This window comes from Chiloscyllium punctatum, chromosome 33 (assembly GCF_047496795.1).
Source record: "Chiloscyllium punctatum isolate Juve2018m chromosome 33, sChiPun1.3, whole genome shotgun sequence".
Lineage (NCBI taxonomy): Eukaryota > Metazoa > Chordata > Chondrichthyes > Orectolobiformes > Hemiscylliidae > Chiloscyllium > Chiloscyllium punctatum.
In genome coordinates, this window is record NC_092771.1 from 25283655 (window position 1) to 25572012 (window position 288358).

Consider the following 288358-nt stretch of genomic DNA (forward strand, 5'->3'; position numbering starts at 1 on the left):
TACAGTGTGGAAGTAAGGCTCTTCGGCCCAACAAGTCCACACCAACCCTCCGAACAGTAACCCACCCAAACCCATTCTCCTACCCTATTATTCTACATTTATCCCTGACCAATGCCATAACCTATACATCACTGAACACTATGGGCAATTTAGCACAGCGAATTCAACTAACCTGCACATCTTTGGACTGTAGGAGGACACTGGAGCACCTGGAAGAAACCCACGCAGACACGGGGAGAATGTGCAAACTCCACACAGACATGATAGCTCAGCGAAGGCTGAGCCTGGACCATGTTGAGGTGTACAAGATTGAAGTGTATGGACAGAGTGAATAGAAAGCACCTGATTCCCTTTGTTGGAGGGTCAATAATAAAGAGGAATAATATTAAGGTGAAAGGCAGGAGGTTTAGAAGGGATTTAAGGAAGAAAAATCCAGAGCATGGTGGGAATGCACTGCCTTGGAAACCTCACAACCTTTAAGAACTACTTGCATGAGCACTTGAAATGTCATAACCTCTACCCATTGGGATTTGGAAGAATACGACATGACCTGACTGAAATATATAAGATTCAGATGGGACTGATGGGGTGGATACTGGGAGGATGTTTCTACTTGGGGAGATGAACCCTAGGGTAGACAGTATGAGCCTCCTTGCCAATATACAAAAACAAAACTGCAAATTCAATTCATATTTAATTAAATAATTCAAATTTATTGACTATCAGAAATAAGTTAATTTACCAAAAAAACTGACATTTTAAGTTCAAAAATGGGGCAGGGAGAGTAAAATACAAATCAAGCTTCCTTTTTCTTTTATCTCTTTCCTTTTTATCTTCTTTACTTCTTTTGGTGGCATCAACAGAGAAGCTGGCATCTGTGGTCAGTATTGTAATTGGATATGTTGGGTTTCAGCTGCAGCAATGAGGTAGGCCCAAATCATACTCCTACTAGTGATGGGAGCAGAGGTTAAATGGCAAAGGCGCAGTGGTACCAGTGTGGTACTCCTGGCAGTGGAGGCAAAGTGGCGGTTGCAGGGGTAATGATGGTCCTGGAGTGGAACTCCTAGAATTGACTGCAAAGTGAGGCCTTTGTGGGCCCAGAGCCCATTATAGAGACAGCCTGGAGACCGTTTTAGAGACTGGGATCAAGGGAATCCCTGGAGGTATACAGTGAATACAGGAGTTTACTGAAGAAGGAAATCAGGGCGAAAGGGGGCGTGAGACAGCCTTGGCTGAGAAGATTAGGGTGAATCCAAAGAGGTATTTTAAGTAGACTAAAGGAAAAAAAAAACTAGAGAGAGAGAATAAGGGCCCTCAAGGACCAAAGTGGACATGTGTGTATAGAACCGCAGGAGATGGGCAAGGATATCAATGAATATTTATCCTCTGTGTTTACCATGGAGAAAGACATGAAGACATGGGAAGTTGGGGAAGTTAATGGTGATATCTTAGGAACAGTCTATATCACATTAGAGGAGGTGTTGGATATATTAGAATGTATGAAGATGAATAAATCTCCTGGTCCTAACAAGATATATCCAAGAACACTGCAACAGGCTAGAGAAGAAAATGCAAGGGCCCTGGCTGATATTTTTTCATCATCATTGGTCACGGGTGAGGTCCCAAAAGACTGGTGGGTAGCAAATGTTGTGTCATTATTCAAGAAGAGCTGCAAAGAAAAGCCTGGGAATTAAAGCTTAACATCTGTGATGGATACTTGAGAAGATTCTGACAGATAAGATATACATGCATTTGGAAAGACAGGGTTTGACTAGGAATAGTCAGCATGGCTTTGTGCAAGGGAGATCATGCCTCAGAAATTTGTTAGAGTTCTTTGACGAAGTGACCAGGAAGGTTGACGAGGGCAGGGCATGTAGATGTAGTCCATATGGATTTCACTGAGGCCTTTGATAAGGTTCCAGGTCGGCTGCTCTGGAAGGTGAGATCACATGGAATCCAGAGCGAGCTGGCAAATTGGATACAAAATTGACTTGATGCTAGGAGAAAGTGAGGACTTTCTCCAGCAAATGCTGGAGATCAGAGGTGAAAATATGTTGCTGGAAAAGCGCAGCAGGTCAGGCAGCATCCAAGGAGCAGGAGAATCGATGTTTCGGGGATGAGCCCTTCTTCAGGAATGAGGAGAGTGTGCCAAGCAGGCTAAGATAAAAGGTAGGGAGGAGGGACTTGGGGGAGGGGCGTTGGAAATGCGATAGGTGGAAGGAGGTTAAGGTGAGGGTGATAAGGTGAAGGTGATAGGCCAGAGTGGGGGTGGTGGCAGAGAGGTCAGGAAGAAGATTGCAGGTTAGGAAGGTGGTGCTGAGTTCGAGGGTTGGGACTGGGACAAGGTGGGGGGAGGGGAAATGAGGAAACTGGAGAAGTCTGAGTTCATCCCTTGTAGTTGGAGGGTTCCTAGGCGGAAGATGAAGCACTCTTCCTCCAGCCATCGTGTTGCTATGGTCTGGCGATGGAGGAGTCCAAGGACCTGCATGTCCTTGGTGGAGTGGGAGGGGGAGTTGAAGTGTTGAGCCACGGGGTGGTTGGGTTGGTTGGTCCGGGTGTCCCAGAGGTGTTCTCTGAAATGTTCCGCAAGTAGGCAGCCTGTCTCCCCAATATAGAGGAGGCCATGATGTGTGTGGAGTTTCAGGTAAAATTGTGGCGGATATGGAAGGATCCCTTGGGGCCTTGGAGGGATGTAAGGGGGAAGGTGTGGGCGCAAGTTTTGCATTTCTTGCGGTTGCAGGGGAAGGTGTCGGGAGTGGAGGTTGGGTTGGTGGGTGGTGTGGACCTGACAAGGGAGTCACGGAGGGAGTGGTCTTTTTGGAACACTGATAGGGGAGGGGAGGGAAATATATCCCTGGTGGTGGGGTCCGTTTGGAGGTGGCGGAAATGATGACGGATGATACAATGTATATGGAGGTTGGTGGGGTGGTAGGTGGGGACCAGTGGGGTTCTGTCCTGGTGGCGATTGGAAGGGCAGGGCTCAAGGGCGGAGGAGCAGGAAGAGGAGGCGATGCGGTGGAGAGCATCGTCGACCACATCTGGGGGGAAATTGTGGTCTTTGAAGAAAGAGGCCATCTAGGTTGTTCAGTATTGGAACTGGTCATCCTAGAAGCAGATGCGGCAGAGATGAAGGAATTGGGAATATGGGATGACGTTTTTACAGGGGGCAGGGTGGGAGGAGGTGTAGTCTAGGAAGCAGTGTAATAGTGGAAGGATGCTTGTTGGATTGGAGGTCTCTGACTAGTGAAGTGTCTCGGGGGCGGTGCTGGGCCCATTGCTGTTTCTTATCTATATCAATTGTTTGGATGAGAATGTACAAGGCATGATTAGTAAGTTTGCAGATGACACTAAAACCGGCGGTATCATTGTCGATGAGAAAGGTTATCAGAAATTGTGGCAAGAAGTGGGCCAAAAAATGGCAAATGGAGTTTAACATAGCTAAGTGTGAGGTCTTGCATTTTAGAAAGTCAAATCAAGGTAGGAATTTCATGGTACGTGGTAGGGCCTTAAGGAGTGTAGTAGAACTGCAGGATTTTGGAGTTCAGGTTCACAGTTCTCTGAGAGTGGAGTCACAAATAGACAGGGCAATGAAGAAAGCTTTTGGCACACTGGACTTTGTCAGTCAGGACACTGAGTATAGAAGTTGGGAAGTTATGTTGCAGTTACACAGGATGTTGGTGAGGCCACACTTGGGGTATTGTGTTCAGTTTTGGTCACCTTGCTCTAGAAAGGATGTTGTTAAACTGGAAAGAGTGCAAAAGAAATTTACAAGGATGTTGCCTGGACTCAATGATCTGAGTTATGGAGAGAGGTTAGACAAGCTAGTTTAGTTATATTTTAGTTTTGTTTTAGTTATATTTTAGTTATGTTTTTATATCTTCAGTAACTCAAAATGGCTCCAGAGAAGGGCGATATATTACACTTTTCACAAGTGACAATAAAACATTAAATTAAATTCAATTCAATCATTCAAATCAATATTAAGTAACTCAAAAATCATGAGCTGAAGTTTAACATTAAAAAGTGGTTGGTTTGAACAAAGAACAGTACAGCTTAGCCTGCAAACATTCAAGCGAAAACAAAGCTTGTCCAGTTTGTAAACCTGGTTCATGAGCATCCAAGCCTAGGTCACCTTTTGAGACGTGACATCACCTCCGGAGCTCTACCATTAGATTCGACTCCGTGTTAGCTCTGACTGACCCCACTCTCAGGTATTTATCCTACTGTTCACCCTTAGGGTCACTCTGACCAACCCGCTCCTCAGGTATTTATCCTACTGTTCACCCTTAGGGTCACTCTGACCAACCCGCTCCTCAGGTATTTATCCTGCTGTTCACCCCCAGTGTCAATCTAACTGACCCCATTCCTCAGGTATTTATCTTGCCGCTGTTCACCCCCAGGTTTGCTCTGAACGACCCCACTCCTCAGATATTTATCCTGCTGCTGCTATTCACCTCAGGTGCACTCTGACTGACTCCACCCCTCAGGTATTTATCCGTAGTTATCTTTGAACATCATGAAGAAATCCCAGAACTTGCAATTTGGGATTTCCCCATGACTTTCAAAGCGAACTAAGTAAAAATTATCACTGTGGCAACTTATGAAACTCAAGCCAATAAATCAGGTAGTGATTGTGATGAGGTCAGCCAGCTAGACTTCATACAATATGAGTTCCCTGACTGGGGCTGTTAATCTAGTCCAGTCAGGGAGCCCTGGCTGAAAGATAAAAAGGGGAGTGGGAGAGATAATGGCACTCTGGGAGCTCACGTTGAAGAGGTAACACTAACGTCAAGGACTGTTTATGTGTAAGTAACGGTTACTTGGTGATGGGATATTAGCCTCTGAGGAGTTATTTCACATGGAATTAATGGGTGGTGCTAGAAAATGGGAATTATTAAAAAATATGCTAGGTGATTATAAAACCCAGCAATTCATTATAGCCTTACAGTTCTCTGCATGAAAGAACCTGCCATAAATATCTGGTTTGGTATCCATGTAACACCACTGAAGCAGTTGACGTTTATGTGGCCTGACAAGTTACCTAAATATAAAATCAATCACCAGGACTTTTACAGGACATTTAGGCATTTGCAATAAACATCACTTGCCATCATCCACATCCATAATAGAAGTGATAAAGAAACAAAGCCAATTGCTAAAACAAGACTTCCAAGGTGAAAATGTGACATAAATCTAACTCTAAGAGTGACAGTGATGTTATTATTACAAGTGTCAGTAACGTATGAAACATTTATTTCATCGAACAAGAAAATGGAAATAATTTGAGGTTTCACCAAGATTTTGATACATTTAAGACATTCAAAGGTGGTGTACAGTCCTGAGCAGTGTTTAAATTGTATAGATTAGATTACTTACAGTGTGGAAACAGGCCCTTCGGCCCAACAAGTCCACACCACCCCGCCGAAGCGTAACCCACCCATACCCCTACATCTACATTTACCCCTTACCTAACACTATGGGCAATTTAGCATGGCCAATTCACCTGGCCTGCACATCTTTGGACTGTGGGAGGAAACCGGAGCACCCGGAGGAAACCCACACAGACACGGGGAGAATGCGCAAACTCCACACAGAGAGTCGCCTGAGGCGGGAATTGAACCCGGGTCTCAGGCGCTGTGAGGCAGCAGTGTTAACCACTGTGCCACCGTGCCGCCCACATAATTAACCATTAAAACAAATATTGTGGGCAATGAAACAAGAGCAACAATGGAGGTTATTGCTATTTTGGAGTCAAAGAGATATACAGCACAGAAACACACCCTTCAGTCTAACTCGTCTATGCGACCAGATATCCTAAATAAATCTAGTCCTATTTACCTGCATTTGGCCCATATCCCTCTAAACCCTTCCTCTTCATATACAGGTATGAATATGAATAGGACATTCGCATTTCAAACATTCGCTTGACACTAATTCGTATTTAAGAAAGACCTATATTAGTGCCTATTTTCGCTAATCGAAATAGGATTTTCGCTTTTACAAGAAAGCGCGCGAAGCAAGAGTGGCGCCGCCAAGTGCCTTCCCCAGAAGTGTTAATAGATGACCCTCTTCTTCTCTCTCCTACATCTTAGTCTCCTGTACATCCCATCACCCCAACTTCCAATGACTCAGCCTAACAGCGTGGGCGGCACGGTGGCACAGTGGTTAGCACTGTTGCCTCACAGCGCCAGAGACCCGGGTTCAATTCCCACCTCAGGCGACTGACTGTGTGGAGTTTGCACGTTCTCCCCGTGTCTGCGTGGGTTTCCTCCGGGTGCTCCGGTTTCCTCCCACAGTCCAAAGATGTGCAGGTCAGGTGAATTGGCCATGCTAAATTGCCCGTAGTGTTAGGTAAGGGATTGATGTAGGGATATGGGTGGGTTGCGTTTCAGCGGGGCGGTGTGGACTTGTTGGGCCGAAGGGCCTGTTTCCACACTGTAAGTAATCTAATCTAATCTAATTAAACATGCTATCATCACCACCACCACTTCCTGATACTGGTGAGTGAAACTACACTGTACAGACGTTATTTCTACTTTATATAGGCTATGTATTTATCATATCATTCCTGATACGTTACTATTATTTTAAGTTTTGTATATTTTTTTGGTATGATTTGGTAGATTATTTTTAGGGTCTGGGAATGCTCAAAAATGTTTCCCATATAAATTAATGGCAATTGCTTCTTTGCTTTACCTCATTGCAGCTTACAAAAGGTTTCATAGGAATGCTCTACTTTCAGATAGCCAGAGACACCTGTACCCATCTAGATGCCTTTTAAATGTTGTAGTTGTACCAGCCTCCACCACTTCCTCTGGCAATTTATTCCAAACATGCACCACCCTCTCCATGAAAATGTTGCCCCTTAGGTTCCTTTTAAAACTTCCCCCTCTCACTTTAAACCCATGCCCTCTAGTTTTGGACATCCCCACCCCGGGGAAAACGCATTGTCTATTTACCCTATCCATATCCCTCATAATTTTATAAACTTCTAAGGTCACTCCTCAGTCTCCTACTCTCCAAGGGAAATATTCACAGTCTATTCAGTCTCTCCCTATAGCTCAAACCCTCTGACCCTGGCAACATTCTTATAAATCTTTTCTGAACCCTTTCAAGTTTCACAACATCCTTCCTACAGGAGGGAAACCAAAATTCCAACAGTGATCTAACTTACGTCCTGTACAGCCGCAGCATGACCTCTTAACTCCTTTGCTCAATGCACTGAGCAATAGAGGCATATATTCTGGTCAGACTATATTTGGAGTATTGTACGCAGTTTTGGGCCCCATATCTCAGGAACGATGTATTAGCCCTGGAGCGTATTCAGAGGTGATTCACAGGAATGGACCCAAGAATGAAGAGCTCAACATTTGAGGAACATTTGAGAACTTTGGGTCTGAACTTGTTTCGAAGGGTGAGTGGGAGGCGTGGTGGGGGGAATCTACTTGAAACATACAGAATACTGAATGGCCTGCACAGAGTAGATGTTGGGAAGATGTTTCCCTTGATAGGAGAGACTAGGACCCGAGGGCACCACCTTAGAGTAAAAGGGAAGACCATTTAGAACAGAGATAAGGAGAAACTTCTTCAGCCAGAGAGTGGTGAATCTATGGAACTCACTGCCACAGAAGGCTGTAAAGGCCAGATCATTGAGTACATTTAAGACAGAGATAGATAGATTCTTGATTGTAAAGGGGATCAAGCGTTATGGGGATTGAGAAGCGTATCAGCCATGACTGAATGGTAGAGCAGACTCGATGGGCTGAATAGCCTAATTCCTTATCCCAATCGCCTGCTTAACTATCCTATCTACCTGTGACTCTAGTTGCAAAGAACTATGAACCTGCTGTCCAAGATCTCTTTGTTCAGCAACACTCCCCAGGATCTTAGCATTAAGTGTATAAATCCTGCCCTGATTTCCCTTTCCAAAATGCAGCACCTCACATTTATCTGAACTAAACTCCACCTTCCACTACTCTATATTGAACCTCTGGAGCAAATGGGCCTTGAATCTGGGTCTCTTGGCCCAGTAGTAAGAGTACTACCATTGCGTCACAACAGCCCTTCTGGTGCAGTGTTGCGCTTTAAATATAGATGCAGTGGTGGAAATCTTGGCAGGCTCTGTACTTCTACTGGTGGCAAGCACAAGATAATCATGAATGGCATCATAGACATGTTGTGCATTCAGAATCAGGTGAGCAGAAAATTGCATGAGATAGCTAAGTAAAGCTCACAGAATAATACTTCGTAGAATTCTCCTGAATTGGTACTTAGAGCTGATATTTATCAGCCCCCAAGGATGTGAGCAGTGGTAAATCAGTTAGGAAAATATGGCAATTTTGGAAAAAATAATTTTCCAATATCAAGTGAATCATCCCATACTGCATCAAGTTTTGAATACTGAATTGAAAATCTCCTTATTGAGTGACAAGAGGCTTATTTGTTTGCATTTACATATCTAATCAAATATCTAGTATCTAATCTCACCTCATTGTTGTACAGACTCCTCTTCTCCCATAATGCATGGTAGAAGCTAAATGGTGACAATTCCTAATATGAAGGTCAGAGTAGGTACCTGGCAAGTCCAGTTTGCTGTTAACTCCTTTGGCCCTCCATATTGGACAGGTGTTGGCACTGGAGATGCACCAGCCTCACCATAATAACATAGCATATTTCCAAACCACTTAGAACACAGTTCTCTGCTTCAATGCTGCACTCTGGAGCAGTACCTTTTATTATAATGCTGCTGACATGGACACTTCGCACACAGGGACAAGAACGTATCCATGCAATTGCCCAGGGTGCATTTGAGGTTTTACTGCTTAATCTCTCAGTGCTCACTCATTTTGTACCTACATGGAAATGCATAGCATTATACCTTGCCTCTTTGCACTTGGTTGCCTCATTCAGAATTTATATGGTGACAGTACTTCTGTCCAGTCTTGCTGTTTGGTGCAGATGGAAAGCTAAACAGCTCATCAGCAGTAAACAGTCAAAGGGATGAACGTGTTGTACGGATTGTACGTGTTGTCAATGTCATCTCTTCACTATGTTTTAGCAGTCTTTCATGGAAAACATAGTGAATGTGCTTCAATAAAATAGTATTAATACTCTGAAGTTCTCTGCTCTCTGACACATACTGGATTAAGTCAGATTCATTCTATCAGTGCTATAGTACCAATCGCCCACTAATGCTCATGCTCTACCATTTTCACGATTGCTTGCAACTTCTTCAGTTTATCACCCACACCAACTGCCAATACCACTAACCCTGCATGCCCTCTGCGTTGTCTTACTCACCTGCACCAAAAGTAATAGCAATGCCACCTACTTTCATCTCCTTTCTTATCTGCCTACATCTCATTCCAGGAGGAAAATAGCCCACAATAGGGCAGAAGGACTCAAGGCAGGCTGCCTGTTATTTGGGTCTTTACCTCTCATGTGGACAGCATCATGACTCTGACCACCCTGAGTGGTTGATTGATTATATCCAAGTCCCAAGGCTGGTATCAGATATTGCACTTGACTTACTCTGACAGGAACCTTGAAAGAAGGCTACCATTCTTGAATTGATTGAGGCTTATGTAAACCCTGACAAGCTTCTTGGCTTTGTATCTATGCTTAATAGCAAGGCAATACAGCAGTACTGTGCCTCTCTCAGGCTGAAAAGGCAAAGCACAAAAAGGCAAGTGAGCGATACTGTGAGCAACCAGGTAGGCTCAGAGTGAGTAAGTGCTATGACAGCGAGGGAAGTCCCAGAGATGCAGCCGGCTCCAAGAGCTAGGTGCATGTCTCTCAGCACACAGTGTCCTTGCAGCAGCATCACAATGCTAGTTGACATTCCAGCACTGAAGCAATGAAGGATCCTATAGGTGGACTGGAGATGTGCCATGAGGGTTCTTGGAGATATTCTGCAGGCCCATTTCTGTGGACGTGTATGTGGCTGGTATCAATGGAGCACGCCCTGAAATATTGATTGCCAGTGTTGAGCGTGGAAGGTCCTCACAGTCAGTGGTGGGCTGAAGTCACCAGGTACCTGTTCTGACTTTCATGTCAAGAATTCTCTACTTCTAGCTGGTTTGGCACACTTGGTAAGATTGGAAGTTGACTATTAATTCGGCAAACTGCAGCCTTAATAAAATGATTAACAAGCTATAATTCCCCTTAATTGGCAACTCAGAGTTGCCTAGCAAGAAACTTGCCTCACTGTTTGGCAAAAGCATAAGATGCAGCAAGGTGCTCCCAAGGTGCTCGAGACAGGTACTCCAATTCTCACCTGAATCTGCAGCATATCTTGCTATAGTCCACATTGCTCAGACCCCTTTAAGATTCTGCCCAATGTTTCAGGTAGGTGATCTGTTTTTATGCAACATCACTGACCAGAGACATTAACTCTACTTCTTCCCTGACAGATGCTACCAGATCTACTGACTATTTCTAGCATTTTCTAAATACAGGGAACAGTTACAGTTACATTTTAAAATTTGAATAAATATCACAAAGCAATCAGTTGTGGTGCAAAACAATTAGAACAAGTTGAAAACTAAAGCCATCAAGATTTTAGCAACAGGTCCTAGTCGATTACAGCATCACTATCATCCAGGGAGCCAGTAACATAATGGCAGTGGCACTGAAATAGGAGTCCAGAGGTCCAGGTAATTATCCAGTGATGTGAATCAAAACCTAAAGGAACGAAAGGAACTTAAATTCAATTAATTAATAAATCTGGACTAGAATGCTAGTGTCATCATAACAATCATGGAACTGCTAGATTGTTGTTTAAAAGAATAATCTAGTTCTCTAATAGTTATCTCTTGAGAAGATAACTCTGCTCGTCTATGTGTGATCAATCCAAATGGCTGAACTAACCACTCAATTGTATCAAAACTGCTGCAAAAAAGTCAACCACATAGATGGCAGCAAGTCATAATACTGGCTCATTCTCATTTCTGAACAGTAATAACCACATTCCAACAACAGAAAAAAAAAGATAATGTTGGCAGTCTTTACAGGCTTGATTACTTTATCAGCTCTCGTGTTTTGTTTCTGAAAGAAAACTGTCGGTTTTATTTAGGAGCTTCAGTTTCATGCAAAGTTAATGAAGTTAGTCTCAAACCTTGTACAATGTTTGCAAGGTTTGAGACTAACATAAGCTTACATGGCCAAACCACAGAATTTGAAGGGTCCCCTGACATATTGGCCTGCTTTCAATTAAGGCTTGGCAAGAGTATTCCATACACTACAAACATGCATTTATAGTAGATTCATTAATTGCTATGCAGACACTTTGAAATAACTCCACAGGGCCAGTATCCCATCACCAAGTCACTCTTTCTTTATACATGGAGAGCTCATGACAAGCCAGTCTCAGAGTGAACAGAACATCTGACACTTCTGTTTATATCTCTCAGTCAGGGCTTCCTGATTGGACCATATTAACAGCCTCAATCAGGGAACTCATATTCTATGAGGTCCACCTGACTGACCTTGTTACAATTACTATATCCCTCCCCCTCTAATTCCTGGGAGGTAGGCCAGTTATTTTTCTTTGTAGCTCCTCCTGGACTGACATAGCTCTGGGTCAGGTTCCTCCAACTTTGCCTCTGATACAGGTGGTGTATCACACACAGTAGCTCACCTCTTGTACCCTGAGCATCTTAGAAGAAATTCATTCCGCTCCTTAGGCGGCAACATTGTTGAGGCGGTGAAACCTGCCATGTCCATTAGATTCCAAGGTATTATCAATGCTTGCCAAAGAAGGAAGGGTTCCAGAACAGTCTGAAATGCAGTTGAGGAGCCGGGCACATTTTGCTCCCACTCAGTTGGTGTCTGCAGATTTCATATGGTCCACATGCTTGTTCAGGACTGTTGCACCTATCCAAACTTCATATATCACTGGACTTGACCGCACAACAACCATGCCTCTTGCCCATGCAGGGCCATTTCCGTGGTTTCTATACCAAACTTCAGCCCTTGAAGTATATTGTCTCTTTTGCTTAGTGGAATCTTGTGTCCAGCATTGGCCTTCCTGATGCCATTTCACCCTCCCTGCGCACCCCCCCCCCCCCCCCCCACCGCCCCACAACCCCCCCAGGTCCAGGAATATCAGATTTAACCTGATGTGGAGTCTTCTCAACTCTGTTGGAGCTATCCCAGAAATTGCATAAGGGGTGGTCTTATATTGAAATAGGAACTAGAACAGTTTGATTTATGTAGCTGTAGGCTGTTTCTTTAAGTCTATCTTCAAAGTTCGGACTGCTCTTTCTGCCAGACCTTTGGATGATGGATGGTATGGAGCTATCCTTACATGTCGAATAGCATGAAATACTAGAATTCCCTGCTGGTAAAAGATGGTCTGTTATCTGTGACCAGCACTTCCAGGAGTTCACATTTTGTAAACGATGCATGCACTTTTTCTATCATCGTCTCTGTGTTTGACAAACAAACTCTATGCACATCCAACCATATGGAGTAGGCGTCCACAATGACTAAGAATGTTAAGCTTATGAAAGGACCTGCATAGTTGATATGCTATTGCCTCCGGAGTTTACCAGCCATTTCCACAGGTGAGGGGAAGCTGCTGGCAATAATTTTTGTCCTTGCTGGGAATCTGGAAACTGTCCCATCAATGCAGCTATGTCTGCATCCAATCCTGGCTACCAGACATAAATTCTCACCAACATCTTCATTTTGGAAACCCCTGGATGATCCTAGTGGAGTTCAGCCAGTATCTGTCAGCGACCTTTGCTCAGGACAATCACCCTTGCTCCCCATATAATATATAGGTGGACCTCTCCATCTCCATTAATGATGACCAACTTGACACTGACATTTTTTACAAACCCACCGACTCCCACAGCTACCTGGATTACACCTCTTCCCACCCTATCTCTTGCAAAAATGCCATCCCATATTCCCAATTCCTCTGCCTCCGCCTTATCTGCTCTCAGGAGGACCAGTTCCTCCTTAAAACACACCAGATGGCCTCCTTCTTTAGAGACCACAATTTTCCTTCCCACAAGGTTAAAGATGCCCTCCAACGCATCTCATCCACATCCTGCACCTCCGCCCTAAGACCCCACCCCTCCAACTGTAACAAGGACAGAACGCCCCTGGTGCTCACCTTCCACCCTACCAACTTTTGCATAAACCAAATCATCCGCCGACATTTCCGCCACCTCCAAAAAGACCCCACCACCAGGGATATATTTCCCTCCCCACCCCTTTCCGCCTTCCGCAAAGACCGTTCCCTCCGTGACTACCTGGTCAGGTCCAGGCCTCCCTACAACCCACCCTCCCATCCTGGCACCTTCCCCTGCCACCGCAGGAACTGCAAAACCTAGAACACTAGCACATCACCAGAGACTCACTGATGATGTTACCTAGCTGGGTGATGAAACGTCTGAAAACAAACCTTCCAGCTCAGCGAGCAAGCTTACAACCTGAGCTACAAATATTCTCAAAAATCCCTTGTCAAGTCTACTTGAGACTTGACATGGGTTTGTGGTCCATGCATATGAATCTCTATGCGAGGAATTGGGTATTTATTCAGCTGAAAAAAGCAGTTTACTGTTTGCTTGAAATACCACAAAGGTGAATCAATCTAGTTCGGTACCACTGGTGCTGCCTATTCCATAAACTCGACTGGTTTGATGATTTCTTAGTTTTCCATCCTTCTTATTTTTGCCTCTACTTCTGTCCATAAGGCAAATGGCACTGGGTGTGCTTTGTAGAATCATTTCCTGGTCGACATACAATGTGGCCTTGGCTCCTTAGATAATCCCTAGACCTTCCTGAAAAACATCTGGGTATTTAATTAAGACTTCACTTATGCAGCCATTTTCCAACTGAAAAGTATTGAGCCAATCAAGGTGAATCTTTCTCAACCAACCTCATCCCATCAAGCTTAATGTTACTTAACTAAATCCATCAACTCTTGAAAGGTTTAGAATCTGGTGCTTCAGGGCAAGTTAGGCTCCTAATAACCAAAAAAATGGCAGATCCACAAGCTGTCAGGAGAACTATTCATTGCTTTTCATTTGCCCGGACAAAATAATGCTTTCTTTTCACATACTGGGCTCAGAGGTTGACAGCAGGATTGAACGAATCAAGCTTTCCACATAATAGCATGCTGCCAGAAATGCTTACCTCAAAGATAGCTGTTGCAAGCAAATCCCTTCCGGAGTGTGGTTTTCTCTTATCGTCACTGAAATAACCAAGTCACCTTTCACTTACATCAGTCCTTGACACACATACAGCTCTCTCCAAGATGGCTCTCCTAGTGAACCAAACCTCTGACACTCTTGCTTTTTTTTTTAAACCCCCACACTACCGCCTAACTGCGGTAGTGCTTATTTTTTTCCCCCAGCACCCATGTTGTGTGTGTGCAGGTGTGAGACACAGTGAAAGACACAAGGTGCATGAATCTTTATTCAAAATTTCCACCACCAGGAAGAAAGGAAACTCCCAGGTGTCCAGCGAGAAGCGGTGCCCTTCACATCAAAGGGCAGTGCTGTGTGATCAAACAGTGAAGAGGAGGGCAGGGATTAAATCAAAATAGAGTTGGAGGGGGAAAAAATGCACTCCACTCCCTGCGGTGCCCACCTCTCCCTGAACAACTCCAGGGTGTTGGTGGACACCGCGTGCTCCTTCTCCAAGGACACCCGGGCTCTAATGCAACCGCGGGAGAGGGGCAGGCAGTCGGCCCTAACGACCCCCTCCACGGCCCGCTGCCTGGACCTGTTGATGGCCAGTTTGGCCAGGCCCAGGAGCAGACCCACAAGGAGGTCTTCAGACATGCCCTCCCTCCTCCGTACCAGATGCCCAAAGATCAGGAGCGTGGGACTGAAGTGCAACCAAAAGCAGAGGAGGAGATTTTTAAGAAAATCAAAAAGGGAGTGCAAATGCCCACACCCAATATAACACTCTTGCTTATATCTGTCAGCCAGGGCTCCTTGATTGAATCAGATTAACAGCCCCAATCAGGAACTCATTCTATGAGGCTGATCTCATTAGATCACTCCATACTTCATTAAGTATTTACAGTTAATTTGATCAGCATTTGAAAGTGCATCTTTCAGCTTGGCCTAATACTAAGATACTAAAGCTAGCTTGAGGAGATCCTCACAAAATGCTTTAAGCAGATTTCTCAGCTTCTGGTTTAAAATGCTTGCAGCAACAGGAAGTCTGAGCAGCAACTGTTAAAACGAGAAAAATAAGCGAATGATTCAAGATGAGAGAATATTATGACTCAGTCTTAATACTGGACCGACTATGGGGAAAGTGAGGTTAATTTCAAATTGACAAGTCTGATCTTAATTTTCCCTGAAGCTTAATATTTGTCTATTCTTACTCAAATATACACCATGTTCCACTGCAAATTAAACTCTCAAAATTTGCAAATTTTCTCAGCACTCAAAGGCCAATTTTTACTTTTATTTGGAGAACAAGGAAAGCATTACCATTTATATTTCATCTCGGGTTAAATCTTTGAAGATTAAAATAAATTTACTTCAGATTTAATATAGTCAGCCTAGACCATTGGCTTCAAGGACAGAACATTCTATGTGCAGTCTCCTATTTTTAACTCTTTCCACCAAATTATCAGAAGGTAAGTACAACTGGACTAAAGAACTCACCTAAGTTATTTTCTTTCATGTTCAACTCCCATCCTTTCCTGAGAGACAGTCACATGAAAATAATGATAGTTCAGCTTGCACTTACCCCAACTGGCTATTCTTTATTTCAGAACTTCCTTCAGGCTAGTCAATTGCAGGAAGCAGCACAGCCTCTACCTACCCACTACCCACACCACCTGGAACTTTTTATCCTGTTCTAGATAACGACTAGGGATAGTTACTCAAACTCTATCTCCATCCTTTTAGCCTGGGACCACCAAAGGCAAATATAGAACATCGCCACCTTCCAGTTAAAATAATCTAGAGTGCCAGAGATAAGTAAAAGATTCGCACTTCCTTTATAATAAAATGAGAAAATGTGGGAGAAACCCAGCAGGTCAAGTTGCATCTGTGGAGATAGAAACAAGGTTTGAATCCGACATAAATTTTATTTAGCTTACTCTTTGTCTTTTGCTCTGGGCACTCTCACTATCTGTTCCACTTGCTCTGCTTCTCTCTGTCAATAGCATAAAAACTACAATTTTCTAGCCCCTTTCAGTTTTGAAATAAATTGGACGTAAACTATTACCTGTTTCTCTCTCCACAGACGCTGCCAAACCTGCTGAATTTCTCCAACACTTTGTTTTTATTTCAGACTTCAAGCATTCACTGTATTTTATTTTATAAGATAGTAACAGAGTTTTAAAGTATTAAACTTCGTATTAAAGTATTAAACCATATACACGTTCTAGAATTTATCAGTAAGCGAGTGGATCTCGAACAACGGGATGATATGACCCAGGATTTTGCTGCACGCAGAAAATGTTCATGGAATTGTGTGTTGACTAGGGACACAGGACCTTTTTTCATACATTTATTCTTGGGACATGGGCATTGCTAGCTGGCCAGCATTTATTGCCTGGTCCTAATTGTCCTTGAAAAGGTGGTGGTGAGCTGCCTTCTTCTACCACTGCAGTCTATGAGCTGTTGTTCGACCCACTACACTCTTTGGAAAGGAAGTCCAGGATTTTGACCAAGTGACAGTGATGGAACAATAATACATTTCCAAGTCAGGGTGCTGAGTGTCTTGGAGGGGAACTTGCAAATGGTTGTGTTCCCATGTATTTAGTGCATTTATCCTTCTGGATGTAAATGGTTGTGAGTATGGAAGGTGCTGTCAAAGGATCTTTGGTAAATTTCTGCAACACACCTTGTGGATAAAACACACTTCTGCTACTGCGCATCAGTGATGGAGAGAGTGGTTGCTTGTGGATGTGGTGATAGTCGACAAGATTGCTTTGTTCTTGATGGTGTCAAACTTATTGTCTGTTGTTGGAGCTCAACTTGACAGCTTTACAGTAGAAAACTGATTAAGTAGTTCTAGCAGAAAATTGCAGCATTACGGGGTGGGGGTGGGGTGGGGGGGGGAGTCTCACTGTACAAACAGTTCCAAATATTTTCACTGTGAATACATTTTCTTCTCTCATTAAGCTTTCTTTCTTCCTTTAAGGTAAATCTTTCACAAACATTCTCATTTCCTGTTCCTCTCCACATTGTTCACTCACACATCTTTACCTTAACAGGCCAAATAGAATACCAGCATTGTACCTCTATTCCATCAGCTTTCTGGCAGGCTAGTTAGGTTTAAATTGTACTTTATTTCTGTAATTCTCACTTATTCAGCCCTGTTTATAAGCAGCTTTGACAATAATTAAATTGTCAAAACATTGTTTCAACAAGTTTCAAGGTGCATTTTGTGGCTTATTTTATAGTAATTTGAAAATCCCATTCATAATTACGGTGGCAGCCTCGGGCTTCAATTTGAACTCCACCATTTAACTGTTGAAATTCATACATGTCCCAACATGTAACACATGCTGAGAACTATAGACATTGGTACTTGATTAAAGTTGAGTTAAATCTCTTCAATTGATGGAATAATAGCTGTAGGAAGATTATAATCTTAACTGTTTAGGCTTCTAACAGAGATACAAATGGAAAATGGCCCTCATACACTTTAATAGAGATAATGCTATTCTATAAGCTAGTGTAATCATGTTCTTGTCAATTTTGTAATTTCTTCATGGAATTATAGATGTTATTTTCAATTTCCTCAACTTGTGCATTCATACAGTATGGAATAGATTTTCAAATAATATCTTGAGTGACTACACTCAGAGTACTTATCCTTGATTCACTGCTTGAATGCATAATTGGCTGTTCCTAGCTGGCAGATTTATAGCCACCTTTTCACTTTTTGTTTGTTTCTGACTAATCTTGGCATTCTGATTAATTACTATTTTGAGAAAATGAAAGATAAGCTTCATATGATTTCTTTTGCAGAAAGCAAGAACTAATCTGCAAGAAATAAATGCAATCACACTTCTTAAGTGTAGTCATTGTTGTAATCTAGGAAACCGCAGTTATCTTATTGTCTTTGAAATAAAAGTACAATGTACTTTTTGAAATAAAGTACATTTTTTTATTTCTTCAAAGGATGTAGACAATACTGGCAAGGCCAGCATTTATTGTCCATCTGTAGTTGCTTAGAGGGCAATTAAGAATCATCAACATTGCTACAGGTCTGAAGTCACATTTAGACCAGACCAGGTAAAGATGGCAGATTTCCTTCCATAAGGTCATTAGTGAATTGGACAATTGACATGCTTTTACAATTCTCCTCACGACCTACATTTTTTGTGCTCAAGTTCTAGACTGGGTCTTGAATTCACAACCGTCCAACTCTGAGATGACAGTCTTATCCATTGAGCCGCAGATGACCCTGGACAAGGAAACTGGAAACAAGCAAATGCAATTTCCATATTCCAAAACAGTGAGAAAACAATCTTAGTTCCGTTCCAGGTAAAATTATGGAATCAATTATTAGGAGTAGACTTGATTAACTGTCCAACAACAAACTATCAAAAAAAAGGATGAATATTATCCACGATCAGCCTCTGTTGCTTATTTGAGGAAATGACAATGCAGGTTGACTCTAGTATGCCTTTGGTAATGCTTCGAGATCTAAAACTATTTTTATCATTAATTATGTTCAAACAGAACTGTTGTAGAACTGTTTGTAAAAGTTGAAGAAAACATTTACATAGGACGGTTAAAAAAGCACACACACTAGTAAGTGGAACAATGTCTGAATGAGCGTTTGCTGGGTTATGTACACAGTCAAGAATTCCAATGTTTATTGTTTGGAACATTTCTGTTTCCAATTTATCTCGAAAGCTTAGATTCAGAAAATTTTCACATGATTGCAATTAATTATTTTGTTTACTTCTGAGCGAAGAGCACAAATAGTAAGAAAATTGCAGACCTCCATTTCCCCCCACCCCATCCCACCATGGTTCCCTGCCGACTCACTTCACACCAAAGTTAACTAACCATTAATACTATCCTCTCATCCAGCCAACATCTTTGAGAGTTCAGATGGGAATCTGACTTGGACTATGTTAATGAGGCCCACATAATAGACTAACTTCCACATTAAAACATGTATAAGCCTTTGGTAACTATAAGTAGGTTTATTTTTTTGTGGCAGGCATCAGTTCCTCTTCCAAATATGCAGCCAAGTGTCATGTTTGTGCAAAAATGATCAGTTTAATTTAAATGGGCACACCACTATTGGAGTGTGCAAGAAAAATGTTTCCAGTGCAAGTGAAAGGATATGTTTTTTCATCTTGTAATAGAAGTAGAGAGCTTCTTTGAATTTCACTTTAAATAATTTCCAGCTAAATTTTACATTTAAATTAGCAATTGTTGACATTAATCATAAACTATTTAATTTTAGTTCAAAGATAAGAACAACAGAATTGCAAATCCTCCCACAGATTTAGTTTGCCCCATATCCAGTATATCACATTACAATGTAGATATTCATCCATTATTTCTTTTCATTAAATTGCTACTTGCATGAAGTGTGACTGACCAACACATATTCTATGAAAAAAAGTCAGTGTTTATAAATTTTTTTTCAATAGACAGATTTAACTGTTTAAACTTAAAATTGGCCTGATATGAAATTCAGACTAAAGGACATTCAAAGTGTTTTATCATTTAATATATCTAAGATAAAATGGTGCATATGGAAGCAATACTGCCTTTCATAATGCTTCAATTGCACACTAATTTTCGAACATGGACATAAATACCACTTCTTAAATTACTGCCCAAAAGCAAGTCTGAACCACAGCTTCATGATCTCCATCATGGGTAGGATAAAGATGCAGGTCTTAAACTCACCTCAGCCATACCATGCTATTGGTATAAATCTTATCCACAGTGACCAACTGATGGAAATATGCCAGGTGGGGATTCCCACGACCTTTCCGCCCGGGCCTGATTAAGTCCAGAGAAATCCCAAAAAGAATTGCTATCATTCCTCACTGGAGGTCCAAGTTCCTCAGTGTAAGTGTGTACAAAATGAGATTAGGCAGCAAAAAGTAGCTGATTGGGGTCTGTGGAGTGATGATATGATACCAATGACAAAGGTCTTCTGTCTGCCAACAACTATGTTAAGTAGCTCCCAGGTGGCTGAACAGCTTGGGCACATGATTGAAATAGCCAGATGTCTTTGAACCTCCAGGAAGGGAGAGGCTATCTTTTCTCTGCAGTAAAAAGACCTGAACCCTAAAGAAAATCTGTTTATTTTTCATCACCCATTGCTGGAAACTATGGCTTTTAAAAAGCCAGACAAAGACTTTCTATGTTGCTGTGTGCCTCCTGCAAGCAAATGGAAGCACCTGGAGGTGAGAAATATAAGAGCAGCTGAAGGATCACCTCAGCACACCCAGTGGACAGGGACCATTCAACTGTTTTGCCAGTTTTCCTCCACACCCACAGTAGCAATTTTTGTATGTGTGTCTGTCTGCAATGCCTGTAGGGGGAGCTTTATAAGATGGTTAGAGATATATGATGGTTAAGATGGTTAGACAGTAGAGATATATGTTGACAGTTCATAGTTCTTTGTCTATAGCTAGAATATATTACTTTCAATAAATAATAATCATTAAGTACAGAGACCTAGTCGGTGCTTTTCTTTAACATGGGTAAAAAGGAAAGTAAATTTGGGAATTTTTTTTTGTACTTTTATAATATCTTAAATATTTCTGTCAATTCTGGGAATGATGGTCCTTTATTTACAGCATTCTACCCCAATAGATGGCCACACAAGTATCTGATAGGCATTTAATACAATGGAGCTTCCCCCTCAAAGGCAAAGCAGAGTTTCATGCCTCTTTGAGGTAGCATGCTGTAAATAAAAGACCACCATTCCCAGAGTTGACAGAAATATTTAAGATATTACACAAGTACAAAAAATTCCCAAATTTACTTCCTTTTTACCCATGTAAAAAGCAATGACTAGGTTTCTGTACTTAATAATTATTATTTATTAAAAATAAATAAATTCTAGCTACAGACAAACAACTATGAACTGTCAACATGTAACGCTAACCATCTTATAAAGCTCCCCCTACATGCATTGCAGACAGACACACATATAAAAATTGCTACTGTGGGTGTGGAGGAAAACTGGCAAAACAGTTGGATGGTTCCTGTCCACTGGGTGTGCTGAGGTGATCCTTCAGCTGCTCTTATATTTCTCACCTCCAGGTGCTTCCATTTGCTTGCAGGAGGCACACAGCAACATAGAAAGTCTTTGTCTGGCTTTTTAAAAGCCATAGTTTCCAGCAATGGGTGATGAAAAATAAATTGATTTTCTTTAGGATTCGGGTCTTTTTACTGCAGAGAAAAGATAGCCTCTCCCTTCCTGAAGGTTCAAAGACATCTGGCTATTTCAATCATGTGCCCAAGCTGTTCAGCCACCTGGGAGCTACTTACAAAGAACATAGAACATAGACTAGTACAGCACAGAACAGGCCCTTCAGCCCACAATGTTGTGCCGACCACTGATCCTTATATATGCACCCTCAAATTTCTGTGACCAGATGCATGTCCAGTAGTCTCTTAAGTGACTCCAATGACCTTGCTTCCACAACTGCTGCTGGCAACGCATTCCATGCTCTCACAACTCTCTGTGTAAAGAACCCGCCTCTGACATCCTCTCTATACTTTCCTCCAACCAGCTTAAAACTATGACCCCTGACCCCTCGTATTAGCCATTTCTGCCCTGGGAAATAGTCTCTGGCTATCGACCCTATCTATGCCTCTCATTATCTTGTATACCTCAATTAGGTCCCCTCTCCTCCTCCTTTTCTCCAATGAAAAAAGTCCGAACTCAGTCAACCTCTCTTCATAAGATAAGCCCTCCAGTCCAGGCAGCATCCTGGTAAACCTCCTCTGAACCCTCTCCAAAGCATCCACATCTTTCCTATAATAGGACGACCAGAACTGGATGCAGTATTCCAACTGCAGTCTAACCAAAGTTTTATAGAGCTGCAACAAGATCTCACGACTCTTAAACTCAATCCCCCTGTTAATGAAAGCCAAAACACCATATGCTTTCTTAACAACCCTGTCCACTTGGGTAGCCATTTTAAGGGATCTATGTACCTGCACACCAAGATCCTTCTGTTCCTCCACGCTGCCAAGAATCCTATCCTTAATCCTGTACTCAGCTTTCAAATTCGACCTTCCAAAATGCATCACCTCGCATTTATCCAGGTTGAACTCCATCTGCCACCTCTCAGCCCATCTCTGCATCCTGTCAATGTCCCGCTGCAGCCTACAACAGCCCTCTATACTGTCAACGACACCTCCAACCTTTGTGTTGTCTGCAAACTTGCTGACCCATCCCTCAATCCCCTCATCCAAGTCATTAATAAAACTCACAAACAGTACAGGCCCAAGGACAGAGCCCACTCACCACAGACTTCCAGGCAGAATATTTTCCTTCTACTACCACTCGCTGTTGTTGGCAGACAGAAGACCTTTGTCATTGGTATCAGATCATCACTCCACAGACCAATCAGCTACTTTTTGCTGCCTAATCTCACTTCATACACATGACCACCTGCAGCTTGTCGAAAGCAACCTCCCCAAACCCATTGACTAAACAGTGCACCTACAGTAATTCTGGTAGATGTTTTAAAAAGTCCAACAACCTTTTCAACAACCCTTTATTTTTTTAAAAAATTCCTTTTCCCATTTTAGTTCCTAATCAAAAATACAGAAAAATAAAAAGATACAATTTCTAATAAGGGTTCTTGCCATCTGTCTGGTTAAACACGAGGGATCCCGATCACCTGGAGTAATTCCACCTATGGAGTATATTACAATGCAGTTTTTTTTCAAATTTCTATTGGAAGAATACCTTTTTTGCTCTTTCCTGATATTGAGGTTGTTGAAAAATTAAATGGTTCCCTGTTTGTTTTAATGAATATGAATTTTGATGTTACTTATCATATTATTAGCATTGTAACAGTGCTCTTAAAGAAAGATGTTACCAGTGGTGAGGTCAAATTGGTCTTTGCCTACACTGTCTGTAGGATTTAAATAGTTTGTTAAAATAATTTGGAAGATTAATGTGAATTATTAGATTAAGATTTTGTAGAATCCCTACAGTGTGGAAGCAGGCCATTCAGCCCATCAAGTTTTCCACTGACCCTCTTAAGAGCATCCCACACAGACCCACCTCTTTACTTATCACTGTAGTCCTTCATTTCAAATGACCAATCCACTTAAGCTGCACACCTTTGGACTGAGGGAAGAAACTAGAGCACTCGGAGGAAACCCACACAAACACAGGAAGAATGTGCAAACTCCACACAGTCACAGAGATGTACAGCACGGAAACAGACCCTTCGGTCCAACTCGTCCATACTGACCAGATATCCCAATCCAATTTAGTCTCACCTACCAGCACCCAGCCATATCCCTCAAAACCCTTCCTATTCAAGGATTCAGAGGAACAGAGACAGGGATATTGAAAGAATAAAAGGCAGTAAGACAGGCAGAGAAAGGGAAAGGATGCAGGTAGAGAGACATGGCAACAGCAACAAATAGACAGGGAGTCAAAGAGAGACAGCACAAGAGAGAGACATCAATGAGAACTAGGGAGAGAAACCGAAGAGGAAGAGACAAAGGGAGAGAGACATAGAGGGAAGCACAGAGACTGAGGCCACAAATTAAGGTTGTTTGGGTGGGGATGTGGAGCATGGTGGTTTCTGTCTTGCCACCTACAGAGTCAGTTACAAATGTAACACCATCGCTCTGGCTACCAGTCACTTCATGCAGTAAGGAGTGGTCATTGCAAAGCAATGTGACTTCTGCACCAGTGGTTGTACTGGACAGAGCAGGGACTGCAAGTCATTCCCAGAGTCTAAGTTCCAGGAGTACAAGAGCAGCTAACGGTACGTCAGGGATTCAGGGCAGGAGCAGGATAGGTGGGGAGGGAGGATGCCATGATGAAATGGGATGGGACGTTGTTGGTGAGGGTAAAGTCAAATCTGAGTCTCTGGTGCTGTGAGGCAGAAGTGCTAACCACTGAGCCATGATGAATGAATTTTATTCCCTTCCAGCGATGGTTGTATATTTTCATGCGGTTCAAATTTTAATTAAGGGTATCTCTGTCTCAAATGAAAATTCAAGAAGGTTAAGCTTGCAGGACTGTATGAGTGATATCAAAATAGTTAGGAAGCTTACCCTTACAGTCTATTGAAAATAAGTTCTACTCAGAGAGCTTGCCAATCTTTCAAAGAAAGTAATGTTTTTGTGAATATTAACAATTATACTTCTTTTCCAAAACAGAATTTTCCCTCACCAATAATCACATGGGAACAGCAATTGAGGAGGAGTCAAGATTTACGTAATCTGGCGTAACAGACAATCTATTCATACATTTTAAAATGGAATGCTGATTTGAGGACATTGCCAAAAGAACTAGAGATAGCCAATTCCTTACGATACAGGGTGGTACCATGGTTCAGAGGTTAGCATTGCTGCCTCACAGTGCCAAGGACCTGCATTTGATTCAGTCTCAGGTAACTGTCTGTGTGAAGTTTGCACATTCTCCGTGTCTGTGTGGGTTTTCTCCAGATGCTGCGGTTTCCTCCCTAGTCCTAAAGATGTGCACATTAGGTGGACTGGCCATGGGAAATTACCTATTGTATCCAGGATGTGCAGGCTAGGTGGGTTATCCTTAGTCAAGGTGCAGTAATGCAGTGACTGTGGCCTCTAGTCACACAATGACATCCTGGCCCTTTGCATATCAAGCTTTTAAATCAACACCATTCTTAAAGCAACAATACAATGCCTGTTGTGTTTGAAAGATAAATCTTGTATGCTAAAGATGATAACATATAAACATTGGGGATAGCACAATTACTTACAGGAGAAAGATTGCAAAACTTACAAACATAATAAAATACACTGTTCCTTGAAAGTAGAGTCGCATGTAGACAGGATATGAGGAAGGCATTTATATGCTTTCCCTTATTGGTCCCTTATTGAGTACCAGGAGTTGCACGGTCATATAGTGGCTGTACAAGACATTGGTTAGGCCACTTTTGGAATATTGCTTGCAATTCTGGTCTCCTTTCTATTGGAACGATGTTATGAAACTTGAAAGAGTTCAGACAAGATTTACAAGGATGTTGCCAGGGTTGGATGGTTTCAGCTATAGGGAAAGGCTGAATAGGCTGGGGCTGTTTTCCCTGGAGCGTCGGAGGCTGAGCTGTAAACCTCATGGAGGTTTATCCGCCACTTGCGCCCCTGCAGCTGCCGTCTTCGCGTCCAGTTCCGCCCCCAAATGACGCCACTCACCTACACACTGCTGACACTTCCCCCCGCTGCCACCATCCCTGCCCCCCCCAGAACCCAGGGTGAGCATCACTTCCACAAATGACATCACTCCCATTCCCCCTACCACGCCCACTTCAGTCACAGTCACCACCCCCACTCCCATATCCCGCCCAATACCAGGTCCTATCTCCCAGCCTTGCTGCATTTTCACTATACCCCCAGACCTCCCCCTCACTGAGGACAATCACTGAGCCTACTTTTATCATCAAGACTCCTGCCCACCCTACAAGGACCCCTTCACCTGCCTCCAACAATCCCATCCACCTGGACACCCGGTGCCAGTCTGTTACCTGCCCTCGACCTCTTTATTTCCAACTGCCACCGAGACATTAACCACCTCAACCTGTCTACCCTCCTCCCCCAATCCAACCTCTCCCCCTCCAACGCACAGCCCTCCACTCCCTCTGCCAGCCCATCATCTCAGCCTGCTCCTGCCCCACCAAACTCATCTCCACCTATCTCGATATTGTCTTATCCCCCCCCCGGTCCAGGAACTCCCCACATTCGTTCAGGACACCACTCATGCCCTCCACCTCCTCCAAGACTTCTGTTTCTCTGGCCCCCAATGCCGAATCTTCACGATGGACATCCAGTCCCTCTACACTTCCATTCACTATGACAGGGCCTCCAAGCCCTCCGTTTCTTCCTCTCCTGACATCCCCACCAGTACCCTTCCACTGACATTCTTATTCGTTTGGCTGAACTGGTCCTCACCCTCAAAGATTTCTCCTTCGAATCCTCCCACATCCTCCAAATGAAAGGGGTAGCCACGGGCAATGGCGTGGGCCCCAACTATGCTTGTCTTTTTGTCGGCTACATAGAACAGTCCATCTTCCAGAGTTACACTCCCCACCTTTTCCTCCGCTACATTGATGACTGCATTGGCACCACCTCCTGTTCCCACGAGGAGGTGGAACAGTTCATCAACTTCACCAACGCATTCCACCCCGACCTTAAAGTCACCTGGACCATCTGACATGTCTTTCCCCTTCCTGGACCTCTCCATCTCCATCAACGATGACCGAATCAACACTGACATTTTCTACAAACCCACTGACTCCCACAGCTACCTGGATTACACCTCCTCCCATTCTACCTCCTGCAAAAATGCTATCCCTTTTTCCCAATTCCTCCACCTTATCTGCTCCCAGGAGGACCTGTTCCACCATAGAACACACCAGATGGCCTCCTTCTTTAAAGAATGCAATTTCCCCTCCCACATGGTTGACAATGCCCTCCAACACATTTCACCCACATCCCGCACCTCTACCCTTGAGCCCCACTCCTCCAACTGCAATAAGGACAGAACCCCCTTGGTCCTCACCTTCCACCCTACCAACCTTTGCATAAACCAAATCATCTGCCGACATTTCCGCCACCTCCAAAAAGACCCCACCACCAGGGATATATTTCCCTCCCCACCCCAACCGCTTTCTGTAAAGGCCATTCCCTCTGCGACTACCTTGTCAGGTGCACGCCTTTTACCCCCCCTCCCTCCAAAAACCCACCCTCCCCTCCTGGCACCTTCCCCAGCCACCGCAGGAGTTGCAAAACCTGTGCCCACACCTCCTCCCTCACCTCCATCCAAGGCCCCAAAGGGGCCTTCCTCATCCATCAAAGTTTCACCTGCACTTCCATACATGTCATTTACTGTATCTGTTGCTCCCGTTGCGGTCTCCTCTACACTGGGGAGACCAGATGCCTTCTCGCAGAGTACTTTAGAGAACATCTCCAGGACACCCACACCAATCAACCTCACTGCCCCCTTGGGCTGAACATTTTAATTCCCCCTCCTACTCTGCCGAGGACATGCAGGTCGTGGGCCTCCTCCATTGCCACTCCCTCACCACACGACGCCTGGAGGAAGAATGCCTCATTTCCACCTCAGGAACCTTCAACCCCATGGCATCAATGCGGACTTCACCAGTTTCATGATTTCTCCTCCCCCCACTTTATTCCAGTTTCAACCTTCCAGCTCAGCATCATCCTCATGACCTGTCCCAGCGGTCAATCTTCCTCCCCACCTATCCACTCCACCCTCCTCTCTGACCTATCACCTTTACTCCCACCTCCACCTACCTACTGCACTCTCAGCTACCTTCTTCCTAGTCCCAACCCCCTCCAATTTGTATCTCCACCTCTGAGGCTCCCAGCCTCCTTACTGATGAAGGGCTTTTGCTGGAAATGTTGATTTTCCTGCTCCTCCGACGCTGCCTGACCTGTTGTGCTTTTCCAGCTCCACTCTAATCTTGACTCTAATCTTCAGCATCTGCAATACTGACTTCCACATGGATAGCTTTCAGAGGAAGTAGTGGAGGCTGGTACAATTGCAGCATTTAAAAAGCATTTGGATGGGTTTATGAATAGGAAGGGTTTAGAGGAATATGGGCCAAGTGCTGGCAAATGGGATGAGATTAGGTTAGAATATCTGGTTGGCATGGACAAGTTGGACTGTAGAGGCTGTTTTTGTGCTGTACATCTCTATGATTCTGTCTGAACACAGAAGTGTAATAGTCCACATATCACTTCAGTGGCTTGACAACTGTTTCAGAACTTGTTACAGTATACCCTTCTGGAGATGTCGATTCAGCCTTGGCTGCTCTTGATTTGCAGGTGCATTCTGTGTTGATTGTTGATTAGGTATTATGTTATACTCCCATTATATAAGTGTGTTCTTCAATGTCTAATTGGTGTACTAAACACTTGCCTTAGTTTACTTCTGTTCCTCAACATTTCTCTATTGGTTGTGATTTTGTAACTCCAAGGTTGCTATGTGGGGTGTATGACTCTAACCTCTTGTCCTACATTTTGAGATAATTTTGCATTTGCAAGCTGATCATTCACCATCTTCTTCATCTCTCATTGTGAAGAAGTCTATGCTGCATCTCTAGGTATTTAGATAGGTGGTGGCTTGGCAAGATCATCTCATTTGTCTTGATCTTTGTTGGCGATGGTAAACTTACACAGAGGTGCGGCTCAGAAGTATAAACATAACAACAACAAAAAATCTTGTTTTGTCACAATATATTTCAGGATTAATTATTTAACAGTACAAACTATTTGCTTATCCAGACTATTTGATCTGGGTAATGTGGTGAGGATGCCCCTGATTCACATCCCATTTGGCCTGGAAGTTCTACCCCATATACTGGAGCTCACTGTTTGAAATTATTTATTCAAGTGCCCTAACAGACTGAATATGGCACTTTATGTGTCTGCCATGAAATGCGCTTGAAGAGGTCTTCACCTGTCTGACAATCAGAAATTTGCAGTAAGTTACAGACAAAGATAAAAGAATAATTTACAGTAACTAGATTAATGACAGTTTTGAACCAAGAGACTTGAGGAATCCGATTAGGGTATAGAGGTTCTTCATATTTGTGTGGCTGGTAGCTCTGTCATGCTTTGCATATCTTAAGTAGCTTTTCAACGTCATTGCTTATCTTTGACTACTGGACCATATCAGATGCCAGTTGTCTCATCTGCTCTCTGCACATTACTATCTTTGGTGTTGATGTGACAATATTCTAGCAGAGTTTCAAGCACTTGTTTTCTTAGAAACAAATCACACTTCTCAAGATACTGAGCTCATCTCTGTAAGAGTGAAAACATCTGAGTGTGCCTAGCATCTTTTTTAATCATATCCAGCCATGCTGTTAGATATTTTGATCAATCTATTCAGACATTTTATGCCACACCATTGAAGTAGGTGGGACTTAAACCCAGACCTTCTGAATTCTCTAGTACTGCGCCTCAAGATCCCTCCAGTCAGACATCCTCCTAGTTATCTTCTAATCAACGTGCACAGAATTGGTATTAAACATCCCTGGTGCATGTGGAACTTTATTCAAGGCCTCCTGGCCCAAAGACAGGTAACTATCCCTACACCCCACAAGGGCCCTCAGCTATCCAATTATTTTCTAGTGTCTTCAGTCTTTAGTCATTAGCTGTTTCTGATCAAAGTTGATCACAGTTACATTGACTGAAGTGACAAACATTGAGTACATCTTCCACCTTCATGTCCATGCTTTTTCCTTATGAATCCAGTTGAATTTCTGCAGCTTTGTCTGGGTTTGGTAACTTGTTCTGCATATCTGAGATGTCTAAGTGGTGGTGTATATAATGGGCACTTTCAGAGCATTGACTGATAAAATTACATTTTCCCTGAGGTGCAAGGGAAGGTAGTGGTTTGGGGTAATGTCAATGGACTAGTATTCTAGAACCACAGTCAAATGTTTTGGGACCACAGATTCAAATCTGGCAGATAGTCAAATTTAATTTGAATGAAACCTGGAATCAAGAGATAAGCTAATGGTGACCATCTAACCACTGTTGATTATCATAAAAACACAACTGGCTCATTAATATTATTTAGGGAAAGAAATGTGCCATCCTTACCTTGTCTAGCCTGCATGTGACTCCAGTCCCACGGCCATGGAATTGACTCTTAATTAGGATTATCAACAAGCAATAAATGCTCGCCTAGCCAGCGACAACATAACCATAACCACATCCCATGAACAAATTAAAATCTGACAATTACTAAAACAATGAACCTTAGTGGGTAAAATGTTTGTAAATTTTGGATTGACCCAATGCGAGTATTATTGATTTCTCCTACTGTCATGAGTATCTTGGTGACCTTGTGGATAGTCACAGTGTCAAGATCCATACATACTGATAGTCCTGCCACTGCTTGTCTGCTAGTATCTATAAGATAAAATATTTGTGATTTCCATGTCCAATTGACAACATATTTCAACTACAGCAATGAATCAATGGAAGGGATGGGTGACCCATTGTTAGCAAGTAATTTCACAGATTTTAGTGATACCATTGAATTCCAATGTTACAGGTCCATCCCCTCAGAATTTGGACTGGTGAAATATTTGCACAAGTTCATTTGTCAATCATGGTTGAAGCATCTTTTTGCCAGTTTTCCTTGGGCAAATTACTTCCTCTATGACAACAGATTCTAATTGCCTAACTTCATTCACACAATTGTTACATTCACAATGTGGAAAATCTTTCCACCTTGTGATCTAAGTTGTTTTTCTGTGAACCTTCGCTTGGGTCTTCCTTGCTGTGAACTTTGTGCATCAATTTATGTGAATGATTTCTACTGCACTCCTTGCTGCTGTTATCATTCTTCTGCACATATCTTTTGCTTGGTTGTGCCCTGTTGTAGTTCCTGGCTGCTTCTTTGCAACCAGAATTTTTGCACAGGTGAGCCCAAGGTCCTTTATACTGCATATCCTGCACAGATCTTGGAGTGCAAGACGGCTTCACTGTGAATGTGACAGACCATACTTGTCGCACAGCTTGCTTAGATTTTGCATCCTGGCTAGAGTGCCAATACTGTTGGCTGCATGTCATATCTGCAGGCGCTGTAGTCCAGCTACAGTGGTTTTACCATTTTCTAACATGGTACTAATGCTGTGCCATTTTTAAGAGGTTTTTTTGGAATGCTTTAATAGGTGCTGAAGCAATCACTAACTCTATTATCTAACCAAACAGTCTCTGAAAAATCACTTTTGTTATTACTAGCTATGATATCTACTGACAAACTGGTCTATTGATCCCTGTGGCTGTTGCCTGTATGACAGATTCTAGGCTACGAATTCTTACACAAAGCTGATCTTCTATAAAACATTATGGGATCTTTATAGCCCTCTTCGGATAAGTCAGAAGTATTTATTCTGTGTAAATGTTTGTTTCCAACGGCGATCAGCATTTCCAAGTCTTGCTAATCTGGTTTCCAATTTCTTAGACTATAAACATAGCTTCATTTGTTGTTTAGAAAGTTTGAACGAGCACAGGACAACTGGTCTTGCAGTTCCTGCTGGGGGATTTGATATCTAGCTTTCTGATTTCTTTTTGTAAGAGGTTAATTATGCAGTTCAGTATTTGCTGTGTAGAGGTAATCTGTTTTTTGCTGTGGTTTTTGTCTAGCTATGTGTCATCAGCATTTGGAGTGGGTTTTCTATTTTTCATGTAAAATTTGTACTGTTAACTCCATACTGTTTCCAATTGCTCTGTATTTCTTATGTGTGAACTTGAACATAAGTTTTCTTTGTTCTGCATAGAGATGATACCTAACTGCCCTTAAAAACTTCAGATAACACAGTTCTGACTCAACTAGCTGCCTGCAGAAACCTAACCAACTCAGAGGTTTTTTTGTTTTTGGTAAAACTTTATCATCTTTGGTTTTGTGTTATGTGTGAACTTCTAGAATGCTGTTGTATCTTGTTAGTTGCTTCTTACCTTGGTCTGCAAGCTTTTTCTAAATAGACAATCACATCTACTCGTCATGTATTGATTCTGTGTTATCTATGTGCAGCAGGAATGAGGAACGTGTTTCTCTTTTCCTGTGGGCTTCTTTACTGCTAAAACTAATACACCCATTACAGAGTGAACTTTAGGCACATTGGTTCAGGGTGCTGCAACAGAGTGACTGTCATGTGATGACAACCTGAACCAGGAGCAATCTACAAATTTAGCACCTAAAGCAATAACACCACAAAGAAAGAAGAATTATTTTTTAATGCACAGCTTGTGGTCACAGATTGAATAGTGGCTTTCATTAGTGAAATATTGTAAAGAGAAAGTTAATGGACGAATGTCGGGTGAATGTAGTGCTCATGTAAGGAAGACAGTATAAACTCTGGGCTGAATGGCTTCATTTTGTGCCGTAACATTCAGTGTGGGAATGTCAATATATTATTGAGTCGCAGAATTATAGCAGGAGAAAGAAACGATTACCTGAAACATTCCAATGGTTATTCAGGTAGGATAAACGTGTAGGTTTTGAATTCATGTATCATTGGACATCAGAGTGCATCTGGGAAAATTAACAAACAGTGAATTTCACAACTAATCTTGGAGGAACCTGTTTGCCGAAGTTCACAACGCAGAATCAGTTGTTTTCAATCTGTCCAATAGTAAGGTTGCAGTAGTGAGTACAGTGGGTTACTTCTTGATTATATGTTTTTTTGGAGATAAGTCTCTTGATTAAACTTAAAATATAAGCCATAACTATTAATTTAACCTGGTGCAGTGTTTTGTAGAGGAATAAGACGGTGTTATTTTCTGGGTCTGTAGATTGTGACGGAACAAAAAAGGCCTTTGCAGTGAGATGTACTTATTGTCAGATGTGGGAGTTTAAAGAGAGTTTAAGGGTTACTGCGGATTATATCTGCCATATATGCTGTTGGACGCGAATCTTATCAGATCAAATGGATCGGTTGGAGAGCCAGTTAGAAGCGATGAGGAATTTGCAACAGCAACAGTTTGTGACGGATGGCAGTTATAGGAAGGGGGAAAGTCTCAGATACAGTCACATAGATGGGTTAACTCCAGGAAGGGTAAGAGAGGTAGGCACCTAGGGCAGGAGTCTTTTGTGGATATACCTGTTTCAAACAGGTATGCTGTTTTGTACAATGTAGGGGGTGATGGATTCTCAGGGGAACATAGTATGAACAGCCAAGTTCTGGTTTTGAGACTGGCTCTAATGCAACGAGGGGTATGTCGGCTTCCAAGAGATCAATTGTGTTAGGGGATTCTGTAGTCCGAGGAACAGACAGACGTTTCTGTGGCCAGCAGAGAAAAAGCAGAATGGTGTGTTGTTTCCCTGGTGCTAGGATCAAGGATGTCTCAGAGAGGGTGCAGAATGTTCTCACGGGGGAGAGGGGCCAGCAAGAGGTCATTGTCCAATTGGAACCAACGATATAGGAAGGGAAAAGGTTGAGATTCTGAAGGGAGATTACAGAGAATTAGGTAGAAATTTAAAAAGGAAGTCCTCAAGGATTGTAATATCTGGATTACTCCCAGTGCTACGAGCTAGTGAGGGCAGGGATAGGAGGATAGAGCAGATGAATGCATGGCTGAGGAGCTGGTGTATGGGAGAAGGATTCACATTTTTGGATCATTGGAATTTCTTTTGGGGTAGAAGTGACCTATACAAGAAGGACAGATTGCACCTTAATTGGATGGGGACTAACATACTGGCATGGAAATTTGCTAGAACTGCTCGGGAGGATTTAAACTAGTAAGATGGGGGGTGGGACCCAGGGAGATATTGAGGAAAGAGATCAATCTGAGACTGGTACAGTTGAGAACAGAAATGAGTCAAACAGTCAGGGCAGGCAGGGACAAGGTAGGACAAATAAATTAAACTGCATTTATTTCAATGCAAGGGGCCTAACAGGGAAGGCAGATGAACTCAGGGCATGGTTAGGAACATGGGACTGGGATATCACAGCAATTACAGAAACATGGCTCAGGGATGGGCAGGACTGGCAGCTTAATGTTCCAGGATACAAATGCTACAGGAAGAAAGAGAGGCAAGAGAGGAGGAGGAGAGGCATTTTTGGTAAGGGAAAGCATTACAGCTGTGCTGAGGGAGAACATTCCTGGAAATACATCCAGGGAAGTTATTTGGATGGAACTGAGAAATAAGAAAGGGATGATAACCTTATTGGGATTGTATTATAGACCCCCTAATAGTCAGAGGGAAATTGAGAAACAAACTTCTAGGGAGATCTCAGCTATCTGTAAGAATAATCTGGTAGTTATGGTAGGGGATTTTAACTTTCCAAATATAGACTGGGACTGCCATAGTGTTAAAGGTTTAGATGGAGAGGAATTTCTTAAGTGCGTACAAGACAATTTTCAGATTCAGTATGTGGATGTACCTACTAGAGATGGAGCAAAACTTGACCTACTCGTGGGAAATAAGGCAGGGCAGGTGACTGAGGTGTCAGTGGGGGGGGGGGGGCACTTTGGGGCCAGCGACCATAATTCTATAATTCTATTTGTTTTAAATAGAATTCGTTTCCATTCGTGATGGAAAAGGACAGACCAGATCTAAAAACTGAATTTCTAAATTGGAGAAAGGCCAATTTTGACAGTATTAGGCAAGACCTTTTGAAAGCTGATTGGAGACAGATGTTTGCAGGTAAAGGGACGGCTGGAAAATGGGAAGCCTTCAGGAGTGAGATAACGAAAATCCAGAGAAAGTATATTCCTGTCAGGGTGAAAGGGAAGGCTGGTAGGCATAGGGAATGCTGGATGACTAAAGAAATTGAGGGTTTGGTTAAGGAAAAGAAGGAAGCATATGTCAGGTATAGACAGGATAGATCGAGTGAATCCTTAGAAGAGTATAAAGAAAGTAGGAGTATACGTAAGAGGGAAATCAGGAGGGCAAAAAGGGGACATGAGATAGCTTTGGCAAATAGAATTAAGGAGAATCCAAAGGGTTTTTACAAATATATTAAGGACAAAAAGGTAACTAGGTAGAGAATAGGGCCCCTCAAAGATCAGCAAGGCGGCCTTTGTGTGGAGCCACAGAAAATGGGGAGATACTAAATGAATATTTTGCAACAGTATTTACTGTGGAAAAGGATATGGAAGATATAGACTGTAGGGAAATAGATGGTGACATCTTGCAAAATGTCCGATTACAGAGGAGGAAGTGCTGGATGTCTTGAAACGGGTAAAAGTGGATAAATCCCCAGGATCTGGTGTACCCGAGAACTCTGTAGGAAGCCAGAGGAGTGATTGCTGGGCCGCATGCTGAGATATTTGTATCATCAATAGTCACAGGTGAGGTGCCGGAAGACTGGAGGTTGGCAAAGGTGGTGCCATTGTTTAAGAAGGGCAGTAAAGACAAGCCAGGGAACTATAGACCAGTGAGCCTGACCTCAGAGGTGGGCAAGTTGTTGGAGGGAATCCTGAGGGACAGGATGGACACGTATTTGGAAAGGCAAGGAGTGATTCGGGATAGTCAACATGGCTTTGTGCGTGGGAAATCATGTCTCACAAACTTGATTGAGTTTTTTGAAGAAGTAACAAAAAGGATTGATGAGGGCAGAGCAGTAGATGTGATCTATATGGACTTCAGTAAGGTGGTTGACAAGGTTCCCCATGGGAGATTGATTAGCAAGGTTAGATCTCATGGAATACAGGGTGAACTAGCCATTTGGATACAGAACTGGCTCAAAGGTAGAAGACAGAGGGTGATGGTGGAGGGTTGTTTTTCAGTCTGGAGGCCTGTGACCAGTGGAGTGACTCAAGGATCAGTGCTAGGTCCTCTACATTTCGTCATTTACATAAATGATTTGGGTGTGAGCATAAGAGGTACAGTTAGTAAGTTTGCAGATGACACCAAAATTGGAGGTATAGTGGACAGTGAAGAGGGTTACCTCAGATTACAACAGGATCTGGACCAGATGGGCAAATGGGCTGAGAAGTGGCAGGTGGAGTTATTCAGATAAATGCGAGGTGCTGCATTTTGGGAAAGCAAATCTCCAAAATTGGAGGTATAGTGGACAGTGAAGAGGGTTACCTCAGATTACAACAGGATCTGGACCAGATGGGCAAATGGGCTGAGAAGTGGCAGGTGGAGTTATTCAGATAAATGCGAGGTGCTGCATTTTGGGAAAGCAAATCTTAGCAGGACTTATACACTTAATGGTAAAGTCCAAGGGAGTGTTGCTGAACAAAGAAACCTTGGAGTGTAGTTTCATTGTTCCTTGATAGTGGAGTCGCAGGTAGATAGGATAGTGAAGAAGGCGTTTGGTATGCTTTCCTTTATTGGTCAGACTATTGAGTACAGGAGTTGGGAGGTCATGTTGTGACTGTACAGGACATTGGTTAGGCCACTGTTGGAATATTGCGTGCAATTCTGGTCTCCTTCCTATCAGAAAGATGTTGTGAAACTTGAAAGGGTTCAGAAAAGATTTACAAGGATGTTGCCAGGGTTGGAGGATTTGAGCTATAGGGAGAGGCTGAACAGGCTGGGGCTGTTTTCCCGGAACGTCGGAGGCTGAGGGGTGACCTTATAGAGGTTTACAAAATTATGAGGGGCATGGATAGGATAAATAGATAAAGTCTTTTCCCGGGGGTCGGGGAGTCCAGAACTAGAGGGCATAGGTTTAGGGTGAGAGGGGAAAGATATAAAAGAGACTTAAGGGGTAACTTTTTCACGCAGAGGGTGGTACGTGTATGGAATGAGCTGCCAGAGGATGTGGTGGTGGCTGGTACAATTGCAACATTTAAGAGGCGTTTGGATGGGTGTATGAACAGGAAGGGTTTGGAGGGATATGGGCCGGGTGCTGGCAGGTGGGACTAGATTGGGTTGGGATATCTGGTCGGCATGGACGGGTTGGACCGAAGGGTCTGTTTCCATGCAGTACATCTCTGACTCTATATAATACAAACCATCAACACTCAGCGCTTTGACAACCATCATGAGGAAAAGTCACCGCCTCGCGCCTCTCCTCAGCTGCAGAATAGTTAATCCCGCCGCTACAGTAATAAATAATCATAATATAATCATAACCATCTTTCTAATAATTATACAATTTGTAATAATTACACCAGTCGTCTACAGCAAAATTGCTGTCCGCCCGTTTCCCGCCAACGATGCGAGCCCGCCGCGCAGGCCCAGTTCGGAGCCCCGCGAGACCCCGCCTCTCCGTCCGTGCGCGCACCCACCAGGTGCGGTCGTTTGGCGGGCGGGAGCACAGGCGATGCGTGCACGCCGTCGCCCGTACGTGCGGGGGCACGCACGGCCCCTGGCGGCCTGGAATGCTGGTTCGGCAGGAACCACGTGACCAAGCGATGTCCGCGGGCCGACGAACGGGGAGCTAAATGGTAACTGGCGAGTGAGTGAGTGAGTGTGTGTGTTTTTGATCGTGTCTTTGTGAGTGTGAGCTTGTCGTGTCAGCGGCCTCTCTCAGCCCCAGTGAGAGTGAAGGGCCTGCGGTTATTTCCAACCGGGCAAACAATGGGGCCTTGCACTGGGCTCGGGTCACTACCCATCCCTCAGCCCCCCCCCGATCTGACTGTGTCTCTATCTCCCACTCCCTTCCACAGGCCTCTCTATCTCCTGTCTCTGTGGGAACTTGTATGTGGGTGGTGGAGTGAACATCTTTCTGTGGCTTAAGCAAGTTTCTGAGTGTCAGTCAGCTTTCATGGCTGCCTCTCTGCCTTATTGACTCCATGATTGATTTCTTGAACGTTCCAGATCATTTTGTGCCCAAGTGCAAATTTAGTGATCTTTCTACATCCCTATCCGTCTCCACGCCCCCCTCCCACCTCCCCGCTAAAATTATCACAATTGAGGTGCGCCAAAAGGTTTGTCTGTTTTCCTTAAAGCAAATAATTTCCATTTGTCAAATTATTTTCTCCTGTAAATAGAGGGTAAGGTAGAGGAAGAGGGTACACTGTGTGCAGAATGGAATTTGAATATGTCAAATATTTTCTCATGTAGGAAGAGGGTATATTGTGCCCACTGCGTGTTGAGCAGCGTTTGTCATAATGTGATGTCAGTTATGTTCATGTGCACCTTAGTTAGAACAGTGTGCCTACTTGATCACTTTCTAAATTATGTGTCAAAGCCTACCTTTTACCCTGAGCTGCTTGTGGTTATCAATGGTACAATTGTCGAGCATTTACCTCATTCATAAATGGTAAAAAGAAAAATCCTGGGGGCTACCTTCATAAAAATGCACCAGTCATGGGATGAATCTTGTGGATTTTGCTTTTGACATGAAAGATTTTAATTGTTTTAATTTTACATAGAATTAAGTAGCTGTAGATACTAGTAGCTCATTCAAGTTAACATGATGGGAGAAAGTGAGGACTGCACACCCTGAAAGTCAAAAGGTGTAGCTAGCGCTGGAAAAGCACAGCAGGTCATGCAGCATCCGAAGAGCAGGGGTGTTGATGTTTCGAGCATAAGTCTTCATCAAGAATGATGAAGCCCTTCATCAGCCATTCCAGACAAAGGTCTTATGCCGGAAACATCGACTTCCCTGCTCTTCGGATGCTGCCTAACCTGCTATGCTTTTCCAGCACACAGGTTAACATTATGATCGTACTAAAAAGGGATGTGCCAAGACAAAAATAGAACTCATAGTCCACAACAAGAAAAGACTAAAACTAAGCATTAATAGGTCCAGCTAGGTGAATAAAGACAGACAGGGACACCTGAGGGTTAAGAAACAGGTAGACATTGAGTAGTAAACCAGCAAAGGACCACCTAATAAGACAAAATATCAAAAGGTAGAAGAGGTGCCAAAAAAATGGTAAAGGCGAGCAATGAAATTAAGGAACATAACGCAAAATAGTAAAATGTTTTATAGGAATATATTACAAATAAATGAAGCTGTATTGGGAGTAGGACCATTTAGGAACTGACAGGATAATATCACAGGTACTGATAGAAGAAATATTAAGTAATTTACCAGGCAGATTTAACAGAGAAAGTGAGGACTGCAGGTGCTGGAGTTTGAAGTCGAAGAGTGGGGGACATATAACAGGCAGAAATAAAATTGAATGATTTGAATAATGAGATAAGTGCAATTAAAAATTTGGAATGTTATTGATTGAATAAACTAAAAATATTCAAAGAAGACAGAATCTCAGATCCAGATGGGTTGGATCTACATATTCTAAAAGAATCTAGGGAAGAATTAGAGGTATTACTACTCATATTGAATAATTTATTAGAAATAGATGTGGTGCACATAGCCAGTATACCTAACTGGTTGGGGGGAGTGCAGAGCATGTCCAGGAAGTTATAAACAATCAACTTAATACCATTGGTAAAGTAAGATAGTCCCTGTTCAAGGATAAAATAGGTCTAGAAGTAGGAAACGTATTAATGAAATGCCTACATAGATTTCAAAAGAGAGAATCTTGCTAAAGTGAGCTTATTGAGGTTTTTTTGAAGTGGTAACAGAGACTGTGTTAATGCAGCAGATGTAGTTTATCTGAATTTTCAAAAAGCCGTTTAATAAGGTGCCCGTAACAGACTAATGAATATGGCCAGAGAGTGTTGAATTGGGGGACAGATGCCAGAATGAATTATTAGCTGGCTTCAAGACTGAAGACAGAGAATGATAGTGAAGAATGATAGTGAACATAGTGAAGATGGTGGGAAGTAATGTTCCATGAGGATCAGTACTGGAACCACTGCAATTTACATTAACATTGTGAACTATGGAATCAAAAATAAATTTTTTCTAAATTTGCAGATGACACCAAATTAAGTAGAATGGTCAATACAAAGGAGAATGGCAACTAATTACAAGCAGATTAAATTACCTTGCCAAATAAGGCAAAATGTTTATCAAATTAAATTCAAGATATGTGTGAGGTAACAAAAACAGAATGTGCTGGAGAAACTCAGCAGGTCTGGCAACACCTGTGGAGAGAAAAACCGGGTTAATGTTTCAACTACAGTGACTCGTCTTTGCAGAGTGAGGTTTTATGTTTTGGTACAAAAAAATGAGGTCACATCACGTGGAAAGTGGAAGTCTAGATGGGCATAAAGGAACAATGAGATCTTTGAGTGCAAATACACAAATCACTAAAACATTGTGTCACAGATCAGCAAGATAATTTAGAAAAAGCAAAACAACCACTAGGTTTTATTTTTAAGGGATATAATTGAAAGTAGTGAGGTGATGCTAAACCTGTTCCAAACCTTGTTGGGAGGACATTTAACAGTACTGCATACAGTTCTGGTTGACATTGTAAAGAGGATGTACGGTAGAAGGATGTATATGAAAGGATTGACAAGCTGGGTTTTTCTCGCTTAGGAAATAAAAGGCTGAGGTGTTTAGTATCAAAGGCCTTTAAAAATTATGAAAGGTTTTGAGAGGGTGCATACAGGGGGAATGTTTTCCTTATGGGTCAAAACATAACTCGAGATCATCAGTATAAAATAGTCACCAAGAAATCCAATAAGAGAACTACTCCACTCAGAGTGGTAAGAATGTGGAACTCAGTACTACTGGAAATGATTGAAGTGAGTAGTACGGATGCATTTAAGAGGAAGCCAGACAAGGGAAAAGGGAACATAGGGTAAATTTAGATGGTCAAGTGCTTGATGACAAGGCCGGTCATTCTCACCTCACCTTGAGTTCTTCATGGCAACTAGTAGAAATTCAAATTTAATTGACTAATAAAAATATGAATTGAAAATTAATCCCAGTAATGACGGCCATAACAACTATTGTTGTTTGTCATAAAAACCTATCTGATTCATTAGCAATCTGTCATTCTTGCTCAGTCTGGTCTGCATGAAACTCCAGATTCACAGCAGTATGGTTGACCATTCACTGCTGTCTGAAATTCCCCAACAACTCAGTCCAACAAAATTATATTTGGGCAGTAAATACTGAACTTTGCCAGCAATGTCTACATCCCATGAAGTAATACAAAAAGAAGATCTGTTGTCCATGTTGGGAACAAAGTTTGTGATGTGATGCGGAGCTGTATAGCCTTGACGAAACCCAAACTTGGCATCAGTGATCAGGTTCTTGCTCAGTATGTGCTGCTTGATAGTACTGTCAGCAGTGCTTTCCATCACTTTACTGATGGCCAAGAATACACCGATGGGTTGCTAATTCGTTGGTTTGGATTTATGCTGTCTTTTTTTGTGAACAGGACAATCTGGGTGATTTTCCACCTTATTGTGGAGATCCCAGTATTGAAGTTATATTGGAACATCTTCATTAGGAATGCAGCTAACTTTGGCTGGAGAGTCCTCTGTACTATAGTTTGGATGTTGTCAGGGTCCAAAGCCTTTGCAGTATCCAGTGCAGGATACTTGAGGATATTCAGGCTGAAGATGTTGTAATGTCATTTGTGCTGCACTCCTCCATCACTGAGTTTGGGGATATTTATGGTGGCTTCTCCTCTTCTAGTTAGTTTTCACAACTGGACGTGGCAAGACTGCAGAACTCTGATTTGGAATTGATTCATTCAGTTTATTGTACACATGTAAGTAAGAGAATGTTAAACAAGAGAAGTCATCATTCCCAAAAAATCAGATTCTGGGAATAATCAAACAAAGATAGAGTATGTTGGAAACTCTTAGCAGAGCTGTCAGAATCTGTAGAGATACAGGAGTTTCAGGTGTAGTTCCTGAATCAGCAGTGGCCGTATGTATTTGGCTGTGATCATGTTTATAGCTCAGTGAGCATTCCTGTGTTCCAAAAATATTTCTAGAGAAGTGGTGAGCAGAGAGCTTGTTTGACTATGATCCATTAATTATGTAGTATTTCCATAAAGAGTTAAATTGCAGTCTCAGTATCATTTGAATTGCTTTTGGCCTGGTTCTATAGGGCACAAGGACCAACTGTACTATTTATACTACCTTTGATGTCCTGTAATACTCTCCTGCCTAGCTATTGTTCTGTTTTCGTTACAATCCATTTTAGCCCACATTTTCTCTCGATTATTTTCATTTGCTATGATAAATGTCCTACTCCTAAATTTCTGCATGTTTTGATGTGAGCCAGTCTTTTAGAAGACCTTAATCCTCGATAAAGGTTTTTTCTTCTTTTGGAGGAACTGACTAGTGCTGGGTTATGATTCTATAGATGCAAGTGAACATTCAGCAACCCCATCCAGATGCTATTCTTTGTCTTTGCTGTTAGGCATATCTAGGTGGTAAAAACAATGACTGCAGATGCTGGAAACCAGATTCTGGATTAGTGGTGTTGGAAGAGAACAGCAGTTCAGGCAGCGTCCAAGGAGCTTCGAAATCGTCATTTCGGGCAAAAGCCCTTAGGCATATCTGCCCAGACAGTGAATTTGACAGGCTGCATTTAGCACACAGCTAAGCCAACTCAACAAACACCCACCATGGGACACTTTTGTATAACTCAGCAAGAAAGAACATGCGTTTATATTGAACTATTGAACCATTCAACCTTTACAGTGTGGAAGGAGGCTGTTGGGTCCATTGAGTCTGCACCCAGACCCAGCCCCCTACTGTATCCCCATAACCCAACATCTCCCAACACTAATCAACCTACCCTGCACATCGCTGAATATTATAGACAATTTCAGCACATCCAATCACCTAATCTGCACATCTTTGGACTGGGAGGGGAAACTGAAGCACCCAGTGAAAACCCACACAGCCATGTGAAGAATATACAAATTCCACACAGACAATCATCTCAGGCTGAAATTGAACCCAGCTTGAGGCAGCAGTGCTACCCACTGAGTCACCATGCTGCCCCATAAAATATTTCACATTTCACAGTCATTGAATTTCTTTTGTGTCCAATTCACATCATGTTTTCAAATTCCACTGCAAAGGTTGAGATCCTGATATTTCTTCAGGCATCAGTGTCGTTCATGGCATGTAGATGTGTTTCAGTGAGGCAATAAACTGAGATCCAGGCTGCACTGAGTGGATGTAAACAATGCTGTGGCACAAGTGTGTTTTCCTGGCATCCTAGGTAATATACATCTCTCAACTAACATTACAATTGCAGATTATGTGGTAGTTTATCTCATTGCTGTGTGGTGGAGCCCTGCTGTGCACCAGTTCACTGTTTTGGTATAGTGATTAACTTGCAAATAAATGCTTCTTTGGTTATGGAAAGTTGTGAAGAAGTCTGATGCTGTGCATGGAACCTTATAAATGGGAGGTCTTTGAAATATAGCTACAATTAATTTGTAAACAAGCAGCAGATCCGATAATTGACCAGAGAATCAATTTTGGTGTTGACTAAAAGAGAAATGTTGCAAGGACACCAGGAAAATCATGGGAACATTAACTTTCACTTGTTCAGATATGGCCTAAGATTAGCATTTTAGCCAAAACCCCGCACCTATAAACCTTGTAGTAATCCTTCCATCATAATTTTTTAAAAAAACTGTGGGTGCTGGAATCTGAAACAAAAGAAGAAATTGCTGGAGAAACTCAGCAGGTCTGGCACCATCTGATGAAGAGCCACTGCACTCAAAACATTAATTCAGTTTTCTTCCTACAGATGCTACCACACCTGTTGAGTTTCTCCAGCAACTTCTGTTTTTGGTTCAGTTATCCTTCCACTTTACTTTGGAGTGTCAATGAAGCTTAAACCCAGAAATCTTCGCTGAGAGGAGAATGTGCTGCTAAATGAACCATGGCTGACATACCAACAACCCCAGTGACGTATCATGAGATTTACTCACTGACTTAGCAGCCAAGCTATTAATCACTGAGCTATTTTGCAGTAAGGATTACTCTCTCTGGTAGTGTACAGTAAGTTCATGGGTTGAAAGGGCAATTTTGAAATGTTTAATCAGTATTCATGTAGAAATGGTTTTAAACTAACTGTTGTCTACACTGTGCAGGCTATGAGGAGTATAATGTGTAATTGCAGGGAAGCATCAAAGATTAATCTTCAGAGTTGGTGGGCAAAGATGTGAATAGGAAATAATTAAAAACTCACAGGATGACTACTTCGGCATTTATTAAATGTTGACTTACATTATCTGAACATCTTCCTCTTAATTACACATTATTTTTATTAAAGTTTCATTTTGCCCCAGTAGCATAACTGATTAATGCAGTGAGCAGTTAAATAATGGAAGGCGGGAAAGTCCCAGATTTCATCTGTTATGAAATTGGAACAATGATCAGGCCGATGACCATTGGTATTTCAGCCTCTCCTGTTAATAAAGAGAAAATGAACTACAATTTCATAAAATGCTGAACATTCATGGTATTGCACGTAGTCATTGAAACCACTGTGTCAGTACCAACCAAAAAGAGCAATACAGCCTGATCCTCACATTCTAGTTCTTAGTCTCTCACCCTGTCAGTTACAGCATTGCTTATCAAAGTATATTTTCCAAATGCAGTAAGGTGCTTTGCTTCTAACACTTTCAGGCAGTGAGTGCCAGATTGGGTGAAAAAAGATCTTCTCAATGTCCTCGTAATCTTTCTACCACTTAGTTTTTTCTGTGCTGTCTGGTTAATGACCTGTCTACTAAGGGAAATAGTTTCTTCCTTCTGTTCTATCCAGGCCCCTCATTATTTAGTATGCTTTAATTAAATCTCCCCTCAGTCTCTCTGTTCCAAACCAAAATTCCAACTTTTCCCAGTAGCTAAGATTCTCCAGTACAAGCAATCTATTCTGCACCTCTCTGGGATTACATCCTTTCTGTAGTGCAGTAACTAAAACTATGCAATACATCAGCTGGGTCCTAACTAGCCTTTTATATAATTCACAATGCTATTCACGTTCTATGTTACAGCTTATAAAATAAAGTAAAATATGCTTATGAATAAACCTGTCCTGTTGCCTTTGGGGATTTGTGATTATGCGTTGCAATTTCCTCTGTTCGTCTACACTTCTCAATATCATACTATTTATTGCATTTTTCCTTGCCTTGTTTGCCATCTCTAAATGCATTCCCTCATACTTTCCTGGATTGCATTCTACTTCCATCTAAGCAGACAGGTGGGCACTGGTTTAACATCTACACCAAAAGATAGCACATTCATCAATGTAGCACTCTTTCAGTACTGCACAGGCCATAATTTTTGTGCCCAAGTCCTGCACTAGGACTTGAACCTGCTACCTGCTATGCCATGGCTAGTGCACAACAGTCCCAGCATTTTGAACTTTTTCCTAAGTTGAATTCCTTCATCCCTGATACTATTACAGCAAATCCTTTTTTCACTCTCACCTGTGATATCTTTGTTTAATATCACAGATACGTTGCATCTGTACTTGGGGAGGATTCACCTGGGAGAATATCCAGTAAAGTTATATTGGTGGAACTGAGGAATAGGACAGTGATGATCACCTTGTTGGAATTGTAGGCCCACCAGTAGTTAGCAGGAATTTCAGAAACAAATGTGTAAGGAGATGTCAGCTATCTGTATGAATAATAGGTTCATAATGGGAGGGAATTTTAAATTTTCAAACATAGACTGAGACTGCCATAGTATTAAGGGTTTGGATAGAGAGGAATTTCTGAAGTGTATACAAGAAAATTTTCTTATTCAATATGTGAATGTACCTATCAGAGAAAAAGCAAAACCTGACCTTCTGTTGGGAAATAAGGCAGGGCAAATGACTGAGGCTTCAGTGGGGGAGCACTTTGGGGCCAGTGGTCATAATTCTGTTAGTTTTAAACAGTTATGAAAAAGGATAAACTGATCCATAAGTTAAAATTCTAAACTGGAGTAGGACCAATTTTGATGGTATGAGGCAAGAACAAGTTAATTGGGAGATGCTATTTGCAGGTAAAGGACAGTTGGAGTATGGGAGGCCTTTAAAAATGAGATAATTGAGATTCAGAGACAGTATGTTCCTGTTAGTGTGAAGGACAAGGCTGATACACTTAGGGAATGCTGAATGTCTAAGTTGAGGCTCTGGTCAAGAAAAAGGAGGAGGCCTATGTCAGGGAGAGACAGCTGGGATTGAGTGAATCCTCAGAGGACTATAAGGGCAGTGGGCGCATACTTAAATAGGAAATCAGGAGAGCAAAAAGGGGGTGTGAGAATTATTTGCCAAATAGGGTTGAGAAGAATCCAAAAAGATTCTACAAATACATTAAAGGAAAATGAGTAACTAGGGAGAGAATTGGGACCTTGAAGATCAACAAGGCTACTTGTGTCTGGAGTCACAAGAGTGGGGTGAGATACTAAATGAATATTTTGCTTCAGCATTTACTGTGGAGAAGGATGTGGAAGCTAGGGAAAACTTGGGGGGGAAAAAAGTGATATATTGAAAAGTGTCCATATTACAGAACAGGAAGTGCTGAACATCTTAGAATGCATAAAGGTGGATAAATCCCTGGGACCTGATCAGGTCTATCCCAGAACTTTGTGTGAGCTAGGGTACTGATTGCTGAGCCTCTTGCTAAGATATTTGTAGTTAAAAGTGTGGTGCTGGAAACGCACAACAGATCAGGCAGCATCTGAGGAGCAGGAGAATCAATGTTTCAGGCATAAGCCATTCGATTCTCCTGCTGCTCAGATGTTGCCTGATCTGCTGTGCTTTTCCAGCACCACACTCTTGACTTTGATCTCCAGCATCTGCAGTTCTCATTTTCTCCTTAGATATTTGTATCATCAGTAGCCAGAGGTGAGGTGCTGGAGGATTGGAGATTGGCTAATGCAGTGCCATTATTTTAAAAAGGTGGCAAAGAATAGCCAGGGAACTATAGACCAGGAAGCTTGACATCAGTGGTGGGTAAGTTGTTGGAGGGGTTTCCGAGAGCCAGGATTTGCATGCCTTTGGAAAAGCAAGGACTGATTAAGGAGAGTCAACATGGCTTTGTGTGTGAGAAACCATGTCTAAACTAACTTGGTTGAGTTTTTTGAAGTGACAAAGACAGATCAGGGCAGAGCAGCAGACGTTGTTTGTGTGGACTTCAGTAAGGCGTTCGACGTGGTAGACTGGTTAGTATGGTTAGATCACATTGAATACAGAGGGAGCTAGCCAATTGAATACAAAATTGGCTTGAAGGTACGAGACAGAGGGTGATGGTACAGGGTTGTTTTTCGGATGGGAAGCCTGTGATCAGTAGTTTGCCTCAAGGACTGGTGCTGGGGTCACTGCTTTTCGTCATTCACATAAATGATTTGGGTATGAATACAAGAGGTAGGGTTAGTAAATTTGCAGATGACACCAAAATTACTGATTAGTGGACAGTGAAGAAAGTTATATCAGATTACAATGGGACCTTGATCAGATGGGCCAGTGGGCCAAGGAGTGGCAGATGGTGTTTAATTCAGATAAATGTGAGGTGTTTGATTTTGATAAGGCAACCAGGGCATTATACACTTAATGGTAGGGCACTTAGGAGTGTTGCCAAACAAAAAGATCTCTGGGTGTAGGTGCATAGTTCTTTTAAAATGGAGTTGCAGGTAGACAGGGTGGTGAAGAAGGCATTTGGCATGCTTGCCTTCATTGGTCAATGCATTGAGTATAGCAGTTGGGATGTCATGTTGCGGCTGTAAAGAGCATTGGTTAGGCTACTTTTGGAATACTGCGTATAATTTTGGTTTCCCTGCTATAGAAAAGATTATGTTAAACTTGAAAGGGTTCAGAAAAGATTTACTGAGATATGGCCAGGTTTGGAGGGTTTAAACTGTAGGGAGAGGCTGAACTGGCTAGGACATTTTTTTTCCTGGAGCGACAGAAGCTGAGGAGTGATCTTATAAGAGTTAGTGAATTCATGAGAGGCATGGATGGGGTGAATAGCCAAGGTCATTTCCCCAGGGTAGGGGAGTGCTCGAAGGCATAGGTTTAAGGTGAGAGAGGAAAGATTTAAAAGGGACCTGAGGGACAACATTTTCAAGAAGGTGGTTCTGGTGTGTGGGACGAGCTGCCAGAGGAAGTGGTAGAGCGAGTACAATTACAACATTTAAAAGGCATGTGGATGCGTACATAAATAGGATGGATAGGAAGGGTTTAAAAGGATATGGGCTAAATGCTAGCAAATGGGGCTAGATCAGTTTAGGATATCTGGTCGGCATAAACAAGTTGGACCAAAGGATCTGTTTTCATGTTGTATAACTCTTATGACTCTAATTGAGCCCATTACTCCATTACTGCCTTTGACCCATATCCCTCAATATTTTTGCTTAGCAAAAGCGTATCTATCTACCTTGCCTTTTCCTGTTAATACCTTGAAGAGTTGAGTCAGATCACCCATGACCTTCTAAATTCTAGAGACAACAATTCTAATTTTTATGATCTGTCATAACTACCTCTGAAGTTTAGAAGACCAAGTACTGCTCCATGCTTTTATCAGTAAAGCCAAAGATCTCATGTTGCCTTTTCACACCTTTTTCAATTTGTGTGGCCTCCCCTAAAGATTTGCTGGGTCTCTAATCCTCCACAGCTTTTTAAAATTTTATCATAGTTACCTATTCTGCCTACCAACTATTATCAAGGGACCAGAATAAACATGCATGGATATCAGTAAGGAAGAAATGATGAAGGATACAGAATCCTGAATGCTGACTTAGCTTTTTCTTCATTTGTTCGTGGGAGTGTTTGTCGCTGGATGCACCAGTATTTATTGACTACTTGTAGTTCTCCTTTAACACCGTAGTTGGCAATTCACAATCACATTATAAGCAAATCGTGTTTAATGAACAAGCATTATTGGACAACTACCTGCATCTGTGGTTGCCCTTGTACAGTTGTGGTGAGCTGCCTTCTGAACTGCTGCAATCCATTTGGTACAGGCAAACTCATAATGATGTTACAAAAGGAATTCCAGGGTTTTACTGAGCAACATTGAAGGAATTACATATTTCCAGGTCAAGATGGTGAGTGACTTGGAGAGATGTTTCTTTGTACCTGCTACCTTTTAGATTAAAGTGGTTGTGGGTTTAGTAGGTGCTGTCCATGGAGCCTGGGTAAGTTACTGTAGCACCTTGTAGATCACGCAACACAAGGTTACAGTCCAACAGGTTTGTTTGGAAGCACTAGCCTTCGGAGCGCTGCTCCTTCATCAGGTGATTGGGGAGTATAAGATTGTAAGACATAGAATTTATAGCAAAAGTTTATAGTGTGATGTAACTGAAATTACATATTGAAAAAGACTTGGATTGTTTGTTAAGTCTTAACTACTCTGTACCAGTAATGAAGGAGGCAAATGTTTATGGATAAGGTGTCAATCAAGTAGGTTGTTTTGTCCTAGATGGTGTCAAGTTTCTTGAGTGTTGTTGCAGCTGCACTCATCCAAGTAAACTGAGAGAATTCCATCACACTCCTGACTTGTACCTTGTAAATGGTGGAACAGACTTTGGGTAGTTAGGTGTGTTACTCACAGCAGTACTCCTAACCTCTGACCTATTCTTATAGTCACAGTAATTATAAGGCTAGATCATTTCAAAGTCTGGTCGCTGATGTTGATAGTGGGGGATTCTGCAGTGGTATTTCCATCAAATGTCAAGAGGCTATGGTGAAATTCTCTGCTTTTTGAAATGTCTTGGAAATGTTTTTGAAAGGTCATTGCTTGGCACTTGTATGGCGCACCTATTACTTTTTCACTTATCAGTTCAAGCCTGGATTTTCCGGAGTTCTTGCTACATTTGGACATGGACAGTTCTAGTATTTTACTGACATTTGTCACTTCTCTCAAATGAAGAATGGGTATTTTAGTGACACTCAAAATAGTGGAATTATAACCAAGAAAGGAGTTAATGTCTCCTTTTGAAGAGATGAAGAGAAGCCATTACCACCTCCAGTTTTCTGCCACTGCTGTACTTCCTTCCTGGTGATGATTTCTGCTGTGGTGCTGATTGCTTGGGCATAAACATCCCTGAACCAGCTATCCATCCTTTATTTAAAAAAATAGCCATTGCAGTGTTTGCAGAATATTTAATTATATTGTTTCTCACAGCCAAAGAAAATTCTGGGTCAGGTGGAGGTTCTGGATGGTGACAAAGAGCTGATGCTTTTATTCACTGACAGCCATGGTGCCCCTCTCTCCAATGCACTTCAAAGATTGGCTAATTCAAATGTATATCAGGAATAAAGGCTGTTTGGTCTCCATGACACATCATCTGTTGCATGTATCAACTAAACTATTTTTCAAAGTGTTCACATTGGAACTTCTTAAAAGAATATTTAGAGACTGGGTGGAGGGGGATTGAAAGGTGTATTCTTGCTCCTATTCTCCTATGTTCCTAGAACATGGATGATTTGTCAGCTAATCGTGTTTTTCAAGACACCATAACCTATTAGGTTGTCAATATGTGCTTTCACACTTAGTCATCCAAGGCTTTTTGTTGAGATGAGGTGGACCATAATACAGAGACCAAGAATTGGCCAGTGTGCTAGGGTAACAAATGAGAAGTTGGGAATTGTGATCCAGGTCTGATGATGGGAGAACAATTACATGAGTCAAAAAGTAAATAAATAAAGCTAAATGAAACATGAACTAGAATACAGTGAAAGAGGAGGAAAAAGCAAAAGATGGAAAGATATGGGAACATCATTTGTGAAACCCTTTATTTACACATTAAGAATCCTTCATTTTCATACTGCTTCCTCAGGGTGAGCTTTCAGAGTGACAATCTCAAACACCCCTCTTTTTAGCCATCAGCCATGGCTCCCTAGTTGAACCAGCTTAACAGCCCCTATCAAGGAACTCATGTTTTATGAGATCCAGCTGCCCTGGTAGAGTCTTGTCTGGCATTGGTGTTCCTGAAGCTGTCAAAGGCCCCCATGTGAGGGCTGTAAGGAGAAGCCCAGAAACTATCGACTTGACGTCGGTGGTGGGTAACTTGTTGGAGGAGATTCTGAAAGATTGGATTTACACGCATTTGTAGAGGCAAGAATTGATCAGGGATAGTCAGCATGGTTTTGTGTGCAGAAAGTTGTGTGTCTCAAACTTGATTGAGTTTTTTTTAATGAAGTAACCAAAAAGATTGATGAGAACAGAGTGATAGACTTGTTTACTTGGACTTTAGTAAAGCCTTTGACAAGGTTCCGCATGGTAGACTAATTAGTAAAGTTAGATCACATGGGATTCAGGTTAAGGTTGCCAATTGGATACAAAATTGGCTTTATGGTAAGAAACAACAGTTGATGGTGGAGGGTTTTTGTTTGGATTGGATGCCTGTGACCAGCAGGGTTTGTCATTTGTACCAATGATTGGATAAGAATAAAGGGTGCCTTAGGTTTGCATCTGACAGGTAGCAAGGATGGTTAAGGTGTTCAGCACGCTTGCCTTCATTGCTTAGACCTTTGAGTATGGGGGTTGGAATGTCATGTTGAGGTTATACAGGACATTGGTGAGCTCTCTTCTGGAGTACTGTGTACAGTTCTGGTCTCCCTGTTGTAGGAAGAATGTTATTAAACTGGAGAGGGTTCAGAAAAGATTAACCAGGATGTTGCTGGGAATGGAGGGTTTGAGATGTAAAAATAGCCTGGAAAGGCTGGAACTTTTTTCATTGGCGCACAGAAGATTGAGGGAGGACCTTATTGGATTTGTAAAATTATGATGGGCATTGTAAGGTGAATGACGGCTATTTTCTCTAGGGGGAAGGGTGGGGGGATTTTGGAGAGAGGGAGTTTAAAACTAGGGGGCATATTTTTAAGATGAGCAGAGAAATATTTAAAAAGGACATGTGGGGCAATTTGTTTTACACAGTGGTTCATGTGTAGAATGAACTGCCAGAGAAATTTGTGGATGCAGTAAAAAATACATTTGGATAAATTCATGAATAGGAAAGGTTTGGAGGAGTGTGGGCCAAGTGCAGGTAAGTGGGACTAGTTCAGTTTGGGAACATGGTCAGCATGGACTGGTTATAGTGAAAGTTTCCATGCTGTATGATTGAGTTTTTGACTGTAAGAGTCCTTGACTCTCATACTGCCTCTTCAGAGTCAGCTCTGAGTGCCAGAGCCTCTGGACATCTCTTTTTTTAAAATTTTATTAAACAGTACAGTTTACTAATAAACAATTAACATTAACAGCCATATACAGAGAAACAGCAATTTACACGGGAGAGGGGCAACAAAGCCAACCCCAAACCCCACCGTTCAACCAGTTTTCAGGGAAATGAGGACAAACATCAAATCCTGGCACCTTTTTTTAAAAAACTTTATTAAACAGTACAAAATGCAGTTAACAATAACAGAAAGCAGCAGTTCACACAAATAAACCCCACTATATACAGGGGAAAGGGCAACAAAGCCAACCCCAAACCCCACCGTTTAACCAGTTTTCAGGGAGATGAGGACAAACTTCAAATCCTGGCACACGTCTTTTTGTCAGCCAGGGTTCCATGATTGGACTAGATTAACTGCACCAATCAGGGACTGCATATTCAATGATGTACAATGATTGACCTTATTACAATGACTGCATTTGGGAACAGATGAAGCTGAGACGATGCATATAAGCATTCTGTAGTAGTAGCAACAAGTTAAATCATGTCCCAAGACCATCAAAATACACCCATGTTTAAGGAAAATTAAACATTAATTTTGGAAGAAGCTGTATCAATTAACTTAAGTGAAAATTCTACATTTGATTAGATTACTTAGATAAATGAAAATGCTACATTTGCATTCAGTTAAAAATATTGTTTAAAATTGGGTGGTAACAAGTCTTACATTAAATAGAAATTAGAACAAGTTGAGAATCAGCTGAATGAACAGTCTCTCTCAAGATTCATGATTAATCTTGGAAATGACATGCTTCACCAAACCTTTGCGGAATAATCTCAGCATTTTGTTTCAATTTTAAATTGGATGAAATTAAGTCTATTTTACTGATTTATTGAGTCTTCCACATTAACAGAAGTGAACTGACAAAAACACAAATGATCAGACTGCTGCTGTCCATAAAATTCACCACCATGAGTCATTTTTGATATTATCTACCTACCTGAAACTCCCTCTGGCAACCTCTGCTTTTCTGCAGGAACCATGTGGTGCCGCACCATTTTTTTTTGTTTGCAAAGGATCTGCAAATGTGGTTGTATCTCTCAATTAATTATGTAGATTATGGGCAGCAATTAGAATGGCAATTCCTTTGTGGGCTGTCGATTGGGAGAGGCCAGGAGCAGGCACGCTGAGTGTTCATTGTTGACTGACAGCTCTCCTGTCTGGGGGTAAACGGAATAGAGAGAGATGATAGAATTTCTTCTTGCAACCACATCCTATAGACTGCACATTTGAAGAATTAGGTATGAATGCACTTTTCTTTGGCTGTTTGCGGGGTTGGTGGGCAGGGTTTGAATTGACGCAGGAAAGTGTTTGAGCAGATAGAAGACCAATATTTGCCATTAGCCGTGACTTTGAGGCAGATGCAGACTGCTTTAATTAGTCCAATTTAATAAGCTCCAGGAGGGGAGAGCATCAAATGTTTTGTTTTTATTAAAAGAAACAGCCATGTTTAAACAATTGCTGAATGATATGGCTTAAAAACTGTGGTCGAGAAAACTTGCATGGTTTCTTTTTAATAAGTAGGCCTTTTAGTAAAGTGAGTGTTTCTGGAATTGGGGGATGGGCAAGGATAGGTGATTGTCAGCAGCTTTGTCATAGCACACTATCTCTGGAGCACATTCTGCTTTTGTCATGTAATGCAGATAATTAATCTTATTGTTCTAGTTTATGTTTATTCTCCTGTGTTCAGGTTTTCATTGTTCCTTGTTTTCAAATCCCATCCCATCCTCACCCTTCCCTTTATCTTTAACCAGCCTCAGCCTTGCAACTATCTTAGTTTTTTTGCTCTTCAAATTATTGTCCCTTGTGAGTCCCCAGTTATACTCTTTACATTCTTGTTCACTGTCCTTTCAATTGCCAAGGTTCTAAAGCAGTGGCATTTCCTTCCGAAACCCCTCCACCTCCCTATGCCCTTTCTTCCTTGAACAATCCTTAAAATTAGCTTTTTATCACTTGGATTCAAATGTTTGGTAACACAACTATAATGTGCCTTGGAACACTTTACAATTATTTAGGTACTATATAAGTGTAAGTTAATAAAGACTAGAAGATTAATCAAAAATAGTAATGTGTTTATGATTTTCTTTCGAATGTCACAGGACATGCTATGTGTCACAGTTGTTATTAATATTGTGTAAACTAAATCTGAATTGTAGCTAATTAAAACCCCATCTCAATTGCATTTGGGTCCTTAATTTCTAAGGAATTCTGTCAATGTGTAAAACAGTATCATTATTTGAAGCCTATAAGAGTCAGGTATAGGAACAGATGTAGGCTCTTGAGCTTGTTCTGCCATTCACTGTGACCATGGCTGATCTGTAGCCTAGCTTCATATTGCCTTTGGCCCATATCCCTTAATACCTTTGCTTAACAAAAAAAAGTATTTCAGATCTAAAACTAACAACAGATTTCACATCAACTGCTATTTGTGAGAGTTCCAAATTTTTACCACCTTCTGCGTTTAGAAGTGCTTCCTAATATTTCTCCTGAATGGTCTGACTTTAATGCTCAAATTTCCAATCAATGGAAATAGTTTATCTACCCTCTCTCCCTTGAAGACTTCAATCAGATCACTATTCTCAATTCTAGATAAAATACATACATATGTATAATCTCTTCACATAACTTAACCCTTGAAATCCAAATATAATTCTTGTAAGCTTGCATTGTACTCCCTCCAAGGCCAATGTATCCTTTCCAAGATGCCCAGATCTACTCACAGTACATCAAATAGGATCTAACCAGGGGTTTTTCTGCATAAACTCCTTGTAGGGGAAAGTGAGAACTGCAGATGCTGGAGATCAGAGTCAAGATTAGATTGGTGCTGGAAAAGCACATCTGATCAAGCAGCTAAAACGATTTTATCTCTCCACCCCAGAGGCTCCCTGCCTCATTCCTGATGAAGGGCTTTTGCCTGAAACGTTGATTTTCCTGTTCCTCGGATGCTGCCTGACCTGCTGTGCTTTTCCAGCACCACTTTAATCTTGACTCTGCATCCTTGTACTCCAGTCTTCTAGATATAAAGGTCAGCGTTCTGTTGCTATTCTTGATTATTTTCTGCACTTGTTTGTGGAATTTTACGGATCTGTACACCTGAATCCCTAAGTTTCTTTGGATATCAATTATATTTAATTACATACCATCTATCCTTTTTTGGTCCAAAATGGATAATCTCATACTTGCTTACGTTCAACTCCATCTGCCATAGTTTTGCCCATTTTATATATTAGTTGCATGGTATCCTTTTCAAAATTATTCTTTAATGAATTGAAGTGAGAGTTTAGAGAATACAGGGACCTTATAAAAAGTTGATGATGTAGTAAGTTGTAAATATTTGGACAGGAAGTAAATTAGTGATTTTCAAGTCACTCCATCAGCGTTTTCTATTTTGATTGGAAACATTTTTTTCTTTTGCTTTTTTACATGATAAAACCAGTGCATTGGAGTTTTCAGTGACTATCTTAGCCATATATCCTGCAAACATCTTTCTGTAGTACAATCTGATCATGGTTAGGCTTCCATACTTGACATCAAAAACTGCTTGGGATTCCAGCCTCCGTTTGTTATCCAGCAACTCTCAGATGGAGGAGATACAGACAACAGGATTGGATTGACGCTGTCAGTAACAGTTGAACAGTCTGCAAGCATTCACTGTATATTAATGGTGGCATCTGTCCTATTTATTGGAAAATAGTTAGCATCTCTGTGTCCCCTGCTGTTTTTGAATGCAAAACTTATCAAATAATTGAATATTGCAAAGTGGAAGTGGACAGGCAAATGTTGTAAATCAGAATTAGATGAATGTACCTGCTTAGATAATTAATTCACAGGGCACTTCAAAATAAATTATGTACTTGTATATGGAATTGTGTTGCAGAAATGTTGTAGCTTGAACAGTGTTATTCAGCAACAATTTGTATTTAAATAAAACCTTTAATATAATAAGACTTCCCAAAGTGTTTTGCAGCAGCATTTAAAATAACATATGACATGGAGCCACATGATCAGATGACTAAAAATGTGTTCAAAGACATTGGCATTAATGAGTACCTTAAAGAAAGCAAGTTAAAGAGGATAATCTGGATTTTAGGGCACAGATCATTGAAGGCATAACAAATAAGCGTGGAATGTTTATGTCAGGTAAACTCTCAAGGCCAAAGTTTGGGGAGCACACCAAATCCAGTCAAGTATTAAACTGGTAATTTGAAAGTCAAACAGTTATTGCATCCAAATGAGAGTGTTGGCTAGGAGTGTGTCGCTTGAATTTCCTTTGTACTTGATGTGGAGAAGGTGTGAATCCCTAGAATTTAATTTTTGCTATTTAATTTTTAAGACAGGAATATCTGAGAGACTTATTAATGGATTTCTTTAACATGACTGTCATGCAAGGGCAAGGAAGAAAGGGAAGGTAACTGGTCAAATGGACTACTGACCTGATCAAGAAAAGCTGCAGGGACTAAATGCAAACATAGCCAAATTCACATTTGCAAGGTGATAGAACTGAGGGATGAGCTTGTTGATGGAACTGAAAATGAACCATGATCTGCTAAATTATGACATCTTTGCTATTTAGTTGAATTTTTTGAGAAATTTTCTGTAGTAGGTCAAACCCCATTGATTAACATTCAGGATGAAGATAATTGGAATTGTGTGAAACTACATTTTTTTTACAGTCAGTTTCCCGTCCTTTCTCTTCTTCACTGCCAAGCTATACAAGTTTAATTTTTAATGGAAGAGGTTCCCTGGTGGATGTCAAGTATGTACACACAGCTGTGTTTAGCATCAGTACAACACAGACATCTGGTATCGAAGTATATACAATGAATTAGCTGTTCTTTTAGTATCCCTCCTGTGTACCCACTTGACGGTAATAAGCAACCTGAATTTGGTTTTCAGCCCAGTCAAAAAATATCATCTTCAACAGTGCTCACAAGAGAAAGGGGAACTTAAGAGAAAATGTTTGATTTTTAAATCTTGAATTTATGTATTAGATTGGTGCCATAACAATTTCACTACACTTTGTGGGGAAAAAGGAAAGAAGATTTTCCATTAAGAAAGTATGGTATTATTGAATGTTGAAAAATGCAGTAGCTGTCCAGAACTGAGATGGATGCAGGAGATCTACATCAATTCATCTTACAAGGGAACAAAGCTCAAATAATGGAAAAGCTTTATTTGGCAAAACAGATTGATGTAGAATATTCAAATAGATCAACTGTTTTCGTTTGAATGTAAATATCTACCATGAGTGGCTCCTTGTCTCCTTGGGAGTGACCACTTGCGTGTCATTCAGTATGATTTTCTGAGGGCTGGACCCTATCCCAACCAACCTAACGTTTGGAGTAGACCAAATCGATCAATGCTACCGATCATCTCATAGAATTCATACAGTGCCATTCAGCTCATTGCGTCTGGGCCAACCGACTCTGCAAAGAGCATTCACCCCAGCCTCATCCCCATAACCCTACATTTCCCGTGGCTAAACCACCTAGCTTGAACAGTACGTGGCGTTTTGACATGGTTAGTCCACCTAACCTGCACATCTTTGGACTGTGGGAGAAAGCTGGGGCATTCGGCGGAAAACCCATACAGACACAGGGAGAATGAGCAACTCCACACAGACAGTCATCAAACACTGAAATCTCACCTGGGTTCCTGATGCTTTGAGGCGACAGTGCTAGCCACTGTTTGATTTTGCCACCCCAGCCTTACTGTACTTAATCTATTGGCCTTTGAGTCAAATTGAGCTAACACTCAACAAGGTCGTGGTGAGCTGCCTTTTTCAACTGCTGCAGTCCGTCTGCTGAGCATTAGCCCACAATGCCTTTAGGGAGGGAATTCCAAGATTTTGACCCAGCAACAGTGAAGGAATGGCAATCAAGTCAGGGTGGTGAGTGGTTTGAAAGGGAGCTTTAAGATGGTATAGTTCCCATGTATCTGCTGCCCTTGTTCTTCTAAATGAAAGTGTTGTAGATTTGGAACGTGTTGTCTTTAGTGAACTTCTGCAGTGCATTTTGTACTGATGGAAGGAGTGAATGCTTGTGGCTGTAATGCTAATTGTGTGGTTGCTTTGTCTTGGATAGTGTCAAGTTTCTTGAGTGTTGTAGGAGCTGCACCCATCCAGGCAAGTGGGGAGTATACCATCACATTCCCGACTTTTGTCTTGTAGATGATGGACAGGCTTTGAGGAGTCAGGAGGTGAATTACTCACAGCAGTATTCCTAGCCTCTGACCTGGTCTTGTAGCCACTTTATTTATATAGTGAGTCCAGTTGAGTCTTTGGTCAATGGTAACTCCCAAGATGTTGAGAGTGAGGGCTTCAGTGATCGTAATACCATTGAATATCAAGGGATGGTTGTTAGATGGTCTCTTATTAGTGATGGTCAAAGCCTGTCGTTTTTGTGGCGTGAACGTTACTTGCCACATGTCAACCTAAGCCTTGATATTGTCCAGATCTTGCTGCACTTGTACATGGACTGCTTCAGGATCTGAGGAATCACGAATGGTGCTGAACATTGTGCAGTCGTCAGCAAACATCCCCACTTCTGACCTTCTGATGGAGGGAAGGTCATTGAAGCAGTTGAAGATGGTTGGGCTGAGGACACTACCCCAAGGAAGTCTTGCAGAGATGTCCTGGAGCTGACTTGGAACTGAGCTGGAATAGATAAACCAGGAGGAGGTCCATCCATAGATACTTTGAGAATTAAAGCATCAAGAATGAAAGGACTGGACCCAAATAGTCTAGTCCCAAATAGTTCAACATTTATCGTGCCTGATTTTGTTTCTGCTAATTGGGCAACAGTACTTCATTGCTACTTCTGATACCTGACTGAATTTTAGAGTGACTTTTTACCAAATTCGGTGCAAAACTGCATACGCTAACTTCCTGTCTTTGGAGCTCTGAGCTAGTAAGCAGGAACGGAAATGTAGAGTCAATTATCAGTTGCTAAACCAAAGTTGCTGTAGCAAGCACACTGACAGGTCACAGATTTCCCATAGTCTGTTGACCCTTAATATTTACCTAAGGCTTTCTGCACTGCCTGTTACTATTTTATAGGCAATCATCAACTACACCCCATTGTGTCATCTAATGTATGTACCAAAAATGCACGCCTGCCATCTATATGACAAGATGTGTGCACTGTTGTCTACAATAGTGTTATCAATTTCTTTTTGTTTCATGCTAAATACATGAGATTGACAGTCCTGTAATAGTATTGGCCTTTTGGGAAGTTGCTGCTTATTTAGAATAATGTGACTTAAATTGCTGTAACATTTCAATGTAAGATGATAAACGTTATTTTATTACCTCCTTGCAGTGAAATGTGCAATATTCCTAATTATGAATGTTAATGGAAAATGGAGCATGAACTGAACTGAAGTTTAAATAAGAAGCTCTTAAGAAACTTTGTGAAAGAAATTAATGTAATAAATGCTGCTTTTAAAATGAGATCTGCTATATGACTTGTGCTCAGGCAGAGAATTATATATAAATCCTTGTTGATATTCAACAGTGGGTTTGAAATTCCAGGATTTCTGGTTTTTGTTTGCTGTAAATAACTTGAGAGTATTTCTTGAACACTGTTTTAAGGACTGCAATGCACTAATTGCAAAGAATTATCTTAAAGGTAAATCAATTTGTTGCAATTAGAATTACAAAATAATACAGATCAGAAACAAGCAATTTTGGTTCATTTGTTATCTGTACAGTCTTTGGAGTTTTTGTCCACAAACATAATAAGTTAATTGGGAAGGGGATGCGAAAAGAATGTGGGGGCATTAATGTTTGAATGTTGTATTCATGAAAGGTGAAAGTGGGATAGATAAAGAAGATAGGAAAGTGAAGGGTAATGCTGGGATTTCTACATCTAAGCTCTGCACTTCAGACCAGGACTAGCATATTTGTAATGTGGTGTATCACATGCAGCAGTAGTATTTGGTAGAATCTATCCACTCCAGCCCATTATGAGACTAAATTCAAAGTTTTAATTGGAAATGGAACTGGCAATATCTTGAGTTCAATTTTTTTGCCTATTATCTTCCTCAAGTCTACAGAAACCTCCTTAATAATTGAGCAGCTGCTTATAAAGATATGTAGTTGATTACACCATACAGACTTTCCATCTCTTTTGCCCTGTGCTCTCTGATACTGTTATTAGTAGATGCCCTTTTCTGACCTGTTGGTACTTTCCATTCAACAATGGTACAATAGCATTTCAAATTATATTGATGCAGGCACTCTGACACAGTAATTTTGCAGCCCGTATCTAATGTGTGTCATGCTATTTATTGCTGATTTGTAAACAAAGCTAAACCAACCAGTGCAAGTTCCTGTAAAATTTCAGTGATTGTTTAAATCTTTTAAATAGTGTCCTGTAAAGCTTTATTGTTTTCTTACACAATAATATATATAAGAGCACACACTTTTGCTACTTACCTCTCTTTCACATAAGCAAAATGAAACATTGCACTTTGAAGCTATCTTCAATTTGCTGTGTTTTCTGCAGTTCAGTTCAGCCTGCAAGTTCCATTCTAGCTGATTTTTGTTTTCCTGGTCCCAATTTGGAGCCCACTTGTCCCTAGGGATTCTGCCTTTTGCATTGCTGCTAGCTGCCATGGTAAACAGGAACTTGAGGCCTAACTGGTCCGCAGCAGCAGCTTTGAAGCTGAAAAGCTGTCGTATTAGCAGGGACTGTCAATAACAATATTTTTCTAAAGAGACAGAGAGTACCAGTTGGCTCTCTTCCTCGCTTCTTGGCATGTAGCAAGAATGATAAAAAAGGATCATTGTCCGTACACAACTATGAGTATGTAAATATATTAGTGTGTAAATGATTTATACTTTGCTGTTTATTGACTGTAAACATTCTTCAGAACTTGATTGTTTTATGCAAGATGTCAACGCTTCTGATGCCTAATAATTTGAAGATGTTATGGCCTTGCTCACTGCAGTAAATGAATTGCTTTAGAGGCTGCTGCCCTGGAGTCAATGTGCAATATTGTGGACTATCTCAAAAATGTAAGGTCACAAAACAGAATGCTCAGATACTTAATCTCATTCATATTTGCTCGATGATGATAGGTTATGTGATTAATTTGCTTTCTATTCTGTCATATTTAAGCTACATAGCAGTCACTCATCCAGTGTAATTATCACATGCAGAGAAACCTGGAGAAAGTGGACTCAATTCAAGTGTTGCTTTTACAAGGAACAAATGATATGTAGTTGTTAACATATCTTTTATCTCAGTTTCCTATTGTGACATCCGAGGCATACTTCAGGTCCCCCCTGTGTTGCAAAAGGTTACATGTTACATAGAACAGTACAGGCCCTTTTGCTCTCAATGTTGTGACAATCTCTTATTCTATTCTAAGATCAAACTAACCTACATACTCTACATTTTGTGGATATCCATGTGCCCATTTAAGAATCACTTTATGTCCCTAATATATCTTGACTACTACCACTGCTGGTATTACATTCCATGCACCCACCACTCTGTGTCAAGAACCAACCTCTGACATCTCCCCTAAACCTTCCTCCAATCACCTTAAAATTATGCCCCCTCGTGATAACAATTTCTGCCCTGGGAAATTGACTCTCGCTATCCACTCTAACTATGTCTCTCATTATCTTGTGCGCCTTTTTATCAAGTCACCTCTCGTCCTTCTTTGCTCCAATGAGAAAAGCCCTTCTTCCCTCAACCTTTCTTCATAAGACACACCCTCCAGTCCAGGCAGCTTCCTGGTAAATCTCCTCTGTATCCTCTTTAAAGTTTCCAAATCCTTCCTATAATGAAGCGATCAGAACAGAACACAATATTCCAAGAGCGGTCTAACCAAGTCTGCATAGGGCTGCAGAATAACCTCACGGCTCTTAAACTCAGTTCCCCTGCTAATGAAAGCCCTCATACCATGCACCACCTTAACAACCCTATCAACTTAGGTGGCAACTTTGGGATCTATGTTCGTGCATCCCTCTGTTCCTCCACACTGCCAAGAATCCTGCATTTAACCCTGTAACCTGCATTCAAATTTGACTTCTAAAATGAATCACTTCAGACTTTTCCAGGTTGACCTCCATCTGCGACTTCTCAGCCCAGCTCTGCTTCCTGTCAATGATCCATTGCAACCTGCAACAACCCTCCACATTATCCACAAATCCACCATCCTTCGTATCATCGGCAAACTTTCTAACCCAGCCTTCTGAATCCTCATCCAAGTCAATCATAAAGAGCAGAAGTCCCAGAGCAGATCCCTGTGGAATACCACAGGTCACTGAGCTCCAGGCTGAATACTTTCCAATACTACCACCCTCTGTCTTCTATGGGCCAACTAATTCAGTATCCAGACAGTCAAATTTCTGTGTATCTCATGCCTCCTTACTTTCTGAATGACCTACCATGGGGAACATTTTCAAACACCTTGCTAAAATCCATGTACAAACTACATCCACTGCTCTGCCTTTATCAATGTGTTTTATCACATCCTCAAATAATTCAAAAGGATTGTGAGGCAAGACCTGCACCTCTCAAAGCCATGCTGACTATCTCTAATCAAGCTATGCTTTTACAGATAATCATAAATCCTGTTTTTCAGAAACCTCTCCAATAATTTGCCCGCTATTGATGTAACACCGACTGGTCTGTATTTCCCGGGGTTATCCCTTTTCCCTTTCTTCAACAATGGAATAATATTTGTCACCTTCCAATCATCCGGAACTACTCCAGTGGACAGTGAGGATGCAAAGATCATTGCCAAAGGCACAGCAGTCGCCTCCCTCACTTCCAGTAGTAACCTTGGGTATATCCCATCTGGCCCAGGGGACTTGTCTGTTTTTCCAAAATTTCCAGCACACCTTCCCTCTTAACATCCACCTGTTAAAGTGTATCAGCTTGTTTCACGCTGTCCTCATAAGGTCCCTCTCACTAGTGAATACTGAAGTAACCTATTCATTAAGGACATCCCCTACCACTTCCAACTCCAGGCACAAGTTCCCTCCACTATCCCTGATCGATCCTATCCTCACTCTGGCCATCCTCTTTTTCCTCACTTTAGTGTAGAATGCCTTTGGGTTTTCCTTAATCCTAGCCGCCAAGGCTTATTCATGCCCCCTTCTGGTTCTCCTAATTCTTCAGTTCCTTCCTGGCTACATTGTAACCTTCTAGAGCCCTGTCTAATCCTTGCTTCCTCAACCTTAAGTAAGCTTCCTTCTTCCTCTTGACTAGATGTTCCACATACTGGATTAGTGGTGCTGGAAGAGCACAGCAGTTCAGGCAGCATCTAACGAGCAGCGAAATCAACGTTTCGGGCAAAAGCCCTTCATCAGCTTTATTCCTGATGAAGGGCTTTTGCCCGAAACGTTGATTTCGCTGCTCGTTGGATGCTGCCTGAACTGCTGTGCTCTTCCAGCACCACTAATCCAGTATTTGGTTTTCAGCATCTGCAGTCATTGTTTTTACCTAGATGTTCCACATCTCTTGTCACCCAAAGTCCCTTTACCCTACCATCCCTTCCTTGCCTCTCCCAAGTTTCTGTCATGCATTTGCTTGAGAATATCTGCTCCCAATTTACGCTCAACAGTTCCTGCCTAATAGCATTGTAATTTCCCCTCCCCCAATCAAATATGTTCCCACACCATCTGCTCCTATCCCTTTCCAAGAGTATAGTAAAGGTGGGGAAGTTGTGATCACTGTCACCAAGAGATCTGACACCTGATCTGGTTCATTACCAAGTACCAAATCCTATTTGATCTCCCCTCTAGTCGGCCTATCTACATATTGAGTCAGAAATCCTTCTTGGACACACCTGACAAATCTGCTGCACCCAAACTGCACTAATGAGGTTCCTGTCAATATTAGGGAAGTTGAAGTCACCCATGACAATATTGTTCATTTTATAAGCTATCTTACATAATATTTTAAGTTCCAGTTGAGCCTCAAGATTGCTATATTTCTTAATGCAAAATTTACAAAATCCTTTTATAACTCCATGTTAAACAGTTAACAGATTGCATATTTTAATCTTGGATATACTTGATTCACAGTTGAAGCAAAAGGTTGAAGAATTTTGTTGAAGCACTAAACAAAATATATACTCATTTATTTTTCTCCAGCTTTAAAGTCTTTTTGATCCATTATTCATCCCATTTATTTCAGATTGCTTGTGTTTCAGGGAACGATCAATTATGTGAGTGCAAGACGTTCCAGATTTTATGGTGGAAATGGATACAGCAGTAGCAGTCAGCTCAGTGATGAGTACTATGGCATTTCAAAGCTAGCTAAGCCTCAAGACTTTTTCAACAGATCTACACTGGGTTGCTGTGAGGTGCTGTCAACTTTAATATTCAGCACAATATCTTGGAAAGCACACAGCACTGAATGGTATGTGGACAGGTCCGACAAAAATGTCTCATAACCTGAATTAAGTCAGCCTCTTTGAAAGATATCTTTTGGATCCTTAGTTGATTTCACACAGCTAGAGAGAGAACAGAATGCACCCTTGCTTCTAGCAATGTGATGACTTGAATTATTTCCTCTGTGGAAGTAAAAGATCTTTACTTAGTAGCTATTTTTGGAGTGCTGCACTGTATTTTACCATTAAGCCCCTCTTGTTCTTTGTTATATAAGTCCAGTTCAATCTCATTCTGCCTGATAAATTTCAACTCCAGGCTGTGAAAAGTAGATGCAATTGAGTCAGGTGCTGCATGGTTTACTAATGATGAGAGACTTGTTCAACAATAAAGCTCATTTGGGAAACTATTGAAAAGCTGGAAGCCAGTAGAATTGTTGGTGAGTCACATTAGGCTAACCAAAGTATTCGATAGCTAGAGTTCTAAATGTCACTTAGCTAAATGCGTTCTTAACCTAGTATTGTTGTGTAGTGTTGTCCTTATTCATCTTATAAAATATTATGAAAAATTTGTTTTGAGAATGGAAAAATTGCTTAATGTTTATGTTTTATAGACAAGTGAAAATCAACCCACGCTTTCATAATTTTGCAAGGTATTACCCTTGATGTTTTCTAGAAATGAATTTCAATTGATGTCAATCAAGCATGCAAATAACAACTGCACAGTAGTTATTCCTTCATTCTGGATACACATACGCTTTGATAATAGAGTAACTTAGCTGTCAGTATCTGCGCTGATAGACTTGCTGCAAGCAGAGATGAAACAAACCATCCCTTAAATTAAAGAAATAGTTTGATTAGTTATTTTAAACAAATACCATAACTGGTTAGAAGGCAGCAATATAATTCGGCTATGCCTTATATATTGTTAGCTTCATTTCTTGTCACTTATCACTCATACACCCCATTCAAAACTTTATGACCCCTCAATTAAATTACAACCTTGTAATCATTCTCAAGCTTCTATTATTTTGTCTGTAAACCATCTGCACCCTTCAATTATTGTGCACCCAGAGCTCATTCATGGGTGTTCACATCTGAGAGAAAATCAGCTAAATCTCTGTTTATATTACAGCTTGGAAATCACTTTCAGATATTTGTAGGTTCTATAGTTGAATTGACTGTGTTTCCTTGTTGGGAAATTGGATTTGCTGTGTTCTGCACACCCAACGTAATGGAAACAATATAATTGCAAAATTAATGTGAATGATAGGCTGTCATTAGACTTAGATTGATACTAATACAAATCAAACCTTCATAGCAGAGGTCCATTGAGGTAGAAACAGAAAGGTGAAGTAGGCATTTCAGCTCCTTAAGCCTGTTCCATCATTCAGTCGATCATTGTTGATCTGATTGTGGCTTCAGTTCCTTATTCTGATCCACTCTGCTAACCTTTGATGATATGTACAGCTATATCTGTACTATTGTATATCATTGAATCCAAATAAATATTTTTTTTTGCTTTCAATATATTTTCTTTGATTGACTCTCTGCAGGCACAAGTCCTCGGGAGGCTTTGCCACAGTAGAGGTGTTTCCAGAGTAGTAGTCCAGAGTAAATAAGAGTTAATGAGGTCCCAACCTGGGGAAGTCACAAAACAGGCTTACTTTTTTGTTATTTATACAAAGAATGTGAGTGTTGCTGGCTGAGCCAGCATTTAATATGCATTCTAATTGCCCTGCAGGCAGTTGAGAGTCAACATTGCTGTAGGTCTAGGTTCACATGTAGGCCAGACCAGGTAAGGATGACAGTTTCTTTCCCTAAGGGGCATTAATGAGCCTGAGAAACTTAAACAATCGGCAATAGTTTCCTGGTCATCATTAAACTCTTAATTCCAGATTTTTGACTGAATTCAAATTGATTCAGCGTCTGAGGAATCATGAATGATGTTGAATGTTGTGCAACAATCAGCAAACATCCCCATGGCAGGATTCAAATCCGGGTCCCCAGCGCATTACCTGAGTCTCTGGATTAGTAGGGTGATGTTACTCACTGCTACTTGCATAAGCAGCAACAATAAACAGCGAAGTGATTCCCTAACCAATAGATGAGGTTTAAGCTCTGCATTCCTGCTTCCAATTCTGAAAGGTGGTAGCTAATTAACAACACACTGGCAGAAAAAGCTTCACAAATATCCACATTCTCAATAATGGGTGTGACCAGAACATCAGTGCTAATGATAAGGCTGAAGCATATGCATCAGTCTTTACTCAGAAGTGCCAAGTGGTTGGTCCAACTCAACCTCCTTTGGAGATTCTCAGCAACACTGGTACCAAACTTCAGCCAATTTGATTCATTTCAGTGTCAACAATCAAGTAACAGCACTGATTACTGCAAAGGCTATGCGCCCTGACAACATTGCAACAATAGTACTGAAGATCTGTGTTTCAGAACCTACTGCTCCCTTGTCTAGTACAGTTACAACACTGGTATTTATGTGACAATATGAACAATTGCTCAGTTACGTCCTATACACAAAGGCCAAGACAAATCCAACCCACTAATCGTAAAACGGTGGAAGAGGTTATCAACAATGCTAACAACCATCATATGCTTGGGCTAACCTATTCACTGATATGCATTTTGGCTTCCACCAGCTCCTGATCTTATTACAGTCTTGATTCAAACATGGACAAAAGAGGAGAGGTGAGAATGATGACCCTTGAAATCAAGGTCACATTTGATACAGTTTGACACAGAGGTTCTAGTGAACCTAGGGTCCGTGGTAATCAGAATGGGGGACTGCGATATTGGTGGTTTTTGGCAGTCAGTTATCTTAAGTTCAAGACACTTCTGTAGGAGTTGCTCAGTGGAGTGTATTGGATCCAATATCTTCAGCTGTTTCATCAGTGACCTTCCCTCAATCCTAAGATCAGAACTAGTAATGTTAGCTGATGACTGTACAACATTCAGCATCATTTGTGACTCATCAGACATTGAATCAATCTAAGTCCAAATGTAGCAAGATCTGGACAATTTCCAAGCTTGGGCTGCCATGGCAAGCCGCACTTGCATCAGACAAATGTGAGGCCAACTCCAACAAGAGGCCATCTCGTCAACCTCTTGACATTACTATAGCTGAATCTGCTACTATCAATGTTCATGGGGTTACTGTTGTCCAGAAACTGAATTGGACAAGTCATTTAAATATTATGGTGATAAGCACAGGTCAGAGATGGGAATCCTGCTGCAAGCAACTCAACACCTTACTCCCCAAAGCTTGCCCACCATTTACAAGGCTAGAATCAGGAGTATGACTGAATGCTCCCCATTTGCCTGGTTGAGCAGAACTCCAACACTCAAGAGGTTTGACGACATCCAGGACAAAGCAGCTCACTTGACTGGCATCACATTCCACAAACATTCACTCCCTCCACCATCATTACAGTACCAACTATAAGAAGCAGTGCAGCAATTCACCAAGGCGTCTTACAGAGCAGTTCCCACACACATGACCACTTCCATCTGAAGGCCGAGGGTGGTAGGAACGCCGCCACCTAAAAGTTCCTCTTCAAGCCTGACTTGGAAATGTATTGCAGTTCCTTCACTGTTGCTAGGTCAAGATCTTGGAACTCCCTCATCAACACAATGTGGGTGTACCCACATTGGACTGCAGCGGTTTTAGAAGGCAGCTCACCCTTTCAAGGGCAACTAGGGATGGGCAACAAAAGGTTGACCCAGCCAGTGAAGCCCACACTCCCATGAATGAATAATGAAAATAAAAGTAAAAATGATCAGCGACTTTGAAATGAAAACAAAGCTTTTTAATTAAGCCAATGTAAATGTTCGGAGCAAATGTGAAAAATTATTGGTATGGATAATTTTGAAACTGGTTTGCCTGAATTGGTTCAGGTGTTGTAATCTACAAAGTGAAATCAAGTCAACCAGCCAATGCTGGAAGTTATGGCTGCTGTCTCTACATTTGCATTTTATGGAAATCACAGGTATGTAAAGAATACTGCTTTGAGTAACCTGGGCTTTCAACGAAATTGATAGGTTCTTGCTGTCACAAGATCTTAAAAGGTGATTGGAGAAGGCAGGTTTAAGCTACAGAAAGATCTGCATTGTGTAAATGCCAGAAGATTCCCTTAAAATCAAGTGAACCCAGCTGTTGTCAACAGCATTGACTATTTTTAAAATTACCTTTTGGAGAACTAATTAATGGAAGTGAGTGAGCCTGTAGCACTTTCACTTTTAGGATTTGATTTTAAAACTAGATTAAAATGATGAGCTAGACATCTTCCCAACTTGCTGGTATTTTTTAGGGTCCTGTGTGAAAGGTGTAATCCAAAACTGCCAAATGACTACTAGTTTTATGCACATGACTTGAGGCTTAACTGCATCCAATATGCCACGAATGGGCAATTTTATCCAATAAGGACAGTACTGTAGCATTATTGCTGTAAAAATGCCACATTGCTGCTCGTGGGTGAAATGCAGAGGGAGCATCCCTGAGTTGTCAGATATATTTCCTTTGGAATGTACTGTACTGACTAGATGCTTGAAATCATACATGTTTATTTCCCAAAGATTCCTCAATCACTAAAGTCTATCAAGTGCAAAACAAAAACCCAGACTTATTATAATGGTGAATTATGATTGGTTAGATTATTCTTTCAGATATGAAACACTTGAATTTCATTCATAGTTTAAAACCTTTTCATTATTTTCACCAATAAACAGCAAAATATTTATTTTGTTTTCAATTTTTTTGAAGACAGTGGTACATTTTCTGTTGTTGCTAAGAGGGCTAGTTTAAGCAGGTTGGGTGAAGGACAGTACAGCTGTACTTCATTCTCCATCACTCGCTGAACCCTATTTCTGAGATATTTATATGAAACAATCACAGCTGCAGTAGACCTTCCCTGCTTCATCCCTTGGTTTCCAGAGAGTACTCTGGGTGCATCCAATTGTGAACTGTAGCAATACATTTTCCTCACTGACTTTACTTTTTTCTTTTGTCTTTACTCTTTCTGGTTTTCAGTGTAAATGGTCATTTGTACAGACGGTGAAGACGGTTTAACTCTGGGAGGGAGTACTTTGGAGATTATGGTGTTTCTCTTTCTTTTTTCCATACCCCCCAATAGGTTCAGTAGCCTTTTTGACTTGTATGCCTCAATAGTGCATCACATAGTACATTTATCAACATCAAAGGAGTGTGAAGTAACATTTCTCAGCATTTTTCTTTCAACCAAATGAACTGGAAAATATGGAAATATGCAGCATCAGTGAAGAATTGAAAACAGTTAACATTTTTCCTCACTTTTAAGAGTTAGCTATCATTTTGTTTCAGTATTTTATTACTCCTCCACAATATACAGCTGCACAGGACATTGGTTAGGCCACCTTTGGAATATTATATGCAATTCTGATCTCTCTATCGGAAGGATGTTGTGAAACTTGAAAGAGTTCTGAAAAGATTTACAAGGATGTTGCTAGGGTTGGAGGGTTTGACTATAGGGAGAGGCTGAACAGGCGAGGCTGTTTTCCCTCAAGTGTCAGAGGCTGAGGGGTGACCTTATAGAGGTTTTTAAAATCATGGGGTCTTTTTCCTGGATTGGGGGAGTCCAGAACTAGATGGCATAGGTTCAGGCTGAGAGGATAAAGATTTAAAAGGGACCTAAAGGGCAACATTTTCATGCAAAGGGTACTGTGTATATGCAATGAGCTGCCAAAGAAAGTGGTGGAGGCTGGTACAATAACAACATTTAAAAGGCATCTGGTTGGGTACAGGTGCTGGCAAATGGGACTAGATTAATTTAGGATACCTGATAGGCTTGGATGCATTGTTTCTATGCTGTAGATCTCTGTGTGCATTAATTTCACTCATATGCAGATAGAATCCCTACAATATGGAAGCAGTTCATTCAGCTCATCAAGTCTACACTGACCTCCAAACTGCAGCCCACCCAGATCAACCCTCCTACCGTATCCTTGTAACCCTGCATTTCCCATGGCTAAACCACCTAACCTTCACATCCTAGACATTCTGGGCAGTTTAGTATGGCCAATCCACCTAACCTGCACACCTTTGGACTGCGAGGAAATCGAAGTACCTGGACAGTGTGCAAACCCCACACAGACAATTGGCTGAGGCTGGAATGAAACCGGGCTTCCTGGCACTGTGAGGCAGCAGTGCTAATGACTGGGCCACCATGTCGTCCCAGATCTCCGAGATGCTGTGAATGCAGAAGTGTCATTGGTACTGTATCTTGTATGACTGTGGCAGATAACAGCCTCAAATCTTGAACTTTTGGAGAAGCAATGTAATAATAAAAAAATGCAAACCTTTACGAGAAATCAGCAAAATTTACAGTATTGAAGGATCTTTGGGATAGGAAGCAGTACATTGAATTTGCTTTTAAGATAAACTAATCCTAATGGGCAGACCATAGATTCTTGGTGATAAGTCAAGAATCTAGATTTCTGTCAAAAAGAAGTTCCAAATTAGATCTCAGAAGTACAACCAATTTCATGTTGAACTATATAAACTTAGCTTTAGTCCTGATTTTAGTAAAATAATTAGTTTAGTAGCATTTTTTGTGCAAATATATAAGCATTTCTGTTTAAATATTTAAATGTCATCATGATTCTCATTAGATATGGGTGGTGGGTAAATTTGCCTGGAAATTTCTCAGATAGCCCTGGAAATCTCTCATGTAGCCCTGCAAACTCACAGGTGATTGAAGAAAGGTTATCCGAAGTACTTTGATTAGTTACTATTGAGATTGAATGGGTGGAGTGCTACTTTAGTCACAGATTCTGTTGCTCCAACTTTGCTGCTTCATCTTCTGATCATAAGTTCTCTCCCACTTTTTTTCCTGATTTAATCTTTGCCCTGTGGGCTGTTCAATTTTCTTGGGCATAAGCATGTTTTGGAAGTTGGGCAGGGCCCCAGTCCTTTGATACAGTGAGTCCTCCCAGCAGCTTGTTAAACTCCTTGTCATTGCAGATGGCAAGCTGGAGTTGGCAGGAAAAGACACAAGTTATTGATCAAGGGTATGTTATTGGCCATCTTTAAGATCTTGCTCCCAGTTAGGTGCTTTGGCCTCTACATATCAGTGTAGTTGTCCTTCTGTGCTGTATAATGGCCAGTGGATGTAGTACTGAAGACTCACTATTGTGAAACATATCTTGGTTTTGGCCTAAGCAGCTATTAGCCACCATGGTCACTCTCTCCACACTGTCTCTGACCTATAATTGTTCCCTTGACAGGGAGGCTTGCTAAACACTGCTATCAGATCCTGGTGGGGGGGTCGTATAATTGTGACCGGGCTAGGTTTTCTCTAGGATGGATTTGCCCAAAATGTCGACTCTTCTGCTCCTCAGATGCTGCCTGACCAGCTGTGCTTTTCCAGCACCACACTCATCGACACTGGTGGTCAGCAGTCCACACTGTGTATGTAACTGTGTCCCTCGCCTGCCACAGTGCAGAATGAAGTAAAATGGTAAAATTTTTCTTTTAATTCTTTTTATGGAGTTCAGGAGTCACTAGCAAGTCCAGCATTTGTTACGTATTACTAATTGCCTTTGAGCTGAGTAGTTTGTTAGGTCATTTCAGAGGTCAACCACGTGATTGTGCTTCTCGAGTCAAGTGAATGCCTTATTGGTAAGATGGCAGCACTTACCTCCCTAAAGGAGATTAGTGAACCAGATGGGATTTTACAATAATCAGTTATGGTTTTAGGGTTCTGAGATTAGATTTCTTTTTCAATTTTATGTTTTATTTACTTAATTAAGTTCCTCCAGTATTATCTTGTAAGTCAGTCTTACTTAGTTCTGTTCAGTTGCCTGATAATTTGAAGTGATACTTCTAACAAGATGTCATGAACTAGAATTGAATTGGCAGGATTGTTATACATCCTGTGCAGTGGGCAAACATTATCTAAGTTGTCAGTGAAGTATAATTGGCTTCCACTTGAATTTCACAAATAGATTTAAAAATCTCACAATAGCCCAACAGGTTTATTTGGATGTACAAATTTTTGGGAGCGCTGCTCCTTCAGGTAGCTAGTGGGGCAGGATCATAGGACACAGAATTCATAGTAAAAGATCAAAGTGTCATACAACTGATGTGAGGTATCAATACTTCAATACTTCGCATCAGTTGGATGATATTTTCTCTTTTACTGTAAATTCTGTGTCCTATGATCTTGCCCCAATAGCTACCTGACGAGGGAGCAGTGCTGCAAAAGCTGGTACTTCCAAAAAAATTGGTTGGACTATAACCTGGTGTTGCGTGATTTTTAAATTTATCCACCCTAGTCCAACATCAGCACTTCCACTTCACAACTAGATTATAACATTGAATATTATTCCTTATGGTAAAGTTTTTTATATAGATTTACACCCATGTTCTTGCTACATTCCCTGTAATTTCTGCTTCATTGCGCCAAATAATTGGAATCTGATCTAAGTTTAATATTGTAAATTGAAAGTTGTATTTGGAATCCAAATTTGAGAGAAAATACCGAAGAACTAAGGAAAAATAGTATCCTCAAATCCTCATGTGAAAATGGGAAAAATAAACTCCTGAGAAACCAAAAACAGGCCTTACTAAGGCCTCTCTAGACAAACACCCCTTTCTTATTTGGTTGATGTTTGTTATATGGGTTATGTCGGTTCAGCTTCCTCCTGCATATAACTCCAGCCTATGCACAATTAGCAAAGTTGAGAGAAACCTAAGGTCATATCTTGTAATGGTTAATAAAAATATGTGCTGGAGAAACTCAGTAAACCTGGCGGTATCTGCAAAGAGCAAAACAGAGTTAATGCCTCAAGTCCAGTAAGGCTGTTCTTTGGAACACTGAAATTTCTTCCAAAGGTGAGCCATATCTGATTACGTTTCTCAGTCCACAGTTGCTGCTGAGTGTTTCCAGCACTTTGCTGTTATTCCAGGTTTCAGGCATCTACCATAGTTTTATTTGAGTCTTACACTCCGACTATTGTGCTGTTAGAAGTATCACTATTACAAAAAAAGCATTCAACTTTAGTGTAATGTTAAGTACAACTATTTTTGGGAAACTAAATTAGTTCAAGGAGCTTCTGGGACTGGCAATCACTTGCGACTGAAAAAAATGAAATATCATAGATTATATCATGCAATTGTGCTTATGTCTGTGACACTATCTTTGGTGCTGTTCCATCTGACTTGGTGTGTGTCCTTGTAATCAGCCGATTAGGCAAACCTCCTATCTTTATAAAACATGCGTTAGTTGAGAAACATCCTCTTCAGTTGCATCTGATCCTCTGCAGTAATATATAGAATTTTCCATTTTCAGAATCCCTGATCTCAGATGTTACTTGTTCAGCTGCATTGTCATGTTTCCTTCCACTTGAGTTGCAGGTGAATCTTCACAATATAAAGTTCCTCAGTTAGAACATGTTACATTGTTTCACCCTGAAATCCTGGCATTACAGGGGTGCTATAGTGAGAACTGCTGTATGGGACTGGAATAAACAGATTGAATTCATCCAATAGCATTGCAGTTTCTTAACCGAACCATAGAATTGCTACCGTGTAGAGGTAGGTCATTCAGCTCAGTGGGTCCATGCCAACTCTCCGAAGAGCAGAAGTGGTGGAGTAAGAATCTCTAAAATTTGGATATTTCTAGATCATAGGTTTGCGTTTATGCAACATTATGCTTGCAGACCTAAAATTAATATGCTGAAGATCTGAAACAAAAACAGAAATTTCTGGAGAAACTCATCAGGTCTGACAGCATCTGTGGAGCAAAAGTTAATGTTTCACCTCTAATGATCCTTCAGAATAATTGATGCAAACCTAGCAGCTATCACAGCATCCTTCAGATATAATTAAAGGACAATTTAACCCAAGAACAACTAGTGATGACATTTCTCTGTTAATTTTGGTCCAAACAAACATTGCAGCAATGAACATCTTATATAGTAGAAACCACATCATGAAGAGGCTATGCAGCATGTGGATTCTCTGCCTCTGGAGATTCTCCATCTGCAGCTGTCAGTAAATCTCATTTCCTGTTTTATTTCTGTATCGGTTCTATTTTTAAATACTTATCCAATTCCTTTATGTTCTGTCGTCCATATTCCATGAAGACTCTACTCCTAGCTGCCCCTTCCTGGATAATGAGTCTCCGGGATTTGTGCTCCCTTTTTGCTGGCTCATCAATGAGTGGAATTTAAAAAAAATATTTATCCTGTCTGAGGTGTTCATGTTCATTAACACTTATTGGATTAGGCCTCTCAACCATCCCTTTTCACAGTGAAATAAGTCCACATTTTCAAACCTTGTAACCCTTCAACCCTCCTAAGTTGGCGAAGTTTTACTAATGTCTTGGCTTTTTACTGTTCCCAATATTCTCCCCATAAGGGGACCAGAGCAGCATTTGATAGCGTGACTAATGTCACAATGTATTTCAATGTAATTTATTTGCTTGTATATTCAGTAACCATCTTAAAAAAAGACCCAAAATAATATTGACCTTTTCGAGCCTTGTTTCAAAGGTTAAGGTTTTAGGTTTTTCTCTCTCAGTTGCTTTTAAGAATCTTAAATTTCAAGGTATACTTTAATTGTTCAATTTTTTAAAAATTACAATTTCACATTTATTACCTTCAGCTGAAACTGTTTTCTGTTTGTGAATCTAATGGTACAGCATTGGATTCTTCTACATAATTTGCCAGACCCCTAATTTTGTATCACCAATCTTTCATATCATTCCAAACCATATTAACTGATAATAGCCCCTGCTGAACTTTGAGCAATGTATCACTATTCATGTCCCACTGTGAAGAACATGAACACAAGGGATGAGAAAAGGGAAGCGGTGCATCAAACTTATCTCCAAGCAGTCATAGTGCAAAGCAATTAAATCTTCTCAAAGTCTCTGTTTCTTTAAAATAAAACCTAGCTCTAAACCTGTGATGGTAAGAACAAAGAAAATTACAGCACAGGAACAGGCCGCTTGGTCCTCCAAGCCTGCGCTGATCCAGATCCTTGATCTAAATTTGTCGCCTATTTTCTAAGGATCTGTATCCCTTTGCTCCCTGCCCATTCATGTCTCTGTCTAGATACATCTTAAATGACACTATCATTCCCGCCCCTACCACCTCCGCTGGCAACGCATTCCAGGCGCTCACCACCCTTTGTGTGAAGAACTTTCAACGTATATCTCCCCTAAACTTTTCCCCCCTCACTTTGAACTCATGACCCTTAGTAATTGAGTCCCCCACTCTGGGAAAAAGCTTCTTGCTATCCACCTGTCTACACCTCTCATGATTTTGTCGGTCTCAATCAGATCCCCCCTCAACCATCTTTTTAATAAAAATAATCCTAATCAACTCAACCTCTCCTCATCGCTAGCACTCTCCATACCAGGCAACATCCTGGTCAACCTCCTCTGCACCCTATCCAAAGCATCCACATCCTTTTGGAAATGTGGCAACCAGAACTGTATGCAGTATTCCAAATGTGGCTGAGCCACAGTCTTATACAACTGTAACATGACCTGCCAAGGGAGCAAAGGGATGCAGGTCCTTAGAAAATAGGTGGCAGAATTAAATAGAGGATATGGATCAGCACAGGCTTGGAGGGCCGAAGAGCCTGTTCCTGTGCTGTAATGTTCTTTGTTCTTACCATCACAGGGTGAGAGCTGGATCTTATTTTTAAAGAAGCAGAGACTTTGGGAAGATTTAATTGCTTTGTACTGTGACTGCATGGGGACAGGTTTGATGGACCACCTTCCCTTTTCTCATCCCTTGTGTTCATGTTCTTCACAGTGGGACATGAATAGTGATACATTGCTCAAAGTTCAGCAGGGGCTATTATCAGTTAATGTAGTTTGGAATGATATGAAAGATTGGTGATACAAAATTAGGGGTATCGCAAATTACATAGAAGATTCACAAACAAACAGTCTCAGTTGAAGATGATAAATGCAAAATGGAACAATTAAAGTATACATTAAATTTTAAGATGCATTTAGGAAGATGTAATTCCAAGGTGATGCATTTTGGAAGATGCAATTCCAGAGCGAACTATACAGTAAGTGGAAAATTCCTGGTGAAAATTTAGGTACAGAGATATCTGGGTATTCAGGTCCATTATTCTGCAGACGTTTAAGATTACCATCCTTTCAAAGGATTCATTATCACTCATCCTTTAGGGGAAAAATTTCTGAACAGGGTTCTAGTGAGGTTTAATTGAAATGTTGTGCAAAGACCATATAGGGTTTTATCACGGTTTGAGTAGATTTGTAGCTCAAGTTGAGGTTTTGGATGTAGATTTGCTCGCTGAGCTGCAAGGTTCATTTCCAGACGTTTCGTTACCCGACTAGGTAACATCTTCAGTGGGCCTCAGGCAAAGCAATACTGAAAATTCCTGCTTTCTATTTATAAGTTTGGGTTTCTTTGGGTTGATGATGCCATTTCCTATGGTGGTGATATTTACGGTGGTGAAGTCACTTCCTGTAGCTTTTCTCAGAGGGTGGTAGGTGAGTCTAACTTGATGTGTTTGTTGATAGAGTTCTAGTTGGAATGCCATGCTTCTAGGAATCCTCTCGCATGTCTTTGTTTGGCTTGTCCTAGGATGGATGTGTTGTCCCAGTCGAAGTGGTGTCCTTCCTCATCTGTATGTGAGGTTACAAGTGAGAGAGGGTCATGTCTTTTTGTGGCTAGTTGGTGTTCATGTATCCTGGTGGCTAGTTTTCTGCCTGTTTGTCCAATGTAGTGTTTGTTACAGTCCTTGCATGGTATTTTGTAAATGACATCAGTTTTGCTTGTTGTCTGTACAGGGTCTTTCAAGTTCATTAACTATTGTTTTAGTGTGTTGGTGGGTTTGTGGGCTACTATGATGCCAAGGGGTCTGAGTACTCTGGCAGTCATTTCTGAGATGTCTTTGATGTAGGGGGGAGTGACTAGGGTTTCTGGATGTGTTTTGTCTGCTTGTTTGGGTTTGTTGCTGAGAAATCGGCGGACTGTGTTCATTGGGTATCCATTCTTTTTGAACACACAGTATAGGTGATTTTCCTCTGCTCTGCGTAGGGTTTTATGTTTTATAGTGGATTACCCAGGTGATATATTCAAAAGTTTTATGTTTGTTGTAGTCTAGTGGAACAATTTGTGCAGATTGATATTCACGTGCTAGAAAATGTTGGACTTTCTTCTATTCATGCATTGTGTACACATGGTTGGCATTGTTTCTACTCATATGTATAAACTTGCATTAATCTATATTTAGCAACATCTGCCAGATACAACTGCTATTCCCAGCCTTATTTCCTTTATCTTTGAACTGTGGTCTAAGAAAAGTAGATACTGCTTTAAATCAAAGAAATTGTGCAAAAAAGTGCCTGTAGTTTAAGAAAAAGGGTGATATTTACTGGAGCATGTTGTTAACTGTGCAGTGAAAAGGCAACATTTATAATGAAGCAGACAGAATCAATGGGTTTTGAACTAAGGCATAATTGCTTGACAACATTTTTATTGGCTCCTAATGTGATGACCATGACTTGAGGCGCCAGTGCTGCAGAGAACCGTCTTGCCTACAATGAGAAAGCATAAGAAAATATGGAAGTTCCAGCAACGGCTAGCTGGCTTATATTCACTTTCTTTTTGTCAATCCATTATTGACTGAGGAGTGAATCGTCTTCAGAGAAATTGAAAGGACAAGTTCTCAACCAGCGAGTGAAAGACCACTTTGATTCGCAAACAATCTTGTGTCAACATCAAGGAATCCAAAGGAAGCAAAATAATGGGAGTGTTGCTGAACAAAGAGACTTTGGAGTGCAGGTTCATAGCTCCTTGAAAGTGGAATCACAGGTAGATAGGATAGTGAAGAAGGCGTTTGGTATGCTTTCCTTTATTGGTCAGAGTATTGAGTACAGGAGTTGGAACGTCATGTTGTGGCTGTACAGGACATTGGTTATGCCACTGTTGGAATATTGCGTGCAATTCTGGTCTCCTGAAGCTTGAAAGGGTTCAGAAAAGATTTACAAGGATGTTGCCAGGGTTGGAGGATTTGAGCTGTAGGGAGAGGCTGAACAGGCTGGGGCTGTTTTCCTCAGAGCGTCAGAGGCTGAGGGATGACCTTATAGAGGTTTTTTAAATCCTGAGGGGAATGGATAGGATAAGTAGACAAAGTCTTTTCCCTGGGGTCAGGGAGTCCAGAACTAGAGGGCATAGGTTTAGGGTGAGAGAGGAAAGATATAAAAGAGGCATAAGGGGCCAGTTTTTCATGCAGAGGGTGGTACGTGTATGGAATGAGCTGCCAGAGGCAGTGGTGGAGGCTGGTACAATTGCAACATTTAAAAGGCATCTGGGTGGGTATATGAATAGGAAGGGTTTGGAGGGATATGGGCCGGGTGCTGGCAGGTGGGACTATATTGGGTTGGGCTATCTGGTCGGCATGGACGGGTTGGACTGAAAGGTCTGTTTCCGTGCTGTACATCTTTATGACGAAATCCTGTGGAAGTGGTGTTTCCCAGTTTTTTTTTCACTCTTTTCGTCCTAGTATTCATGTATTGTCCATCTGTTTGTGAAGGGATGAATTTAAGCAGGAGTAGCATTACAAGTTTGCAATTTGTGTTTCTTATTAGAATATAGAAAAGTACAGCACAGAACAGGCCCTTTGGCCCATGATGTTGTGCCGAGGTTTAATCCTAATGTAAAATATAATAACTTAACCTACGCATTCCTCAACTCGCTGCTCTCCATTTGTCTGTCCAGCAGTTGTTTAAATGTCCCTAATGACCCTGCTTCCACCACCACCCCTCGCAATGCGTTCCATGCATTCACAGCTCTCTGTGTAAAGAACCTGCCTCTGACGTCTCCTCTATACCTTTCCCCTAATATCTTAAAACTATGACCCCTCGGACCCGTCAATCCTGCCTTGGGAAAAAGTCTCTGGCTATTGACTCTATCTATTCCTCTCATTATCTTGTATACCGCAATCAGGTCTCCTCTCTTCTTCCTTCTCTCCAGAGAGAGAAGTCTGAGCTTTTTCAACCTTTCTTCATAAGGCAAGCCCTCCAGTCCAGGCAGCATCCTGTTAAACCTTTGTTGCACCCTCTCCAAAACCTCTGTATCTTTCCTATAGTAGGGTGACCAGAACTGAACACAATATTCCAAGTGTGGTTTCACCAGGGACTTGTAGAGCTGTAGCAAAATCTCGCGGCTCTTAAACTCAATCCCCCTGTTAATGAAAGCCTAAACTCTATATGCTTACTTAACAACCCTGTCCACTTGGGTGGCAACTTTGAGGGATCTATGTACTTGCACACCTGGATCCCTTTGTTCCTCCACACTACCAAGAACCCTGTCTTTAATCCTATATTCAGCGTTCAAGTTCGACATTCCAAAATGCATCACTTTGCATTTATCCAGGTTGAATTCCATCTGTCATTTCTCAATCCAGCTCTGCATCCTGTCTATGTCGCACTGAAGCCTGCAATAGCCCTCAATACTGTCGACGACACCTCCAACCTTTGTGTCACCTGCAAATTTACTAACCCACCCCTCAACCTCCTCATCCAAGTCCTTTATAAAAACAATGAAGAGCAGAGGCCCAAGAACAGAGTCCGGCGGGACCCCACTCAACACTGACCTCCTGGCAGAATACTTTCCATCTACAACCACTCTCTGCCTTCTGTCGGCCAACCAATTCTGAACCCAGATAGCCAAATCTCCCTGTATCCCATACTTCCTGACGTTATGAATGAGCCTACTATGGGGAAACTTATCAAATGCCTTGCTGAAGTCCATATACACCATCTTTGTCGACCTGTCTCGTCACCTCCTCAAAGAACTCAGTAAGATTTGTGAGGCATGACCTGCCCCTCACAAGGCCATGCTGACTGCCTTTAATCACGCTATGCTTTGCCAAATAGTCATTGATCCTATCCCTCGGAATTCTTTCCAAAACTTTGCTGACCACAGACGTAAGACTGACTGGTCTGTAATTGCCAGAGATTTCCCTATTACCCCTCTTGAAAAGAGGAACAACATTCGCCTCCTTCCAATCCTCTGGTGCGACTCCCTGGAGAGTGAGGAGGCAAAGATCTTCGCCAGCGGCTTAGCAACCTCCTTTCTCACTTCCTGGAGCAGCCTAGGATAAATCTGGTCTGGCTCTGGGGACTTATTAATCTTAATGTTTTCCAAAGTTTCCAGCACATCAGCTTCACCAATCTTGATCTGGTCAAGCCTGTTTCCCAGCTCCTTAAAGTTCTCATTCACAACAAGGTCCCTTTCCTTAGTGAAAACTGAAGCAAAATACTCATTTAGGGTTTCCCTATCTGCTCAGACTCCATGCACAAGTTCCCTACGCTATCCTTGATCAGTCCTACCTTCTCCCTGATCATTCTCTTATCCCTCACGTATGAGTAAAATGCCTTTAAGTTCTCCTTCATCCTATTTGCCAAGCCTTTTTCATGCCCCCTCCTGGCTCTCCTCAATCCATTTCTGAGGTCCTTTCTAGTAAGCCTGTAATCCTCTAAAGCTGTGCTAGATCCTTGCTTCCTCCACTTTACGTAAGCTGCTTGCTTTCTTTTGACGAGAAGCTCCTTTGTTCTCATCATCCAAGGTTCTTAATCCTACCCCTTCTTAACTGTCTCAGAGGAATAAAGGCGTGCAACACTCGCAACAACTGCTCCTTAAACAGTCTCCACATGTCTGCTGTGCCCTTTCTGTGGAACAATTGCTCCCAGTCTGTACTTCCCAACTTCTGTCTGATAACATCAGAATTTCCTTTTCCCCAATTAAATATCTTCCCTCGGTAACTGCTCCTTTCCCTCTCCAAGGCTATGGTAAATGTTAGGCAGATGTGCTCACTGTCACCAAAGTGCTCTCCCACCACGAGATCTGACACCTGTCCTGGCTCATTGCTGAGCACCAAATCCAAAATGGCCTTTCCCTTGTCGGTCTGCCTACATACTGAGTAAGGAAACCCTCCTGAACACACCTGACAAAAACGGCTCCAAACCAAACCATCTGCACTTAGGAGGTTCCAGTCGATATTGGGAAAGTTGAAATCACCCATAACTACAACCCTGCTACCTCTGCATTTTTTCAGAATCTGCCTGTCTATGCGTTCTTCAAACTCTCTACTGCTATTAGGTGGTCTGCAGAAAACCCCCAATGCAGTGGCTGCTCCCTTGCTGTTCCTGACTTCCACCCATACTGAATCAGCAGACAGACCTTCCTCAACAACCTTCATTTCTGTAGCTGAGATGCACTCTCTGATTAGTAATGCTTACACCCCATCCTCATTTTCCACCCTCCCTATTCTTTTTAAACGTTTTAAACCCTGGAACATCAAGCAACCATTCCTCCCCTTGTAAAACCCACGTCTCCATTATTGTATCCACAAGTACTGATCCATGCTCTAAGTTCATCACTCTTATTTTTGACACTCCCCTTGCATTGAAGCAGAAACACTTTAATCAATCCATTTGTTTCATCACACGAGAAACCTTCCCGATAGATTCACTACATCCTGCAACTGCCCCGTCTGCAACTGTCCCCCTCTCAGATACGTGGCTCTGATTCCCATCCCCCTTCCAAACTAGTTTAAACCCTCCCGAATCACACGAGCAAATCTTCCACCCAGGACATTTGTGCCCCTCCGTCCTTCATGTACAGGTCCCACCTTCCCCAGAAGGTATCCCAATGGTCTAGGTATCTGAAGCCCTCCCTCCTGCACCAACCTCGCAGCCACATGTTAAGCTGCATTTGCTGACTGTTCTTCACCTCACTATCTTGTGGCATGGGTAGCAAACCTGAGATCACTACTTTAACTCGTCTTGCTCTTCAGCTTCCAACCTAACTCTCTGTAGTTACTTTTCAGATCCTCAATCCCTTTCCTGGCTATATCATTGGTGCCAATATGTACCACGATTTCTGGCTGCTCACCCCCCCCCCCCCCAGAATCCTGTAAACCCAATCGGCGACATCCCAGGCCCTGGCACCAGGGAGGAAACGTACCTTCCGGGAGTCCCGTTCCTGACCACAAAATCTCCTGTTAATCCGTCTAACTATTGAGTCCCCTACCACTAGCGCTTTTCTGTTCTTCCCCCCCTTCCCTTCTGAGCCTCAGTGCCAGAGACCTGACAACTATGGCTTTCCCCTGGAAGGCTGTCCCCACCGGCAGTATCCAAAATGGTATACTTATTGCTGAGGGGAAACGGCCACATGGGCCAACTGTTCTGACCGTTGGTTCCCTTTCCACCCCCTGACTGTAACCCAGCTGACCTTATCCTATGTCTAGAGTGTGACACCTCCCTGTACATCCTCTCAATTTCTCCCTCAGCCTTACCTTGGTTTAAAAATGTTAGCAATGAATAGCTGTTTTCTTGTTAAGTACAAAAACCTTGTGTGTTTTCTTTAAGTCTGATTTAATCCGTTAGGTAAAAGGGGGATCTTGGATAGTTGGATTACAGTTTTTAACACTTATGATGACCTCTAGAATAGGGGGCTTGATTTCCAGAGCACCACCCCAAGGACTACACATTTTTAAAAACTGAATAATTGAGGTTAGGACTGTTTTGTTACAGAAAAGCAAATTTTTTATCACTCAAAGGAAAGTGTAAATGTGGGCTTACTTATTGGTTAAAAAGTACATGCTTTTTTAAAGAAGCTGGATACTTTTGAGACACGTTGCCATGAGGTGTCTTTGGGGAGAAAATAACTAGCCAGCAGCAGGGATTGGATTAATCCAAATTAGCGCTTTTGATGAAGACTTTGCAAAAAGAAAGATAATTCCTAATTCAAGCTAAGACCCAATTCCAACTCATCAGCTGTCATGCTGAGAATTCTCACAGCTGATGATGTGATATTTTACCTATATTATCCACCCACAAAATTCCTAAACAAAGTCTGTCTGTATTATATGTGGTAAATGTGTGCCTTTGTACATAAAGCAGGTGTGGTTTATTTTTGCATTAATAATTAATAATCTGTCCGTGCCACGTTTTTTCATGAATAAAACCTGGTGTGAGTTTCTTTTATCTTGGATTATGGTCATAGTTGAGTATGAATCATCCAAGAGATTAAATTGGTCATATTTAAGTATTCCAACTTTAAGTACATTTAAGTCATCATTGGGCAAGTATATAGACGTACATGGAATAGTGTAGGTTAGATTGGCTTCAGATTGGTATGACAAGTCGGCGCAACATCGAGGGCTGAAGGGCCTGTACTGCACTGTTATGTTCTATATTTCACATTTGTAGTAATTCGTGAACTAGTGAGGCTTGACTTCTAGCACATTATTCCCAGCAGAGTGTCATAGCTCGTTGTTTTGAAGTTGTGAACGAGAAATGAAGCTGGTGGATTGTAGTAATTATCCTGTACAATTGGCCTGTAACTAGAGTCGGGATGTCTACTTACAATAGTCATGTTGTGCTCACACCATATAAACTGCATTAGTTTGAGAAGGCAGCTTGCCACCACCACCACCACCACCACTCTCATCTCAAGGGCAATTAGGGATGCACAATGGAATACTGTCTTTTAGATTTTTAGCTTCCAATCTCAGTGGAGGAAATTAAATGGTTGTTGGTTATTTGCATCACTTGTAGAATTTCTTCTTTTATTAGATTTGATCTTTGACATACAAACTTCAACTCTGTATTCAAGTAGATTCCCATATTTTGAACAGCCTAAGGGCTCATGGTTCAGGTTTAGTTGCTGCCGCAGTAACTTGTTATTTTGAACAGGTGGTCAATCAAACTAGTTTTCTTTTCTGCAGTTTTATTGGAAAACTGATGACTTTGAAATAATTTGTTTATTGCTGAGCACTCTTGACATACAAATAGAAAGTCAGCTTAACCTTGTGCAAGTGGAGAAATCAGTGGTACAAATTCATAAAGCAAGCTTGAGGTTCTAAAAGCTTCAAAGTTTTTACTTGCTGGAATAAATTTTCCACATGACTGTTTGGGTGTAGACTATAATGGCATGTCTGACTTGTACCGTGGTCCATCTTTCCAACATTGTGTAATAATTTTAAAAGGTTATAGACTTTTACATAGTATGTAATTTGAAGTCAGAAAATGTGGGAGCAACCTGCACTGAAATGCAGGGTATAATTTGGATACTTTACTAAAGAACAAATCACAAAAAAACCCTCTACAGCCAATCTCTTGTGATTATTTATGGATGTGGCCTTATTTCTGGTAAATGCAGGCAACAAGATCAAAGTGCTGCCAACATGAAAACATCACTTAGCCTCTTTATGTACTGTCTTCAGGTCAGTGGGTTTCTAATTTTGAGGCAAAGATGTCTGGATGAGCTATCTTCCCAGAGGAACCATTATTCGGCAAGCCAGTTCTCCCTGATCTTGTACGACCTGATAGACAGCCAAATGGAAGAAACTTGCAAAACGTGCTGGTCAGGAGGCAAAGACATAAAAGATAATTTAAAATGTTTGAGAGGTGAAAATAAATAAATGAACAATTTGCATATTCCCATGACCAACAAATTTACCGTATACTCTTACATTAAATTGGAGAATATTTTCTCAATTATGTCGTCTAACAATTATTCAGTTAAATTACAACCCTGCATTAAGTTGATATGTCCTTTTTAAGGTCACAGTTGCTGCATTTTCTGAGTCCATTAGAGCCTGATTGATTGCAGAAATCCTCAGGTCACCTAGTGACCTTTTCCATATTTATCCTCCCGCAACATGAGAGGAACTTGGGGGTAATCTGAGGTGTGATTGATATACCTCAGTACAATTACTTATATATGTGATTGAGTCTGCCATGATGGAATGAGAAGTCACGCCACAACCTTAACCTTTTGTTTTTAATTTGTTCTCTTCTCATTTTGAAGTTTACCAAAAGTGTTTCTCACTATTCAGTTTTCTGTTATAATTCATTCCTGGGATGTGAATATTGCTAGCCAGCTTTTAGTGCCCATTTTTAATTGCATTTGACAAAGCAGTGGTGAACTGCTTTCTTGAGCCACCAATCACCTAGATTAGGTGCAGTAACAGTACTATTATTATGTAACATTTCAGGATTTTGGCCTAACAGTGAAGACGGAATGGTGCTGTAAGTCCCTGTCAAAAGGGCTGTGAGACTTAAAAGGGAATGTGTAGATCGTGTACCTCCTTGTTCTTCCAGGTGGTAGAGACCATGGGTGTAAAATGTGCTGTTGAAGAACTTTTGAGTTGTTTAGTGCATTTTTTAGATAGCCCTTTAGTAGTAGGGAATGAGTATTGCTGAAGAAATACGCATGTTATTGAACCTTTTTATTTTGTACACATCAGTGCAGCTCAACGGAAAATTTTACAGTAAAGAGAAAATGACATTTATATTGTTTGGGAGAAAAGTGGTGAATGGTTAGCAAGGGGTCACTGATAAACAGAGATACCTCTGTGATAAATGCACCAATTAATGATGACTGACAGCTTGCTGCCTAGTTCTGATATAATTTTAAAGCGAGTTGACGATGATTAGTCTGGAGCAATGAAGGAGAGAATGGCTGTCACCTATTTTCTTGAAACAAGTGCTGTGTTAATATATGATTTTTCCTATCTGCAAAGAATAGATCATTGTATAATATGTCACAACTAGTACACATATGTGTTCTGCAAGTCTGACTGATAATCCTGAATTGGTTGTCAGCATAATTCTTAAATAATCTGCTCTTGAGTATAAATGTTGTTTTCTCTTAAAATGGTATTTCTCGAGTGGTATTCTGATGAATGTAAAATGAAAACTTTTGACAATCTTGTTTTGACTAAGACTCAAGTTATATGATGTTCTATTCTGCCTTCTGGTCAGAACACATTTGGAGTATTGTGTGCAGTTTTGGATCCCATATCTCAGGAAGGATGCACTGGCCCTGGAGTGTGTTCAGAGGAGGATCACTAGAATGGTCCCAGTAATGAAAAGCTTAACATAGCAGGAATGTTTGCGGACTCTGGATCTATACTCGGAGTTTAGAACGATGAGGGGGGAGTTATTTTAAACATACAGAATACTGAATGGCCTGGACAGAGTCTATGTTGGGAAGATATTTTCATTGGTAGGAGAGGGCACAGCCTTCGAGTAAAGGGAAGACCTTTTAGAACGGAGATCAGGAGAAACTTCTTCAGACAGAGAGTGGTGCATCTGTGGAATTCATTGTCACAGAAGGCTGTGGAGGCCAGGTCATTGAGTATATTTAAAACTGAGGTAGATAGGTTCTTAAGTATCAAGGAGATCAAGAGTTACGGGGAGAAAGTGGGATTGAGAAACTTATCAGCCATGCTTGAATGGCAGAGCAAACCCAATAGACAGAATAGCCTAATTTCTGCTCCTATGTCTTAAGATCTTATAATGGATCCTTTGGTGTTATATATGATCCTGAACAAAGAAGAGAAAAAGAAAATGTAGTCTTGGGTCATAAATTCATAATCAGTTGCCTCAAGAGTTTCAATTCTGACTTGCTTCTTGTGCACAGGGTAAGTTTCCATCAGATCTCATGTCTCAGATTCTTGATATAGAGTCATAGAGCTGTACAACATGAAAATGACCTTTTGTCGATGCCGACCAGATGTCCTAAATAAATCTAGTCCCATTTGCCAGCATTTGGCCCCTATCCCTCTAAGTACTACGGTTCCAGATCCCTTTTAAATGTTGCAATTGTACCAGCCTCCTCCACATCCTCTGGCAGCTCATTCCATACACCCACCACCCTCTGTGTGAAAACACTGCCCCTTAGGTCCCTTTTAAATCTTTCCCCTCTCACCCTAAACCTATGCACTCTATTTTTGGCATTCCCCACCTGCAGTAAAGATCTTATCAACTCACCCTGTCTCTGCCCCGCATAATTTTATAAATCTCTATGGTCACCTCTCAGCCTCCAACACTCCAGGGAAAATACCCAAATCATTTATATAAAATGTCAAAACTCTGTGGACCCAGCACCAAAGATTGTGATCTGTGGCTCATTTGTGGTATCTATAACCAAACTGAAAGATTGGTAACAAAAACAGATAATGTCAGGTAAGGGAAAGTGCTTAGACCTGCAGTGGCGTCAATGTGCCAGTGCTTAAGTTGGCCTCTTGAAGGCCATTTCTTTTCTGCCAAGTCCCCACCGTAAGGATATGGATTATATATTTTCTGTTGAAGTGTTGCTGATGAAAGCCTGCCAACCTGAGTTAATAATATGTTTGCCATATGATCCAGAGCTAGTGACAATCTTCTTGGTTTAACGTGGCTCCAAAGTGTCATGCAAATGAAAAATCGGAACTAAGTTCATTCTCTGTGATTTGCTTTCTAATCCAATACCTGAAGTCAGCAGGTCAGCAAAAAAGCAGAATGCTGTTGATAATTTAACAAACCGACATGGCACAACAGTGAACCAAGTTGTAAATCTGTCATTCAGAACTGGAACCTCCGATTCAAGTGCCTTGGGAACTAGCAAGACAGCAGGTTTCACTGGTTAAACTCCCAACAGTAACTGAGGCATGGTTAGACCTCAAGACTACGCATAGGTAAACTCAATTTAATTAAGTCAGATGAGTCCCTTTGGGAAGAATGTGAGTTTTCCCTCGAGGGGAGACAAAATCCCTATAGATTTTCCAATAACTACTTTTTGACTGAAGGCAACAAATGTTGGAGATCACAACGAGTCAGACAGCATCCACGGAGAGAAAGCAAGCTAATAATTCGAGTCTAGATGACTCTTCATCAGAGCTGAAGTAAAATGTAGAAGGGACAGCATTTGCAAAGTTGGGAAATGGGGGGGTAAGGGACGGCGATGGGATTAGTGGATGTAGGGTGACAATGAAGAAAAGATGTTGATAATTCAGTTTAAGTGTTCAGAGTGTGAGAATGGCACAACAATGGTATGCCTCCTGCCAGACTTGAAAGGTTAGTAAGTGCGATGAGGGGGTGTAGGGAACACGTTGGGTATGGGAGGATATGATAACAAGCTAAAAGAAAGGGTGGAAATGTTCACGATTTAAAGTTGTTGAACTTAATATTAAGTTAGCCACAGATGAGGTGCTGGAATACTAGAAGTTGGCTAACATCGTGTCATTACTTTTAAAAAGGTGGTCAGGAAAAACCTATGAGCCTGACATCGGTGGTGGGCAAGTTGTTGGAGGAAATCCTGAGGGACAGGATTTACATGTATTTGGACAAGCAAGGACTGATTAGGGTTAGTCGACATAACGTTGTGTGTGGGAAATCATGTCTCACTAACTGGATTGAGTTTTTAAAAGAAGTAACAAAGAGAATTGGTGAGGGCAGAGCGGTGGACATTTTCTATATGGACTTCAGAAAGGTGTTTGACAAGGTTCCTCATGGTAGACTGGTTAGCGAGGTTAGAGCACATGGAATAGAGGGAGAACTGTGGAGTGCCACAAGGGTCTGTGCTGACTGCATTGCTTTTCATCATTTATGTAAACAATTTGGATATGAATGTGGAAGTTATAGTTAGTAAATTTGCAGATGACATCAAAATTGGCGGTGTAGTGGACAGCGAAGAAGGTTACCTCAATGTACAACAGGATCTTGATCAGGTAGGCCAATGGGCCGAGGAGTGGCAGATAGAGTTTAATTTAGATGAATGCGAGGTGCTGCATTTTGGAAAGACAAATCAGTGCAGGACTTATACACTTAATGGTAATGTCCTGGGTAGTGTTGCTGAGCAAAGAGACCTTGAAGCACAGGTTCATATTTCCTTCACAGTTGGAGTTTTAGGTAAATAGGATAGTAAAGGCATTCAGTCTGTTTTCCTTTATTGCTCAGAGCACTGAGTATAGGAGTTTGGAGGTCATGTTGGGTCTGTACAGGACATTGGTTTGGCCACTTTTGGAATATTATGTGCAATTCTGGTCTCTATCCTATGGGGAGGATGTTATGAAATTTGAAAGGGTTCAGAAAAGATTTACAAGGATGTTGCCAGGGTTGGAAGGTTTGAGCTAGAGGCAGAGGCTAAATAGGCTGGGGCTGTTTTCCCTGGAAAGTTGGAGGCTCAGAGGGTGACCTTATAGGGATTTATAAAATCATGAGGGGCATGGATAGGATAAATAGACAATGCCTTTTCCTTAGGGTGGGGGAGTCCAGGACTGGAGGGCACAGGTTTAGGTAAGAGGAGAAAGGTTTAAAAGGGACGTAAGAGGGAACTTTTTCATGCAAAGGGTGATGGAGTGTATGGAATGAGCTGCCAGAGGAAGTGGTGGAGGCTGGTATATTACAACATTTTAAAAGGCACCTGGATAGGTACATGAATAAGAAGAGTTTAGAGGGGTATGGGCCAAATACTGGCAAATGGGACTAGATTAATTTAGGATTTCTGGTTGGCATGAATGAGTTGGACCGAAAAGTCTGTTTCTGTGCTGTACATCTCTCTGACTCCAAGTTCAGAAGGCTGTAAAGTGGCTAGTCTGAAGATGAGATGTTCGTTCCTCCAGTTTGCGCTGTGATTCACTGGGACACTGCAACATGCTGAGGGCAGACATGTGGGCATGCGAGCAGGACGCTTTAAAATGGATGGCTACAGGAAGGTCAGGGTCATGCGCACAGATTAACTGTTCCGCTAAGCAGTCACCCAGTCTGTATTTGGTTTCTCCAGTGTGTAGAGTAGGCACATTGGGTGCAGTGAATACAATACTTAAGCTTGGAGGAGGTGCAGGTGAAATGTTGCTTCACCTGGAAAGACTGTTTATGCCCTTGAATGGTGAGCAGGGAGGTGAAGGGGCAGATATTGCACCTTCTGCGTTGACATGAGAAGGTGCCGTGGAGAGGGGGAGATGTGTTGGTGGTTTTGGTATGGACTCTGATCTCCCAAAGGGTACAATCCCCATGAAATGCAGACGAGGAGTGAGGGGAAGAGACGTTTTGTAGTGGTATTCTGCTAGAGTTGTCTGAAATGGTGGAGAATGATCCTTTGAATGCGGAGGCTGGTGGGATGAAAAGTGAGGACAAGGGGGACTCGATCACGCTGTTGTGAGTGGTGGGAAGGGCAAGGGTGGAAGCATGGGTGATAGGCCAGATGGGGTTGAGGACCCTGTCAACTACAGCAGGTGGGAAACCACGGTCATGGAAGAAGCAGTGTATGTCAGCAGCACTGTTTTGGAAGGTGGCATCATCTGAACAGAAACAAAGGAACAGGGAGAATGGGATGGAGGTTCTTGCAGGACATGGGTGTGACGAGCTGTAGTGAAGGTAACTATTGGAGTCAGTGGCTTTGTAGTGGATGGCAATGGACAGTTTATTCCCTGACTTGGCAACAGAGAGGACAAGGAAAGGAAGGGAAGTGTCGGAAATGGACAATGTGAAAGTTATAGTGGGGTGGAAATTGGAGGAAAAATAAATGACGTTTTCAAGCTCCTGGCAGGAACATGAAGCAGCACCAAAGCAGTTGTCAATGTACCGACAAAAAGGGTTGTGGGAAGGGGCCAGTATGACTGGAACAAGGATTGTTCTGCAAACCCCATAAAGAGGCAGCCATAACTAGGGCGAGTGCCCATAGCCACTACTTTGATTTATAACTACTTTTCGATGTTTATTAACATGTTGATTGAATCCTTTACCTGTTGATCACCTGACTGACCAAGTTTACTGACCAAAAAAACATTATTTGGATGAAAACTAAATGGGCTTCATTAATATATGGTACTAAAGTGATGCTTCAAGAAATCCATCTGCGGAAGGCTGATTCATGACTTGGAGCTTGCTCATGATGCTGCTTACATTAACTTGAGTGGGGACATCATAACATTATTCTATCTAAAATTTTAAACTTTTTAAATTTTTCAAGGATATTGACAATCTTAGCAGGAAATTACTTCTATTGTTTAGTTCCTACAGTAAGTTAAAGTCAAGAAAGCCTGAAATTAGTTTCATATAGGTTTACATTGAGTCTATCCTGATCAAAAACAAGCACCAAATTATTTTCCTTACGTTTCCCAGCAGTTGGGCCATAGCCTTGTATGCCTCAACCACCCTTCCAGGCAATGAGTTCCAGATACCCACCACTCCGTGGATGGAAAAGAAATTCTCACATCCTTCTTAACCTCCTGGTCCCCTACTTTAAATTTATTCCCCTGGCCATTGATCCCTTCATCAAGGAGGAACATTCCTTCCTGTACACCCCCAACTCCGGGACACCTCTCATTCAAGGTAAATGATCCTGGTCTAACTAATCTCTTTTTTTTTAGACTAAAACTCTTGGAAATCCCCTCTGCATCCTCTCCAGTGTGATTGCCCACCACATGTAATATGGATTCCAGAACTACACATAATGCTCTAGTCATGACCTAGACACCATTTTATACAATTCCAGTATAACCTCCTTGCTCTTAAAATATATACCTTGGCTAATAAAGGCAACTGTCACATAAGACTTATGAGCCACTTTGTCCCATGACCCTAGGGGACTGGTGCACATCAAGAGCTCTCTGATTCTTGCTCCCTTGCCTTGTTTATCCTGCTCCAGTGCAACACCTTACACTTGTCCAGATTGAATTCCATTTGATTTTTTGTATTTGCTTCCAAATTGTTTTTAAGTAACTAACCTCCTGTGGTATTGGTTGCTATGAATCAAAGAATATATAAGCGAAGTGTAGTTATTATACTACGTAATGTACAAAGCATTGTATGTCATGGCTCTAAGTCAAAAGTTTGTGCTTTGAAATCCCATTTCAGATTTTGAACACCTATCTTTGGCTGCCATTTCATTTCATGTAACATGAGGGTATGTTACATTGTTGGAGTTCAGGAGATGTCCTCAATGAGATGTCAAACAATGATTCCTTCTGTTCCAGTGCCACTACATAGATCTAATTCTTCCTTTACTCTGTAATTGCTCTTCTTTAGCAACAGTTGAGCTACCAGCTACTGATGCAGAGGACCTTTTTCCAAACAAACAGCTAGCAACTACACTACCATCTTTATGGTTTGGATAGATTTACTGCAGGTTGTCACTGGTGTCCAGTACTGGTTGCCATCCATTCTCATAACTTCAGTATGATAGGAGGCTCCACCTCCCTCACATTTTCTGTCCTTGTGTTTGGACTTCTCTTTGTCTATCTCCTTCATCTTCCCGTTTTTGTAAGTGTTTCCTTCCCTCTGTCTCACTGTGTATGTGATTATATACTCCTGTGATCTGTTTCCGCATTATTCCTGTTAAAGCTCAGGATACAAAACAATGGCACTAGCCAATAGGTAGCATGTTGAATGTAGATACTGCAGGAGGTTGTGCAAGAAAGATAATGGGTGATTGGGAGTTGGTCTTCAGTCAGAAAGAAGCAAAGAAGCAAAAGCAAGCTTAATGTTTAGGTTTAATGTACATGATGAGCAGGAACTGGTATTTATTGGGCTTCCTGTAGCTAGCCCGGGCTCTAAGAGTGGAATGAACAAGCGTGGACTTGACTTGAGAAGATGGTGGTTGGAAGTAAGGCTGCGATTGACAATCTTTTCAGAAGCAAGAAGCAAACAAGATGAAGTTCAGTCTATTGGGCGGTGGATATAATTGCTGTATTGCGCTAGAGTTAATGTGAAGAGCAGAAAACCCTATAAGATCTCTGGAACATTGCCTATTTCGGTTTAATTGGATTTCTTTAATTAATTGAAAGATTTGAATTTAGTTACCAACATTCAATTGTGTATTTGTGGTTTTCATGTCAAATTAGCCATGATATGTTACTGGCATGCAAAGTAATAGCAATGTAACACTGAACGGAAACTGATGTGCAACATTGTGTCAATGTGGAAAATGTACAACACACTAGTCTTGCTTAGGCAGAAATTAGTATTGCCATCATTTTTGGGTATGAGTAAATGTCAAATATATATAAGGAACCCTAAGAGAGCCCTCCTTGTGATGCATTTCTGGGTTACCAGCCTGGGTCAAGAAATGAGATGGAGCTGAGAGTACTTGATCTATGTAAAAATAGAACTAGTGCAAAACAAATTTCAGATGAGGATTTGCTTTAAAAGCATTACATAAGTGAAAGCATCAGATTCGAGTATATGCAAAGTATATAAATTCAAGTGAAGAATTTTTAAAAGTACACCTAAAAAGGTAAAGTCGCCATAGTCCTACCATACCATAGGGCTGCTCACTCATCAGAGAGAGACGACTAAATCATATTGATGAAGAAAGAAATGTTCCAAGACAGTGAGATGCAGGGTATAGTCAAATTAGCATTAATACTATGTTGGAAACTAGATATTGAAATTAGATCAAATAAATAAACTAACAAAATGGAATATATGTAATTTATGTAATTCATGCATGTACTGGGGGAGGTACTGGGAATTCGATTGCCAAAGGAATAGAGACAAATCTAGCACGTTACTTTGTGAGGGATCAGGAGTTTGGAGACCAAGTAGTCTGTCATCAGTTCAGTGAGTGTTCTGGAATAAAAAATTGAGAACAAGGAAAGGAAAATACTTGTATAATGCTTTGAAGAACTGCGAACCAAACCGTGGGTTTCCTCCGGGTGCTCCAGTTTCCTCCCACAACCCAAAAATGTGCAGGTTAGGTGAATTGGCCACGCTAAATTGCCCGTACTGTTAGGTGAAGGGGTAAATATAGGGGAATGGGTCTGGGTGGGGTGCGCTTTGGCGGTCAGTGTGGACTTGTTGGGCCGAAGGGCCTGTTTCCACACTATAATCTAACCTAATCTAATCTAATTACATCACAGCATTTTACAGCCAATGAATAATTTTTAAAAATAACTCTGAAATGCAGAGGAAATTAAACTGATGCATTTGGTTAGGAAGAATGAGAAAGGCCAAGGAAATTGAAACTTATGGGACAGGCAGAAAAGTGAAGTTAAGGTCATTAATTGACCTTTTTGAATAATACGGCAGGAACGATAGGCTGACTGGTCCACACTTTATTATCTTATGATATACTTTTGAAATATCGTCATTTGTGAAATGTAGGAAACACAACAGCCAGTTTGCCCACAGCACACTCCCACAAATGTCAATGATTGGTAATTACTTTTGTGATGTTCATAAATATTAATTAAGACATCAAGGATAACTCCCTGTTCTTCAAAATAATGCCAGTTTTTTTTGTACAACTACTTGAGAGAACAGACATCGCTTCAGCCAAGGATTTAAAGCAGTGGAAAACTTTGGAAGAAATAAGCTTATTTGTTAAGAAAACCGTACCAGAGAAAACAAGTTAATAAGATGCACGGTGTCTCAGTGGTTAGCACTGCTGCCTCACAGCGCCAGGGTCCCAGGTTCGGTTCCAGCCTTGGACGACTGTCTGTGTGGAGTTTGCACATTCTCCCCGTGTCTGCGTGGGTTTCCTCCGAGTACTCCGGTTTCCTCCCACATTCCAAAGATGTGCAGGTCAGGTGAATTGGCTATGCTAAATTGTCCATAGTTGTTAGGTGTATTAGTGGGTGGGTTACTCTTCGGAGGGTCAGTGTGGACTTGTTGGGCCGAAGGGCCTGTTTCCACACTGTGGGGAATCTAAATCTAATCTAATCAAGATTAGTTGATGTGGGTTAGATTATGAATGTGGAATATTGGGGTATGTAGTGTGGAATCGTGCAGGGTTTAATTTTGAGATTGATATTTTTAAGACATTACCTGGAAGAGGGTATCAGTAGTGTCACCTCAAAGACTGGAGATGACACAGTAGCAGGAGCTGAAGATGGACAAGTTGAACTGATGGATTAATAAATTGACAGCTGTAGTAGATAAAGGCAGTAGAAATGGCAAAGGCAGAGAGATTATTAAATCAGTGAGAAATTGCCGAACAAGATGGATCAGGACCACATCATTTGTATCGTAGCAAATTAAGTAAATATTTGGTCTGTCAATAAGTACAAAAAGAGGAATGCAGAGAAGATCAAAGGAAGAAAGTGACTATTGTGAAGAATTAGCCTGAAGATCTGTTTCCAGGTTTCCTAATTTTGCTTCAAAGCACTGAAAGGAGTATCATGCCAGATAGACCAGTAAGCAGAGAAAGTAACAACAGGGAGACTGGTATGTTGTTGCTTTCCTGAAACTAGTGATGGTGGGAAGACCTGTTAAATAAATCTTGTGTAGAGCACACACATCCTGTTCGTAAACCTTACTTCTGCTGTTTTAATTAATGTTAGTATTTCCTCTCATAAATTGCCAAGTTAGTTGTCAACCATCAATGTAGTTGTGGACTCTTGCACTAGGCAACTCCAGAGCAAGATTCTTAAGAAGTTCTCCCAACACCATTGTCACCTTGTACATTATGTTGAAATTAGATTCATCACCTAACTTTAGACAACATTACTGTCAATTAAACTGGTAACATTTGAAGCATGCTGCATAAGGTTGTTGCTCCCATTGACTACTGCACCGGAAAAGGCCTGCTGCACTTGCACAGACATCCTGCTGTCCTGTTTCAACAGCATAATAAATCAGCTACGTTCACCACACAGCACAACGATTGTATCTGATGAAAAATTATAGTCTGTTTCCTCTTTGAGCATCACACATAGTTGAATAAAGCTAGGTTACAAGATGCCACCCGTCATGTGCCTGTTTTATAATCAAATACTTTGTTTGATGCAGCATGTATAATGGGTAATCTAGTTCTCTAGACTTGAAATAAAAATAATCTTGACAGTATATTATAATTTATTAACTCAAATCCTCTTAACTTGAGTTGTCAGGCCCTATTATTAGATTGTAATATATTCCCTTTTTTTCTCTTCAGAATAATATATGAAATAATAAAAACAGAACAAAATTGCGATATGAAAACGTTGTGCAAGATGATAATATATTGTAATCGCACAATTCGTGTATATTAAAGTCCCAACTATCCTTTATCCAGTATTTCAAATATTTTTGTGAAATTTACTCCTTTTCACAAAACAATTAGGTGGACGACTGCTACTATCCATCCATTTCAATTTGGAGACCTGTCCATTCTCCATTATCAGGTTTAAAGCTGTACTACCAATGTTCAATTTTCTATAATTTGGACAGTTTGTTGAATGTACAGTATACTACACTGGCTTCCTTACTGAAGAAGGACTTAATGGGTGTTATTGAAATTTCTTTAAAATTTCGTACGATATTTTCACTAAGAAAGATGTCATATCCACCACTTCTACAAAAATGACACTTTCTACTGTTAAGGCAGTTTTTAAAAATTTCATTACTTTTCTGATCTATTTAGCTTCACAACCTCAAGCGCAACATTTTGGGCAAATTGTATCAGGGACAGTATCAGTGTGGAGCAATTCTTGAAGTGTGTATACAGTGGTTTTCTCGAACAATACATTAAGGAACCAAATAGAGCACAGGCCATACAAGATTGGATATCGTGTGATGAAAAAGGAGTGGTTGGCATCTGGGCTGTGTGAAGCCCCTGGGAATAATTGACAATAATATGACAGAATTTTTCATTAAGATGTAAAGTGATAAAGTTGATTTTGAGTCTCAAGCCTTGTGTCTAAATAAAGAAAGCTACACTGATATGAGGTGTTAGTTGTGATAAATTGGTGGACATCATTTATAGTAGGGCGACCAGAGCTAGACACAATATTCCAAGTGTGGTCTCACCAGGGACTTGTAGAGCTGTAGCAAAACCTTGCGGCTCTTAAACTCAATCCCCCTGTTAATGAAAGCCAAAACACCATATGCTTTCTTAACAACCCTATCCACTTGGGTGGCAACTTTGGGGGATCTATGTACTTGCACACCTAGGCAATGGCAAACATTTACAGAGTTCATGAAAGAACTGCAACAATTGTTCATTCCTGTCCAGCACAAAATAAAACAGCAAAGGGGCCTGGAAATGGTCAACAAGGGGAATTAGAAGTTGTATTCAAGCCAAAGAAGGGGCATACAAATTGACAAAAAAAAGAAGCAGACCTGAGGGTTGAGAGCAGTTTACATTTCTGAAGACGGACAATGGGATTGATCAAGAAGGGGAAAACAGAGTACAAGAGTAAACATGCAGGGAACATTCAAACTGATTTGTGAAAGCTGCTATAGATATGTGAAGAGAAAAAAGATTAGTGAAGACAAATATATGTCCCTAATTGTGAGAAACAGAGATCAACTAAACATATTTTGGTTCTGCCTTCACAAGAAGGGCACAAATAACAGCCCAAACATTTTGGGGAACGCACTCCAGTGAGAGAGAGGAACTGAAAGAAAGCAATATTAGGAGCAAAATGGTGTTGGAGAAATTGATTGGATTAAAAACTGATAAATCAACCAGGGCCTGATATTCTACATCCCAAAGTATTTATGGAAATGAATTCAGAAATAGTGAATGCATTGGTGGTGACCTTTCAAGATTGTGTAAATTCTGGTTTTCTTAAAAAAACAGTTCCCATTGGATAGGAAGGTAGCTAATGTAACTCCAGTCTTCAGAAAGGAAGGTAAAGAGAAAGCAGAATTATAAACCAGTTAGCCTGACATCAGGAGCAGTAATGCTACTGTCCATTATAAAAGAATTAATAGCAAATCATTTGGAAAACAGTGCCAGGATATTGAGAGACCACTGGGATTTACAAACAGGCAATCATGTTTGACAAATCTACTGGAATTTTTTAATAATCTAACTCGTAGAGTTTATGAGAGGAGTCAGTGGATGTGGTTTGCCTGCATTTTCAGAACAATTTTGATCAGTTTCACCATGAGATTATTCCTGATAAAGGGCTTTTGCCCGAAATGTCGATTTTCCTGCTCCTTGGATGCTGCCAGCACCATTCTAATCCAGAATCTGGTTTCCAGCATCTGCAGTCATTGTTTTTACCTTCACCATGAGATTAGCCTGGGATTGGGGCTGGTGGACTGGCATGGGTTGTGAACTGGTTGGCAGACAGGCGACAATGAAGGGGAGTAAACTGACTTTTTTTCCCAAGTGGCAGTAGCGTGGGATCAGTGCTTGGACTTCAGCTTTTCGCAGTACATATCGATTTAGATGAGGGAACTAAGTGTCTACCGCCACGTTTGCTGATGACATAAAGCTGGGAGGGAGGAAGAACTATGAAGAAGTATAATGTGGATAAATTTTTTAGATGATTAGATTAGATTAGATTACTTACAGTGTGGAAACAGGCCCTTCGGCCCAACAAGTCCACACCGCCCCGCCGAAGCGTACCCACCCATACCCCTACATCTACATCGACCCCTTACCTAACACTACGGGCAATTTAGCATGGCCAATTCACCTGACCTGCACATCTTTGGACTGTGGGAGGAAACCGGAGCACCCGGAGGAAACCCACACAGACACGGGGAGAACGTGCAAACTCCACACAGTCAGTCGCCTGAGGCGGGAAATGTGAGGTTAACTACTTTGATAGCAAGACCAGGCAGGCAGATCATTTTCCAAATGGTGGTAGATTGGGAAATGGGGATTGAGACTCAGGTGTACTTCTATACCAGTCATTGAAAGTAAGCATACAGGGTCAACAAGTGCTGAAGAAGGCAGATGGTAAGTTGGCCTTCATAGAGAGAGGATTTGAATACAAGAACAGGGATGTATTAATGCAATTTTACATGACCTTGAAAAGACCTGGAGTATTATGCGTATAATTGGTTTATCAAGCTGATTCCTTGGATGGCAAGACTGACATAGAAGCAAGATTGGATCACTTAGGACTACATTCACTGGAGTTTAGAAGAGTGGCAGGGTTTACTGGAGTAGTGACGGATCTCATAGAAATGTACAAAATACCAACAGCACTGGACAGGGTATATGCTGGAAGGATGGTCCCGATGACCAGGGAGTCAAGAGCTAGGGGTCACAGTCTAAGCATATGAGATAGGCCATTTAGAAGAGAAGGAATTTCTTCATCCAGACAATGATGAGTTGGTAGAATTCTTTACCACAGAAACTGCAAGAGCCAGAACATTGAATTTTTCAAGAAATTGTTAGAAATTGTTCTTCAGGCTACAGGAATCAAAGGGTTTGTAAAGAAAGTAGGAGCAGGGTACTGAGCTGGATGCTTAGCCATGATCATATTGAATGATGGAACAGGCTTGGTTGACTGAATAATCTACTCCTGCTCTTATCTTCTGTGCTTCTGTGTTTACCTCACTCTGCCCAAAACAGAAATTATAAATCCTCCTGCACCTACGAGCCCATCATGGAAAATTGCATAAGCAGCATTACTAAAAGCAAAACATTCATGTTTCTGGCATCAGCTACTGATGGAAATTTCAAAGTACAGTTTTTAATTTTTTTCGGTATTTTATTTATATAAATCTTCCTCCTTGGGATATATAATAATACTGTACTCTAAGACCTCAGAACTTGCATCTGGTCTTGTTTGGTTGCCTAGCCAATTCAGCAAGACTTTGCAGTTCTTCTCTTTCAGTTTTGAGAGCCCCTTCATCTTTTCATGAGGCTTTACTTTAACTACCTACAATGGGGCTGACCTTTTCTAAATAATATTGCTGATGAGGTGCAAAGTGACACTCTGCCCAGTTTGCCTAAGGATCAGTTCAGTGTACTTAAAAACCCCCTGAAGCCTGACTTCTAATTTTGAATTTTGCTTCAAAATTTCAAACTCCCACACTGCAAAAACAAACACCTACTTGTACCATAAGTATGCCTGTAAAGTGTTCCCCATGTAACCTGTAAAACATGACAGTATCTGCCTTCAACTGGAGATAGTTCAACTTTAAGATAGACGTTACTGAGAAGTACAAGATTTTAGAGGCGTCCATCATTTTGGCTGTATACACATTTAATTAACTTTTGCATATTCCAACTGTATTTGGTGTCTCTTTGAGGGTGATTAAATACTTCCTTTTTTTAGTTGATCTCCTTAAAAAATGCAATATTAATATTAATTGACCTAAAGTGCCACGTTTTTTTTGTTAACAAGGCACTGAAAATCTTCAAATTATTTTTCATTCCAGAAATGAAACTACTCTTGTAGCTTGGTTCCCAGATTTTCCTCAAAGCTTTATGCTGCTAACCTTGCTTGAGCTTTTTAAACCCAATCAGGTGACACATTTTCCATGCACATCCATCTGTGTGATAGTTGGTTGTTCAATATCTGCCACAACTATGTAGACCCCAAATTCTCTCCAGCTTTGTGATTATTCAGCAATTTGCTGAATATTGTGATTATTCTTGGCAGTGTGGAGGAACAGAGGGATCTGGGTGTGGAAGTACATAGATCCCTCAAAGTTGCCACCCAAGTGGATAGGGTTGTTAAGAAAGCATATGGTGTTTTGGCTTTCATTAACAGGAGGATTGAGTTTAAGAGCCGCAAGGTTTTGCTACAGCTCTACAAGTCCCTGGTGAGACCACACTTGGAATATTGTGTCTAGCTCTGGTTGCCCTACTATAGGAAAGATACAGAGGCTTTGGAAATGGTGTAAAGAAGATTTACCAGGATGCTGCCTGGACTGAAGGGCTTGCCTTGTGAAGAAAGGTTGACTAAGCTTGGATTTTTCTCTCTGGAGAGAAGGAGGAAGAGAGGAGACCTGATCGAGGTATACAAGATAATGAGTGGAATAGATAGAGTCAATAGCCAGAGACTTTTCCCCAGGGCAGGATTGACTGGTACAAGGAGTTATAGTTTGAAGATATGAGGAGGAAGGTATAAAGGAGACGTCAGAAGTAGGTTCTTTACGCAGAGAGCTGTGAATGTATGGAATGTGTTGCCAGCTGTGGTAGTGGAAGCAGAGTCATTGGGGACATTTAAATGACTTCTGGACATGCACATGGATAGCAGTGAGTTGAGGGGTGCGTAGGTTAAGTTATTATATTTTACATTAGGATTAAACCTCGGCAACATTGTGGGCCAAAGGGCCTGTTCTGTGCTGTACGTTTCTATGTTCTCTGTTCTATTTTGCTGTTTGGCAGTTTTTATTAGCCTGCTTCTAATTTGCTTGTAGCCACTAAGATATCCCAATTGTGTGGGCTTCTGCTCCTGGTGGCGGTCCTGGTCTATACCACATTTCTTGACCTTTTATCTCTTTTTGGACTGTTACCAATTAATCTCTCTCTCACTATCTCTCTCTCTCTCTCTCTTTCTTTCGCAATGGTCTCTGATCCCTTTCTAGGGGCATGTTCATTCAGAGAGTCACTGTCCAAGCTTACATTGATTTTTTGCCTTCCATTGTTATACTCAATGTTCTCATAGGGAAGGCAATGGCATTGTGATAATTTCTTAACTCCCATGGATTCAAATCCCACTGTGGCAGGTATTGGAATTTGAATTCAATAAAAATCTAGAATTAGGAGACTAATCTTGATGATAAAACCTTTGTCAGTTGTCAAGAAAAAGCCATCTGGTTCATTAATATCCTTTAGGGAAGGAAACTGCCCATCTTTACCTGGTCTGGCCTCCATGTGACTCCAGACCCCCAGCTTAGTGGTTGACTCTTAACTGACTTCTGGGTAATTAGGGATGGGCCATAAGTGCTGGCCTAGCCAGCGACGTCCTTGCCCTGTCATCAATTGAATTTTTAAAAATCCTCGAGATTGCCCTTTTGCTCCTCAACCTGTACACTCAGCGAGTTATGTTTTTCTTCACTGATTTACTAATGATAGTCACATTCTTCACTAATTTTTTTCTGGTAAATATTTGACTTTGCACTTTTGGGACTGATGGCTTCATTTCAATCATCAGAACTAATTTGACCTTCTTCAGGTATATTGTCAATTGCAACATTCTGATCTGTATCATTGTGCAACATACAGTTGTGTTACTTTATATAATTCCTTTATAATCTGAAAATTTGTATTCCATACCAAGAAACCTTAGAGTGTGCCCAAACGTTTGGTTCCCATGCCAAGTAATTGTTATTTTTTCTGTCTTTACTAGTAACCATTTTCCAGGCCTCTCCATTCATAAGCCCCTCACTTTTACAGTAAGCCTGATCTCCCTTATTGAAACTGGCTTCCATTGTCAGGAAGCTTGCTAAGTAATTTCTAAGACTTCAGCTTTGAGCCTTTCTACCTGTATACAGTGCATTAAAATGCACAAAATGTTTTTTAACTTATTGTAGTCCTTTCCCAAGCTGCAAACTTATCACCTATTACTGATGGAACTTCAGGATTTCAACCAAAAACTAACTGACTTAGACTATACTCTCCGACTATCAACAGCAGATTTTTGGCATGAACAGCTCATGTTTGTTAGTGCAGATGATAATTTCCAGTTTGGCTGATTCTGTCAAAATGTTATGAGGGTGAGCAGACTGGAGGGGCTCAATGGCCTATTTCTCCTCAATCTGTACTTTTTTTTTGAAAATCAGTGATCACGAGGGACCCCAAGTTTGGAATCAGGTAGGTAGGATAGTGAAGAAGGCGTTTGGTAAGCTTTCCTTTATTGGTCAGAGTATTGGGTATAGAAGTTGGAAGATCATATTGAGGCTGCACAGGACATTGGTTAGGCCACTTTTGGATTATTGCATGTAATTCTGGTCTCCTTTCTATCGGAAGGATGTTGTGAAACCTGAAAGGGTTCAGAAAAGATCTACAAGGATGTTGCCAGGGTGGAGGATTTCAGCTATGGGGAGAGGTTGAATAGGCTGGGGCTGTTTTCCTTGAAGTGTCTGAGGCTGAGGGGTGACCATATGGAGGTTTATAAAATTATGAGGGGCATGGATAGGGTAAATAGACAAAGTCTTTTCCCTGGGGTGGGGAAGTCCAGAATAGAGGGGATAGGTTTAGGGTGAGAAGGCAAAAATTTTAAAAAGACCTAAGGGGCAACTTTTTTATACAGAGGGTGGTGCGTGTTGAGAAAGTAGTGGAGGCTGGTACAATTGCAACATCTAAAAGGCATTTGGATGGGTATATTAATAGGAAGGGTTTAGAGGGATCTGGACCAAGTACTGGACTAGATTAATTTAGGATATCTGGTTGGCATGGACGAGTTGGACCGAAGCATCTGTTTTCGTGCTGTACATCTCTATGACTGTATGATACTGCCTGAAACAGTATAGGAGTCTTGCAATTCCATAAATTTTTATACACTAAATACTGTTTCAGAGGTAAGTTCATACCTAAACTATAAGATCTTTAGGAACATTTTTGAAAAAGTTTAAAAATGATGTTTGAGCAGCCTGACCTTGAAGCTGGCAAGTTTTAAAGTAAATTAACTGACTTAATAGACATAACATTTTTGATTTTGGATTGTTCTTTTTATATAGTAAAATAACATGATTACATTTGTTTCTAGACTCCTCAAAGGAAAATTGTGATCACCTGGCAGTCGTGTCACTCCAGCTGATCTACAGAACAGTGGCTGAAGTCAAAGTGTTCTAGAGCATCTGTAACTAAGAAAACGTCTGTAAGCTGACCTTATTTTTTTTTAATTGATGAGAAAATAATATAAAATCAACTTTTTAATTGTCAGTTTTACTCATTTTACTCTTGCATCCAGTTTTTAAAGATTCAAATTCCATTGGCGGTCATTAATTTATAAGTTTGGAAGAACACAGCAAGCCAGGCAGCATCAGAAGGTGGAGGCGTCAACATTTCGGCTATAACCCTCCTTCAGGCCTGGAAGAAGGGTTATACCTAAAACGTTGACTTCACCACCTTCTGATGCTGCCTGGCTTGCTGTGTTCTTCCTGCTTCCTGTTTGTCTACTTTGGATTCCAGCAACTGCTGTTTTTTTGTCTCTAACTGAGTTTATAAGTTTGGATGTCATTACAGTAGATTAGACAAGAGGAGGCGGGGAGAACACAGCAAGACAACATCAGGAGGTGGAGAGTGCTGAGGGAATGTTACAGTTTCAAAAGCACAATATTTCAGATAGGATTTTGGTCTGATTACTATGCTACTATTAAAAAGGGTAGAAGGGTTCTTTGTGTCCCTACCAACCTTCAACCCTCAAAGCAAATCAATTGCTCATTACCTTAGTAAGTCTGTGGCACGTTTCCGCACAGTAAGACTAATTTATTAGCCATGAAGTGCTTTGGGCATGTGTATATGCAGATACTTGTTTTTATAAAACTCACGTTGAACTTTCCAAATAATTATTTTAAGGCTTCTGGAGCTTTTATACTCCTTTTGTCTTATTTCTCTGTATACAGATGCACACCCGTCATCGTGTCCTGGTCTTTCTTTTCCTGGTGATCTCATTGCCTTGATTACTCACTCTGGCCCCACACCCCACCCACCCAGCCTCCCTTCTTCCTTTACCTCACATTTTCATCCTTCATTTTCTCTGTTCTTTTCCTTTGTTCTCCTAAAGTCATCAGAATCCGGGATTGTAAAACTGTTACTACATACATTTCCAGACAGATGTTTGTTTAGAAACACAGTTAACTTGCTGCATGATTATTCTGTCAGTGCATGCCTCAATCAAAAACTGAGAAATAACAGAGGGGCTATGCAAGATTTAATGTACTCTTGTTAATGAGCTCATTTACTTATTTCACAAATCCCAATACCAAGAGGACATTCAAGCCATGATGGCTTGGTAGGTATTATCTTCAAATTAAACAACGTTTACACTCTTAAAACATTTTCCAAAGCAAGTCTCCAATTATACTCGTTTCGCATATTTGGTTGAAAATCCTTCCTTGTACACTCCATTTTTAAATACACTGCAGTAAGTGCAGATTCCATTCATGTTCTTTGACAGCTTGCCAAACTATTGTTGGCCTTTTGCTGAACAAACGCAGTCATAATGTTTTAATAGTGAGCATTGATGACTGCATCAGAAAAGATTGTCTGGGAGACTTTGCCAGCCACTTTTGGGACGGTGGGGGTGGGGACAGGATTACTTTCAGTGGAGGTCCAATAATTATTTCAGTGGTTCTTCAGCTATGTGCATATTAATTTTGGCCTTTTTTCATGATGAGGTCAGTAATCACTGCAAGCTGCTTCATATGCCAATCCATTTGAGTTATTCGCTATTCAAACAAAAATATTCAAAAATCCTTCCCAGTGGAAATGTTGGCATTGGTTCAGCAGTTCTTCAGCTGAATCTGTATTGATTTATCTCTTTTTCATGACTGAGGTCAGTAAACTGCGGTATCCTTTTTCATTTCATCAACTTTCCCAATTCAAACAAAAATATTCAAAACACCTTTTCTAAGTAAATGTTAAAACTAAAAGCATAAACTGATGACAGGTTAGTGTATATCAAACCCTTTATAACTGCTGGTCTACAAAGTCTAGATCTGTCTTGTGATGGTATAATGGTGACTTTGTTGGCAGGTTGTCAAGAAAAGTGATCATTCTTGTCTTGTTTAGTATTTATTTAATCGAGGGTGTGCTGAACTGCCAGAGGAGTGATTTTTCTGTTGAGGCTGTAAGCCATGGCCCCATCTGCCAACACAGATGGGCATTAAAAAAAACGATGCCTTTATTCAGCAAAGAACACAGGAGTTTTCCCAGCATCCTAACCAATGTTTATCCCTCAACTAGCACCATTAAGCAGATTAACTGGTTATTTACCAGTTTGCTGTTTATGCATTCTGTAAAAATTGGCTACAAGAAATTATGGAAATACTCCGTGTATCTTGGAAAGAAACAGGTTTAACATTTCAGGTTGTAATGAACATTCAGTAGGAGTGAGGAAATTTAAAAATATAATCAGTTTTGAACAAATCAAAAGGGAAGTAAAAGTAAACTTGAGGAGCAACACCCTTATCTTTTGACTCAGCACCCAGTAGTCTCCTGGACTCACAATTGAGTTTGACAATTTTAGATCAATTTTAGATCAATTTCAGATTTCTGGCATCTGTAGTATTTTGCTTTTCTGAATTGAAAATGTATCCTTCAGCTGGAAAGCATTTGTGACATCCAACAATTATAAACAACTTTATAAGAATTACCTTTCTCTGAAACAAATTTGAATCCATCTGATTGATTTGTTGACAGCTACAGTGTCTGCAAATTTTCCTGCAGTTCTGCTCTCACCCTTTCTCTTCCCCCTCAGAACCATGATAAGATTCCTTTTGTCATCTCTTTCCACCTCACTTGTCTCAATATTCAAATCATAATTTTCCATCCTTCTTATCACTTTCAGTGTGATGGCCACCAAATGCATCTTACCATACTCTCCCTTTTCATCATTTCACAAGGACCGTTGGCTCCATGTTATTCTTACTCACTCCTCACTAACATAGTGACCCCTTCTCATGCAAACACTAGATGTGATATTTGCCCTTCTGCCTCCTCACAGTCCATGCCCATACATTCTTTCCAATTTAGTGTTTCCCATTCACTACGGTGTGGTCTCCTTGACAGTGGAAAGTTCAAATGCAGATTGAGTGATTCTGCAGAATGCCTCCACTCAGTCCACAAACATGACCACAAGTGCTTGGTTGCCTGTAATTTTAATTTGCCACTTTGCTGTTCCTTTGGCATCTCCTCTGCCAACATGCAATATGTGGACCCATCATTATACCCTTTTGGCTGTACAAGACTAAGAATCTGTTACTCAGTCTCTCCTAACTTGCATCCTGTCACAGACCTACTTTTATCCATTTCTGAAAACCTGTTACATCTCACCTTTCCCAGGTCTGATAAAAGCTCATCACACTGAAATGTGAACTCCGTGGAGAGCAACCTCCTGCCTCCAGATACTGCCTGACCTGCTGAATATTTCTAGCATTTTCTGTACTTACTTAAGATTTATAACGTTATTATGTGAATCACTTCAAGCTCCTTGTTAATGTAGCCTTACATCTTGCTGCAGTTTAGCTATCATTCTGATTTGACTATAAGCACAACCATAAAATAAAAACTCCAAGTTAGTTGAAAAAAAGACTATGCCATTAAATCAGTTGTTGAATACCATGTATGCTGATTTGTTGAATATGTCATTTATAAAAAAAAATTAGGTGTCCAGAGGTATTGAAATAAACATAACAAAGTTGTGTGGTTCTGGAAGGAGTTGAGGCAAAAGGTAGTAGGTACCCCACCATTATTTTATACTGTTAAGAACAGTTAGTAGATTTTGCAAAATATAAGTTTGTTAATGTCAAATTGAGTCCAAATAAAATCTGCCAAATTCAGCATTTGTTTTTAGCTAAATATAATATTTAGCTACTGAATGCACTGAATTTGATCCCATTCTTACATAAGTCCATCTGCTGTAACATCAGGGGTATTCAGTTGCCAACCTTTGGGTAAATCCCAGAGCTGAACCGGAAATTGCTATTGAGCTGGATAACTATGTTCAACACGCAAAAGTATGCTTTGGTGACATAATTGGGTGAGTAGAATTGTAGCGATGTACAGTTTAGAAACGGACTCTTTGGTCCAACTTATCTGTGCCAGGTATCCTAAATTCGTCTAGTCCCATTTGCCAGAACTTGGCCCAAGCCTCTAAACACTTCCTATTTATTTACCTATCCAAATGTCTTTTAAATATTGTAATTGTACCAACTGCCTCCACTCCCTCTGGCAACTCATTCCACACACACACCACCTTCTGTATGAAAAAGTTGCCCCTTAGGTCCCTTTCAAATCTTTCCCCTCTCACCCTTAACCTATGACCTCTGGTTTTGGACTCCCCTCCCCGACTATTCACCCTATCCATGTCTCTCATGATTGTATAAACCTCTATAAGGTCACCCCTCTGCCTCTGATGTCCCAGAGAAAATGGTCTCAATCTGTTCAGCCTCTCCCTTTAGCACAAACCCTCCAACCCTGACAACATTCTTATGAATCTCTTAATCCAGAGGACGTGATAGGTCTGGTCCAGAGAAAGAGTTCAAGTTTCAGCCCTACAGTTTATGAATTTTAATTTTAGTTTAGAAGTCTTTGAATAAAATTGGCTATGAGTATGGTAGATGGTCTACAAAACCCAAAAGGTGCATTAATCTCCTTCTGAGATAGAAAGATGGTGTCTGTACTTTGCTTGCATTTACACAATGACCGTCCTTACCATTGTGGTTCAATCAACTGCACTCTTCCATGCACAATAAAATTTTGCCTTGAGAACAACACTCTTAGTCAAAAATTAAACTGTTTGGAAAGCCTTGCCTCAATATTTTACTCTCAATTGAAAGGTTACATAATGTTCCTGAAACAAAGCACAATAAATGCTGGCGAGATAGCAACACCCATGTAAAACGAGTGAATTGAGGAAAAGAACAAAGATTCACAGATGGTTTAAATAAAAAAACAAAAGAACTGCAGGTGCTGGAAGTCAGAAACCAAAATTTCCGGGAAAGCTCAACAGGTCTGACTGCATCTGTGGAGAGAAATGAGAGTTAACTTTTCAGGTTCGATGACCCTTCCTCAGAACCCCTCCTCACAGACTGTTTCTTATTCTGCTGGAAATCGCTACCAATTGGCATTATTTGCCTGGAACTCAATCTCTCATATCTCAAATACAAATTTGATCTGAATGATAAAGAGAAGATGCAAATTTTTAAAAAGTGAATGTTAGAAAATAAGTTCCTTATACAATGAATGGTACGAGTGTGGAATCCTCCATCAAAAACCATTATAAGGTAAGTCCATAATTTATTTTTGACACCATATTTGGTGGGGGGAAAAAAGGAATCTGAAAGGATTTGGTGACAAGCGTGAAAGAAATTTAATCAAGTGTATCCCGTACATGGAAATAAATTGATGTAGACTTGATGGGGCATGGTCACCTTCTGTGGAACACTACCATTGTAAATTTAAATTGGTGCATACTTTGTCTTTGTGTAAATGAAGTCATATCGTTTCATTGCATTCCCTTTTCTGTTAGTTGGAATTTAATTCTGTTCTATGGATACCCATGCGCCCCTCTTGTGAATTAAAAATGACAATTGCTCATATGATACTGCAGAATGAGTGCCAAGTTATTTGTAGTGTCTTCTCACTCTGGCAGAGTTAACTAACTAGAGATTGAAGATTTTTCTCATCTCTGATGTGCAAAATGTTATAATTAACCAAAGACGATGGATTGCAGTTTAATGTTTTTGATTTGAAGAACTGCTACAATTTATAACTGGGGATGAATTACCTGTTTTGTGAAAATGTAGAGTTGATCATTTTGATGGATCTGTGAATAAGAAAAATGCAGGTTAATTTCCAATGAAAAAAGGGAAATCACTAACTCCAAAACTGGGGAACAAAACAACAAAACACTTAGTAGTTTTGTCTTTTTAGTTATAGTAAGATAGTTCTATTTCATGATTTTCTTGTGACAAGAACGTAACTGGTTTTGTGAGAAATAGTGTACAAAACAGTTGTTTCAAATATTTTGTTCAGACAGTATGTTGATGACGAGACGCTTTGAAGAAAATTCACAAAATAAATTTGATTTATTGCATGCCACTGACTATGGGTTGTTTTCTATTTGAATGCAATAGGGTTTAATAAAAGTTGCCAAGTCTGCCCTTATTGAGAAGACGAGGGAGTCGTTAAGAGTTGAAAATTGTCAGGAAAAAAATCATGTTGCATCAACAAGTGGCTTGTTTAATATTTTCTTTTCTAATTCTCAACTATCCCTTTGATGTTGCCTACGGCCCTCAGTGAACTTTTGTTTAAAGAAAGAAAAACAGGCTGTGCCAGTTTATAAAACAGATTTATAGCAGCGTATATGCAAAAGAGATGTTTGAAACCAAGTGTCCCTCAAAGGGAAGCGTTTGGCTTGCCGTTGAGCAGAAATGTGCTCTGTAGCACATCAGAGACAGGGTTGTCTCAGAGCTGGGAATTTTAATGACGCACACTAATCAGATTGACATCAGAGTGTCGAGCCTGAACTTGCAGAATGCAGGCAGCTGGTATTCGAGTTAGTCAGCTACAGCCAGCAAAATGCGCTCAGTCCAAGGAGTTGTGGCAACTATAAGTAACTGATGCAACCTTTAGACTCCTTGTCCTCCTCTGTCTTTGCTCAGAATAAATATTAGCAAGGCATGTAATGTTAGGTGCAGTCATACACTGAAGCTGCCAAAAGCTACGTAAATAATTTACCCATAATTTGGTTTAGCTGGGAGAATGTTGCTGGGCTGCACCAAGTTGAGGTGGTGGTGTTTTGTTAAAATTCTGCAGTATCAGGTAACACATGCACAGTTGGCATGGTGATAATCCACAGTATTAAACAAAAAAAATTACTAACAAGTTAAAAATTCAAAGATGTTGATAAGGGAAGTGAACTGGAAGAAGAGGAAATGAAAGCTAGTGGATACTATACAGCTTTCAAGTGTTTAGCTGTCCCATTGAGGCTGATTTTGCCATACAGTATTTGTGGCCAGAAGCAAACTCATTTTAATTTAATTTTCTGTTTGTTTTGACACTTCTAGCTGATTCCTATACTTAGGCTGACTGAAGATTCCCATGTGCAATGTAATAGATCTCAGTGGGATAAAAGTTAGGGTTACCTTGGCGATCCCAGTATGGCATAGGAGGTGACCCTGCCATGTAACTTGTAGTTTAGGTTTACTGAGAGGTAATTTAGAACTGCGGGGAATAATTTGGCGCAATGGTCCATATATATATATATATATATATATATAGTGAGTCTCAATATGCAAAGTTGTGGACCTTTTCAATATGGTTTAAAATTGATAACTTGAGTTCTTGGCTTAGGGAAGCAGACTGGGTAGAGAACTGGGATCATACATTCTAACAACACATGTCTTGTGTTGCCAACCTATGTTGGCAGTTTGTTCTTCATCAGTTGTTGAGATTTTCTGGAAATTTGTGAGGAAATTAATACTTTTCTTTGTTAAAATGAGACAGAACTGCCATCTCAGCATAATCATTGAACATGGCGCCAAAGGAATAGAAGCACATAAACATCAGGAAGTTAGCAATACTTGCATCTGAAGAAATGTTCATGTTATGGGGAGAGGGAAAGAATATCTCTTTGAACAAATTTTGAATACTCAGCACAAACCACATTTAACTTTGGGAGATATATTTGTTAAAAATAGATTTGTTGCAGTTTAGTCAGCATATAGAATTTAACTACTTGTCTTTTGCGCTGAAGTGATGAATTTTGTGACAAGTCACTAAAGATTTTGATAGCTTGAGGGCCTTGCAATATGTGATAAACAACTTTGTACAACTTGGTACTGCTCTGGGATTCTGATCGATCATGAGCACATTGTCTTAAATCTGCTATTCTCTGTGTGTGTGTGTGTGTGTGTGTGTGTGTGTGTGTGTGTGTATGTACGTACTTTTCATTATTGTTAATGATATCCTTCTTTACTGATATTGCTGACCAATTTTACCTAATTGTGGTGTATCAATACATCCATTCCTGAGTTGCTTTTGACAGTTCAGCGAATGGAAAAGATTAATAGGCATGTAGCTTGCTGAGGATACCTCTGTGTTTCAGGCAACTTTGAATTCACTTTCAAATGATTCTGCCAAAAACTATGATGTGCACAAATCTTTTTTTAAACTCCCAACATCTTCATCCACTCCAAATTCTTAAATTGCACAACTACCAAATACAATGCACGAGGATGGAATGTGATTATTTTAGCTAGTTTCCTGTCCAATTTAGTTAAAGATTATTCTCACTAAATAATTGGCTGAGTGATGTGGTTTATCACAATACCCTTTTGTTTCTCAAGCCTACCTTCAAGTTTGGCGCAGCATAAAGAAATGCAACATCTCTGTCAAAATCAGAATTGTACACTAGGAAGAAAGGAGTTTAGCACCTTTTTGGACCCTTTTAAACAAAAATCTTAGTCTCAATCTCTAGCCTTCCCTGTGCTGTTTTTCCTATTCATTTCTCAAGTATTATACTCTTTGTTTCCTCTTTCATTTAGACGCCACAGTAAAATCTTTATTATTCGGCATGCTTGGGTAACGGGTTGTGCCAGTTAACAGGGAGCTGCAATAATCCGGAAACAACATGAATGCTGCTGTGCCTTTGAGGGGAGAGGAATAGCAGCTGGGAAATGGAGGGCCCCAACACAGCAGGGCATCACAATAAAACCACCAAAACTGAAGACTAGGTTGACGCCACAGCCTTCTGACGAAATTGAGCTCTGTTTCAGTGTCAGTTGCTTTAAGCGGTATATCCTTGTCGAGGAACAACAGCCAACACTGATTCCACAAATTAATCATTTCAACGTAAAGTCTAACAGCAACTTTTTCGGAGTGACAATCAATTTAATGTTGTTAGTTGTTTTTAAGACTGCATTGTTGGAATAGTACTATCAAAAATAAAATTTGCTGTAAAAAAATTCCGGTTATTATAGAATCTGATTGATAGAGTATATGTACCTAATGTTGATTGTGTTTTACTTTCGTTGCTTTCTGATTAGGCATTTAGATGTTCTGAAAATCATGTGTTTTCTTTTAATAATCTCATCTCAGACTTCATTCATTCAAAGTGTCATTTTAATGAAATCCTCCAATGGAAAGAACTTCAGTGTCTCATTCGTGACACAATGAAACCATTCAGCCCATGAAGTCTGTTCTGACTTTCCAGGGGAGAATCCAATCCACCCCATTAGCCCTCTCTCTGCCCATAACCCAGCAAGTTGTGGAATAATTAATCTTTGGTTCCTCCCCCATCGGCAATAAGCTCCAGGCCACTACCACTCTCTGATTTAAAAAGATTTTTCCTCTCATTTCCCTTCATCTCTTGCCCAAAACTTTAAATATCGGTTCCTGGTCCCAACACTGTTAATTTAAGAGAACAGGTTTTCCTTGTCTCTCTTACCTAAACCTGTTATCATTTTGTACATTAAATTGATATCAATAGTCTGTTCCTGCACACACTTCAGAATAGTGCCATTAATTCTATATTACCTCTCACTATTCATTATACCAAAATGCATCACTTCATTACTGCTGTGTAATAAGTTCCAACTGCATTTTATTTGCCCATTCTGCTAACCTACCTATGCCCTGTAAAGTCAATTGGTTTTGTCATCTCTCCTTTAATTGGTAAAGAAGTTTGATCCTGCTATCATCTCAATGAGTTTTTCCTGACTAGGACCTGACACAATATAGTAACTGACATAACCAATAAATTTTACTGTACAATATCTTATTTTTGTTTTTTTTTAAAAAGCACTTCTATTTAAATAACTCCTTTGTCAACCTCTGGATGTTCCAAATTAGCTACGAAATGAATAACTTTTGAAATTTAGTCACTACTGTGATAGTCAATTTCCATGCAACAAACTCCTACAAATGGTAGTAAGATGCTGACCAGATAAGCTGTTGTTTTTTAATGATATTGGGTGAGAGATAAATATTGGCCAGGTTGCCAGTTTAAAAATGCCCCAGTCCTCTTTTTTTAGAGTGAAGGTGGTAGATTCTTCATAAGTCTTCCCATAATCATCATGATTATCTCTGAGGTGATTGCTGACAGAAGAGGCCAATTTTTATTCTGCAGGCTCTTGAGCAGTTGGAGTACTGGAACCCCTGGCTTGGAAAGACTCTAATAGAAGCAGACTAATCTGTGTCTGTCTTCAAATTTGTACTTGTTTGTTTCAGATTTGTAGGTTCCTTTCTTCTTGTTGTATGCCATTGTTTTCATTGGCAACCTCCTGCTCACTCGACCATTGGTCAATGTTGACCAGAGGGAGCTGCCTTATTTTGATGGTTTTCAAAATATATGTTAGGTGCATCTGGGTCTCACTTTTTGAAGTATAGCTCACCATTAAGCGCTCCTTTTGGCATCCATGAATCCTCCAAACATGACTCATGTCTCACTCAGTTCAATTTGACATTGTAAGAGAATGCATTGGCTCTGCTGAGGTCTTTATTCTTTGTGATTTAATCCAGTCACATCTTATTTATGATGGAACAAATATAGCATTAGTGGGAGCACTCCAGAAGTCTTATTTATTTGCTGGACTGAACCCTTGTTTCTGACCTTTGAGAGGTGGTGATGGCAGTGACTCCGTGAACCTGAGTTTAGTTAGAGATGTATAGTCTATAATTTCATCAGACTTCTTTGAGAGGCGGCTAATGAAGCTGTTGGCCTTTTGATTATTCATATCCTTTTTGACAATGGCATTATTTGATGGCTATCAAATATAAGATCTACAAAAGTAGTGTACAGGCCCATACTTTGTTGTCTGTGCTTTGTGTATCTCGACAAAAATTGTCATTTATTCTGCATTCAGTCTGAATCCCTACCAACTTTCAAGGGTTGATCAGCTATCATCAGACCAAACACTGACCAAAATTTTGCTGGTATTGGAAAGTAACGTGATCTCTCTGTACTTTGAACAGTCAGACTTCTGTCCCTTGCTTTTTTTAGGAGATCATTATTGTATCTTGAGGTCCTGAGGCACCTTCTCCCTGTAGCATGCTGGAAGCCTTTTAACAAACATCACTTATAGATGTTGAATGAAATTGTGGGGAATTACATGGGAATATGACAAGTTTTTGGGAGGTAGAGAGTGTCAGTATAAACAAAAGGTGATAAGAGGGAGCACAATATCGTGCATCTTTATTTTGATTTGGAAATTTGAACTCAATTGTTATAGCAGCATATCCAAATGTTTTAATAAATGTTTTTATTATATTTTAACTCTGTTTGCTTATGAGAATTGCATTCAATATTTAACTTCTGGTATTGTTATTTAATTCTGAGTCCAGAATCCCAAGTGCTTGTCCATAGCAAAATCACAGGCCCAGCTTTACTTGGGTCAGCTAATCCATTCCAGGCTCAGGAAAATATAAAGCACAGGCTAATTGTTTGATTGGCAAACCATCAACATTCTTCATCAAGGCTTTCAACCTTCTCTCCCTTCACCAGTGACACACTGTGGTAGTGTGTACTTATCTACAAGCTGCAGTACAGTAACTCACCAAGGCTCCTTTGGCAACACCTTCCAACCTTGTGACCTCTGCCTCTAGAAGAACAAAGCCTACAGATACATGGGAACATCACCACGTGCCAGTTCCCGTTCAAGGCACTCACCATCCAGACTTGGAAATATATCTCTGATCCTTCAACGTCGTTGAGTCAGAATCCTTGCTCTATGTCTTTTAAAAATGTTTTGGTGTCTGTGCTATTCTATGTCTGCACTTCTCCCCTACTCTGTTTTCAGAAATCCTGGAACTACCTTCCTATAGCACTGTAGGTGTTCCTACATCATGCGCTGTAACAGCTCAAGACAGCAGCTCACTACCACCTTCTCCAAGGAAACTTGGAGGGGTAATAACTGCTGCAATACCCAGCGATTCCCAATCCCGTAAACCTTGAAATGTTTCAGCTTTTCCCTTTGTAATTTGGTTCCATTAACAAAGTATCTGTGTTAAATTAATTCGAAAACAATTGTCTTACTGAACTGCGTTTGACAGAAAAAAGCTCAGTTGCTGCCAACCTCCCTTGTAAAAGATTAACCGCCTTCTCTGAATCCAGACTTGTCATCCATAAATTTAATTACCGTGCATAGTGGCTGTGATTTCAAACATTGGGTTCAGTCCCAGCATCGACCACTGTGGCATTCTGTTAAATACCAGTGAATAACTGCGTGTAGAAATTTTCATGTAAGTGTTTTAGATTGGAGAACTATTTGAAGAATTAACATACACCTTAAACCATGGTAGAAAGTTTTACTCGGTTTATAAATATGTTGCTGCCAGTGACTAATCACTCATGACATTGCAAAAGAATAGCAAGTAGAGTTTCATTTTTAGATGTTTCTGATGCTTGTTTTAGCATTGCCAGCAATGTCCTTTTTGCTAACCCACATTCAAGCACTACTTTAGTGTTTGAACACACAAATCAAGCTCATATTTCAATGTAGTCCTGAGAAAGCATTGTGTTGTAGAGGTGTTGTCTTTAGATAAGGACTTTAAACGAGACCCCATCTGTCTTCTCCCACGAATCTAAGCTAATTTTTTAACCTTTCCCTAAAATCTCTATCTACCTTCGCCTTTCTTTTCATTTGTTGTAATTATTGGCATTATCGTTCCCCTTTTGTAATGTGAAGGAACCGTCTCCTTTGTAATTTTGAAGATGCAGGTCAGGTCATCATTAATTTCTTAAATAAAAGCAAAATATTGTGAATGCCAGAAATTTTAAATAATCAGAGAAAAGTATTTGCGAAACTCAGCAAGTCGAGCTGCGTCTGTGAGTGCGAAACAATATAACTCTTCAGAACTGAAGAAGAGTCACGTCAGACTCAACATTGCTTCACTCTCCATAGATGGTACCAGACCTACTGAGTTTCTCAAGCATTTTTGTTCCACTAGTTTATTTGTTGCAAAACAAACTCTAACCACATCTTCCTGCATAACTGCGCCTCTCATTGTTCATAATAATCTAATGAAAATCTGGCTAGTTTGCATTGCTTTTATGTTCTTCCAAAAAATGTGCTCAAAATTGTATACAGTGTTTTAATGTTTTGAACCGTGTCTTAGTCCAAGTCCCAGTTCAGGACTTGAACAAATAATTTAAGCTGCCACGTCAGAGCACTATTGGGAGTTTTGTACTATGAAAGGTGACGTCTTTCAAGAGAGATGAGAGTGGGGCCTGCCAAATTGTTTGGGAGAATGTAAAATATCTTGTGACACTATTTAAATAAGAGCATGGAGTTCTCCTGGTGACTGGCAAAATTCCATCAACAACAGATTACCTAGATATTTATCTTCATCATTCTTCATGGATCATCACTCTTTCTATATGCAAGCTGCCAAACTTTCCTGCGTAACAACAATGGCCGCACTTCAAAAAGTAACTTGACTGTGAGAATTTAAAGATGAAGGAGGAGTGGAAGTTTTTCCCTCTAACTATGGACTTTTACAAGCCAAAGATTATCTCATTGCTTTGTATTCTTAAAAACCTTTTGGTGCCTGTGCAATTGTATGTTTGCACCTTTCCCCTACTCTGTTTTCAGAATAACAAAAGTCTATGGTGCAGAAAGGGCCATTCAGCCCATCATGTCTGCACCAACTCTTCATTTGAGTAATCTTACCTAGTGCCAACCACCTGCTTTTTCATCATACTGTGGCACAGTATTTTTATCCAAGTAATCGGCCACTGCCCTTTTGAATTCCTCAATTGAACTTCCCTCCATTTCACTTCCAGGCAGTGTATTCCATACCTTAACTACTCACTGAGTAAAAAGATTTATTTTGGTATCACCCTTGTTTCTTTTGTAAACCACTTTAAATCTTTGTGCTGCAATCCTCTTCTTTTACAACCAGAAATAGTTCCTCCAAATCTATTCAGACCACTCGTGATCTTGAAAGCCTGTATCAGATCTCTTAGCCTTTGTCTAAGGAAAACAGCCCCATCTTGTTCAATCATTGACGTTTCTTATTCGTGGAACCATTCTCGTAAATCTCTGTGGTACTCTGTCAAATATGTTCACATTCTTCCAATAATGTGACACCCAAAACTGTACACAGTACTCTAGCTCTGTCTAACAAGTGTCCTGTACAATTGAGCATCACCTCCTTGCTCTTGTACTCTGTCTCCCTGTCTTTGGAGGGTTATGCAGACCTGATGGGCAGAATGGCTTCTGTCTACAGTGTAAGGATTCTATAATTCAATTTTCTTTCCAAGATAGTGCATCGACTTGTACTTATCTGCATTGAAATCAATCTACCAACTATCCACCACTCCAACAAAAGTTTAATGATTTGTTATTCCCAAAATGTTACACTTCATATTATTCAACAATGAACTGAAACTTCCATCTGGCTGCTTATTATGCCAGACTGTATCCTACAGTTATCACAGACATCTTATCATTTGCTCTCCCCTTTAATTTGGTGTAATTATCAAATTTCAGTTGTGGCCTCAAGTTTCAAATCCAAGTCATTCATTTATGTCAGGTGGAGTTTGATGCAGTTGTCAGAATGAGGGTGACGTTACCTAATGCATTGCAAGGATTTTTCTCATACACGAAGTAATAAGCACGTTGATGCATGCAGACCTCGAGAATTGGTACATAACATAAGAAATAGGAGCTGGAATAAGCCAAAGAACCCCTTTAATTTGCTCCATCATTCATTCAAATCCACTTTTCCATCTTTTCTTCAAATCCTTCGATTCTCTGAGAAACCAAATATCTGTCTATCTCAAATCTTCTACTCAGCATCATGGCATCCACAACCCTATGGAGTGAAGAATTCCAAAGATTTGCAAAGCTCTGTGTGAAGAGATTCACTCCTCATTGTAATCCCAAATGATCAGGCCCTTATTCTGAGATTTTGCCTTCATATTCTAGATTCCCTAAGTGGAGGAACCAACTTCTCTGTCTTCCCTGCCAAGCTATTCAGAACTTATATGGTTCAATGGGATACCTCTCATTCTTCTAAACACCACAGAGTATAGGCTCAGGGAGGGTACGTGATAACCCAATGGTCTTCTAACTAGACTATTAATCCAGAAACCCAAGTAATATTTTAGAGACCCATGTTTGAATCCTCCCACAGCAAATGGTGGAATTTGAATTTAATAAAAATCTGGAATTAAGAATCTAAAAATAACCATGAAGTCAGTATTGTAAAAACCCATCTGGTTCATTAATGCCATTTGGGGAAGGAAATCTGCTGTCCTTACCTGGTCTGGCCTACATGTGACTCTGGTCCCATAGCAATGTGGTAGACTCTTAACTGCCCTCTGGGCAATTAGGAATAAGCAGTAAATGCTGACCTAACATTTGAAATTTTTAAAAAAGCTTACTCACTCTTTCATCATAAACTAATGTTGTCATCCCAGAGACCAACCTGATGAACATATGCCACATATCAGGTTTAGTTTTCATAACTTTTCTAATTGCTGCATTTTTACACTACAGGGATTTTTGATTAGTTACTGAGTTTAAAGATAGATGATGCAGTCTCAGGTGATACAAGGGGTTTTGAAGGTATCTTTTATTGATTGGTGTGGTGTTTAACATGTGTAAAGACACTATCAGGCTGAACAACCTTCAAACCAAACAACTGATAAATTAAACAAATTGTTTGTTTAGTACAGTGCACAAGGGGTCCTGTTTAAGCTTCATGGATATAGGTACAGATTGACAAAAGCCATTGCTTAAGAAATCACAGATGTGTGTAGAAGTACTGCTGAAGTTCAGCCAAGTAAAGATGTGAATCTTAGCGCTACCAAACACTTATCCAACCAGAAACGCCACCTATCAGAGCCCTGACTCTGGATCTATCTGGATTTGGATGGAAGACTCCTAGGTCACCACAGCCAGCCAATGAGCCACACCATCTAGGAAGTCATCAAGAATGTCCAGCGGAGATGTAAACTTGTCTTGCTCAGGCATTAGACTGTCAAAGGTTTAAGACACCTTCCCATTGACAGGATAACGTATTGCCATCAGTTCCACATTAATGAGGCACCTACTTTCCAAGAAAACAGGCAAGAGACATTTATTAAACAATTGGCATTCTTGTGATCTTGATAACTGAATTGCATAACTTCCCTCTGAGTACTGTAAAAGGAACGTGACTGGTGCGTGTGTTTAAAAATCTTTGGTCATTCTACCACAATATGGACACATTAAACTCCATTAACCAGTCGTTACATTAGCTGGAGGGCTGGAACTTCAGGAAATAATTACCTTTCTATGATCCAATCACACTAAGGACTAAACCCTTCGATATGTCAACATAAGAACACTTGCTGACATAGCCAGTCTTAAGTTAACTTTTCACAGCTAATCCCAAACAATGACCAAAATCAGGTTTTAGTGATATAAAAGTAACTATGTAGGTTGTTCCACACATACCAAACTTAATGTTCCAAGTATCCATTCTCAGAGCCAGATACAACAACTTACATTTGTATAGTTCCTTTGTTTTAAAATCTCTCAAGGTAGGAGCAATTATCTGATTAAATCTGACATTGAGGCATATCATAATATTAGGTCGGTTAACCAATAAGATTGGTCATAAGTAAAACAGAATAAATAATTGTCACTGTCTGCTTACTCCAGGTTTATGTGAATTGAGTCAGAATGTAGTGGGGACCTACGGATCATTCCCTTGAAGAGCGCTCCAGTATAAGTTGGAAAAGTCTTGCACTGTTCCTTACTGCAATTGTTTCCCCTTTTTACAATAACGTCCCTTTCAGCGCAATGCTGAGTCTTGCATGATAGCTGAACAAATCCCTACTGCTGCTTGCTTCGGGGCTCCAAATTATGAAAGAATTGTTTGGGCAAACAGCCCAGAAACTTGATCTGAATTTGGACTCTGATGTCATTAAAGAGAAATGAAAAAGATCAGTGTGCCTTTCTCTTCAGTGTTGTCCCAAAGGGCTGTCTCTCGGCTAAATTGGTAATCCACCAGAATGCTCCAATAATGATGTGAGATAACAATCCGAAAGGTGCCTCGAGATTTATAGTTAAAAGACATGGTTGCACAATTATTAGTAGTTCTCAATTGTAAACTATAGGTTTTGGTTTAGAATTGTGCTTTTCAATCAGGCTGGGCTTAATTTCTGATGCAACTTGACCCACAGCATGTCCATTAGAACCCCACACATTTCTGAAATGAAACAGGGCAGAGATGATACAGCCTTAGCTGTTGGCCTGCTGTTTTAGCAGTAGTCAGTGCAACCTCCATAATGTATTCATAGACTATAGTACAATCAGAACTCCTGAGCTATTTAAAGACCATACTAATTTGTCTTACAAATCCAACACTTGAGACATACTTGAGGATAGCTGATTTAACTTACCTGCTTCTCTTGAAGATAAAATACTTTTGGTCTATCCAGTCTATCCTCCTTTTGCTGCACACAATCGACACCCATTGGTTTCTTGTACTGATAATGTGTAACAGTAACTTGGAGGTGTTCCTCCACATTCTGCTTTTTCTTGTTCTGGTGAAGTCTCCAATATGTTCAATGTAGATTCCCAGTTCTGAGGAAGGGTCACTCGACCCGAAATGTTAACTCTGATTTCTCTCCACAGTTCCTGCCAGATCTGCTGAGCTTTTCCGGCAATATCTGTTTTGTTTCTGATCAACAGCATCTGCAGTTCTTTCAGTTTTTATTTAGTATAGATTATGTGGTCACTTAAGTGAGATCCTGGCATGGGTTGATGGCATAGTGATTTAGTGATCCAAAGGAGTGTGCCATTAGAGCACTGGACACTTTCCCATTCTTACTGGAATGGTTGTGAAAAGCTTTGATATTTATTTAAGCCAACTTGTTCTGTATATTGAAGAAGTTTATGGGAAGCTAGGGAAGAGATTGCTGGGCTATCTGTCTCATCGACAGCCACAGGTCAGGTGCCAGAAAACAAGAGGTTGGCTAATGTGATGGCATTATATAAGAGACTGTAAGGAAAAGCCAGGGAACGATAGATTGGTGAGCCTGATATCAGTGGTGGGCAAGCGGTTGGAGGGGATTCTGGTGAACAGGATTTACATGCATCTGGAAAGGCAAGGACTGATTAGCAATAGCCAACTTGGCTTTGTGCGTGGGGAAATCGTGTTTCACCAAATTGATTGAATTTTTTGAAGAGGTGTCAAAGAAGATTAATGAAGGCAGAATGGTAGATGTTGTCTATATGGATTTAGCAAAGCATTCGACATGGTTCCGCATAGTAGACTGGCTAATAAAGTTAGATCACATGGGATCCAGGGGAGCTAGCCAGTGGATACAAAACTGACTTGAAGGTAGGAGACAGAGGATGGTGGTAAAGGGCTGCTTTTCAGACCGGAAGTCTGTGACCAACAGTGTGCCACAGGGATCATTTATATAATATTTTTATTATTTATATTAATGATTTTGAGGTTTAGGTGGCATAGTTGATAAGTTTGCAGATGACACCAAAATTGGTGGTATAACGGACAGTGAAGATGATCTCAGAGTACAACAGAACCTAGATCAGATAAGCCAATGGACGGAGGAGTAGCAGATGATATTTAATTTAGATAAAGTGAGATGTTGCATTTTAGTAAGACGAATCAGGGCAATACCTTTATGGTTTATGGAAGGGCCCTGAGGAGTGTTGCTGAACAAATAGACCTAGGGTGCAGGTGCATAGTTTGTTGAAAATGGAGTTGCAAGTAGACAGGGTGGTGAAGAAGGCAGTTGGCACGTTATCTTCATTTGATCATAACATTAATATAAAAGTTGGGATGTCATGTTGTGGCTGTGCAGGACACTGGTGTGGCCGCTTTTAGTATTCCGCATATAATTCTGGTCTTCCTTCTATTGGAAAGATATTGTTAAACTTGAGAGGGCGCAGAAAAGATTTACAAGAATGTTGCTGGGACTGGAGGGCTTGAGTTATGGGGAGAGGCTGAAGAGAGTCATACAGGCATACATCATGGAAACAGACCTTTTGATCCAATTTGTCCACACCAGTCATATTCACAACAAAACTAGCTCCACCTGCCTGCGTTTGGCCCATATCCCTCCAAACCTTTCCTATTCATATAATTATCCAAATGTCTTTTAAACATTGTAATCGTACCCGTGTCACCACTTCCTCTGGCAGTTCATTCAACACCATAACCACTCTTTTTGTGTAAACAAGTTGCCCTTCGTATTGTCCTTAAATCCTTCTCTCCTCACCTTAAAAATATCTCCCCTGGTTTTGAACTCCCCTACCTATGGGAAAAACCTTTGCTATTCATCTTATCTATGCACCTCATGATTTTATAAACCTCCTTGAGGTCACCCCTCAACCTCCTAGGCTCCAGTGAAAAAGTCCCAGCTCATCCATCCCATTTTAAATCTCAAACCCTTCATTTCCAACAACATCCTGGTAAATCTTTTCTGAATCCGATCCTTCCTATGACAGAACAACCAGAACTACACACTGTAGTGTCTATGTTCATAGATCTTTGAAAGTTGCCAATCAGGTGGATAGAGCTTGTAAGAAGGCCTATGGTGTATTAGCGTTCATTAGCAGAGGGATTGAATTCAAGAGTCGTGAAGTGATGTTGCAGCTGTACAGGACTTTGGTTAGGCCACATTTGGAGTACTGTGTGCAGTTCTGGTCGCCTCACTTCAGGAAAGATGTGGAAGCTTTGGAGAGGGTGCAGAGAAGATTTACCAGGATGTTGCCTGGAATGGAGAATAGGTCGTACGAGGATAGGTTGAGAGTGCTAGGCATTTTCTCATTGGAATGGCGAAGGATGAGGGGTGACTTGATAGAGGTTTATAAGATGATCAGGGGAATAGATAGAGTAGACAGTCAGAAACTTTTTCCCTGGGTACAACAGAGTGTTACAAGGGGACATAAATTTAAGGTGAAGGGTGGAAGGTATAGGGGGGATGTCAGGGGTAGGTTCTTTACCCAGAGAGTGGTGGGGGCATGGAATGCGCAGCCTGTGGGAGGGGCAGAGTCAGAATCATTGGCGACCTTTAAGCGGCATTTGGATAGGTACATGGATGGGTGCTTAAGCTAGGACAAATGTTCAGCACAACATCGTGGGCCGAAGGGCCTGTTCTGTGCTGTATTGTTCTATGTTCTATGTACTCCGGAATAGACCTCAGCAACAATCTCTACAACTTCAACATGATGTCCCAACTCCTATACTTAAAGGTTAAGCAATGAAGGCATGTGTGCTAAATACCTTCTAACCATCAAAGAATTATGTACCTGAACTCCTAGTCTCTTTGTTCTACTACAATATTAAAGGGTAAATTTGCTCTGCTGACTTGCAGGAAATTGAATGTCCTAAAGGTGGGTGGTATGTCTTTGTCTTGCAGGTACAATGTAAAAAATTTACATTGCCATCTCCGACTATTCAGAAGTAAGTTTACATTGTCAACTCCTACTATTTGCATTGTCATCTCATGCCATTCAGAATCATTAAGGACATCGCATTTGGAATTCTGACCACATTCTGTAGTTAGAAAAAAATACAATTTACAACAGATCTAGCCATTAAGAGATGATTTACATTACGTTGTTTCTGGAGATGGTCAGGTCACTGCATTGTGTCTTGAGTGGCATGTGACAGTGAGGAGTGGCTGGAGGTCGTCTTATGGGCACTACTGACTGTGATGTAAAGATTTTATATAAAGGAAGGACTGTTCCTTTATTCGGGGTGTTTCTCTTGACAAGCTTCGCAGGCACTGTTGTTCACAGAGGTTGGCATATTGCAGTTGTGTTAAGGATCTTAAGAAAGTAATCTAACACTACAACACTACTCAAGGCCTGACCATTAATTGTGAAAGTCCTGTCCTTGTTTGTTTTACCAAAATGCAATGCCTCGCATTTATCCAAATTAAACTCCATTTGCCACTTATCAGCCCATTGAGCCAGTTGATCAAGATTGCTTTGTAATCTTTGATAACCTTCTCACTGTCCACCGTACCACCAGTTTTGGTGTCATCCACAAACTTATTAACCATGCCTCCTATTTTCTCATCCAAATAATTTATATAAATGACAAAAAAACAGTGAACCCGGCGCCAAACCTTGTGACACATCATTGGCCACAGGCCTCCAGTCTGAAAAATAACCCTCTACCACCACCCTGTCTCCTACCTTCAAGTCAATTATGTATCCAGTTGGTAAGCTCACCCTGAAACCCATGTGATCTACCATGTGGGCAGCACGGTGGCACAGTGGTTAGCACTGCTGCCTCACAGCACCAGAGACCCGGGTTCAATTCCCACCTCAGGCAACTGACTGTGTGGAGTTTGGACATTCTCCCTGTGTCTGCGTGGGTTTCCTCCGGGTGCTCCTGTTTCCTCCCACAGTCCAAAGATGTGCAGGTTAGGTGAATTGGCCATGCTAAATTGCCCGTAGTGTTAGGTAAGGGGTAAATGTAGGGGTATGGGTGGGTTGCGCTTCGGCGGGTCGGTGTGGACTTGTTGGGCCGAAGGGCCTGTTTCCACACTGTAATGTAATCTAATCTAATCTAAATCTAATCTAATTTCACCAATTAGTCTACCGTGTGGAACCTTATCAAAGGCTTTACTGTAGTCCAAATAAATAACATCTATTGATCTTTTTTCCCTGGAGTGTTGGAGGCTGAGGGATGACCTTATAGGGGTTTATAAAATCATGAGGGGCATGGATGGGGTTTCTTTAGATGGGGGAGTCCACACTAGAGAGCATAGGTTTAAAGTGAGAGGGGATTTCAAAAGGACCTAATGCATAACTTGTTTACGCAGACCATGATGTGTAATTCCTAGCTTTTAACCTGCCGTTGTTGTCACGGTATTTATATGTCTGGTGTTGTTCAGCTTCTGATCAGTGGTAACCCCATGATGATAGGTAGGCATTCAACAATGGTAATGCCGTTGAATGTCATGTGGTCATGGTTGGATTCTCTTGTTGGATATTGTTTTTGTCTGGCACTTGTGTGATATGAATGTTACTGCTGCTTATCAGCCCAAGACTGAATGTTGTCCAGGTCTTGCTGCATTTGGGCACAGACTACTTCAGTATCTGAAAATTCTTGAATCATGCTAAACATTGTGCTGTCATCAGCAAACATTGCCACTTTTGATTTTAGTATGGAGGGAAAAGCAACTTAAGATAGTTGGTCATAGAACCCTATCTTGAGGAACTCCTGCAGAATTTAACTAGAACTAAAATGGTTAGCCTCCTACAATAATCAGCTTCCTTCATGCTCGGTATGACTCTAACCAGTTGGAAACTTTCTTCCCAATTCGCATTTACACTAGTTTTCCTAGGTTCTTTGATGCCATGTTTGGTCAAAAACCTTGAATTCAAGGGTTGAATTCAGTCACCTTCACTTGCCTCTGGATTTAATTCTTCATCCAGCTCCTACTAAGCCTATAATGAGGTGAGTGCACTTGGCAGACTCAAACTAAGCTTATCTCGACAATTTACTACTGAGTGAATGTTGTTTGATACCAGTGTCAATGATTCCTTCCATCACTGATTTTTAATGGTTTTCTGTCTCCAAATGTTGTCCATCATTGCTTTTAAAATTGTCATCATCATTGTTCTTCTTTTAAGAAAAAAATGCTTTATCTCCACTCTCCAAAGTCCTTAATTCCATTGTCTGCTAAATCCGTTCTGGCAGATGCTTAAGTTTGGATGTTTTAATTCCTGCAGTCAGGTTTCCAACCTACCACTGTGCCAAGACATCTTGAGAGTCAAATAGTCCTGCACATAGAAATAGACCCTTTAGTCCAATGGAGAAAGTGAGGACTGCTCCAGCATCATACTCTTTGACTCCAATTCATCCATGCTGATCATGTTTCCCAAATTAAGCTTGTCCCATTTGCCTGTGTTTGGCCCATATCCCTCTAAACCTTTCCTATTCATGCTTGCCCAAATGTTCTTTAGAAAGTAAAGCATGACATCCTGTGTAACTGTAACAACAGTAAACTATTCCTCTTCATCCTCTTGGCTGTGTCAAAGTCTTCAGTCATGTTGACCATGCCATAGCTCTCCAATGTCTCTTCAGCTGAATGGAACTGCTGTCACCTACTTCCATCCTTACTCATCAGTTTGTAGTGTCAGAGAAGATGGCTTCCTACTACCGCATCAATGCCTATATGTCTGACAATGATCCATCTCCTTCCTCCCCTGGGTGATATCACTAAAAAAAATGTTAATTTTCACAAGGAAGGTGACGGCATCCAGCTTTACCTCATCATCACCACTCACAACTTCTCCATTGTTACTAATTTGTCAGATTGTTGATATTGGTTGAGCAGAAATTTCCTCTGATTAAATATTAGGAAGATGAGAACATTGTTTTTGATTCCCAAAACAAAATCCCTTCCCTAGTTACCAATTCCAACCCTCTCCTTGACAGCCAGACAGTTTACAATTTTGGTGTCAGATTTGACACCGAGCTAAGCTTTCAACATCCGTATCCATCACCAAGACCACTTACTTCACACTTTGTAATATCACCTGGCATTGTCCATCAGCGGCTAAAACTCTCTCAAGCTTTTGTTGCTCTAGATTTGATTCTTCCACCATACTGAGACCAGTCTTCCACTTTATACCCTCTGTAAACTTGTGACTATCTAGAATTCTGCTTAATTGGCAACAAGTTCTGTTAACCAATAACCAGATATTTGCTACCTTGCATTGACTTCCAGTAAATCAACATCTTGCTTGCAACATCTTTCCCTCACAATTCCCTGTCTCTGTAACCTCCTCCAGTCCCTCAAACCTGAGGCATTTGGGCCTCTTAACCATGCTTGATTTTAATTGCTGCATCAGTATTAGTTGTACTTCAGTTGCCAAAGCCCTAAGCTCTAGAATTTCTTCTCTACACTCATTCTACCTTGCCTTCCACCTTTTAAGATGCTTCTTTAAACCTACCTCTTTGACCAAGCTTTGGTTATTTCATCTGTAAAAGCCTTATGTGACTGAGTGTCCTTTCTTGATTTATAATACTCCTGTCAAGTGCCTTGGGAAATTCTGTGACTTTAATGGTATTGTTAATTGATAAATTACGTGAATAGGCAAGTCTGTGGCTAATGGTTTTCAATGCAGACAGATGTGAGATCATCAACTTTGGACATAAAGAATTTATAAAGTACAAGTCATGCTTCAGCTATTTAAAGCCCCTTGTTAGATCATAGCTGATGCAATAGACATTATATATTTTGAAGGATATGTTGGCCTTGAAGAGGCTATAGTGTAAATTTAAGTTAGAGAATTAAGCTACACACAGAAATTGAATAAACTAGGGTTGTATCTCTGGAATTTGAAAGTAAAAGGGATGGTTTGATCAAACAGGGTAGAATGAAAGGAGCTATTTATCTGAGTTGGGAGTCTAGGATTGAGAGGCATAATCTTAAGTTAAAATCAGACTTTTCAGGCATGAAATTATATTTCAAGTGCACAGTGGTAGGATTTTGGAACTCTCACACAAATGTCAATTGGTGCTAGATAAATTATTAATTTTAAAACAGGTTAGAAGATGTTTGTGATCCCAAGTTTTAAAGGATAAGGGACAGGTTGATGGAGTTATGTCGTAGATCAACCATAAGCTAAATGAATGACAATGTTCTTAATCAGAAGGAAAGCATTAACTGTTGTAAATCTAGACTGAACTCATTTAAACTAAGTGTCCGCACTGACATATAGTTAAAAGAAAGGTTTAGACATAGTGTTAAAGGTTTAGATGGAGAGGAATTTCTTAAGTGTGTACAAGACAATTTTCTGATTCAGTATGTGGATGTACCTACTAGAGAAAGTGCAAAACCTGACCTACTCTTGGGAAATCAGGCAGGGCAAGTGATTGAGGTGTCAGTGGGGATGCACTTTGGGGCCAGCGACCATAATTCTATTCATTTCAAAATAGTGACGGAGAAGGATAGACCAGATCTAAAAGTTGAAGTTCTAAATTGGAGAAAAGCCAATTTTGAAGGTATTAGGCAAGAACTTTCAAAAGCTGATTGGAGACAGATGTTTGCAGGTAAAGGGACAGCTGGAAAATGGGAAGCCTTCAGAAATGAGATAACAAGAATCCAGAGAAAGTATATTCCTGTCAGGGTGAAAGGGAAGGCTGGTAGGTATAGGGAATACTGGATGACGAAAGAAATTGAGGGTTTGGTTAAGAAAAAGAAGGAAGCATATGTCAGGTATAGACAGGATAGATCGAGTGAATCCTTAGAAGAGTATAAAGGAAGTAGGAATATACTTAAGAGGGAAATCAGGAGGGCAAAACGGGGACATGAGATAGCTTTGGCAAATAGAATTAAAGAGAATCCAAAGGGTTTTTACAAATATATTAAGGATAAAAGGGTAACTAGGGAGAGAATAGGGCCCCTCAAAGATAAGCAAGACGGCCTTTGTGTGGAGCCACAGAAAATGGGGGGGGGGGAGATACTAAATGAATATTTTGCATCAGTATTTACTGTTGAAAAGGATATGGAAGATATAGACTGTAGGGAAATAGATGGTGACATCTTGCAAAATGTCCAGATTACAGAAGAGGAAGTGCTGGATGTCTTGAAACGGTTAAAGGTGGATAAATCCCCAGGACCTGATCGGGTGTACCCGAGAACTCTGTGGGAAGCTAGAGAAGTGTTAGCTGGGCCTCTTGCTGAGAGATTTGCATCATCGATAGTCACAGGTGAGGTCCCGGAAGACTGGAGGTTGGCAAACGTGGTGCCACTGTTTAAGAAGGGCGGTAAAGACAAGCCAGGGAACTATAGACCGGTGAGCCTGACCTCAGTGGTGGGCAAGTTGTTGGAGGGAATCCTGAGGGACAGGATGTACATGCATTTGGAAAGGCAAGGACTGATTCGGGATAGTCAACATGGCTTTGTGCGTGAGAAATCATGTCTCACAAACTTGATTGAATTTTTTGAAGAAGTAACAAAGAAGATTGATGAGGGCAGAGCAGTAGATGTGATCTATATGGACTTCAGTAAGGCGTTTGACAAGGTTCCCCATGGGAGACTGATTAGCAAGGTTTGATCTCATGGAATACAGGGAGAACTAGCCACTTGGATATAGAACTGGCTCAAAGGTAGAAGACAGAGGGTGGTGGTGGAGGGTTGTTTTTCAGACTGGAGGCCTGTGACTAGTGGAGTGCCAGAAGGATCGGTGCTGGGCCCTCTACATTTGTCATTTACATAAATGATTTGGATGCGAGCATAAGAGGTCCAGTAAGTAAGTTTGCAGATGACACCAAAATTGGAGGTGTAGTGGACAGCGAAGAGGGTTACCTCAGATTACAACAGGATCTGGACCAGATGGACCAATGGGCTGAGAAGTGGCAGATGGAGTTTAATTCAAATAAATGCGAGGTGCAGCATTTTGGGAAAACAAATCTTAGCAGGACTTATACACTTAATGGTAAGGTCTGAGGGAGTGTTGCTGAACAAAGAGACCTTGGAGTGCAGGTTCATAGCTCTTTGAAAGTGGAGTCACAGGTAGATAGGATAGTGAAGAAGGCATTTGGTATGCTTTCCTTTATTGGTCAGAGTATTGAGTACAGGAGTTGGGAGGTCATGTTGTGGCTGTACAGGACATTGGTTAGCCCACTGTTGGAATATTGCTTGCAGTTCTGGTCTCCTTCCTATCGGAAAGATGTTGTGAAACTTGAAAGGGTTCAGAAAAGATTTACAAGGATGTAGCCAGGGTTGGAGGATCTGAGCTATAGGGAGAGGGTGAACAGGCTGGGGCTGTTTTCCCTGGAGGGTCGGAGGCTGAAGGGTTATGGAGGTTTACAGAATTATGAGGGGCATGAATAGAATAAATAGGCAAAGTCTTTTCCCTTGGGTCGGGGAGTCCAGAACTAGAGGGCATAGGTTTAGGGTGAGAGGGAAAGATATAAAAGAGACCTAAGGGGCAACGTTTTCACGCAGAGGGTGGTACGTGTATGCAATGAGCTGCCAGAGGATGTGGTGGAGGCAGGTACAATTGTAACATTTAAGAGGCATTTGGATGGGTATACGAATAGGAAGGGTTTGGAGGGATATGGGCTGGGTGCTGGCAAGTGGGACTAGATTGGGTTGGGATATTTGGTCAGCATGGACTGTTTGGACCAAAGGGTCAGTTTCCATGCTGCACATCTCTATGACTCTATAACTGCAGCATATAATCAAAGTGCTGTAGATGCTGGAAAGACTCAGTTGGTCAGTTAACATCTGTGGAAAACAGGAGAGTTGACAGTTCACAGACCTGAGATGTTATCAGGCTGTTGGTTTTCTCAAGCATGAATGCTTGTTTTGCTTATGAGAGCACATTGTGTATTTCATAGATACTGTTTTGTAGAATAAAAATCCTGCTTAAAGGTTTATTATTAACTGTCTGAAAAATGGCCACCATTTTTGCAGATATATCTCCCAGAACCAAAAAGAACAAATATGTTCATGTTTCCTGCATTGAATAAGCTCTCAGGTTCTGCTTGAATTAAAATTCTCATTATTTCTTGTTTGAGGCCAATGATGCCACAACCAACAACATCCAACTAACTGTCCATTGCACATTAGACCCCAGCAGTTCAATATTTATGTAAACATTGTCATATGGTTATCTGCAGTATGCAGATCCTATCTATCTTCAGTCACTGCCTGGATAGTCATTTATAGAATCCGAGAATAGAGTCATTCAAGCCCTTCACTGCTTAAACAGATACATTCTTTTGCTGTTGAACAGGTCTGGTGAACCTTATGTAAACCTGTGTGTGTTTATACACATTGTGTTCATTTTCTCATCCCCCAACTACACTTCATTTTCTTTCAAGTCCTGTGATTTTCTCAATACAAATATGTCCAAGCTAAAGAACTGTACAAATTTAGCTTTTTTTTAAAGGTCCATAACTAAACAATGACTGAAGGGAAATTTGTAAAATGTGATTTACTTGAAAATTTACTTGTCAATTTTACTGAAATTCCTATATCCTAATTCTCCTTAGGATAATGTCAATTTTCTTAATATCCATTCTGATATTAAAAATACGGCTTAGCCGCATCGATGGAGAAAAATCAGTTAACATTTTTGGTCAAGTGAACCTTCCTCAGAACCAGGAAAGTTCCAGAACTGTTGAGCTTTTCCAGCAGTTTCTATTTTTGGCACTCATTTTTAAGCTCGTTAAATTACTCTGGCAGGTTTGTTTCAGATCTTGCAACCTTTCTCAAGCTGTTGCACAATTTATTATGACAAAACAAGAATTGGAAATGGGAAGTTCAATGTGAAAGAACCTATATCCAAGCCTAAAAGGGCTTTATTAAAGTCCAAAGACCTGACCTGTTTTGACGCAAAGTTGCAACTAATATGCAATGCCTCATTGTATGGGATGAAAACAGTCATTTCTCAAACATTACCCAATGGTGAAGAGAAGGCAAAAGCAGTTGCATAAAGCATAAATGAACTATGCACAGAGAGAGAAAGACGCTATAGAAATCACTTTTGGCATTTGACCATTCCATCATTCTATGCATGGCTGAGAATTTACCCTGGACAACAGATCGTTGACCACAATATTGGGCCTCATACTGAGAGATCTCTCTAGATTACCTTTGCCAAATGGGCTGACTGCAAACAGTCCTAATCTTGACATTTTTTGTTTTGAACAAGTAGAGAACAGCAGGGGGGCAGGTTTGTAAATATGCAAGAAATGATTCACTGCAATCGAGGACGGATATGGTACGTCTTGGCAAGATCACAGGAATGAACTCTGCTGAAGCCGCATGCTAGGCAAAAGAGAGAACTATTCATCCAATTAGGATATATATTCCCCTAGGGGGAATGAGAGTCATCACTGAACTACAGCTAAGAAAACATATTAAACCAACTACACAAGGTCATTGTGGCATTGTTAGAATGAAGGTGATAGCTAGAAGCTATTTTTGGTGGCCAGGGCTTGACTCTGAAGTGAGGAGAAAGCGTGAACATATACAACTTGTGCAAGTGTTCGCAACCTATCTCCATTAGTGCCATTACACCCATTGGAATGGCCGGAATGGTCATGGCAAAAAATCCATGTTGGTCTTTTGAAGGAAGAATGATTTTCATAGTGGTAAATGCACATGCTAAACAAACATCATGAAGATGACTTCTTCAGGTAAAACCATTGAAAGATTAGGGGAGGTCTTAGTGTGGTTTGGTTCTCCAGAACAACTTGTTAATGATAATGGGCCACAGTTTATATCTGCAGTTTATGGACTAGCTGAAGCAGAATGGAATCCAACATATCTGATCAGTTCCCTATCACCTGGCCACAAATGGTTTGGCAGAAAGTTTTGTTCAGACAATGAAACATGGTACTTGAAGACCATGTTGCTCCTCAACTTCCTTTTTTTTCCTCTTTTAAGATGTTTCACTTTGAGGTTTTAAATGTTTGGCTGATACCTTCATATTTAGTTTGACATCAGACTTTGTTTCATAAAACTTCCATAGAGCAATTTAGGCTATTTTATTGCTTTAAAGGTGTTAAGAATAAGGTGTTCTTATAATAAATATGTAATTAAATTTCTACTTTTTTTATTCCTTTATTTATAATTGTGTGTTCACTCTAGTTTCTTTAGGATACTTAGTTCCCCTTTATTCTCCAGGTGCAGTATCACCAATTTCTAAATAACTTCAACAAGATTTCTTTCTTCCCAAATTCAATCCTTTTTACAATAAAAGCCAACATACCATTTGCCCTCCTAACTGATTGCTGCACCTTCACTTTAGCTATCAGTGAGTCATGAGCAAGGGCACTTTCATCCCTTTGGACATCCACACTTGCCAATCTCTCATCATTTCAGAAATACTCCCATTTTGTTTTCTTACCAAAGTGAGCAGCTTCACATTTTTCCATACTATGTTCCCTGTCATGTTCTGCCCACTTACTTAACCTGTCTAAATCCTGTGAAAACCTCTTTGCTTTCCTCCTTACAACTCACATTCCCACTTAGTTTGATGCTGTCAGCAAATCTGGGCATGTTGCATTTAGTTCCCAAATCCAAATAATTTATAAAGATTGTAAATACTGAGTCTAAGCACTGATCCTATTGGTGACACTAGTATTCACAGCCTCTAACTGGACCATGATCAGTTTATTTCCAGTCTGTTTTCTATCTGTCTACCAATTTTCAATCCATCCAGCATATTACTCCCAATCCCATGTTCCATAACTTTGCTTAACTGATCTGCATGAAATTTTATCAAAAACCTTTGAAAAGTTCACAAAAACAATATCCACTTTGTCGATTCTGTTAATTGCATCCACAAAAAAGCTTTAAAACAGACATTCCCTTCCATCGTGTCTCTGCCCAATTTTGGCATTATTTTCTAAGTATACTGACCGTTCTTCAGAACAAACCTCCTTCCAGTTCTGAAGAAGATTCACAAAACTCAAAACATTAACTCTGCTTTCTCATCACAGATGTTGCTAGACCAGCTCAGTTTATCCAGCAGTCTCTGTTTATTTTACACCTTCAGTATCTGCAGTTCTCTAAGTGTGCATTCCTTCTAACAGCTTCTTGCATGCTCCCTACAACTGATGGCGTACTGTGGAAAATCAACCATAATGTAGTTTAATCACAGCACAGATTTGAGGGGCAGAATGGCCTGGTCCTGTTTCCAGTGTTTCTTACCTGTGTGCATCAGGTGGCTAAAACCTCAGCCAGGAAACCTACTCCTAGACTTCTTTCTAATAGAAGCCTTCAAAAACCAGCTACTGGATGTGTTTCCCTTGACTGCCCCCTCCATTCCACAGTAGCAGGGTAGCATACTTTTTGGCTTATTGCCTACTCCCTCCATCTCCAGATTACCAGTATCTGGAATGTGGGAAGCATGGAGTCGGATCCTATCGTGACCTCCTGTTCATTTACTTTGCACTGCCTGGAAATATCTAATGATGGCCATGTCAAAAATGGTAGCTTTTGATAAAATATTTCATCAGCAACTGCAATTACGTTTTCAAGCAAAGGTCATTTCCTTCAATATGATGAAGATAGGACAAAATTATCTTGTTATACGCTGAGAGTTATGTTGATTTAATGAAGGGGTATTTGTGTTGCAGTATAGTAAATGAAAGCCAAATATTGTACTGAAGGGGATGCCTTTTTTGTCTGGAGACACTCCCAGATATTTGTGGGCTGGTATCTGTCTATAGGATGAGACTCTCTTTCTGAGAAATCTGTGGGACTCTTGTAAAAATATGGACTGAGTTGGAGGGAGTAGCTTATTTGTGTGGGTGTACAGTTCAAATGCTTGCTCACTCACTTTCTGAGAAATGTTGTTACTGACATTGTGTTTCCATTCAACTATTTTGTACAGCAAGCATGAATGCCATTTTTCACGGTCAAATCAACATTATATGCCATGACATTCAACCTGAAATAATTCTCAGTGGAAAAAGTCAAGCCTATTTAGTGGAATTAAATGATCGTTGCAGCTTTTCCAATGATTCCAAACCTATTACTGCCACACATCTAAAGAACAACTGGAACTCAGTAACAAATCATTTTACTGGGCTGTTGACAACTTAGGAGGTAAAAAAGCTTCATGAAATGCTGTTGGCCTTTGTATCTGGAGGGCGCAAATATGTGGGGCAGCAGGTATACATAGCTCTGGTTAGAAACTTTTGCTACCGGCTGAGGAGTCTTGGACTTGGGGCATAGTCTAAAACTTAGACACAGTCATTTTAAAAAGATAGAAATTTAAAATTCCACAAATTGCAATTGATGCTAGATCCATTGTTACTTTTGAAATCAAGGTGATTTTTGATCGCCAAAGATGTTGAAGGATACTGGGAAAAGTGCAGATAGATGAAGTTAGTCATAAATAAACCATGATTTCACTCAGTGAAATGATGATTTCAAGCAGCTAAATGGTCTACACCATTCCTGTGCTCCTCAGTGATACTTCCCTGTTTGGCAGCAAAGCATTTGTAAATCTGACCTTAATTCAGTAAAACACTATGCTGTTTTCAGCACAGTATTCATTCTTCTCTGCAAATTCCAAAGGTAACCCATGCTTAAGCACAACTTTAGAAAAGTATTAAATCTTGAGTTATTTCTGTACAGTGCAGTTAAGATGCCAATACCACAGACTCTTTTTTTCTGTATAAAACCGTTAAAATGCAAATTAGTGGATTATTTAAAATTTCCTCTTAATTCTTTCAGTCAAGAAACTATTTGTGCACAACTCTGTTTGCCATCTCAGGGCAGTATGTTTGTTAAACAGGTATTGAGCCAGAAACACCAGCACGGAGCCATGTTTTTAAATTTATGTGGGACGTGGGCATCTCTGGCTGACCAGCATTTATTGCCCATCTGTATATGCAATTGAAACGGTGGTGGTGATCACCCTCTTGAACCTCTGCAATCCATGTGCTGTAGATACATCCAAAATGCCCTTAGGGAGGGAATTGCAGGATTTTGATCCAGCTACAGTGAAGGAATGACAGTATATTTCCAAATCAGGATAGTGAATGACTTAGAGGGGACCTTACTAGTAGTGTTCCCATGTACCTGCTGTCCTTGTCTTTCTGGATGGAAATAGTCGTGGGTTTGGAAGATGCTGCCTAAGGATCTTTGGTGAATTCCTGCTGTGCATTTGATAGATATAGTACAGATGTCAGACGTAGTTTCTTTACTGAGAGAGTAGTAGGGGCGTGGAACGCATTCTGCGATAGTTGAAGACTCGCCAACTTTGTGTATTCAAATGTCATTAGATAGGCCTATGGACAAAAATGGAATAATGGTAGGTTAGGTGGCCTTCAGATTGGATTCACAGGTTGGCGCAACATCGAGAGCCAAAAGGTCTATACTGCGCTGTAATGTTGTTTGTTCATTTTGTAAATAGTACATACTGCTGTTACTAAGCATAGTTAGTGGAAGCTGTGAATGCTTGTGAATGTCATGCCAGTAAAGCAACTGCTTTGTCCTGGATGGTGTCAAGCGTATTGAGTGTTGCTGAAGCTTACACCCATCCAGGCAAGTGGGGAGTATTCCATCACACTCCTGACTTGTGCCTTATAGATAGTGGACAGGTTTTGAGGAGTCAGGAGGCGAGTTACTCACTACAGTATTCCTGGCCTCTGACCTGCTTTTGTGCAGGTATGTAGCAGGTACACTTGAGTTTCTGGTCAGTGGTAACCGCTGAGGATGTTGGTATAGGAGGGGTCAATGATGGCAATACCATTGAATGTCATGGGGCGGTGGTTAGATTGTCTGTTATTGGAGATGGTCATTGCCTGGCTTTTGTCTGGCACAACTGTTAAGTGCCACTTGTCAGCCCAAAATTGGATATTGTCCAAATTTTGTTACATTTGAACATGAACTGCTTCAACATCTGAGGAGTCGCAAATGGTGCTGAATATTGTACAATCATCGGCAAACATCCCCATTTCTGACCTTGTGGTGGAGGAAGAACTTGCATGAAGCATTCAGAGATAATTGGACGAAGAACTTTGGTTTGCTGAGTTAACTGATCTAACCTTGGATAGTGTAACCATGCTGCTATTAGGTCTGCGGAGGACAAAAGTTGCTCTTGATCACTGTTCAAAGATTCGATAAAGACTACATGCACACCATACGGACAGTAAATAAAAGCAGAATTGATCTCATTTCATACCTTTAGTGAATAACCTACCAACTCTCATTGTTGGCTTGCATGAAAATTGATCAGTTGAGAGGAATTCTGCAGTGTGGATGACACAGTAAATGCTTTGGAAAATGCATCTAGTATTGGAGAGAAAGCATTTAAATGAAGACTGATTTCAGTTTCATTTGTTTGTGAAATGCTCATGCAGTAATTTTAAAAAATGTTTTTGTAAGGTGAAAATTAAATTCAGCAAAGAACTTGTATTTAATTTACAGTTTGAATAACAATGGTTAGATTTCTAATGCTTATTTGGCAGAATATTAGTTGTAATTATAGTTTAATCTTCGTAGATCTTACAGGTTGACCAAATTCCTAAGCATTGTTGCGCTATGTTGGCTTTCTATAAGTTATGCAAATACAGTTCTGTCACATCACATTTTAATTCCTATACTGAACGAACAGATTTTGCCCAATATTTGGCATCTTCCTACAGATCACTAAATCTGTTTCCCTTTCCCCACACAACAATCAATGGACCAGAAAGTTGCTGGGTAAAGAGTCTATCAAGATGGAGTTAATTGTCTACCTGCTCTAATGTTCTGTTGAAAATTTCTGAACCCTGGTGACTGCTGTAATCTATTATCTAGTGAAGAAATATCTACGCACCTCCAAGTATTGCATTTAACCTGTCAGCTGCTCATAACAATTTTTTAAAAATCTGGTTGGTGACTAATGGCATTTGTTATCATTAAAGATATGACGCAAACTGATATGAACACCTTGTATTCTCAACATAAGTAAGCATCTTGATAATAGGATGTATTATTTGTAGCTTAATTGTTCCAGTACTGGTGGTGATTAGTTAAGGGTGCATTTTGGTCATTATGCAGTCCCTGTATAGGACTCTTACTGGTTCATATAGAGGTCCATTGCAATTAATTTTTTATTGAATTATCCATGTCAGATACACATTTCCTTTTTTAACAAAATTATTTTACTTCATGGCATGTGGCTCAGCAGTTAGCATTGGTGCCACCCAGCGCCAGGTACCTGGGTTCAATTCCACCCTCAGGTGACTGTGTAGAGTTTGCATATTCTCCCTATCTCGGTGTGGGTTTCCTCCCGCAGTCCAAAGATGTGCAGGTTAGGTGGATTGGCCAAGCTAAATTGCCCATAGTATCCACGGATGTGCAGGCTTGGTGGATTAACCGTGGAAAAGCCAGGGTTACAGGGATAATATACGAGAGTGAGTCTGGCCGGGATGCTCTTTGGAGGATCAGTGTGGACATGATGGGCTGAATGGCCTACTTCCACACTGTGAGGATTCTATGATGTTTCACTGAAAAGTATAAATATTATCAGTTAAAGCTGATGAGAGTAAAAGCAACAGTTTGATGAAGGTAAACTGAGAGACGTTTGCCTGGATTTCAGTAATTTGAGCACTTAATTCATTTGCTGCTTTCTGATGTTGCTAGGAAGGTTTCATTCTTAATTTTACACCACGTAGGGCGCATTATTAATGGGATAACATTGAATAGCAACTTTAGACATGCAGGTGAAAAACATCACATGGATTTTGAGCTAGCCATGCCCCAAATCTTTAGTTCCCTCCTAACTTTATAATTCAAATTTATTTTACAATTAATTATTGGATATAATTGTAGATGTTGTTCCTCATGCCCACTTGCAGTTATTTGCACAACAACTTTGGCACTCATATGAGCTTAGTAAACATGGCTAATTAAGGAAGTTGAAACATTTGCTATTAAAGTTTCCCAGAATTTGGTGGGAGGGAGCTGCTACAAAAGTCACATTTTCTAAAATAAATAAATCGCTTTTATATAGTGCTTTATTGTCATATCAGCCCAGCTGTTATACTGCATTGTGTAGAAAAGTTGTGGACCAGTTATATTTCTAGTGTGGAGTCGAGAGTGTGGTGCTGGAAAAGCACAGCAGGTCAGGCAGCATCCGAAGAACAGGAGAATAGACGTTTCAGGTATAAGCCCTTCATCAGGAATGAAGGGCTTATGCGCAAAACGTCAATTCTCCTACTTCTTGGCTGCTGCCTGACTTGTGCTTTTGCAGCACCACACACTCGACTCTGATCTCCAGCATCTGCAGTCCTCACTTTCTCCATATTTCTAGTATAGTTTGTTAAAAACCAGCATGAAATGTAGGCTACATGGGATCCCATTTCCACCGGAAAGAAATAATATTAAAGGAATATATAGTGACATCCAGTTTAGATAATGCATTTTTATCTGAGACAGGGTCACCAGGTCCAAAACATTAATTCTGATGTCTATTCATGGACACTGCCAGACCTGCTGAGCTTTTCCAGCAAATTCTGTTTTTATTACTGATTTTCGGTTCTTTCGGTTTTTAATGCACTTTTATTGATGCGTACACAAAATCAAAACAACCCTGATTTTTATTTCTTTAAAAGCAGTTATTCCTGCTCTTAAATGATTATATCTAGCAGATTTGGCCATACATTGTGCACAGTTTAAAATGTTGCAGTGTAAGAGTCCAGAGCAATTCTAATTGGAGTGGATCGTATTTTAGAGTCATAGAGTTGTATAGCTCAGAGTCAAGCCCTTCAGGCCAAACTGGTCCATTCTGACCAAAATGTCCGTCCACGTTAACCCCATTTCCCTGCACTTGGCCTATATCCTTCTAAACCTTTCCTATCCATGTATTTGTCCAAATGCCTTTTAATGCATCTGCCTCAACCGTATCTGCTGACAACTCATTCCACATGCGTACCACCCTCTGCTTTAAAAAAAAGTTGTCCTTCAGGTTCCCTTTTGTTCTTCCCCCTCTAACCTTAAACTGATGCACTGTAGTCCTCAATTCCCCAAACCCGGAAAAAAGACTGAGTGCGTTAGCCCTATCTGTGCCTCTCAGGGTCTTATACACTTCCAAAAGATCCCCCCTTAGTCTCCAAAGCACTAAATAAGAGAGTCCTAGTTTGTCCAACCTCTCCCTATAACTCAGGCCCTTGAGTCCTGGCAACATCCTTGTAATTTTTTTTCTGCTCTCTTTCCAGTTTAATAACATCCTTCCTATATCAAGGTGACCAAAACTGAATTCAATATTTCAAGTGCAGCCTCACCAATATCCTGTATAACTGCAACATAACTTCCCAACTTCTATACTCACTGCCTTGACTGATGAAGGTCAATGTGTCAAAAGTCTTCTGCGCTGCCCTGTCTACCTGTGACTTCACTTTCAGAGAACTATGCACCTGAAGGTCCAAGGTCCTTCTGTTCCACTACACTCCTTAAGGCCCTATCATTCACAATGAAATTCCTATCTTGATTTCACTTTCCAAAATGCAAGACCTCACACTTATCTATATTAAACTCCATTTGCCATTTCTCTGCCCACTTCCTCAGCTGATCATGGTCCTGCTGCAATTTCTGTTCACCTTCCTCACTGTGCACGATATCGCCTATTTTAGTGTCAGCTGCAAACTTACTAATCATGCCTTGTACATTCTCATCCAAATAATTGATATAGATAACAAACAGCAATGAGCCTAGTTCCAACCTCTGATGTTCACCACCAGTCACAGATCTCTAGTCCGACAAACATCCTTCCACTATTACCCTCTGCTTCCTACCATCAAGCCAATTGTGTATTCGGTTTGCCAGCTACCCCTGGATTCCATGCAATCTAACCTTACAGAGCAGCCTGCCATGTGGAACCTTCTCAAAGGCCTTATGAAATCCATATAAACTATGTCTATCACCCTCCTGTCATCAACCTTCCTGGTCACTTCATCAAAGAACTCTACTAAATTGTGAGTCATGATCTCCTACGCACAAAGCTATGCTGACTGCTCCTAATCAAACCCTATTTTTACAAATGCATGTATATCTGATCCCTCAGTATCTTCTCAAGTAACTTACCTACCACAGATATTAAGCTTACTGGTCTATAGTTGCCATATTTTTCTTCGTAGCCCTTCTTGAATAAGGGCACAACATTCACTACCCTCTAGTCTTCCGGGACCTCTCGCATAACTAACAAAGATGCAAAAACATCAGCCCGGGCTCCCGCAATTTCTTCTCTAGCCTCTTAGATCCTAGAAATGTACAGCATGGAAACAGACTCTTTGGTCCAACTTGTCCATGCCAACCAGGTATCCTAAATTAATCTAATCCCCTCTAAACCCTTCCTATTCATATACCCATCCAGATGCATTTTAAATGCTGTAATTGTACCAGCCTCCACCACTTACTTTGGCAGCTCATTCCATACACACACCACCCTCTGAGTGAAAAAGTTGCCCCTTAGGTCTCTGTTATATCTTTCCCCTCTCACCATAAGCCTATGCCCTCTAGTTCTGAACTCCCCCGCTCCAAGGAAAAGATCTTGTCTGTTTACCCTATCCATGCCCCTCATGATTTTACAAACCTCTAAGATCATCCCTCAGCCGCCGACATTCCAGAGAGAACAGCCCCAGCCTATTCCGCCTCTCCCTCTAGCTCAAACCCTACCCTGGCGACATCCTTCTAAATCTTTTCTGAACCCTTTCAAGTTTCAAAACATCCTTCTTATAGGAGGAAAACCAGAACTGCACACAATATTCCAAACGTGGCCGAACCAATGTCCTGTACAGCGGCAACATGACCTCCCAACTCCTATGCTCTGACCAATAAAGAAAAGCAGACTGAATGCCTTCTTTATTACCCTGTCTTCCTGCGACTCCACTTTCAAGGAACTGTGAATCTGCACTCAAAGGTCTCTTTGTTCAGCAACACTACCCAGGACCTTACCAATAAATCTTGCCCAAAATAGCCTTTCCAAAATGCAGCCCCTCACATTTATCTAAATTAAACTACATCTGACACTCCTCGGCCCAATGGCCCATCTGATCAAGATCCCATCTTGCAGTGTTCATGGATATATCTGGTCAGAACCAGGAGATTTACCCACTTTCATAACATTCTAATACATCTAACACTACCTCTACTGTGATATGGACTATCCCCAAGATATCATTCCCAAGTCTTCATGTCTTTCTCCACGGTAAACACAGATGAGAAATATTCATTCTGCTGCGATTCTATACATACATGTCCGCTTTGGTCCTTGAGGGGTCCCATGTGTCCTTTGCTGTCATTTTTCCTTTGATATACTTAAAGAACCCCTTTGGATCCACCCTACTCTTCTCAGTTAAGGCTATCTCATGCCCCCTGTTTGCCTTCCTGATTTCCTTCAGTAAACTCCTGTAGCCCCTGTATACCTCCAGGGATTCCCTTGATCCCAGCTGCCTGTACCTGAGCCATGCCTTTTTTCTAGTCAAAGCTTCAATATCTGTTGGCATCCAGGGTTCCCTATTCCTGCCAATCTTGCCCTTCACCCTCACAGGACCATGTAGACTTTGAACTCTAGGTGTCTCACTTTTAAAGACCTCCCATTTGCCGGAGGTCCCTTTGCCTGCACACAGACTATCCAGTCAATCCCTGCAAGCTCCTGTCTAATTCCATTCAATTTGCCCCAGTTTCAAACTTGAAGCTGTGGACCAGTTTTGTCCCTCTCCATAACTACTTCAAACATAAGAGAACTTAAGTCACTGGTCCCAAAGTGCTCCTCCACTGTCACCTCAGTCACCTGTCCTGCCCTATTTCCCAAGGGTTTTGCCCCTTCCTGAGTAGGACCCTGTATATGCTGCTTGAGGAATCTTTATTGAACACACTGAGAAGATTCCACCCCATCTCAGCCCTTAATGCTGTGGCGGTCCCAGTTTATGTTAAGAAAATTAAAATCCCCTACTATGACGATCCTATTGCTCCTGCAAGTCTCACCAGTCTCCCTGCATATTTGTTCCTCTAATTTCCAGTGACTTTTTGGGGGCCTGCAGTACAATCCCAATAATGTCGTCATTCCTTTCTTATTTCTTAGCTACACCCACAAAGCCTCACTGGATGATTCTTCAGTTATTTCATCTCTGACTTCTGGAGTGATGAAAAATATAGTTTTCCGTCTCATCTTTCCACCACTTCTGTCCCCCCAAAAGTACCTGTACACTGGCACGTCAAGCTGCCAGTCCTGCCTCTTCCTTAGCCACGTTTCTTTAATGGCTATAATATCCCAGATCCACATACCTATCCATGCCCGACTTCATCGGCTTTACCTGTCAGCCTGTTATGCTCAAAACATCAACTATCCTGCTCCTCGGATGTGGCCTGACCACCTGTACTTTTCCCACACCACACATTTTGATTCTTACCTCCAGCATCTGCAGACCTTGCTTTCTCCTAGTTGATTATAACCTTACTGCGAAGCCTCTTCCAAGGATGCCTACCTTAAGGAAGTTCTCCTTCTCCCTCTACAAGGAACTCAGTGAGTCTCTCTCTCACTGCACCCCCCAGGTCGTCTCCTCTGCCCTCTAGCTCTTCAGCTGAAGCAGACCCAATATTACAGCCACACCTCCTTCCTCAGTGCCTGCCTAACACATTCCTGATGGAAGAGTTTATGCTCAAGACCTCCACTCTCCTGCTCCTCGGCTGCTGCCTGACTGGCTGTGCTTTTGACTCTGCATTGAAATAGATGCAATTTAATCAAACAGGCATTCCTCGTTCCCTGTCATGTTCCAGCCTGACCTATCTCTTCAACTTATTATTTCTGATTTTTTAATCTAAGATTTTCTGTGACTATACGGAAAGTTGCATTTGGGGCAAGTACAAACATGCAGATAAATTGCCAGGTTTTGTTCTGCGTGCAGAGCACTGGGCCAAGAATTGGCAAATAGAATTTAATATAGATAATTGTGACATCTTACATTTTGGAAAATCAAATCAAAGTAGGAGTTTCATGGTGAATGGTTGGGTCTTAAGGAGTGTAGTGGAGCAAAAGGATCTTGGAGTTCAGGAGCACAGTTCTCTGAAAGTGGAGTCACAGGTGCAGTGAGGAAGGCTTTTGGCACACTGGCCTTCATCAGTCAGGGCATTGAGTTTAGAAGTTGGGAAGTTATATTGCAGTTGTGCAGGACGTGGGTGAGGCTGCTCTTGGAATATTATATTCACTGTTGGTCACTTTGCTATAGGAAGGATCTTATTAAACTGGAAAGAGTGCAGAAGAAATTTACAAGGATGGTGTCAGGGCTCAAGGGTCTGAGTTATTGGGAGAGGTTGGACAAGCTAGGACTTTTTTCTTTAATGCTTTGGAGACTGAGGAGGAATCTTATAGACGTGTATAAGATCATGAGAAACATGGATAGGGTGAATGTACTCAGTCTTTTTTCCCAGGTTTGAGGAATCGAGAACTAGAGGGCATCAGTTTAGAAAGGAAAAAATAAAAGGGAACCTGAGGGGCAACTTTTTTTACACAGAGGGTGAGGTACGCATATGAAATAAGCTGCCAGTGGATGGATGTGGTTGAGGCAATTACATTAGCAACATTTAAAAGGCATTTGGACAAGTACATGGACAGGAAAGGTTTAGAAGGTTATAGGCCAAGTGTAGGGAAATTGGGTTAGAGTTGATGGACATTTTGGTCAGCACGGACCAGTTTGGGCCAAAGAGCCTGTCTCCGTGCTGTAGTATTCTCTCTCTTATGTCTCTATGTCACTACTTATTGTGTGAACAACTAACTGCTAGTGTTGGGAAGAGGATGAAGTACAGCAGTCCTTCCTTCATTTTTACTAGTGTGTTAGTTTGGTTAGCATTCACACACAACCTGTGTTTATTGTGTTCATTATGATGGAGATATTGTGAATGATAGGCTGGGTTCTCCACACAGAAATCACTGAAATAACAAGAGAGCTAGAACACAGATTGTTAAATTGTATATTTCTAATACAGGCACCATATTCTCAGTAATACAATCTTCCTTTGCCTTGTGTGTTTGTGAATCATAAAAGGAATCTATCACAATGTCTGGATTCTTGTGGCGCATTTAGACCATTGAGGAACATGTAGGTTTGTGGAAACCAAGTGAAGAATGACCCACTCCTATTTTTTTACTGCTTTGGCGGAAGAGTCAACCTCAAAATGCACGTGTCTGTATACGAGATTACACTGGATAAGTGATGAGTAATGTTGACGTAGGTTGCTAAATTTAGACTCCCAGGACATCAAACTGACTGGAATGTTACAAATTAGTGTGTAGAATATGAGAAAACTAGAAGTTCAATAAATAGCTGTTGGAAGCTGTCATTGAAAACAGCAAACTTTGTATTCATGATTGTGTTGTCGAAATTCTTAATATTCTGCATTTCCAATTGCCAGCGCTGTCTGTTAGGGTGTGTTGCATTTTGTCTGCTATTATCAGGAGGTAACATAAAAAAGACCAGTAATAGATCTTCAGGCTTCCCATACTTGCTTTGCTTATTCAGTATCATGGCTAATCTACATCAACTCCCACTTTTCCATTTTGTCTTATCCCTTGATTCCCTTTGTGTTCACCTTTTAGATGGTGAGAGATGAGTAATTATTGACATTCTGATGGATTTGTGTGAGCTTATTCATAAGTCACAAAGTTAATGTGCAGATAAAGGAAACCATTATGAAAGCAAGTCATGTGCTTTTTTGCAAAGGGTTTTGAGTACAAGAGCTAGGAAGTGTTGCTGCAATTATAAAGGGCTTTGGTGAGGCTACAGTGGCATACTGCATACTTTTATGGGTCTCCTTGCATGAGAAAGAATATATGTTTTTTGGACTGGCTGCAACAAAGGTTCATTACAATGATTTCCTGGTATCATGAAACTGCCTGAGGAAAGGAGGTGAATAGAATGGATTTATGTGCTGTGGAGGGTGAGTTGTGACCTCGCAGCAGGATATAAAATTCCCTAAAAACATAATTATTTCCTATGCCAAGTGAATCGAGAAATTACCTCACGATGAGGACTAAGTTGAGAAATTTAGTCAGAGGTATTGTGAACCTTTGGAACTCTTATCGCAGAGAGAATGCTGATTTGTTGAGTATATTCAAGACTGAGCTCAACAAAGCAATGAATAAAATACATCCATCAAGGTTTATGAAGATAGAGTGGCAAAATAGAATTGAGATAGAAATTTGAGTGGCACGTCTTAAGTATTCTGCTTTTCTGTTCTTCCTATCAAAGTGGATAACTTCACATTTCTACACCTTGTTCTGTTGATGGTCATCTACTTGCCCAGCCACTTAACTGGTTTATATTCATCTGGTTTATATCAAGTTTATTACTTGACAGCTTGTTCTCCAATCCAACTTCGTATCATCATCAAACTTGATGTATTACACTTTGTCCCCTTATATGAGTCACTGGTATAGATGGACATCTTTTACTGGCAGATTTTATTGAGTCATACTACATATCTGCCTATTGAGACTCAACCCATGTTAGTCCTTCGTATAATCATCAACTGGTTACAGTGCTTCTGGAAAGGAGATAAATGACACTGGCTCCAAAAAAGACTGGCTGGGCAGTTGAATGTTGAAAGTGAGTCAGTCCTCTGTTGAAACTATGTGACTTGATCCATCTATAAAAATGTAGGACATTATTAATAATTGACTTGGCAGTAATTGTCTCAGTAATGGGGGGGGAAAAGGGGGAAAATGCGTCAGTAGAAGCTTGCTTGCCTATGAATAAAATTGCAAACTGAATTGGCAGAATAGTCCCAGAAGATGAGCACTGAGAATCTTTTCAGTGCTTTATGATGATGTGTTCTAGAAATTTCCTTATTCAAATCTTAGCTGCACCTTTATGCTCACCTGGAAAGAGGATTCCTAATCTATGGTACTGGTCAGCTTGTATTTCTGAGTTGTCTGAATTTAGGTACAGCTCTACAAGGGGAGAGGAGGAGGAAAAAGTATGCAAGGCACACTGAATTACCAACCATCCCCTGTGAGAATTAATTTGCAACTTTACTTTGGAGGCACTTCATTGTGACATCTTGATTAAAAAATAATGGTGAAGAAGTCACATCAGATCCAAAATGTAAATTCTGTTTGTGTCTCCACAAATGCTGTCAGACCTGAGAGTTTCTCCAGCATACTCTGTGTTTGTGTCAGGTTTCCAGAATTTTGTATTTTTCTGTCATTTGACTATTTCTTAGTTTTGGCTTTACATGATGTTGAGATTAATCTAAGTCTTCGCCCAATAGTTCTGCATTTTAAGATCTTTAAGGCATATAAGGCTATGATGTCTAGTACTGGAAAAATTGGATAAGTACCTTTAGGTGATTGCGCCAGTCAAAAATGACCATAGGCTGTGCTGTAGAATTCTATAATTCTGCAAGTATCAATCAGTATAGCTGTTTCTCTGAGAACTTCCTCATATAGAACCTAGAAACCAAGAAAAGCTTTCCATCAGAAGCATGGTGGTATAGTAGCTAGAAATGATAAATCTTTTTGTAGCTTTCAGGAATTTAGATGCTCTGGTCACATTTAACGTTCTTTAGGGAGGAAAAATCAAAAGACTTCATTCACCTTGAGTCCATGTGTTTGGGCAGCAATTCAGCAGTTTTACTGGCAGTAACCCTAACTGTGTGATCTAATATACTGAAAAGATTTGTGTGTGCAAAACAGACATTAGAGTATGCTTTTCTCCCACAACGTTCCAGCTTTTAGGAAAACAACTGATGCAAATAAATATTTGTTAGATTACTGGACCTCCAGTACAGAGATGCAGAGAAGTTTTTTTTATTCATTCATGGGATCTGAGTATTGCTGGCTAGGCCAGCATTTCTTGCCTGTCCCTAATTGCCCTGAGGGCAGATAAGAGGCAACCACATTGTTGTGGGTCTGGAGTCGCATGTAGGCCAGACTAAGTAAGGATGGCAGTTTCCTTCCCTAAAGGACATAAATAAGTGAAGCAGTTGGATTTTTCTGACAATTGGCAATGGTTCCATGGTCATCATTTGACTCTTAATTCCAGATTTCTATCGAATTCAAAGCCCACCATCTGCCATGTTAAGAGGGTTAGGCAAGCTTTTGCTGTATTCTTTCACGTCATCGTCAGCCGTGAAAATGGGACAATTTCATTAACAAAACCAATCCATACTAGTGTAAAAGCATTGCTTACAACACAATTAAAATAAGGAAAGAAAACAACTGGCAAAACGACTTGGGAGTTTGCAAATTATTTAATACTTTTAATGAAATGAGTGAAAGGTGATCGTTAAAAGTGAGAGACAATGTGAAATTGTTCTTAGAGTGCCTGTCCTATGCTCCATATCAAAACTAACAGCTGTGTTTGGAATAGAACCACCAATTCACTTTTCTAGTAGTTACATTCATCTTGTTCAGGCATATTATGACAGGTGTCCAGGACGGGGGGGGGAGGGCTTTGAAACTGAGCCCCTCTGACTCAGAGGTAGGGACACTACCACAATGCCCAATGAACTTGCTTTTTACATTTCTAAATATTTTCAATCAACCTATTCAGGGATGTCATGACAGGCCCTAGAACGGGTTGGGCTTGAACCCAGGTCTTCTAGCCCAAAGGGACACTACCTTTGCGCAATAAGAACCTTCTTTCTAATTTTCTGTGTTAAGTCTAAGGAACTGTCTAAATAGTCGCAGTAAAGGATAAACCAGTATTGAGTCTGAATGAGAAGAGGAATTTGTCTTACACAGCACAATATACTTTAATACATGATAGCACATAGGTACAAGCTACATTGACCATTTGAGCATTCTTACAAGGACTGTGAGGAGCCAAAGCAGATGCAACTGTCTCCTTTGGGATGTTGTGCTAGACTACTTCTTCACATCAATTGTGACATCATCAGCTTGGGTGGAGCTTAATGTAGCTTCAGTATAACTCTTTCAGAACACCTACTTCATATGTCTTTTTGTAAGTGTAATGCATGCAGATTGGGTGCTTACCCCACATTCACAAAGGATCCATTACATCTTTTGTCTTATTTGATGTTATGTTACACTTCCAATGCAATCTGAAACTCTTTAGAAATGTTGGCATGTAATTTGGCCCAACCAATTCAGGTTGATGTTAATCCCATGTGCTTGCTATCTTCCCATTATCCCATTTATCCCCACTCTTCAACTCTAACTGACCATTCTTAGCAATTAATATAAGCTCCGTTTTGAATTCTAAATGTGATAAAACATTTGACTTTCCCCAGCCTTCCTATCCTCTATTTCAAACAAAATGTTCCTGTTGTTCTTTGTTCTCAGTCTTTTTACTATTTCCTCTTTTTAGGCACCACAACCACTGAAAACAGTCTGTTTCTATTTACTTTGTTCCATCCCCCTCGTAAATCATCAGGAAAACATATTTATTTCATCCATTTTGGCTCCTTCAGTCGTAAGTTGTGTTAATTATTGTCCCAAGATAAACTGCTACATAGCGTTTATTAATTATCTAGTTCTGCACAGTTGGTAGTTGAGGCTTTTCTGTGTATTTTATTTGCACACAAGGCTTGTCAATTGATGGCTACATTGGTTAGAGATTACACTTGAGGCATTCCAAACAAATGAGTTTGTGTTACCACTGTGCTGGTGAAAGCATTTGCCAAGTTACTTCAGTTTCATTAGTTGAAGGGAATAACAAAGTAGCCAGTTTTCCCTATCCTGCATCTCTCAATCTTCAGTGCTGTGGCTGTCTTCAGATAAAAAAGCTAATCTGTGCCTGTTTTTGTTGATAAGAGATCTGGAATCCAAAATGGACTTTGTGTTTTCTCATTTTGAGGAAGCAGTTGAAGAATTAGCATTATTGACTGGATTAGGTCCAACATGTGAATCCTCACAGAGAGGCAGGGTATCCTATTGCAGCTGGGCATGAGACAGCAGGAATTTCTCTTTTTATTTGTCATTACATTAGTAACATCACGATTAATATTCAAAACATTTGCACTGTTGCATGAAGACATTTTTTGTGCAACGGTAATAAACGTGCCAACTTCTGAAAGTGAGACCAATATTCAGACTTATACATATAATCTTGGAGTTTGCCTTTCATTTGAGACTTACTTTGCAGTTATTGCAGCTTTCCCTTCGGCTTCAGTGGGAATTTCAGCTGGAGAAGATTCAATGATATCAAGGTTTATGGAGTAAATATACCTAGAACAAGTTTTTTTTCATTCTTACATAATAGCTATGATTACAGAACAAAATCACTTCATTTGCTGTAAAGAGCCTTGCAGTATTCTTAGATTCTCCTGCTTTTCGGATGCTGCCTGCCCTGTTGTGTTTTCCAGCACCATACTTTTCAAGAGTATTCTTAGACCCTTGCAAAAAGCACTGTATAAATACAAGTGTTGGTTTTGTACTTGGTTTCTTAATTCATAAAAATACATCCAAACAGCTTAACCTGTCGTGTTTTATGATTTCCCACTCCCACTCTAAGACCATCACATGTAATGTGCCTCAGTTACCTTAAACCTCTTTTATGCTCATATTTGTTTTGTTTTGGTTGCGATGCATTGACACTCTAGTGCTGGCTTCCCACAGTTACTTTTGTTAAATCCAGAGCCCTTATCCACATAGTTGTACAAAGAACAAAGGAAATTACAGCACAGGAACAGGCCCTTCAGCCCTCCAAGCCTGTGCCAATCCAGACCCTCTATCTAAACCTTTCGCCTATTTTCTAAGGATTTGTATCCCTCTTCTCCCTGCCCGTTCATGTATCTGTCTAGATACATCTTAAATGACGCTCTCATGCCTGCCTCTACCACCTCCACTAGCAACGTATTCCAGGCACCCAACACCCTCTGCGTAAAGAACTTTCTATGTATGTCTCCCTTAAATTTTTCCCCCCTCATTTTGAACTCATGACCCCTAATAATTGAGTCCCCCACTCTGGGGGGAAAAAGCTTCTTGCTATCCACCCTGTCTATACCGCTCATGATTTTGTAGACCTTAATCACAATCCCCTTAACCTCAGTCTTTGTAATGAAAATAATCCTCATCTACTCAACCTCTCTTCATAGCTAGCGCCCTCCATACCGGGCAACGTCCTGGTGAATCTCTTCTGCACCCTCTCCAAAGCATCCACATCTTTTTGGTAATGTGGCAACCAGAATTGTATACAGTATTCCAAACATGGCCAAATCAAAGTCTGACACAACTATAACATGGCCTGCCAATCCTTGTACTCGATACCCTGTCCGATGAAGGAAAGCATGCCGTATGCCGCCTTGACCACTCTACTGACCTGCGTTGCCACGTTCTCCCATACACCTGAACACCCAGATTTCTCTGTACATCAATTTTTCCCAGGATTTTTCCACATACTGTATAGTTCACTCTTGAATTGGATCTCCTGAAACGCATCACCTCGCATTAGCCCATCATAGTTACAAGATTTTTTGGAACTGTGATCCTGTTACTGGCATAAGGAAAAATAAGCAAATTTGATTGTGTAAGTGCAGGGGCCAGTTGGCAAATATAATTTTCCCTGAATCTGAATGAAGTGAACACTCATGTTGAAGTAGCTAAAGAATGATGGGTCTCATGTTCTAGCAATGAATGAGCCTTTAATAATTGTTATTCAGATAGGGCAAATAATATGTAGGAGAAGAATAAAATTGAAACCCAACTAAAGTACTACCAATGTTGGAAATCAGAAACACAAACAGAAGTTGCTGGAGAAATTCAGCAAGTCTGGTAGCACCTGTTGGAAGAAAGCATTAACATTTCAGGTCCAGTGACCCTTCTTCAGAACTGGTTGTAGTTAGGAAAAGAGTATATGTGTGATGATGGAGTGGGGGATGGAAAGGATTAAAAAATTGATGGAGCCGAGAGGGAGAGAACAGCATGTTAGGTGGAGAGAGGATGGGTAAAGGTCAGCCTGGGAGAATCAATAGTTGCTAATGGGGGCAGTTAATAGCCATTAACAACTAAAAATGGGCTGGTTGCAGTAGAAACCCATGTGTTGACAAGCTCTGGTGTATGGGAGAAGGTTCTCAAGTCCTGAAATCATTGAGTTTAACACTGAGTCCTGAAGGCTGCAGGGTTTCCAAGCCTAAACTGGGATGCTGTTCTTCCAGTTTGTGCTGAGCTTCGCTGAGGACTGCAGCAAGCCTGAGACAGAAATGTTGCCCAGGGAATACAGTGGTGTGTTGAAGTGGCAGGCAACAGGAAGTGCAGGGTCATTTTTGCAGATGATTAAAATGGTCACGATGTAAAAGAAAGATTTCTGAATTCCTGGTGAAGGGCTTATGCCCAAAACATCGACTGTCCTGCTCCTCGGATGCTGACCTGCTCTGCTTTTCCAGCATCACACTCTTGACTATTGTTTTGGGAACATGGCTTCGAATCACATTGTGAATTTGAAGTCTGGTATTAAAAATTACCTTGGTAGTTGTTGTTAGAAACCTATATGATTCTCTCATGTCCTTCAGGGAAGGAAATCTGTCAACCTTACCTTATGAAGTCCATTTCCACAGCAATGTGATTGACTCTTAACTGCCCTCCAGACAATTAGGGATGGTTAATAACTGCTGGCAGAATCGACAATGCCCAAGAACAAATTAAGAATGAAGTGGTCTTATATTCTTAAAGTTTGAATGTTGCAATGCTTTATTTTGCAGTTTGGATTAGTAGTATGTTGATTTGTACAAGACAAGTGAACTGCTTTGAAAAGTAGTCCATGAAAACTCACTTTTTAACCTAGAAGTCACACGATACCTTTCATCATGGAGCAATTTGTTACTGAGATTGTAGTCTATCAAATTTCAGTCATTCAATCTTGTTGATAATTTCACAGTGAGCAAACATCTGACTTTATCCAATGCAACCAGATGACCAGAACTGTTTTGAGTGATAGGAAGCTAAATGCTCAGATTAAATGTTGATAGGTTCTAAAACGGCATGGCCAAGTTTTCAGTGGCATGCCTGCTTGCCAGTTTTTTGGGGGTCCCACCATTTTTAAAATTCTGTGACTTAAATGCATTTTCCTTTCAGTTGATTGCTACGTATTTCTAGAATTGTTTTCTGGGAAATCTTCATGTTTTTCCTTCAATTCATCCACTTCCGATGCTCCAGAATATTCAATTGCAACAGGTAATGAATGAGTTGCGCTGACTTGAAAATACGTGACCAAGCTCTTGGAGTTTTTGAGCCACAGCAGTCACAAACCCATAGTAAAGTGGTTGAGAACTTTGTTTTTAAGGCAGTTTGCCAAAAATGTTGCATATTGTCAGATGTTCAGTTGGAATGCCAATCACCATTTAATCAAGAGTACCTTTTGGGAACATGATGCCTTTTAATAAAGTATCCGTCTAATGGACCACAATGTCTTGTGCTTGTGAAAAGATTCTGTCAAGCAGGACTTGGTTCTGCAGATTTCACAATTTATTGACTGTGATATAATCTTTGCACAAAGTACACTTGTCTGAAAGCTGTGATTTAGCATTGATGTGGAGAGATGTCATGCTATTTTGGCTTGGGGAGGGAGATCCTGGTTTGTAGAATTCTCAAATGCCTAGTATCAAACTTTTTAGGCTGAACTAATTTGATTTTGGTGCATAATTAAGAATGGGTACATTTTGTGACCAGAATAACAGTGACGCTAACACTGGTATAATAGGTATATTGGATAGCTGTCAGTTAAGTGACAAAACCAGAAGTTGCTTTGAGAGAAAATTCTGCTTCAGCACAGAGGACTATTGCTGTTACACTCTGCACTTGAATGAATGCAGTGTTATGGTTACCCACTAATTACATGTTTAAAAGCAACTCAGAGCAAATAGGAAGGGTTTAGAGGGATATGGGCCAAATAGGATTAGATTAATTTAGGATATCTAGTCAAGGTGGACAAGATGGACTGAAGGCTCTTTTTCAATGCTGTACATTACTATGACTCTACAGTAAAAGCTTTCAGCACAAAATAGCCCAATGTTGTCCAACCTATACATTTGTAGAGGCACTTTTGCCTCAGAGGTTAGAGTCATGTGGGTTCAAGGCCCAATCCAGGACTATAACACAAAAATCAAATCTGACAATACATTGTTGAGTGGGAGGAAAATTTCTGGCGTCCAGAGGCTTCTTCAGCAACCTCGTTGTTGGAGGTATCATCTTTTGGATGAGAGGTTAAACCAAGCCTTCATCTTCCCCCAGTGTCGCCCTCTTGGACATAAAAGGTGTCACATCAGCATTTAGAGAAGGGCGGGGGAGTTATCCCTGTGTCATGGTCTATGTATATCTCTCAATTAGCATTTTAAAAAACAGGTTATCTACTCGTTGTAACATTGCTATTCGTAGGAGCTTGTTGTCTACAAATTGGCTGTCTATTTCTGAAACAATAACAGTGATTACACATTATAGGATATTATTGGTTATGAAGACTTTTGTAATGGCCTGAGGAATAGTCACCAGGCCTGAAACGTTAGCTTTGATTTCTCTTCACAGATGCTACCTACCCTGCTGAGCTGTTCCAGCAACTTCTGTTTTTGATTATATAAATAAAAGTGTTCTTTTTTTTAAAGATCTTGCTGTATTACTAAGTCTAATACTGACTAAATACTGACTGGAACTTTTCCAACTTGCCTTTGAAATGTTTTGATTTAATCATCTAACCCTTACTGAGTCTTACATATTTCTGACCTTTCAACTGAAAAGCTGTTGCAAGAAATCAGCCTCTGAATCTGAAATCGTATTCTCCTGGCTTGACAAATTTTAAACATTAATCAGGTTACTCCATGTTTCACTCCTTTAAACGGACAAAACACCTCCATACAGCTCCCTAAGTTTTGGAATTAATCTCTTAACTCTCCTTTGTACTCTGCCCAATATTGAATATTTTAAAACGAGGAGATCAAGACTGCACACCCAATGGCAGATGCAGCCTTAGCAAGGCAGATGGAACCTTAGGGTTATAAATACAGAAAATGGTGGAAATCTTCAGGCTTGGCAGCATCTGCAGAAAGACAAGCAAAATTAGTGTTTCAGATCTGTACTGTTTCATCAGTAACCCAGCAAGATTGTTTTCAATTAATACCTAACTAGATTGGGGCTTAGCTAGTTCCGTTGGCTTGGTGGCTTATGTGGTTCAGAATAACAGCAAAAGAGTGGGTTTAGCTCCTCATTCCGGCTGAGGTGGACATAAGATGTGCCTCTACATCCTGCTTAGTAGTAACATCACAACCATAGTTCAGCAACCCTCAAATATCACCATTGCTACATTAATTCTTATTCTTTGATGCTGTATGGTCAAGACAAGTGTTTGTTAATGCCCCTAATTGCCCTTGAACTGAGTGACTGACTTGTTAAGCAACCTCAGGGCAGTCAAGAATTAACCACATTGCTCTGGGTATAGAGTCACATTTAACTTAGACCATTGATGAACTACTTGGGTTTTTAGGAAAATTAATTGATGCTGCCTTGGTCATTTTCACTGAAACAACCCATATATTCCAGATTTATTGTCTGAATTTAAATTCCACCAGATGCTGTGGTGCAGTTTTGAGCCCTTTGCCCCCAGAACCTTCACCTTGTACTCTTGATTACCAGCCTATGACTTGACTATTACCCCACTATTTTCCCCCCTTTGGAGAAGAATAATAAGTAATGATCATGATCCTCTCCTATATTTATTTATCTACAATTTCTTCCAAACATTTGTGCTAGTAAATATGTGGAATTGATATATCATCATTTACCCATGGTCCCAATGTTGCATAATTCTCCTTTGAGCCTGCCTTTTCTCTAATTGCTCCTGTTTTTCTTTCATGTCCACTTTGAACTCATTGTTGTTTAAAGCAGTTAGCACCTGAAAGAGTTAATTAACATCACCAAATAAGCTCTGTCCATCAGCATATAATTAATTGCTCCTGGGAGGAGCTAAACAGTATCTAGTATAGTCTTGTGTGTACCAGGATGTTTCGGCAGCAGTAAATGCACTTACCTATTAAGTGGAGCCTGATGTCTCACAGGAGACTTCCAGATGTAATGTCATTAGCCATTAAGCTGTATATAATAAACCTTTGCTATTTATTAATATTGAGTCTACCTTCTGACAAAGATTGTGGGTATTTTCCCAACTTAATATTAGTAACTTAGACTAATTCCAAGCAAAGAATTGCTGGTACTGAATGTGGCTCAGGGCATCCCAGATGGTTCCCGAGAATGCAAGGAAGAATTACCTTTAATATTTAAGTATGACGTTGTCTAGGTATATTGACTTAACTCAAATTCCCATGCAGTTTTGTCTTTGTACTTCATGTGCCTCATTTTAACATCAAAACTTTGGATATGATCATATGAATAAGCTCATATGAATATGAGTAAGCTGATTGTAGTGCTCATTTTAAAAAAAAAACTTAAATGATTTTGTTTGAATTTTGAATGCAGATCTCTCTTTCACCCTTGAAGTACCTATGTCATGCCATGTTGGAACATAACAAAGCACCAGTCTAAGGGGTAGAGGCTAAAGGATTGTACATACTTGTTCTATCCTACTTTGTCACTATGTTACATGATCTAATACTGTTTTATTTTTCAATTCTGACATATATTTAAAAGTGCTTGTGAGTAAAGTACATTTTCTACATAGTTTACGAGTATACTGTACAGAAAGAGGTAATTCAGCCCAACCAGCCAAAACTGGAGTTTTGTTCCATTCAAGCCTCTTCCCATCTTTTCTTTATCTAAATCTATCATTATAACCATCTTTTCCCTCAAATGCTTCTGTAGTAACCCTTAAGTGAATGAATGAAACTCTGGATAGACCTCAGGAGAAATAGCTGGCTGCTTGTTGCTTCCACCGTTTGATATTGAAATGGTTGTGTTTTAAAGCTTCACAGAGTTGAGTATTGTATCTTGAGGTCAATTTGGTGCTGCTCCTGTTTTGCTCCCCTCCCAGTTGTTGTTGAACCAGTATTGATCCAATAGCTTGATGGTAATGTTAGAGTAAGGGATATGCCAGTCTATATGGTTACAGATTGTGGCTGAATACAATTGTGCTGTTGCTTATGGCCCAGAAAGCCTCGTGGGTGCCCAGCTTTGAGTTGCTGGATCTATTCTGAATCTATCCCATGTGATGATGCTGTATAACACGATGAACACAGTATGAAGCAGAGATTTTGCCCTCATAAGGGGGTCAGTCGATGTATCTGTGACAAATAGCCCAGACAGGGAAGGGGTAAGTAGTTTTTTCCTTCCTATTGATTGCCTCGTCACATGTCACAAATCAAGTCTAATAGCTATGCCTTTTAGGACTCTGTCATGGCAGTCAGCAACAGTGCTATTGAGCCACTCTTGATGATGGGCATTGAATTTCTCATTCAATATTCTCTGTTCTTGCTAACCTCAGTGTTTCTTCCAAGTTGTGCTCAGAATGGAAGAGTACTGATTCATATTTTGAGAGAGGACAGGTAAGTGATAATTAGCAGATGATTTCCTTGTTCATATTTGACCTGATAGGATAAGACTTCATGGTATGAGGAGTTAGTGTCACAGGTTCCCAGGGCAACTCCCTCCTGAAAGTATGCCACCATCATTAGTGAGTTTTCCCTGCTGGTAGGGCAGGGCAGGCCAGGCCATAGCAAGGGAAGGTGATGGAGCATTAACTGTAATGGATAATTCAGTGAGAATGACAGTGTCACACTGTTGTTTGACTTGTCTGTAAGACAGCTGTCTCAATCCTGGATGTTAGTGAGAAGGACTTTGGGGTTGACTGAGGACAGTGCATCATTGTTGTGTCTGATGCCAAGCTTGATGTCGCACGGCCTTCTTGAGGGCTATAGCAATGAGAAGCTTGCTCAGCCATTTCAGATGGTAGTACAGACTCAAATAGATTTTGAGAATCTGGAGTTGCATGTCAGCCAGACCAGGTAAAATGAAACATAATCACCTGGGCGAAAGGACTATAACATAGTTTATGGCCTTCACATGACTCAGCTTAAAGGCCAGTAAAGGCACCATTATAGAGTTTGCTCTTTATGATCACAAGACCTCCAAATCTGATTTAGAGATTAAATATGCCTGAAGTTTGGTTGGTGTGTGATATGTGGCAGCAGACAGTCAGTTTGCACACTACAAGCTTCCACAAGCAACAATTAAATAATGACCAAATGATCCAATCAGTGAAGTCAGGGTAAGTATTGCCAGGATGCTGAAAGGGACTGTCCTTTTTTTTTGGAATAGTACTATCTGACAAATGGTGCTCTGATTATTGTAGTTGGGAATGCTAACCTGGAACCACAACCTTGCAGACATGAAATGTTTCAGATTTTTATGGTTATAGCAGGTTGCATGGTACTTTCACCCTTCTTGTTCCAAGTAACTGGTATCACTAAAGCAGTATCCAATACTGTAGAACGTACAATCCTCATTCCCAAATTACAAAACCCATTTCTCTGAGTCCATCTTGTCGTCTCTGTGCAAAAGAATATATGCAAACGCTGCAAGTTACTTTCCAATGTTTTCTCAAGTACTGTCATTGAAATTAACTTTTTAAAAATTGGAAGATGCCCCTCACCTGCGTCCCAGAGTTAATGTAAGATGTAATGTATAAGATGATGAAGTATAAGATGATGAGAGACATACATAAAATGAACAGTCAAGAGACTTTTTCCCTGGGCAGAAATGGCTCTCAAAAAGGGACATTATTTTAAGGTGACTGGACGAAGCTTGAGGGGAGATGTCAGAGGTAGGTTCTTGACACAGAGAGTGGCAAGTGCACAGAATGCACTGCCAGCAGTGGTAGCAGAATCGGATACATTAAGGTCATTTAAGCGACTCTTGGTTGGAAACATGGATGATAGCGAAATGAAGGGAATGCAGGTTAGTTTGATCTTAGAGCAGGATAAAAGTTTGGCACATCTTCGAGGGCCAAAGGGCCTGCACTTTGCTGTACTGTTCTATGTTCAGCAACATATGAAGAAGGGGTAAATGTAGGGAAATGGGTCTGGGTGGGTTGCTCTTCGGAGGGTCAGTGTGAACTTTTTGGGCCGAAGGGCCTGTTTCCACGCTGTAAGTAATCTAATCTAATCTAAAAAAGATAACCACAGCTAAGTCATGAGCAGGAATTCTTGGAACAGTTTAGCCTGAATCATGCATTTACAATCTCCCATCTTCCCATTTCTACGTTTGCTGGAAAAGTCAATAATGAATCAGGAGTTTTGTTGACAGTGTAGCCATAATTTGTGCCTCTCTATAAGAAGCCAGAACAGGTTAATGTACCTGTTCTGGCTTCTTATAGAGAGGCACAAATTATGGCTACACTGTCAACAAAACTCCTGATTCATTATTGACTTTTCCAGCAAACGTAGAAATGGGAAGATGGGAGATTGTAAATGCATGATTCAGGCTAAACTGTTCCAAGAATTCCTGCTCATGACTTAACTGTGGTTATCTTTTTTAGATTAGATTAGATTACTTACAGCGTGGAAACAGGCCCTTCGGCCCAATAAGTTCACACTGACCCTCCGAAGAGCAACCCACCCAGACCCATTTCCCTACATTTACCCCTTCTTCATATGTTGCTGAACATAGAACAGTACAGCAAAGTGCAGGCCCTTTGGCCCTCGATGATGTGCCAAACTTTTATCCTGCTCTAAGATCAAACTAACCTGCATTCCCTTCATTTCGCTATCATCCATGTTTCCAACCAAGAGTCGCTTAAATGACCTTAATGTATCCGATTCTGCTACCACTGCTGGCAGTGCATTCTGTGCACTTGCCACTCTCTGTGTCAAGAACCTACCTCTGACATCTCCCCTAAAGCTTCGTCCAGTCACCTTAAAATAATGTCCCTTTTTGAGAGCCATTTCTGCCCAGGGGAAAAGTCTCTTGACTGTTCATTTTATGTATGTCTCTCATCATCTTATACTTCATCATCTTATACACCTCCATAAAGCCACCTCTCATCCTTCTTTCCTCCAATGAGAAAATCCCTAGTTCCCTCTGCCTCCAGTCCAAGCAGAGTCCTGGTAAATCTCCTCTGCACCATCACTAAAGTTTCCACATCCTTCATATAATGAGGCGACCAGAACTGAACACAATATTCCAAGTGTGATCTAACCAGGGCTCTTTGGAGCTGCAGCATAACCTCACGACTCTTAAGCTCAATCCCCCTGCTAATGAAAGTCAACACGCCATATGCCTTCTTAACAACTCTTTCAACTTGGGTGGCAGCTTTGAGGGATCAATAGGCGTGGACCCTAAGATCCCTCTGTTCCTCCATGCTGCCAAGAATCTTGCCTTTAACCCTGTATTCTGGATTCAAGCATTCTTTCCAAATTGAATCACTTCACTCTTTCTCAGGTTGAACTCCATCTGCCACTTATCAGACCAATTCTGCATCCTGTCAATGTCCCATTGCAACGAGCAACAGCCATCCACACTATCCACCATTCCACCAACCTTTGTGTCACCAGCAAACTTACTAACCACCCTTCCACTTCCTCATCCAAGTCATTTAAATCACAAAGAGCAGAAATCCCAGAACAGATCCCTGCAGAACACCACTGGTCACCAGACTCCAGGCTGAATACTTTCAATACCTTCTGTCTTCTATAGGCCAGCCAATTCTGTATTCAGACAGCCAAATTTCCCTGTATCCCATGCCTCCTTACTTTCTGAATGAGCCTACCATGGGGAACTTACCAAACGTCTTGCTAAAATCAATGTACACCACATCCACTGCTCTACCTTCATCAGTGTGTTTTGACACATCCTTGAATAATTCACTAAGGCTTGTGAAGCATGATCTGCCCCTCACAAAGCCATGCTGGCTATCTCTAATCAAACTATGGTTTTCCAATTAATCGTAAATCCTGTTTCTCAGAATCCTCTCCAATATTTTGTCCACCACAGACACAAGACTGACTGCACTGAAATTCCCAAGATTATCCCTATTCCCTTTCTTGAACAAGGGAATAACATTTGCCACCTCCAATCATCTGGCACTACTCCATTGGATAGTGAGGACGCAAAGATCATTGCCAAAGGCACAACAATCTCTTCCCTCACTTCCCATAGTAACATTTGGTATATCCCTTCAGGTCCAGGTGATCTATGTATCCTAATGTTTTTCAAAATTTTCAGCACATGCTCTTTCTTAATATCAACCTGTTCGAGCATATCAGTCTGTTTCACGCTCTCCTCACAAACGACAAGGTCCCTCTCAGTAGTGAATACTGAAGCAAAGTAATCATGAAGGACCTCCCTACCACCTCCAAAATCCCTCCTGATTGGCCCTACCCTCTTGTTCCTCACGTAAGTGTAGAATGCCTTAGGATTTTCCTTAATCCTACCCGCTCAAGCTTTATCATGCCCCCTTCTAGCTCTCAAAATTCCATTCTTCAGTTCCCTTCCTGGCTACCCTGTAACCTTCTAAAGCCCTGTCTGATCTTTGCCTCCTTAAGTAAGCTTCCTTCTTCCTCTTGACTAGATGTTCCACATCTCTTATCCTGAGTTTGACACAATCGTGGCTATTTGTTCATTCTCCTCCAGGCCGATTTGTTTTAATGATGAGTTATTTAGATGCGTTTCTAATTACCTTTTTTCCCTCAATTAGTTCAGCGTATCTTTAACTAGGAGTGAATAACAGATGTGCTGCCAGTGTAATTTTAATGAGTATGTAATATGTTCTCTTTTCAGATGGTTTTCTGTGTAATCTTAATGATAAAATTCCTAAAATAAATAAAACTATAATTAAACAGTAGATTAGCTTTGGGATATAAGAGAGGTGACAGGGTTCGGAAGAAACAAATCTGGCTTGTTGTAATGTTGCATTGCAGTCTGAGCTGATTCTTGATGTAAAAATACAGTTCTGATTTGATTCTCCCTTTACTAAGATATGTATGCAGTACAGAAATGTGCCATTCAGCCCAACCAGAATATCCTGCCAGTTAAGTTGCAGTCAACAGTTAAGTCATCATTGTAATTCTCTATTCCAGAGTTTAGGACCTTAGAAGCCTAAAACGAGGCAAATAATGATTGAGTGATTAAAATCGGGGCTGCTCAAGAATCTAGAATTAGAGAGGCACAAGTACCCTGAAGGATTGGAGAACATTATAAACCCAGGAGGTGGAGTTGGGGGCAGTTGTGTTTGAAACAATTAGAGAATTATAATGAGAATTATTAAATCTTGGCAATGTTAAAATTGGAGCCAAGTTAAGTCAGCAAGCACGGATTGATAGATGAAGGGGACCTAAGTTAAGACGAGATGATGATTATTGGATCTCCTCCAGGTTAGCAGGAGTAAGACTCTGGAGAAAACAAAAACTGCTGGAGATTACAGCAGGTTAGGCAGTATTCATGGAGAGAAAACAAGCGAACGTTTCAAGTCTAGATGACTCTTCATCAGATAGAGTCATAGAGATGTGCAGCATGGAAACAGACCCTTAGGTCCAACCCATCCATGCCGACCGGATATCCCAACCCAATCTACTCCCACCTGCCAGCACCGAGCCCATATCCCTCCAAACCCTTCCTATTCATATACCCATCCAACTGCCTCTTAAATGTTGCAATTGTACCAGCCTCCACCACTTCCTCTGGCAGCTCGTTCCATACACATACCACCCTCTGCGTGAAAAAGTTACCCGTAGATCTCTTTTATATCTTTCCCTTCTCCCCCTAAACCTATGCCCTCTAGTTCTGGACTCCCTGACCCCAGGGAAAACACTTTGCCTATTTACCCGATCCATGCCCCTCATAATTTTGTAAACCTTTATAAGGTCACCCCTCAGCCTCCGACGCTCCGGGAAAACAGCCCCAGCCTGTTCAGCCTCTTTCTATAGCTGAAATCCTCCAACCCTGGCAACATCCTTGTAAATCTTTTCTGAACCCTTTCAAGTTTCACAACATCTTTCTGATAGGAAGGAGACCAGAATTTCACGCAATATTCCAACAGTGACCTAACCAATGTCCTGTACAACCGCAGCATGACCTCCCAACTCCGACCCCGCCCCATTCACCCATTGTACTCTTTGCTACCTTCCTCTACCCTCCATTCCGACCTATCACCTCCATCCCCACCCCCCATTCACCTATTGTACTCTATGCTACTTTCTCCCCACCCCCACCCCCACCCCCCTATCATTTATCTCTCCACCTTGCAGGCTCCCTGCCTGTATTCCTGATGAAGGGCTTTTGCCCGAAATGTCGATTTTCCTGCTCCTTGGATACTGCCTGACCTGCTGTGCTTTTCCAGCACCACTCTAATCTAGACTCTGTTTTCCAGCATCTGCAGTCCTTTTTTTTACCAACTCCTGTACTCAATACTCTGACCAATAAAGGAAAGCATACCAAAGCCGCCTTCAGTATCTTATCTACCTGTGACTCCACTTTCAAAGAGCTATGAACCTGCACTCCAAGGTCTCTTTGTTCAGCAACACTCCCTGGGACCTTACCATTAAGTGTATAAGTCCTGCTAAGATTTGCTTTCCCATAATGCAGCACCTCACATTTAACTGAATTAATCTCCATCTGCCACTTCTCAGCCCATTGGCCCATTTGGTCAAGTTCCTGTTGTAATCTGAGGTAACCCTCTTCACTGTCCATTACACCTCCAGTTTTGGTGCCAATCTGCAAACTTACTAACTATACCTCTTATGCTTGCATCCAAATCATATATGTAAGTGACAAAAAGTAGAGGACCCAACACTGATCCTTGTGGCACTCCACTGGTCACAGGCCTCCAGTCTGAAAAACAACCGTCCACCACCACCCTCTGTCTTCTACCTTTGAGCCAGTTCTGTATCCAAATGGCTAGTTCTCCCTGTATTCCGTGAGATCTAACCTTGCTAATCAATGTCCCATGGGGAATCTTGTCGAATGCCTTACTAAAGTCCATGCAGATCACATCTACCACTCTGCCCTCATCAATCCTCTTTGTTACTTCCTCAAAAACCTTAATCAAGTTCGTAAGACATGGTTTCCCACACACAATGCCATGTTGACTATCCCTAATTAGTCCTTGCCTTTTTAACTCCCCCTCCCATTCCGCCAAGGACATGAAAGTCCATGGCCTCCTCCATCACCAGACCATGGCAACACGATGCTTGGAGGAAGAGCACCTCATCTTCCGCCTAGGAACCCTCCAACCACAAGGGATGAATGCAGATTTCTCCAGCTTTCTCATTTCCCCGTCCCCCACCTTTTCTCAGTCCCAACCCTCAGACTCAGCACCGCCTTCTTGACCTGCAATCTTCTTCCCGACCTCTCCGCCCCCACCCCCTCTCTGGCCTATCACCCTCACCTCAACCTCCTTCCACCTATCGTATTCCCAGCGCCCCTCCCCCAAGTCCCTTCTCCCTACCTTTTATCTTAGCCTGCTTGGCACACACTCCTCATTCCTGAAGAAGGGCTTATGCCTGAAACGTCAATTCTCCTGTTCGTTTGATGCTGCCTGACCTGCACTTTTCCAGCAACACATTTTTAAGCTCTGATCTCCAGCATCTGCAGTCCTCACTTTTTCCAAATACATGTACATCCTGTCCCTCAGGATTCCCTCCAACAACTTGCCCCCCACCGAGGTCAGGCTCACTGATCTATAGTTCCCTGGCTTGTCCTTACCACCTTTCTTAAACAGTGGCAACACGTTTGCCAACCTCCAGTCTTCCAGCCCCTCACCTGTGACTATCGATGATACCACTATCTCAGCAAGAGACCCAGCAATCACTTCTGTAGCTTCCCACAGAGTCCTGGGTATACCTGGGGATTCTAGGGGTCCTGGGGATTTATCCACTTTTATGCGTTTCAAGACATCCAGCACTTCCCATTGAGTTGGAATGGTCATTTCAGATATAACAAAGGCATGGACTTGAACTTTGTCATTCCCATGTGATCTGAGTTTGCCTTTTCTCTTGTCCTTTTCTCCTTTCTCTTCACCTCTTCTTCCCTTTAACATACCTTAAAGCCTGTTTCTGTTGAAAGTGTTTTGGAGTATTTTAACACATTACAGACACCATATAAATACAAGTTGTTTTCACTGATTCCCTTCTGCTCGAGTGTGACTGACTGACTGTAGGTTGTTCAGTCTTAACCAGCTTCATGAATCGCATGCCTCAAATATGCGAATGTTTACATTTCATAAGTGTCTGCTTTGTATGAAATGTTTGAGAAAGCATGAAAGGGAGAAGCTGCAGGGTCTTGTTTACTCTGTCCGGTTCCTGCAAAAGGAACAGCTACACTCAGTGCCAGGGTTCCAATGCAATCAGGCTGTTTGCATTACAATGATATGCAACAGAGATGGGTTCCTGGAACTCTCAATTCCTGAAACCAGTCTGTATGTATCTCTGTGTAAATGCAAATTGTTTTTCATGTATTAATGAGCATGTAGTATAGCTTAATGTTACATTTCTTGGCCTTCCCCTGGAATTTCACTTTGGGAATCCAAGAGTGCCGCACATGAGACATTTTTAGAATACTCGGATAGCACAGTATAACTTCTGTAGTGTTTGACCAATGTTTCCACTCTTAAATACAATAAGATGCTTGGAGTTCAAACTGAATTAAGTGAACTGTTGGAGGAAATGTATGGCAAACTTTTTTTAAAAATTATGCTTTTGTACACCTAATAGTTTAGTGCAGTGATTGTAAGATCTGTGTTAGCAGTATTTAGTTTTGTTAATTTGCCTTTTAGTAGGTCTTTGCAGATGTTGATTTGTGTCATGATGTCTACAGATTATTGGTTTCATATTTGAACCCATTCTGATTTACAAATGAATTGAAATTGTAACTCATCTTTTCTGTCTTTCTTTTAAGGTTTCTCTAAGTATTCAAACATGGGTGACATGAAGACCCCAGATTTTGATGACCTCCTAGCTGCTTTTGACATTCCTGATCCAGACCTCGATGCCAAGGAGGCTATCCAGTCAAGCAGTGAGGAAGCAGAAAGTCATTTGAAGCAAGGTGGTATGGGTATAGATGAGTTGTCTATGCACCACCCCATACCTGACGTCCCAGTGGTGAGCGTTATTGTTAAGAACACCAGCCGACAAGACTCCTTCGATTCCATCACTGAGAAGGATGGCCACCAACTTGGGCATAATTTGCTTCAAAACGGGTTTCGGAATTCTGATATTGCCTCTGATACCCATAGTATTGGAAATAGTTACAGCAAGATGGTCACTGCTTTCATTAATGGAGATAGTTCCAGAAGCTACTCTGATAAGTTTGACACACCAAGGTCAGAAGCTCTACCAGCATTCAGTCAGTTTAGTCCTATTTCTAGCCCAGAGCCGGAAGAGACCATTCAGGATGCTCATGTTGTGGATAGCATTAAAAGAGATGAGAGACCTTACCTTGGTTCTGTTGACCTGTATGTTTCTACAGCAAATTCTTTGATGGACAGGACAAGGGAACGACCTGAACAAGCTGTGACTGAGCTGAGTATGTTTGATGAATATTCTAAAAAACGAGAGAAAGCAAATGAGATTAGAAACTGTAACATGAAGGATGCCAGCTTGGGGCAGAGGACAAACTCAATAAATATATCTGAAGGTGCAGAGAAAAACGACAAGGACTTTGATAAAAGCAGCAGTTTGTTTGACAGCTTACAGCCCTCAAGTGATCTCCATAATAATAGCATAGAAGAGCCAAAGAGCAGCAGTGTTCCAGAGATGAGCTTGTGCTCTTCTGTCCCACCTCGGCAGCGTTTAAAATCAGATCATTCAAAGCTGTCTTCTTGCTTAGCAGCATTAGTAGCTCTTAACGCCAAAAAGACATCAGAATTCCCAAAGGAAGAACAAAAAGAAAACTTTAAAGAATCCTTGTTGGCTTTGAAAGATGGGATCAAGGGCAGCCCCAAAATGGCAAAGTCACCAAAGAGTCCAAGAAGTCCAATGGAGGGAGTAAAGAAAATCATAAACAAACAGCCTGATAGCCCAAGGAGTGTGTCCAGTGACTATAGTGGCAAAGGCTCCCCCTACGTTGCAACAGGTTCACCACCAGCCATCCCGAAAGTAAGAATCAAAACCATTAAAACTTCCTCTGGTGAAATTACCAGGACTGTGACCAGAATAATGCCAGATTCCGAACAAAGTGAGTCAAGGAGTTCGCCAGAACAGTCACTGACTGAAATGGCTTTCACTGAGGAGTTAAATTTAAGATCTAGCCCTGTGACCATTTCATCGTCACAGACCCATACTTCAACAACAGTGGAGAATGGAAAGAAGCAAATGTCAGCCAGAAACATGGCTAATGCAGTCAGTTCTTTAGCTGGTATTCCTGTCAAAGGACCTGAAAACATAGATGACAACAGCAACGCGAAAGCCATAGCTGTAACAAATGTACTAGCTGAAGATGCCCATAGTGTCACCATGAAGGTTGCTGGCACAGCCCAACATAAACAGGCTGCATCAAAGCACTCATCTAATCTCTCTAGTACAAGTCTTCTGCCAAAAGCTGTTCACCTGGCAAGCCTTAACTTGGTTCCGCACAGTGTTGCAGCTACTGCTACTGCAAAGTCCAGCACTTTGCGGCAGAGCCAACAAAAGATTGCCACTCAGGTGGTAACAGTGCCACTGGTACAACAAGTCAAGAATGCAGTTCCACAACATAATGAATCTCCTACTTCAAATCAGAACATTGTTGTTGAAGCTTTTAACAAACTGTTAAATAGTACAAATCCTGTGCCAATCTATGCGCCAAACCTTAAACCGCCTGCAAATAGTAATGTAACCATGCCAGCTCGTGGCTATCGTTGTTTGGAATGTGGAGATGCATTTGCTCTAGAAAAGAGCTTATCACAGCATTATGAGAGGCGAAGTGTCCACATTGAGGTGATGTGCAGCCATTGTTCCAAAATGATGGTCTTCTTCAACAAGTGCAGTTTGCTTTTGCATGCACGGGAGCACAAAGGCAAAGGTGCAGTTATGCAATGCACTCAGTTACAGATGAAACCCATCCCTTCAGACCAAATGTTTTCAACTACCCCGGTGACATCTTCTGTTCCGTCTGGTCCTCCTGCTCAGGCTGCGACTTCTGCCCAAACTGTTGGGAGTTTAACAGTAATTGGGGTTGACAACCCACCTTTCACTCATCCTGCCATGCCTCTGCGCTGTGATTCACTTCGATTAATACGCCATGGCTTAAAATGTCTTGAATGCTATCAGCAGTTCCAGGATTACAACAACCTTGCGGGGCATTACCAGCAGATGACAGATGATGCTGATGCACCGGTAGGTGAATTAAGACAATATAGAAAATCTTCTTATTTCATCAGAGAAGAGGGTGTTGCATGCAACATAATTAATTACAGCTTTAAGAATATTTATCCTATATAGCTACTGCTTGCAAGATTTTGTTTTGACTTTTTTGCATTCATTATTGTGAGGTAGCTTAGGACTTTGGATATGATGAACCAAAGGACTTTTTTCTGTGCTATTAAAAAAAAACTGTTTTAAAAAATCTCTGGGGTATAAAAATCTTTCAATTCAGCTATCAGTATCAGCGTCAAATATTATAGCACAACTAGTCACAAATAATGTCTTGTGAACCCTCCTTACTACATAAGTATGGGTTAGAGCACTGTTGGAATATTGCATACAATTCTGATCTCCTTCCTATTGGAAAGATGTTGTGAAACTTGAAAGGGTTCAGAAAAGATTTACAAGGATGTTGCCAGGGTTGGGGGATTTGAGCCACAGGGAGAGGCTAAACAGGCTGGGGCTGTTTTCCCTGGAGCGTTGGAGGCTGAGGGGTGACCTTATAGAGGTTTACAAAATTATGAGGGGCATGGATAGGATAAATAGACAAAGTCTTTTCCCTGGGGTGGGGAAATCCAGAACTAGAGGGCATAGGTTTAGGATGAGAGGGGAAAGAGACCTAAGGGGCAACCTTTTCATGCAGAGCATGGTACGTGTATGGAATGAGCTGCCGGAGGAAGTGATGGAGGCTGGTACAATTGCAATATTTAAAAGGCATTTGGATAGATATATAAATAGGAAGGGTTTGGAGGGATATGGGCCAGGTGCTGGCAGGTGGGACTAAATTGGGTTGGGATATCTGGTCGGCATGGATGAGTTGGACCGAAGGGACTGTTTCCGTGCTGTACATCTCTATGTCTCTGTGCTCATGCAGGTGTGCTTTTGTATTGTAAGTCGAGAGTGTAGTGCTGGAAAAGCACAGCAGGTCAGGCAGTATCCGAGAAGCAGGAGAATCGGCATTTCGGGCATAAGCCCTTCATCAGGAATGTATTGTATTGTAAGGCCATGCTCCTAGGAACTAGATCCAAACTCCCAAATTCACTTCACGTAAAATCTTTATGGCCCATGAACAGAGATTTTCACCCCACCAGTGTGGTCTGGATTTTTTTTTAGTGATCTATAGGAAATTTCAATGGCAAGGCCAGTATTTATTGCCCTTGAAAATGTGGTTAGCTGCTGCGTTGAACCGCTGCTGTACATTTGGTATAGGTAGACCCCCTAATGTCATTAAGGAGGGAACTCCAGAATTTTAGCCGACCAGCAATGAAGCTCAGCAATATGTTTCCAAGTCTGAATGGTGAGTGGCTTGGAGGGGAACTTGTAGTAGCAGTGTTCAATGTACCTGCTGCCCTTATCCTTCTCAATGCTAGTGGTTATAGGTTTGGAAGGTGCTTGCCAGGTGTGAAATACCATCTAGATCTGTTGGAACCCCTTCATTCCAAGGTGTCATTCACTTCTGAAATGATGATGCTGAGATTTCAGAACACAGTCGTCAAATTAACACCAACATTTTTTTGTTGCTCTCCATGGTCATGCACTCTCTGATCAAATGGCCTGCCAGATACTCCAATGAAAGAACATGCACACATGTCACAAAATAAATAAAGAGAAATCCTAAACTCGAGCATGCCTTTCTTCCAAATGGCTTGGCCAAAACCAGTTGCTCAGAATTCATAAACTAGAGTCAACAAGTGTGGTGCTGGGAAAGCACAGCCGGTCAGACAGCATCTGAGGAGCAGACAAGTCAACGTTTCAAGCATTAGCTCTTCATCAGGAACTCAGTTAATTCTGCACCCACCTGTTTAATTCTCATTATTGGAATGAGACATATTCCAAATACTACTACAAAAATAGGAAATAGCAGCAGAAGTTGACCGTTTTACACCTCGAGCCTGCTCCGCCATTTAATAAGATCTTAGATGATCTATTTGTTTTGAATTCTGCATTCCAATATGCCCTCAATAACCCTTGATTTCCCCCTGCATAACAAGAATCTATCCACCAAAGTCTCAAATATATTCAAAGAACCCATCCCTACCACCTTCTGAGGCAGTATTCCAAAGTCTCAGTCCTCTTAGTGGGGAGAAAAACTTTTTCTCCCTTTCATTTAAGGGCCACCCCTAATTTTAAAAAGTGCCCAAAAGCTCTGGATTCACCCACAGGAGGAAACATCTTCTCCACATCCACCTTGTCGAGACCATTCAGGATCTTGTTCATCTGAATCAAGGCACTTCTTGTTCTTCTAGCTACAAGTGGAAATAAACCCAGCCTGTCCATTCTCTCCCCATAGGACATCCACTCATTTCAGGTATCAATATAGTCGACCTTCTATGAACTGCTTCCAGTGCATTCGCATCCTTCCTTACATTAGGACACCAAAACAGCACACAGTATTTGAGATGTATCTGTGCAAACATTTCAGGTTAGAGGACCAGTAGAGCCAATTCCAGTTGAATGATGGTACTTCCTGGGGCTTTAACAACTTGCCTGTATGAAGCAAGGTGTGTCATTGTTTTTCTGTAGCAACGGAACATCTTTGAGTGGGACTCTTAGGGTGTCAGGAATTTCCAAAGGAGAGACATTGAGGAGACTAGGTCTGTGTTCTCCCGCATTTAGAAGAATGAGAGCTGACCTTATTGAGGCACACAAGAGTTCTTACAGGGCTTGATAGGGTAGATGCAGGATGGACATTCCCTTGACTGGGGAGTGTTGACAATCCAAGGAATAAATAAACATTTTGGATTGAAATTTGGAATTTCTTTGCTGAGGGTAGCAAACCTTTTGAATTCCCTACCCAGACAGCTGAGGGCTATGGAGGTTCAGTTGTTGAATGTGTTCAAGACAGGGATTGATAGATTTCTAGATACTAATGACATCAAGGGGATATACAGTTCATAAGAGTTTCTAAGGTTTTCATCATTAACCTGTGCAGTCTGGTGGGCATTCAGCGTTTGATGTTTACATATGGCTGTTTGTCAAGTGATGAATTTCACCGACAAATCTCATAAGCAGAAAAGTACCTGTGTTGTAACACTTAAGTTTGTGATTTCTCGATCTTTCTTGGAGAGTAAAGGACTAGGGGAATGGTCTAAAACTTAGAACCAGATCTTTCAAGTGTAAATTTAGAAAATGTTTTGATCACCTTGCTATAGGAAGGATGTTGTAAAACTGGAAAGAGTGCAGAAGAAATTTACAAGGATGTTGTCAGGACTCAAAAGTCTGAGTTATAAGGAGAGGTTGGACAAGCTTGAACTTATCCAGAGCGTTGGAGACTGAGGGGGGGAATCTTATAGAAATGTATAAGATTATGAGAGGCATGGATAGAGTGAATGCACTCAGTCCTTTTCCCAGGGTTGGGGAATCAAGGACTAGAGGGCATCAGTTTAAGGTTAGAGGGGACGAATAAAAAGGGAACCTGACAGGCAACCTTTTGCTCAGAGGGAGGTATGCATATGGAATGAGCTGCCAGTGGAATTGGGCGAAAGTGAGGACTGTAGATGCTGGAGATCAAAGTCAAGCTTAGTGTGGTGCTGGAAAAGCACAGCAGGTCAGGCAGCATCCGGGGAGCAGGAAAATCGACATTTTAGGCAAAAAGCTCTTTCCTGATGTAGGACGAAAAGGAACACCCGCTACCTTGATTTCTGGAATGGAGGACATGTAACTACCTTCAAGAAGTGAGATAAATTATGCTGTGGAAGCTATTGAGATATTCCTCTGATGGAAAACAGACAATCCTGACTTCAAAGTAGGTAGGATTAATTGAATGCTGTAAAACAAATTGCAGTTTCAATTTCATATGTCTGATGGGGTTTTTTTTAGCAGTTCTGATGTAATTGTATTTCTTTCAAGCAGGGCACAGCAAAGCTATAAACCTCAAAATAGACATTGAAGAAAAATACCTGCGGTTTCATTTTCCTACCAAATAGCCTCAATGTTAAATTGGTATATTTTGTTAGTTTAAGAATTTACTAAAACTAATGTACTGGCTATCACCTGAAGCATTGGATAATTGTAGGAATAACAAAGAAGAGACAGTGACTTGTAGCTGCAGCTCTTTGACAGCTGTCAATGACAACAGAAAGGTAGCTACTATGGCATCAGAATCCAAGGTAGCTGTTGCACTCCTGCTGGGACACACTGAGTAAACACTCATTGACATTATTGGCCATTAATTAGGGACTCTTTCATTCCTTTCGATAAGCACTTTGTCTTCATGAGATGATAAGGAGTTCATTTGTTCTGCTGACCTTCAAGAAATTGGATGTCTCGGGGGTAGGGTGGTATGTTTCTCTGTCTTGCAGGTAGAATGAAAAAAAATTACATTGCCATCTCCTACTATTCAGAGTAAATTTACATTGTCATCTGCTATTCAGAATCAACAAGAACATTGCAGTTAAAATTTTGACCACACCCTGCAGTTAAAAAAAGATTTACCCCAGATCTTGCCATTAAGGAATGATCTACGTTACATTGTTTCTGGAAATAATCAAATCACTACATTTAGTCTTGAGTGGCGTGTGACTATGGGGGAGTGGTAGGGGGTTGTCTTGTGGACATTACTGATGGTAATGTAAAGGGAGAACTGTTCCTTTGTTCAGAGAGCTTCTCTTAACATGCTTCACAAGCATTGCAAGGAGTGTTAAGTGATCCTCCAAAGCTTGTACTTAATAAATTTTGGCTGTTCACAGAAGTTGGCATATTGCAGTTGCATCAAGTGTGTAAGAATCTCAAGAAAAAGAACCTAACACTCAGTGATGGTTGAGGCGTTTGATTTTGTTTCTGAAATGTTTATTTGTCATCTTGTTAACCCAACTATAGAATTTATCGTTGGAATATTACCTTTGCTCCTATTGTTTTACACAAATCAAGATTTTAGGGCAGCACGGTGGCTCAGTGGTTAGCACTGCTGCCTCACAGCACCAGGGTCCCAGGTTCGGATCCAGCCTCGGGCGACTGTCTGTGTGTGGAGTTTGCGCATTCTCCCCGTGTCTGTGTGGGTTTCCTCTGGGTGCTCCGGTTTCCTCCCACAATCTAAAGATGTACAGTCAGGTGAATTGGCCATGTTAAATTGCCTACTAGTGTTAGTGTTAGGAGGGAAATGGTTCTGGGTGGGTTACTCTTCGGAGGGTCGATGTGGACTAGTTGGGCTGAAGGGCCTGTTTCCACACTGTAAGGAATCTAATCTAAAAAAAATTTAAACTTAGCTGATGCAAAGATCTTATATTAAAATTTGCTTATTGATGCCTGTTCACATTTGTTAGTTACTCTGTCACACTTGTGACAGGGATACCAATATGTTTCACACAAGAAACACCCTCTAGGACATAGGTATGCTTAGTAATTAGGTTTGAAAGGAGAATGCTAGATATTCTAATCATATGTAATTTAAGTGTTGTGACCCATAATAAACTTTGTCGTCAATGAAAGAGCTTATGTCCATTGGAAGATTAATTTCTAAATCAGCATAACTATTTTCTAATCATCGATGCTGGTTGCTGATAATTGAATTATAGTTTAGTTTCACTCCACGTTAATGCAGTTTGTTTGGGGTGCCAAGGTAGTATGTGAAAGTGTTATATATTTGTGGAATATTTTACAGTTGCATCTTTTTCTTTCCCTTTTAAAGAGTTGCCGAGTCTGCCAGATGATGCTGCCCAACAAATGCAGTTATGCCGCTCACCTCCGCATCCACGCACACAAGTCCCCTTATTGTTGTCCAGAGTGTGGTGCAGTGTGTCGTTCAGCTGATTTTCAAACTCACATCAAGGAAAGGTGCCTACACTATGCACGGACAGTAGTGTATAGGTCAGTATGAAAGGATATTCATACTCAAAATCATTATTTTTTGAAAATAACTGGTCTGACTTTCCACACTGAAACAGTTGATAATTTTTTATATATATTTAGAAATTAGGAATAAAGAACAATTTGCTGTTCTATTTCATTACTCTTTTCATACAGAAAACTCCTAATAGTAAAGGTGGCTTTATCAGTCCCTACCAATTTTAATGCATTCTGCGTGCAGATGATTGCTGATCATGCTGAGCATGTAAGAAGAAAGTGAGGGCAGCAGATGCTGGAGATCAGAGTCGAGAGTGTTGTGCTGGAAAAGCACAACAGGTAAGGCAGCATCTGAGAAGCAGGAAAATCGATGCTTCAGGCATAAGCCCTTCATCAGGAATGAGGCTTGAGGTTTCAGGCTTATGCCCGAAACGTCAATTCTCCTGCTCCTTGGATGTTGTATGACCTGCTGTGCTTTTCCAGTGTCACATTCTCGAGTATGCAGGGGTATGATCACGTAAGACAGTAGAAATATAATTTGATTGGTTTGAATTTTAGGGACCATGGTCCCCTGTCAACCAAAGAAAACTGCTTTTCCAACATTAACAGATGCATCAACATGTTGTCGGACTGCATAGTTCAATGTATTATTTTCACAACGTGCAGTGAGTTCTGTGAGAATCTATAATTTCCAAGCAGGGATACCCTTCTCTCTGTTGGAATGAAGAATTCATAAACACGTCATAATGGTTAACAAATCAGACTGCCTTACTCCAGTATATTCTCCACTGAGTAGTAATCAACTAGGGGAGGCTGGAAGTAGGGTTCTTTTCTGATCCATTTGACTTTCTCCATCGGAGAGTGTAGTGAGTGAGTCTCCCTTTGAGGCTAAAATAAGTTTAATGCGATGTGCCCAATGCTGAAAGATTGAAACCAAAAGCACTTGGAAATTTAAAACCTGAACTTACCAGACTGCAACACTGAAATGACCTTCCAGTTATGGAACATTGAGGATAAACATATCATTGAAAGCAGAACTCCAGATAATCCTAGAGCCCTAACAGGAAGAAGGATCAGGCTGCAGAAGCATTAATCTGTCCAGTTCAACAGGTTAAACTGCAGTTGATCCCTTCCACAAAAGCATTGGAGGTTTCTTAGCTTTGACTGTATCTAAACTCTCTAACCTTCAATGAATGCATTACTCTCCTAAGGAGTTAGTGTGCATTCCATGTAATGATAACAGAAACATTACTTCCTCATTCGTTCATTACCTTCTCATTATTTATCACTAAAACATGGGGTTGTTAAATATTGCAATGGATATCTGGAATTTGTTAACAACAAAAAAAAAGCTCACTTTGACAAAAGAGAAAAATAATTACATAGTCATTTGATAGTACAGAACTGCTGGTATATTGCTGAAAAAGGCACATTTGTCAAAGGTTTTCATCTTAAACTCATTAAGAAAGTTTACAAGACATCCCAATATAAATTGAGAATAACAGGATAACAGTTGATTCTTTGTGGCATCCTCATCATGAAGCCATGCTGCCTCTGCTTGATTGTATTTTGTTCAATATCGCATCAATGTATGGTCTTTTGTTATAAGTTCTGTGTCCTCTGATCCTACTCCAGTAACTTGCTAACGAAGGAGTAGCACTTTGATGATTTTTAACTTGGTCCACCCCAGTCCAACACCGGTATCTCCACATCATGATTGTATTTTGTATTTCTGAATGCCCTGCTATTACATCTTTTATACTAGACTGTAACATTCTCCCATCAACAGATTTAACTTAACTGACCTATAGATTTTTTTTTGTGTCCCTCCCTGTTTGAATAAGGGTGTTACATTGGCAGTTTTCCAATCCTCTGGGATTTGTCCAGGATCTCGAGATTCATGAATGATTACTGCATCCACTATCTCTGTAGTTTCTTCCTTTAAAACCCTAGGATGTAACCTATCAAGCCCAGGAGAGCTGTCAACCTTTAGCCCCATTAGTTTCTTTAGTACATTTTCACTAGTAATAGCTATTGTATTTAATTCCTCCCCGCTTCTTACTTCTTAATTATATAGTGTTTTTGAAAGGCTGTGAGTGTTTTCCATCATGAAGACTGTTGGAAAATGTTTGCACAACTTCTCTGCCTATTCTTGGTTTCCCATTACTGTTTCCCCAATGTCATTCTCCAAGGGCCTATGTTCACTTGGACCCCCCCTTTCCTTTATTTATATTTAAATAGGCTTTTACTATCTGTTTTTACATTGCTTGCCAGCTTATTTTCAAAGTTTACTTCCTCCCTGTATTTTTTTTTATTGATCATCTTCTGTTAGTTTTTAAAACTTTCCCACTCCCCTGGCTTACCACTAATCATTGCCACACTATATTTTTTCTTTCAATTTGATACTAAACTTAACTTGCTTGATGATATTCCTTCAAGTTATTTCTTGCATGTGGATTCCATAGACAGGAACAGCTAGATCCAGGAATTCTGCTCAGCAGGCAGTTGCAATCCTCATGTGCATGGTTATGGATTTCCAGCTGCTTCCTCACAGGAAGGAAGAGCAAACCGGAAGACACATTGCAACCAGTGTGTCTTCTAGAGATCCATTATAGAAGAGCCTTGACTGAAGAAGCCTAAGAGCTTGCAGTGAAGTCAATCTAGCATGTTCTCAGTATTTTGCTGTTGCCAAAAACGCCTCATGGCAAGACAGTCCTACCCTCAATTCCTTATGATTAATGAAATATTTTCTTTTTGAGAAGTGTGTTACTCTAAACAAAAGTAAAGAGACTAGGAAAACAAATAGCCCCCTTTAGATTTTTCTTCCTCTGTTGCTTTTGAGTCTTTGTATTTAACTATTTTCTTTGGAGATAAATAACTTGTTTATGGAATATTGTAAAAATATGACCCCATTAAGACAAAATAACAATATTAAAAGCTCATTTAGACCATCTGTTGAGTCCAAAATGCAGATTCATAACTGTAAAATAGTCAAGTATTTGTAGAATTCCTTGCTGTGTCTAATGTATTTTACTGTTGCCCTTTTGTGCAGGTGCGTGCACTGTGGAATCATCTTTAGTGATTCAAATACACTCAAGAGTCACCTTCAAGGCACCCACTGCGAATTTTTCCACAAGTGCACAATTTGTCCCATGGCCTTCAAGTCATCCCAAAGTGCCAGCTCTCATTACAGCTCTCAACATCCGTTAGTTAAACACTGGCAATCTGAGTAAGTTGAGCATCCTGAATCCTATACATCTGGATTAATAATGGACAAAGCTAGGTAAACCAGTGAAAGCCTGAGCAGATGAATCATGATGAATAGCATTTGGTACACGCTGAATTGCAGTACCCTATATTATAAGTCTGAAACATGGTATCTCACCCAACATCAATCATCCAGTTTTGCAACAGAAGGAAGTTGGTTGAGCATTTTGAGAGTTGCTTTAAAAGCATACTCCAGTTATCAGTGTTGTGATTGAACTAACAAAATGTTGATCCCAATGCATCTGATGGTTCAGTTGAGATCAGTCCATAAAATTTGCTAATGCCCCTAGCTTTAATTCATAGAACATTACAGCGCAGTGCAGGCCTTTCAGCCCTCGATGTTGCACTGACCTATGAAACCAATCTGAAGCCCATCTATCCTATGTGATTCTATTTTCATCCATGTGTTTATCCAATGACCATTTAAATGCCCTTAAAGTTGGAAAGTCTACTACTGTTGCAGGCAGGGTGTTCTACACCCCTATTACTGAGTAAAGAAACTACCTCTGACATCTGTCCTATATCTATCATCCCTCAGTTTAAAGCTACGTCCACTCATGCTGGCCATCACTATCCGAGGAAAAAGGCCCTCACTGTCCACCCTACCTAAACCTCTGAACATCTTAAAAAGTCATCTCTCAACCTTCTCTTGAACGACAACAGCCTTTCCTCATACGATCTTCCCTCCACACCAGGCAACATCCTAGCAAATCTCCTCTGAACCCTTTCCAAAGCTTCCATATCCTTCCTATAATGCAGTGACCAGAGCACCAGAGTTTTGTACAGCTGCGATATGACCTCACTGGCTCCGAAACTCAATCCCTCTAGCAGTAAAAGCTAACACACTGTATACTTTCTTAACAACCCTATCAACCTGGGTGGCAACTTTCAAGGATTTATGTACATGGACACTGAGAACTCTCTGCTTATCTACACTACCAAGAATCTTACCATTAACCCAGTACTGTATATTCCTGTTGCTCCTTCCAGAGTGAATCACCTCACACTTTTCCACATTAAATTCCATTTGCCACCTGTCAGCCCAGTTCTGCAGCTTATCTATGTCCCTCTGTAACCTACATCATCCTTTGACACTATCCACAACTCCACCCCACTTAGTGCCATCTGCAAATTTACTAACCAATCCTTCTACACACTCATCCAGGTCATTTATGAAAATGACAAGCAGCAGTGATCACAGAATAGATCCTTGCAGTACACCACTAGTAACTGAACTCCAGGATAAACATCTTCCATCAAGCACCATCCTCTGTCTTCTTTCAGCTAGCCAATTTCTGATCCAAACTGCCAAATCACCCTCACTCCTATGCCTCCGTATTTTCTGCAATAGCCTACCATGGGGAACCTTATCAAATGCCTTACTGAACTCCATATACACCACATCAACCACTTTACCCTCATCTACCTGTTTGGTCACCCTCTCAAAGAACCAATGAGGCGTTGCTTGTGTCAGCTGAGTTTTATCAAATCAGAAAGTCAATGTGCACTTGCACTGCAGATTTAATAATAATGCAGATGAAATAGCTAAACCTGTGAAGAGTAAAACAAATGTCAAGGTCTGAAATGATTCCAATGTGATTCCTCCTCCATGGAATCTTAAGGTATTTTGTTCACATCTGCTTTCATTCTGTAATAGCATTATTGTCCCTACACTCAGTGGTGTGAATGTACCCATTGCAGTGATTTACTCAACTCTCCCCAGTCTGTCCTATTATTTCACAAGTCTTATCATACAATCAGTTTGAAGAGCTGTCATTTCTAACCACTTCTGTCAATCATTCCCAATTAGGCACTAGATTCAGTTGCATCATTGTTGTTGCTGCTCCACATTAGTTTATGTATGAGGGAGTGGAGAATTGTGGTTCATGTATTTATAAGGGAGAAGGAAGGTGATTATCTTCTATTTTTGAATGATTATAACCTTCCATAAGCTGGAGCTGAAATGTTTTTGGGCATTAATTAATTCACTTTTCAAAAAAAATCATCTCACTATAACAAGCAAAATACAGTGTATGTCAATAAATTAGTTGTTAAGCAACAAAAATCTAAACGTTCAGTTACAGTTCTGAAAGATAAGTCTAACTTGATTCAGATGCATTTTAATAAAGTCAAGTAAAAGGTGAAAGGGGTAGATTGAGAGCTGATTGGTTACATGGAAAAAAGAAAATTCTCCTTTGAGCCTGTAATTTAGAAATAAGGTAAGTTCTTCAAACTGATTGCATGTTTGTGTTTATGCAAATATTAAATTACCGAAAATACAGATTGTGTTGCAAAGTATGTTATAAAAGTTGCTAGGTAGTACAGAAACTGAGCATTTCTGGTAAAAGAAAAGATGTTCTGATGAAGCTTTTTGTCTTGCACTCATTCGGCCAGTTGCAAGAATGCCTAATTTCATAGTAAGTAATACGTTATACAGTCTGGGAAAAAGGTGGCTGATTTGTTGGCAAAGTAACACTGGTTGAGACTGCCAGAAACAAGGCACCAGAGAATAGTTATCTGCAAGGATATTGTTAAAGTCATAAAAAGTAAGTTAATTCTGATTGTTTATGACATTATCTTGGGGAATATAAGAGGGAACTGTTGTCCCCTAAGCTTGTGTTTAATCTTTGCTCCCTTTGAAACTTGGTATTCTTGCATCTGTCCTGATGAGCACAGGGTAAAAGCTTTGATGTTGTCTTTTTTTAAAATCAAGAATACTCAAATTCCTGGGAATTTCTGCCAGCAGAAAGGGAGGAGGAGCGATAGTGTTAGGAGTATGGATGGGGTTTCTCCGGTGTAAGTGAGAGCCCTGGATGATGCATTGCCTCAGCCAGGGGCAAAGACATCATTGAACGGCTGCATAGAATCCTGAAGGGGGAAGATGAACAGAGATTATGATTCACATTGGTACCAATAACATAGGTGGTCTTGCACCTCACTGGGATAGCATGCTGGAAATTGACCCCTCCATTCCCAGAGTTGTCACAAAAGTTAAAGAATTTTAAACCTTATGCAAAATTTCCCCAATTTGCCTGTCTTTTAAACCCAGATTGATAGAAAGCACAGACCATGTTTCTGTATTTATCAAAAATTACTATTTTTGCAAATAGGTAGGCTCCAGCTGTGGATAATCCCCTTATAACCTCCCCTTATACACGCACATAAAGTTGAAAAAAATACATGGGTGTTATGGTTGGAGGGGAAATTGGGAAAGCAGTTCAGTCGTCTCTATTCACAGCATCTTCTGTGACAGTTCTTCTCCTGAACAGAATAGTGCCTCTGGGTCTTCCTTTCTGGATGCTTCTACTGATATGCAAGAGATATAAGATAGTTGATTCTTTGATTTATTAATCTATAAGTCACAAATTACAACAACTGCTGGAGAAATAAAAAAACTGATTTATTCAGGATTGTTGTGACTTTCACTGCAGAGAACAAAGGAAGCTTCTAGTTGATGGAGGTCTGAATAGTTTCTGTATCTTGTCCAGCTTCCTAAGCTTTTCAGCTACCTGAGAACCAATTGGATAGTTGTTGGCAAGCAGAAGGCATTAGTTGGTACTAGTCAATAAACTTGCTTTCACTAACCGTACTTCCAGACTACACTGGCATAGCAGTAGACTGCCCATTGACACTCAGTTTGGGTTCCTCCAGCCAGGGCCACTTAGCCCCTGATCTCATTAGAACATAGTTCAAACACGAACAAAAGATTTGAATTTAAGAAGTGAGGTGAGAGTGACTGCCCTGACATCAAGATTAATTTGGCCAAGTGTGGCATCAATGAAGCTAGAGTCAGTGGGAATTGAGTAAAATTGTCCACTGGTTAAAATCATGCATCCCTATAGAAAGACAGGTGTGGGAGGACTGTCTTCTCGACTCTCAGGACATCTCTGCACGAGATTTTCAGCATAGTATCGTCGACTCACCCAAATTCGGTTGCTTCATTAATGACTTCCTCTCCATAATAAGGTCAGTTGTAGGGATGTTTGCCAATGATTTCATAATATTCAGAACAATTCACAACTCCTCAAATACTGACTCAGTCCATGCCCAAATTCTGCAAGATCTGGGTAATATCTAGTTTTGGACTAACAAGTGGCAAGTATATTTGAATGACACAGTGCCAGGCAACGATCATCTCCAACAAGAGAGAATCCAACCATTCACCCTTGGCATTCAATGACATTTCCAGTTCTGAATCCCTCAGTATCAGCTTCAGGGAGTTACCATTGATTTGAAATTGAACTGGACAATCCCGTAAACAAGAGCAGGTTGAGGCTTGAAATCCTAGATCAGTTAGATCTCATGGAATATAGAGAGAACTCGCCATTTGGATACAGAACTGGCTCAAAGGTAAAAGTCAGGGTGGTGGTGGAGGGTCGTTTTTCAGACTTGAGGCCTGTGACCAGTGGAGTGCCACAAGGATCGGTGCTGGGTCCTCTACTTTTTGTCATTTATATAAATGATTTGGATGCAAGCATGAGAGGTATAGTTAGTAAGTTTGCTGATGACACCAAAATTGGAGGTGTAGTGGACAGCGAAGAATGTTACCTCAGATTACAACAGGACCTTGATCAGATGGGCCAATAGGCTGCGAAGTGGCAGATGGAGTTTAATTTAGATAAATGTGAGGTGCTGCACTTTGGGAAAGCAAATCTTAGCAGGACTTATACACTTAATAGTAAGGTCCTAGGAAGTGTTGCTGAACAAAGAGGCCTTGGAGTGCAGTTTCATAGCTCCTTGAAAGTGGAGTCGCAGGTAGATAGGATAGTGAAGAAGGCGTTTGGTATGCTTTCCTTTGTTGGTCAGGTTATTGAGTACAGGAGTTGGGAGGTCATGTTGCGGCTGTGCAGTATATTGGTTAAGCCACTGTTGGAATATTGTGTGCAATTCTAGTCTCCTTCCTATTGGAAGGATGTTGTGAAACTTGAAAGTGTTAGAAAAGATTTACAAGGATGTTGCCAGGGTTGGAGGATTTGAGCAATACGGAGAGGTTGAATAGGCTAGGGCTGTTTTCCCTGGAGCGTCAGAGGCTGAGGGGTGACTTTATAATGGTTTATAAAATCATGAGGGGCATGGATAAGATAAATAGACAAAGTCTTTTCCCTGTGGTGGGGGATTCCAGAACTAGAGGGCATAGGTTTAGGCTGAGAGGGGAAAGATATAAAAGAGACCTAAGGGACAACATTTTCACTCAGGGTGGTACATGTATGGAATGTGCTGCCAGAGGAAGTGGTGGAGGCTGCTACAATTGCAACATTTAAAAGGCATCTGGATGGGAATATGAATAGGAAGGGTTTGGAGGGATATGGGTCAGGTGCTGGAAGGTGGGACTAGATTGGGTTGGGATATCTGGTCAGCATGGACGAGTTGGACCAGAACATCTGTTTTCATGCTGTACATCTCTATGACTCAAGCTTACATCTCCAAAGCCTGTCCACCATCTACAAGACAAAATTCTGAATTATGATGGAGTATTCTCCACTTGCCTGAATCTATACAGCTCCAACAACACTCAAGAAGCTTGACACCATTCAGGACAAAACGTTCACTTGATTGGCGTGCGTCCACAGACAGCCAGTCCCTCCACCACTGATGGCAGTAGCAGTAGAGAGTACCATTTACATGTTTCACTGCGGAAAATCATCGAGCCACCTTCCAAACTCACAATCACAATCATCTCGAAGGACAGCAGATACATAAGCCATTCACCATCCTGATTTGGAAATATATTGCTGTTCCTTCAATGTTGCCGGGGCCGAATCCTGGAATTCCCTCTCTAATGGCATTTTGTGTCTAGCTATGCCACTTGGACTGCAGCTGTTCAAGGCAGTAGCTCATCATCACCTTCTCAAGGGCAACTAGGAATGGACAAATACATACTGATTGAGCCAGTGACACTGATATCCCATGAGTGATCAAAAAATCATTGATAAGGTAACAAGCTGCAATGATGGGCATAAATATTTAACATACAACATTTAACATGGGGCGAACAAGAATGAGATGGTATCCTTGTTAAGTAAATGGTACAACAGCACAATTCAGCCATTATTTGTGACCAAAGAAGAGAGACCCCATATGTTGGGAAGTACTGCAAGTTGCCAGCTAATACACCTTGTTGTGTGATTTAGTTAACAATGACACCATCTCATAATTGACCTCTCCGTGTCCGTCATAAAGATTACTGCATTTACCACTAAATTCAACATACGAGCTTAGTCTAGGGCCTCTGTGCTGCAGTGGTTGTTTCCCTACCTCAGGACCAGGGGGCCTGCATTCAAGTCCCTTTAGAGATTTGTAATAAATTTTAACAGGCTGATTCTAAATATCTAAAGCTTAAGTCTATAAGTTAATAGTATAAGTAGCCTTTGAACAGCAGCATGGTCCTTGCCGATTGGCTGTCAACTAACCTGTCTAGCCTAGTGAAACCCTATTAATTTTGAGGATTTTTAAAACTTCAGATATAAAATTATAACTTCTTTTTGGTTACCTTTTCTTTCTGCCTCTGCCTCAAACCAGTTCCACTTTATCTCGTTTTATAGTCTTTTTATAATTGATTTGCCATTATATTCACAAGCGATTAGGTATACTAATCCAGCCATTTGTATCTTCTTGTCTATCCTGGGCATCCTTCTGTTTCTGGAGGCAGTAGTTTTCATCTTGATGGTCACCTCTGTCAAACATTGCCTGGTGTGATTCAGGAACCCCACTCTGGTTTGACAGCTCCTGCCAAAATTGCTGCAGATAAAGATGCGAGAATTCACTGCCTTTCTTTTTACTGAGCCCTGCTGGCCAGCTGAGTTTTCCTTCTTTCCTCATTTCATCCAGTGTCCTGACTCATTGGCCATCTCCTCTTGACAACTGTTGTTCAATTGTCCATGTCGCTATCAACCAACTTCATATCTGTCTTAGAAGTGCATTCTAGTGATGTTATGATGTCCAGCAGATTATTGCAGTGGCTGGTTCACTATCCAGAAGATCTTTGGCTATATGGGCTTCATCCTTCTGACAGTGGACCATGATATTTGTCTTATGGTCAAGTCAGACTCATTGGCATAAGAGAATCTGTCACTTGCCAGTGTAATTGTGTAAGCAACTTCAGTACAGAGCAGGTCTCTGATGAGAACTTGTCACACATTTGTCTTGATATACAGGCAAATAGCTTTCTCTCTGTTCTGAGATATAAGTAAGCACCCCCCCTACCTGAAGGTGCATGGCAGTGACAAAGAGAACCATATTCCTGAGTGGTTGCACCAGTATATTATCCTGTGTGACTTCACTGTGGACATTAAAGGGTTCCAGTGTTTTCCATCACATTGTCATGGAAAGAGAAGATTGTAATGATTGTAGAAGGCAACCAAATTCATTCAGCTTAAATGGACTGCCTTTTTACACCTGGTATACCCCTTTAATATTCGCTTTCTTCCTTAACTTTACAAACATGAAGCTGAAGATTTTTTAATACATTCTTGGGATGTAGGCATCACTTGCAAGATCAGCATTCACTGTCCTTGAGAAAGCAGCGGTGAATCAGCTTCTCGACCCATTGTAATTTTTATGGTGGATGTTTTTGCACCGGTGCCATGAAGTAAGGAGTTGTGGACGTTAACCCAGCAGCAATATATTCCCAAATCAGGATGGTGTTAACCTGAGAGAAGCTATCCTTGTGGAATCCAAACTGAGTGGATTGTTGGTGAGTAAGTGCTGTATGGTAGTGCTATCAATGACATACTTGATCTCCTTGCTGTTGATTGAGTAAAGTGAAGGGGCAGTAATTACACAGATTGGGCCATAAGGTGCACAAGAGGTAGAAGAGATGTGCACAAAAGGCAGTTACAGTGATCATGAGGGATTTCAATATGCAAGTGGACTGTGAAAATCAGATTAGTAGTGGATTGCAAGAAAAGGAATTTGTGGAAAGTCTAGAAGATGGCTTTTGGGGCAGTTTGTGGTAGAACCCACTAGGGAAAAGACAATACTGGATTTAGTGTTGTGCAATGAGGCAGTCTTAATAAGAAAGCATAAGGTGAAGGAACCCTTAGGAGGCAGTGATCATAACATGATTGAATTTGTTCTGCAATTTGAGAGGGAGAAGATAGAATCAGAGTAGCAATATTGCAGCTGAATAAAAGCAACTACAGAGGCATGAGGGAGGAGCTGGGTAGAATTAACGGGGGAAGAGCCGAGCAGGAAAGACAGTGGAACAGCAAAGGCAGGAGTTTCTGGGAGTAATTCAGGAAACATAGCAGAGATTCATCCCGAGGAAAAAGAAGCATGGTACAGGGAGGATGAGATAACCATGGCTGACTAGAGAATTCAGAGATAGCATAAAAGCATAAGAGAATGCATATAATGTGGCAAAGGGCAATGGGAGGCCAGAGGATTGGGAAGTTTACAAAAACCAACAGATTCGCCAAGTTTAAGTGCATTTAAGTAGTCATTGGACAGGTATGTGGACGTACATGGAATAGTGCAGGTGGGATGGGCTTCAGATTAGTATGACAGGGCGGCGCAACATCGAGGGCCGAAGGGCCTGTACTGCGCTGTAATGTTCTATGTAACAGAGGGCAACAGAAAAAAAAAGAAATAAGGAGGGAGAAGATTAAATATGAGGGTAAACTAGCCAGTAATATAAAGGAAGATTGTAAGAGTTTCTTCAGATATATGAAGGGCAAAAGAGAGGCAAAAGTGGCTGCTGGAAAATAACACTGGATAGATGGTAGTGGGGAACAAGGAAATGGCTGAGGAACTGAATAATTACTTCACATCAGTCTTCGCAGTTGAAGACACGAATAATATCCCCAAAACGTCAGGAGAATGAGGGGCACATATGAATGTGGTAGCCATCACCAAGGAGAAGGTGCTGAAAAAAACTGAATGTCCTAAAGGTGGATAAATCACCTGGACCAGGTGGACTACACCTCTGAGTCATAAGGGAGATAGCTGAAGAGATAGTGGAAACGTTAATGGTGATCTTTCAGAAATTGCTAGAATCAGGGAGAGTCCCAGAATACTGGAAAATTGCTCATGTGGCACCCCTGTTCAAAAAGGGAGTAAGGCAAAAGATGGAAAATTACAGACCGATTAGCCTAACCTAGGTCATGGGTAAGATCCTGGAATCCGTTATGAAGGAGAGATTTCTGAATGCTTGGAAGTATATGGTAAAATTGGACAAAGTCAGCGTGGTTTCATCAAGGGGAGGTCACGCCTTACAAATCTGCTAGATTTCTTTGAGGACATAATGAGCAGGTTAGACCAGGGAGAGCCAATGGATGCTATTTGCCTGGATTTCAAGAAGGCCTTTGACAAGGTGCCATGGAGGAGGCTACTGAGTAAGATAAGGGCCCATGGTGTTAGATACAAGGTGCTAGCATGAGAGAAGCTTGGCTGTCTGGCAGAAAGCAGAGAGTGGGGATAAAAGGGTCCTTCTCAGGATGGAAGCTGATGTGGTATTCAGTGTTGGAACCACAACTTTTCATTTTATATATTAACGATCTAGATGAAGAAACATTTTGGCTAAGTTTGCAGATGATACAAAGATAGGTGGAGGGGCAGGTAGCATTGAGGAGGCGAGGAAGCTGCAGAAGGATTTGGACGGGTTAGGAGAGTGAGCAAAGAAGTAGCAGATGGAGTACAATGTGGGAAGGTGCGAGGTCATGCACTTTTGTAGGAAGAATAGAAGCGTGGACTATTTTCTAAATGGGGAGAAAATTCAGAAGTCTAAAGTGCAAAGAGACTTGAATTCTAGTCTAGGATTCTCTTAAGGTGAACTTGCAGGTTGAGTCAGTAGTTAGGAAAGCAACTGCAATGATGGCATTTATTTTGAGAGTACTTGAATATAAAAGCAGGGATATACTTCTGAGGCTCTATAAGGCTCTGGTCAGACCACATTTGGAATATTGTACTCAGCTTTGGGCCCCATACCTCTGGAAGGATGTACTGGCCCTGGAGCATGTTCAGAGGAGGTTCATAAGAATGGTCCCATGAATGAAAACTTAACTATGAGGAAAATATGAGTGCTTTTGGTCTATATTCAGAGTTTAGAAGGATGAAGGGAGATCTAATTGAAATATACAGAATACTGAACGGCCTGGACAGAGTGGATGTTGGGAAGATGTTTCCATTGTTCGGAGAGACTAGGACCCGAGTGCACAACCTGAGAGTAAAGGGAAGACCTTTTAGAACGGAGATCAGGAGAAACTTCTTCAGCCAGAGAGTGGTGCATCTGTGGAATTCAGTGTCACAGAAGGCTGTGGAGGCCAGGTCATTGAGTATATTTAAAACTGAGATATGTTCTTGAGGATCAAGGGTTACGGGGAGAAAGTAGAGAATGAAGTTGAGAAACTTACCAGCCATGATTGAATGGCAGAGCAGACTCGATGGGCTGAATGACCTAATTTCTGCTCCTGTGTCTTTTGATTCAATGGACTGGGCATATCTGGGTACTTTTCCAACTTTGTGACATAGCACCAGTATCATAGGGGTACTTTAGCTTGGCTAAAGGCAGGACCAGTTATAGAGCACAAGTATTCAGCTAGAATGTGGTTTCGGATCATAGAGTTTTCTGTTTACAATGAATTGGCTGAGCCATTTCTTGATATACCAAGTGAACCAAATTAACTGAAGCCTCACTTCTTTGAGGGTGGGGACTTGGGGAGACTGCGATAGGTCAATCTCTTAGGACTGAGGATGATTTAGAACACTTCACTCTTGCCTTTTGCACTCTTGGTGAGCTCTGTCATCATTGAGGGCAGGCATGTGTGTGGAGCCTTTTGCTCCTGATGACTGTTAATTGTCCATGTGTTAATTTACAACTGGTTGTAGCAGGATTGGAGACCTTTGTTCTGATCTGCTGATTGTGAGATTGCTGTCTGTCTATTGCCTATTGCATACTGCTTCTGATAATTAGGACATCTCTAAATTTCAGTTATCATTCCTGTGTTCACACCACGTCTTTAGGTACACCCAGTGCAACTGTTTTACTGAACCAGGGTTGGTCCCCTAGCTTGACGGTAATGGTGGAGTGAGGAATATGACACTTCATTTGCAGGTAGTGGTGGAATGCAGTTTGGCTGTTGATGCCACAGTATGCCATGAATGTCTAGTTTTGAACTGTATCGCCACAAGCACTATGTGCTTGTTACTCCTACCAACACCGTCATGGACAAATACAGCTGCGCAAGATAGACTGGTCAGAGTGAAGTCAAGTTGGTTTTTCCTTTCATGTTGGTTTTCTTGTTAGCTGCTGTAGGCCTAATGTGGCAGATAGTTCATTCAAGGTTCTGCCAGCTCAGTCAGATATGTTGCCTCTGAACCACGCTTGGTGATGGAAATTTAAGTTCTCTACCTAGAGTAGATTCTGTACCCTTGATCCCTTTTGTGCTTCTTGACATGGTTTTTGACATGGTGAAATGCTGATCTGTCAGCTGAGAGAAGGTGGGAGTGGTAATCAGCAGGATGTTTCCTTGCCCATGTGTGACATATGCCATCAGACCTCATTGAATCTCGACTCCCAAGTTCCCTTTTGGAGGAGTCACGTTGCAGTCATTCCATATGATCAAAATGTAGTGGCCTATTTTGAAAGGCTTTGCAGTCTCAATCCAATAATTAGACCTGAAAATTGAAGTTCAGTATCTGTCTAGCGAAGACAGTGATTACTAATGTAGATACGAAACAGTTTTTTACAGATAAGAAACTCAGTTTTATTGAACTACCTCACCTATTCAAGCTTGTGTTCCAAGTAACTTATGATTTTATTTCTACTAGTGAATACAGAGCAGATTTCTAGCATAGTCATATGTTGCTAGTCCATCAGCCCAGTTATCTGGTGTCAGTCAAGCTTAAGGTTGTAAAGGAATAAAGAACCACCTACGTTTGAAAATATTCTACCAGTCAGAAAATTAAAGCTGCAGTCTTCTCTGTGAAACAGATACTAAATAATTTTTGTGGGAAAATTGTGCATAGAAATCCAAATGTAACTCAGCCTCACAATACTGGTTATCATGGCTAAGGTGATTATTTTCTCCTAAATGTTTCTTTTCACTTTTCATCTACAAATTTAGATTATCTCAACTCCATACCACAATGTTTTGAAATACGCACATTACTGCTGTTAGTGTTACCACATTTTTTACGTGCCAAGCTCATTTGTGTTTACAGTACATTGATTCTCCTTTTTGCCACTAAAGCAGAAAATGTTGTTACTGGAATGTGCAACAAATTTGTCAGCAGGTGTAAAGAGAAAGTACAAATACATCATAGATCTTAATCATATTGAGCTTTTTTTTATATAAATGCCAACATATTTGTGCACTTGATGCATTTTCTATTTGTATTCATATTTTTAAACTGTAAGGTTTTCCTTTAATTCTTATGACTTAATTTGCCACCCCCTGTGAAAACACTATGTATCAAAATTTATTAAAGGTCACCGTGGCTGCTGTTGAAGGCATTTGGCTTCTCTGTAGTTATTGTGTTCATCAAGCAGAGGATCCTTTGGCAGCACCTTCCAAAGTATGTGACCTCTACCACCTAAAAGGGCCAGTGCAGCAGGTCGATGGAGACACCACCACCTGCATGTTACCTCCAAATCACGCCACCCGACTTGGAACTATATCAGTGTCCCTTCACTGTTGCTCGGTCAAATTCCTGGAACTTCCTTCCTAATTGTACTGCTTGTGTCCCTATGCCACACCTGTTAAAACAGTTCAAACAAGTGGCTCGCCTTCTTATGGGCAATTAGAGGTTGGCTTTACGGACTTAACAAAGTGTCTGACAACAAGTGTCTGCATGGTAGACTGGTTAGTAAGGTGAGATCACAAGGGATCTGTGGGAGCTAGCCAATTGGATACAAAATTGCTATAAAGGTAGGAGATGGAGGATGGTAATAGAGAGTTGCTTTTCAGACTGAGGCCTGTGACCGGTGTGTGCCACAAGGATCAGTGCTGGGTCCACTGCTTTTCAACATGTATGTGAATATCGGAGGTACAATTAGTAAGTTTACAGATGACGCCAAAATAGGTAGTGTAGTGGACAATGAAAAAGATTATCTCGGAGTGCAACGGGACCTTGATCAGATGGGCCAATGGGCTGAGGAGTAGCAGACGGAATTTAATTTAGATAATTAAGAGATGTTGCATTTTGCTAAGGCAAATCAGGGCAGGACATACACTAATCGATAGAATCCCTACAGGGTGAAAGCAGGCAATTCAGCCCATCAAATCCACGTCAACACCCTGAAGAGCAACCCACCCAGATCCATCCCTTTATGCTTACCCTGTACCAGTAACCCTGCGTTTTCTATGGCTTATCCACCTAACTTGTGTGTCCCTGGGTACTGTACACAATTCAGCATGGCCAATCCACCTGCACATCTTTGGACTGTAGGAGAAAACCAGAACCCCAGGAGAAAACATGAGGGAAATGTGCAAACTCCACAGGGGGATCTCTGCGAGACCTAGAGGTGCGGGTGCATAGGTAGATAGGGTGGTGAAAAAGGCATTTAGCACACTTGCCTTCATTGGTAGAACATTTGAGTGTAGGAGTTGAGATATCATGTGGCTGTCCAGGACATTGGTGAGGCCACTTTTAGAATACTGCATACACTTCTGGTCAGCCTTCTATGGGAAGGATGTTGTTAAACTTGAAAGTGTGCAGAAAAGATTTACAAAGATGTTGCTGAGACCGGAGGGTTTGAGTTATAGGGAAAGGCTGAGTAAACCTTCAGAGGCTGAGGGGTGATCTTATCGAGGTTTATAAAATCATGAGGGGCATGGATAGAGTGAATAGCCAAGGTCTATTTCCTAGGGTGGGGGAGTCCAAACCTAGAGGGCATAGGTTTAAGGTGAGAGGGGTAGGTTTAGAAAAGACCTGAGGGGTAAGTTTTTCGTGCAGAGCGTGGTATAGGTACGGAATGAGTTACCAGAGGAAGTGGTGGAGGCTGGTACAATTATAGCATTTTAAAGGCATCTGGATGGGTAAGTGAATATGAAAGGTTTAGAGGAATATAGGTCAAATGCTGGCAAATGGGACTAGGTCAAATTGGGATGTCCGGTTGGTGCGGACTGAAAGGTCTGTTTCCATGCTGTATGACTCTATGACTGAGTAATAAATCTTGGCCTTGCCAGCCATGCTCACTTCTCTAGAGCAAATATTTTAAAAAGTACTGAGAATTATTGATAACGTACTTGTGGTCTTGTGTTTATTAACATGCATGTAAGTTCCAGTGCAAAATAAATCAATTCGGCAACTTAATTTTGGACACAGTTACCTTTTGTTCAGGGAAAATTGAAAGTAATCAGTCAGGCACAGGTCTTGTCTGGTCTTATTGCACTTCTCAATAGCCATTTTAGTGACATGTGCTGCCACTGTGATTTCTATTCATGTTACTCCATGAAAACAATGCACAGCAATTTGGCAATAAATTTCATTTTTAAGTGATCTTATTAGTAAATTTCAATAATGATGCCGGAAGATAGGAGCAGAATTAGGCCATTTGGCCCATCAAATCTGCTCCACCACACGATTATGGCTGATATGTTTTTAAACTCCATTTTCCTGCCTTCACCTTGATCCCCTGTCTAATCAAGAGTGCTATCTATCTCTGTCTTAAAGACAATGACTTAGCCTCCACAGCCTTCTGTGGCAATAAATTCCACAGATTCACCTCCCTCTGGCTGTAAATATTCCTCCTTGTCTAAGTTCTAAGGTGTTACTTGTTCACTCTGACGTTGAGCCCTCTCAGATCCTAATCTCTCCTACTTGTGGAAACATTATCTTCATTTCCAATCTATCCAGGCCTCTCAGTATTCTGCAGGTTTCAACGCGACACATTGATCATGTTCAGGAAAGGTCCAACATAAACATGGCAAAGACTTTATCCTTACGTTAAAAGAAAAGCTTACACCCTATAGAACACTTATCCTTTTATTTTATAGAAAGCTGAATAAGACTCCTGGTCAAAACAACCACCTCCATTCTACTGAACTGAGGCAATGAAATTGCGATCTTCTGTCACTTAGCCTCACATTTTGGCCTTCGGTGCTATAGCTTTTCATTAATTACCACGATGCAATTTATAAGAAAGTAGAGAGCTTAGAGGAGTGCGGCCTTAATAACTTCTTCAATTTTTTTTAATATGATTTCAAAGTGGTAAGACGTCTGTTTGGTGCTTATGATGTCAGTGGGTTGGTTGCTGATGTAAAATATTTCTCAACTTACAGAGTCATCTTAAAGTGTTCAATGTGCGAAACTGTATTCAACCAGCGAGCTTTGTTACATAAACACTTGGAACAGCACAAAAACAAGTTGAGAGTGTGTGTGTACAAGTGTCCTGTGTGTAAACTGCTCTACATGCACAAACAACTGATGATGGAGCACTTCAAGGTAGGTGTAGTGACTCAAGGTAACTAGCGCTTCTCAGTCAAGTAGAGTTAATTTGCAGGCTGACGTTTGTTGTGGTCTGTGGTATATGTATGCTAGTTCATCAGGGAAAGAAAAGCATAATAGCAAAGGTGTTGCTGTTTTAAGTATTCCCAAATAAATTTAATTTGAAAACAGTGGTGAAACCATTCCTTTTAAGAAAAAAACGATAACAGATGGCTTGTTTTTTCAAAAGTTGAAGAGCACTCACTCCATTCCAGAAGCTCTATTGGGTTGGATTTTTTTTTAAAAAGCGGTGCTTTGGGAATATTGAACTAAGCTTGACAGTTTTCTGAAATGTGGCAGATTTTATTTAGATTGAAGGGAAGAAGGGATATGGCAATATGTTCTGAAATATTTTTCCAGGAAAGGCTAGTATTAAACTAGCCTCATTAGACGTGAGAAATATGTCCTGCGAAACCACATTGTGTAACAAACAATGTGTTTGCTTTTCACAGAAGTAATTAATCATAGAGCACATCTCCAAGGTGTCAGAAGAAATTCTGCAGGTCTAAACAACTGAATTTGTTCATTTTCAGCCAGCAAAAATCTGGTGATAATTGCATTGTTTATTAGTGTGTGTTTGGATGGCTCACTGAGTTTATCTGATAATTAACTGCACCAGGAAAATCCTAGGTTTGAAACTTGGCCTGTGTTCCATTAGTTAATCTAAGGCAGGGTTTCCCAAACTGTATTCCCCCGTGGGCTCATGAGTTAAAAATCTGGAGTTGCAAGCTCTAAGCCAGCAATGGCTGATTTGAAGCTTTGATTGAGTGTTAACATCCGCAAGGCCCCAGTTAAATCCTTACGTTTTACTTATGATGCTTATAATCTACCTGACTGAGCTTTAAGGTCTGACTCCTGCTCTTTAAAAAGCCAATGAAAAGGCAAATGTTTAAAAATGTCTAAAGATTGAATCCTTGGCCTCCACAGTGTACACTCCTGGACCTTAGCACCTCTCAGCCCTAGATCCATGGTGCTTACAGTTAGGTCCTGAAATTTTTAAGCCTTAAAAAGGAACCACATTTGGAAAAAAAAATTTGGAAGGCCTGTTGAGAGTGATTGTCCTGTGTAAGTAAGTTAGGAATCAACAACATGAAACAAATTAAAAAGAAAATTTATGAATCTGTGAGGTATGAACATAGTATTTATAAATCACTGCCATGATCATCATGATGTGTCATGGTTGGGCAAGTTATATTCTAGTATTTGTTCCACATCTTTCATGGGAAAATAACCAGATAGGAAATTATATTGTCAGGTCTGTGAATTTTGTTCTACATTTCTGCTTTGATGGTGACTTCTGCAATATTTAATTACAAGGGATCAGATTGCTGAGGCCAGATTATTGACCTCGACCAAATTCCTTAATAGTACACTTTTGGTAAGTGAGAAAACCTCTGCTAAAATTGTACTTGTATAAACTGGGTCACAGCATGCATAGTCAGACTGCAATACGTTGGGAACAGTAAACTTGGTCACTTAAATGTATTATCTCTTACTGTTAACTCCGTTATATTGAAAACGAAAAGTTGTCACAGTCCCAGAGGACTGTAGACTGTTTTCTCTCATTTAAAGAGAGACAGCTGAAGGTGAGTGTAACCTGAGGGTTACCAGGTTTCTGCCAAAGGGTGAGATCTAGAACTGTTTTGGTGATTTGGAAGGGGAATTAAACCCACACTGTTGGTATCACTCTACATTAGAACCAGCATCCAACTAACAGAGCTAAGAAATCCCCAGATATTATCACATATCTCATCATTCTTGGTCTCGTGACTGCAACATTTTGTTCTCCAGCATTATATTCTTTGGGAATCTACTGCTGTGATTTTTAAAGTATTTTTGAACACAGCTATTTTTATTCCTATATACCAATCTATTTATCTATATATCATAACAAATAAAGTGAAAGTAGGAAGGCTACATACACTTTCTACGTCACATTTCAGCACTATACACAGTGTCATGTATTTGTACACTAGACACTTTTTAAACATATTTGCGACTGAGATTCTCTTGTATACACATTCCTTTGTTTTCCTAAATTATTTTGAATAATGTATTCCATCACCTTACTTGCTTTTACAATAACTGAAACACCTAGTAAACTTTGAAGACTAGGGGGGTGGGTGGGGGAATAATATGTATTTCCCAATAGGGTCTTTAAAGTTAATTGTAAAATTAACATTTGTGAGAATCAGTATTTTCATTAACAATTTTGCTAAGAGACCTCAGTCTTTCTGAAAAGGCAAGGGTTTGAATTATTGTTTTCTCCACAAGCTGGCATCTGAGGTGATTGAACAGCTGTAGTTTTCAGCAAGTAACCATGTTTACCATTCCCAACGTGCTGCAGTCGGAGTGTGCACATTCTGGAACAAGTCCCAGCATGTGCAAATACAATTTAGAACAAAGGGGCTGGAAGCTAGGGCAGTTGCTCGCTCCTCTTCCAGCATGTGGAGGTAAGGGTCACCACTGGTGTCCCTGCTGACTTCACCTACGAGAAGCGCACTCAACTCCAGCTCCTCACAGACCGCATGAGGGAACTGGAGGTTCCAGCTGGAGCTGGATGAACTTCGGATCATTCAGGAGGCTGAGGGCGGTAATAGAGAGGAGTTATAGGAAGGTAGTCATACAGGACAAAGGTAGCTGGGTGACCGTCAGGAGAGGGAAAGGGAATAGGCAGACAGTGCAGGGACTCCCTGTGACCATTCCCCTCAGTAATAAGTGGCCAGGTCTCTAGCACTGAGCCTGGCTTTGTGGCTCAGAAGAGGGGAGAATAAGAGAGCGATAGTGATAGGAGATTCAATGGTTAGAGGAACAGACAGGAGATTCTGTGGTCGTGAATGATACTCCTGGATGGTATGTTGTTTCCCAAGTGCCAGGGTCAGGAATTTCTTAAATCTACAGGATTCTTATGGGGGAGGGTGAGCAGCCAGAATTCGTGGTATACAATCGATATCAACAGCATAGCTCGGGAAAGGGATGAGGACCTGAAAAGTGAATATAGGGAGTTAGGTTGGAAGCTAAAATGCAGGACGAGCAGAGTAGTAATCTCAGGATTGCTACCGGTGCCATAGGCTAGTGAGGCTAGGAACAGAGAGCAAGTGCAGCTGAACACGTGGCTGCAAAGCTGGAGTAGGAGGGAGGGATTCAGATAGGTGAATCATTGGGATACTTTCTGGGGAAGGTGGGACCTGCACAAGGATGACAGGTTGCACCTGAACTGGAGGGGCACCAATATCCTGGGCAGGAGGTTTGCTAGCGTACTTCGGGAGGGTTTAAACTAGTTTGGCAGGTGGGTGGGAACTGGAGCTATGGGTCAGAGGATGGGGTAGCTGGTGAACAGGCAGGTACAGTGTGCAGAGAGTCTGTGAGGAGGAATAGTCAGTTGATAGGGCAAAGGTACAGTAAGTGTGATGGGTTGAAATGTGTCTATTTTCACACAAAAGGTGTCAGGAATAAGGGCATGGATCAATACTTGGAGCTATGATGTTGTGGCCATTATGGAGACTTGGATATCACAGGGACAGGAATGGTTGTTGGATGTTGTGGGGTTTGGGTGTTTCAAAAGGAATAGGGAGGGATGTAAAAGAGATGGGGGAGCGGCATTGCTAATCAGGGATAATATCACAGCTAGAAAGGAAAGGCGGCGAGGGGGGTTTGTCCACAGAGTCAGTATAGGTGGAAGTCAGAAACAGGAAAGGAGCAGTCACTTTATTGGGAGTTTTCTATAGACCCCTTAATAGCAAAAGAGACACGGAGGAGCAGATTGGGAGACAGATTTTGGAAAGGCGCAGAAGTAACAGGGTTGTTGTCATGGGTGACTTCACCTTCCCTAATATTGATTGGAACCTCCTTAGTGCAAATAGTTTGGATGGAGTAGATTTGGTCAGGTGTGTCCAGGAAGGATTCCTGACTCGATATGTAAGTAGGCCGATCAGAGGAGACACCATATTGGATTTGATGCTTCGCAATGAACCAGGCCAGGTGTCCGATCTCTCGGAAGGAGAGCATTTTGGTGATAGTGATCACAACATCCCTGAGTTTTACTATACTCATGGAGCAGACAGAAAAGTATTTATTTGAGGGAGGGGGAATTACAATGCTATTAGGCAGGAACTGTGGAGCATAAACTGGGAGCAGATATTCTTAGGCAATGCATGACAGAAATGTGGAGGTTGTTACGGAGCACTTGCTGCGAGTGCTGGATAGGTTTGTCCCACTGAGGCAAGGAAGGGATGGTAGGGTGAAGGAACCTTGGGTGACAAGGGATATGGCACATCTAGTCAAGAGAAAGAAAGAAGCTTGCTTAAGGTTGAGGAAGCAAGGATCAGACAGGGCTCTGGAAGGTTACAAGTTAGCCAGGATGGAACTGAAGAATGGACTTAGGAGAGCTAGAAGGGGGCATGAGGGGGCCTTGGCGGGTAGGAGTAAGGAAAACCCCAAAGCGTTCTATTTGAGAAACAAGAATGGCCCTACCCTCACTCTGACCAATCAGGGATAGTGGAGGGAACTTGTGGCTGCAGTCGGAGAAGGTGGGGAGGTCTTTAATGAATACTTTGCATCAGTATTCACTACTGAGAGGGACCTTGTCATTTGTGAAGACAGCATGAAACAGGCTGATACGCTCAAACAGATTGATGTTAAGAAAGAGGCTGTGCTGGAAATTTTGAAAAACATGAGGATAGATACGTCCCCTGTGCCAGACAGGATTTACCCAAGATTACTACAGGAAGCGAGGGAAGATTGCTGCGCCTTTGGTGATGATCTTTGCATCCTCACTGTCCACTGGAGCAGTACCGGATGACTGAAGGGTAGCAAATGTTATTCCTTTGTTCAAAAAAAGGGAATAGTGATAACCCTGGGGAATTACAGACCAGTCAGCCTTGCGTCTGTGGTGAGCAAATTATTGGAGAGGATTCTGCAAGACAGGATTTATGATTATTTGGAAAAGCATAGCTTGATTAGAGATAGCCAGCATAGCTTTGTGAGGGTGCAGGTTATGCCTCACAAGCCTTATTGAATTCTTTGAGGATATGACAAACATATTGATGAAGGCAGAGCAGTGGATGTGGTGTACATGGATTTTAGCAAGGTGGTTGACAAGGTTCCCCATGGTAGACAGTAAGGAGGCATGGGATACAGAGAAATTGGCTGTTTGGGTACAGAATTAGCTGGCCCATAGAACACAGAGGGTGATAGTAGATTGAAAGTATTCAGCCTGGACCTCGGTGATCATTGGTGTTCCACAGGGATCTGTTCTGGGACCTCTGCTGTTTGTGACTTTTATTAATGGAAGGGTGGTTTAGTAAGTTTTCTGATGACATGAAGGTTGGTGGAGTTGTGGATAGTGTGGAGGGCTGTTGCATATTGCAACGGGACATTGACAGGATGCAGAGCTGGGCTGAGAAGTGGCAGATGGAGTTCAACCTGGAAAAGAGTGAAGTGATTTATTTTGGATGGTCGAATTTGAATGCAGATTACAGGGTTAAAGACAGGATTCTTGGCAGTGTGGAGGAACAGAGGGATCTTGGGGTCCATGTCCATAGATCCCTCAAACGTTGCCACCCAAGTTGATAGTGTTGTTAAGGCGTATGGTGTGTTGGCTTTCATTAGCAGGGGGATTGAATTTAAGAGCCACAAAGTTACGCTGCAGCTCTATAAAGCCCTGATTAGACCACACTTGTGTTCAGGAATATTGTGTTCAGTTCTGATCGCCTCATTATAGGAACGATGTGGAAGCTTTCAAGAGGATACAGAGGAGATTTACCAGGAAACTTCCTGGACTGGAGGTCATGTCTTATGAAGAAAGTTTGAGGGCTTTTCTCATTGGAGTGAAGAAGGATGAGAGTGACTTGATAGAGGTGTACAAGATGATGAGAGGCATAGAGTGGATAACCAGAGACTTTTTCCCAGTGTAGAAATGTATACTCCAAGAAGGCATAATTTTAAGGTGATTTGAGGAAGGTTTAGGGGAGATGTCGGAGGTCGGTTCTTTACACAGAGAGTGGTGGGTGCCTGAAATGCACTGCCAGCAGGGGTAGTAGAATCAGATACATTACGGATATTTAAGCAATTCTTGAATAGGCACATGGATGATAGTAAAATGAAGGGTATGTAGGTTAGTTTGATCTTAGAGTAGTGCTGAAGGGCTTGTACTGTGCTGTACTGTGCTGTGTTCTAATTTTCACTTGTCAGCACTGCACTATTTGGTTGAAGTCAATAATCAGGCTCAGTATTGGTAACCCTTGTTAAATAACCTGACAAAAGTCGCCATCAAAGCTGAATGGATTATTAGAAAGAACCAGCAATGGAAATGTTTCCAAGAAGATGTTTTCGCTGGAGCCTCAGAGGCTGAGGGGTGACCTTATAGAGGTTTACAAAATTATGAGGAGCATGGATAGGGTAAATAGACAAAGTCTTTTCCCTGGGGTGGGGGAGTCCAAAAGTAGAGGGCATAGGTTTAGGGTGAGAGGGGAAAGATATATAAGAGACCTCAGGGGCAAAACTTTTTCACACAGAGGGTGGTGCGAGTATGGAATGAGCTGCCAGAGGAACTGGTACAGTTGCAACATTTAAGAGGCATTTGGATGGATATATGAATAGGAAGGGTTTGGAGGGATATGGGCCAGGTGCTGGCAGGTGGGACTAGATTGGGTTCGGATATCTGGTCTATATGGATGGGTTGGACCAAAGGGTCTGTTTCCATGCTGTACATCTCTATGACTCTATGACTTTATAAGCTGGGTAACAGCAACACTCAGTTGTTGCAATGAGTAACCAGAATATTAATCTATCATTGGTCTGTTCTGATGTGTCGCAAAAGTTATCCCAACCATTGTTGTAACCGCTTATTCCTCTCACACCACAGTCACTATTTTCAAGAAAAATATCATGTAGACATTGGAATCCATTTTCACTTTTATAGGGAAAAGCTGTTTTCCTTATATTAAATCAGTTTGAGAGATTGCAAGTGGAATTGACATTTTACAGACCATCCCACTTGTTAAAAAAAACGAGCAAAAAATTATGCTTTTACTTTTTCTTTGATATGATTTGCATATTGCTGGAAAGGCCAGCATTTGTTGCCCATTTCTAATGACCTTTGAACTGAGTTGCCTGCTAGGCCTTTGCTGTGGGCAACTGTCAACCACATTGCTGTGGGTCTGACTCACATGTAGGCCAATAAGGTAAAGATGACAGATTTCCTTTCCTAAAGAGTATTAGTGAACAACTTGAGCTTTTACCACATTCAGTGGTAGTTCATGGTCACCTTCACTAGACTAACTTTAAGTTTCAGATTTATTACCTGAATTTAAATTCCACCACCTGCTGTGGTGAGATTTGAATCTATATCCCCAAAAGCTTAATGTGCATCTCTTACCCACTGGCACTACCACCTCCCTCCCCCCCCCCCCCCCCCCCCCCCCCCCCACCAAATATAATTCCATATAATTCCCAGTATGATACAGCCTGAATGTGTTTAATATGGAGCAGTCTCCCAAAATGGTAGCAGTACTAATCGAAATAATTGTGTGCAATGTGTTTCTTCAGGCGGTAGTAATTGGGTTTGTGTTCAAATGATTTTCAAACAAGTTAAGGCTTGAACTCTTAATTTTTTTTTGACGCCTATTTTTAAGAGCCTGTTTTCTCTCAATAGATAGAGATACTGCCGAAAGCAAGGAAAAGAGAGTCTGCTGGTGAGAAGGAAAAACAAGTTGGGGATAGATAGACAGGCAGTGTATGTGTGGGGTGGAATAGGGCAAAGCAGAGAAAGAGGGATACATATTTGAGAATCTTACATTTGGAGGAGTTTGGGCCAACTGCCCAACACCACACACCCCTGATATCTATTTTCCCGGTTCTTGACTCAGTTCACATTCAGACCAGGATCTCCATGACTAAGAGGAAGTCTCCTAGTGAAAAAGTGTTTTAAAAAGTCTGAGGTGGGTGCAACACCTAAAATTCAGACATGTATTTGCTGCCAATAAGGAATCAAATCCTTGGATCAACTTTTTTTTCTCAAGAATGTTATCTTGATTTAGCAGTAATTATTACTCCATGGTCCATACTTGCACAGAATTAACTCTAAAAAGTGGCATGATGAGCACAAAGAGAAAGTCAGTATCCTATTACTAGATGACCTTCCAATTATGTCCTGAATATGACTGCTGCTGCTGTTACACAACATAAAGTCATCTCTTTCCTAGTGAATTCCTGCTGCCAGAGATCAGACAGGTTCCCAGGTTTGGTCTCATAACATCATTTTGACGCAGCAAGCCAGTCTGTTTTTCTACCTTACGAGAAGGAAGTTTAAGTTGATGTTCATACTGGTGATGCACAAGGGGTATTCACACATGCTGGTGTGTACATACATAATTTATATATTATGTTGTATTCTAAACAGCTATAGTGCTTCCCTACTTTGTACGAAGAATTCAAAAAGACAGTTGTCTCATAGTTATTTTATGCAGGTGTAGCCTGTAACTTATGTGCATTTGTTTGTTTAATTATTCACAAAATAGTTACTCAACTGCCTTTTGAGATTTGATACAAAGTTCTTTTCAAGTTTCTTTATAGGAAATGTGAATTTCTGTACTTCATAGAGTCATAGTGATGTACAGCACGGAAACAGTCCCTTCGGTCCAACCCATCCATGCCGACCAGATATCCCAACACAATCTAGTCCCACTATCCAGCACCTGGCCAATATCTCTTCAAACCCTTCCTATTCATATACCCATCCAAATGCCTTTTAAATGTTGCAATTGTACCAGCCTCCATCACTTCCTCTGGCAGCTCATTCCATACACGTACCACCCTCTGCGTGAAAAGGTTGCCCCTTAGGTCGCTTTTATATCTTTCCCCCCTCACTCTCATTCAGTCAATTATCCACTGTTCTATTCCCAGTTGACCACTGATTAACAAACGTTTACCTGCCAAAGATGGTACCAGAGTATACACTTTGTTTTCAATACAAACATTGGTGCTTCTTAGCTTGGAACAGACAAAGACATGGCGATATGCAGAGTTCCCTCTAAACATTAATTAAACTCTGACGTCTGCTTGTGTTTACTTCCAACATTTAGGCTTTGATAGCTTTAACAGGAAATGTGCCTATACTTGAAGTCCAGAAAAATGCGTTTTGTCATGCAGTCCGTATCCAACAATGTATTGAGCAACAGTCCTACTGAAATATTGTTGTAGTGCCTGATTTTAAAAAAAGCTAGTCACTGATAGTGTACAGGAAAGCGTACAGCAAACAGCAAAAGAATACTGGAGTCAAGAATGTGTGGAGCTTCCTAGCAAGAATAAAGAATAACGAAAACATTAAGTATCACCTGAGAGTCCCCAGCAATGTAAAATATTAGTTGCAGAACTCTGGAAAAGGTATTTACTTTCCAGAAGAAAGCAGAATTATTTGTATTCCCTTAGAGCTCTCTGGTAAACATCAGTGGAAATCTATAGGTCCCCATATGCCCTCACCTTATAACAGCGCAGTCTTTGCCACAATGCCAACAGTGAAATACTGATAGAGTCATAGAGATGTACAGCACGGAAACAGACCCTTCGGTCCAACCCATCCATGCTGACCAGATATCCCAACCCAATCTATCCCACCTGCCAATTCATGGATTGTGGCAAAGCGAACAATGCGCAGATATTGGAAATAATTTACCAATTTTAAAAAATCTTACAAATTTGCTTTGTGTTTAGAGGTTACTAAATTAGAATGTGAGAACCATTTGAGTGACTCAAGCCTGATGCACCATTTAATACAATCATGGCTGATCGTATTTCAGCCTCAACTCCACTTTCCTGCCAGCTATCCATAATCCTTCAGAATGCCGTGGTAGTTCAGGATACCGGTAGTTTCTCCTATAAAACTGTAGTTGCATTCCATTTAATAGCAAATTGCTTCATAGAAATAATGGGGCCTAAGGGAAAAGTGGAATTAGCAATAGACCAGCAAAAAAATCACTCGCAATCACTCAAAGATCACCCAAATACCTAACACTGAGTATAGCACAGCCTGAACGAAGGTTGAAATCGTATTTATTAACGAAGCGAAAGTAATTGTAACATAGTACATTTAAAAAATGTAAGAAAGCTGCTGTCTGTATAGTACCTTTGATAGAAAGCTGCTCTATCGGCACATACACAAAGTCTTCAACATAGACACTGGCGCATGCACTGAACGAAGGGCACAAACCTGATCCCCACTGGAATCGCACTATTGCCAACTGACGTACACATTCTCGAAAATACCATTCCCTAATTCTTCAGTGACATTATAGTCAAATCATGCTGCTGAAATGTGCATTATCCCAGAACTACCTGTAGTTCCTGAATTTTGTTAGCATTTTGTTTTCCTGTCTCATAATGAAAAAAGTCAGTGATCACTAACCAATGAGAGTGCAGAATATTTAGAAGTTATTGAGACAGAACTTTCTTACAAGGTAAATTATTCATCATCATCTTTCTAAAGTTTTATACCTGGTGCCACTTTTTTTATCAGCCCCATATTGTTCCAGTTTATTTCTTTGCTTTATATCTGCTGATTAAAGTCATTAATTATGAATCAGCAATCGAACCATTTTCTGCAGTTCATGTGTGTTAAATGGTTTATGGAGTAGTGAATGAACAATGGTTTCATGAAAACTAAATTAAGATTTTTCAAAGTTTGAGTTGAGTAATTTGTGTGGAACTCGGTTCTGCTGTGTCAGTTTGTGTGAGGAAAGATGGAAACTTATATGGTGCCAGGCATTACCTGCTTGCCATACATGTGCAAGTTCTAGTTTGTTAATGATCAACTTTCTTTTTAAATTAGGATGTTCACAACAATGCACAAACCACTGACAAGCCTCCAAGCCCCCTGTCTCCCTCCAAGGACACGTCCAGTGACCAAAAAGCATCTTCAGTGCAAGCAGCTGCTAATGGTGTCACCTCCAACAGTTTGAACAACGACAAAAAGGATGAAGCTATTGTGGAGAAGTCTGAAACGCGACCAAAAATTAGGAGGCCTGGCTGGACGTGTGCCGAATGTCTGCAGTGGTTTCCAGAGAGAGAGCTCTATGTATCCCATATGAAGAGAAGTCATGGAAAGGTAAATAGTTTATCTTTATAATTTAGTATTGGGATTAATAAATGTGAATACTTTATTCCTTCTATTTTTATGGAATTATTTGGATCTTGCTGATATAGAGTCCTAGTGCCTTGTATTAGAAACAAGCCAACAGGTCAATGGTGTTTATGTTCTACAGCACAATGTCTCACTCTGTTTCATCAAACTTTAACAGCTTAACTTACTATTCCTTTCTCTTTCATGTCTGTTTCTAGCTTTCCCTTAAAACATCTGTACTGCTTGCCTCAACCCTTTTGTTTATCCTTTCATAGGATTTGGGCATTGTTGGCAAGGTCAGCATTTGTGTGTTCATCCCTAATTATCCTTGAGGTAGGAGTGAGACTACTTCTTGAACAACTGCAGTCCACCTGTTGTAGATACAGCCAACTGTTGTAGATACAGCCACCTGTTGTAGATACAGCCACCTGTTGTAGATACAGCCACCTGTTGTAGATACATCTACCTGGTGTAGACAGATCTACCTGTTATAGTTAGATCCACGAGTGGACAGGGGGGTGAAGAGGAGAAGCCTTGAAGAAATGGTGTTTTAGTTGCAAATAGGGATGATGTGTAATGGCAAATGGCACATTCTAACCACTCTGAAGCTAAAAAATGTCCTTCTGAACTAATTGTATGGTTTATTAGGGACTGATACTTCTGAGACTTCGCATGTAGACCCATCCAAAGTGCTTCATAGGCAATAAATTTCTTTTGAAACATATTCACTTTCTGTTAGAGTAATGAGAAACTTAGTTTATCCAAAGAATGGTATCACTAATGTCAGTGAGATCCTTCCACATCCAACAGAAATTCACCTATACCTCTCCCAATGTCATCTCCTGCATCCATTGAACCCAGTGTGGTCTGTACATCGGGGATACAGGATGCCTTCTAGCGGATCGTTTCAGAGAACATCTCTGGAACAACTGCACCCACCAACCCCACTGCCCCGTGGCTGAACACTTCAACTCCCCTCCCACTCCGTTCAAGGACATGCAGATCCTGGGCCTCCTCCACTGCCAAACCGTTACCACCTGATGCCTGGAGGAGGAACGCCTCTTTATTCTGCCTTGGGACCCTGCAACCACACAGGACAAATATGGATTTCAACACTTTCCTCATTTCCTCTCCTCCCACATTATCCCAGTCCCAAGCCTCCAACTCGGCACCGCCCTAAGACCTGTCCATCACTGCCCCCTCTGACCTCTTACCTTCTCCGTCACCTTCTCCACTTGCGTTTTCCCTGCAACCTTCCCCCAACTCCACCCCCTCTCCCATTTATCTCTCAGCCCTGACCCACAAGACTCATTCCTGATGAAGGGTTTATGCCCGAAACGTCGACTCTCCTGCTGCTCAGATGCTGCCTGACCAGCTGTGCTTTCCCAGCGCCACAGTCTCGACTCTGTTCTCCAGCATCTGCAGTCCTCACTTTCTCCTCAGTGAGATGAGTAGCCTTGCTTAAACAAATATATTTTGTTCAAGCCAATAGAAAAATTACTCTTCAAAATGTGTCATGAGATATTTTTATGTCTGCCAGAATGTACAGGCAGGACCTCAATTTAATATATAAGTCAAAAGATGGTACCTCCAACATTGCTGCAGTCTCTCACAGCAGAGTAGACTCTGTGCTGAAGTTCCTGAACCACAATAAATGTGCAACAAGAGCTTGCCTGAGATTTCACAGATTCAGTAATAATGCCAAAATCAAACAATTTTTTATTTTAGTTTGAGGATCTCTAGTTTTTAATCACTGTTTTAAAATCAATTTATTAAAAATTAATTTGAAACTTTCCTAAATAGCCTCAATTGAGCTGAATGTTTATTTGAGAAATGCTTCCAACAGTAATTGAAGAAAATTAATTAGTAAACTAAAATTAACTAGTAAAGTAGGTTTGGCTAAAATCGAGGAGTGGTGATGTCAAAGTGCCCCTGGATAATATTGTCGAGGGAAAGAAGCTCAGTTGGACACTTGTACGTATTGAAAACCTTTTTAAAATATCTACTATAATCATGTGATCAGTAAAATGATCCCACATTCCAACCTTGTCAACACAAAAATCATGTATTATCGTGTTGTGCAAAAGCCTTCAAATGTACCTAGTTTTAAACACACCATCTTTGCTTGCTGTGCTGACAGCTGTCTGGATCCTAACCTCTAGAATTTTCTGCCTAAACCTCTCCAACTAGCTTAGCTTTTTAAGATGATTCGTTAATCTCTATGACCTGGCTTTAGATTATCTGCCATAGTATCTTCTCCTGCATCATCAAATGGTAACCTCAACTGCTTCAGGCTCTGGCCTGGATGCTAACACCGAGAACTCCTTCAAAGATATCTGTGTGCGTGTTTTTTAATTCTCCAGTCACTATTGGAAATACAGTTTTCAACCCTGATTAGAAGATCTTGGCTATTATCCAACAGTGAAAGTGAGTGTGGCGATAAAGCGCTGTCAATACGAAGTCCTTTTAATGATTACCTGAACTCCCACAGCTTATGGTTGGTCCTCTGGCTCGGAACTGTTAATCTGATATCTGAGCCAGGAATATCCTCAGGTTCCTGAGGACATTTTTAATGATTGATACACCACTCTGAATCATTGGCTTGCCCTGGGCACTGGTGGAGAAAAGCATTGTATTTAGAGTCTTAGAGATGTACAGCATAAAAATAGACCTTTCAGTCCAACTCTTCCATGCCAACCAGATATCCTAAATTAATCTAGTCCCATTTGCCAGCATTTAGCCCATATCCCTCTAACCTTTTCCTTTCCATATATCCATCCAGATGCCTTTAAATGTTGTAATTGTCCCAGCCTGCACCACTTCCTCTGGCAGTTCATTCCATATACTTCCACCCTCTGTGTGAACAAGTTGCCCCTTAGGTCCCTTTTAAATCTTTGCCTTATCACCTTAAATCTATGCCTTCTAGTTTTGGATTCTCTAACCCTGGGGAAAGATCTTGTCTATGCCCCTCATGATTTTATAAATCTCTACAAGGTCACTCCTCAGCCTCTGACGCTCCAGAGAAAATTGCCCCAGCCTATTCAGCCTCTCCCTATAGCTCAACCCTCCAAGCATGGCAACATCCTTGTACATCTTTTCTGATCCCATTTTTACTGATATCCAGCTTGGTTCCCTTTGTTGAATCATTGATGGAACTGCAGTCCCATTTGGTTGACATGCAAATGGGACTGCAGTTCTTCTCATTTAGTTGTAGATAATGTCAAAGCTGAAATAAGTAACCTGGTCACAAGTAACAGGAATCTTTCCCTCCTTGCTTCACACATTTTCTGACTACCAGCAAGCTTTCTGATACTAGCAATGAAATTCCACCATTTGGGGTTTCCTAAACCAAGGCATTTGTCAGTCTGATGGAAATTAGGTAGACAAAATGTGCTTCTACATGAGGGCTTTGTAAGAAGGCACAGAGTCCATTGTATGAATTTCTCTGTTGTTTGGTTTGATGAATCTAATATGGCAATGGATTAATGATGTGTCTACATAACTAACCAAAACACCGTCATTTCCTAAAAATGGGACAGTATTAAATTATGGTAACATTGCTACTGGCTGTGCCACAAGCTACATTTACTATTCTAGATCATGAAATATGATCTATATCTAAACTGAGATTTTTAACCTCATGTGAAAAGATGTATTTAGTGAGTAAAGTGTAGCCTTTTTGCAAAAGGGATTGTTCAATCAGGTTGTTCAATAACTTAGCAAATAGTACTTGACCACTAATCTAAATGCTTTAGACAAGGTTGCAATGGACAGGCTGAAGCTCCTCCTATTCTTGTACTGCACATCCTCTATCTTGGAGCTAATTTTCAGAAGATTAAACACTGGCAATGGCTTTCAAAAGATTTTCAGTCAGACCCTAAGCAATAATTTCTAGTCCTTAAATTGCCAAAGTAAGTGCTTTTTTTGAAACCGGATGAAACGTACAGCTTTGATTCTTGCCAGAAAATATTGCGACTCCTTCCCCAATCAATACAAAGTAGATTGTGCCACTAAGGTTAGTCTTCCAAATCGTCAAAATTAGAGACATCGGTAGTTAAGTGCCTCACTGTTAACACCAGTGATGATCTCCTAATAGCTGCTACTTTTGCTTTATAAATGAAAAGGTTCTCTTGAATTGCAGCAGCAGTGAGCAGTTCAAAAACATTAGATAATGGTGTGTTTTAAACTATCTGGCTGGATGGTTGAGGAGCCACTTAACTTTCCAATTCCTCTAGCCCTGGCAGGACCAAGAGAGACGGTGCACTGCTTGTCTCTGTAATGTTACTTGCAATTTATCTAGAAAAGATCAATCTTCCTTAAACTACATTTTCAAATTGTTGTATTGACACAGAGACAGGCTGATTACTATTTCACGTTTGCAGCTAGAAAAAATTAGCATAAAATGGAATATTCCCTTAGCACTTGCATTCAGATTTTCCTGTTTTCTTTATAAGTGTCAGACCATCAGCCCAGTAGATGATTACAGAGATTAGTTCCTCTGGATATAGGCTGCTTGGTTTTAGATTCATGTCTGTTTGCTCCGCCAAAACAAGTTCAACACATTCAGTACAGGTAGTTTTGAGTCCACAATTATTAGTTTCACAAGCGACTCTGTGATTACAAGAGTGCATGAAAGTGCAGGCTGACAGTCATTGAGTGAAAAATGCAGCACTCCGTCTTTCATCACATTATTATCTTCATTTTTAGGTCACAAAGTTTTGTGACATTAAACTAAAAGCACAATTTTTTTTAAAAAGTTTTACAAATTAAAATTACAAGATCTACATACTAACAAGGGCCGACCACCCGCCCCTCTCCATCATTCATGGCTGATCTGATTTAACCTTGACATTCCTGCACATCACACCAATAATCTTCAACCTCCTTTGATAATCAACTGTCTGTCTCCCACTGCATTAAAATATTTAAAAGTTCTGAATCCACTACCTTTCAAAGAAGGAACTTCCAAAGGCACTGGAACCTCCTTTTCTGAATGGGCAGCCCCTTATTTTTAATCTTTGATGTTTCGTTTTAGATTCTGCCAAAAAAGGAAACAGGAGGCTTTCAATATCTACCCTGTTAAGTCTCCTCTGGATCTTACATGTTTCAATTATGGTGTGGAGGTGGCGGTGTTGGACTGGGTGGACAAAGTCATAGGTCACATGACACCAGGTTTATTTGAAAGGAGCGTAGCTCCTTTACCTGATGAAGGGGATATGCTCCGAAAGCTTGTGATTTCAAATAAACCTGTTGGACTATAAGCTGGTGATGTTTCAATTAAGTCACTTCTGACTCTCCTAAACTCTAGAGGATACAGGCCAAGCCTATGTAGCCTTTCCTCTTAAGGCAATGTACTCCTTCTCTGAACTGCTTCCAATGCATGAATCCTTCCATAAGTGGTAACTAGGACTGTATACAATATTCTTGAGCCAGTCTCACCAATGCCCTGTATAATTGTATAATGCCCTGTATAACTTCCCTATTCTTGTATCCAATTCTCCTCACAGTAAAACATAACATTCTATTAACTTTCCTGTTTACTTGCTGCATTTGCATAATAACCTCCAGCGATTCATGCATTAGAATTTAAATTGAGCAGTTTGAAAAGAAGGAACTGGAAGCTCCATGAGAGCATATCTAGTTTGTGTGTGGTTCATCCAGTGAGAAGAAACCTTGGAGTACACTTTCCTCCTTTTGGTTGTGAAAGAAAAGACCTGAATCAAATAAATGTTGAAAACAGAAATAAGAATGCATTTTGAACTAATGTTGAAGCTTGTTTGCTTTGACGTATTTGAGCATCTGTGACCATAAATCCCTGGATCATTAGTTTATGCAAATGCTTAGCATTCAAGATGCTATCTGGACTCATTAGGGCATATGAAGGAGGCCAGGTCTGTTTTCATGGAGCCAAGCATCCTGCCTCATTCTTTCCCCCATTCCAGTCTCCAACTCCTGTATATTTTTTAAATACAGGTTCTAGAGCACTACCTTAAAAAGGCTGAGAGCAGATCACCTGCACATCATTGTGGCCAGAGCATAATGCAAGGGAAAACAGAACAGAAAGACCTCGTGGGGTGAGATGACAGTAAGAGGAATAGAGAGAATACAGCTATAAAATGTTCAGTGTTTTAACATAATGCACTAGTTTTTCCATGAGTAATTATTAAGCTTTGCTATGGTTCGACAATCTGTCACTCTTTGTGTGTTGGCATAATTTCCTCTGCGGCATTTGCAGAATTCAAACTTTTGCAGACCACAGATTGTTTTCTGAATATTAGCTGTGTTGATTTGGTGAGCTCAAGTTCATTATGGCAAATGGCAAAATACATAACAATAATAGATTATTAAAATGATTTTTGCGTAACACTTTTGTATATGTTTATGACTTGTTCCGAACACTGAAACCACATTAAACATCTGAACATTAACACGCCCCTGACATTAAGACACTCATACCGCAATTTCTGATATAACTCACATTGGGCTACATCTCCATCACTCATGGAAAATCATCTAAAATAACTTGTTTATAACACACTCACTCTCTTGTTACTTAACCCAACCTTTGATAGAAGTTGATCGCTTGCTAATAAAGAAACAGAAGCCCTGGTAGCACACTAGTTTCAATTTGGAACTAGTCTGGTGTCATTCTAACATTGCCATAACATCACCAGCCATGATAATTTAGATAAGGGGTTTGGAAGCTGCGAATCCTTCCCTTCTGCTGGATTCAACTGTACTGTTCTCCTCTGTATTCCCACTTGCTTTGTTCAGGCATTTGCAAATTTCACTGAACCCCAATTTAGTTACGAGACCAGCAAAATCTGTTTAGCCATCGAGTCACAGAGATGTACAGCATGGAAACAGGCCCTTTGGTCCAACCTGTCCACGCCGACCAGATATCCCAACCCAATCTAGTCCCACCTGCCAGTACCTGGCCCAGATCCCTCCAAACCCTTCCTATTCATATATCCATCCAAATGCCTCTTAAATGTTGCAATTGTACCAGCGTCCATCACTTCCTCTGGCAGCTCATTCCATACACGTACCACCCTCTGCGTGAAAAGGTTGCCCCTTAGGTCTCTTTTTTTCTTTCACCTCTTACCCTAAAACTATGCCCTCTAGTTGTGGACTCCCCGATCCCAGGGACAGGACTTTGTCTATTTATCCTATTTATACCCCTCATAATTTTGTAAACCTCTATAAGCTCACCCCTCAGCCTCCGAGCTCTAGGGAAAACAGCCCCAGCCTGTTCAGCCTCTCCATGTATCTCAAATCCTCCAACTCTGGCAATATCATTGTAAATCTTTTCTGAACCCTTTCAAGTTTCACAACATCTTTCCGATAGGAAGGAGACCAGAATTGCACGCAATATTCCAACAGTGGGCTAACCAATGTCCTGTATAGCCCCAACATGACCTCCCAACTCCTGTACTCAATACTCTGACCAATAAAGGAAAGCATACCAAACGCCTTCTTCACTATCCTATCTACCTGCGACTCCACTTTCAAGGAGCTATGAACCTGCACTTCAAGGTCTCTTTGTTCAGCAACACTCCCTAGGACCTTACCATTAAGTGTATAAGTCCTGCTAAGATTTGCTTTCCCAAAATGCAGCACCTCGCATTTATCTGAATTAAACTCCATCTGCCACTTCTCAGCCCATTGGCCCATCTGGTCCAGATCCTGTTGTAATCTGAGGTAACCCTCTTCGCTGTCCACTACACCTCCAATTTTGGTGTCATCTGCAAACTTACTAACTGTACCTCTTATGCTCGCATCCAAATCATTTATGTAAATGACAAAAAGGAGAGGGCCCAGCACCGATCCTTGTGGCACTCCACTGGTCACAGGCCCCCAGTCTGAAAAACAACCCTCCACCACCACCCTCTGTCTTCTATCTTTGAGCCAGTTCTGTATCCAAATGGCTAGTTCTCCCTTTATTCCGTGAGATCTAACCTTGCTAATCAGTCTCCCATGGGGAACCTTGTCAAACGCCTTACTGAAGTCCATATAGATCACATCTTCTGCTCTGCCCTCATCAAACGTCTTTGTTACTTCTTCAAAAAACTCAATCAAGTTTGTGAGACATGATTTCCCACGTACAAAGCCATTGTGACTATCCCTAATCAGTCCTTGCCTTTCCAAATAAGTATCCATTCTGTCCCTCAGGATTCCCTCCAACAACTTGCCCACCAGTGAGGTCAGGCTCACCGGTCTATAGTTCCTTGGCTTGTTTTTACTGCCCTTCTTAAACAGTGGCACCACGTTTGCCAACCTCCAGTCTTCCAGCACCTCACCTGTGACTGTCGATGATACAAATATCTCAGCAAGAGGCCCAGCTATCACTTCTCTAGCTTCCCACAGAGTTCTCATGATCAGGTCCTGAGGATTTATCCATCTTTAACCATTTCAAGACATCCAGCACTTCCTCCTCTGTAATCTGAACATTTTGCAAGATGTCACCATCTATTTCCCTACAGTTTATATCTTCCATATCCTTTTCCACAGTAAATACTGATGCAAAATATTCATTTAGTATCTCCCCCATTTTCTGTGGCTCCACACAAAGGCCGCCTTGCTGATCTTTGAGGGGCCCTATTCTCTCCCTAGTTACCTTTTTGTCCTTTTATATATTTGTAAAAATCCTTAATTCTATTTGCCAAAGCTAGCTCATGTCCCGTTTTTGCCCTCCTGACTTCCCTCTTAAGTATACTCCTACTTCCTTTATACTCTTCTAAGGATTCACTCGATCTATCCTGTCTATACCTGACATATGATTTCTTCTTTTCCTTAACCAAACCCTCAATTTCTTTAGTCATCCAGCATTCCCTATACCTACCAGCCTTCCCTTTCACCCTAACAGGAATATACTTTCTCTGGATTCTTGTTATCTCATTTCTGAAGGCTTCCCATTTTCCAACCGTCCCTTTACCTGTGAACATCTGCCTCCAATCAGCTTTCGAAAGTTCTTGCCTAATACTGTCAAAATTGGCCTTTCTCCAATTTAGAACTTCAACTTTTAGATCTGGTCTATCCTTTTCTATCACTATTTTAAAACAAATAGAATTATGGTCGCTGGCCCCAAAGTGCTCCCCCACTGACACCTCAGTCACCTGCCCTGCCTTACTTCTCAAGAGTAGGTCAAGCTTTGCACATCCACATACTGAATCAGAAAATTGTCTTGTACGCACTTAAGAAATTCCTTTCCATCTAAACCTTTAACACTATGGCAGTCCCAGTCGATGTTTGGAAAGTTAAAATCCCCTACCATAACTACCAGATTATTCTGACAGATAGCTGAGATCTCCTTCCAAGTTTGTTTCTCAATTTCCCTGTGACTATTAGGGGATCTATAATACAATCCCAATAAGGTGATCATCCCTTTCTTATTTCTCAGTTCCACCCAAATAACTTCCCTGGATGTATTTCCGGGAATATCCTCCCTCAGCACAGCTGAAATGCTATCCCTTATCAAAAATGCCACTCCCCCTTTCCTCTCTTGCCTCCCTTTCTATCCTTCCTGTAGCATTTGTATCCCAGAACATTAAGCTGCCAATCCTGCCCATCCCTGAGCCATGTTTCTGTAATTGCTGTGATATCCCAGTTCCATGTTCCTAACCATGCCCTGAGTTCATCTGCCTTCCCTGTTAGGCCCCTTGCATTGAAATAAATGCAGTTTAATTTATTAGTCCTACCTTGTCCCTGACTGCCCTGACTGTTTGATTCACTTTTGTTCTCAACGATACCAGTCTCAGATTGAACTCTTTCTTCACTATCTCCATGGGTCCCAACACCCCCCCCCCCCCCCCACCTTACTAGTTTAAATCCTCCCGAGCAGTTCTAGCAAATTTCCCTGCCAATATATTAGTCCCCATCCAATTTAGGTGCAATCTGTCCTTCTTGTATAGGTCACTTCTACCCCAAAAGAGATTCCAATGATCCAAAAATGTGAATTCTTCCCCCATACACCAGCTCCTCAGCCATGCATTCATCTGCTCTATCCTCCTATTCTTGCCCTCACAAGCTCATAGCACTGGGAGTAATCCAGATATTACTACCCTTGAGGACCTCCTTTTTAAATTTCTACCTAACTCTCTGTAATCTCCCTTCAGAATCTCAAGCTGTTCCCTTCCTATATCGTTGGTTCCAATTGGACAATGACCTCTTGCTGGCCCCTCTCCCCCCTGAGAACATTCTGCACCCTCTCTGAGACATCCTTGATCCTGGCACCAGGGAAACAACACACCATTCTGCTTTTCTCTGCTGGCCACAGAAACGTCTGTCTGTACCTCTGACTACAGAATCCCCGAACACAATTGATCTCTTGGAAGCCAACGTACCCCTCGTTGCATTAGAGCCAGTCTCAATACCCAAAACTTGGCTGTTCGTGCTACATACCCCTGAGAATCCATCACCCCCCACATTGTACAAAACAGCATACCTGTTTGAAATGTGTATATCCACAAAAGACTCCTGCCCTAGGTGCCGACCTCTCTTACCCTTCCTGGAGTTAACCCATCTATGTGACTGTATCTGAAACTTTCCCCCCTTCCTATAACTGCCATCAATCAGATACTGTTGCTGTTGCAAATTCCTCATCGCTTCTAGCCGTCTCTCCAACCGATCCATTCGATCTGATAAGATTTGCGTCCAACAGCATATATGGCAGATATAATCCGCAGTAACCCTTAAACTCTCTTTAAACTTCCACATCTGACAATAAGTACATCTCACTGCAAAGACCATTTTTGCTCCTTCACAATCTACAGACCCAGAAAATAACATCATCTTATTCCTCTACAAAACACTGCACCAGGTTAAATTAATAGCTATGGCTTATATTTTAAGTTTAATCAAGAGACTTATCTCCAAAAGCATATAATTAAGAAAGAACCCACTGTACTCACTAATACAGCCTTTCTCTTGGACAGGCTTAAAACAACAATTAACTTATCTGATTCTGTGTTGTGAACTTCATCTAAACCGGTTCCTCCAAGATTAGTTGTGAAATTCACTGTTTGTTAATTTTTCCAGATGCACTCCGATGTCCACAGATGAATTCTAAAACAGCAAAGGCAGTAACTGTGCAGGTTCTCTCTCTCTCCCTCTCTCTCTCTCTCTCTCTCTCTCTCTCTCCTGCACTGTCCTCACCATGTGCTTCCTTTGTCTGCTCCTCTCCCTTTTAAAACTGCTGTTGTTTTGACTTTTTTTTTCCAAAGTTCCAAAACAATGCAACAGCCTATAAAACAGTAATTGCTGCTCCTGGAATTCAAGGAATTCCAGCACCTAAAATACCTCAAAAAAAGGAGCAGCTGTTACATCCAGAAATTTTTCCCGTCCTCCATCTATTGATCTCTTTAAATTTAAATATTTTGAATCTTTTCCATGTTTACTTTTATATTTCTCCACTGTCTGTCTCTAACAAGCCAGATGTTCAACATCAAGTGAACAGTCATTATTGTGGAGTGATTATGACATTTTAAGTGATATTGGATCCAAAAGTGTTAAGTAATGAGAACAATTTACATAAACGTACCTTTGTATTCCCTTTAATATAGTATGTTAAAGGATAGTTTATTTGATGTGCTTAAAATAATTAAAAGATTTAATAGGTGGGGAGACTGAAATTATCTCCTTTTTTGCAGGGTAGGTAAGGAGGAAATGGAGCGCAGAACAAAGGGTCACAACCTTAAAACAAGACACAGACCTAGTAGGCATGATGTCAGGTATCAATTCCTTACACAAATGAGAGTGGAAATCTGTAGCTCTATCCCACAGAAGATTATTGAGGCCAAATTAATTTACAAGTTCAAAATTGAAATTGATAGATTTACTTCAGCTGGGGTATGAAAGAATAGAAATCAGGTAAAAAGATTGAGATACACATCAGCGATGTGTAACTGACTGATAGGACCAGCCTGAGGTGCTAAATGGGTTATTAACGTTCCAATGTTCCACATGCAATCATCTACGTCCAGCACATAACAGTGAAATGTTGCTTGAGTTGAATTGTAAAGCTGAAGCAGCAGTGTCCCAATTTGCTTCTGCACATTTTTGAGTTGTGATGGTTTCAGCCCTAAGTTTGTGTCTGCTAATCTCAGGTACTGTTCTCACCACCATCATCTTTTCATGCTCAAGGATCTTTCTCCCGGAAAAAAGATCTTAATTGCCTTCGACTGTTTTTATGCTCCGCTCCCAACTTCCCATTGTAACCTTATGAACTTTCTTGAGTTCTTTTATACAAGTGCAATTTTCTTTTTAACATGACCACAATGGAAAAATCACGGTGAGAGTTGGTTACTATGTTGAAGTGCTTGTTCGGAAGTATATGAACTATAGCCAATTTATGGTGGTCGCCTTACATTCTCCATCTCCTTCAGGTGTTGATTTGAGGAGACTAGATGTAATTGTGCTGTCCTTTTCCCTCTGAAATCTGTCAATCTGCATGTTACATGTCCCATCCGGAACTAAAGTCATTTTTCTGCCCAAGTGTGCATGGTTTTATGACTGAGAATGAAATAGACCTCTCTACACCCATCCTCTGAAAACATGCAAGGAATATGACTAATTCAGCCCTTGCCCTGGGGAGAATAAAATATCTCTACGTTCTTTCAGAATTGGAGGTCATCTCCGCCTCAGTAGCACTCCACTTCTAGTTATCAAGAAGCACATCCTACCTCTGCTGTGCTTGCTTGCCTTCTTTGGGTTGGAATGCATCCTCTATTAAGATAAAATGGAGAATTATTGTCTGCAGAAATAGCCCACCACTGGTACTATGCGGCAGCTCTTTCTGGTTTTGTTCAGAGCTTTTCTGCAATATGCCAGACCAGAATGAGCAGCACTGCAGCACTGTTATGTAACCAGCAATGCCGCACCAATGCAAGCGAAAAATATTGGACACATGGACGTGGGATTAAAAAATGAGTGAAACTCTCACAATCTGTGTCCTTCTGGCAGGAATCAGATTTTGCTAACTTCAGCATTTTATTCCTCTCTTAATAATGAATTATTTCTTTTTTTTAAATTTCCAATGACATTGCCTTCGAGGAGGCTCAGAAGACAGCAGACTGTACTTATGCTCTGACAGATTAACAAAAAGCTGTCACCTTGACTGGGTTCACAGGTAAATTGAAGGGCATAGTTTGTAGGTCTCTCCTGCTTCCAGAATATGGCACAGTGAATAGATATTTATGAACTCTACAAAACATCATGGATTTACACTTGGGAAGTACTGATTGAGCATAGATTTGTTTTTAAACAAACCTTAAGTTGTTTCTCTTTAGTTGAATATTTAAGTTGTTTTCACATTTTACGACATGTTGTTGATCTTCCACACCAGTAGCTTAGCTTACAGGCTATTTCTCAGACTCTTTGGATGAACGCGGAACTTCACCTGGCTGCTCTTCTATTAAATCCCAGTGGTTCCGTACATTTGACGCTGCTCTTTCAATTTTGTTCATCAGCATGCTTTGTAATTGTAGTGGGGTATTTTGTGTCACCAGTATTCCCCATCAGAAACCCATCCAGTCTTGTTCAATATGATACTTTGGTAAATTCAAGGAGAGGTTTTGCCATAATATTGCTTATTTTTTCAATGTTTTGATCCTGTAAGTCTGTATACATATTTCTGTTGCCTTGAAGGACTCAGTAGATTTGTTGCCCTGCGAAACAGTTAATTTGCAGGATGAGCTTACTTTCACTGATGAAGATAATTAAAATTAGCAGCTTCTGTGCACACTCTCTCAATAGTCCCTCAGTCATTCCCTCAGGAGATAGAAGCTTGGCTTACTCTTGACTTTCACAAGCGCCTTATTGCCATGCAAATCCATCAGCAGGCTGCTTTGCCTTTGCAAAGTGAGATACAATATGCAAATTATGAATTATCAACTTGAATGATCACTTGTCTTGCTGTTCAATTTTAATGTGTTTATTCTTGACAGATTAATTGTGAATATTCTTTTGTCATGCATTCAGTTCTATTTAATTGTAGCAATGCAGCTCAAAAGGTACTGTTCCAACAGTATCCCTGGAAATGAATTGCCTTTGTTTCCATCTCCATGTTGAAAACCTTCTGTGTCATGCATAATTATTGTTTCATTTGTTTCATAAATAGTCTAGAAATTAAATAAGCTAACGTTTACTCAATGTTAGTAAGATCCTTTTGTCCTTTGGTATTGATTTCTTACCTTACTGTATTCCTCAATGTTATCTCTTTACATTCAGAAATGGGAATAAAAGTAGTGATTTACACTGGGATAAATTTATGCGATACTGAGGCTCCAAGTAACCTGTCTTGGAGTTTCCATTGATAATGTCAGCCTGTAGTCATTCCCTATAGCAGTGGGTAGCTCAATGGTAGGATCATTAAATATTTTTAAGGCAGAAGTAGGGTAAATAGCTTTTTGTTTGACAATTAAATTAAAGGTTATTAGAGTAGAGGGGAATGTGGAATTCAGAATACAACGGATCAGCCATTACATGGCAAGCAGGTTTGAGAGGCCGACTGGCCTCCTGCTGCTATTTCATAATTCCAGAGAACTTTGCGGTTTGTACTAGGTTCATAGGTTTATAACAATGAAGGAAGTTCGTTGTCTGATCATGTCTTTGCTATCTATTCATTAAAGCAAGCTCCATAAACAATTCAACTGTCCTGTTCTTTCTCTATCAGATTTTAATCTCCTTTTTACGAGAAGATGTGAAGATAGCCTCCTCTGACACAGCCAATGTTGTTCCAAATGTCCACTGTATAACTAATGTTTCTCTTAATGTCCCAAAGATTCATGGCTTGGCTGGTGATCAGGACAGGAATCCTTGATACTATTGTGGTAAATCTTCTCTCTATCCTTTCCAAACATTGAAAGGAGATTATCACAAGTTTCAGGCATTGGCTGGCTTTTGTGTTGATGTCCAGAGCTGTCCTTTGGAAAAGGAGATTGGAAACTAGGAGTCATAACAATGGGGTGGCACGGTGGTTAGCACTGCTGCCTCACAGTGCCAGGAACCCAGATTTGATTCCAGCCTCGGGCAACTGTCTTTGTGGAATTTGCACATTCTCCCCGTGTCTGTATGGGTTTCCTCTGGGTGCTCTGATTTCCCCCTGCAATCCAAAGATGTGCAGGTTAGGTGAATCGGCAATACTAAATTGGCAGTAGTGTTTGGGTGTGTGTAGGGTGGGTGCATTAGTAAGGGATAAATCCAGAGCAATAGGGTATGGGAATGGGTCTGGATGAGTTACTCTTGGGAGGGTCGGTGTGGATTTGTTGGACCAAATGGCCTGTTTCCACACTAGGGTTTCTATGATTTGTAACCACAATGTAATAAAACCAATAGGAAAGTCCAGAGAAACCTCTTTACGCAGAAAGTGATCAGAACGTGGAGCTTATTGACATATGGAATAATATTCATGAAATATTAATATTAATGAAATTGGAAAGAAATTAGGTACATGAGAGAAATGTAGTAATAGACCCTAACAATAGGGTAAGATGTAGACTGCTGAATGGACACTCGTGGAGCTTTACTGCTGGTATTTTCTTGTTAAGTGGCATGTTTCAGGGCTGTAAATTTGATATAATGCTACATAATGAAATAAAGCAAGCTTGGAAGCTGTGCATTCAGTGATATTGGCGCATCAGGGCAACAGCATATCACACCTCAACTGATGTTCTGGAGCACTGCGCCAGCAGCTCCTCTTGGAAAAAGTGGTAATCAGCTCTTGTGCTTTCCGCTCTCTGGCTGCTTGCAGAGGCCCCCAGAGACAGGAAAATGGAAATGTGGCTCTTTCATACAGCCAGAGTGTTTGATCTGTCCACCAAAGTAAGGTTTGCATCATCACATCTGCACTCCCATGTGGACAAAATAATTATTCCGCTCTCCTTCTGTTTCTCTATCACTCAATTTTAACAGTCTATGAAGAGGTATCCATGCCGACAGTGCGACCGCTCCTTTAACTCCTCTCTCAGCCTACGGAGACATATCCGAGTTAACCATGATGGTGTCAAGAGAACCTACACTTGTTGGTAAGTAATGCATCAGACCTGACTTGTCAAGTGAATGGATCCAACTTGCCTCCCCTGTATGAAATTAATTCTCATGTCACGTTCGCTCACCAAAGAATATTAATCGCATGAAGTCACACTGTGTAATAATCTAGTTCAGTTGTTAACGCAAAGGAAGAACCAGCATTTGCATAGAACTTTTTACATCCCTCAGTAACCCTAGAGCATATACCAGCTAATTAATTATCTCTGGAATATAGTAACTGACAACAAGTTTGCCCTTTAACAAGATGCCAGAGGTAGTTAAAGTGTATTCAGACCCCTCCCTGCTATTTATTGCAAGATAAATATTGGCCAGAGCACTTTCTCCTTATCTTTGAATATTGTCATAGAGTTCTTTATACACACACTTGAATGGGCCTCAGTTTAACATTGCATCTGAAAGGCAAAGCCTCAATTTGATTTGAAATATTGAATAATCCCCAAAAAGGTATACAGTGTAAAAGCATAAGTGTGTACTGTAGTTGTAGATCCTGAGGAATATAGTGATTGCATGTAAACACTGCACAATGTTTAGACTCATTTTGTTACTTAGACACGGCACAAAAATGACAAAATCTAATTGTCCTGAATGCCCCTTTGTCTGCACCTCACTTTTTCTTCTGTCATATACCTATAAATTATTCAGCCACTCTCACTATAAGACCGAAAGGTGTGACCCAGTGTACTCAGAACATTCTCTGACTTTTGCAACAAACCGCACCTAGAGAATTTCGGAGGGAAACTGCCACAATGCAGTTTTACATTGAAGTTAAATGTTGTGTTAAAACCATGAGGTGGTACTGTGTGGAACAAAGCAGTAATGCAAACTGTGATTGCAATTGCTGTAAATCTGAAAATGCTGGAGATGTATGGCTGGTCAGTCAGCGTCTATAAAGAGCAGAAAAATAAATCTCATCTTAAGTAAAGAAAGGGGTCATAGATTTGGTGGGTGACATTTACTTAAGGGGTTTGTTTAAAAATGTCCATCTCAAAGTTTATTTTAAAGAAAAGAAAGTTTAAATACTGTACATAGGTTGGGTATCTCAAATCTGGCACCCTCATGATCGAAGACTTGCTCAATTTCAGATATTTCCAGATTTGGGTATGGGTGGTTGTGCTGAGGGCTATTCCAGTCAAATTGGGGCAGGTTGGATAGCATCAAGGGTCACTTTTGCAGTGAGAGGGATGGAGCACCACACAAAAAGCTAGACCACAACAATGCAGAGCCTGACCAAATTGTCCAGGTAACTTATCGTTTCCATTTCACTCCCATTAAAATTGACGTATGGATAATTATAATGATGTCCAATTTACAGACACTGGGTTTTGAGGTAGACAATACTGTACCTATAAGCTGTCTATACTACTGCAAAAGTCAACATCATGTAAAAGATGCTCTCCTATAAAAGTAATTTTTGACCTAAATAAAGTAAGTAAACATACACATTCTGTCAAAGGCAAGTCAAAGGAATAAAGACCAAAACATTTCAAGATCAAAGCAAAATCTTAGAGCTGTTAATGATTTGTTGTGATTGTAAATGAATAATTACCAGCAGTTACATGCTTAAACTTCTCCACATTTAACTTTGTTGTTATTTCTTCAAATTTTTAAAGTGATCATTTTGGTTAATTATTATGAACTCTTTTGTGTTGTTGCTCTACTCTACATTACTGCAGCCCTCTTTTGAATTTGACTTGCATGTTCACAAATCCATCTCTTGAAAAACATTACCTGAAATAAAAGTTTGAACTAAAACTAAATGGTCTGAAAAAAATCAACTTGTATACAGTAAAATCGCAGTAATTTATACAAGCTCAGAATTTTGAAAAAGTCATCACTAAACAATGGGCAAGCTGCCCAAACATACTGAAGCAGTGGTAACCTGTCATGATACTGATTAAGGTTGGTCAATATTGGTGAGATTTCTGTTTTCACATTTAGTTAACTGAAAATCTTAAATTGATATTTGCACCGAGGATATATCTAGTGTACGTGCTCAAACTGGAATGGGACTAGGCAGTTTACCCCCTTGAGCTCTTTCAATTAAGCCTTGCATCTTCACTCCATTTGTCCTATTCTTATAAACTCTACTTGCTCTTAAATGCCCTACTTGCTCTTACTTGCCCTACCTTTTATCTTAGCCTGCTGGACATACTTTCCTCATTCCTGAAGAAGGGCTGAAGCCCGAAACGTCGATTCTCCTGTTCCTTGGATGCTGCCTGACCTGCTGCGCTTTTCCAGCAACACATTTTCAGCTCTGATCTCCAGCATCTGCAGTCCTCATTTTCTCCTTGAAGATTTTAACCTACTGCGAATCCTCTTACAAGGATGTCTTTCTTGAAGAAGCTCTCTTCCTCCCTCTACAAGGATTTCAGTGAGTCCCTCTCTCACTGCACACCCCAGGTCATCTCCTCTGCACAGAAGCTCTTCAGCCACGTTCTCCAGTTTCCTCATTTCCCTCATTTCCCCTCCCCCCACCTTGTCTCAGTCAAATCCCTCGAACTCAGCACCGCCTTCCTAACCTGCAATCTTCTTCCTGACCTCTCCGTCCCCACCCCACTCCGGCCTGTCACCCTCACCTTGACCTCCCTCCACCTATCGCATTCCCAACGCCCCTCCCCCAAGTCCCTCCTTCCTACCTTTTATCTTAGCCTGCTGGGAGAAAGTGAGGACTAGAGATCAGAGCTGAAAATGTGTTGCTGGAAAAGTGCAGCAGGTCAGGCAGCATCCAAGGAACAGGAGAATCATTCCTGAAGAAGGGCTCATGCCCGAAACGTCGATTCTCCTGTTCCTTGGATGCTGCCTGACCTGCTGTGCTTTTCCAGCAACACATTTTCAGCTCTTGCTCTTAAATGCACCCTATTTAGATAATCAAGCCAGCAGAGGATTCCGGAGACAGCCAAATGTTTGTGTGGTGGATGATGGATGACATTGGGCAAATAACTAGCACATCCAGTGCTCCAACCGCCTCTCTCCTTCCTTCTTTCCCCTCCTCCCGGCAAACCTACTGCCTAAGAAAAGAAAGCGAATGAGTAAGAAAGCCAGCAGAACAGTAAAGAGAACATCAACAGCATTAGCAAATGGGCAGCCACGTACGCAGTCAGACATCTGCAATATATAAACTGTAAAACCCAGAACTTGGCTTTTACTGGGCTGCTATAAAACCTGAAGACATTGAGCACAGCTTTCAGAGTCAGAGACTGACGGCTGATAAAGATCTGCAACTTGCACATTATATAATGGTACTTCTGGTATCAAATCTTGTGACAGTTCTATTCCAGGAAGTAATTGTGAGTCTGCAGCAATCTCAAAGTATTTGAAAGGGATGTACAGTGTCTGAATCATCACCCAGAATTTTGTACAGCCACTTTGAGTGCTTGATTTTGCTTGTTTTTCTATTTCCCTTTCTCACCACCTTTCTTTGCGGCAGAGGCCAATGTCTGGAGTTTACAACTCCACAGACAACAGCAACCCTGCAGCACCTTGCCCAAGTTGGGTGTTCCTCATGTACAAGGCAGAACAGTACATGTCAGCAGAATGTTTGTGCGGGTGGAACCAAGCTGAATGCTTTCCTGACCTGACACAACTTCATGTGTCAGTCTGGGCGTGTCAGAGGAGCCAGGGCTCCAGGATGTAGCTATTCTACGCCATCAAGTGGTCATACCCTGCAAATTGCACCATCTGGATTATTCACGTCGAATTCCCACTGTAACTATTACCATAAATTATAGCATGTCATCATTTTTTTCAATATTTCCATTCTACATTGTTTCATCCACGTTTATAATAAATGGTGTGTTGCATCACTGCCTCTGGGCCTAATGTTCCTACCTCAGAACTGAGGAATGCAGAAGATCTGTCTTAGCATGGCCAAACAAGTCTATTGTCAATCCTTAAATTGTTCCAAAAAGTCTAGGGCAGGCAGTAAGAGAGGGAGACTCTCCTGGTTAGCCAGAACCATATGGTATCTGCACAGAGTCCACATTAAAAGACTCTATAGGGACATTGTTGCTGTTAGCAAGCATCACTCTCATTTGGAGGGACTGTCTCAAACACACACAACCTCACAAAAATCAAACTGACTATGTAAACAACACTACCAGCATGCTCCCCTCCAAGTCTCATACTATTACAACTTGAAAGTACATCTCCATCCCATCACTATTCTGTAACTCCCTTCTCACAGCACAAACACTGTAGAGACTACAGACTGGCTCACCATCTCTCTCTCTCTCTCTCACTCAAGAAGGAGCAATTAAGGGGTGACCAATCAGTGCTGGCCTAGGGTTAAAAACATCCTAAAAACAAGTTTCTAAAAAGGGCTGCCAAACCTGCTGAGTCTTTCCAGCATTTTCTTTTTGTATTTAAATTTCATTAGTTGGAGGCTATATTTACAGTTGGATACATTTTCGTAATAAATGAGCACTTCTGGATTAATAATAGAATGATGTGCCCCAACCCAGATATTAAAATCATCAGAGATGCAAATCCACCATATAAGAGCTTTGCATAGTGACCAGAGGTTAGGAATCTATGCTTTCTGCTACTCGGAGCTTGTGTTTTTATTATGATTTCTGTATTGTTCCATTGAACCTGGTGTGTTACCTGTAGAACTTGCATTTATTTCTCTCTCTCCTTCCTGGTTTAGCCCTGCTATTCCTCAGCCCCCATATGAATAAATTTCATGTAAAACAAATTCACAGCAGATTTGGTAGTATCTGCAATGAGTAAAATCAAGTTAACTGTTCAGGTGCAGTCCTACTGCAAAGCATTAATCTGTCTTTTTATAGATTAGATTAGATTCCATACTTGTGGAAACAGACCCTTCAGCCCAACAAGTCCACATCAACCCTCCAAAGGGTAGCCCTCAAAAGAGTAACCCACCCAGACCCATTTCCTCTGACTAATTTAGCTAACACTACAGGCAATTTAGTAAAAACAATGACTGCAGATGCTGGAAACCAGAGTCTAGATTAGAGTGGTGGTGGAAAAGCACAGCAGGTCAGGCAACATCTGAGGAGCAGGAAAATCGACGTTTTGGGCAAAAGCCCTTCATCAGGATTCATGATGAAGGGCTTTTGACCGAAACATCGATTTTCCTGCTTCTCAGATGCTGCCTGATCTGCTGTGCTTTTCCAGTACCACTCTAATCTACAGGCAATTTAGCACAGCCAATTCACCTGACTTACACATTTTTGGACTGTGGGAGGAAACCGGAGCACCCGGAGAAAACCCACACAGACACTGGGAGAATATGCAAACTCCACACAGACAGTCGTCCGAGACTGGAATCAAACCCAAGTCCCTGGTGCTGTGAGGCAGCAGTGCTAACCACTCAGCCACTGTGCCTTAGATTCTGTTGTATCTTCTATATATCACTAGTATTTATCTTTCTTTTTTATTTGGTTCAGTTTGTGTTTCTTGCAGTAATATATGACATGTGTCATTATTCCCTAGCTTTAACAGAGACTCAAGTACATGGCTAAATGCACCATGTTCAGATTACCAGATGTGCTCGTGTCTATTCCTCCTCATGAAGAATTGAATAGGGGAAACTCTCAGCATTGTGGTCGCACAAAAGAGGTTCATTTGGTCCATTGTGTCTATCTCTCCAAATGTGTCATTTTCCAGCTTTCTCCCTACACCTGAGTGAAAATATGGAGGAATGCCTCATTCAACGACCTGTTTTTTATTTAAGGCGCTTCAGCACAAGATCTGTCCACCATTTCAATCCCCCAACCCTTAGTTAAATTCTCCAGAAAATGGTGCCTTCCTCCCCCAGTTGAAGTTGTGAGAGGTCCCTGACATTCAAGAGGTAGAGTCTAGAGATTGCTTATAATCACTGCTGCAGAGCTGCTGACTGATCAGATTGTCCGGCAACATATCCCACCTAACATTACAGCTGTCTGTGACATACATACAGCATTCCCTGGACAACTGTTCTTTGCCATATCCTGAAATCCACACGCAGTCCCATGTGCTGCTTTGTGCACATTCTCAACCTCTCTCTCCTTCAGCACCACCTCACACCCTCGCTATACTGTCCTCGTCCTCAGTTCCACTTCATTATTCATCTCAGCTGACACCTCATTAAGAAACTTTTTCTCTCCCTTTCAGGTGGTAAGGAACTGTTCTGAAGAAGCCAAATCTGATTTGGAATCTTAACTCTGTGTCTGTCCCCACAGATGCTGAGTTTCTACAGCAGTGTGTTTTTATTTCAGATTTCCAGCTTCTGTGGTATTTTGACTTTAATTGGAACTATTTCATTGGGTTTGCCTCCTTCATGTTATTGATGGTGGTTGGTAAGTGCTCAGTTCTAGTCATGTATTCAGAATTCCTGTTAATATTCTCCAGGTACTGCACAGATGAAAAGCACTTTTTTGCTAAGCGCTTCATGCTGGAGAAACACATCAACCTAATGCATGGCATTAAGAATCCAGACTTCAGCCAGATGCCAAAAGCTGTGCACACGTGCACAGACACAACAGTGGTGAGCTCCTCCCTATTTCTAGATGTCATCTTATAGCAGATTCGCCAGTGGGGGAAGGTGAGAGGATGTAGGCAAGAATGAGATGCCTCTCAACAGGAGGTGTGGAAATCAGCACCAGGCTGTTGTTTACACATGCACTTTGAGGATTGGCAGTGAGAATGGTCCAGGAAATAAAGCATAGGGTGCGGTTATCTCATTTTTGAGGGCTAGTTTCCAGGATTCGAGGGTTGTTCCTGGTGCATACGATGCAGGGGTTTTTTTTAAAGTGCCTGGCAAGGCCTGGGTGCTATTGGCAAGGCCTGCATTGTTCCCCAACCCTAATTCCCATAGAAACCAAGTGGCTTACTGGGCCATATCAGACAGCAGTTCAGAACCGACCTTATTTCTGTGGGTCTGAAGACACCTTTTGGCCAGACTGGGTAAGGAAAGCAGATTTCCTTTCCTAAAGAGCAATAGCGAACTCCATTAGACACCTCAATGGGAGTAAAATATAGAAGAGGCCTCAGAAATGAAGGATTCATTGATCCCACTCAACCAGCACTATTTTGTAAAGCTACACAGCACTGAAGGCCATCAGCACATCGTGTCTATAATGGCTCTTTCAAAGAGCTCGCCATCTAGTGCCACTGACACTACGATTTTCCCAATGCCCCACAAATTTCAGCATTTCTGGTTGATTTTCCATCCCTCTTTGAAAGCAGCTATTGAATTGCTCTGACAAGATTTTGTTTTATTCAAAGGACATAGGTTGCAGTTGGATGTATAAGTAATGCAAAAGGCATCAATAGGATATGTCAATTTATCAGTGCTTGATGAGCACTGATCTTTTATCAGTCTGAACACTTGGATACTGAATTTAGGATTTCTCGGCGCCCTGCTGAAGCACATTGTTTTATTAGACCACCTCCTGTGCACATGGCATAAGGTGGTGCATCTTCACACCTCATTTCGTTTAAAGTTATGAAGTTCCCAAAAAAGATGCAACACCGTGCAAAAATTGTTCTTTAGCAAGAAGTAAAATCAAAGAGCACAGAAAGGTGTGCAAAACAATAGAGGGATTTGTTTATTTGTCATTTTTAAAAAGAGCTATCGTTTATACATTGCCATCGTGAAATATAGTGTGCACCAGCTATAGGCTGTGCTACATTGACACATGCCCCTGACCCCTAAGCCAGCACCTCCCAAAGCAGAAGAATAAGGGCTGTGGGTGCACAATCACCTCTCAATTTCCCTTCGAAGTCTCTCAGCACTCAGTTGAATGTGTGTCAGAGTATCTTCATAATCACAGGCTAGTGACGTCCAAGTCTCAAAACTGAATAATTTACAAAAAGAAATAGCATTTTATTATATAATAAAATATGTAGAGATGTTGTTCTTAAGAAAGCTAATTGTTATTTTCTGTTTGAGGAGGACTTGCCTGGCAAGCGAATGGCTAGTGACTCAGAAGTGGGTGAGCTAGCCAGTTCCGACATCTTGGCGTCACTTCCTAAGAGGCTGAAGGTCACAGTGTTCAAGCAATACAGATGTTCCATATGTGGCTACATGACCAAGAGCGAAGCTGACTTTCAGCAGCACATACCTCAGCATAAGTCTGATGGTTCCACCTTTCAGTGTTCCCAGTGTGGGCTCTGTTATACATCTCCACTCTCTCTGAATAGGCACCTCTACATCGTCCACAAACTCAAGGAACCTGAGAAGGTTCATGCAGCTGATGTGGTTCGTGAAAATGGACAAGATGAACACAACAGGGAGTCAAACACTACATCAGAGGAGGACATCGATCTTCAGTGCCAGGTCTGCAAAGATGTTTTTGACAGTGAGATGGCGTTGAGCGCTCATGTACGGACTCATGGGATGAGGTTTATACTATCCAAGCAGAACGGAGGATCGGAACAGTGACTGCACCGACACTAAGGGGAGACTTAATAATCCTTCTCCATCCTGAATGAGTCATGCGGTGACCTCCTGAGATAAACTTGCGTTCATTGATACATTACACAGCAACCTGTAGACAAGTGAAGGAAAGTGGTACTTATTCAATGTTATCAGACAAGCTTCTCCCTGTCCTTGTAAAGCTCTATGGAAATGAAATAAGTGTTGTTTCAGGAACCACCATCCTGAAAACGCTATCTTTTTTCCTCTTTCTTGCTGGTATTGAACAGTAGATTTTATATTTTCTATCACCCGATGCACAAGCAGAACCTCACAGAGAAAGCAAGCCAAAGATGCTTTCTTGCACCCTCCAGCCCTTAACGCCCTCAAACATTTGTGACACGTTTTTAATTGTTATGTGGTTTTGCACTTGCGTGTCTCAGGCCAGCTTCCACTTAAACTCCGCCATGGTCTTGGGTAGCTCAGAAGCTATAATTAAAGTGAGCAGAATCATGTCTGACTGCTTTTGTGTTGGACTGTCAGAATTGGGAATCAAAGGTTCTGTGCTTTTATCTTTGAAGCAAATGAAGTGACTCCAAATGAATGGATGCTCCCTTTTTAAAAGAAAACATATTGACATTTGATATGCATGCAAAATGGAGTCACAACATTAAAGTAGCTTATCTTAAATGTCTTGTCTACCCAACCCTTGTTTAGAAGTAAGTATACGGAGTGTAACTCTGCAATCAGTGGTGATGGTCCTTTCTTGTCACCCTTTTCCTTTTGTGTGTTTTGTTGGGCTGGCAACCTCTGGGGTTAATGTTTTTCCTCCTTTGTAACTTTTTGGGTTTGTTTCCTCCAGTCTGTGTGCCTGTTACTCTAGTGACGAAGCACAGCATCATTCCACTCAGACCATACCTGCAGCACATACTCTTGAGTGCTCTTGTTGTAGTGGACAACACAGGCACGGTGAATTATGTCTGACAGTTACTCACTAAACTCCTACTTAAAAATCACTTCACTGACTTTGTTTCCATCTTGAAGGTCCAGAGCTCATACGTTGCACCCCTATAACACAATGTGAAAAGCATTACTCAAAAATGAGTCATGCAGTATTTTAACAGACATTTGAGGATGGTTCAAGATTATATCACTGTAGGTGTAACAAATCCTATAAAATCACACTTTGATGTTAAACTGGAGGCAAAGCTACTTTAGACTTACAGCACAGAAACAGACCCTTTGGCCCATTAAGTCAGTACTGGCGCCTTTACCTGCATGAGCCATTTAACCTAACCTAGTAGAAGTTTGAACATAACTGCAGACCCATTGGTTTTTCTCCCATTCCTGAGGGAGTGCTATGTTTTGTGGATGGAGAAGGCAATGGAGCACGGTTTGAGGAGTGGCTCTGTGTGTTATGTGCAGCATGAGACCCCAAAGCTCCTCATAAAGACCAGGTGACCTCTTCAGAATGGCTCGAATTTGCCCAAAAGTGGGAGCACAGCTAAGTGAGAGGAAAAACTAGTGTAACATTCACAGCTTTTACAAAGAAAAAAAAAACACAGCATATTGGAATCAAAATTGGAAAGATTGGACTAATGTTGGACTTTGGTCTTTGTTTACTGAGGGCAAGCTGGTTAAGCATAATTTCAATAATGTATATTTCTGAAATCTGGAAACATCCCATTGCTTATTAATTTGCAACACCCCTTCATCATGTTGAAAGAGTTCCCACAAACTCTGGTCACTAGAATTTTAAGTGAGATTTGTGATTTTCATTGTGTCATGTGAATGTGTAATTAAAATGACTGAATTACTCCAGGACCATAATTTAATTATTATCTTCTGAGAGTGTGCAACACTTGCATTTGGCCCTAGGAGGAATTACCTGCCTGATATTGCTGATTTGTTGAGCCTATAGTGGTACCCTGTGCATCAAACACTGGCAAAGGTACAGGTACCTTACAAAATCCATGTCCAGAATTTGACTGGATTTTTACAAGGATTTCCACACAGACATCAATTCATGGCCATTGAGCCAAAATTCCAGTTCTATTCGCATTTAGACTCTGTCAGTCAGGTGTTTTGCACCATTTACTGTTCCATTGAGATGTAAGGTGCAAGATGTTGGCTTTGCAAGGGCAGCAGTTAGTAGCACTGTCTCCAAATGTGAGATCTACTTTTAGTTAAAACTATGTGATTAGTGATAACTATATCATCAACTATTACCCATTATTCTGTCTGTTAAACTAAGTCATCAGGGAAGTTACTCGAGCATGCAATAGATTTCTTAGAAAAAATGTATTAGAACAGAAATTAATTTTTGACACTGAGTTATTTTGAATTTGTACATGGCAACATGGTGGCTCAGTGGTTAGCACTGCTGCCTCACAGTGTCAGGGACCTGGGTTTGATTCCAGCCTTAGGCAACTGTCTGTGAGGAGTTTGTGCATTCTTCCTTTGTCTGCATGGGTTTCCTCCCACAGCCCAAAGATGTACAGGTTAAGTGGATTAGCCATGGGAAATATGAGGTTACAGGGGTAGGGTGAGGGGTGGGTTGCTCTTCGGAGGATTGGCGAGGACTTCTTCCACACTGTAGGGATTCTATGATTCTCATTAAAGAAGTCCCACTACTTCCCAGTCGGTTGGTCAGACATTGGGCCCACTGTTTGCATTCTGTGTGCTACAGAAGTTTATTTTGCATCTGCAAAGCAAAGGTCTGACTCTGGTGCTGGCGACCAGAGAGTTGCACGAGCCACTGAAACCATTCCTTTCAATTAAATGAATTTCAAGTAAATTACCAGTTATCTAGCACTTGTGTTAGGTTGAAACCTGATGTTTAAGGTACAGAGAAGATCTCTGAATTGTGCAGATTTCTTCACGTGGTGAAATTATTTAATCTCACATTGTTCTTCATGTTGAATGGAGATTATGGAAATGACAAGCATACTGAGGCAGATGTAAACTGGCTAAGCCCGTCCGATGCAGCAGACTGACTGGACTTTCCATTGTCTATCCATTTTCCTTCTCCCAGGTTACAGGAAGTAAGAATGGGGACCTTGTTGGTTTGAAAGGTGCTTTTCTTGTTGTACAAGGCTGCACACTGACTTGTTTGTTTTTTTCAGTCTCTCCGTGCCCATTGAAAGTAATGCCCAGTGATTCCGTTCATCTTGCTGTAAATCATTTCAGAGTATCGCTGAAGCCATTTAATGACAGCATCCCTCACTTCCCCGAGCCCCCTCCCTCCCCACCACCTACCCCCGGGACAAGTGACATGTTCCTCTGTGTCTGCTCACGCCTTTTAAGCAGACACTGTAGAATGTATGAGATTGAGTCAGAGTCTGTGCCAAGATTTCCTTCATAAATGGGCTGTGCCATGAGGAAGGATGCTTATTAACTGGCTTATGCACTGCCATTCTCACTGCTACCCATGTGAATGGCACTAAAGTAATTTACAGGAGGATCAAATAAAGTATTTTAAAAATTAAAAGAAACAGAACTAATGTAATTCCCTGCTTAAATGACCACTGTACTGTACCTTCCTTAAATTTTATAAAATTAGTTTCTTTAAAGAAAAATGTATCTCCCATATTACTCAATTTTATAAATTACTTTGGAGATTTATATTTAATTGTAGTCATATTGACTAAAATTTTCACGTGGACTTCCTATTTAAGTGCTGTACTACCTTACGCTGTTGTGTTCACGTGATCTTATATTATTACACTTAAAAGGTGTACCCCAGACTCTGAGCACAATTTTGTCAAGAACTCACTCTCCTCTAAAGAAGTATTCATTTTAATTGATTTCATTTACATAGTGCAGTTCTTGCTAAGTTGCATCCTCTTGATATGGACAGTAACTTATTTGTTCCCAAGAGGTGATTCACTTGTATTTACTACGTAGAAGAAATTAGTAAATCTGGATAAATGCAAGGAGCTGGATATAGAAAGGGTTTTAATCATTGTGCATCAATTCAGAGTCTGGAGTCTACCTTTAATATTTTTGAGCCAGAATTCAGCTTTATTATTTACAGATAAAATAATTTAAAATATTTATCTTACGGAATTCAGCTCTGTTCACTTCCTTATTTCACTGTTTTTGATACAACATATAGACATTTGTACTTTTTGATAAATGTGTACAGTAGCGTGTAGAAAAACATTTTGCAAAGTAACCTGTGTAGTTTGTTAAGGGTAGGTCTACATGTTATCAGGGATTTTTCCCACCCCAAGCCATCACCTCTCTATTTAATCTGCATTGGCCTCTGTGCCTTCTTATTATGTTTACTTAAAATATTTCAAATAAAAGCAACAGAAAGTTAATTTTTAACAGCTTCTTGATCAGTTTGTTGTCTTTATATGCATGTAATCCACTGGCTAAATATTTAGCAGCTATCTAGTGGCGGTGCTCATGGTAAGTCAGAAGAAGCACCACTTTATAGAACCAAACATGTGAAATATGATCTAGTTAAAGGCATGTGCTTTAGTGCTGCAGAGTTTAACATCTGAAGGGTAATGGATTTATACAGCGACTGCAGACATTATGGCTCTTGTTTTTTGTGTTACTCTCCCTTTTTGATGGAGGAACAGGGGGTACTTGGGGTCTGCATCCATAGATCCTTCAAAATTGCTACCCAAATTGATGGGGTTGTTAAGGCTTATGGAGTGTTGGCTTTCATGAGTAGGGGGATTGAGTTTAAGAGCCACGAGGTTTGCTGCAGCTGTACAGAGCCCTGGTTAGACCACACTTGGAATATTGTGTTCAACAGGAAGAATGTGAAAACTTTAGAGAGAGTGCAGAGGAGATTTACCAGGATGCTGTCTGGAATGGCATGTCTTGTGAAGAAAGGTTGAGGGACCTAGGGTTTTTCTCATTGGAGTGAAGAAGGATGAGAGGTGACTTGATAGAGGTGTACAAGATGATGAGGAGCATAGATCGAGTGAATAGCCAGAGATGTTTTTCCAAGGCAAAATGGCTATCATGAGGGGGCATTATTTTAAGATGATTTGAGGAAGCTTTAGGGGAGCTGTCCGAGGTAGGTTCTTTACACAGAGAGTGGTGGGTGCATGGAATGCACTGCCAGTAGTGTTAGTAGAGTCATACATTTGGGGCATTTAAACGACTCTTGGATAACCAAATGGAAGATGGTAAAATGAAGGGTATGGTAAGTTAGTTTGATCTTAGAGTAGGATAAAAGGCCAGCACAACATTGAGGGTCAAATGGCCTGTACTGTCCAGTGCTGTTATCTGTTCTATAAATGATGAGGACTACTGTGTAAAAAAATTTCAAAATTGTGACAATCCTAGAATAAGAACAAAGAAAAAGTACAGCCCAGGAACAGGCCCTTCGGCCCTTCAAGCCTGAGCCAATCCAAATCTACTATCTAAACCTGTCGCCCAATTCCTAAGCATCTGTACCCTTCTGCTCCCCACCTACTCATGCATCTGTCCAGACGCAAGTTAAATGAATCTACCATGCCTGTCTCTACAAGCTCTGCTGGCAACGCGTTCCAGATGCCCACCACCCTCTGTGTGAAGTACTTGCCACGTGTATTCCCCCTTAAACTTTTTACCTCTTACCTTGAAACTATGACCTCTCGTTATTGAATCCTTCACCCTGAGAAAAAGCCTGTCTCTATCCACCCTGTCTATACCCTTCATGATTTTGTAAACCTCAATCAGGTCCCCCCTCAATCTCCTTTTTTCTAATGAAAACAAACCTAACCTACTCAACGCTTCTTCATAGCTAGCACCTTCCATACCAGGCAACGTCCTCGTAAACCTTCCCTGCACCCTCTCAAATGCATCCACATCTTTTTGGTAATGTGGCAACCAGAACTGTACACAGTATTCTAAATGCGGCCAAACCAATGTCTTGTATAATTTTAACATGACTTGCCAGCTCTTATACTCAATACCCCGTCCAATGAAGGCAAGCATACTATATGCCTTCTTGACCACTCTATCTACCTGTGCAACAACCTTCAGGGTACCATAGACCTGCACTCCTAGATCTCTCTGTTCATCAACTTTTCCTAAGGCTCTTCATTGTATAGTTCGCTCTAGAATTGGTCCTGCCTAAATGCATCACCTCACATTTGTCTGGATTGAAATCCATCTGCCACTTTTCCGCCCAACTCTCCAGTCTATCTATATCCTCTTGTATTCTTTGACAGTCCCTTATGCTTTCTGCTACTCCGCCAATCTTCGTGTCATCTGCAAACTTGCTGATTATACCAGCAGTGCCCTCTTCCAGATCATTTATGTGTATCACAAACAACAGTGGCCCCAACACTGATCCCTGTGGAACACCACTGGTCACCTTTCTCCATTTCGAAAGACTCCCTTCAACTACTATTCTCTGTCTCCTGTTGCTCAACCAGTTCTTTATCAACCTAGCTAGAGCAGCCTGCACACCATATGACTTCATTTTCTCCATTAGTCTACCATGGGGAACCTTATCAAACGCCTTACTAAAGTCCATGTATATGACATCAACAGCCCTTCCTTCATCCATCACCTTGGTCACTTTCTCAAAGAACTCTATTAATTGGTAAGGCACGATCTCCCTCGCACAAAACCATGTTGCCTATCACTGAAAAGCCTATTCTTATCTAAATATAAATAGATCCTATCCCTCAGTACCCTCTCCAGCAACTTTCCCACCACCGACGTTAGGCTCACTAGTCTGTAGTTACCCGGAATGTCCCTACTCCCCTTCTTGTACAGGGGTACAACATGAGCAACCCTCCAGTCCTCAGGCACCTCATCTGTATTTAAGGATGCCACAAAGATATCTGTCAGGGCCCCAGTTATTTCCACTCTCACCTCCCTCAGCAACCTGGGATAGATCCCATCTGGTCCTAGGGATTTGTCCACTTTAATAACCTCTAGCCTACCCAACACATACCCTATTTATGTCAACGTGATCCAGACTAATCAAACTTCTATCTTTAATCTCAAGATTCATCATGTTCCTCTCCTCAGTGAACACTGATGCAAAGTAATCATTCAGAATCTCAACCATTCTCTCAGGTTCGACACACAGCGGACCAATCCTTTCCCTAGTTACCCGCTTGCTTCTTATATAAGAATAAAATGCTTTGGGATTCTCCTTAATTCTACTCGCTAAAGCTATTTCATTACCCCTTTTTGCCCGCTTGATTCCTTGTTTAAGACTTGTCCTACTCTTTCGATATTCCTCAAGGGCCAGTTCTGACCTTAACTGCCTAGACCTTATGTACGCTTCCCTTTTCCTCTTGGCTATTTGTACAATTTCTCCTGTCATCCACGGTTCATGAATCTTGCCCTTCCTATCCTTTGCTTTCAACGAGATATGCCTATCCTGCACTATCTTTGAAAGCCTCCCACATATCAAATGTGAACTTCCCTTCAAATAGCTGTATCCAATCCACATTTCTGAGCTCCTGCCTAATTTTCATATAATTGGCCTTGGCCCAGACTTTTATTAGATTAGATTCCCTACAGTGTGGAAACAGGCCCTTCAGCCCAACAAGTCCACAGCGACCCTCCAAAGAGCAACCCACCCAGACCCCTTCCCCTACATTTACCCCTGGCTAATGCACCTAACACTATGGGCAATTTAGTATGGCCAGTTCACCTGACCTGCACACCTTTGGTCTGTGGGAGGAAACCGGAGCACCCGGAGGAAACCCACACAGACACGGGGAGAATGTGCAAACTCCACACAGACTGTTGCCTGAGGCAGGACACTTCCCTTAGGACCACTCTCATCTTTATCTACGAGTATTCTAAAACTTACAGAATTGTGGTCACTGTTCCCAAAGAAGTCCCCCACTGCAACTTCTACCCCCTGTCCTGGCTCGTTCCCCAGTACCAGATCTAATATGGCCCCTTCCCTCGTCGGACTATTGACATACTACTCTAGAAAACTCTCCTGGACGCTTCTTACAAATTCTACCCCATCCAGACCTCTTACGCTAAGTGACAGGATATATGAATAGAGTGGTTAGCATAGCAACTGTGATTCTGGACTTCATGGAGTTCAAAAGCAGGGAAATTATACTGAATCTTTTTAAAGCTCCTGTTTGGCCATAACTGATATATTTTGTCCAGTTCTAGGCAGGAAGTGAGGGTCGCTAGTGCAAAAGAAATTTACCAGAATACTTCCAGCGTCAAAGATTTTAGTAACAATGTTGGTTAGGAAAATGAGGATTGTTCTTGCAGCAGAGGCGATTGAGGATAGATTTGATAGATTTGCACATGATTAGATAGAATAGACAAAGAGAGGATGCTCAATTAGCTAAAAGTTCAGGTAACACATTGAAAGTTTTGGGCAACAGAGTTAGGGTGAATGAGAAGAAGAAATGTTTCACACAGTTCGTGGTAAGTATCTGGACAGTCAGCCCGCAAGGATTGAGAGATGGGACAAATGGCCTGTTTTTGTACCATGGTGATTCTGTGAGTAGCCATGATAAGTTAGCTGTCTGTCTTTTCATTGGAGGTTGGGCGTCAAAATTCTGATTGCTTTGAGTTTTAAAGGCTTTTCAGACCAATCTTCTCTGGATAAAACAGTTTGAGCCTGAAAAATCTTTTCCTCCATCTTCCCCTGCGCTCTCTGCTCACACACAATGGCTTTGTCTCAATAACTAACCTAAATTTACCTTAAAAAAAATATTGTTTTTGCTGACAATGTTGTCCGATAAAAGTAGCTGTTATTTGTTACCTGTTTATATCCATAGCAAAAGAAAAAAACATCCTTTTTGGACTGGATAAGTTTCAAACAACTTAATCACGGAATGTTACAAGTTAGAACTCTGTGTTCTTCCAGGTCTGGCATCTCATGCTTCTCCAGCCTCCTTCACTTGGCAACTCTTGTCTTTAACCCCCAAACCTCTGAGCTCAGGAATAGATTCCCTAAATCCTCTCCACCTCTCTCCTCAGTTTGTCCAGATGCCAGTTCTTTTGGCTTGGTCTTAATTTTTGTCTGATTACCTGATTATTTTCCCTGGAGCCTCACAGGCTGAGGAGTGACCTTAAAGGTTTATAAAATCACGAGAGGCGTGGATAGAGTCAATAGCCAAGGTCTTTTTCCCAGAATGGGGGAAATCCAAAACTAGTAGGAAGGGTTGAGAAGGGAAGGAGCCAAATGCTGGCAGATGGGACTAGATTAATTTAGGATATCTGGTTGGCGTGAACGAGTTAGACTGCAGGGTCTGTTTCCATGCTATGACCTCCTTGTGAAGTCTCTTGATTGCATTTTTCTACAGTAAAAGTTAAATGCGTCAATTGAAATGCCTTAGTTATGCAAGAAGGTAATCTGATGCTTCCTTTCTTTCTAACTACAGCTATTATTCCATAGAGTGCCGTTGGGATTTTTTCCCAGTGCAGGAACATTCCCAGTCATTCCAACCTCTGTTTTGCTTAGAGCAAAATTTCCAGTGTCACTGAGACGACTCAACCTACAATCGATCCATATGTTGTAAATTCACAAGATATAGGAGCTAGAGTATTCATGTACCTGTCCAAATGGCTCTTAAATGTTGTAACTGTACCTGCATCCACCATTTCCCCAGCAATTCATTCCACATACAAATCACCCTCCATGTGAAAACATTGCCCCTCAGGTCCCTTTTAGAGCCAACCCCTCTCACCTTTAGTGCCATTTAGTTTTGGACACCCCAACCCCAGTGAAAAGACCTTGGCTATTCACCTTGTCTATGCCCCTCATGAATTTGTAGACCTCTATAAGGTTATCCCTCAATCTCCTACTCTCCAGTGAAGAAAGGCCCAGCCTATTCAGCCTCTCCTTATAACTTGGTAGTTCATGGGGAACAGCCTCCAATCCCAGTAACATCCTTGGAAATCTTTTCTGCATCCTCTCCGATTTAATAATAGCCTTCCTATAGTAGGGCAGCCATAACTGTACACACCATTCCAAAAGTAGTCTTACCAATGTCTTATACAAGTGCATCACAATATTCCAACTCCAAAACCCAAAGCAATAGAACATATTGAGAGAGTGGTTAGCTTAGCAAATGTGATTCTGCGCTTCATAAATGGAGGCATGGTCTCTGAGTGGGTGCAAAATAAAAGTTTTACCAGAATACTTCCAGGGCTGAGAGATTTTAGCTACAAGTTTGGGTGATTTTTTTTGTCTGCTCACTTAACCCATCCCTTTGCAGACCTTTAATGTCATCTCAACATACTAACCATCTTTGTGTCATGGTGGTTGATGTCCTTGGCAGGTTAGTTTTGCAGCACACTCTGGTGGTGAGGTTCTCTGTATTCACCAAATGTCTCTCCATCTGATGACAGGGCATCAAATGGAGCACTGCAACAATGAAACCAATCATGTCAAAGTAAAGGAACCAATTTGAATATTAGCATGCGATTGACCACAAATGCAATGACACCATTTCTGGTTCCTGCCTACTTAAATACAGCTCTGGTAATTCATCCCACTTCTCATTCCTAGACCATTAGGTTGAACTCCAGTCCATGCTATCCAATGGGAGCCGCAGGAGATACTAACCGAGTAATTTGCATCAGTATTTACTGTGGAAAAGGACTTGGAAGATATAGAATGTAGGGAAATAGATGGTGACATCTTGAAAAATGTCCATATTACAGAGGAGGAAGTGCCGGATGTCTTGAAACAGGTAAAGGTGGTTAAATCCCCAGGACCTGATCAGGTGTACCCTAGAACTCTGTGGGAAGCTAGAAAAGTGATTGCTGGGCCTCTTACTAAGATATTTGTATCATTGTTAGTCACAGGTGAGGTGCCGGAAGACTGGAGGTTGGCAATCGTGCCACTGTTTAAGAAGGGCAGTAAAGACAAGCCAGGGAACTATAGACCGGTGAGCCTGACGTCAGTGGTGGGCATGTTGTTGGAGGGAATTCTGAGGGACAGGATGTACAAGTATTTGGAAAGGCAAGGACTGATTAGGGATAATCAACATGGTTTTGTGCGTGGGAAGTCATGTCTCACAAACTTGATTGAATTTTTTGAAGCAGTAACAAAGAGGATTGATGAGGGCAGAGCAGTAGATGTGATCTATATGGACTTCAGTAAGGCGTTCGACAAGGTTCCCCATGGGAGAATGGTTAGTAAGGTTAGATCTCATGGAATACAGGGAGAACTAGCCATTTGGATACAGAACTGGCTCAAAGGTAGAAGACAGAGGGTGGTGATGGAGGGTTGTTTTTCAGACTGGAGGCCTGTGACCAGTGGAGTACCACAAGGATCGGTGCTGGGTGCAATACTTTTCATCATTTATATAAATGATTTGGGTGTGAGCATAAGAGGTACAGTTAGTAAGTTTGCAGATGACAGCAAAATTGGAGGTGTAGTGGACAGCAAAGAGGGTTACCTCAGATTACAACAGGATCTTGACCAGATGGACTAATGGACTGAGAAGTGGCAGATGGAGTTTAATTTAGATAAATGTGAGGTGCGGCAATTTGGGAAAACAAATCTTAGCAGGACTCATACACTTAATGGTAAGGTCCTGGGGAGTGTTGCTGAACAAAGAGACCTTGGAGTGCAGGCTCATAGCTCCTTGAAAGTAGAGTCACAAGTAGATAGGATAGTGAAGAAGGCATTTAGTATGTTTTCCTTTATTGGTCAGAGTATTGCGTACAGGGGTTGGGATGTCATGTTGCGGCTGGATACAGAACTGGCTCAAAGGTAGAAGACAGAGGGTGGTGGTGGAGGGTTGTTTTTCAGACTGGAGGCCTGTGACCAGTGGAGTGCCACAAGGATCGGTGCTGGGTCCTCTACTTTTTGACATTTACATAAATGATTTGGATGCGAGCATAAGAGGTACAGTTAGTAAGTTTGCAGATGACACCAAAATTGGAGGTGTAGTGGACAGCGAAGAGGGTTACCTTAGATTACGACAGGATCTGGACCAGATGGGCCAATGGGCTGAGAAGTGGCAGATGGAGTTTAATTTAGATAAATGCAAGGTGCTGCATTTTGGGAAAGCAAATCTTAGCAGGACTTATACACTTAATGGTAAGATCCTAGGGAGTGTTGCTGAACAAAGGCACCTTGGAGTGCAGTTTCATAGCTCCTTGAAAGTGGAGTCGCAGGTAGGTAGGATAGTGAAGAAGGTAGTTGGTATGCTTTCCTTTATTAGCAGAGTATTGAGGACAGGACTTGGGATGTCATGTTGCGGCTGTACAGGTCAAGTCTTTTCCCTGGGGTCGGGGACTCCAGAACTAGAGGGCATAGGTTTAGGGTGAGAGGGGAAAGATATAAAAAGGGACCTAAGGGGCAACATTTTCACGCAGAGGGTGGTACGTGTATGGAATGAGCTGCCAGAGGAAGTGGTGGAGGCTGGTACAATTACAACATTTAAAAGGCATCTGGATGGGTATATGAATAGGAGGGATATGGGCCGGGTGCTGGCAGATGTGACTAGATTGGGTTGGGATATCTGGTCGGCATGGACTGGTTGGACTGATGGGTCTGTCTCCGTGCTGCACATCTCTATGACTCTTATCAGTATTTCACTGTTGGCATTGTGGCAAAGACTGTGCTGTTATAAGAGGAGGGCATCAGTGCTGTACATCTCTATGACTCTAAATCTACATCTCTCTGCCATCTCATTGAAGTCATTCCATCTCAATCATTGAAATATGTCCCATATATTTTTTCCAGGACAGGCTGCTGAGTCCTCCTTTCACACAGTGCAAAATAGTTGATCATTAACCTCCTCCAAGTGTGGAGCTCTATCATGTTCTATAATCCATGCAAAATTCTGATTAAAGAATAAAATGTTCCTCATTCATTAGATTCTTAACACTTGATGTCAATTAAAGATGATGAATCTTCTGTCCAATTTTACCTTGGGTAGCAGCAAAGTTTCGAAGACAAACTCTTCCTTCAATTAAACATTTTCTACATTTATTGGGTTGCTGCATGTATGCTTCAAACACATTATGATTTGCAAATTGGTTAAGTTTGAACGTGGGTTTATAGAAACGTAGATCTGAGAAAATCCTGATTATTAATATGGCCTTGTGGTGTTTTGCTATGTTTTAAGTGCTATCAGTCAATATTTAACACCCTTCTAGAGCTGTACAGTGTAGAAGCAGACCCTTCAGTCCAACTCGTCCATGCCATATATCCTAAATTAATCTAGTCCCACTTGCCAGAATTTGGCCCGTATCCCCTTAAACCCTTCCTATTCATGTACCTCCAGATGCCTTTTAAATGTTGTAATTGCACCATGTGATAGGACAGTTGACCAAAGCTTGGTCTAAAAGATCCTAGAGTCACACAGCTCGGAAACAGACCCTTCAGCCCAACCAGTCCATGCCGAGCATAATCCCAAACTAAAGTAGTCCCATCTGCCTGCTTCTGGCCCATATCCCTGCAAACCTTTCCTATTCATGCACTTATCTAAGTGTCTTTTAAATGTTGTAACTGTGCCCACATCCACCACTTCCTCAGAAAGTTCATTCCACACACTAACCACCTTCTATATAAAAAAACAATTTGTCCTTCGTGCCTTTTTTAAGATCTCTCTCATCTTAAAAATATGCCCCCCAGTCTTGAAATTCCCCTTCCTCAGGAAAATACACCTACCACTAACCCTATCTATACTCTTGATTTTATAAGCCTCTGTAAAGTCACCTGTCAACCTCCTATGCTCCAGTGAAAGAAGTTCCAGTCTAACAATGGCTCAGTGGTTAGCACTGCTGCCTCACAGCACCAGGGTCCTAGGTTCAATTCCTGCCTCTGGTGACTGTGTGGAGTTTGCGCATTCTCCCCATGTCGGCATGGGTTTCTCCAGATGTACCAGTTTCCTCCCACAGTCCAAAGATGTGCAGGTCAGGTGAATTGGCCATGCTCAATTGCCCATAGTGTTAGGTGCATTAGTCAGAGGGAAATGGGTCTGGGTGGACTGGTTGGGCTGAAGGGCCTGTTTCCACACTGTAGGGAATCTAATCTAATCTATCCAGCCTTTCTTTATAACTCAAACCTTTCATAACTGGCAACATCCTGGTAAATCTCTTCTGAACCCTCTCTAGCTTAACAATATTCTTTCTATAAGAGGTGTCTTAAAGGATGGACAGAGAGGGGTATAAAGAGGTTGAAGAAGCAAGATTCAGAGCTGAAGGTCTAGATGGTTGGAGGAATTGTCGCTGGCATTAGAGAGGTAATTAGTCATAGTCCATAGGCATATTACTTCATTGGAGACAACTGATTATATGTAACTTGAAGGACATTACTCCACATCAAGGAACAAGGCAAGGACATAGCTCCCCATGAACTATCACAGCTGGTACTGGGACTGGACCCATATTGTTGGCATCATTCCATACACTAACCATTCAGAAAACTGAGTTAACTGACATCCCTTTCTCTAATGGTAGAGCGATGAGATAGAGGTCAGAATTGGAGCACAGAGATCTGAATTAAGGCTGAACTTTTCTGAGCAGGTTAGTTCTAGATTTGCCAACATTTAACTTATCAAAGTTGGACAAGCTCAGAGAGAAACAGATGTTTACCACCTTTATTGATTATATAGGCAGACCCCTGCACTGACTTGTGTTATTATTGGAATACAAATTGGACAAAGCAGTTCCAGTTCAAATTCAACACAGTTTAGGATCCCAGCATCTTGGAAAGTATTCATGAGACAATAAATTCCTTATTCATGATCAATAACATGCCTGAGTAGTCCTGCGAAAAGAAAAGTGGACCATACACTAAAGAAACTAGTCAAATTCGACAACTAAATTTTAAAAGGAGCTTGGATCTTGCCTTGTAGCATTGGCTTTGAGGAATCCAGAAGTGAGTTACTCATTGTGGACTTCCTAGCTGCTGGCTTGTTCTTATAATCACAGTATCTATATGGCTGTTCCAATTCAGTTTCTGATCAATGGCAGCCCACAGGATGTTGATGGTGTGGGCTTCAATTATACTTATGTCACTGAATGTCCAGGCAATGGTTAAATTTCCTTTTATCGGAGATGGTCATTGTCTGGCACTTGTGTAGCGTGAATTTTACTTGCAATCTGTCAGCTCAAGCCTGGACACTGTCCGGCCTTGCTACATTTGGACATGGATTGCTTCAGTATCTGAGGAGTCCTGAATGGTGCTGAACATTGCCCAATCATCGGCGAACTTCTGATTTTACAATGGAGGGAAGGTCATTGATGAAGCAGTTGAAGATGGTCAGGCCTAGGATACTACCCTGAGGAACTCCAACAGAGGTGTCTTGGAGCTGAGATGATTGACCTCCATCGATGCCAACAACCTTCCTTTATCTCCGGTATGGCTCCAATCATTGGACAGTTTTCCTCCTATTCTGGATTAGTGGTGCTGGAAGAGCACAGCAGTTCAGGCAGCATCCAAGTAGCTTCAAAATCGACGTTTCGGGCAAAAGCCCTGCATCAGGAAGGGCTTTTGCCCGAAACGTCGATTTCGAAGCTACTTGGATGCTGCCTGAACTGCTGTGCTCTTCCAGCACCACTCATCCAGAATCTGGTTTCCAGCATCTGCAGTCATTGTTTTTACCTCGGTGATTTTTCCTCCGATACCCATTGATTCCAGTTTTGCTCGGACTCCTTGATAATTCACCCAGTTGGATGCAGCCTTGATATCGGGGCAGTCACCCTCACTTCACTTCTGGAATTCAGCTCTTTTGTCTATTTAGTCTGAAATCTGTAATGAGGACTAAAGGGACAGGAAAATCTAAACAAAATGTCAGTGAGCAGGTTATTGTGAAGTGCCTCTTGAGAATGTTGTTGACAACATGTTTCAGAAATCTGCTGATGATAGGGAATAGATTGATGGAGTAATGTTTGGCCTAGTTGTATTTCTTTTGCTTTTTGCAGACATCACATACCTTGAGAGTTTTCCACATCCCCCAGGTAGATGTGAGTATTGGAGGTCGTCTGGAACAGCTAGGCAGGAGAGGACACAGCTAGTTCTGGAGCACGATTCCTCAATACGATTGCTGATCATATTGTCCACAGTGTTAACCATATTCAATGCGATCAGCCATTTCTTGATTTCACTTGGAGTGAATTCAATTGGCTGAAGACAGGTATGTGTGATGCTAGGGATCACTGGAGGTGGCTGATCAATTGGCCCTTCTGACTGAAGATTGTTGTAAATGCTTCAGCTTTACCTTTTACACTGATGAGCTGGGCTGTCCCGTTATTGGGGCTGGAGACATGTCAGTACAGAAGGGGCCATTCTACCCTTTGAGTCTACAGTGACCAAAAAAGCTGTAAATCTACACTACTTCCACTTTTCCTTACAAGGCCTTGAATGTTATGACATTTCAAGTGCTGATCTAGTTAATTTTTGAAGGTTGTGTGGTTTCCTGCCTCAACTATCTTCCAGCTTCTCACCACCCTTTGGGTGGAAAAGCTTTGCCTCAAGTCTCCTCTAAACCGCCTGCCTTTAACTTTAAGGTTATGCTCCCATCTTCCACCTCAGAACACTTCAACCCTAGAGCATCAATGTGGACTTGACCAGTGTCCTCATCTCCCCTCCCCCCACCTTACCCCAGTTCCAACCTTCCAGCTCAACACTGTCCTCATGACCTGTCCTACCCTTCCCACCTATCCGCTTCACCCTCCCCTCTGACCTATCACCTCCATCCCCACCCCGTCCACCTATTGTACTCTTTGCTACCACCTCCCCACCCCCCACTTAGCTCCCCGCCTCCATTCCTGATGAAGGGCTTTTGCCCGAAACAATGATTTTCCTGCTCCTCGGATGCTCCCTGACCCGCTGTGCTTTTCCAGCACCACTCTGATCTCCAGCATCTGCAGTCCTCACTTCTGCCAAGCACCTTATAATCTAATACAAATATCTGTGTGGAGACTCCATCTTTCTGACTGAATGTGGCAGTTCTATGTTGGATCATCACCAGGGGCTGACTGCACTTTTCGTGCTACCCCTGGCTTGATGGTAATGTTGAGTCGAGGACGTGCTGGACCCGTGAGGTGTTGCAGGTTGTGCTGGGGTACAATTCTGCTGTTGCTGATGGCCTACAGCGCCTCATGGAGGCCCAATCTTGAATTGCTAGATTTGTTCTGAATCTATCTTACTCTGCATTGTGGTGGTTATAGAATCCCTACAGTGCAGATCGAGGCCATTCAGCCCATTAAGTGGGCACTGACCCTCCAAACAGCATCCCACCCAACCCATCCCCATAACCCTTCATTTCCCAAGGTTAATCCATCTTTGTACTATGAGAGGAAACCAGAGTACCCAGAGGAAACTCAGGGAGAATGTGCAAACTCCACATAACCAGTCAGCTGAGGCTGGAATTGAACCCATGTCCCTGACGCTGTGAGTCAGCAGTGCTAACCACTGAGCCACCGTGTCACCCCGTTGTGCAATGCAACACACTGGAAGGTATGCTCAGTATGAAAGTGGGATGTCATCTCCACAAGGACTGCATAGTAGTCACTTCTAATACTGTCATGGCCAGATGCATGTGCAGAAGTAGATCAGTCAGGACAAGATGAAATAGGTTGCCCCCTTTTGTCAGTTCTCGCAGCAATGTCAGATCCAGTCTCGCAGCAATGTCCTCCCGAACCTGACCAGCTCAGTCAGTGGTGCTGCTAACATGCCCCACTTGTTGATGAACATTGGGACTGTCCTGGGGTACCTTCTGTGCCTTGCCACTCTCTTTGTTTCTTCCAAATTCTCAGCCTGGCTTGTCTCCCACCAGATGCTGCACTCTAAATTCTTTACTTACTTTCATGTTTTGATCCATTTGACTGGCCCACCTTAAAAGTCTGGATCTATGTTCACCTCATCAGTGCTTTTTAATACATAATGTACCTTTTTAACCTCCTTGTCTGTAAAGATTAAAGACTTGTCTCAAATGCCTCTAACGCTTTTTATTCTCGTTACTCTTCTGTGCACTGTCTCCTGAACATCTAAATCAATTTAAAGAGCACTGTTCAGAGTTGCTCACCCAGCTTACACAGACACTGAGGTGCTCTCCATTATCCAAAGCTTCCCTCATAAACTTTCACTGCTGGGCTGTTGGACAACATTGCTGTTGTGATTTCTCCCATTTCGGAGTCTTGGTGTTCCAGAATCCTGTGACTCCAGTAACAGTGAAGCAACAGCAATATATTGCCAAGTCAGGATGGTGAATGGCTTGGGGGGAATTTAACATCAAGAGTTCACACCATCTTTGGCTAAGACTTGGGACTTGGACCTAGAGTTTCAGGCTCAGAGGCAGGGACACTACCCATTGCACCAAAAGCTCTCCTTAGCAGTTTGTCTGTATGTCCTATTGGTTCCCTATGTCGTTTTACTCCAGAGTTGTGGTCCAACTTGACATACGTTAACCTGATTAAAGTTCTCTCATCCTGGGATGTGGGTGTCACTGGCTGAACCAGCATCTATTGCCCATCCCTATTTGCCCTTGAGAAGGAGGTGGTGAGTTGCCTTCTTGAATCACTGCAGTCCATGTGCTGTAGATCGAACCACAATGCCCTGAGGGAGTGAGTTCCTTGCAGATTTCTCTGCAGTATTTCCATGTCCCTTGCTATTTCCAATCTGTAGAAATCTATAGATCTCAGTCTTGAACATACTCAAAGACTGAGCTTCCACAGTCACTGCGACAGAGACTTTCAAAGATTCATCCTCTCAGTGAAGAAATTCCTCCTCAACTCAGTGCTAAATGACCCATCCCTTATTCAGAGACTCTCTGTCCCGGTCGTAGACTCTCTCCCACTGCCAGCATCGTTCCTGTATGTACCCATAGAAGATTGGAAAACTGATCAAAGATTCCAGCCCTTTCTCTCTCCCTTCTCTGCATAGCCGTAAAAAATATTTCATTCAGGGCCTGAACATTTGTGTCTCCTTGTTCATAGGTAAAACATAGCTGCCAAGAGTAGATATTGACCCAGAGAACGTTAGGGGCTTGGGGTTGTCAGATAGGTTCGTTATAATCTTTCCCATTTCAGAAATTGACGAAAAGATTCAATTTCCAGAGAAAGGGACACCTCAAAATGAAAAGTGATCAAAGAAAGCAATGAAATCTTTTAAAAATAACCCCAATGTGTTAACTGACATCTTTCGAGGAAAAAGACCCACAATCCTGATCCCTTCTGAGCCTCTGTGTGACTCTTGTCCCAAGCCAGCTGTTCGCTTGGATTCTGCTGTTTTAACGATTCAAGGGTCAGGCTCAGTCCCACCCTCAGGAACTCAAATTGGGAATAAATGTCGGCTGCACTGCTGAGGCCTCCGGAAGGAGTTATTCCAAAGATTAAAAATAAATTAAGATCTTAGTCTCAAATTTAAGTCTTAGAATCCAAAAGAGGCTCGTCAGCCCTTTGAGTCTGCACTGCCAAAGCTACACTAAATCTACACAATCTCACTAACCCACATTTGGCCCAAAGCCTGGAATGATTCCCTACGGTGTGGAAGCAGGCTGTTTGGCCCAACTAGTCCACACCAACCCTCCGAAGAGTAACCCACCCAGACCCATTCCCCCTAACCAATGCACCTAACTCTACGGGAAATTTAGCATGACCAATTCACTTAACCTGCACATCTTCGGACTGTGGGAGGAAACCGGAGCACCTGGAGGAAACCCGCACAGACACGGGGAGAATGTGCAAACTCCACACAGACAGTCCCCCAAGGCTGGAATCGAACCCGGGTCCCTGCCGCTGTGAGGCAGCAGTGCTAACCACTGAGCATGTTATGACATTTCAACTGCTCTTCCAAGTAGTTTTTAAAGGTTGTGAGGTTTCCCACTCGTTTACCTCCCAGGCAGTACCACCACCCTCTGGGTGACAGTAAATTTCCTCAAATCCTCTCTCAACCTCCTGACTTTCACCATAAAATTATGTCCCCCCCCCCACCTTGTTATCGATCCTTCAACTAAGGGGGCTGCTTTCTGTTCACCCTATCCATTCCCCTCATATTCTTGTCCACCTCTATTACGTTACCCCCTAAACCCTCTCTGCTCCAAAGAAAACAGCCTGAGTTTATCCAACCTCTCTCCTGCGCTAGAGTGCACCATCCCGGACAACATCCTGGTGAATCTCCTCTGCACCCCTTCCAATGCAATCACATCCTTCCTATAGTGTGCTGACCAGGGCTCCACACAGTACTGCAAATGTTCTGTAAAAACTTGATAAGAAAGAAGAATCAATAATCAATCATTTATTTCCAAGTATATGCAAGGAGACCCAGTCAGATCACTGAAGTGAAAAAGCGATTCTGGTGGGTTACAGACACTTCTGAACAAAGCATTACAACACACCGATAACAATGCCCTCATTTCTTTGTCCCAGGTGTGTTACATTCTTTGCTGGTCTCCCACGGTTTTCACAGCCATTGTCTGACTGGTTTACTTTTGCTCCAATTTGCCACGATTGAGTGCACCCTTATTGATAACCCTGCACTCTGAATCTGCCACGGCACATTTTTTTTAGATTTAGATTAGGTTTTACATTCATTGGTTCCTGTTTGCTTTTACAAAATGACTGGAAATTTAACCTTTAAGTGGCTGAAACTGACCCAACCCCTTCCAGCTGGAATTATTCTTTGTTTCATAAATCAGAATGGCATTGGGTTTCATCGTTATCAGAAAATGCTAAAGTACATAATTCCTGCAGGGAGATCATGATTCCCGATCCTTGTTGAGAAATATATCCCCGTTTGTCACCTCCCATGTGTCGTTTCTAAATCCAGCGCTTGTTTTCTGTGTGAACAGAGGATTATATGGGGAAGAGGAGAGACTCATTGCCCAGTCGATACCATCCCTGCCTCCGAGCCTTGATCTGTGACATCCAAAGCTGGTGCATTCATTTAGCGGCCAAACAAGTTCAGTCTCAACTTGTAAATCCACACAATCACAGAGGTGTAATGGTGCAGCAGGAAGCCATTCACTTAAGAGGCATCACTACCTGATAATAATCCCCTTCTGTTGCCCTTCCCCTTACATGGTAGTTTTAACCAATTAATCATTTTTTTAGAATCCCTATAGAGTGGAAACAGGCCATTTGGCCCAACAAGTCCACTCTGACCCTCCAAAGAGTATCCCACCCAGATCCATTCCCTACTCTACATTTCCCCCTGACTAATACACCTAACATATACAGTTGCAGAATGGGATTTAACATTAGGTGTTATGATCTGAGTTTCTTAGCACAGGTTGCTTGATATTCCACAGAATCTCTACAGTGTGGAAACAGGTCATTCGGCCCAACAAGTCAATAGGATGCAGAGCTGGGCTGAGAGGTGGCAAATGGAGTTTAATGTGGACAAGTGTGAGGTGATACACTTTGGAAGGAGTAATCGGAATGCAAAGTACTGGGCTAATGGTAAGATTCTTGGGAGTGCAGATGAGCAGAGAGATCTCGGTGTCCATGTACACAGATCCCTGAAAATTGCCACTCAGATTGACAGGGTTGTTAAGAAAGCATACAGTGTTTTGGCTTTTATTAATAGAGGGATTGAGTTCCGGAACCAGGAGGTTATGCTGCAGCTGTACAAAGCTCTGGTACGGCCACTCTTGGAGTATTGTGTACTGTTCTGGTCACTGCATTATAAGAAAGATGTGGAAGCTTTAGAAAGGGTGCAGAGGGGATTTACTAGGATGTTGCCTGGTATGGTAGGAATGTCTTATGAGGAAAGGCTGAGGGACTTGAGGCTGTTCTCGTGAGAGAGAAGAAGGTTGAGAGGTGACTTAATAGAGACATATAAGATAATCAGAGGGTTAGATAGGGTGGACAGGGAGAGCCTTTTTCCAAGTATGGGGACGGCAAACACAAGGGGACACAACTTTAAAGTGAGGGGAGATAGGTATAAAACAGATGTCAGAGGTAGTTTCTTTACTCAGAGAGTAGTAAGGGTATGGAATGCTTTGCCTGCAACAGTAGTAGATTCGCCAAGTTTAAGTGCATTTAAGTTGTCATTGGACAGGCATATGGACGTATGTGGAATAGTGTAGGTTAGACGGGCTTCAGATTAGTATGACAGGGCGGCGCAACATTGACAGCCAAAGGGCCTGTACTGTTCTATGTTAAGAACACGCTAAAGAGTATCCCACCCAGACCTATTCCCCTACATTATTATTCTCATTACCCCCTGATTAATGCACCTAACCCACACATTCCTGAACACGATGGGCAATTTAGCATGGCCAATTCACCTGCACATCTTTGGACAGTGGGAGGAAACCAGAGCAAACCCACGCAATCACAGGGAGAATGTGCAAACTCCACACCAACAATTCCCAAAGCTGGAATCAAACCCGGGTCCCTGGCGCTGTGAGGCAGCAGTGCTAACCATTGAGCCACCGTGCACTTAGGGTCATAGAGATGTATCGCACGGAAACAGACCCTTCAGTCCAACTCGTCCATGCTGACCAGATATCCCAACCCAATCTAGTCCCACCTGCCAGCACTCAGCCCATATCCCTCCAAACCCTTCCTATTCATATACCCATCCAAATGCCTCTTAAATGTTGCAATTGTACCAGCCTCCATCACTTCCTCTGGCAGCTCATTCCACACACACACCACCCTCTGTGTGAAAAAGTTGCCCCTGAGGTCACTTTTATATCTTTCCCCTCTCACCCTCTCACCTCTCAACCCCAGGGAAAAAACTTTGCCTATTTACCCTATCCAGGCCCCTCATAATTTTGAAAACATCTATAAGATCACCCCTCAGCCTCAGACGCTCCAGGGAAAACAGCCCCAGCCTGTTCAGCCTCTCCCTATAGCTCAAATACTCCAATCCTGGCAACATACTTGAAAATCTTTTCTGAACCCTTTCAAGTTTTGCAACATCGTTTGGGTAGGAAGGAGACCAGAATTGCACTCAATATTCCAACAGTGGCCTAACCAAAGTCCTGAACAGCCACCACATGACCTTCCAACTCCTGTACTCAATATTCTGACCAATAAAGGAAAGCATACCAAACACCTTCTTCACTATCCTATCTACCTGCGATTCCACTTTCAAGGAGCTATGAACCTGCACTCCAAGGTCTCTTTGTTCAGCAACACTTCCTAGGACCTTACCATTAAGTGTATAAGTCCTGCTAAGATTTGCTTTCCCAAAATGCAGCACTTCTCATTTATCTGAATTAAACGTATGATACATTTTACACGTATGTGAGGAATAAAGGAATGATCAAAGAAAGAGTAGGGCCGATCAGGGATAGCATAGGGAACTTGTGTATAGAGTCTGAGGAGGTAGGGGAAGCCCTAAATGAGTTTTTTGCTTCTGTCTTTACTAAAGAAAAGGACCTTGTAGTGAATGAAACTATTGAGGAGCAGGTAAGCATGCTGGAACAGATAGAGATTGAGGAAGATGATGTGTTGAAAATTTTGACAAACATTAAGATTGACAAGTCACCAGGGCCAGACCAGATTTGTCTTCGGCTGCTTTGGGAAGCAGGAAATATGATTGCTTCGCCGCTTGCGAAGATCTTTGTATTCTCGCTCTCCACCGGAGTCGTACCTGAGGACTGGAGAGAGGCAAATGTAATTCCTCTCTTCAAGAAAGGAAATAGGGAAATCCCCAGCAATTACAGACCAGTCAGTCGCACGTCTGCCGTCTGCAAGGTGTTAGAAAGGATTCTGAGGGATAGGATTTATGACCAACTGGAAGAGCATGATTAAAGGCAGTCAGCACGGCTTTGTGAGGGGCAGGTCACGCCTCACAAATCTTATTGAGTTCTTTGAGGATGTTACTAGACAAGTTGATGAGGGTTGAGCGGTGGATGTGACTTGTCTCCAGCAAGGCATTTGATAAGGTTCCCCATGGTAGGCTCGTTCAGAAGGTCAGAAGGAATGGGATACAGAGAAATGTAGCTGTCTGAATACAGAATTGGCTGGTCAACAGAAGACAGCGAGTGGTAGTGGAAGAAAAGTATTCTGCCTGGAAGTCAGTGGTGAGCTGTGTTCCACAGGGCTCTGTTCTTGGGCTTCTGCTCTTTGTAATTTTTATTAATGACTTGGATGAGGGGATTGAAGGATGGGTCAGCAAGTTTGCAGACGACACAAAGGTTGGAGGTGTTGTTGACAGTATAGAGGGCTGTTGTAGGCTGCAGCGGGACATTGACAGGATGCAGAGATGGGCTGAGAGGTGGCAGATGGAGTTCAACCTGGATAAATGTGAGGTGATGCATTTTGGAAGGTTGAACTTTTTGAAAGCTGAGTACAGGATTAAAGACAGAATTCTTGACAGTGTGGAGGAACAGCGGGATCTTGGTGTGCAGGTCAATAGATCCCTTAAAATGGCCACCCAAGTGGACAGGGTTGTTAAGAAAGCCTATGGTGTTTTGGCTTTCATTAACAGGGGGATTGAGTTTAAGAGCCATGAGATCTTGTTGCAGCTCTATAAAACTTTGGTTAGACCGCACTTGGAATACTGCGTCCAGTACTGGTCGCCCTATTATAAGAAAGATCTGGATGCTTTGGAGATGGTTCAGAGGAGGTTTACCAGGATGCTGCCTGGAACGGAGGGCTTATCTTACGAAGAGAGGTTGACTGAGCTCGGACTTTTTTCATTGGAAAAAAGAAGGAAGAGAGGGGACCTAATTGAGGCGTACAAGATAATAAGATAATAAGGTGCTGCAACTGACAGGGTACCCTTCATTGTTCAGTACTTCCCAAGAGCTGAAAAATTGCGCCATGTTCTTCGCGACCTGCAACACATTATCAGTGAGGATGAGCATCTCACCAAGACCTTCCCCACACCTACACCTCTCACCTTTAAACAACCGCCAAACCTCAAACAGATCATTGTTCGCAGCAAACTGCCCGGCTTTCAGGACAACTCCATACAACCCTGTCACGGTGGACACTGCAAGACGTGTCAGATTGTGGACATAGATACCACTATTACGCATGGGAACACCTCCCACCTTGTACATGGCAGGTACTCATGTGACTCAGCCAACGTTGTCTATCTTATACATTGCAGGCAAGGATGCCCGGAGGCATGGTACATTGGGGAAACCGATAAAAGGCTACGACAACGGATGAATGGGCACCGCACAACAATCAACAGACAGGAGGGCTCCCTCCCAGTTGGGGAACACTTCAGTGGTCCAGGACATTCAGCTTTGGACCTTCGGGTGACTATCCTCCAAGGTAGACTTTGGGACAGGCAGCAGAGAAAAGTGGCCGAGCAGAGGCTGATAGTTAAGTTCGGTACCCATAGGGAGGGCCTCAACTGGGACCTTGGGTTCATGTCACATTACAGGTGATCACCATTGCACTACACACACACACACAGATATTCCTACACACACACACTCTCATACACACAGACACCCACACATACCCTTATAGACACACACACTCCCACACTCACACATGCACCCCCTCACAGACTTATGTCACTCTGCACTCACTACACACACACTTTCTCACACTCACAACCCCCACCCCAGACAGACAGACAGACACACACACACAGACAGACAAAGACCCACATGCACACATATATTTTGTGGGGTGAATTTGTGCTTGCAGAGTTACATTGTACTCTGCTCAAAAACTGCATACATTCATGTAAAACTCTGTTATCTCACTTTTTAGATTAGAATCAATCTAAACATCAGGTCATAGACAGAGAACACAGGGGCCTAACACCTTCAACATATTGTCTAGCTATCACCATTGTTAACAGCTAACCCGAGAATGCAACTTTTAAAAAAAGGTTTTGTGATTTACACATGAAAGAAGTGAAATTATCACTGTATTGTAACAGATGAAAGGCTTAACAGACAATCAATTTCTCAATGTATAATTTCAGTTACATCACACTGCAAATTTTTGCTATAAATTCTGTGTTACGATCGAGCCCTCCACTATCACCTGATGAAGGAGCGTCGCTCCGGAAGCTAGTGTGCTTCCAATTAAACCTGTTGGACTATAACCTGGTGTTGTGTGATTTTTAAGATAATAAGAGGCACAGATAGAGTTGATAGCCAGAGACTTTTTTCCAGGGCAGAAATTGTTAACATGAGGGGTCATAGTTTTAAGCTGTTTGGCGAAAAGTATAGAGGGGATGTCAGAGGCGGGTTCTTTACACAGAGAGTTCTGAGACCATGTAATGTGTTGCCAGCAGCAGTTGTGGAAGTGAGGTCATTGGGGATATTTAAGAGACAGCAGGACATGCATAAGGTCACAAAAATTTGAGGGTTCGTACATTAGGTTTACCTTACATGAGGATCAATGGTCGGCACAACATTGTGGGCTGAAGGGCCTGTTCTGTGCTGTACTGTTCTATGTTCTATGTTCTCTCAACTCTATCTGCCACTTCTCAGCCCATTGACCCATCTGGTCAAGATCCTGTTGTAATCTGAGGTCACCCTCTTCGCTGTCCACTACACCTCCAATTTTGGTGTCATCTGCAAACTTACTAACTGTACCTCTTATGTTCGCATCCAAAGCATTTATATAACTGACAAAAAGTAGAGGACCCAGCACCGATCCTTGTGGCACTCCACTGGTCACCGGCCTCCAGTCTGAAAAACAACCCTCCACCATCTCCCTCTGTCTTCTACCTTTGAGCCAGTTCAGTATCCAAATGGCTAGTCCATCTTGTTCAGTGCTCGGTCATGGGCCCATGGCCAGGCATAAGTCCCCTTCGCTGGTGGAAGAAAGTCGCCTGCTCTTCAGCACCATCTCACCTCCCCCGATGCCCTTGCCACTCTGAGCCCTCACTGGACCTCACCAATGCAGACACCACCAAAAAGAAATCGCAAGTTACTACGCCAGCCTCGTCTCGAATTGTCCAATGCCTCTCTTGAATTTGCCGCCACCAGATTTCCAGGCAGTGTATTTATTAGCCTAACTCCTCACTGAGTGAAAAGTTTGCCCTCACATCAATCTTGCTTCGTTTGCTAATCACTTTAAATCCAAACCTTGAGCTGGAGATAAAGGGATGGTGATGCAGGTGTCATTGGTCAGCCAGCTCAGGACTCATGGTGGAGATGCAGAACAAAGATGGACTTTCTTTCAGCTTTATCTTTTCTTTCTTAAAATATTCAAATGGTGCCGGATTGTGGTGACGGTTGAAGCTCTTCACTGCATCTTACTGTGTTGCTCATTGTAGAGTAGAAGTGATAATAAATCATCAGTCGTTCATTTGTAAATCATCATTCAGGTAATGAAGAGTCTTCACCAAACACAATGACAGTTTGCTACGAGGCGCATTATTGATCACATTCCAATGAAGCCAGAAGTCAGGATCTTGACGGGAAATGGACTGTGAGCTCCAAACCCAAGGAAAGAAATCCCAGCACCTCCTGGGTGAGGGTCTCTCGGAGGGTGGGGTCTTCAGTCCCTGAAGAATCAGCGGGGAATGCATTCCTGCTCCCTCCAGCTGCCCCACACCCACTCAGTTCTCTGAGGAAGGGTTCGTTGGCTGGAGACCGGGGTCTTGCCTCTCACTCGAGCCTCCATTTCACCTCCGAGAGCTGTTAGACAATCTGATCTGTGATACAGAAGGAGGGAGGTTTTGCCAAATCTAGGCAAGACACTGGTCAGGCCATGTACTATGAGCAGTTTTGTCCCTTTATTGAAGGAACGATGTACCGGTGTTAGAAGCGGTCAGGAGAAAGTTCACCCAATTGATCCCGAGTAAGCAGGGACTGTCTAATGAGGAGAGGTTAAGTAATTTGGGTCTGTACTCAATGGAGTTTAGAAGAATGACAGGTGACCTTATTAAAACATACTAGATTCTTAGGTTGATGTGGGCAAGTGTCTAGGACCAGATGGCATTATCCCAGAATAGGTAGTCACCCATTTAATATAGCAATGGGAAGGAATTTCTTCTCTCAGATGATAGTGAATCTGTGGAATTCTTTAATCCAGAGGCCTGTCGAGGCCGGGCCATTCAGTATATTCAAGTATTTAATCAGTAAGGGGATCAGAGGTTACAGGGAAAAGGCAGGAAAGTGGAGTTGATATCACCGGTCAACACCACCTCACCTCCACCCCTCACCCGACCGTGGCTGATGGATCCTAAAAGTAGGTGATGTTAGGAATTCGGAGCAGCAATGGACCTTTTGGCCCTTTGTCAATAAGATGGCTGACCTGGTCGTGCTGTCAGTCCCACTTTCCTGCCTGCCACCCCTCTTAACCATTGATTCTCTTGTCAATTAAAGATCATCAAACTCAGCATCGAATAAGTTCAATGATGGCCTCTCCTGTTCTCGGGGAGAGGGAACTCCACAGACTAAAGGAAAAACTGGCCTCAGCTCTGTCTGAAATGAGAGTCATAGAGTCCTTTATTTTTGAACAATTCCAGACTCCCAGACAAGAAGCAACCATCCTCTCAGCTTCCAATCTGTTAATTGTCCTCAGAATCTTACATATTTCCAAAGAGATCACCTCTCATTCTTCTAAACCAGTAAATACGAGCCCAATCTGAAACCATCTCTTGAAACTTCTCTGAGCTGCTTTCTATGGATGTATCTGTCTCCTTAAAGTAAGGAGACCAGAACAGGACACAACAGGGGTGGCACGGTGGCTCAGTGGTTAGCACTGCTACCTCACAGTGCCAGGGGACCCGGGTTTGATTCCAGCCTCGGGCAACCGTGTGGAGTTTGCACGTCCTCCCCGTGTCTGCATGGGTTTCCTCCGGGTGCTCTGGTTTCCTCCCACAGTCCAAAGATTTGCAGGTTAGGTGAATTGGCCACGCTAAATTGCCCATACTGTTCAAGGATGTGTAGGTTAGGTGCATTAGTCAGGGGCAAATATATGATAATAGGGTAGGGGAGTGGGTCTGTATGGGTGACTCTTCGGAGGGTTGGTGTGAACTTTTGGGCCGAAGGGCCTGTTTCCACACTGTAGGGATTCTATTAATCTAGCTGCGATCTTGCCAGAGCCAGAATTCCTGACTTTAATACTACACCCCCTGCTTGCAATAAAGACTCCCTTTGCCTTCCTGATTACTTGCTGTATGCATGTACTAACGTTTTGTGATTCACGTGCACCCAGATCCCTCAGTACAGCAGCAACAGGCAAACTCTACAACTTGTTCCCTCTCTGCTCAGATGTGGTCTGGACCTGCATTGTCTATCCAGCATTTTCTGCTTTCATTTCAGATTGTGTGTGTTTCTTTTTGATAAAATATTGATATACTGATTGGTTACAGAATGAAACAGCAGGTCATTTCAACTGAAATCCATATTCAAGGCGCAAAATTGAATTAAACAAATGGATCAGCAAAGGGGGTTGTGAAAGTCACTAACAATTTGATGTCCTTCAAAAAACAGAACATTCTGTACTCTCTCTTAAGGAAGGGTTACTGGACCCGAAACATTAACTCTGATCTCTCTCCATAGATGCTGCCAGATCTGCTGAGATTCTCCGGCAGTTTTTGTTCTTGACTCTGTTTATACACTCTGCCTGGTGTTACCCATAGTGACCAGTCCAGTATTATACTCAGTCAGCATCACAAATAAAGATTCAGCACGTTGTTGCTGGAGGGAGCTTGTGACTGGCGGTTCTCCTGCCTTAGGATAGTGACCAAACATCAAAGAGTTACTTGAGATTAGGGGTAAAAGATTGCACGGATGTTGCCTGACTCACTGTGCTCTCCAGCATTTGTTGTTTTTAGTACAGGTTCCAGCATCTGCAGTAATTTGCTCCTACAAGATGCAAAGGGGCTGTTCATGAAAAATTCTTTATTACTCCAGGTTTTTTATTACTGATCCGGGTGAGAGATGTATTGAATTTTATAACAAAATGCAAGCTGAGGAAAATGAAAAGTATTTCTTTTTCAAATAAAAAAGGGGGATTTTACGTGACAAGTTATAACTTCTAAACAAAATAATCTTAGCCATTTGCATAAGCTTTGTGTGTAGATATTGTGTCTTACTAACTTGATTGAGTTTTTTTGAAGAAGTAATGCAGAGGATTGATAAGGACAGAGTGGTGGACATGACCGATATGGACTTCAGTAAGGCATTCGAAAAAGTTCCTCATGGTAGATATATTAGCAAGGTTATTCACATGGAATACAGGTCATTCTGCTATATTGCGAGTTCTGTTAACACAAATTCACCATAACACAATTGATGAATTGGGGACACTGTTTCTAAAGCACAAAGTTTTAAACATGTATTGGTTATAACGTGATTCTGGCCCCATTAATTGGTTTAATTGGTGCTGCTTTTACATGATTTTCTTCTAACACGGGGTTGCATGAGAACAGAACAACCGCGTTTTAGCAGAACTACTAGCCATTTGGATACAGAATTGGCTCAAAGGTAGAAGACAGAGGGTGGTGGAGAGTTGCTTTTCAGACTGGAGGCCTGGGACCAGTGTTGTGCCACAAGGATCAGTGCTGGGTCCGCTGCTTTTTATCATTTATATAAATGATTTGGACGTGAGCATAGGAGGTATAATTAGTAAGTTTGCAGATAATTGGAGATATAGTGGACAGTGGAGAAGGTTGTCTCAGAGTAACAATAGGATCTTGATTAGATGGGCCAAAGGGCGAAAGAGTGGCAAATGGAGTTTAATTTAGATAAATGTGAGGTGCTGCATTTTGGAAAGGCGAAGCAGGGCAGAACTTATACACTTAATGGTAGGGTCCTGGAGAGTGTTGCTGAACAAAGAGACCTTGGAGTGCAGGTTCATAGTTCCTTGAAAGTGGAGTAACATGTAGATAGGATAGTGAAGAAGGTGTTTGGTATGCTTTCCTTAATTGGTCAGAGCGTTGCATATAGGAGTTGGCAGGTCATGTTGCAGCTGTACAGGACATTGGTTGGGCCACTTTTGAAATACTGTGTGCAATATTGTGGTCTCCCTCCTATAGGAAGGATATTGTGAAACTTGAAAAGGTTCAGAAGCTATTTACAAGAATGTTGCCAGGGATGGAAGGTTTCAGCTGCAGAGAGAGGCTGAATAGGCCGTGGCTGTTTTCCCTGGAGCGTCGGAGGCTGAGGGGTGACCTTTTCCCCAGAGTGGGGGAGTCCAGAACTGGAGGACGTAGGTTTAGGGTGAGAGGGGAAAGATTTAAAAGGGACCTAAGGGCAACATTTTAATGCAAAGGGCGGTACGTGTATGAAATGAGCTGCCAGAGGAAGTGGTGGAGGCTGATACAATTACAGCATTTAAAAGGCATCTGGATGGGTATATGAATAGGAAGGGTTTGGAGGGAGATGGGCCGGGTGCTGGCAGATGGGACTAGATTAAATTTAGGATATCTTGTCGGCATGGACAAGGTTGACCGAAGGGTCTGTATCTATGTTGTACATCTCTATGACTCTAGGCCCATTTTAATGAATGAGTGACCTAAGGCTACTTGGCAGCTGTGGACCAGAAAACCTGGCAGTCACTCATTGGACAGGGAGCTGGCTGCTGGAGGGGGAGTGTCCCTTTAAATCTCCCAGAGGGCGGCGCGACACCTTCCTGGTGAGGCCTAGACTTCCGGTGGAGCCTGAGCTTCCGGTAGCTCGAGTGTCGGCGGTTGGAGGCTCGGTGGCTTGTTTTTTTCCTCACCCTCCCTCCCTCCCTCCCCCTCCCTGCCGCTCGCCCCATGATCGAGAGCGGAGCCGGTGCTCAGGATGATGTCGCTAGATTTCCTCAATGATGTCCGGCGGATGAACAAGCGGCAGGTGCGTCTCCCCGGGGCCCGCCCGCCCGCCTGCGCGGCTCCGCTTAAACCAGGCCCTTGCTCGACCTGGACCCACACTCCCATCAGCTCCCAGGGCAGGGCCACCACTGCATTTACATAGAGACTTCAGCGTACTCCACGCTCCCACTGGCTTCTGGGCAGACATCTGCATTTGTATAGCGACTTTACGGACCTGCACACTCCCACAGGATCTCGGGGCGACCTCTGCATTTATATAGCAGCTTTACGGACCTGCATACACTCACTGGACGACATCTGCATTTGTATAGCATCTTTGTGAACCTGCACACACTCACTGGAAGACATCTGCATTTGTATAGCAACTTTACTGTCCTCCACACATCCATAGGCTTCTGGGGTTACCTCTGCGTTTATATAGTGACTTTACCTTCTGGGACACTCCCACCAGCTCCTGATTCAATACCATGTATTTAGTGCCTTTGCTGCCAATCTCCAAACTCTGGTTCCTTGGTCCAACTCTCTATTGATGCAACACTTTCAGTGTCCTACATATTGTATTGCAATTGCTCCTAACAAATCGCACCCTCAAGTGGCCATAACAATGGATAGGTGGATGTTTGATTTATATTTTGGAGTTTTGATTGATCTGGTCCTTCAGGGTACTTTAATTTCAGTGTAGGTTGAGAGTTGGAAGAAGCTTTGTATTCCTACCAAGGGAGGTGATGTTAGGTCAGTTGTTACAAGTTCTGAGCATAGTTTTGCTAGTGTGGACTTGACTGGCTGGATGTCTTCCTCACTTGGTTCTCAGTTGTCAAAATGCAATGCTGAGTGAATTTGTTCTGTTATTGTTCTGATGCTCTCATCTGACCATAAATCAACTGCATTTTTAAGAATTTTCTTTGCATTGGTTGAAGGCACCTCTGGCAAGGAGAAAGTGAGGACTGCAGATACTGGAGTTCAGAGTCGAAGAGTGTGGTGCTGGGAAAGCACAGCCGGCTAAAAGCATCCAAAGAGCAGGAGAATTGACATTTTGGGCATAAGCCCTTCATCAAGAAACTGCTTGTGCCTGAAACATTGATTCTCCTGCTCCTCAGATGCTGCCTGACTGGCCGTGCTCTTCCAGCACCACGCTTCACTTCGGTGTTTGTTGTCTAGCTCCAGTATCCCTCAAATTGGGTGACTTGGCCATTTCACAAGGCAGTTATGAGTCAATGATGATGTTGCTCTGGAATTGCATGTAGACTAGATTACGTAGAGATGTCAGATTTCCTTCTCTCGAGAGCATCTATGAACCAGATGTTTTTACAACAGTACAGTAATTCTCATTTGCCATTATTGAGCTCAGTTTTCAATTCCAGATTTATTAGCCAAATTCACATTCTACTAACTGGTGTGGGGGTTTTGATTCAAGTCCCCAAAGCATTACCCTGGACCTCTGAATTACTGGTCACCTCACCACTCTGCTGCATATTAAATACAAAGGTCATACTCATAAGAGTTATAGAGATCTGCAGCACAGATCTCGGGCCCATTGTTTTCGACCAGTGCAGACTCCTTCACTAAGTGGACAAATAGGTTTTGATCTATAGCAGTGTTGGTTATTGCATTCTTTCTGTGCACAGAAAGATCTTCTCACTTCCCCCTACCTGCTGACCACTGTTTCTGGCCCTAGACAAATGTCTCCCTGCACAAATTGTATTGTTCTATTGCATTGTTGTACATGGTTAGTCTAAAGTATAGAGAATGATATCTGCTGCTAAAATAAATCTGTGTATTGAATTCTTTGTTTGAGAGTGAAAATTAGAAGTATTTATATTTTGAGTGCCGCCTGGCTGAATTATCAAGGGAAATTTCTGTTAGCGGCTGTATGAGTGCAGGCTTTGAAATTTTATTTTTTTAGTAAGGGTGAAATGGTCACATGTTTTGCCTGTTCCAAGTTACTAAGTGTTTATGTCTGTAGTTGCTTCGAGTTGCAGTTCATTTAGTGCACAGTTCAGGGCTCTGATCCAACCACATTATGTTGATAAAAGTCAGGTGCAAACCAGACTGCTTAAGAGTGCCAGGTTCCCTTTCCTGAAGGTTATTAGTGAACCAGCTTAATCTTTATGACAATCCAGCTGCTTTATCAGCATTTTCTTTCTGATAGCCCACCCACTAGCTTAAATTAGACTTCTACATATCAAGGCCAGTTTTTGATGTACATTAGTAAGGCTAATAGCCATCTTATTATTTATGCAAAACTGAACTGCAATTACTATTGAATGTATGTATGCAGTTGAATGTAAAAATCTAGTCCCAAGATTTTTGTTCCCATTCGCTGCACAAAAATCACATCTTCCCTCTGACTGTCTGTTCAAATATGAGATGGTGTGAAATCCCTGTCCTGGCATCATGATTGGACTTAACTCACTGCATTAGTTACAGTCAGTTCTGTAAGAACGTGTGTTTCTTCTGCATGAATTGGCTATAACAGGATTGAAGAATTTAGGCTGTTATTTGTAGTATGCCAACTTTCCTCACCTGTCTTGGCTATAACATGATTTTGGTTCCCATTAGTTTAAATGGTGCTGCTATCACCTGATTTTCTTATAACGCGTGATTACACAGGAACAGAACTATATCGTGTTATATCAGAACAAACTGTACATCAGCGCATTCAGTCCAAAATCTTTTTAACAGCACTATCAGTTTTAATTACTCTAACAACCTCTCTGGGACTGAGCATTAACATTAACCAGTGTGAAATCTGATTTCAACTTTTAATTATCGATGAAAGTGTCTTTAATAAAATGTTTTTGTTGAACCCAGAGAAAAGGAACAGCCTGCATTTCTCCCTCCATCTGATTTGAGGTTGAATTCTGATTCTTTCCTGCAGTCTCTGGTGCAGGGTCTACACTGCTCCTTAATATTTCTTTAGTCTGGTTAAAGGAATGTACACTTGCTTACACTGTTCACACAGGTCCCAGTGTCCTATAGGGTGGTGTGCCATTCATCTGTTACTGAGCAAATAACCATAGAATTCTGCAGCCATTCTCGAAACCACTGGGTTACTGTTTGTTCAATCACAGAAAATCTAGCCATAGTTTATTTTTTGACTGTTTTGGACTGGATTTCTTGAAATTTCGTCTCTGCTTGCTGGCTCAGTGAGACATGGTTCCATTGTATTAATTAGCTCTGATTCTAGCTCAGGAGGTAGTGTCTACCTGTGATCCATAATTTCCTTGCTTGTTTCTGCTGCTTCGAACTAAGGCAGAGCTACTACAGGTTTTCCATAAGAAGGAATCCTGACCTGCATCGACTGAGTGACGTTTTTGATAGGCAAGTCTTCCTGAGCATTTCCCCTTTAATAGCACTTGAACCAGCGTACTAAGGCTTGTGTGTTCCCACCCCCAAACAGAGTATTGTATCAATCATGTGATTTAACACTATCCAAGTGACATTGTCATTACTGCGTTGCTGTCCTTTACTACCTTGCTGAGCAATGGAGTTTGACTTTGGAGGAGTCCAAGACCAGCTCTGCCTACAGTTAATGTGCCTTAGGGCAAAGTCTTAGAGACTGTGCTTTGAAATTTAATATTCAATTACATGTCTAACTTTTAACAAACAATTATCATGGGTTTTACATTTTTTCTGGTTATTGTGTAAATCTAATTTGACCATAATTAATTTGGGTTTTTTTTAGTTCTTTTTTTTAATCTCTGCTCTTCAAAATTAGTCGTGCACTAACTATTGGTGCTGTACCCTTTCAAGTTTCCACTGTGTCATAGTCATCTGTTCTCTTGGAAGGATGGGGTTAGTGACAAAGGCAGCTTTTCCAGGTGTGTTAAGTTTGAAAATTCGGTGAGTTTGATGTTCCCGTTGCAGCTGAGATTTTGCTCTCCCTGTTTGCATTATTATAACTATCGTGAAATGTGAATGATCTTTACAGAAATATTGGGTTGCCTAATTAAATGATTCTTGTTCCAGTTATACTATCAGGTCTTGAATTTTGGTATGATTGTGTCTTCTGCACTGATGATCTGGAAAGGATTGATGGTTCTGACTGGGAGTGAAAGTCCAATTGTAGTTGTGCTCAGGTAAGTGAACATTGTTTGTTCTTCCTTTCATGTTTGAATTGTAAATGATTCTTCAGATCTCCAAATCTGTCAAAAGGGATAGTCTGAACATCCTTCCTCAACATGCAGTCACCACTGTAACATGCCTACAGAATCCAGCCTGACTTCTGCATTCTTGATGATCAACAGATCCTGTTAGGTTACAGGAGGACAGATATAAAAATTCAGACATCGATTATGAATAGAATTCTAGTACTATGTTTTTCAGATGGAGAGGGGTTCAGTTGAACCGCTTCCAGAAGGTCGTCACTGCCAATTGACTGGCTGCCCACTAAGCTGGAAGATACTGTGATATCTCATTGATCTATAGGCTGTGAGACATTGCTGTGTTTTAACAACTAAGAATGAAGTTTTTTTTTTTAAATGTCCACGTTTGCAGACACACCGTTCATATCTCGATGTGCTTCAAATCCTGTTCCGTCTTCGCTTGATCGATAGTGCCCTTGGGTCAGAACGTTGTGGTTGTAAACCTCACTGTGGGCAGATAGTTTTGATATTTTCGATGCTTTCATCAATGTTCTGGCATCTTCTGCTTGAGATGTTACATAATTTGTGGAATTCTGCTATTAAGTTACCACCTGTAATTCAAAATGTTAGTTGCAAAGCCCAGAGGTGATATGGTCATGTATAAATACGCGTTCCTTTCCCTTCTCGGCCGAGGCTCTACTACTTTATTTTAAAGTCAAACAGCGTCCCTGGAAAAGCACAGCCGGTCAGGCAGCATCCGAGGAGCAGGAGAGTTGACGTTTCAAGCATAAGCTCTTCATGAGGAATGAAGACATTCCTGATGAAGAGCTTATGCTCGAAACGTCGACTCTCCTGCTCCTCAGATGCTGCCTGACCGGCTGTGCTTTTCCAGCCCCACACTTTGTGACTGATCTCCAGCATCTGCCGTCCTCATTTTCTGCTACTTTATTTTAAATGCTGTACATATGCAGCAGTAACTGTTGCAGTACAATGATTGTCGGTACTGAATGTCTCAGACGACTTAGTTAAAAATCGCACAACACCAGGTTATAGTCCAGCAGATTTATTTGGAAACACTATCTGTCAGAGCGCTGCTCCTTCATTAGGTGGTTGTGGAGGAGCAACGCTCTGAAAGCTAGTGCTTCCAAATAAACTTGCTGGAGTATAACCTGGTGTTGTGATTTTTAATTTTGTCCAACCCAGTCCAACACCGGCACCTCCAAATCAGACTACTTAATGTATCTACAAAACAGAATGTTTAAATTAAATTGTAAATTGACAATGGCTATATAAACCTGGAAATAATGAACTGTCACATTTATTTCCTACAGTGATGTCTTAACATAGTAGATATATATCGTTTCCCTTTATAATTAGCCAGGAAATTAATAGTAAATAATCTCTTTCCTGGAAAAATCACTATATTGCACCGTTATTCAGTGTGGAACTACAATTTTGAAACCTGTCCTTTTCTCCCCAGGTTAGTAGTTATAGAGAGTGTTCTTGGAGTTCTTCCAGTTTTGTGAATAATTTCAGGTTGCAATTAAGTACTGTTTAACTTAAAATATGTAGGTTTACACTCTGTAATGTAGGAGAATGTGAGGACTGCAGATGCTGGAGATCAGAGTCGAAAAGGGTGGCACTGGAAAAGCACAACAGGTCAGGCATCATCAGAGGAGCTGGAGAGTCGACATTTTGGGCATAAGCCTTTCATCAGGAATGTGGAGGGTGGGCGGGGGGGTGGTGAGAGATAAGTAAATGGGTGGGGCTGGGGGGGGAAGGTAGCTGGGAAGGCAATAGGTAGATGTAGCTGTGGGGGGGTGATGGTGAACAGTCAGAGCAGAGGGTGGAGTGGGTACATGGGAAGGAAGATGGACAGGTGGGACAGTTCAAAGCAGCAGTGCAGAGTTGGAGGGTTGGATCTGGGTTGAGGGGAGGTGAGGGGAGGTGTAGCGGAAATGAGGAAACTGATGAAATCGACATTGATGCCATGTGGTCCTAAGGCAGAAGATGAGATGTTCTTCCTCCAGGTATTGGGTGGCTAGAATTTGGTGGTGGAGGCAGCCTAGGACTTGCGTATCCTTGGTGGAGTGGGAGGGGAAGTTGAACTAGTCTGCCACAGGGCAGGAGGGTTGTTTGGTGTGTGTATCCCAGAGATGTTCCCTGTCTCCCCAGTGTAGAGGAGACAACATTGAGAGCAACGGACACAGTAGATGAGGTGTTTGGATGATGTGCAGAACATCTTTGCCGGATGTGAAAGGATCCTTTGGGTCCTTGGATGGAGGTGACGGGAGGTGTGGGTGCAGGTTTTGCACCTCTTGCAGTGGCAAGGAAAGTTGTTGTGTGTGTAGATCCTTGTCAGGATGAAAACAGCAGAATCATGTTCAATAATGTCCTAAAGCATAGGGACTAAAGTCTCTGGTTCAGTTGGTGGTGTTAATAAGCCAGGTGCATGTATCTGATCTCAGCTTTATAGAGGGGTATAATGAACCCAAATAAGCATAGAATAAATAGTAACGCAAAATGCAGGCAGTATTCAGTATAATAGGCAGCCTCTGTGGAAAGACAGAACCAGTGTTAATGTTTCAGGTCAATGAGTAAACATCATCAATGTGAAATGCTGACTTGACAACTGTTTTCTAACCTGCTGTTTCTCCAGCATTTTCAGTTATTAAATATGTTTGACTCAATGTGCAAGCTGTTTGAGTGACTAATGCATAATTTATGCTAAGTGGTCAGCATTGTAGAAACCGTCATCTTTGAATAAACTACCAATCCTAATTAACTCATTATGATTCTACAGTATTATTTGACAACAGACTGGCAAATGGATTCTGGGCCAGTGGATTTGCTCATTGTAATCCACTGACATTTATTAAGTGTGAGAGTTAGTGATGATCCATTCGAGGAATTAACATACTAATCTGACAAGGCACCAAAGCGCAGCTAATACTAATGTGATGGGTGTTCCCTTGTAATGTGGGTCGAAAGCAATCTTTGAAACTTTGATTTCATCTCTGTATTCTGTGAAATGTCTCTTGTCTTTCTCAGCTGAAAAGCACCAACTGATAGTCTGATATTATCTCTCTCATTTCAGTGGGAGTATGGAACCTGCCTTCCACAGAGGTGACCTTCTGTTCCTGACCAACCGCATAGAAGATCCCATCCGAGTTGGCGAGATTGTGGTTTTCAGAATTGAAGGACGAGAAATTCCAATAGTACACAGAGTGCTGAAAATTCACGAGAAGTACGTGTTTCTATAGCAGGAATCTGATGGCTTGTAAACAGGATGTCATTGTTTAAAGTATTGCTTTACTTGAGCTACCACGTCTAGACTGCTTAGTGCATTGCAGAGCAGGGTAGTTTAACTGTGGGTAAGTTAGTTATCCTTCCTGCCCATTCCAAAGGACTTTTCCTGTGTAATGTTCATGGACATGATAACTGATTGGAGATCTTTTACCCCTTTCTCTTCCTACTTTCTCTAATACATTGTCTTTAATGCTGCTTCCTATTCACGTCCAGAATTAGAAAGATTTCATCAGTTTTGCTTCCAATTTCCATTCTTCTCTCCTCTTCACCTGGTCCACCTCTGACTCTTCCCTTTCTTGACTTCATTGTTTCCATTTCTGAGAGTAGGCTGCCAACTAATATCCACCCAAGTCCACACCCCTCACAGGTACCTCAACTACACCACCTCACATCCTGCTTCCTGCAAGGCTTCCATTCCATTCTAGGAGAAAGTGAGGACTGCACATGCTGGGGATCAGAGCTTAAAAATGTGTTGCTGGAAAAGCGCAGCAGGTCAGGCAGCATCAAAGGAGAATCGACGTTTCAGGCATAAACCCTTCTTCAGGAGTTTCATTCTCCCAGTTTCTTGGTCACTATCACACAGTGTCATACAGCACGGAACTAGACCCTTCAGTCCAACCAATCCATGCCGAACATAATCCCAAACTAAACTAATCCTGTCTGCCTGCTCTTGCCCCATATCCCTCCAAACCTTTTCCTATTTGTGTACTTATTCAAATGTCTTTTAAATGTTGTAATTATACCCACATCCTCCACTTCCTCAAATTTCATTCCACACACAAACCACACTCTGTTTTTAAAAAAAAATGTACCTCGTGTGTTTTTATTTTAATCTCTCTCCTCTCAACTTAAAAATATGCCCCCCTTCTTGAAATCCCCCATCCTAGGGAAAAGACAACTATCGTTAACTCTATCTATACCTCTCATTTGTTTATAAACTTCTATCAGGTCATCTCTCAAACCCCTATGCTCCAGTGAAAAAAGGTCCCAGCCTTTCTTTATAACTCAAACCTTCTATAAAAGCAACAGCCTCTTCTGAACCCTCTCCAGCTTAATATCCTTCCTATAACGGGGCTACCCAGAATTGGACACAGTATCCCAGAAGATGCCTCACCAATGTCCTGTACAACCTCAACATGACTTCCCAACTCCTATACTCTTCCTGAGTAATGAAGGCAAGTGTGCCAAATAGCATTTTAACCACCCTGTTGATATTTGATGCAAACTTTGAAGAATTATGTACTTGTACCCCTAGGTTCCTCTGTTCTAATGCCACTTTTCACCAGGTTGCCTGTAACATTGCCTTTCTCCTCAGCGAAGTATTCCCCACCCATTGTAGTTGACAGGGCCCCTACTCTTCCCCCTGCCATTCCTAGAACAACAGTAGGATTTCCATTCTCCTTCCATTTCATCTACTAGTCCTTGCATTAAAAAGATCATCCTCCATCATTTCCGCCACCTCCAGGAGTATGTCCCCACCAAACATCATCCGGTCCCCTGGACTGTCAGCATACTACAGGGGCAGTTCCCCATGATCCACTCCTCCAGTACTTCCTCACTCCCCCATGATACATGACCATGCAGTTTCAGAAGGTGTACAACTTGCCTCCTCACTGTCCAAGGCCATGTACACATCTTCCAAGTGAAGCCATGTTTTGTTTCTTTCAAGACCAAAGGCAGACTATTTGACACTTTAGAGTCCATCTCTGCTACATCTGTAGGAAATGACCCAGACCTCCCAGTTGCTTCCCATTTCAGTAAACCACCTTACTCGCATGCTAACATTTCTGTCCTGGGCTTGCTGCAGTGTTCCAACAAAGCACAATTCAAGCTCCAGGAATAACACCTCAGTCACCACTTCCACTTTCCAGCCTTGAGGTAACTGTTCAATTCTATAACTTCAGCAACTGATTGCAGATGTCTATTCTCCATTTTACTTACTATCCCCTCCATTGCCTTGTTTGTATCATCTTTACTTTGCTGTTAGTGAAGAGAACCTATTCTGTCCCTTCCCATCTTAATATACAACTATTTCTCTTTCACCATAATTAACAAAACCGTTATCTTTTGCAGTGGGCCTTGACACCATCTATCCCCTTGCCTCTGTCAAAAGTATTTTTTTTTTAATTTTCAACACCTTTCAGTTCTGAAGAAGAGTCATTATGGACTCCAAGTTTAACTCTTTCTCTGTCCATAGTTGCTGTTTCTCAAGCATTCTGTTTGAGAGTTTGTATGTATTGTGGCAATATCTTTTTATCTATATTGTTCCAATTTTCTATTGGAGTCTCTTTAGCTAAAGTCCTTCGACTTGCTTTTTTGCGATTTTAGTTTATATGCTTCTTTGTTACTTGATGTGCTAATTTGAAACAAAAATTTTAAATTTTTCATAAAACATCACTTGTCTTATTTAAATACCTCTTCTATTTTTATGACCTCTATAAAGTCCTATACAGCTTTGATTACTGCGGGCCTCCAACTCTTGCCAGTCACTGACTTCCATTGCCTTACCATGGGCAACCATGCTTCAGCTGCTGTGGCCCTAACTCTGGAATTCTTTTCCTGAATCTCACTGCCTTTTCTATTTCGCCATGCTCCTTTTTAAGATAAAACTCACCCTGAGCCAAAATCTCTTCTGTGGTTTGGTAGCAGAGTTTGATAACGCCCTTGTAAAGTGCGTTGGAACATTAATCATCCCATTAAAAATGTAAGCTCTTTAGTCCAACCTACTGATTTAAAAAGTTCTGTTTCGTACATCACCCATCTCCTAGTTTTTTTTTAATTTGCAGATTGTGAAAGCCATGTGACAAAACTTGCATTTACTGTTGTATTAGGGAAAATGGAGACATCAAATTTCTGACGAAAGGTGACAACAATTCTGTTGATGACCGAGGCTTGTACAAACAGGGACAACACTGGCTGGAGAAGAAAGATGTAGTGGGACGTGCACGTGGGTGAGTCTCAGATTTATTTTGTGGTCTGCTTGTGTTGATAGGTGTCCTGCAGCAGTGAGACTTCATCCAATGGAAGAAGAAATGTGAATCGATATACCACCATTTATTTTACAGACCTCAGAATAAAAGAGAGAAAAAAAACCTTTTTGTGCTTATAAATTATTTGAAAGTACAGAACTGAGTATTGGTGAAGAAAGGTTTGTTGCACTCATCAGGACAATTCTCAAGAATGTCAGTGTTAAGAGGAAATGTACTATGAGAACAGTATATTGATTGATTGGCATGTGAACTCTTGTAAGTGTGTTGTCATCAAGGATGCAGTTGAAGGATGACTGACAGTTAATTGCCATTTTCTGTTTAAATTTAACTCTGGGAGGTTGACTGATTATTTGAAGCATTGTCCTAAGGAATGAACCAGAGAGTGTATGTTACCTGGTTTGTTTAGTTGAAACTGGCACAATGTGTTTGCATGCTGCTTCCATCTACGAATGTCTACATTTAGACCTGCACCTCTCTCTTCCTTTCTTCAAGCTTCTCTGTTCCTTCAAGATTTGTGCTAGATGAAAAGTTCCCCAGCATGGCATTTTCTCAGCAATCCTTTGTGCTTTTTCTGAAGATGTCCACTGGCAGAACATGGGCAAATGTTTCTAATTTTATGTGGCATAAGTCAAGTCTCTTTTGTAGAAAGAAAGACTGGCTGATAGTTCAGATGGAGAAATTGTGTAGCAGCTTAGGCTTTTATAAAACAAGCAAATAGTGGGTGCACCCCAAGGCAACACCGAGATTGGAATTATGTTATAAAACAGATATCTGCTAACAAGGCAAAGAACTGGATCCATGTGACCCCTCTACATACTCATGGTGATGAAATGGCATGTGGCCTTTTAATTTAAAAGAAAAAGCTACTCATTTCACAACTTCAGAATAGTGCCTCTTTTTTTTTGTAGTGTGAACATCAGATCTCCTGATGCTGCCCACTGACCAAAAGATCAGGGATAATTCCTCCATTCCTCTTTGAATAATGCCTTGGAATCTGTTGCATCTACCCAGGCAGGCAGAGTGGGTGCTCGATTAAAGTCTCATCTGAAAACAATGAGTGAGAGCATTTAGCTGCTTCATGATCACAATTCAAATTTAGCCAAATGGCAAAATCCCAGAGTGTAGTAGAGTTCTACCAGGTAGCTTCTGAAGGCAAATACTTGAGAGGACGTTTATAATCTATCTACACTATTGTACATGTTACTGATAGTTGTGACAGTACTAACACCTTGGAGATGTACAACTCAACTTTACATTGAAACAAATAATCTTGGAAAAAACCTCCATGAATTTCCATATACCTGTTGTTGTTTTGCCCACTTGCTGTAGGCAATCAGACTCCTGCCCTCCTTGAACCTCAGTGAAAAAGAACAGGTTTTTTTTATCTCTAGCTATTTTAAATTATATCCAGTACAATAATCTTCATTTGCCAAACTTTCTGAAATAGCCATTGGTGAATTTTGGGCAACATTTCTTTTGCTGATTTGGATAGGAGAATCCTGAGAGCTGCTTGAAAATAAGGATTAGAATTTTGGAATCAAGAAATTATTTAATTCTGAGCCAGTGTAGGTCAGTGAGCACAGGAGTTTTGAATTACCTCAGGTTTACAGAGGGTAGAATAAGGGAGGGTTTTTATTTTGAGAAAAGCATGGATGAGGGGGTTCAGCGGCAGATGGGCTGAGATGGACAAGAATGGGTGCTGCTAGAGGTGGGAAATTGCAGTTTCGGTGATCGTGTTACTTTGTTACTTCCACCAAAGTCGAGAACACCACAGATTGTGAATATTTCAATTGAGCTTGAGTTGCATGGCAGTGAGAGGGATGGAGTTACTGCTGAGGTTTGTGGCGTGGATTAAAGATTGATATTTAATTGTAGGAAATTTCTGCTCGTCCATGGCTGAATGTCAAATAAACAGTCTGACACCTTGCAGACAGCAGACGAGTCAAAAGAGGTGCTGGTGAAGCAGAACTGAGTGTTGTCAGCTTGTGATGGGGAAATTGTGTTTTGACATTTCCAAGAGCCAGCTGTGGATGAGCAATAGACATCCAAAGATGAATCCTTGGGAGACATCAAAGGTAAATGCATAAATGGGGCATGAAGCAATTAATGCAGGTCTCTGGCTGCAGTCAGATGAATGTTGACCCAGTCAGTAGGAGGATTGTGGTGGAACTGTGTAACCAGCTTTAAGCTTATGCAATCAGTTGTTAAAGGCTGCAAACATATGGAGGATGGATAGGTTAACCTCATGGTCTCACAAGACCCATCTGAGGTTTTGAGTTAATTATTTTGCATCGAGAAGTCCGTTGTAATGAACGTGTTCCAATATATTGCTAATGTTTCACTGTTTACCAAATCCTTATAGTGGGTTATTCAGTGTAAATAATGAATTGCCCTTTAATTTCCTGTTATTTGAAGACTTGGGCATAGGCTCACAGCAGCCCCAGGTGATGTTTGGGTCAATGATCTGTGTTTATATTTCCACAGCCTTCCCTGTCGAATAATTCAAGCATTTTCTGCTGTTGGCCTCACTCCAAGATATGTACGCAAAAGTCAAGACTGACACCTCACTATAGTATTACGGGAGTGTTGTTTAAGCTGCTGTCTTTCGAATGAGATGTTAAAGTTCAACCCTTTATAGGTGAACATAACATATCCCATGACGGTATTCCAACGGGTGTCCCAGCATCCTGGCCAATGTCTGGAATCTCTTGCATGCCAACAGTTCTTGAAATATAGCCCTGTGGTTCAGCCTCCAATAGCCCTAATTTTAATTGTTCCACTGTTGATGGCTGTGCTTTCAGCTACTTTGGCCCCTAACTCTTAAATTATCTTCCCTAAACCTCCCTGTCACGTCTCACTTTCCTCCTTTTCCCCCTTTAAAAATAACCTTTTTGGCCAAGCCTTTGGCCATCTGTCCTATGTTAAGATGTGGCTCACTGTAGTCTTTTTTTTAATGCTTCTATGACGTACTTTGGACCGCTTGCATTACATCTAAAGGCACTCTAAAATATAAGTTGTTGTAAAGGTGTTTTTTCAAAATTAAATGAACAGGACTGTTAGTAGTTCAGTTTAAGATTCCCTTGGTTTCATGAGTACGGTTGCATGCGATTTGTTAAAATTCTGACAGCTGAAGAGTATGTTGCAACACAAACATGGCAATCAATGGTGGATTAAAAGAGACAGTGTTACCTGAAGATGCTTATTAATAGGCCCCTTTGTCACTGGCTGGTGGCTAAATGGTTCCCAAACAAGGACTGGTTTGAGCAAATGTCGACAGCTATGTAACCTTCCAGAGTCTCATGTGTGCCAGTGGTTGGTAAGGACCACAAGTTTTCACACAAGGTCACGACCTAGTTATTGTTGTAATGTTTAGATGTGACTTAAATTACTCTTGTGCGGTTACAATGGTCATAATCATCAGGAATATCTGACTCTGAACAAGGTGCCAGCTAATCTTTGACTGTCCATTAGCTGTCTGTTGTCACAGCTAACATTGGAAACAAACTTTATATCTAAAATAAGACTGTTATTTATGCTACTTAATTGGAATTATTCAATAGTTTGAACTTTATTCAGAGCCACCTTTGCAGCAAAATCAGGAGTATACTATAATTAGAGCATTGTTCTAGAACAGAGGCAAATTGATAACTCAGATTGGTCCAAGGGGTTTTTGTTTGTAGCACTGATCATTTGATAAATTGCCTACAGTATGGAAACAGGCCATTTCGCCCTACACATCCACACCGACCCTCCAAAAACTAACCCACCCAGACCCATTCCCCTACTACCCTAGATTTACCCTTAACTAATGCACCTAACCTACACATCCCTGAACACTATGGGCAACTTAGCTTGGCCAATTCACTTGACCTGCACATCTTTGGACTGTGGGAGGAAACCGGAGCACCCGGAGGAAACCCACACAGACACGGGGAGAATGTGCAAACTCCACACAGTCACCCAAAGCTGGAACTGAATCCAGGTCCCTGGTGCTGAGGCACCAGTGCTAAACGCTGAGCCACCGTGCCAAAAATGGTGGTGTTGTGTTTTCAACAAAGTTATTTTTGATATTCCCAGTGCAGCATGTTTGAGGTTATAGATTAACTTGTAGAATAACATACTGTTCTGTTTTACCTTAACTGTCTTTGTCTTCGGTTAACATGGTGACTGTTGGAATGACAACTTCACCTGATTCCTGACCTCTTTGGCCTTTAATTGAATTGGATCCCAGTGATTCGTATCCAGGTCTGGGGTGGGTGGTCCATAGCTGCCTGGCATTACAGCAACTGATAAGCAAGGAACCCTACTGGATAAGATCTATCTGACAAATGTCTGATTTGTCCCCTTTTGTTTTTACCCAAATGTGGAGAGAAGCCATGACTTTATCATTCCTGGCACGCATGAAGTTTCTTCAGTTTTTTTTTAGACAAGCACTTTAGTTAAAAGTGCTTTCCTCCTCTATAATTACTACTTTTTTATATGAAAAGAAGAAATAACTAGGTGGAAGTGCTGTATTGAGTCAGGGAGAAAAACTTAGTGGAAACCTGAGCTGTTAACTGGAGGGTCACTTGTAAAATTTCATTTCTGCCTCTTGTAGCAATAACATGACTGTCTTGCTAAATGGAGAGTTATTATCACAGAATACATTTTGAGTGTCAGAGGAGTAAATTACCCTGCTCCTAACTGTGTAATACTGAACTTAGATTTTAAAAGCAGCAGTTCAGCAATGCACGGGAAGTAGGAGTAGGAAATGCATGTTGCCGTTTCTTTTCCTTTGCTACTCCATACCACCACCTCCCCGTGTTTTCTATATTTAATAACCCACTTTGATCAAAATTAAAGAAATAAGAAATGCAGTGAATCTACTTCCTACTGTTGACATCTGAATCATGGAGTGTGGAACTGTTGAATTGTGAACATAGTGTTAGGTTTCTTTTTGGAATGGAATGGAAACACCAGAGGCAATGTGTATTGCACGTGTGCCAGTACAACCGCAAACAAACTTGTAATCAGCCCTTTTTATTACAACTCTCGTTCCTATAAACTTGAATTGATTGAACAGAAGCTGAGAACAATAATAACTTGCTTCATGCACTTACCAAAACACCAAAGCTGTAGTTTTTTTTAAACATGGTTGATGTGTCATAAACTTTGAGCTGTATTACATTATCATTGACTATAATAGTCACAGAAACCTTGATCAATTGTACTAGGCAATGATTATGAATATACTCTTTAGCAGTGCAATTCCAGTGGTGTGGGGTGAGTCTTTGCTATGTGTTATATTAACTGCCCTGTAACGTGCATAACACAATACTGAAAGGTACTTGAGTGTTGCATGGGTTTTACAACGCGCCGTGGAGTTGCTGTCAGTGTGTAATACAAATGATTTGTTACTACCAGTTGAACGGAGTTTTACCTACCACTAAGGAAATTGCAGAAGTAAGCAGTGCTGTTGGCTGCTACCACATCTCAGGCCTTGGCTGAATGAGTGCTAGCTGAACTGGTCATCAGAGCGGTTTTTTTTTGTTTTGCAAATTTGGACTCGGCATGTAGACTGGGAGGGTTCACAGTGAAACTATGTGAGCAGTGTCGTTGCTCCCAGAGTACTGAAAGGCAAAATGCACACAATATTCCTCCTTTTTAAATATAATGATGATGTGACAAATGTTGGATTCTGTGCCTGGAAAATAAAATTGTTGCCTCATACCTGGAACTCCATTTTCTAAACCATTCGGATCTGTTTACTTGTGCTGCACCAACAAATGACATTCGGTTTGAGAAATCTCCCATGTTAAGTGTATGCCCTATTGTGCTTATTCTCAGTACTGGTGTATAATCTGATCTCCAAAAGGTTTAGTTTCATCCTTCGCTTAAATAAAAATATGTGGGCTGTTAACAATTTTGAGTGGTAAAATATTCAAGAGATATGCATAGGCAATATCACTAAATTGAAGCATGAGGGATTAATATAAATATAGATGGGTATTTGCAATTTTTCAAGTTCTTTTGTATATGTTAATGTGATACTTGGTTTTCAGAAAATACAGGGAAGTATCATAAAATATTAAGCTGCCAGCTACCGATTACAAAGTAACAACCTGAAACATGTCAAATCTAGTTGAATGATATCCTTTGCACGATAATTCTAAAATGATAGTTTGCAGATTCGTGAGAGTTTAAATTTAGCAAAGTGACAAACAACTGAGGCAGATTGTTTTAAAGTTTGCATGTACAGTTTGCAGAGTACTTGTACAGAAGGATAAGAGAGAATCTAAATTTTCTGGTCCATTTTGGTGAATGTTTTGTACCCTGAAATCTTGAAAGCTTAAATAGTGATGCAGTGCCTGCTCCTGAAAGTAATTTTCCAGCCCATTTTTGTACTTGTTTTACGTCACATATCATTGCAGTGAAGTGATGAGCATTTGATTACATCAACAATCTCATCGGTATGAAACTTATACCAAATGACTGCTATCCCACCTTGATAATTAATTGACTTGAAATTGTGCATATTCGGTTCTGTTCACACAGATTTTTGGATTGCAAGTATTCTGTTTTTTTTTCTAATTGTCTTTATAGGAATTATAATTTTCAAAGTAGAGTGAAAAACCTTCCATGTTTTATTACATAAGCTGGACAAATGCACGCTGTTGACTGTTTTAACCAGATGAGAATTAATCACTGGCTAGTTTAAGATCCAAGTTGCTAAAATCCCAGAATGCCTTCTGTGGGGTCTAGAGTAAAACTACTTTTTTTCTAGTAAGCGAACATATTTGACAGTAGTATGATCTCACATTAATCCCCACAGTATTTATGGACTTGGCCAACCAGCCTGTTTGTCACTGTCTATTCAGCTGTCTCTTCCTGTTAATTGCAGTCAGTCCCACTTCGGTACCAGTCCCCTTATTCCTGAGGCTACATCTTCAACCGTAGGTTATTTTGATAACAGTATCATGATGCAAGGTATTCCTGTTGTTTGTTTGATTATTGTCTAACAGGTTTCAAAAATCTTACCTTTTCCAGGTTTGTACCTTACATCGGTATAGTAACCATTTTGATGAATGACTATCCAAAATTTAAGGTAAGCTTGATTGAATCCTGTTTCTACCAATAATCTTTTGTGAATGTTTTGTTTTATTAATGCTTTTATTAATTTCTTTTTCAGTATGCGGTACTTGTTCTGCTGGGGCTCTTTGTCCTTGTGCATCGAGAGTGAAGAATGGGTGGAGTTTGTCCAAGGATATTAGTCAAACCAAATGTTTAAAATGAAGAAAATTACTGGCAGGCGTGCGACTTTGCAACTATTTCCATGGATTTCTGCTTTCTGCCACATGGTGATTGTGTTTGTAATGAAGATCAGTACTGTAGGAATGTTCACAAGTGATGGACTGAAAGATGTCACCTTGCACACGCGCACACACGTTCCCCATTATTTTTTGTTTTCTGAATCTAAATTTTTACTGCAGCCTGGAGTTGGTCAGGCATTTGGTTGGGAGTGGGGTTTGAAGCCAGGTGGGTCAGTGCCAGTTTGCACCTTTTACAGCTTGGCGCTTATTTTGGTGTGCTGCCGCTGTTTCAGTCTGAATACAAATTGGAGTGCATTGTGGGTTTGCTGGTATTGGTCAGGAAGCAGGCCACCTCCCAGTACACTTTATCAGCATATCCAAGAAACATGGTGTCCCCTAACTTGTTTGGAAACCTCAAATACCTCTGACCAAAGCATACACGATACAGTAAATAGCTGGCAGCAGCAGTTGAAACCCAAAGACGACAAATGGGCCAGTGAACGGTGTGTCAATCTTTAAAAATGGGGCCAAGTATAGAATCCTACTTGGAACTTTAATTTGGAAGGGAAATTGAAGATTGCCTCGATTCTCCACCTTTATTGCAGATTGAAAATGTGAAATACCAAATATTGGACAGTTACGCAGATACTTAAACTATGACACATTGTACAGTTGGGAGTCACTCCTTTTTCCAGTTCACCTGCTATCTTTATTTATTCGATCACCTTACTTTAAATAAGATGATCGTAGAATACGTGTAACCCTCTGTATGTTGTGTCAGATTGGTGGAAATGTTGTACTCTTCAAACCATATCCAACTGTTTGACGTCAGAACAATGTCCAGTACTTGGTTGTGAAAAGGTTTGGTGAGATTAGGGAGAGCCTTCATCCAGAGATGGTCCTGATTACCATTAACCATCATGTCCATCACAACTTGCAAATTATTCACAAATGTAAAATGTGAGTCATGATTTGGAGATGCCGGTGTTGGACTGGGGTGGACAAAGTTTAAAAATCACACAACACCAGGTTATAGTCCAACAGGTTTATTTGGAAGCACTAGCTTTTGGAGCACCGCTCCTTCATCAGGTGGTTGTGGCGTATACTCATCAACCACCCGATGAAGGAGCAGCCCTCTGAAAGCTAGTGCTTCCAAATACACCTGTTGGATCGTAACCTGGTGTTGTGTGATTTTTAACTTTGCACAAAGTGCATTTGTATTGAAATGCTGGCACCTGAACTGGATGAATCAGTGTAGTTAGGAGGTGAAGGTTACATTGGTACGTTGTAACCAAGTAAATTGCAGGAACCCTCCTCTCCATCTCTGAAAGACTACTTTCCAATAAAGTCTTACTGAGAAATCCTCATACTGCCCTGTGTGGCTGCTTTTGTTGGTGCTGATTAGTAATGAACAATCCCATCAGTACTTTTCTTGTGTTAAACATTGTGGACAGACCCAGCTTGTTCAGGTATGTTTAGTAGTTTTCTTTGTGCGTTTGATGTTGTACGAAGTGCCTGCTCATCTTTTCTTCATTTGATACAGCACCCTCGTTCCCCACCCTTCCACTGTTAACTTCTGTTGTTTTAAAGAACCGATTGTGAAAATTGCCCATCTTGTTTTCTTGAAGTGGATCTGGAATAATTTTAAGTAATTAGAATTTTAAAATTGGTCATGTCTAAGACTTTTTTGATAATTTTATCCCATTACACATCCCCAGTAAACACAAACTTCCACACTTTGTTTTGTTAACTTACTGTCGAAATAAAACTTTTGAAGTGCCATCAGGTATTTCCAGTACACTGTTCAGGGAGGAGAATCCCTTTGTTTTCATGAAAACAATCACAAGGTTAGCGAAACTCTGGCAGCACCAATGGAGAGAGAAAGAGTTAACATTTCAAGTCTGGTATGACTGTTGAGAAGGACTCCAGTTCTGAAAGATTTGTACCAGTCTTGCAATGTTGATGCTTTTCCTCACTCTCTCTCCACCAATGCCGCCAGGCCTGATGACTTTTCTTCAGCATTGTGTTAATTTCAGATTTCCAGCGCCCACAGTATTTGCCTTTTGCCTCCTTTGTTTTCATGGTGGGTTAGATCCAATCTGCCATGTGTGGTTACATTGTGAAGTACTTGGCCCAGTACCCCCACAGAATCCTTTTTCTCATGATCTTGGAGTCGTGGGAATTCCGCATTTGAATAAAATTTCTAAAAATTACTGCTGTCATGTGTATTTGTTCATTTTGTATGATATGATGGAAGTTATTAGCTTTAGGATGGCATTTGGTGTTGATAAACTAGCTGTGCTTTAACTCTTTGGCTTTCACCGTGTTTAGTATTGAAGTTTTAAAGATTGCGTGAATGTGGTGGGAATAATGTGAAAAATTGCAGGCTACAAAGTGCTTTTCAGTGTTTTGCTTTTAATGTCCAGCACTGATTTTCCCTTTCTGAAATCTGGAATCCATTGAAATGTTTCCCATTCATTCGTTTCTAGTTGTTGCACAGGGAGAGCACTTATAATGTGAGCAGGTTAAAGCCGGCTTGAGCTAGTCTTTTCCCTCCGTATTCGAGAAGATTTGTAGCCCAGGTTGTAGGTGAGGTGGTTGACTTGCTGAGCTGGTAAGCTCGTTCACCGGCGAGTCATCACCATGGTAGGTAACATCATCAGTGTGCCTCTGGTGAAGCATTGGTGTTCTGTCCTGTATGCTGTGTGTCTGTCTGGTTCTGCTGGGGTTGGTGGTTTCATTCTGCTTTTGTTTCTGTTTCTTAGTGATTGGTACACGGGTCCAAATCTACATTTGTTAATGGAGTGCCAGGCTTGCAGGAATTCCCACGCTGTCTCTCATTGGCCTGTCCGAGGATGAACATGTCATCCCAGTCGAATTGGTGTCCTTCATTGTCTGTGTGATGGGATACAAGTCATGTCTCTTGGTGGCTACTTGGTGTTTATGGACCCTGGAGGCCAATTTCCTTCCTGTTTCCCCAATGTAGAGTTTTTGACAATCTTTACACATTATTTTGTGGTAGTAATAGTCATCTGGTGGTCATTTGTGGGCGGCACGGTGGCACAGTGGTTAGCACTGCTGCCTCACAGCACCAGAGACCCGGGTTCAATTCCCGCCTCAGGCGACTAACTCTGTGGAGTTTGCACATTCTCCCCGTGTCTGCGTGGGTTTCCTCCGGGTGCTCCGGTTTCCTCCCACATTTCGATGTGACAGTGCTGTTCACCTCTATGGACATCCCCGTAACCGACGAAACAATAGCCTCGCTACTCGAGGTGCAGGGACAGCACCCTCCAGCTACAAGATCTGTGCCTCACGATCCACTTCACCTTCAACGGTCAGGGATACAGTGCACCCATGGGATCACTGATATCAGGACTAATGCACTCTTCGGAGAGCTGGTGTGGATTTGTTGGGCTGAAGGGCCTGTTTCCACACTGTAAGTAATCTAAAGACATGACCAGCTATCGCTAGTCACTTCACACAGACAATGAGGGACACCAATTTGACTGGGACAAGCAGAGATGTGTGGGAATTCCTGGAAGCCTGGCATTCAACCCAGAAATCCATTAACAAACATGTAGATTTGGATCCCATATAAATCGACTAAGGAAAAACAACAAAACCGAAAATTACACCACCAACCCCAGCGGAGCCAGACACACAGCAAGTGGGACAGGATGCCAATGCTTCACCAGAGGTACACTGATGATTTACCCAGCATGGTGATGAATCGTCTGTGAACAAACTCACCAGCTCAGCAAGCAAGTCCACAACTCCTTGTCTTTTCCCTTTACCACTTATGTGGTCCCTCTGTAATAAATCTCATGCTGTTATTTGGAGTGGTCTCAATTTTAACTGTGAATGTATTATAGTTTTTGTTTATCATCCAAATAGTGTACTAAACTAACAAAGTTTCACCCTGTTTCTGTCAATTCAGTTGCAAAACGCTTGATACCAACCTGGATCTTTGTCAAAATCCTTTTCTGCTCGTTGTCCTGTTTTCAGTTTGCTTTCCATTTCTGTGCTTCTACAGGATAAGATCCATGGAGCAGTTAAGAGGAAGTAGTCTGATTGAATAGGAGATCTTGCTTGAGGGGCTGAATTGCCTGCTGTGCACAGCTTTTTTTTAAATGTAGTGCCATTAAACATTCACTAAGCTCTACATGTTGTCTGTACTTAGGCACTCTGTAGCCATTACATTCTGAGAAATGGGAACTTGATGTTTCCATCATCAGTTGATGTGTACTTCTTTTCAAAATAACTTCATTGAAATATTGTGCCTTTTTTAAAATTCCTAAAATCCATCAACCAGGATTTTGGTCAGGCTGAGTGACGAATGCATTAGCAGACAGATTTTGCTGCTCACTTGGTTGAGGATAGCAAATGTCATGTAGGGTCATGTGATCAAGTTGTTTTGACCCAGTTTCCACCAGAAAAAGGAAGGGAAGTTGTGTACGCATAAAGCACCCCTGATGGATCACTGTAGGAGCAAATTACTGCAGATGCTGGAATCTATAAAACAACAAATGCTGGAGATCACAGCGGGTCAGACAGCATCCATGGAAAGAGGACAAGCTAACGTTTTGAGTCGAGATGCCCCAACGTTAGCCTGATAGATTACTGTTTTAGGAGAATGATAAACTAATTTACATGGCCAGATCCTCCCAAATAAGCTGAACAGCTGCGAGGACAAGAAATTGATTTTGTTTTTTTTTAGTCAATCTGTTTTGACATATGGCACGCCTCTGGGGCTTGAACCTTGAGGTAGGGACAGTACCACAGTGCTGCAAAATCTTTTTTAAAATTAAAAATGTGGTGCTGGGATGTGGATATCACTGGCTCGACCAGCATTTATTGCCCATCCCTAATTGCCCAGAGAGTAGTCAAAAGTCAACCACATTCTGTGGGTCTGGACTCTCCTGTCGGTCAGACCCATAGCAAAGTGGTTTACTCTTAACTAACCTCTAGGCAGTTTCCTTTCCTAAAGCACATTAGTGTACGAGATGGATTTTTCTGACAATTGACTTTTTTTGTGTGTGGTTAACATTAGACTCCTAATTCCAGATTTTTAAAATTGAATTCAGATCCCACCATCTGCTGTGGCAGGATTCTGACCACATCCCCAGAACGTTTTCAGGGTCTCACGATTAATAGTCCAGCAATAATATGTTAAGCCATTGCCTCCCCAATAAGTTCATCCTTTTATAGGAATATAATATTGCTAACATGAATTAGCTTGCAGAATGGGAAATTTGACCACTATTCAAGAGATTCAGGCAGAGATGAGCATAGTAGCCACCACTAAGGAGAAGGTGCTGAGGAAGCTGAAAGATGTGAAGGTGGATAAATCACCTGGACCAGATGGACTGCACCCAGAGTTCTGAAGGGGATAGCTGAGGAGATTGTGCAGGCATTCCTCCAGGAATTGCTGGAGTTCTGGGAGAGTCCTAGACAATTGGTAAATATAGCACCCCTGTATTTAAGAATGGAGGGAGGCAGATATGGGAAATTATAGGCCAGTTAGCCTGACCGCTGATGAAATTAGAGAGTACTTAGAACTGCATGGTTAAATAGGGCTGAGTCAGCACTATTGTCAAGGCAAGGTCATACCTGACAAATCTGTTGGAATTCTTTGAGGAGGTAATGAGTATGTCAGACAAAGGAGAGACAGTGGATGTGGTCTATTTGGATTTCCAGAAGGCTTTAAAAAAATTGCTGCACAGAAGTTTGCTAATTAAGGTAAGTTTCCTTGATTTTAGCGGCAGCGTACTGGTGTAGATGGAGGATTGGCTGTCTGGCAGTAGGCATAGAGTGGGATTAGATGGGTCTTCTTTCAGAATGGCAGCCTGTGACTGGAGCTCCACATGCATCAGTTTTATGCCATAGCTATTCACATTAACGATCTGGATGAAGAAATGTGGCATTGTTGTTAAGCTTGCACATTGCGCAAAGGTAGAAGGACTGGTAGTGTTGATATGGGAAAGATGTGGGCAGGTTAGTTGAGTAGGCAAAGAAGTTCCAGATGGGGTATAGTGTGGGAAATTGTGAGCTTGAGCACTTTGTCGGAAGAATAGAGGCATAGACTTTTTGAAAAGGGGGAAAGGTTTCAGAAATCTGAAGCACAAAGGGACTTGGAATTCCTGTTCGGGTTTCTGTGAGGGTTAACACGCAGTTTGAATTTGGCAATTAGGAAGGCAGATACAATGCAAGAGAGCTAGAATACAAGAACAGGTATGTACTGCTAGGGCTGTTTAAGGCTCTGGTCAGTCCACATTTGGAATATTATGAACAGCTTTGGACCCCATTTTTAAGGAAGGGTGTGCTGGCTTTGAAGGGGGTCTAGAGGGGGTTTTCTTCCACCGGTCCCATACAGATTACGGAGAAGTCTGAATAAACATGGAGATGTTTCCACTAGGAGCAGAGACTAGGCCCTGAGGGCACAGCCTCCACGTGAATGGATGACCTTTTCGGGACTGAGATGAGGAGAAGTTTCTTCAGTTGGGGGCTGGTTAATCTGTGGAATTCATTGCTGATGTAAAATGGAGGTAGTTCTTGATTAGTAAGGGGAGAAGGTAGGAGAACAGGATTAGGAAACCTCAGCCACGATTGAATGTTGGAACAGACTTAATGGGCTGAATGGCCTAATTCTGCTCCTAGCTCTGATACAGGATTAAAGCATTCAGTAAGTCTAAAAACTGAGTTTATTTATGCTTAATTTGGTGTGCATTTTTTTAAAATACTGCAAATCTATTAAAGAAACTGTCTCTGCTGTGTGTTTATAGAGCCATAGTCATAGAGATGTACAGCACAGAAATAGACCCTTTGATCCAACTTGTCGATGCCAACTAGATATCCTAAATTAATCTTGTCCCAGCACTTGGCCTGTATCCCTCTGAACCCTTGCTATTCATATACCCACCCCAGATTCCTTTTAAATATTGTAATTGTACCAGCCTCCACCACTTCCTCGGGCAGCTCATTCCATTCACACACTACCCTCTGCATGAAAACGTCCCTTAGGTCCTTTTTAAATCTTTCCCCTCTGACCTTAAACCTATGCCCTCCTGTTATGAATTCCCCTATCCCGGGAAAGGACCTTGTCCATTCACCCTATCCATGTCCCCTCATTATTTTGTAAGGTCACAACTCAAAGGAAAATAGTCCCAGCCTATTCAGCCCCTCTGTATAGCTCAAGCTCTCTAATCCTGGCAACATCCTTGTAAATCTTTTCTGAACCCTTTCAAGTTCCACAGCATCCTTTCTATAGTAGAGAGACCAGAATTAATTGCAGTATTCCAAAAGTGACCTAACCAATGTCCTGTACAGCCGCAACATGATCTCCCGACTCCTATACTCAATGCGCTGACCAATAAAAGCAAGCACACCAAATACCGCCTTCACTCTGCTGTCTGCCTGCAACTCCACTTTCAAGGAACTATAAACTCTTTTTGTTCAGCAATACTCTCCAGAACCTTACCATTAAGTGTATAAGTCCTGCCTTGATTTGTCTGACCAAAAGGCAGCACCTCATTTATCTAAATTGGTGTCATCTGCAAATGTACTAACCATACCTCTGAGGTTCACATCTGAATCATTTATATTAATGATGAAAAGCAGTGGATCTACCACTGATCCTTGTGGCACGCCACTGGTCCCAGGCCTCTATGTCCCAGGCCATTAAGTGTATAAATCCTGCCCTTCACCATCACTTTCTGTATCCTACCTTCAAGCCAGTTCTGATTCCAAATGGTTAATTCTCCCTGTATTCCATATGATCAAACTTTTCTAACCATGTGGAACCTTGTTGAACGCTTTAATGAAGTCCATCTAGATCACGTCCACCACTTCATCAATCCTCTTCATTACTTCAAACAAAACTCAATCAAGTTAGTGAGACACTATTTCCCATGCACAAAGCCATGTTGGCCATCCCTAATCAGCCTTTGCCTTTCCAAATACATGTAAATCCTGTCCCTCAGGATCCCCTCCAACAATGTGCCCAACACTGATGTCACGCTCACCAGTCTGTAGTTCCCTGGCTTTTTCTTACCACCTTTGAGATAGTGGCACCACGTTGGCCAACCTCCAGTCTTCCAGCACCTCCCCTGTGGTTATCGATGATGCAAATATCTCAGCGAGAGGCCCAGCGATCACTTCCCGAGCTTCCCACAGATTCGTAAGGTAGAACTGATCAGGTCCCATCATTTTAAATTGAAATGAACTTGTATGCAATTGAAACCTTTTGAAACTGCCTTTATCTCACCAAGCTAAAGTAGGATCAGGCTGACTCCCTGAAATGTCAATTCTGATCCTGATATTTGAAGCACTTTTAGTATTAGGTTAGCCATCTGTAGGTAGGGAGTTAACAATTTTCAGCTGGAGGTGAGAGCTGTCTTGCTTTTGACATGGAGCTGAAACCTGTTGAAAACAAAAGTCAAAGTAATTTGATCTTTTTAAGGGTGGAAAATGTAACCTTTTGACAATGTGCTTGTCTCTTTTGGCTGTTTGATCTGATGGTTGAGGAAGGAGATGGCTCCATGAGGAAAATACACTGCCTTGAAATGTACAAGGTGAAATTGAAGAAAAGTTAACGATTTATTTCAAGGGAGTTGGTGAGTCATGTAAAATGCAATGAAATAACCGATCCTATCAGAGACTGGCAATAAATTCAGGGCTTGTACCTATTTGTGGCCATGTAGTGATGAGCGCTCTATTTGATAAGCATCTGACAGATAACTTAATACTTTTTTCTGTAAAATGTGAGCAGTTAAAATGCACAGATTGCACTTAAAAGCAATCTTTACAAGATTTTAGAAACCAAACTAGTTCAGAAATATAGGGACCTGAGGGATTGGGCCACGACTTGGAAACAAGATATTTATTATACTTGTCATAAAATAGCAATTGTGGAGACTTGAAAGTGGAAGATTTTAACCTCAGAAGCCTCTTATGAGTCAGTATGTATTTGGCAATTGCTTGGATTTGTGAGCAGGTGTCACATATGCAGGTCTCACTTTGGTACAGGACTGATCTTTGCTGCTCCTTGAATGCTGCCTCAACTGATCTTTGTTAGCCTAATGTTTTGTTCAATTAACTGTGCAAATTTGCACAGTAATACAAAACCTAAATTCTGTCAATGCTGGAAATTGAAGTAAAACTCAAATTGGTGGCATCTAAGAAAAGTTATTGTTCCGAAACAATAATTATTTCTCTCTGCTTGGTCTTCTGAGTACTTGCAGACTTTGATAAAATAAAAACCATGCAGCCACTAGTTTCCATTTCCTGTTACCTATTTTGCTGTGGAGTAAGTTGAACACTACTCCACACTCCTTTGAAAGCGTCTGTGGAATTCGGGATCTTTGCACTTTGTTGCAATTTTGTGAAGAGGCACAAGGGAAATAAATCGATGAAAGTGAGGACAGCAGACGCTGGAGGTCAGAGTTGAGAGTGTGGCGCTGGGAAAGCACAGCAGGTCAGGCAGCATCCGAGGAGCAGGAGAATCGACGTTTTGGGCAGAAGCCCTTCATCAGGACACAAAGTAAATAACACTCACTGTATCAGTATTCTCTCATGGGGAAAGAATCAAGAGGACAGCCTGCATTTGAAAAAGCAAAAGCCCTAGTTGAGGTAGAGGAAGTGGCTGAGCAGAGATCAGAATAGAGGATCATTTGGACATTATGCTATTTAGTAGTCCTTCTCTGTGCTATAAGCTTTAAGAATGAGAAATCTATAAGGGCAAAACTTAAAGACAAAGGAAAAGACCAAATTACTTGAGAGTAGTACTGACTGTGGGTATCAAAGGTAGGTGGAGGGCTTCAATGTGTTGCAGTAAGTCCTGCTCCACAAATGTGGTTGTAAACCATCCCATAGGATTATCTCCAAGAAGAACAGAATCATTCCTCAATCAACATAACAATATTTACTGGAGCCTTCTATGCACAAATTGGTAACACTAAGAACAAAACTAACCACACTTCAAGATAATGAATTTGGCTATAAAATGGTCTGTGAATTTCCAACGATGTGAAAAGGGCTTAATGCATAAAATGTCTGTCAATTGTGGCAGTGGTGCTGTGTCACTCCAAGTTTGAGTTGCTATGGCAACACGCTGAAAGATTGGAGCTATGTGGCGTGATGGTGGAGCCTTCAAGTTGTTTTCATAGGAACTGACTTGGAATCTGGCGCAGTGTGCAGGTTTCCTTCCTTTGAGACAGAAGCTCTGAGGTTGACTCCCTGGTGACCATGGTATGAACACATCTTCCTTGGCCAGAGAAGTTGAGGATTGACTTGTTAAATCATCCCACCATGCACCAATGCAGGTGGTAAAAGTGAGAGGATTTTGGTCAGGCAATCACACGATGAAAAGAAACTGAAGCCTCTACCGTGACTGTCCATGGCTCCAGGCTGAAACATGCTGGGAAAAACGTTACTGCCACAGCAACCTGGGGAGATTGTAGGTTTGATCGGCTGGATCAGGTTAGTACCAACAGCACAGGGTTCGATTCCTTGTTTCAGCTAAGGTGAATTCTGGACCTGCCTACATGCAAAGGGCTCAGTTGGCTTGATGGCTGGTTTGTGATATCAATGGCATGGGTTCAATTGTTGCACTAGCTGAGGTAACCAGGAAGGTCACCTCCTCAACCTCTCTCCTCACCTGAGGTTAAAACACCACCAATCATCTCTCTCTACAATGAGAGAGCAGCCCTGTGCTCTGGTAAGAATGTGGCAATTTTACCCTGTGGTGGTGTGATCAAGTCTGCCTCTGGGTCGAGAGCTGATGGAGAGAAATACACGTAAGACAAGATCATAAATGTAGCGAGAGAGAGCAGTGTTCCTGATAACAGTTCCTGGAGAACACTAGTGTCAACCATCATCCCATCAACCATCTCCTGTTTCCCCTGTCTTTCCCCACACAGTCACTGTTTCTATGCCCATGGGATTATCCCTTAAAGAAGTCACTCCCACCTTCAAGGCTGAGACTGGAGGCTCAATGTGAATGTTAAATGCAGTGTTAATTTCCCACAATGAAATATTTAAGATGTCCTTAAAGATTGCTCAGGAAGAGCAGAGAACTGTCTATGAGGCCTTGACAAGCTTCAATCCTGTTGGCAAACTACAGGATCCTTTTAAATCAATCTGTGAGGACTCCATGGGACCTCCTGTCCCTGAGAAAGGGGCACTACCAAGCTGAGAACTTAATGTGGGTCTTTCACTGATATCCCAGGGTGTGATGAGAGGTTCCTCAGTCTGGGCTGTTCTCTTCACACCATAAACGCTGAGAGCTTGTTAACAGCTTCCAGTCAGCAATGCAGCATTGAACTCCTCAACAAATACCAGATGAGAATAGTGATGCTGTCCTTACTTTA

The 288358-nt window shown here is 41.4% G+C and overlaps 2 protein-coding genes across 11 annotated transcripts; both read left to right on the plus strand.

Moving 5' to 3' along the window:
- Positions 1-36948: 36948 nt before the first annotated feature.
- On the plus strand, positions 36949-232077 carry znf592 (zinc finger protein 592). 10 transcript variants are annotated; one of them, XM_072553160.1, is made up of 11 exons: positions 36964-37043; positions 63791-63999; positions 103119-103229; positions 165313-167729; positions 173383-173561; positions 176590-176766; positions 192026-192188; positions 203056-203331; positions 219256-219368; positions 225745-225880; positions 227288-232077. In XM_072553160.1, the coding sequence occupies exons 4-11, from the start codon at positions 165333-165335 to the stop codon at positions 227777-227779; spliced, it is 3933 nt and encodes a 1310-aa protein (XP_072409261.1). In that variant the 5' UTR covers positions 36964-37043; positions 63791-63999; positions 103119-103229; positions 165313-165332; the 3' UTR covers positions 227780-232077. The 10 variants fall into 10 exon arrangements, with proteins under 10 accessions (XP_072409262.1, XP_072409266.1, XP_072409261.1 ...); XM_072553168.1 differs by having other exon boundaries at positions 227291-232077; XM_072553164.1 differs by having other exon boundaries at positions 103119-103225.
- A 27081-nt stretch (positions 232078-259158) lies between these two features.
- sec11a (SEC11 homolog A, signal peptidase complex subunit) lies at positions 259159-279205 on the plus strand. Its single transcript, XM_072553172.1, has 6 exons — positions 259159-259341; positions 263289-263398; positions 266502-266651; positions 269545-269664; positions 276730-276787; positions 276872-279205. Exons 1-6 carry the CDS (start codon positions 259291-259293, stop codon positions 276920-276922), a joined length of 540 nt encoding a protein of 179 aa, XP_072409273.1. The 5' UTR covers positions 259159-259290; the 3' UTR covers positions 276923-279205.
- Positions 279206-288358: the final 9153 nt, after the last annotated feature.

Bases quoted from the DNA above. Each gene is read 5' to 3' on its own strand.
- znf592 (XM_072553161.1), top strand. From the start codon at position 165,333: ATGGGTGACATGAAGACCCCAGATTTTGATGACCTCCTAGCTGCTTTT. The intron at 167,730-173,382 runs GTAGGTGAATTA...TCCCTTTTAAAG, and splicing joins CAGATGATGCTGATGCACCG to AGTTGCCGAGTCTGCCAGAT. The intron at 176,767-192,025 runs GTAAGTTGAGCA...CTCAACTTACAG, and splicing joins GTTAAACACTGGCAATCTGA to AGTCATCTTAAAGTGTTCAA.
- sec11a (XM_072553172.1), top strand. From the start codon at position 259,291: ATGATGTCGCTAGATTTCCTCAATGATGTCCGGCGGATGAACAAGCGG. The intron at 266,652-269,544 runs GTACGTGTTTCT...CTGTTGTATTAG, and splicing joins GTGCTGAAAATTCACGAGAA to GGAAAATGGAGACATCAAAT. The intron at 276,788-276,871 runs GTAAGCTTGATT...TTTCTTTTTCAG, and splicing joins ATGACTATCCAAAATTTAAG to TATGCGGTACTTGTTCTGCT.